Raw genomic sequence first — 284711 nt, forward strand, 5'->3', positions numbered from 1 at the left:
TGAAATAAACAAGGCTACACAGTCTTAAGCTCTCAACCTTCTTGGGCTGCTGACTTGGGCTGTAGTCCTCCCAAGCCCATCTTTTTCTTGCCTTCTTCTTCTTTTCCAAGTCCCTACCCCCTAAGTCAGGAACCCCCATTCGCTGCCAGCTGACTCCGGCAAATAGTCAATATATTTTAAAAGCAAATTAACAAAAAGTTCAAAAGTCTAAGGACTCAAAAAAAAGAAAGTCTAAGGATATGAAAACAGAAACAAAAACATAATATATGAGAAATGCGTATTAAAACAATGATAACACTTTTCATTTATGAAAAGTATAGAGATGACAAGCACTGATGGCTAACACCTGTAATGCTAACTACTTAGGAGGCTGAGAGCTGAGATCTTAAGATCATGGTTCAAAGCCAGCCAAGGCAGAAAATCCCATGGGACTCTTCAAAACCTAGAAGTGATAGACCCATAGCTTTGAGCAAAAAAGAACGCAGGGACAGTACCCAGGCCCTGAGTTCAACACACACACACACACAGAGCTAACATTTTCATACACTGCCTAGGAGGAGGAGCAAATAGGCAATATCTACCAATATTCTGTGTTATATCTTCTGGTTCATTAATTCCACATCAAATGTCAGTCCTCTAAGAAAATAATCATGAATGTGGCAAAAGACAGACAAGAATCTTTATCAGATTAGATATACATACTTGACCTGGGACAATGAATGAAACTAGCTGTATGATTTCCATAGGCTTTAGAAAATATTTAAGAATTAAAGTAGGTCTGGACTCAACTGAGAGCCATTCAGTAGGCAGTTCTCTTTCTCCTGGAAATAAAGATTGACACACTAATACAAAATTAAAGCTGGTCTCCAAACCAATCAGCCACCCTGTAAGCCATTTCTGGAAAAGTTGCACATTGACTCAAATCTTCCTGGAGGGTTTGCAGTAAATACAACTTCACAAAGTCGGCTGTCTTCTCTTCCCTAGTGGCCAGCCTGGTGCATGGCATGTTTAGCTACAAACATCTCTGCTGACTGTCCCTGCAACATTTTCAAGGCTCGCCAGTAGATTTGTCCACAGTTCTCAGCTCTACCAAGGGGATGGTTCAATTCTTCTTTGATGTAATCCATCCAAAGATCTTTAAAAGAGAACCAAAAAAATGAAACATTGCTGGATGTTTGACAAGGCTTTGTTAGAAACTTATTTAATAAGATTTCTAAGAAACTTGACTTCAGGATTATTTCCCAAGTATTCTATGGAAAACATTATCTCCTAGTTTCTTTACACTAAGTTAGAGGAAAAGGGTTTTGGGTTGGTTTTTTTTTTTTCTGTTACAAGGAAACCTTTACGTTAATCATTACAATCTATGTTATTTAATAAACTGAAAAAGTAAATTTTGGCTAGGTACCATTAGCTCACATTTGGTTTTGGTTTTGTGTTGTTGTTGTTTTGTTTTGGCCAGTCCTGGGCTTGAACTCGGAGCCTGAGCAATGTCCTTGGGTGTTCTCAAGGCTAGAGTTCTATCACTTAAGCCACAGCACCACTTCTGGCTACATATATGGTACCGGAGAATTGAACAAGGGTCTTTGTGCTTGCTAGGCAAGCACTCTACCACTACATCAAACTCCTGGCCACACTGGCTCACATTTGTAATCCTAGTTCCTCAGGAGGCTAAGATGGGGAGTATCTCAGTTCGAAGCCATCCTGGGCAGAAGTCTTTTTTTTTTTTTTTGGCCCCCTACTCTCTCTCTTTCTGGCCCCGCTCGCTCCGGCCCCTTCTCGCTCTGGCCCCGCTCGCTCTGGCCTCGCTCCCGCACGCTCCGGCCCTGCTCGCTCCGGCCCCGCTCGCTCCGGCCACCACTCGGTTGGGCTCCGCTTGCTCGCCTCCGCTCTCTGTCGCTTGTTGCAGTCTCGTCTCAGTCACTTCCGGCTTGGTTGTGTCTCGTCTCTGCCACTTCCGGCTTGGTTGTGCATGTGGGATACCGAGGAATCGAACCCGGGTCCTTGTGCTTGCTAGGCAAGCACTTTAACCGCTAGGCCAAACTCCCGGGCCCATGGGCAGAAGTCTTTGAGGTTCCATTTCCAATTAACCAAGCAACATGTTGAACAAAAGGCATGGGTCGGCAGGGAGTGTGGCCTAATGGTAAAGTGTTCATCTACCCTGCATGAAGCCCTGGGTTCAATTCCTTGGTACCAGAGGAAAAGCCAGAAATGGTGCTATGGTTCCTAGTGGTAGAGTGCTAGCCTTGAGGAAAGCCCAAGGATGGGGTCAGGCCCTTAGCTTAAGCCCTAAGACTGGGGGGAGGGGAAGGAGAGAAGCATGGAGCTGGGCATAGTGGCTCACGCCTGTAATCCTAGCTAGTCAGGAAGTTGAGATCTGAGGATTACAGTTCAAAGCCAGCCTGGCACTGAAATCCATGAGACTCCTATCTCCAATTAACCACTAGAAAAGGGGAAGTAGAGCTCCTCAAGGGGTAGAGCGGTAATCTTGAGCTGAAGAGCTCAGGGACAATGCCCAGGCCGAGTTCAAGCCATATGACCAAAAAAAAAAAAAAAAAAGGCATAGGTCAAATGGTAGAAGAAAAAAAGCTCAAAATGCAAGTTCAAGTCCTAGTAATGACATGTGCATACTTACATAGTGGCACATATGCACACAACCGTTTTAAAGGAGGATTCTGTTGGGCACCAGTAGCTCACACCTATAACCCTAGCTACACAGGCGGCTAAGATGTGAGGATCTTGGTTAGAAGCCACTCCTAGTAGGCAAGGCTGTGCGACTCATCTCCAAATAAGGGCCAAAAAAGCCAGAAGTAGAATGCTAACTTTGAGCAAAAGAGCCTTGAACTCAAGGTCCTGAGTTCAAGCCATAGGATCAAACCAAACAGCTCTTTCCCTAAGCCTGGATTCTTAAGAGAAAACCCCACAGACCCCCAAGTTTGTAAATTAAAAATTGTAAGCAAAAGTACGGATCACAACTGGGAGCATTACTAAACTGGTAGAGTACTTCAATTCCCAGTCTCCCCACTACAGGCATGTATTATGTATCTACATAATTATGCATAATTATGCAGGGGAAGGATTCAAGTTTTATCTAAGAAAGCCATGATGCAACCAAAAACAAAATTCTAGCCATACTAATACGTCACAGACTGCACAGATCAATGTTCACATTCTATAATTGATGCTTACTTACCAGAATCTGTAGATCCAAACTCTCTCAAAGCCCTCTCATAATAATCTCTTAAATATGTCATCTTGCAGGATTCCTACAAAAAGAATCAGATAATCTTGCTTCAAATCCCAGTTTTAGAATGTTAGGTATTTAAAGGAGGAGAAGGGTCAGGATTTAATATAAACCAGCCTACTTCTCTGCCAGACCAAAAAAAAAAAAGAAAAGAAAAACACAAAAAAAACAGGGCTGGGAATGTTACTCAGTGGTAGAGTACTTGCCTAGCATCCATGAAGCCCTGGGTTCCAATCATCAGTACCAGATAAATAGAAATAGCTGGAAGTGGCGCTGTGGCTGAAGTGGTAGAGTCTTGAAGAAAAGCAGCTCAGGGACCGTGCTGCCCCAGGCCCTGAGTTCAAGCCCCAGGACTGGTAGCAAAAAGAAGAAAAACAAAAAAAAAAACAAAAACCCTCACCAGAATAAAGATTATCAGCCAAGAAAGTACTGTTCTCTGGTTAAATAAAGAAAAGCCCATAGATTTTCAGTGGGGAACTAAGTTACCTCACAGAAAACAGTATTTGAAATCCTTGAAGGATAAGTAAAATATAAATCAAGAAATATATAAAAAAGGGTCTACCAAGTATTTCTTCCTTTTCAAAATCTGGGCTCTGACATACACTAGAGTTTTATCTACCTTAAAACTTTCATATAAGGATGAACACTAGATAAACACTAGTATACTGGTATATACATTGAAAAAAACAAAAAACATTAGTATATCACCCTCAAGTTTGTTTTGTTGTTTTTATTGGTTATGGGGCTTCAACTCTGAGCCTGAGTGCTGTCCTTGAGCTCTTCACTTCAAGGCTACCGGCCTATCCCTGAGCCCCAGTCCCACTTCCCCTTTTCTAGTGATTAATTGGAGATAAGAGTCTTTGGTACCTGGGCCTGGCTTTGAACCGTAATCCTCAGATCTCAGCCACCAGAGTAGCAAGGATTACAGGCATGAGTCACCTCACCTGGCATACTTTCAATTTTTTTTTAACTCTCTGACCTTAAATATTCCCTTACATAAGCAAGGGTAATGATACCTATTAGGAAAACTCTAAGTAAAAGTGCTGATCAATTATGCACTTAGCAGGATAGCTTTCTCTATTTTCACAGGAAGTAACTACTAAGTTTTAAATGCATTCCCTTTTGTTCCATTTGCAAAATACAATAATATCTTCAGTTTAAAAATTCTTTCAGCAGAGCACTGGTGGCTCATACCTGTAATCCTAGCTACTCAGGGGCTGAGACTCAGGGACTCAGCCTGGTAAGAAAAAGAAAAGAAAAGAAAGAAATCCAAAGTTTATACTATGAGGGTTTTTCTTGTTGTTGTTTTGGTAGATCTCGGGGCTTGAACTCTACCTGGGCACTGTCCCTGAGCTCTTCACCTCAAAGCTACCACCCTACCCTGGGCCTGGGCACTGTCCCTGAGCTCTTCAGCTCAAGGCTACCGCCTTACCCCCGAAGCCAAGCCCCACTTCCCCTTTTCTAGAGGTTAACTGGAGATAAGAGTCTCAAGTCCTTTTGTGCTTGGGTTGGCTTTGAACCTTGATCCTCAGATCTCAGCCTCCTGAGTAGCTAGGATTATAGGTGTGAGCCACTGTGCCCAGCTGCTATGAGTTTTTAAAATACCACCATAGATTAGTAACTACAAATACATTTTCCTAAATAAGAAAGGCTTAGAATACTCACTTGCTCCTTTTCAAACTGCATCATTTTTCTAAAAAAGTCAACTGAAAACGGACGGCTCTCCTGTAAACTAAAAAGGAGTAGGGGAAATGTTATTACAAAGCAGGTTTAATGACTACCTGGATGGCCTTAGGACTGAACCAGACTCACATGACTGAGGGAACATTCTAAGCCTCTAGTGATTTGACCTTTGCCATCCCTGTCTCACCACGTCCTCTCTGATCTTCTTACTCATGGTTGAGTCTTAAGTTCTCCCCAAGTCTATTTCCACATCCTTTGGAGGCCAAGAATTTTATTTCTAAGAATATATACCAAGGAATATATTACAGAGAAATGCTCCTCAGAGCTTTTACTTATTGGGGGGAGGGGAGGGGAAAGTAGTAGAGCTTGCGCTCAGGGCTTTGTGTTAATAAGACCACACTCCAGGCCCTTTTTGCTTTTTTGGTGACATGGTCTCACTTTTTGCAAACAGCTGGACTCAGGCTGTAATTCGTCCAATTTTTATCCAACAGCAGAGATTACAATAATATTTTAATAAATTATAAATGCTTATCTAACAAAGGCCAGTTTGGAGCCAGGAGTTTGGCCTAGTGGTAAGAGTGTCTGCCTAGCATGCATGAAGACTGGGGTTTGATTCCTCAGTACCACATACATAGAAAACGCCAGAATTGATGTTGTGGCTCAAGTGGTGGAACTCTAGCCTTGAGAAAGCCCAAGAACAGTGCTCAGGCCCCAAGTTCAAGCCAGGACAGGCAAAAAAAAAATAAGAGGGAGGAAGGAAGGGGGGAGGGGAGTGAAGGGGGGAAGGGAATGAGGGAGGGAAGGAAAATGGACGAGGAGCTATGGCTCAAAGTGATAGAGCACCTGTTTTTTTAAATAAAAAAAAAAGCCAGGCAAGGTGGCTCACACCTGTAATCCTAGCTACTCAAAGGGCTGCAATCTGAGGATCAAGGTTCAAAGCCAGGGTGAGCACAAAAGGACCTCCATAAAAGGACTTGAGATTCTTTTTTTTTTTTTTTTTTTTTTTTTTTTGCCAGTCCTGGGCTTGAGCTCAGGGCCTGAGCACTGTCCTTGGACTTTCTCAAGGCTAGCACTCTACCACTTGAGCCTCAGCACCACTTCTGGCTTTTTTCTATGTATGTGGTACCGAGGAATCGAACCGGGTCTTCATGCATGCTAGGCAAGCCCTTTAACCACTAGGCCAAACTCCCGGCCCAGGACTTGAGATTCTTATCTCCAATTAACCTCTAGAAAATGGGAAGTGGAGCTTGGCTCAGGGCAGGGCAGTGGCCTTCAGCTGAAGAGCTCAGGGACAGTGCCTAGGCCCTGAGTTTAAGTCCCATAACTAAACTTCCTCCCCCTCCCCCAAGCGCAAAGCACTAGACTTGAGGAAAAAAAGTTCAGGAATAGTATCCAGGCCCTGAATTCCCAGCCACATAATTGACAAAAAAAAACCCACAACCTGAAAGTGGAGATATGACTCAAGAAAGCTCAAAGACAGCGCCCAGGACTTGAGTTCAAGACTCCAAATGCACACACACATACACACATACTTTTTGAAGAAGTTCCTTTGATTCTTTCCTCAGGCACCATGATGTCCTAACTAATCCAGGTATGAGGGGCTGAGCAGAGGCAAAAAAACTAGACACAACTATAAATGCTTCTACATACCTTTTAAACACAGCTCGAGCCTTTTTATAGCCACCACTTCGGTATGCCCAATCCAAGTATTTCTCCTTCAATGTTGCTGAGCTGGCACCTGTGACTGCTAAAAGAGCTTTCTACAGTTTAAAAGAAAAAAACAAGGGAAACAAGGCATATGAGTATTTACAGGCATCAGAACCATCTTGTAATTCAATAGTACTTTAGGAATGCCCACTGATGAAATAAATACCCCTTCCCCATTCTGCAAGGAATAATCTTACCTTAAAGATTGCTTCTGTGTCTTCTTCACTTTTGGCACCTTCACTCCATTCTGCCCATAAAATCCACAAGGGGAGACAAACCTGCTCACATTAAGAGTGTTAGAAAATGAATAGCCAGGCTCAGTGGCTCACATCTGTAATGCTAGCTACTCAAGAGGCTGACATCTGAGGATTGCGGTTCAAAGCCAGCTCAGGCATTAAAGACTGATGAATTCTTTTTTTTTTTTTTTTGCCAGTCCTGGGCTTGAGCTCAGGGCCTGAGCACTGTCCTTGGACTTTCTCAAGGCTAGAGCTCTACCACTTGAGCCTCAGCACCACTTCCGGCTTTTTTTTCTATATGTGGTACTGAGGAATCGAACCCGGGTCTTCATGCATGCAGGCAAGCACTTTAATCACTAGGCCAAACTCCCGGCCCCCGACTGTGATGAATTCTTATCTCCAATTAACCACTAGAAAAAAACTGGAAGTAGGTGGTAGCCTTGATTTGAAGAGCTCAGGGACAGTGCCCAGGCCCAGAGTTCAAACCCCAGGACAGACCAAAAACATATATATATGTATTTCCCACAAGACCCAAAGACCCAATACAGACCTGTGGTTTCAGGTGTACAAAGGCTTCTTCAAAAGTCACAGCTATATTGGGGCTCTTTGAGTCAATCAACACCTGCAGCCGCAGCTGCCACATGGTCACAGAATCCTTGAACAACTCAGTCCCAGCTTCTGCCACCTCCAGAGCTTCCCTGCTGTCTTGGGGTAGCAATAAATTAATCTAAGTAAGACAAAGGATCAGTGGGAAATTAATTACATTGAAGCCTAAAGTACTTATGTAAATAGACAATTACCACTTCATTTGGAACAATTATTTCAACAGCTTTTTCACAACCCATTGCTAAACAGCACAAGGGAACCCTTTGGAATTCCTCCTCCTTTCCTAGCTCCTATCTAGATGGACTATTTAAAGTTAGGGAAAAGCTGGGATGGTGGTTCATGCCTGTAATCCTTGATGCTCAGAAGCTTGAGATCTAAGGACAGCAGTTGGAAGCTAGCCCAGAAGTGGTGCTGTGGCTTAAAGAGGTAAAGCCCTGAGTTCAAGGCCCAGGATGCCCCCCCCCCCAAAAAAAGCCTGAAGGGGTGCTGAAGTGGTGCTGTGGCTCAAGTAGCAGAGCTCTAGCCTTGAAAAAGCCCAATGACAGTGCTCAGGCCTGAGTTCAAGCCCCAGGACTGGTAAAAAATAAATAAATAAAAAAACAAAGGCAGGTGTCAGTGGCTATTGCCTATAATCATAGCTACTCAAGAAGCTGAGATCTGAGGATGATGGTACTGAGCCAATCTAAGCAGAGAAATCCAATCAACCAGTTAAAAAGCCAGGAGTGAAGCAGTGGCCTAAGTGATAGAATGCCACCCTTGAGCAAAAAAAGCCAAGTGAGAGCACAGAGCTTTGATTTCGAGCTTCAGCATAGACAATGAACAAAATTAAATAAATACACATTAACACAGAACAACTGGAACATAATTTGTGGAGCCAATAGTAAATATGCTTTCCATGTTCTTACCCACTGCTTATATTGCAATTCTGAGAGGAGCTTGAGTTCGTGAGCCTTTTTGAATGCAATCATGGTTCTTTCTAGCCTCTGAAATGAGAAAGATACCTCAGGTCATTAAAAAGATCCCAGTAGAGGGCTTGTAACCGCTAATGTGAGCAAAAGCAGTTTTGCCTATTTCTGAGAATTCAGAGAAAGATTTGCAATACTCCACCCCAATAAAAAGAGAGCCCTTCCCCACCCCACAGCAGTAAGGGCAAATGACAAGTCACCACCACTAAGGGAAAGTTGGATGATTAGACATGATATTCCAAAAGTTGGCCCAGACCCTGAAAGAGCTGTGCTTGTTTTCTATTTTCAGTAACGAAAGTCCTTACCTGCCCTCTGAGGAACGAACTACTGGTCTTCTTAGAAAATCTTTCTAAACAAAAATTGATGTAACACTTCCACATGGCCTCTGGAAAAGTTAGATTACATTGATCAGATCACCAATTCCGACCACAAAGCAAAACACCATATTCTTTTTTTTTCCTTTTTGCCAGTTCTAGGGCTTGAAGTCAGGGCCTGAGCACTGTCCTTGGACAGTGCCTAAGCCAGGGCTCAAGTCCCAGGACACACAATAAATAATAAAAGGGGGCTAGGTATGTGGTTTAGCGGTAGAGTGCTTGACTAACATGCTTGAAGCCCTGGGTTCAGTACCCCATAAACAGAAAGAAAAAAAAAGAAAACAACTCAGGGACAGTGCCCAAGCCCTCAGTTCAAGCCCTGGAACTGGTAAAATAAATAGATAGATAGATAGATAGATAGATAGATAGATAGATAGATAGTAATGATAATGGTGATGATGATGATGTAAACTAAAAAAAAAAAAAATTTTTTTTTTTGTGGGTCATAGGCCTGGTTGCTGTCCCTGAGCTCTTCAGCCCAAGGCTACCACCCTACCCTTGAGCCAAGCCCCACTTCCTGTTTTCTAGAGGTTAATTGGAGATAAGAGTCTCAGATCCTTTAGTGCCCCAGCTGACTTTGAACTTTGATCCTCAGATCTCAGCCTCCTGAGGAGCTAGAGTCTGATTACAGGCATGAGCCGCTATACCCGGCTATAAAATGAAAATTGAAATAATTTCCAAGTATTATTTTTTTCCAAATAAATGAACAAATTACTGCTATTGAAAAACTTTTACCATCAGAGAAAAAGGATGGCAAGCCAAGCCCAGGAATATTATAAATTATACTATGGAAAAACTTGCAGTAAAGACAATGAGCAGAATAAATAGTACTACCACTTCTATACTACAGGGTAAGTTTCACCTGTAGGCAGAGTCTTCACTGCCTCTTCATATACAGCACAGCACCTTTCCTCTCTCTGGCCCAACTCCAATGCCCTGGCTTGTTTCGTTGTAGGCTGTTCTTCTGAATTAGAAGTCATCTCTAACTCTTGCCGTGCCACATAATCCCAGGTGAGAGGGTCATCTGTGTGCAAAGTCTGAAGGCTGAAAATTACAGCTTATTGACATTTTGTTATATAAAAAGAGACCTACTCCAGCAAATCAGACAGTAGCCTGTGATCTATAAACATATACAAATATACTTTATAACTACAATACCATAAGAACCATTTCCTAATTAACTCTCTATTTCAGAATGTTTCAGAGGGCAATCACATGTATTATTTTCAAGTTAGCTCTCAAAAAGGCAAATTAGTCTCTGTGTAACTACAGAGGCGTTCTTGAGTCCTAGAGGACCTTATTATATGTGGGCTCTTGAATATGCGTAATCACAAAAGCAGAGGAAAGGCACAATCAAATCCTCACAAAACCAGATAACCCTGACAAACTGATCAAGGCTCTCTCTTAACTCCTAGGAAAGCAAAGAGCCCTACCTAAGAATGGAACTAACCACAAATAATCTAACACTGAAGAGTGAAATTAGTTGCAGCTCTAACTATAGAGTTATGAATACAACTCTCATTTTATGGACAAGACACATGCAAGGAAACTGGATATAGATTTCAAAAGGAACCTAATAAGTCAAAGAATTTATCTGAGAATATACTCATGTGTAATAGGATACAATTTTTCCTAGAACTTGGCATTGTCCCTGAGCTCTTTAGCTCAAGGCTATTGCCCTACCCTTAAACCAAGCCCCCTCTACCCTTGAACCAAGCCCCACTTGTCATTTTCTAGTGATTAATTGGGGATAAGAGTCTTTCGGCTTTGCGTTGGCTTTGTATTGTCGGGCTGGTTTTGAACCTTGATCCTCAGATCTCAGTCTCCTGAGTAGCTAGTATTACAAGTGTGAGCTCCTATTTAGAGCTCCTACCTCCCAGCTCCTATTTAGGGTAGCATTTTCTTTTCTCCCTTCATAAAAACTTGTCAAACTCTAATCACAAGACCAGAAGTGAACAGATTCACTCTGCCAGTTTTACTTACTCATCATAGATTTCTTTTTGTAGATCTTTGGCAAAGTCAAATAACTTTGCAATGGAAAGAATTGACACATGAAATTCTGCACCTAAAATTTTTAAAAGCAGAGAGAATACCAGTTAGACTGCAAATTATCCTATTTTCTTCATGTACTGGATTTAATGCTCAGCTTTTTTTTTTTTCTTTTGAGATAACAGTCCTGATTTTCTTTCTTTCTTTCATTTTTTGCCAGTCCTGGGGCTTGAACTCAGGGCTGAGCACTGCCCCTGAGCTTCTTTTGCTCAAGGATAGCATTCTACCACTTGAGCCACAGTGCTAGCTATCTCTTGAACTTTTTGATTGACTTACCCTGAAACCATAAATCTCCCCATCTCCATCACCTGAGTAGAAATGACTTATAAGGTATGAACCTGGATGGTGCTTTAAGACAGGGTCTCACTGTATATCCCAGACTGGCTTCAAACTCATCATGTTCTTGCCTCAGCTTCCCAAGTGCTTTTTGCTTTTGTTTTGCCAGTGCTGAGGGACAACCTGGGATCTCCTGTATGCTAAGTGAATTATCTGTCACTAAGCTACAATCCCAGTTAGAATTGATTTTATGTCTGTCACTTCTTTAAGTGTGCTAGTACCAGAGCTTCAACTAGCATTACAACAGGTAGAAACCATTGGCGCCCACTTTTTTTTCCCTTGAGAAATTGGACAAACTGCAGGGGGAAAATCATCTCACATTCTCACTACACAAGCAAAGCCGTTAATATTTTGGAATATTCATGAATACTTCTCTCATTCAGAATTTAATAAGTTGGCCTAGTGGTAGAGTGCTTACCTAACATGCACGAAGCCCTGGTTTTCTTTGGTTAGCACATACACAGAAAAAAATAGAAGTGATGCTGTGGCTTAAGTAGTAGAGCGTTAGCCTTGAAAAGCTTAAGGATAGTTCCCAAGCCATGAGTTCAATCCCCAAGACTGGCCAAAAAAAAAAAAAAAAAAAAAGCCACCTGCTGGTGGCTCATGCCTATAATCCTAGCTACTCAGCAGGCTGAGAACTGAGGATAGGTGTTCAAAATCACCCCCGGCATATAAGTCGATGAGACTCTTGAGACTCTTTATCTCCAATTAAACACCAGAAAACTAGTAGGGCTATGGCTCCAGTGGTAGGGTAGTAGCCTTAAGCTGAACTGCTCAGAGACAGAGCCCAGGCCCAGAGTTCAAGCCCCACGATGGACCAAAAAAAAAAAATTAATAAGGGTATAATGAAATAGACTAAATTATCTGTCCTTTTTTTCTTAACTCACACTCAATCAAAACTTGATAAAAAAAATTATTGAAATGTCCAGTTAGAAACTTGAAAAATGAGCCTTTTCTGCAAAAGACATTCCTACAGATATTATTCCAATACATTTTGATTAAAAGTTACAAACCTCCCTAATGGTCCTAATTATAAACAAGGTTCTCTTTCCTATCACCAATAAATGTTTAAAAGATACACACCTTTAATCTTGCTTATAGAAGTTTTGTAGATGATCCTCGCCAACTCGCCCCTAAGAATTTCTTCAGGCTGATCAAAATCTCCCTATAAATTGTTATATTAAACATGACTTAAAAGGGAGTACCAGTAAATAAGGGAAACATGAGGATAAAATGAATAGTCCTAGACGGCCTATACCACATAACCTCTAAAAAAAAACCCTGTCTCTCTGATCCAGTTCCATTGCTTGTAAAATGCACAGCATGAAGATGACTGATATTCCAGTGGCTTCCTTCAAGCTCCTCAGAGTGGGGGCAAGATCACAGAATAGGTTGGGTATTCATGTGTTGATTACTCTGCTGTGTAAAATCTTTTATATATAAATATGGGCTGGGAGTTTAGCCTAGTGGTAGAGTGCTTGCCTAGCATGCACGAAGACCCGGGTTCGATTCCTTGGTACCACATACATAGAAAAAAGCCAGAAACGGTGCTAAGGCTCAAGTGGTAGAGTTCTAGCCTTGAGAAAGTCCAAGGACAGTGCTCAGGCCCTGAGCTCAAGCCCAGGACTGGCCAAAAAAAAAAAAAAAATGTTCTGAGCCAGGTGCTGGTGCCTTATACCTGTAATCTTAGGATTGTGGTTCAAAGCCAGCCCAGACACTATAAAGTCCAGACTTTTACCTCCAATTAGCCAGTAGAAAACCAGAAGTGGTGCTGTGGCTCAGGGGTAGGGCAGTAACCTTGACCTAAAAAGCTCAGGGACAATGTCCAGGCCCAGAATTCAAGTCCCACAACCATTCAAAGAAAAGGTCCAAGTAGAAACTACAATAATAGACAATTCAACAAAGCCCCTTCTTCAACTCAAGTTTTTTTAGGGGAAGATACTGGGGTTGAACTCAGGGTTTCACATTTACTACAACCATCCTCTACTAAGTCATGCCTCTAGTCTTTATATATATATTGTGTTTTTTTGCTTAAATAGTTTTGAGATACCTGGCTTTTTGCTGGGACCAGTCTGAAATGAGTAGTGACTTTTTTTTTTTGGGGGGGGGGGTACTGGGGCTTAAACTCAGTCCTTGAGCTCTTACTTAGCTTTTGTTGCTCAAGACTAGCACTCTACTACTTGCACCAGACCTAGAGTCTCAATTTTTTTCCCCTGGGATAGCTTCAAACTGTGGTCCTCAGATTTCAGTCTCCTGATTAGTACTGGTGGCCCATGCCACCAACACCTGGCTCCCAATTTTCTTACTTAAGCCTCTTACCCTAGCAGAGATAGGGACATAGCAACATCTAATGAAATGGGATCTTGCAACTTTTGCCCAGGCTAGCCTAGAACTTTATCTCCCAATTTCGTCTCCCATGTAGTTGGAATGACAGTTATTGGTTGAGATGAAGTCTCGTAAACTTTATCCCTGGGATCCTCTCAAACCATGACACTCCCATTCGCTACCCTCTCCAGTAGTTAGGATTATAGGCTTGAACCACCAGTACTCAGCTTTTGTTTGTGGTATTATTGTTGCTATTCCTTGAGACAGTCTCACTTAAGTAGCCCTAGCTGTCCTGGAACTTGTGATAATCCATCTCTCCTTCCCAAGTACTGGGATTACAGGTAGGCTAGCACTTCAACTGACATTCTAAATCTTTCTTTAAAATTATTCTATCACAGGGGCCGGAAGTTTGACCTAGTGATAGAATGCTTGCCTAGCATGCACAAATACTTGGGTTCGATTCCTTGGTACCACACACATAGAAAAAAAGCTGGAAGTGGTGCTGAGGCTCCAGTGGTAGAGCTCTATCCTTGAGAAAGTCCAAGGACAGTGCTCAGGCCCTGAGCCCAAGCCCAAGACTGGCAAAAAAATAAATAAATAAAAATAAAAAAATTATTCTATCACAAATAGGCCAAATCTTTAAAGCACAAATGTTATTTTTTAATTAAGTCAACTCTAGACTTTTCTTCAGATTTCAAATTATGGGGGATGGGGGAGAAATATGAAACAACGATTTTGGGGCCAGGAGCATGGCCTAGTGGTAGAGTGCTTACATAGCATGCACAAAGACGGGGTATGATTCCTCAGTGCCACATACATGAAAAGAGCTGGAAGTGGTGCTGTGGTTCAAGTGGTAGAGTGCTAGTCTTGAGGAAAGCCCAAGGACAGTACTCAGGCCCTGAGTTCAATCACCAGGACTAGAGGGGAAAAACACACACACACACAAAGATTTTTTTTCTTCTTCCTAAGCAGGTTCAACAACTAGTAACTGATAATATACTAGGATCTTACCATATCCATGGCAGCCTTTTCAAATTCTTGCTTTTCCTTTCTCAGTTTCTCAGCATGCATCAGCTCCATTCTAAAGTACTACAAAAGGGAAATATTGACCTGAAATTCCTTAGATACTTTTTTTTTCAATGAGAAATATTAAAGGTAGCTTTTTGTTTTAACCTATTAATATCACCCATAGAAAGGTCAGGAGGCTTATGTTTACTTTGTTATGAAACTAGTTGATAATGACAAAGTATAGTAAAAATGGTACTATTTTATGTTCTTCTAACACACTCTCTAAGGATACACTTCAAACACTTGAAAAATAGTTTTGCAGCCTTATTTATCAGATTACAAGTAGCTTTAAGCCAAACCTTAAGTTTTTTGGCACAGAGAAGCAACATGCAATAATGTTGCAACAATTAATCCAGCTGAAAAACACTTAAGTTTGTCATCTAACAATGAAAGTTTCTGCACAGTTTTATATATGGTCTCCTCATATATATCACAAGTATCAACAGAGTATTAAAGAATTGGAAGCTGGGCATCAGTGGTTCACACATGTAAGCCTAGCTAATTAGGAAGCTGAGATCTGAGAATCATGCTTCAAAAGCAGACAGGACAGGAAAGTCTGTGAAACACTCCTTTTTTGGGACGGGGGGAAGGGGTCTGTCATGGGGCTTGAATTCTGGGCCTGGACGCTGTTCTTGGGCTCTTCAGCTCAAGGCTAGCAATCTACCACTTGAGCCACAGTGCCATTTACAGCTCTCTGGTAGCTAATTGGAAATAAGGGTCGCATGGCCTTTCCTGGCTGGTCTTGAACCTGGATCCTCAGATCTCAGCTTCCTGAGTAACTAGGATTATAGGCAAGAAGTACCAGCATATCCCTCTGAGACTCCATCTCCAATTAACCACCAGAAAACTGGAAGTGGAACTGTGATTCAAAGTGGCAGTGAAAAGCTCAGGGACAGTTCCCAGGCCCCAAGTTCAAGCCCCATACAAGAAAAAAAGGGGGGAGGGGAATTCAAACTTATTATAGTCCCACTAAGCACTAAAATAAGTGTCTATCAGGCTCAATAAACAAAAATTTATTTCCAGTTTCATAAAATAACTAAGATGTCCAAAATTCAACGGGCAATCATTCATCACACCAAAAACGAGGAAAATCTCAACCTGAATGAAAAGTTATCGAGATGACACAGACGTAAGAATTATCTGACAAGGATTTCAAATTGGCCATTGTAGTATTCTTTACTGAGTAATTAAAATAAACACACTTGAAAAAAGTGAAATAGTATCAGCAAACAAAAGAAAATTAGGAGGCTGAGTCAGGAGAATCTTGCATTTTAGACCAGCCTGAACTACATAGCAAGACTGTGTCTCAAGACTAGGCACCAGTGGCTCATGTTTGTAATCCTAGCTACACAGGAGGCTGAGATCTGAGGATCAAGGTTCAAAGCCAGTCCGGGCACTGAAGACAGTGAGACTCCAATTAACCACTAGAAAACCAGAAGTAGTGCTGAGGCTCAAGGGATAGGGTGGTAATAGCCTTGACCCAGAGTTCAAGCCCCATGACCAACCAAAAAAAAAAAGGATTGAGGATATAAGTCAGTGGCAGAATACTTTCCTAGCATACCAGAGCCTAGGTTTGATATCCAGGAGAAAAATTAAAAAATAAAATACAAGTTAGGGGCATTGTCTAGTGATAAGAGTGCTTGCGTAGCATGCACAAAGCCCTGGTTTCAATTCCTGAGTACTATATACACAGAAAAAGCCAGAAGTGGTACTGTGGCCGAAGTAGTAGAGTACTAGCCTTGAAAAAGCCCAAAGACAGTGCCCAGGCCCAGAGCTCAAGCCCCAGGACTGGCAAGAAAAAATATATATACAATTTAGAACTGAGAAAAAAAAATTTTTTAACCAATAGAGGGTAAGAAATAGGTGGCTCACACCTATGTAATCTTAGCTACTTAGAAGGCTGAGATCTGAGGATTGCAATTCAAAGCCAGCCTGGGCAATAAAGTTTGTGAGATTCTTATCTCCAATTAACCACCAGAAGTGGTACTGTGGCTCAAAATGGTAGAGCATTAGCTGTCCTTGAGCAAAATAGCTCAGGTACAGTGCCCAGGCTCTGAGTTCAAGCCCCATGATAGACAAAAAGAAAAAAAAAACATTAGTAGGCCCAAAAGCAGAACAGAGAAGCCAATTAACTTAGGAGACTGGACCCGCAACAGTAAACTATACATAACAATAAAATATATAATAAAATAGAAAAGTAAACAAATCTATGCATGTGGAAAATTACAACATATATATGAATTATACCAATGTCAATTCCTTACTATTGATACTATATAATTTTATAAAATATAATCTTTGGAGAAACCTAGGTGAAAGATATGCCAACCTCACTGTACTATCTTTGTGACTTCCAGTGAGTCTATAATTACTTCAAAATAATACTAGTGACAAACATGTTACACATCAAATTATAAGTCATGGCACTGTTGTAGAAATATGAAATAAAATTAACGCATGATTGGTACATACTATACAGTGGACTTATCCTAATTTTTTGATTTGTACCATTTTTTAATCACACAAACAAAACTGCATCTGTGTTGCATATTCACACTTGTTTTAAATCTGGCTTGAAAAGGATCCCTAGGGATGGAGTCCCATCTGTTCTTTGACTCTCCAGTCAGTGAGATCATATCTTGGTTGCAGTCAGTTTTCTCTAAGAACAAAGGGAATGCTGCCACCTCAGACAGCCACACACTGTGAGCGCCCTGCATGCATAGTGAAGGCACAGCTCCTCACATTGTCTGGACCATGCTGCTGGGGACAGTCAAAGCAGCAGTGTGTCATCACCTTCACCAGCATGACCAGTCCTCCCAGCTAGCCCTCAGGGCACTAAGCATAACAGCAAAGTGATGCACAGTTCTCAGCCAGCCAACCATCATGGGCTTTTCTCTGGGCGAGCCTAGCCTATAGGCTTAAGGGATCTCTGTGTCCATGGCATAAATCTGAATGAGATCAGATACAATGTTATCAATGATTGGCTTGGTAATGTCTTCACTAAACACCTGCCACCAGGGCTTCTCAGCCTCTTCCTCAGCAGGCACTTCCACTCCATAGACCTGTAAGGCCAGGTAGAGCACAGCCACAGCCAAGTGCTGAGGCTGGAAGCGAAGGCACAGCCCCCCATGGTAGCTGTCCCGCAGCAAGGCCCAGGCCACTATGGCGACAGGGGTCCGGTGCCAGCTGTACCGATTCAGCCAGTGTTTGAGGGCCATAAGGTAATGGAGCAAGTACTTGTGTGGGTGCTGGAAGGAGACCTGGAAGCGCAGGGCCCTTAGCACAAGGAGCTCACATTGCACAACGCTGTCCCGGAGCTCCCAGAACCGAGAGTCCAGCTCCAAGGGCTCGCTGCCTGGGTGGAAGTAACTGTTGGATACGTTGATGATGTCTCGGATGCGAAGGTGCTGCTCCTCTACCTTGCCTGCCAAGTAAATGGATGACATGGCGACCAGGTAAGGATCATAAGCCTCTAGGCTGATCTCGTGGAAGAACTTATGGTAGATGGTGCAGGCGGTGGCGATGGGAATGGACCGCATGGCTAGCTTGACGCCAGCCTCCATGATGAACCGTGTCATTCGGAAGTGCACCCTGGGCTCTGATAAAGCCGCACCTCCAGAAGTGTCTGAGTGAGCGGTCTCCATGAGGTAAACAGGCAGCCCTAGGACTCTTCCCAGACGAGCAGTGACCTGGCACAGCAAGGCCAGTTCCAGGGATCCTTAAAGGCTGTGCTGTCACTGCACTAAGGTAAGCCACACCTCTGCAGACTCTTTCATTGTTTTTTGTTTTTCTTGCAGTGTAGTGCTGGGAACTAAACCCAGGGCTTCAGGTAAATTAGGCAAATGCCTACCACTGAGCCACATCCCTAGCCCAAGGCTTTACATTCTATTATAAGACATTAACATTTTTAAATCTATGTATTTTAAAAGAGGGAGAAAAAAAGCTTATACCTTTTAAATGAATAATCCTGTTTCCAAAAATGCAAGGAATTTATCCTAAAGAGCTAAAATTTTGCTGGGTGCCTGTAGCTCACACCTATAATCCAAGCTACTCAAGAAGCTAAGATCTGAGGATCCCAGTTCAAAGCTAGCCTAAGCATAAAAGTCCATGAGATTCTTATCTCCAATTAACCACCAGAAAACCAAAAGTGGTCCTGTGGTTCAAAGTAGTACAGCGCTAGCCTTGAGCTGAAAATCTTAAAGGTTCAAGCTCCACAACCAACCAAAAAAAAAAAAAAAAAAAGAGCTAAAATTTCATATACAGAGATGTGAGAATACTGGAACCAATCTAAATGCTATTTTACAGGGAAAATGAAATATTATAAAAGCAGCCTGTTAATGTAGCCATAAAATAGCTACAAGGACTTTATAATTGTACATGGGATTCTAAGATTTCTTTCCTCTTTAAGTACCAACAAGCTGTAATGTTTTTCTTACATAAACAAAAATGTTAAGACAAGTGAAAAATGGGCTCGGAAAAAAAAACAAGGAAACACACAACAGTTTTAAAGCAGGGACCCTCAATCCAAGTCTTTCATCCTGTGACACACTCACTCACTTCCTGATAGAGTTTCTGGCACTCAGGATGAAAGCGCAGAGCACGAAGAAAGAGATGTCGTGCACTTTCAGAAGACAAGCGATCTTCCATTTCCCATTTGGCTGCCATAATCCATAAAGCTGTAAGAAGAAACACATAAGACTTCCATCATAAACTAATCAAGTTAGACAAGGAAACATCAACTGCTCCCATTGGTGGGGGGCGAGGGGGGGCATGAACAGGGGGATTTTTTTTGGGGGGGGGTCAGTCATGGAACTTGAACTCTGGGCCTGGGCTTTGTCCCTAAGCTCTTCAGCTCAAGGTTACCACCCTACCCCTTAAGCCACAGTACCACTTCCAGTTTACTGGTGGTTAACTGGAGATAAGAGTCTCACAGTTTTTAGTGCCCAGGCTGGCCTTGAACCGAAATCCTCAGATCTCAGCCTCCTGAGTAGCTAGGATTACAGGTGTGAGCCACTGTGCCCAGTTCAGAGGAATTCAGAGGAAATTTCAAACAGAAAAACTTTATCCTAGAGTTTTCTAATCAAATAAGTAAATGTAAACATATGTTGATTCTAAAGCCAACATATATATTTTTTTTAATTTAACCACAATGCTTATTATTCTAATTTGCTATTTAATTGCTTCTTATAAAACAAGCAACACAGATTCCGTATACTGGAATCTCAAATAAATTTAATCTTCTTTCTCTTGCTCTTTTCATGACTATTTTTTCATACTGTCTACAAATTTCCTCAGTTCTTTAATTGTCTTGTGGGATGGGGAACTTAAATTCAGGGCCTGGGAACTGTTCCTAAGCTCTTTTGCTTAAGGCTAGAGCTAGGAATTCTATTTCTGATTTTTCTGATGGTTAACTGGAGATAAGAGTCTCTCAGGGCCAGGAGTTTAATCTAGTGGTAGAATGCTCGTGTAGCATGCATGAGGACCCAGGTTCAATTCCACCATACCACATATGTAGAAAAAGCCGGAAGTGGTACTGTGGCTCTCTAGTGGTAGAGCTCCAGCCTTCAGAAAACCCAAGGAAAATGTTCAGAGCTCCATGACTGGTTTAAAAAAAAAAAAAAAAAAAAGTCTCACAGACTTTCATGTAGGGGATGGTTTTAAACTATAATCTCAGCTTCCTAAACAGCAAAGATTACAGGCTTAGGCCACCAGCTTCCAGCCTCCTCAAATTTTACTGCCTCCAACAAAAAACAGCCTTTCACAAAACAGTCTATTTTCCATCAAGCCAAACAAAACATTAGTCTTTTTTGTCTATAAATACAATATCGAGGGGCCGGGAGTTTGGCCTAGTGGTTAAAGTGCTTGCCTAGCATGCACGAAGACCCGGGTTCAATTCCTTGGTACCACATACATAGACAAAAGCCGGAAATGGTGCTGAGGCTCAAGCGGTAGAGTGCTAGTCTTGAGAAAGTCCAAGGACAGTGCTCAGGCCCTGAGCTCAAGCCCAGGACTGGCAAAAAAAAAAAAAAAAAATACAATATCGAGTCAAACATCTACTGGCTTGTAGTAAGTAGGGATAAGCTAACTGGCACTTATCTAAGAACAGAAACTACCAAGACAAAGTATCTAAGCTCAAACCCACCACCAAAAATGTGTAAGCTCAAATCCTCTTAGGCTCCTCAAGTAAGGTAATTCCAAAATGATTTGAATCTAGAAAAAAAGAACTCATAAGGATTTTACCATACCAGGTTTGTTCGAATGAATGGCCAACATGGCAGAGAATATCTTGCTAAGCTGAGCTTTGGTACCCTGTAAAAGACAAGAGAAAAATGTCTACTTCCTATATAGTGAAATCACTGCTATTATTCTGTTAAGAAACATGGAATGTATCCTCCCTGTCTATAAATCCATTAGGGCCAGAGCTGGAGTTTGGCTCAGCAAGCACAAGGCCCTACTACACAGTACCCCCTCCACACCCACCACAAAATAATAATAATAATAATAATAATAATAATAATAATAATAATAAATAATCCAATGAGCAAGAGCTGCTACTGTTCAGGATATATCCATAAAGGTGGTAGTGTTCTTCTACCTAAATCACTAAACATACCTTTATCTTTAATTATCTTTAATTTTTATCTTTAATATTATCTTTAATTTTTTTCAATTTTAATGAACAAATATGATTTTCTTTTCAACTGACTTGGACCATTATACATAAATATTATACTCAAGTTTAGACTCAGCCTTCTTGGTTCTTTTCCAATTTCTTAGCCAATAGCTCCAGGAAAACATGGAATTCAGTAATAAAGTAGCTTCAAAGGAAGCTAAGAGAAACAAAAGGGAAAGACGACATAGTTGTACTTACCCATTTCTTACAAAAAACTACATAGGACAGCCAAAGCTGCACATCATCCTGCAAGAAAAGCACTGTGATAAGCTGCTTAGCCTTGATGTTTATATATAAAACACCTTTGCACCTACTGGCAAAGTGCATGCCTAGCATGCCCAAAGACCTGGGTTCAATTCCACATACACAGAAAAAAGCTGGGGGCCGGGAGTTTGGCCTAGTAGTAGAGTGCTTACCTAGCATGCACAAAGACCGGGTTCGATTCCTTGGTATCACATATATAGAAAATGCCAGAAACAGGCTGCAGAAAAGCCCAAGGACAATGCTCAGGCACTGAGTTCAAAGAAAGGAAAGAAAAAAGCCGGAAGTGGTGCTAAGGTTCAAGTGGTAGAAGCCCAAGGACAGTGCATAGGCCCTGAGTTCAAGAACCAGGACTGGCAAATAAAAAAAAAATGCTACTAATAATAGACATTTGCAGCACTCTACTTTGTTGACAGCATAGGCAAGTTTCAGAAGTTCCTGTGTGTCACATGTGCCCATAAGGCTCTTCCTCACTGAGTGTAACCACAATAATTCAATCTAAATCTCCACTGACACTCACCATCCTCCAAGACAAAATCTGTCTACCCAATTTGTTCAGTGCAGGTCTAAAGGATCTCAATTAGGTACATTAAGAAAATCTGAAGCTCCTAGAAATCTATATTTCCCATATAAAATCTATATTTCATATAGGAAATCTGTATTTCCTATAAAAGAGGGTGACAGTGACCAAGAAGCATTGCACTCATAACATGACTTATGGAATTGCAATGCCTTTGTATTTAATAAACAAATTAAACAAAAGAAAATTAGCCAGGCACAGTGGCTCACACCTGTAATCCTAGTTATTCAGGAGGCTGATAACTGAGGGTCTCCTTCAAAGCCAGTCCAGACCCTAAAGTGCCTGAGACTCTTATCTCCAGTAAACCACTAGAAAACCAGAAGTGGCTGTGACTCAAGTGGCTGTGACTCAAGGGGTAGGAGGTAAGGCAGTAGCCTTGAGCTGAAGAGCTCAGGGATGGTGCCCAGGCCCAGAGTTCAAGCCCCATGATAGGTTAAAAAAAAAAAAAAGGAAAAAAAAGAAAAGAAAATTAAATACCTCCCCCACAAAAAAAGTCCACTTCCAAGTAAGACTTAAAAAACCTGGCTATTAAGGTACTGTACTTACCTAGTCATTCCCAGTCTTCAGTGTATTTCCCTACTCAGAAATGCCCAAGGGTCTCTCAGGGAGTCCCTAAACCTTAACAATGTACCAGACACACTGTTCCAAGCACTAATCACACAAACTAATAAGGTGATAAGCTTGATTTTCTTCATACTCTAGGTGGCTTTAAAAAAATGTTCCAGGAGCTGGGAGTTTGGACTAGTGGTAGAGTGCTTGCCTAGCATGCATGAAGACCCGGGTTCGATTCCTCGGTACCACATACATAGAAAAAAAAAAAAAATAAGAAGTGGTGATGTGGCTCAAGTGGTAGAGTTCTAGTCTTGAGAAAGCCCAAGGACAGTGCTCAGGCGTGAGCTCAAAGCCCAGGACTGGCAAAAAAAAAAAAAAAAAAAAAAAAGGTGCAAAGGAGGCGAAGCCCTGGATTCAATTCTTCAGTACTATATAAACAGAAAAAGCCATAAGTAGCTGGGTAGGGTCGCTCATGCCTGTTATCCTAGCTACTCAGGAGGCTGAGATCTTAGGATCAAAGTTCAAAGCCAGCCTGGAAACAAAAGGACCTGAGACTCTTATCTCTAATTAACCTCCAGAAAATGGGAAATGTGGTTTGGCTCAAGAGGAGGGTCACAGCCTTGAGCTGAAGAGCTCAGGGACAGTGCCCAGGCCAACTTCAAGCCCTATGACACACACACAAAAAAAAAAAGCCAGAAGTGACACTGTGGTTCATATAGTAGAGCACTAGCCTTGAGCAAAAAGAAGCTCAGGGACTGTACCCAGGGCCTGAGTTGAAGCACCAGGACTAGCAAATTAAAAAACAAAACAAAACAAAAAAAGTTCTATTGGCAAGTGCCAGTAGCTTATGCCTGTAATACTAATCAGAAAGTTAAAATCTGAGGATTATGATCAGAAGCCAGACCAGATAAGCAAGTCTGAGACTTTTTTTATAGGCTGGAGTTGAGCTGTGGTTCAAGCACTAAAGAGCTACCCAGAGTAAAAGAAGCTCAGAGACAGCACCCAGAACCTAAGTTTCAGGTCCAGCAGGTCCAGCATCAAAAATAAATAAATAAGGGGCTTTGGGGCTGGGAGTTTGGCCTAGTGGTAAGAGTGCTTGTCTAGCATGTACGAAGACCCGGGTTCAATTCCTCGGTACCCCATATATAGCAAAAAGCCGGAAGTGGTGCTGAGGCTCAAGTGGTAGAGTGCTAACCTTGAGAAAGTCCAAGGTCAGTGCTCAAGCCCTGAACCCAAGCCCAGGACTTGCCAAAAAAAAAAAAAAAGAGTGCTTGTCTAGCATGCATGAAGGCCCGGGTTCAATTCCTTGGTACCACATACCTATAAGAAGCCAGCAGTAGTGATGTGGCTCAAGTATCAGAGAACTAGGCCTTGAGAAAGCTCAAGAACAGTGTTCAGGCCTTAAGTTTAAGCACTGGAACCAGCAAAATAAAAAGGGGGGGGGGGGGAACTGGGATTGTGGCTTAGTGGTAGAGAGCTTGCCTAGCATGCCTGAAGCCCTGGGTTCCATTTCTCAGTACTCCATAAACAGAAAAAGCTGAAAGCGATGCTGTGGCTCAAGATTGCTAGCTTTGAGCAAAAGAAGTTCAGGGACAGGGGCTGGGAGTTTGGCCCAGTGGTAGAATGCTTGCCTAGCATACACGAAGACCTGGGTTCGATTCTTCAATACCATATACATAGAAAAACTGGAAGTGGTACTACGGCTCAAGTGTAGAGCTATAGCCTTGAAAAAGCCTAAGGACGTGCTCAAGCTGAGTTCAAGCCCCAGAAATGGTAAAAATAAATAAAAAATAAAAAGGGAGGTGATGGGGGTAGGGAAATGAGGACAAAAACCATGGGAAGGGGTATCAATGTGTGAGAAGTAATGCACCTACTACCTGATGAATGTAACTATAACACCTCTATACATTATTCCAACATTAAAAATAAATAATGAAATAAAAAAAAATCAGGGACAGTGCCCAAGACCTGAGTTCAAGCCCCAGAACTGGAAATTAAAAAAAAAAAAAAAAGTTCCAGCCAGTGCAGTGGCTCATACCTGTAATCCTAGCCACTCAGGAAGCTGAGATATGAAGAGCACGGTTCTAAGCTAGCTGGGGGCATGAAAGTCCATGAGACTTATCTCCAATTAACCACCCCAAAACTGGAAGAGGTGCTCTAGCTCAAGTGGTAGAGCACTAGTCTTGAGCTGAAGAGCTCAGGTATAACACCCAGGCCCAGAGCTCAAGCCCCATAACACCAAAAAAAAAAAATTCCAAAGGTGAGGAGTTTGTCCTAATGGTTGAGTGCTCAGCTTGCATGCAAGAAGACCCATGTTTGATTCCTCGGTACCAGATACACAGAAAAAGCCAGAAGTGGTGCTGTGGTTCAAGTGGTAGAGCATTAGTCTTGGGAAAGCTCAAGGACAATCAATGCTCAGGCCCTGAGTTCAAACTCCAGGACTGGCAAAAAAAAGTTTCAAACAATGACATAATCACTCAAATAGATATTAAGACACCTAAGATGGGAACAGAGGACAATTTACTTGAACATCCAACTCATCATACATACAATACATATTTCACATTCTTAAAGGATGCTGTGATCACTTACTTTCCATTTTGCTGAAGCACGCCCAAAGACCCCGTGTATCCGATGTACAATTGAATGTTCAATCTCATCCTTCTTAAATGAATATCTGATGCGCTAGAAAGGGACAAGAATTCAATTCCCAGTATGAAAAATAAGAATAAAAAAAATTAAGTGGGACAAGAGAATGAAGAATTAACTTAATGATATTTATCCAAAATAGCCTTCACATTTGTTCATTTTAATTTTATTGTCAGTGGCTGAAGGAATAATTCATATGATAGAGAACTGGCTCACAACTCAGCAACATCAAAAAAAATTCTTATTTGAATTTAAAAAAAGTACTAACAGCTAGGCACAGTGGCTCACACCTGTAATCCTAGCTACTTAGGAGGCTGAGATCTCACAATCAAGGTTCAAAGACAGCCCAGGCACAAAAAGACCTGAGACTCTTTTCTCCAATTAACCTCTAGAAGACAGGAAGTGGGGCGTGGCTCAAGGCTAGGGCAGTAGCCTGGAGCAAAGAGCTCAGAGCTCAGGGATAGTGACCCGGCCAATTCAAGCCCCATAACCCACAAAAAAAAAAAAAAAAAGAAAAGAGTACTAACCAAGAAAGCAAATGATTACAATTAACCATTATAAGCACCATGCAGTTTATCAAGTATTTCAAACACAAGTTCTAGCAATGTAGCTACTTATTTTACATATATATATTTACTATGGCTAACGATTAATTTTATTTCATAAATTAGATGACTGCATATTAATATTTTGTTAAAAGCAACATTTTAAGATCTTAGGCATTGTTATTCCTAACTTAACCAAACATATGCATTTTATGTGTCAAATACAACCATTTCCCCTTCCTGTTTCCCTCCTTCTTCCTCCTCCTTCCTCCTCCCTCTCTTCCTCTTTCCTTTCCACTGTCCCTTTTTCTCTCTCAACTTATATATATATATTTTTTTTTTCCCCCTAACTCTAAAAAGTCATCTACTTACTGCTCTTCTTCGCTGGATCAGCTCCAAAAGATTAATTTCATACTGTAGAAGACACACAAAGAAAAGTAAGTAAGAAAAACTATAATCTTTTAAATGTAGAAAACACAATCGTTTAAAAAAAAGGGGAGGAGGGGGCAGGAGTTTAGCTTAGAGATAGAGTGCTTGCCTAGCATGCACAAAGACCCAGGTTCGATTCTTCAGTACCACATACATAGAAAAATGCCAGAAATGGTGCTGTGACTCAAATAGTAGAGCTCTACCCTTGAAAGAAAGTCCAAGGACATTGAGCAGGCCGAGTTCAAGGTCCAGGACTGGCAAAAAAAAAAAAAATTCGTGGGCTAGTGGCAGAACATAGCTGGAAATGGCGCCGTGGCTCAAGTGGTAGAGTTCTAACCTTAAGAAAGCCCAAGGAGGACAGTGCTCAAGCCCTGAGTTCAAGGCCCAGGACTGGCAAAAAATAAAAATAAAAATAAATTTTAAAAAATGTGTATGTGGGCCGGGAGTTTGGCCTAGTGGTTAAAGTGCTTGCCTAGCATGCATGAAGACCCGGGTTCGATTCCTCGGTACCACATACATAGAAAAAAGCCAGAAGTGGTACTGAGGCTCAAGTGGTAGAGCTCTAGCCTTGAGAAAGTCCAAGGACAGTGCTCAGGCCCTGAGCTCAAGCCCAGGACTGGCAAAAAAAAAAAAAAAAAAAAAAATGTGTATGTGTGTGTGTCTAATCAATCATTCACAAATCATTCTTATCAGTCTGGTTCTGGTGGCTCATGTCTATAATCCTAGCTACTCAGGAGGCTGAGATCTGAGGATCATTCAAAGCTAGCCCAGGCAGGAAAATGAGACTCTTATCTCCAATTAACCATGCAAAAACTGGAAACAGAGCTGTAGCTCAAGTGGTAGAGGGCTAGCCTTGAGCACAGAGGCTCAGGGACAGTGCCCAGGCCCTATGATAAAGCTCTGTGATCAAAGAATAATTAGGTCTGGGAGTGTGGCTTAGTAGTACAGTGCTTGCCAAGCATGCTGTGAAGCCCTAGGTTCAATTCCTTAGTACCATATAAACAGAAAACGCCAGAAGCGTTACTGTGGCTCAAGTGGTAAAGAGCAAGCCTTGAGCAGAGAGGCTCAGGGACAGAGCCAGACTCTTAAATTCAAGCCCCAGAACACCCCCCCCCCCCCCCCGGCAAATGGGGCGGGGGAGGGGGGGAAATCAGTGCCCAGGCCCTGATTTCAAGCCCCAGGACTGGCCTTCAACCTTCACGTCTAATCTACAATTATGAAATTCTGCAGGAATGTCAACTTCAGTATCCTCTACTCTCAATTTGTTAGGGGATAAAATAGCAACAAAATAATTTACTTACTTGGACATAATTGATAAAGTCTTCCTTGAAAAGGGATCTTCTCTGTATTTTGTATTCTAGATCAGAAGCCTTCTTAATGATAGCCCTGAGAAAATATTTAAATTGTGACACTTAATCATGAGTGGTGGCACACATCTGTAATTCCAGTCTATAGAAAGATAGCAAACTGGAGACCATGCTGGCTACCTAGTAAAACCTATCCCAATGAACCAAAAAATTAAGACGACAGGTACAGCAAATGCTAGCATGCTTGCCCAATAGACATAAAGGTTGAGTTCAAACCTTAGTTCTGCCATGAATGAATGAGTGAATGAATGAAAATAAGCCATAAGGATCAGGGAGCATAGCCTAGTGGTAGAGTGCTCGCCTAGCATGCATGAAGCCCTCTGTTCAATTCCTCGGTTCCACATACTCAGAAAAAGCTAGAAGTGGCATTGTGGCTCAAGTGGCAGGGCACCAGTCTTGAGCAAAAAGTGTCCAAGACCCTGAGTTTAAGCCCCAGGACTGACAAAAAAGAAAAGAAGCTATAAAAGCAGGACACCAGTAGCTCATGAATCCTAACTACTCAAGAGTCTGAGATTTGAGGACCGCAGTTCAAAGCTAGCCCAGGCAAGAAATTCCATTAAACTCTTATCTCCAATTAACCACCAGAAAACCTGAAGTGGTGCTGTGGCTCAAAGTAGTAGAGAGCTAGCCTTGAGATGAAGAGCTCAGGAACAGAGCCCAGACTCAGAGTTTAAGCCCCACAACTGACACAAAGGGGGGGGGAAGAGTTAGAAACAAGAAAACAAGCTTTTTTTTTGGGGGGGGGGGATGCTGGTCCTAAACACAGCAGGGTCTGGGCATGGTCCCTTAGTTTCTGTGCTCAAAAGTAGTACTCTACTACTTTGAGCCATAGCAGCATAGCCAGCTTTTTAGTAGTTCATTTGGAGATGAGTCTCATGGACTTCATTGCCTGGTTGGCTTTGAACCTCAATCCTCAGATCTCAGTCTCTGAGTAGCTAGAATTGAGCCACTGGCACCCAGCCCAAGCTACAACCTGTGAAAATGCAAAAGTTAAATACACTTACACTACTAAAGCATAAGATTTTTGTTTCAATATTTTCTTCCCTCGTGTTTGAACTTGTGCTTGAACTTGCTTCCCCTGAGCAAGCCTTGTGCTTGCTGGGCAGGAACTCTACAACTTGATCCATTCCCTCAGCCTTTTCTGCTTAATTTTATAAATAGGGTTTCACATTTTTGCGTAGGCCAGTCTGAACCACAATCTTCCTATTTATTTAGGCTTTCTGGGTAGCTAGGATGATAGGTGTGTGCCACTGCACTCAGATTTATTGGCTGAAAAGCAATAAAACTTTTGCCAAGGACTGAGTATGTGACTTAGTAGTAGAGTGTTTGGCTAGCATGCACGAAGTCCTGGGTTCAATTCCTCAGTATAACACGAACAGAATAAGCCAGAAGTGATATTGTGGCTCAAGGAGTAGAGTTAACCTTGCGCAAAAGAAGCTCAAGGGCAGTGCCCAGGCCCTGGGTTCCAGCCTGAAGACTAGCATAAACAAACAAATAAATACAATTATGGTTAGGGGCGTGGATCAAGTGGTAGCGCGCCTTGCTCTACCACAATGCCTTCAATGGCACTGGTCAGGCGCGCTGTGAGGGCTGTGGCATAGGAAAGGGAATTACGCAGTACTCTGGGGCAAGTTGAGGAAGACTGCGCCGCCCCCGCTGGGCGTCGGCGGCATCTCTAGGGCACTGCCCGGTTAACCTCTAACCGGTGCAGGAAACCAAAACGTGGGGCCATCCGCACGCCCCACGCCGCGCAACGCCCTCGCTCCCCAGGGGCCAGGGCCCCACGCGCCCGCTCCGTGAGGGACTGTCCATGTGTCCCGGGGGCCAAGGCCGGGGACGGACGGACCTCCCAGGAAAGGATGCGGAGTTCTTTCCCGGCGATCCATCTCCTCACACAGCTCAAGCGCCCCCGCCGGACTCCCGACCTCCCCTCAGCCCTCCCGGCTCTCCCGCTCCCCCGGCCCTTCTCACTTAATCTCCTTAGCGCTGAACAGTCCAATGCGCTCCAGCTGTTCCAATTCGGGGATACGGTCTTCGATGCGCTCCTGGATAATCTCCGCCATGAGGTCGGAGCTCTACAACCCACAGAAGAACCTCGGACACGAGCCACACGCGCCCGGCGCGGCCCACCTTCCAGGCGGGGCACCCAGCCTTCACGCACACACGGACTGACGTCACGTGCTCACGAAGTCCCGCCTCTTCCGCTTCCGCCGTCGGGAACCACCGCTTGCGAGCGCTACCTGTGGCCGACTGTGGGATTGCAGCAATGACACTCCACCCTCCGGGAGGGGCGGCACTGGAATGAGAGCAGAGCTAAATGAGGGCGTAGCGCCAGACTCACCGACCTCGGGGGCGGAGGGGGGAGGGGAGGGGAGGGAAGAGAGCCTCGGGATTTCAATCTGAAAAAGACATAGAGTGCATTTTGTGTGCTCGGACCACGCCTTTATTTTCCTACACTGAGAACCTAAAAATATTTTAAAGCCGATAGTGATATTTTCTTTATTACAGACATCTTGACATTCGAGGCTCTCTCACTGACATTCTACTCAAGAATCACCTAAACTTAGCTTTCTGTTACATTTCGTAAACCAGTGGAATAACAGGTGCCAATTAGAATCTCTGAATGGATGGTTAACTTTAAGATGGTGAAAAAAATTATATTTAAATAATAATTATTATTTATTGTAATAAATAATTATTCTGACTATGTGGACAAGAGTGTTTAAACACATAGCCCTAGGCCGATATATCAGACCCTATGGTCTCTTTCACGAGGTGAAATTTGGATAATGAATATATTGGAGAGTTTGTAAAATAATTAAAAAGTACAGATAAAACTTCTTTTCTAAGAAAGCTAGAATTAAAGAGTATTGTTGATATATTTTCCAGTCCTAAAAAATAACTATGGCCGGGGCCGGGAGTTTGGCCTAGTGGTAGAGTGCTTGCCTAGCATGTACGAAGACCCAGGTTCGATTCCTCGGTACCCCACATACATAGAAAAAAAGCCGGAAGTGGTGCTGAGGCTGAAGTGGTAGAGCTCTAGCCTTGAGAAAGTCCAAGGACAGGGCTCAGGCCCTGAGCTCAAGCCCAGGACTGGCAAAAAAAAAAAAAAAAAAACTATGGCCAGGTGCAGTGGTTCACGCCTATAATCCTAGCTAATCAGAAGGCTGAGATCCAAGGATCAAGATTGAAAGCCAGTCCCTGTACTAAAGACTGCAAGACTCTTATCTCCAATTAATCTCTAAAAAATGGCAAGTGTGGCTGTGGCTCAAGGGGTAGGGCTGTAGCCTTGAGCTGAAGAGCTCAGGGACAACGCCCAGGCCCAGAGTTCAAGCCCCTGGACTGACCAAAAAAAAAAAGAATTTATAAAGGAAATGATAAAGATTCTTTATCTTTGCTGATTTCATAATATTTAACATTCATCATAGGACCTTCCTATGTGCCGAATTTCTATCTATACACACCACTCAGTCATTTATGAGCCAGGCACTGTAATCATAATTACTCAGTAGAATAAGATTTGAGACTCATGATTCAAAGCCACATTGGATAGAAAAGACCATGAGAGCCTGGCTCTGTGGCTCACCCCTATAATTCTAGCTACTCAGGAGGCTGAGATCTGAGAATCAGTTCAAAACCAACCTGGGCACTAAAATAACTCTTATCTCCAATTAACCACCAGAAAAACCAGAAGTAGCACTGTGGCTCAAGAGATAGGGTGATAGCCTTGAGCTCTAAAGTTCAGGAATAATACCCAGGCCCAGAGTTCAAGTGCAACAACCCAAACAAACAAAAACAGAAAAGACCATGAGATTCTTATTAAGTATTTATTACCCAGCAAAAAGCTTGATGTGGAGCTATGATTCAAGTAGTAAGATCACTATCATTAATCAAAGCCAAGCAATAATACAAACTTCTGAGTCTAATCCCCAGTACTATGTATTAAACCACCATCACACAAATATCTTTAAACATCAATGCAGGAAGGAGACTTTTTTTTTCTGGCCCTGGGGCTTGAACTTAGCTTGGGCACTGTCCCTGAGAATCTTAGGTTCAATGTTAGAGCTTTACCATTTAAGCCACAGCTCTACTTCTGGCTTTTGACTTAGTTGAAGATCCTCAGATCTCAGCTTTCAGAGTAGCTAGGAATATAGGCATACCACAGCCAGTTGAAGGTACTCTTAAAGAGGTAAAATGCTCCTATTTATAGCTGTGGGTTCTAGCTCAGTGGTAAGGAGTTAGCATAGCAAGAAAAAAGAAAAAGAAATTAAATGAAAAAGCTTGTTAAGCAGAATGCTGATGGCTCATGCCTGTAAGCCTAGCTACTCAGGAAGCTGAGATATGAGGATTAGGGTTCAAAATCAAGCCTGGGCAGAAAACTCTGTGAGACTCTTATCTCCAATTAACCACCAGAAAACCAGAAATGGCACTGTGGTTCAAAGTAGTAGAGCACTAGCATTGAGTGAAAGAGCTCAGGGACAATGCCCACAGTCCCTGAGTTCAAGCCCCAGGACAGGCAAAAGAAAAACAAAACAACCCTTACCATAGATATCAGATTAACAACGCAGTACTAACCAGGAAAGGTAGAAGATAGCTTTATGGGTGCTAAAACTAAAAATGATGTACAGTTTGTCTGACTGGCATTAACAGTGCTATATAAATACGTAAAAGTCTACCCCCTGAGGGACACACTAAAGATTTGTATATTCAGTAAAAGTTATTCTTTACATAAGAAGGAAAAAAAATCTCTCTCTCCCTCTCTCCTTCTCTTTCTCTCTCTCTCTCTCTTCCTCTTCCTCTCCCTCTCCCTTTCTCTTTTTCTCTCCTGTGGTCTTGGGGCTTGAATTCTGGGCCTGAGCACTATACATGAGCTTTTATGCTCAAAGCTAGTGGTCTACCACTTGAGCCACAAACCCAACCCCAGCTTTTTTCTTTTTTTTTTTGTCCATTTCTGGGGTTTGAACTCAGGGCCTGGGCACTGTCCCACAACTTCTTTTACTCAAGGCTAATGTCCTACCTCTTGAGCCACAGCACTACTTACAGCTTTTTTTTGTATATGTGGTAACATGGAATCAAACCTAGGACTTTGCACATATTAAACAAGCTCTCTACCACTAGATCACACTCTCGGCCACTTCCAGGTTTTTTCTGTGGCTAATTAGAGAATAGAGTCTCACCCAGGCTGGTTTTAAAACAAGATCCTCAGATCTTCTAGATTCTTTTTTTTTTTTTTTTTTTGGATACTCCTGGGCTTGGGCTCAGGGCCTGAGCACTGTCCTTGGGTTTTCTCAAGGCTAGAGCTCTACCACTTGAGACACAGCACCAGTTCTGACTTTTTTCTATGAACCCAGGTCTTTGTGCATGCTAGGCAAGCACTCACCCACTAGGCTAAATTCCTGGTCCCCCAGCTAAATTCTCTTTATATCATTCCTTTTTTCCCCCAGTTCTGGGACTTGAACTCAGAGCCTGTTCAGTGCCCCTGAGCTTTGCTTGTTCAAGGCTAGAAATCTACCACTTGAGACAGAGCACTTTTTCTGTTTATGTCGTACTGAGGAATGGAATCCAGGATTTCATCCATGCTAGGCAAGCACTATATCACTAAGCCAACTTCCCAGCCTCTATCATTTTTTAAATTTTTTATTTTATGTCGATTGTTTGGCTTGAACTCAGGGTCTGGGCACTATCTCTGAGCTTTTCTGCTCAAGGGTAGTTCTCTGTCACTTTGAACTACAGTTCTACTTCCAGTTTATTGGATAATTGCAGGTAAGAGCCTCAGAATTTTCTGTGGTTTCAATTTCCTGTGGTTTCCTGAGCTGGCTTCAAACTGGGATCCACAGATCTCAGCCTCCTGAGTAGCTAGGATTGTGAGCCATGAACCACTGGCTTTCTTGATTTCATTTTGATCAACAGCTCCAGTATCATTTTGATGGGGTGACAAGGTCAGAAATATTGGGCCAAAGTGAGCCATTTCTTTCTCGAAATGAACTTTGATGAATTTTGCAATCTAGCCTACAATATATCCATAATTGTTGGAGCATCATTTTTCCACTCAGATTGTCAAGTAAGATTGATCCCAGAAAGATGTATCATGACCCTGGAAAAATATTCTTGTCTCCACAAGAATAAAGCCAGCTCTCAGAGAAAGAGTATGGACAGCCTCTGAGGCTCTCTGCCAGATGAACACTAATCAGATGTTTGTTAAATCTTATATTCCAGCCTTAACCATAAACTTCAAAGTCAAACTTGAACTTTTCCTGGCAATTTATACATTTAAAGATTGAGTTCATAGGGAACTCAGTGACTTAAAAACAGCAAAGAAATGATGGATTTGTTTGTGTTATTATTATTTGATCAATGGAAGCACCTAATTTTGGAGCTAATAAGAGCCTCAGCACCTGGATTCCCCTCCCCCACCCTACTCCTTGTTCAAAGTCCTCTGCCTCCTGCTCCCACACATAGAGCCCTGGAAGACTTCAAAGTCGGCCACTGATGATAGACACAGAGAAGCCTTTGATCCCTAAGACCATTAGGATTCCCTTCTCTTGGAATGCAAAGTATCTGTACCTTTCAAACCTTTCATGTCATCTCACACGGTTGACCACAAAAGCTGAAAAGTTTGAGGTGACACACATTATGCACATTGAAATATTTGGAACCAGTAACTTTACATTGCTTTTGCTATTATTTCTAACTTTTTTTTCTTTTACTTTTACAAACTGCAGTGGATAGTAAATCACTTCTGGCACATAGCCTTGACAGCTTGCCAAATTTCAACGGGAGTGAATTTTTACAGCCAAGCTAATAAGGCCTGAAAATGAGGAAAAGTATAATGGAAATAAGGATATGGTCTTCAAGATCAGGGACACAGGGTGGCAGAGCTAATAGGAGCTGCTCTTGAAAGCGTTTACCTAGAATGGAATCATCCTGTTTTAAAGTTCTTTGAGTTTAAAACACATAAGTGGAAAAGATTTCTTTTAAGGGATGAGAGACAATGTTGTGTGTTTTCCTATAGATTATGTTACCATTTTTGCAAACAAAAAATAAAGAAAGAAAGAAAGAAAATAAACAGAGAGAAAAAAAGGAAAGAAAGAGAAAAGAAGGAAAAGGAAAGAAAGAAGAAAGGAAGAATAGGAAGAAGGGATAAAGGGAGGAAGGAGATAAAGGAGAGTAAAGGAGAGAAGAAAGAGAGGGAGGGAGGGGGAGGAAAGGAAGGAAGGAGAAAAGAAGAAAGGAAAAATGAAAGGAAGAAAGAAAGAAAGGAAAAAGGAAGGAAGGAAGGAAAGGAGGGAAGAAAGAAGGAGAGAAAGAAAGATTAGGAAACCTAATAAGATAGCAATATACTTGTTTAGATTTTTAAAAATCTACTGTTAAAATAATCTGGCATCTTAAGAAAAACATGCTCTGAAACAATTAGCTTGTAGGATGTGGCCTGGCCAGTCTGTGTGAATACATTCCATCAAACCCATAGCTGATTAGCTACAACTGATTTTTTTCCAATTTGCCCAAATTCAGATAGAAATTCAATTCCAGCTTAAGTAACTTTCATGTCTTTTTTTGAGCAAAATAATTCCAGTAGTGAAAAATGGGTATCTCACTTGATTGTTACTGTTGAAAGGAATTTGGGAAGTAGTATCCATTTCACTAAACTTAATTCGTACATCTGTTAGCATTCACAATTTATAAGTGACAAGGAACATTCTTTGGTCTGTCTCCTTCTGCCTTCCAATTAGACTTGAACTGATTAGTCTTTGAACCACAAGCTCAATCCTGAACTATTGAAGCAGACATATGGTGAATGTGAGCGAGCGTGTGTGTGTATGTGTGTGTGTGTGTGTGTGTGTGCAACTATATTATTCCAAAATGTCATGACTATTCTAAAAATGTCAGCTTTTTTTTTCCCACCTATTGGGCTTGAACTCAGGGCCTGAGCACTGTCCTTTTCTCAAAGCTAGAGCTCTTCCACTTGAGCCACAGCACCACTTCCAGTTTTTTCCATGTATGTGGTATAGAGGAATCAAACCCTGGTTTTCATGCATGCTAAGCAAGCACTCTACCACTAAACCTGGCCCCTTAACTTTCTTTCTTTCTTTCTTTCTTTCTTTCTTTCTTTCTTTCTTTCTTTTTTTTGTCGGTAATGGGGATTGAAGTTGGGCCCTGAGTTCTTCAGCTCCAGGCTAGCACGCCACCACTTGAGCTACAGTGCTACTTCTAGTTTTCTGATGGTTAATTGGAGATGAGAGTCTCACAGAGTTTGATGCCCAGGGTGGCTTTGAACCATGACCCTCAGATCTCAGCCACCTGAGTAGCTAGAATTATAGGCGTGAGTCTCTGGCACCCAGGTCCCTCGGCTTTCTTATAGTCTCCTAGATATTCCATGCTCTCTCAGCATATACCACTCCATGTCTGCAATATCTCTCTTTTTTTCTTTTTTGCCAGTCCTGGGCTTGAGCTCAGGGCCTGAGCACTGTCCTTGGACTTTCTCAAGGCTAGAGCTCTATCACTTGAGCCTCAGCACCACTTCTGGCTTTTTTCTATGTATGTGGTACCGAGGAATCGAACCCGGGTTTTCATGCATGCTAGGCAAGCACTTTAACCACTAGGCCAAACTCCCGGCCCCTGCAATATCTCTTATTCCACTATTCACTGTTCATACTTAGTTCATCAAACATATAATAATGATGGGGCCGGGAATTTGGCCTAGTGGTAAAAATGCTTGCCTAGCTTACATGAAGACTTGGGTTCAATTCCTTGGCACCACATACATAGAAAAAGCCAAATGCCGGTGTTGTGGCTCAAGTGGTAGAGCTCTATTCTTGAGAAAGCCCCACGACAGTGCTCATGCCCTAAGTTCATGGCCCAGGACAGGCAATGATGATGATGATGATGATGATGATGATGATGATGATGTTGATGATGGGGCTGGGAGTTTGGCCTAGTGGTAGAGTGCTTACCTAGCATGCATGAAAATCCAGGTTCGATTCCTCAGTACCACATACATAAAAAAAGCCAGAAGAGTTCTGTGGCACAAGCGGTAGAGCTCTAACCTTGACAAAGCTCAAGGAGAGTGCTCAGGTCCTGATTTCAAGCCCCTAGGACTGGCCAAAAAAGTAAAAAAAAAATAATAGTAATAGCAATAATGAGGGTCAGGAAAATGGCCTAGTGGTGGTGTGCTTGCCTAGCATACAAGAAGCCCTGTGTTTGATTCCTTGGTACCAAATACACAGAAAAAGCCACAGCCTTGAGAAAGCTCAAGGACAGTGCCCAGACCCTGAGTTCAGTCACCAGGACTGGCAAAACAACAACAAAAACACAATAGTAATAAAAATCAAAACCAGGAAAGAAGTTTACCTTCCACATTCCACCTCACCACTACCATCATCAGCTTGCATATGCTCAGGAATTTTCATGTAAGTGAATCCTATTTGTATGTGTGTGTGTTGTTTTCTTTTTGCCTGTCCTGGGCTTGAGTCCAGGTCCTGAGCACGGTCCTTGGGCTTTCTCAAAACTAGAGCTCTACCACTTGAGCCACAGCACCACTGCTGCCTTTTTTCTATGTATGTGATACCAAGGAATCGAACAGATCTTCATGCATGCTAGGCAAGCACTCTACCACTAGGCCAAACTCCTGGCCAAGGAATTCTATTCTCTGAGTAGCCTTATCCAGACCCATGATTTCAAATGACTATTGTTAGTGCTGCCCAAGTATACTTTATGTGATAATGAAAATATTCTACATCCCCACTGTCCAATACCCACTAGCCAAATGTGTCTATTGAGTACTTGAAATGTACCACTGAGAAATTGACATATATATATTTTTTTTTTTGAGACAAGATCTCACTGTATTGTGCATACCTCCTCTTCAGGCTGTCTGCTGGTTATTGCAAGTAGAGTCTCATGGATTAGTCCACTTGGGTGGATTTTGAACATCAGTCCTTAGATCTTAACTTCTTAAATAGCTAGGATTGCAGGCATGAGCCACCAGTACCTAACTTTAATACATGAGCTATATTGTTATTCATCTCCTTAATGAATATGTCCATTATTCATGATACTGTACTCACATTATCATGAAACTAATACCTTATTAAACTTTGAAGTATCCTAAGCTTATTATGAGAAAACACTAGGGGACCAGGAGTTTGGCCAAGTGGTAGATTGCTTGCCTAACATGCACGAAGACCCAGGTTCGATGCCTGAGTACCACATACATAGAAATGCCAGAAGTGGTGCTGTGGCTCAAGTGGTAGAGCGCTAGCCTTGAGGAAATCCCAAGGACAGTGTTCAGGCCCTGAGTTCAAGCCCCAGGACTGGCAAAAGAAAGAAAGAACAGAAAGAAGGAAGGAAAGAAAGATGGAAAGGAAGGAAGGAGGAAAGAAAGAAAGAAAGAAAGAAAGAAAGAAAGAAAGAAAGAAAGAAAGAAAGAAAGAGAAAGAAAGAAAGAAAGTGTTCTTTACTTAGTGTTCTAGATAACTGGGCACCAGTGTAATCCTAGCTACTCAGGAGGCTGAGATCTGAGGATCACAGTAAAAAGCAGCACAGGCACTAAAAAGTCCCTGAGATTCTTATCTTCAATTAACCACCAGAAACTGGAAGTGGTGCTATGGCTCAAGGAGTAAGGCAGTAGCCTTGAGCTGAAGAGCTCAGGAACAGCACCCAGACCCCAGAGTTCAAGTCCCACAACCAAAAAGAAAAAGAAAAGAAAAGAAAAGAATACTAGGTAGCTAGTCAATAAATATTGCCTGAAAAAAAAGCTGCCTCATAGGCTGGGCACCGGTGGCTCACAGTTATAATCCTAGCTACTTAGGAGGCTGAGGTCTGAGGATCAGGTTCAAAGCCAGCCCAGGCAGGAAAGACTATACTTAACCACCCATAAAAGCTGGAAGTAGTGCTGTGGCTTGTTAGGTTCTGAGAGAACCTTAGTCTCTCCTTGTGTGCTCTAAGAGTTCCCACCCAGCACCTATAACCCAGGCAGGTGACATGCCTGGGGGCAGAGGGAAGTTCCCTAGGCTCTGAGGTCATCTCCTCCTCAGTTGTGACCACATCTTTTCCTCATCCTCCAGCGTAGAATCTCTCTCCTCCTGCCATAAGCTCTCTCTTCATTCCTCCATCTGTTCTGAGACAGGCAGTTTGCTTTCCCCCTAATAAACTCTTCTCTGCCTGAACCACATGGCAATCTCCTTTCAGCAAACTTTACATGGCTCACGTAGTAAAGTGCTAACCTTGAGTGAAAAAGCTTAGGAACAGCATCTAGGCCCTGGGTTCAAGCCCCAAGTCCAGGATGCGCGTGCACATGCACACACACACACACACACACACACACACACAAATAAATACATACATACATACATACATACATACATACATACCTAAATAAATAAAAGAAACTATATCCTGTATAGGTCCTTTTGAAGAATCACTCTCAATGCATAAAAAGGAAGCTATGGTTTTTCTTTACACTTGGCCCTGGGCAATTTATCACTTTGGTCAGACTAAAAGTCTTCACTCAAGGGCAAAATCCTATAATGTAACCTGACATGAAAAGTTAAAATTAATCTAACCCTCCTATTTAGACTCTATATCAAAAATCAGAGAAACGAACTCGAGTATAATTCAGGGGTAGTCTTCTTGGCTAGAATACATGAAATCCTGAATTTATGAGTTAATTCCCCATACTGAAAGAAAACAAAGGACCGGGAATGTGGCTTAGTGGTAGAGTGCTTGCCTAGTATGCACAAAACCCTGGGTTCAATTCCTCAGTACCACATAAACAGAAAAAGCGAAAAGTGGCACTGTGGCACAAGTGGTAGAATGCTGGCCTTGAGCAAAAGAAGTTCAGGGGACAGGGCCCAGGCCCTGAGTTCAAGCCCCAGGAATGGAAAGAAGGAAAGGAAGGAAGGGAGAAAGAAAAGAAGGAAGGAAAGAAGAAAGGAAGGCAGGAAGGAGAGAAAAGAAAAGAAACAAAAAGGTAGAAAAATTACATGATGATTTGGAGCCAAAAAGAATCCATGAAAAGGTGGGTTTGGTTTTGTTTGAACGCAGGGCCTGGGCACTGTTGAACTTAGAGGCCCTGAGGCTCTCTGAGCTCAAAGCTCAAGCTCTACTACTTAAGCCATAGAGCCACTTCTGGCCCTATTTCTGTGGTACTGAGGAATGGAACCCAGGGCTTCATGCATGTTTAGGCAAGCATTGTACCACTAAAGCCACTTTCCCAGCCCAAATGCTAGCCTTACTTTATTTTATTTTTTTATGTCAGTAGTGGGGCTTGAAATCAAGGCCTCTTGTTCTTATTTAGCTTCTGCGCATACAAGTGTGTGTGCACAGATCTTGGGGCTTGAATTTGGGTCTGGATGCTGTCTCTGAGCATTTTTGCTCAAATCTAGGACTCTGCCACTTGAGCCACAATGTCACTTGTACAGCTTTTTACTGGTTAATGTGAGATTAGACTCACATAGACATAGCCTGGCATGGTGGGGCCCACCTGGTAACCCTAGTTACCCAGGAGGCTGAGATCTGAGGGTAGCGATTCAAAGCCAGTCTGGGCACTAAAGTCCATGAGACTTATCTCCAAATAACCACCAGAAAATCAGAAGTGGTACTGTTGCTCCAGGGTAGGGCAGTAGCCTGGAGCTGAAGAGCTCAGAGACATCACGCAAGCCCAGAGTTCAAGCCCCAAGACTGACCAAAAAAACAAAACAAACAAATAAACAAGAAACACATAGAGCTATCTTCCTAGGTAGGCTTTGAATCTTGATCCTCAGATTATAGCCTCCTGAACAACTAGGATTTATAATGAGCCACCATACTCATTGAACTAGGTCAAATTGTGAGGTAGCAAAAACCACAAGTAGGAGCTATAAAGTACAAAGACATAGGGTCAAACAGGAATAGAACACAGTACTAAGAAGATGAATCAATGAATTACATTAACCAAGACATACTGGAATGAGACCTCTTCAAACTCTATGCTCCTCTGTGTCAATTTACAGCTAATTCCAAATTGTCTGAGGTATCTCCAGGGAACATCTTTCAAACATAAATTAAAATCACATACTTAGTGTATATGTAATTCCTGCCATATATAAAAGTGAAGGCAGTTCATTTTCATATTTTCTGCCAAGCAGTACATTTGGAATGATCCTCAAAGTCCAAGGCAAATGACTCGTGGAGCTTGGAGCATGCATTAGAAAACACAAGGGAGGAATGTGGTTTTTGGAACCATTCAGTTGCTCTTTAAAGTCCTGCTCCTAAAGAATCCACTTGTGTGAAATACATCATGCTTTAAACAAATTTGAAAGTCTTAATTTAGAGCAATAGATTACTAATCAACTGCTTTGAACAATCATTTATTTACATTAGTACAAGCATAGTATACTGTTAGAAACATCAAGATAGCATTATTTTATTTTAAATAGTGAGGATTTGTGAATCATAAGAAAGTCACAAACTCAAATTTCCCCTGCTAAGTTTAATTGAATTGGCTTGAGGAATCACAAAACCTGAGAAAAAAAGATTATACAAACTTGTTCATAATCTCCCTCTTCTTTCTGAGTCGCCTTCACACAGCACCTGCGACATTAGAGAAACCAAATATTTTATAAGTTTTATTATTTTTGCCAGCCTGGGTCTTGAACTCAGGGCCTGAGAACTGTCCTTGGACTTTCTCAAGGCAAGAGCTCTACCACTTGAGCCACAGAACCACTTCTGGCTTTTTCCTACGTATGTGGTACCAAGGAATTGAATCTGGTCTTTGTACATGCTAGGCAAGCAGTCTATCACTAGGCCAAACTCTCAGCCAGAACCAGGTCTTTTCAAATGAACTCACAATTTTGCTTGAAGAGATAGTGGAGCAAGTGGTTAAGAACACTAGCATCATTTTGAGTACAGTTTTGGCAACAATATCTATCTTCACCTTAAATGTGTATCCTTTAAGGGCCAACAGCTCCAACATCTACAAGTCTACCCTACAGAAATAGTACCAGAAACACATAAACATGTACCTTTAAGATTTGCTGAAGCAATGATTATAACACCCAAAGTAAAGGGAAATTACAGTCTATGAAAAAAATGGCTAAATAAGTAAGAATGAATCCATATACTAATATGCTATGCAACTATTAGTGGGAGATAACCCTAAGAAATGGAAGAGATTGTTATATGTTTGTTTGTTTTGCTGTCCTGGGACTTGAACTCAGGACCTGGGCCCTGTTCCTGGGCTTCTTTTGCTCAAGGCTAGCAGGCTACCACTTGAGCCACAGCATCCCTTCTGGCTTTTTCTGTTTATGTGATACTGAGGAATGGAACCCAGGGCTTCTTGTATGCTACACTCCTGGCCAATGTTCTCACTTTCTTTCTTGATTGCTTACTTTCTTGCTTTCTTTTTATTGTGGGTCATGGGGCTTGAACTCTGGGCCATGGTGCTGTCCCTGAGCTCTTCAGCTCAAGGCTACTGCCCTACCCCTTGAGCCACAGCCCCGCTTCCGGTTTTCTAGTGATTAATTGGAGAGAAGAGTCTCAAGTTCTTTAGTGACCAGGCTGGCTTTGAACCATGATCCTCAGATCTCAGCCTCCTGAGTAGCTAGGATTACAGGTGTGAGCCACCACGCCCAGGTGTTTTCACTCATTTCTGATTAGTAGGAGAGACTGTCTAGATCTGCAGGAGCTTTCTGAATTGAGTTTATAATTGTTTAATTCAGTATCTTAGGATTTATGGTGTGTATATGTGTGTGTGTGTGTGTGTGTGTGTGTGTGTGTGTGTGTGTGTGCATGTGTGCACCCACTAATCCTGGGACTTGAACTCAGGACTTGGGAAGTCCCCATGAATTTTTTGATCTCCATTGGATTCACAACTCTACATCTGGCTTTTTGGTAGTTAATTGGAGATAAGAGTGTCATGGAGGGAGCTGGGAGCTTGGCCTAGTTGTAGTGGTACCACATACATAGAAAAGCCAGAAATGGTGCTGTGGCTGAAGTGCTAGAGCACTAAGCCTTGAGGAAAGTCCAAGGACAGTGCTTAGTCCCTAAGTTCAAGCCCCAGAACTGGCAAAAAAAAAAGAGGGGCCGGGAGTTTGGCCTAGTGGTGCAGTGCTTGCCTAGCATGCACGAAGACCCGGATTCAATTCCTCAGTACCACATACATAGAAAAAAGTTGGAAGTGGTGCTGAGGCTCAAGTGGTAGAGCTCTAGCCTTGAGAAAGTCCAAGGACAATGCTCAGGCCCTGAGCTCAAGCCCAGGACTGGCAAAAAAAAAAAAGGGTGTCATGAGTGTCATGGAGGGGCTGGGAGTTTTGCCTAGTGGTAGAGTGCTTGCCTAGCATGCACAAAGACCCAGGTTCGATTCCTTAGTACAACATATATAGAAAAAGCCAAAAGTGGCCCTGTGGCTCAAGTGATAGAGTTCTAGCTTTTAGAAAGCCCAATGACAGTGCTCAGGCTCTGAGTTCAAGCCCCTAGGACTAGCAAAAAAAAAAAAGTGTCTTGAAGACCGGGGTTCAATTCCTCAGTACCACATACATAGAAAAAAGCCAGAAGTGGTGGTGAGGTTCAAGTGGTAGACCTCTAGCCTTGAGAAAGTCCAAGGATAGGGCTCAGGCTCTGAGCTCAAGCCCAGGGCTGGCAAAAAAAAAAAAAAAAAAGATTATATAATTCATTTAAAGTGTGTGGACACGCGCACACACACACACACACACACACACACACACACACACACACACACATTGCCGGTCATGGGACTTGAACTCAGTGCCAGGGCACTGTCCTTGGATTTTCTCAAAGCTAAAGTTCGGCCACTTGAGTCACGGCACCCTTCCATTTTTTTTTCCTATGTATGTGGTACCAAGGAATTGAACCTGGGTCTTTGCACATGCTGAACAAACACTCTATCACTACGCCAAACTCCTAACCCTAAAATATACAGTTGATCAACATGGCTTATGCCTGTAATCCTAGCTATTCAGTAGGCTGAAATCTGAGGATCACCATTTGAACCCAGCCCAGGAAGGAAAGTCCATGAGGGTCAGGGCCTGAGCACTGTCCTTAGGCTTTCTCAAGCCTAGAGGTCTACCACTTGAGACAAGGCCCTGAGTTCAAGCCCCATGACCTACCAAAAAAAAAAAAATGAGAAAGAATGTCAAGGACTTTCCCTGCTGGCTTTGAATCATGATGCTCATAGCTCAGCCTCCTGAGCAGCGGGGATTACAGGAGTGAGCCATCAGCATCTGCCTATCAGGCTTCATAATTTTTACTTAAGAGGTCATAATAAAGACAAAAGACAGGAAAAAAAAAAGTGGGAATGGGGCTAAAGAACCATTCTCCAGTTCAAATCCCAGCTCCATCTTTTCACAGTGTCAAAATGTTCAGGAACAACTTGGTTTTTACCTGAATTTCTGACACCTCACACTAAGTTACCTCAGTTTCCCTGTTAAACACTGTTATGTTTAAGCACCAGAGAAGTTCCTGCCTAAAGAGACTTTTCCTATTCTTTTTTCATGGGAGGACTGTTTTTTTTTTTTTTTTTTTTTTTTTGTGAGACGAAATAAGATACTCATAATAAATGCAGCATTTTCCGTCTCTGTGGAAAATTCCATCCCTTTTTGTCCTCCACCTCACCCGAATCCTCCACAACCTGGGAGCTGTCCAGGTACAAATTAACATTTAAAAAGACCGCTGGTGATTCACGCCAGCGACTCTATTATGGCTTTCTCCTTTACTGCAGAGAACGGCTCAAAAACCCACATTCAAATCAGATCGCACCCGCTCCATCCCTTCTGCACGCAGGTATTGTGGAAAAGAGGCCGCTTTTGGCTACTCACGCCTTTATTCATTTGAAATAACTTCATTTATAGGGTTCATTGTGCTCAGGCTCCATCAGAGCACCCCGCAACGCTTAAGCAGCTGCGATGGCACCTAAAGTAAAGGCAAACTTAAAAAAATGACTTGGCCAAGATCACACAATTAGGAAGTGGGGAGTTAGTTCTCTGGGAAATCTAAGGGTTTTCTTGTTTTTTGGGGGGGGGTCACCAACGGCCCTTTGGAACGTCTCTGTTGTGGATACGTTCCTTTTATAAGCTCATAAAGAACAGGTTTCCCGGGGGACCCCCACCCCTCCCCTCTCTGCAATGGTAACCGTGCAGGGCCACGCGGCAGCTACTTCGGTGCGTTTCCGCCCTGATGCCACGGCTCGTCCTCACACCCTCGCTGCCAGAACTTGACCTTGATGGAACCCCCGTGCCACTCTCCTCCCTTCAGCTCAGCTCAGTCCCTTCCCATTTCACCCCCGGGGGTCCTCCCGGCGCAGCTGGAAAGCTCGGTGGGGCCCCCGCCTTTAGAGGTAGAATGGGCCTTCTCTAGTCTGCACCGGGCCGGCCACCCGAGACCCCGCACCGGGCTCCGCGGCCGCCTCCTGCCTGCAGGTCGAGGCTCGGCGGCCTGGCCCGGACCCCTTCGAGGATTCTGGGCTGCAATCGGGCCTGAGAGCTGAGCTGGTAGTGAGGGATCGGGAGAGAGTTCCAGGATGGGGGCTGGGGGCGGGGGTGGCTGGGTAGGAGCGGAGGGCTGGCAGAGGTGGAGGACCCGCATCTGAGTCCCGATCGTGACTCGGTCCCTGGAGGTGGAAGCGGGCGCTGCGCCCCTGGAGACCGGGGCGCCTTTCCTGCGTGCCCGCGGGCCGCAATTTAGAGCCACAGCCCCGGCCTAGCTGGTCAGCCTCCAGCCCCAAGCCAAACCGGTTCCCTGGGCGCAGATTCCCTAAGGCCTAGGTGACAGGCAACAGGGCTTCAGGCTTCCCAAACCCGCAAGACAGTGCCGGGTGAGGGTCGCTTCGCTGCGCCTTCCTCCAAAGGAGGGGAGAGTCACAGTGGAACATCTGATCCGCGACGCTTCCATCCCTACCTCCCCACTTCCTTCCACACCCAACCATCAAGAGAAGCTATGGGGTAAATCCCTCTGTAATGTCCATTCTGATGTGCTTGCACACATTTTTCCGCAGGGGATCTGTGTAATGTATAGTGATTGTATTCCCTCTCTTATCAGACTCCCCCCGCCTTCATTTCCATGGAGTCAATAACTGACTCAAGTTTTGGTTTTTTGAGCTTTCATTATTATTATTATTACTATTATTTTATTTAGTATTATTATTGTCCGTCCTGGGCTTGAACTCAGGGCCTAGCACTGTCCTTGGGTTTTCTCAAGGCTGGAACTCTACCACTTGACCCTCAGCACCACTTCTTGGCTTCCTTCCATGTATGGGGTACTGAGGAATTGAACTTGGGTCTTCTTGCATGCTAAGCAAGAGCTCTACCACTAGGCCAATCTCCTGGCCCCTTTGCTGAGCTTTCTATGAACTTGTTATTAATGCATGATCCACCACCGCCACTGCCACCACCAAACGTTTTGCTGGAAGGATACATTTCCATTCGTCTAAAGTTACCCCATAAACGCATCTGTTTTGTCTTTTCTTGGAAACACCCTTCTCGTTCCAATTTTAACCTACTCCCTATGCCAACTGCACAGCTGTTCTGGGATTTCCCTGTATCATCATCCAGGGAATTTTTCTTCCCTGTCAGGGGTCCCCTGGGGGTCTGGATTCCATGTTTGTTTTTCTCCCTCATTTTGGTAGAGCACATGATCCAGTAAGTTTCGGGGGGGGGGGGGGAGAAAGGTAATTTTTTTTGAGATTTTTATTGTCTAAAATTACTTTGATTTGATTTCCTCATTAGATGACTGTGATAATTGGACAGAGTACATCATTTTAAGCTGTAATTCACTTTTCCTTAGAACTCTGAATGATCTTGCTTCTTGTGTTATTGATGTAAGAAGTATAAGGAAATATACATATATATACAAATATACAGACACACACACACATATATATATATATATTTATTTAAATTTATTTATTTATTTTGCCAGTTCTGTAGCTTGAAGTCAGGGCCTGGAAACTGTCCCTGAGCTTTTTGTTCAAGGCTAGCACTCTATGACTTGAGCAACAGCACCATTTCCAGTTTTTTTTTTTTCTTTTCTGTTTATGTAGTACTGGGGACTCATATCCAGGGCTTTACACATGCTAGGCAAACACTCTACCACTAAGCCATATTTCCAGTCCCAGGAAATGCCTTTAAAAATACAATTTTAGCCAGGCATGGCAGCTCACACCTGTAATCCCAGCTACTCTGGAGGCTGAGATCTGAGGATCAAAGTTCAAAGCCAGCAGGGAAACAAAAGGACCTGAGACTCTTATCCCCAATTAACCTCTAGAAAATGGAAAGTGGGGCTTGGCTGAAGAGTAGGGTGGTAGCCTGGAGCTGAACAGCTCAGGGACAACACTCAGGCTCAGGGGTAGGCAGTAGCCTTGGGATGAAGAGTTCAAGGACAGCGCTCAGTCCCAGAGTTCAAGTCCCGTGACCCATCAAAAAAAAAAATACAATTTTAGGGGCCAGAAGTTGGACCTAGTGATAGAGTGCTGGCCTAGCATGCACAAAGACCTGAGTTTGATTCCTTGGTATCACATACGTAGAAAAATGCCAGAAGTGGTGCTATGGCTCAAGTGGTAGAGCTCTAACCTTGAGAAAGTCCAAGGACAGTGCTCAGACCCTGAGTTCAAAGTCCAGGAGGACTGGCAAAAAAATTACAACTTTACTGTTATTATTATTAAGATGTGGTACAGAGAGGTTACCATTCCATACATCAGGCAAGTAGTACAGTTCTTCTTGGACAATGACACCAATCCTTCACTCTCCTCCAGTTTTCCCATCCTCTCCCTGCTTACAAGTTGCATGGTTCATTTGTTACATAGTGTATATTGAATACCATGACTGCATTTTGAATTCTTTTTTTTTTTTTTTTTTTTTTTTGCCAGTCCTGGGCTTGAGCACAGGGCCTGAGCACTGTCCTTGGACTTTCTCAAGGCTAGAGCTCTACCACTTGAGCCTCAGCACCACTTCCGGCTTTTTTCTATGTATGTGGTACCGAGGAATCGAACCCGGGTCTTCATGCATGCTAGGCAAGCACTTTAACCACTAGGCCAAACTCCCGGCCTGCATTTTGAATTCTATGACTGCATTCGTTCATCCTTCCTCACTCCATTTTTGTCCCCTTTTGACTCCCCTGAAAAGACCAAAAAAAAAAAAATCCAAAACACCTAAAATGAAACATAACAAAATCATATACCTGGTGCTGATTTATTATCATTTCTGGAAGCTTTGAGGTGTTCTATCTTAGATGTGTTAAAAATGCAAGTGGCCTTGATGTGTACCTTGTCACTCATTGTGCTAGAGAGCCTTTCAATTTAGAAACGTTTGGCTTCAGTTCTGGAAAGTTTCTTGCATTCCTTTTTTATTCCCCTTGCATTACTCACTATATATCACCTCTCCTACACACCCTCCACCCATCTCCATCCTAGCCTCTCTTTTTAATTCCTGTTATTTATATATTGGAATCTCAAATAAGTTTAATCCTCTTTTCTCTTGCTCTTCTCGTGTCTATAAATTTTCTCAGGGTTTTTTGTTTTTTCATCAGTTCTGGGTCTTAAACTCAGGGCCTGGGTGCTATTCCTAAGCATCTTTGCTCAAGGCTAACACTCTACCACTTTGAACCACAGCTCTATTTTCTTTTTGGTTTTTTTTTTTGCCAGTCCTGGGCTTGAGCTCAGGGCCTGAGCACTGTCCTTGGACTTTCTCAAGGCTTCTATTTTCTGTTTTTGAGTAGTTAATTGGAAAGAACAGTCTCGTGGGTTTTCCTGACCAGTTGGCTTCTAACCACGATCCTTAGCTCTCAGCCTCCTGAGTGCCTAGGATTACAGATATAAGCTGCCAGCACTTGTCTCAACCATATCCATCATATGGGCATATTGTCAAATGCACAAATAATAGTAAAATGCAGGGAAATAATTTGTAAGTGATGAATTTTGAGTAATATCTTTGTTTTAAATATTATTTACTTATATATTTTTTATTTTACTTATATTATTTACTTCATAAAATCTAATTTATAATAATGATAGTGTTTCAATAACTGGCTTCCATAGTTCCTGAAAACTTAACTTTTTTTCTTTTTTGGTAGGTCATGGGGCTTGAACTTGGCCTGGGCGCTGTCTCTGAGCTGTTCAGCTCAAGGCTACCACCCTACCCTTGAGCCAAGCCCCACTTCCTGTTTTCTAGAGGTTAATTGGAGATAAGAGTCTCAGGTCCTTTTTTGCCTGGGCTGGCTTTGAACCTTGATCCTCAAATCTCAGTTTCCTGAGTAGCTAGGATTACAGGCAGGAGCCACTGAGCCTGGCTTTTTTTTTTTTTTTTTTTTTTGCCAGTCCTGGGGCTTGAACTCAGGGTCTGAGGACTGTCCTTGAGCTTTATCAAGGCTAGAGTTCCACCACCTGAGTCACGGCACCACTTCTGGCTTTTTTTTTCTATGTATGTAGTACAAAGGAATTGAACCCAGTTCTTCGTGCATGCTAGGCAAGCACTGTACTACTAGGTCAACTCCAGGCTCCCTGAAAAACTTAACTATTTCCTCTTGCAATCTGGTATGAGCTGACTTCTAGAAAACTGTTGCTTCAAAGTAATCATGGTCCCTAACATAATAAATCAGAATAATCTCCCCGAAACAGTTCTGATTTTACTGCTCTCCTCAGTGAAGCTCTTTATTGTCTGTCTACCCACCAAAGCAAATATTAAATATCACCTCCAGGAAAAGTCAAAACCAAGTGTTTGAGGACAAGAGGATGAATAGCTGAATAATACACATTTTATTTCTTTAAGGAACTCAGTGTAGCAGGAGGAAACAAAAGTTAAATATATAAAACACTACTAAGGGTCTGGAAGTTGGCCTGCTGGTAGAGTGCTTGCCTACCATGCATGAAGACCTGGGTTTGATTCCTTGGTACCACATATATAGGAAAAAGCTGGAAGTGGTGCTGTGGCAAGTGGTAGAACTCTAGCCTTGAGAAAGCCCAAGGACAGTGCTTAGGCCCTGAGTTCAAGGCCCAGGACTGGCAAAAAAAATTAAAACACTACTAAATGTGAACATACAGAAAAGAAATTTAAAAAAATACTGGTAGAATTACTAGCAAATTACTAATTCACATGGGGGAGTCGGGAGGAAAACTTTAACCTATCATGTGTTACTCAGATTGGCCTTGAACTCCTGGAGTGGAGTGATCTCCCTATTACAGTTGTGAACTACCACATTCAGCTTTATTAGGGCTTTCTATTTTATTACCTATTACACTTTTGTCCTTATAGGTCACTAAAGGTAAAGTGTGCGTATTTTGAAGATGGCAAATTAATTTTCTTTCAGTGCTGGGAATTGAACCCAGGGACTCAAACATGTTATGCCACCAATGCTCTATTAGTAAACCACCGTTTCAGTCTTTTTTTTTTTTTTTCCCAGTCTTGGGGCTTGAACTCTGGGCACTGTCCTTGAGCTCTTTATCTCAAGTCTACCACCCTACCCATTGAGCCACAGTACCACTTCAAGTTTTCTAGTTGCTAATTGGAGATAAGAGTCTTACCTCCTTTAGTGTCTGGCTGGCTTTGAATCGTGATCCTTAGATCTCAGCCTCCTCAGTAGCTAGGATTACAGGCATGAGCCACTACTCTTGGCATAGTTTTATGGACGTTTGTGTGCCCAGGCTAGCTTTGAACCACAATCCTCAGATCTCAACCTCCTGAGTAGCCACAGGTGTGAGCCACCGGAGCCCAGCCATTTTATTTTTTTTTTCTTAGATATATTTTTATTGTAATTAATAGAAGGGTTACATGATATTTGCTAGATAGATGGTGTATTAATTCCTATACATTGATACCCTTTCACATGTCTTGGTCCCCATTTCCCTCCCCCCCTACCCCCACCCCTCATCTTGTTTTCCCCTGTTCCCTATCCATTTTCAGATAACCAAATACAAATATATCCGATATATCAGGTAACAAAGTGAGATAGTGTAACAATATGAGATAACCAAGGGACAGCAAAAGTGATGAGAGATAACATAGTACCTTAAGGACAACAATCATTCATTATACGGCTTATGTTTGCATCATATTTTAAATGACAAGTTTAACAAACAAGTGTTCAATGAGGGAATCTCTAATCTCTGGGACTTAGTATTTAGAACTTAATCAAAATTAGGCTAAGAGTTTGTATGTCATAGAAACATATCAATTTATGAAATAAAACATTATGTCTATAGAGTCATAGGTTTTTATCCAGCCATTTTATTTTATTTTTTATTTTTGCCAGTCCTGGGCTTGAGCTCAGGGCCTGAGCACTGTCCTTGGACTTTCTCAAGGCTAGAGCTCTACTACTTGAGCCTCATAGCATCACTTCTGGATTTTTTCTAGGTATGTGGTACTGAGGAATCGAACCTGGGTCTTTGTGCATGCTAGGCAAGTGCTCTATCACTAGGCCAAACTCCCCACCCACCCAGCCAATTTTTTTTATTTTTTTAATTTACAAGAAATGTAAATTAAATTTTACAGGAAATGACCTTGGACTCAACTGTTGGCTTATTAAGTCACTTAAGCCAACACTTAAGAATGAACTCATCAAGGATTTCTTCGAAGTATGAATGTATCAGAAGTGTGGGATTCTTAATGTGTATGTTGCTGTTTCTGTAGTATATTTTCAAGTATGGCTACATGAAATACTATGGGATCCTGGCGCCTTTAACTCAGTGTTAAAGAGGATGTGTGTGCTTAGCTTATGTGTGGCCATGGGTTCAATTTACCACCATACAAAAAGAAAGAAATGAAAACAAGAAACAGAAATGGAACAGAGGGGCCTTACCTATCATGCTCAAACCCCGGGGTTCGATTCCTTGGTACCACATACACATAAAAATCCAGAAATGGTGCTATGGCTCAAATGGTATAGCGCTTGCTTGAGACAGTTCAATGGTGTCCAGGGCCTGAGTCCAAGCCCTGGGACTGGCAAGCAGAAAAAGAAAAAGACAGAAAGACAGAAAGACAGGAAGGAAGGAAGGGAGGGAGGGAGGGAGGGAGAGAGGGGAAGAGAACACTGAGCTTGGTGGTGCATACTTGTGGTTTCAGCAATTGTAAGGCTGAGGTAGGCAATCTGAGGGCTAAAAGCCAGCCTGAGGCTACAGAGAAAGACTATCTCAAAAACAAAAACTGAAACACAGCAATGGATAAAACATACTGAAATTCCTAATGGAGCCTTAAGCTTTCTATTGTACACACATATACATATGTATATATTATTCAATGGGATCAGTAAGTATTTTATCAATGGATCAGGAAGATATTTCTGATCCAAAATACTTATGGGTTGCTGGGCTCATGCCTGTAATCTTAGCTATCTAGAAAGTTGAGCAAGATCTGAGGATTGCAGTTTGAGGCCAGCCCAGGTAAGAAAGGCCTGGAGAAGCTTATCTCCAATTAACTATGGGGGGGGGGGGGAAGGAGAGAGAGAGAGAGAGAGACAGAGACAGAGAGACAGAGAGACAGAGACAGAGAGAGAAATAGAAGGAAGGAAGGAAAGGAGAAAAAACCAACTTCACAGAGCTGGAGCTCAAGTAGTTCAAGTGATAGACTCCCAATCGTAAGTGAAAAAGCTAAGAAACAGTGCATAGGGCTTGAATTCAAACTCCACTACAGACACAAAAATAAAAGAAAATAGTAAAATTCTTTGCCTCTGTGTGCTAAGCTGTTCTATAACCTCTAAAAGTACAATTCAAAACAAAAGTCTTCCTCCAATCATTACTTCTTTTTGTGCAGTGGCTCTGCAATAAAAAATGGTCACAGAATTCTGAATTCTAGTATTGAATACTTTTAATATCTCAAGGAATTCTTCCAGGCACACTCTGTACAAATTATCCAAATGGCAACATATAAACCTTGTGCCATTCTTTCAGAAACAACCATTAAATTATTTTGTGGTCTCTTCAGAGCATTTCCTCAAGAAGGTAGTAGCTTTCTTGAACAGGTCACACAAATTAGTTACTGTCAGGTACTTTCCATAAAAATTAGAGGATCCGGGCACAGTGGCCCATGCCTATAATCCTACCTACTCAGGAGGCTGAGATCTGAGGATCATGGTTCAAAGCCAGCCCTGGCACAATAGTCCATTTAACCACTAGAAAACGGGAAGTAGCACTGTGGCTCAGGGGGTTGGGTGATGGCCTTGAGCCGAAGAGCTCAGAGACAGTGCCAGAGTTAAAGCCCCATGACAAAAAAAAATAATAGTTTGGAAGACTGGAAATGTAGCTTAATGGTAGAGTGCTTGCCTAGTATGCATAAAGCCCTGGGTTCAATTCCGCAGTACCACATAAACAGAAGTGATGTTGTGGTTCAAGTAGTAGGGTGCTAGCGTTGAGCAAAAGAAGCTCAGGAACAGTAGCCAGGCCCTGAGTTCAAGTCCCAGGATTGGCCAAAAAAAAAAAAGAGTGATCATTGTAGAGAACATGGAATGAGAATGGCAATCTTTGCATGGATTCACAGCTATTTTCACATCACCGTAGGATGAGGGAAACTTCCCACAGATGAACAAATAGGAAGTAACAACTATGAATCCTCTCTCTCTCTCTCTCTCTCTCTCTCTCTCTCTCTCTCTCTCCCTCCTCTCTCTCTCTCCCCCTTCCTCCCTCCCTTCCTGGACTTCTTGCTCTTGACAGACTTTCAAGAGTCCCTATGCTCCTCAGACAGGTCTCAAACCCCTAAATTCTAGTAATCCTATCTTTAGAATCCTACTAGCTAGGACTGAAGCATCTGCCACCAAGCCCAGCTGCCATGAATGCAAAAATAAGCTGTTCAACCAGGAGTAAGGAAACTGTTTCTCTACGATGTACTTTTACTAATATGGTGAAATAATATCTTAAATACAATAAGGTGAACTTTTGGTTTGTGGGGGGGGGGTTGGTATTTTTTTCTTTTTCTTTTTGGTTTGAAGCACATGAAACATCTCAAGAACATTGAATTAGGCATCTCTATACAAACAGTCTCAAAAATTATTTCTCAATATATACTTTATCTCCTTTGATCTTGAAGGATTACTTAAAACTCTGAGACCCATTTTCCCTGGGTATAGAAAAAGAAGTTTAAGGGCCGGGAGTTTGGCCTAGTGGTTAAAGTGCTTGCCTAGCATGCATGAAGACCTGGGTTCGATTCCTCGGTACCATATACATAGAAAAAAGCCTGAAGTGATGCTGAGGCTCAAGTGGTAGAGCTCTAACCTTGAGAAAGTCCAAGGACAGTGCTCAGGCCCTGAGCTCAAGCCCATGACTGGCAAAAAAAAAAAAAAAAAAGAAAAAAAGTTTAAGGCCTGGAGGTGTGGCTCAGGGGGTAAAGAGCTCAGCCTTGATATCAAATGCTAGAATCATTACCAAATGCAAAACAAAACAAAACAAAAACAATAAAAAAAACATGAGAGACTAAATTTAAGGCATGCATAAGATCCTTGACTTCCAGTGAGGTTACATTCTGATAAATCTATGGTCATTTGAAATTATTTTGCAAAAATATACTCAATACCAGTAACCTACCTGAGGAAGGCAGTGTACCAAAAAGTGCCTATGAGCTGGTTGGATGCCAATGATTTCCATTTGTAATCCTGGCTATTCAGGAGGCTAAGATCTGAGAATCAGAGTTCAAAGCTAGCTCAAGCAGAAAAGTCTGTATGACTCCTATCTCCAGTTAACCAACAAAAAGCCAAAAGTACAGTGTGTTTTGTGTGGTAGAACAGACGCTTAAAGCACACACAAAAAAGTAAGAGTGTAGTAATAGGGGCCGGGAGTTTGGCCTAGTGGTTAAAGTGCTTGCCTAGCATGCATGAAGACCCGGGTTCGATTCCTCGGTACCACATACATAGAAAAAAAAAAGCCAGAAGTGGTGCTGAGGCTCAAGTGGTAGAGCTCTAGCCTTGAGAAAGTCCAAGGACAGTGCTCAGGCCCTGAGCTCAAGCCCAGGACTGGCAAAAAAAAAAAAAAGAGTGTAGTAATATATCTACTATCTGGCGAATCTAACTGTAACCCCTCCATATATTACCCTAACAATAAAAAATAAAATAAAAATTTTAAAAAGTAAGAGTGCAAGCCCAGGGCTCAAGCCTCAGTATTGGCAACAAAAAGTTAAAAGAAAAAAAAAGAAAAAGAAAAAGTGCCTGTTGTTCCTCCCTTATAGTCACGTGGCAAACTAGCTGCGAGGCTCTCTGGCACTGCCCAAGACCACTAGCATCTTGTACTCTGCAGCTCCTGCAAACATCAAAATGTACATTTTCAAGTATCATTTTCACTGAATGCAGATACTTTTTTCTTTTCTTTTTTGTCGGTTGTGAGGCTTGAACTCTGGACCTGGGCACTGTACTTGAGCTTTTTAGATCAAGGCTCGTGCTCTACCACTTGAGCCACTGCACCACTCCCACGCAGACACCTTTGGCACATCATAAAGTTGAAAAATCATGAAGTAACTGTAACTCCTTCATACATTACCCCAATAATAAAAAACACATAAAAATCATGAAGTATAAATTAGGGACCAGGACTAAGAGAGTAGTAGGTCAGAGATGGATTCTTCCTTAGGGAAGCTAGAAGCCCTGAGATTCATCTCCAGTGTCTCAAGTTGAAACAAAAGGAAAATATAAATCATGATAAACAAAGCATGGGCCATCTGTGTATGCAGAATGGCCTTTTTCATCTTTATTTCATTGCTGTGAAACAAAGTGGTCTTAATTATCCTTAGCACAGTTTTGTTTTTTTCCCCCCCTCTCTAATGAACTCACATTCTGAAATGAGGGTATCATAGAACATACTCTGTTACATTTTTTTTCACTCAGCGTTTCTCATCAGATTTTGGAAGACAATACAGTGTAATGTGGTTTTTATTTATTTATTTTTACTACATAGAAGCATTATTTCAAATGAATTTCAAAGGAGATAAAAGCAGAAGAACCTTTCTTGAAAATAAGCGGTGATTCACAGCTTTGCCTTTTCCCTGAAGGAACTTCTTGAAACTCTAGGGCTTCTAAGATAGCCTGGATACTTCCTTCTGAGGTTTCTGAGCCCCCTGTAACTGCCTTTAAGTCCCAGCTCTTCCCCTTACAAGCTGTGGAATGGTGGTGGGGGGGGGGGGGAAGGTGATTTAATCTCTCTGAGGTTCAGTTACACATATATTAAGTGGGGGGATAAAGGGTAGTAAAACTACTGTTTATGTTTTTTCTATGGCTACAACATATGCTCATTCAACAAATGATCAGCTCATTTTCGTTTAGGATTGAACACAAACCAGTCTGTGCCAATTTCAAGAGAATGGGCATAATATCTGTCTCCATATATAGATATCTCCAAATTCAAGTTTCAATATTTTCATTTTGGCTCAGGTGTTTTGTTCTCCCTATGGTTATTAGTGTCAAGTTTCTTCTTGTCCCAGGGGCTCTAACTATGGCTTACGTGCACCCTTATTATATCTAGTTAACTCAGGTAAACACACACACACACACACACACACACACACACACACACACAAATCAGTGATTTATTAAGAAAATCTCACAATATACCAGAATATTCTATAGTTCTTAAGTTTTTCTTTCCTAGAGAAAGGAAATAAAAATGAGTAAAAGTTTGGTTTTATGTTTCAAATAAACCTGTTGAAACCTGACTCTTCATACTGTTTTGTAGGGCAGGTCATTATTATTTTTGCCTGGGGGATATTCATGCTTTAAAAATCTCATAATTATATTTCTTTCAGAACGTAGAGGCAAATATAGTCATCTAGTTTATTCAAGGCATGATAAACATTTTTCTTTGCTATAACATTTATAGAGCTACTTTAATAGTCTATGGAGTTGATTGATCTTAAAGTGGTGAGGGTAGATGGAGGAAAGAAAGATATTGTAGAAGTAAATAGGAGATTGGAAGCTGGTGTTAGTGGCTCAAGTCTGTCATCCTAGCTACTCAGGAGGTTGAGATCTGAGGATTATGGCTTTGCCTAGCCACTCTGGGGAGAAGAGTCTATGAGGCTGTTATCTCCAATTGACCAGAAACAAACAAACAAAAAACCCCACAGAAGTGGAGGTCAGGCTTGAGTGGTAGAGCACCAGCTTTGAGCAAAAAGGCTAAAGGACAGTGCCTGGCAGTTGTGTCCCATGTCTATAATCGTAGCTACTCATAGTTAGAAGCTAGACCAGGCAGAAAAGTCCCCTGGAGACTCTTTATCTCCAACCAACCACTCAAAAAACAGAAATGGAACTGTGATTCAAAGTGGTGAACTCAGAGACAGCACCCAGGCCCAGAATTCAAGTCTGTCTGCTGGCAAAAAGAGAGAGAGAGAGAGGAAAAAAAAAAGAGATTTAATATGTTGAGTGGGGCTTCAGGAAATGGACTGTCTGGATTAGAATCCCAGATCTACCACAGACCTGGTACAAATTTCTTAGCACATCTCATTATTTTTTCTTTCTATGATCAAAAACAACCCCCCCCCAAAAAAAACCAAAACAATAAAAACAACCAAAAAACCCCCAAAGCAGTAGCCAAGAGTTTGGCCTAGTGGTAGAGCGCTTGCTGTGCATGCACAAAGATGGGTTTGATTCTTTGGTACCATATATGTAGAAAAAGTTAGAAGTGGTGCTGTAGCTCAAGTGGTAGAGCTCCAGCCTTGCAAAAGCCCAGGGACAGTGTTCAGGCCCAGAGTTCAAGCTCCAGAACCGGCAAAAAAATAAAATAAAAACAAAAAAAGACTTTGCTATAGCAGATTTTTTTTTCTTTTCTGATGTGGGTCTTGAACTCAGGGCCTGGTCACTGTCCCTGAGCATTTTTGCTCAAGGCTAGCACTTTACCACTCTGAATCACAGCACCACTTTCAGTTTTCCAGGCGTTAATGGAGATGAGTCTTATGAACTTTTCTGCCCAGGCTGGCTTTGGACTACGAACCTCAGATCTCAGTCTCCTGATGTGTGAGCTGCCAGTGTCTGGCTAATTGTTACTGATGATGGGGATTTAAGCTGGGACCTCCGGCATGCCAAACATGCACTCTACTATGGACTCACCAAATAAAGCCCTTAGAAAAATTATGTAACTAAGATAATCTCTCAATTTGAATTTGTCAGCAGAAAAAATATTTTTTTGGTGTATTTCCTAAGTGCCAAAGAATTAAAGAGTGAGGCTGCGAGTTTGGCCTAGTGGTAGAGTGCTTGCCTAGCATGCCCAAAGACCCGGATTCGATTCCTTGGTACCACATACATAGAAAAAAGCTGGAAGTGGTGCTGAGGCTCAATGGTAGAGCTCTAGCCTTGAGAAAGTCCAAGGACAGTGATCAGGCCCTGAGCTTAAACCAAGGACTGGCAAAAAAAAAAAAAAAAAGAAAAAAGAAAGAGTGAGTAGGGGAGGATGAGAAAGAAGAGGGAGCTTGATGGGGATACATTATATGTGTGTATGGAAATATGACAGTAAAATCTCTTGCTACAACTAATATATATTCAAATAAAATCTGTGTAGAAGAGAGCTTGAGATTTTTTAGAAATTTCATTTCAACTAATTGGTTGAAGACTTAAATAAAAATCATGATTCATTAGGAAATTTTTTTTTACAAATGAGAATTGGTTACTTCTGCTTCTTTCACAGCAGTATTGGCTTTTTGTTGATCAGTGCTGGTTGCCAAGGGTGAATGTACATGTCTCTTTCCATTTAAGAACAAGCCAAATCTTTTTCTCCTTCTCTTCTTTTTAACTTTTGAATCTATTTGTTCCTCTCAATCCATCCTTCCTCACCCAAAAGGGAAACCCTGATAAATGATAAAGCATGGGCATTTTGCCAGTTATCTTGAGGGTTAATAAATTTACATTCTGGCTTATAACTTGATATTATATGGTTTGTTTAGAGTGTAACTCCAAAGACCTTGACTCAGTTGGCTAGATCATATTTTCTACCCCCTATAAAGCTGAAGATGAGAAAGCAACCCCCCCAAAAAAAATCCACATGCCTCTGTGGATGATTATTAATCAGAGGGGGCTTACTTCAGAAATCTAAAAAAGAAACAAAAATTTTAAATTACCTACATTATACTGAATTCATTATCTTTTCATGTTAACAATGGCTTCTGATCCATCTTACTCCTTTTAATCACTCTCTACTCCTCTTCTGCCTGTCCAAAACAATTTCAACAGGTTTCACTGGCCTATTTTTATAGGGATAACTTATCATGACAGTTTGAAAACATCTATTTTGTAGAGGAAAAAAAAAAAGGAAAACAGTGGTAATACCAACTAGAAAGGATTCTAAACTTTTTCTTAGTGTAAAATATACGTACCTTTAAAAAAATATTAGCAGCAAATATACTTAACTTCAGATAAGGAAAGTATATCTAATTGTAGATGTCCTTGAAATGCCAAATTTTATTTGAACTGCAAACATTTGCAGATCTTGCTTTGTGTGGAGAGTGAAAGCGAGGTTCAATCAGCACTTTAGATATTTAAATAACCATTCTAAAGATAACTACTTAGGTAAACACACTGAATAACCATTCCAAAGACCCTTTTTTTGGTAAACAGATTTTGACAAGCCCCTGGAAGAACCCAAACAGTCAGAAAGGGTTGTTTCTCGCAGATGCGGCTTTCGGCGAGGAGGTTTCTTCGTGACTCCCAACCGGACCCCGGGGATTTGAACCGGCAGGACTTCTCCGGGAGAGATCATTCTGTCTAACCTGAAATTCCACTTCGAGCTCGCTTCTCCGAACTCCATCCACCTCACGCGAAACCTCCACCAAAGCCCCATGCGGGCCTGGGCAGCGAGCCTGACGTTCACCCTCCCAAGTTTCTGAGCGGAAAATGAGTCCGCAGGAGCCCGAGCTTCCACCGGCAGCTCGGTCTCGCGTGGGGTGGGGGGGCCGTAGCTGCACGTCGAGCCCCTCACGTTGACGAGCCACGCTTCTCGGTGAGGATGTCGAAGCCGCCCCATCGACGTAGCTTTGCCCCGGGCAGAGCCCAGGGTCGTCCACCACGGCCGCTGCCCCGGGCTGCGCAGGGGGGGAGGAGGGGGCTCGGCCGCGCGGGTGGTGGCCCGGCGCACGTGGCGGCCCAGGGCACCGGAGACCCCCAGGCCACCCCCCCACCCGGGCCCCCTCCCCAGCAAACCCCCTTCCGGAGATCTCAGAGACTCGACGATCCGGGAAGGATCTCCCTCCGTCCCCAGACACCCCCGGACGCCCGCACTCCCTTCACGGGTCCAGCAACCCACCCATCCCTCCCCAGGGGCGGCGACCGACGACGCTCGGAAGGCGAGAAACGGCTTCGGAACGCCGCTCCTAAGGTCCCTCTCTCCCCACAATGCACCGGGGCCCGCAGCAAGGCCGCTCCGACCCCTAATTTTCCCGCGAATTCAGTTCAAAGAGGCGGCCGGGCCCGCGATCGGCAGCGCGCACGGGCCAACCAAGCCGCGCCTGGGTAAGAAGCGCCTCCGCGTGACTGACGGGGGAATCCGTGGGCCAACGGGCTGAGCTGCCGGGCGGCGCGCGCTCCCGCCAACCAATCAGAGCGCCGGGCGGGGAAGTGGGCGGAGCGAGGCCAGGGTAGGGTGAGCGGCCTCCGAAGCAGAGCGGGGCTCCGAGGAGACACTTTTTTTTTTCCTCCCTCCTTCCCTCCTCTCCTCCTCCCTTCCCTTCCCCTCTCCTCCCCTCTCTCCTCCTTCCCCCCTCGGTCCGCCGGAGGCTGCTGGGGCGAGCGGGCGGTGTTGCAGGCGCTTACTCTCCGGGGCCGCCCGGCGGGTAGCTGGCGGGGGGGAGGAGGCAGGAACCGCGATGGCGCCTCAGAAGCACGGCGGTGGGGGAGGGGGCGGCTCGGGGCCCAGCGCGGGGTCCGGGGGAGGCGGCTTCGGGGGTTCGGCGGCAGTGGCGGCCGCGGCGGCGTCGGGCGGCAAATCCGGCGGCGGGGGCGGTGTAGGCGGCGGCAGTTACTCGGCCTCCTCCTCCTCCTCCTCCTCCTCCTCCTCCTCCGCGGCGGCGGCGGCGGCAGCGGCGGCGGCGGCGGCGGCCGCGGCGGGGGCGGCGGTGTTGCCGGTGAAGAAGCCGAAAATGGAGCACGTCCAGGCTGACCACGAGCTCTTCCTCCAGGCCTTTGAGAGTGAGTGTGCGCGAGGCTGGGAGGGCCGCCGGGGACGGGACGGTCGGCCGGCTTCCCCTCACCCCCCCCCACTCCCCGGCTCTCGGGAGTTCACTTGCTTCTGGGGGCGGAGGGAGGACGCGACTCCCGGGACCCGCCGACTGGGGCCTCGGGGATCGGTCCGTGCCTGCGGGGGGGGGCACCCCCTCGGGGTCGCACCCCTCGAGAGTCGGTTCCGGGCCCCAGGCTCGCATCTAGCGTTTAGGAGCGAGGAGGTGACGTGGGGAACGAAGTGCAGGCGGATCCTCGAGGAGTTCTTGTTTTTCCTCCCTGCCTTCGGGGTTGGAGGAGTCCGGGGGCTTCTGGTGGCGGAATGTTGAGGGGTCTAAAGGCAAGAACGCGGAGGGAATGGGCATCAGATCGCGTAGCCCGGGTGCTGGCTAACTTAACTCGTGCTGCACATCAACATGGCCCCCCTGGCTGCCTTTAAACCTTTCCAGTCTGTCCGCCCATTTTAGGGCAACGTAGACTGAGGCCGAGGGCGGGCCCGCGACTCGACTCGTACGCGCGACCTGGCGAGTTCCGTCTTAATTTCCTGGACGGCCTCTTAACTGAGATTTTTGCTCCTGGAAGAATGACTTGTTTGTAAAAGGGAGCAAGGTGCCTGGAAACAAACAATAGAATTCATAAACAACTTCTTGACTGTAAATAATCGTAACTGTTCTTTACTGAAAGTTCCACCCTGTCTTTATTTATTTTTGCTTTTGTGTGTATACTATAGTTCAGGCTAGCTTATAGCTAAGTGTCACAGGGAAACTTGAAAAAAAACAAAACAAAACAAAACTCCCATCTACTGTCGAATGGGTTTATTTACAATAATACCGTGGCATATGTTAAGGGCATGGTATCATCTGTGTGTGCAGAAGACAGACTAAATTGTTTAAAGCCCCTCCTTTTTTTCTCACTAGTGCTTCGTGAAATTCGGATTAGAATTTAATGAAGGAATTTCAGTTTTTATTGAAATCAATATTGAACCTTGTTTCAGAGTGATTCACATTTTTCTTTTGCCCAGCACAGTTTGAAAAATCCGGGAAAGCTTTAATTGGAAGTGTAGAAAACTGGAATCATAAAAATAAGCACACTCTTTTGTACCTCTGCTAAAATAGCTCATCCTTTAGTTGAATTTGAAATTAAAACTATAAACTAGCTGAGGATTAAGTGGAAATTTAAAACTTTGCAAATGTTATGAGAAATCCACCTGGAAGGTTTTAACTAATTGCTTTCTGATGAGTCCATCTGGGAAGTCAGTTGTCACCAAGAGGTGGATCTTGTCAGGAAGCAACGTGATTATTCTTTGATATTGATTTTAGTTGCTGGCAAGTTGAACTGCTTTAATATAATTATTAAATATATAGTTAATGTACTTTTAGTTTATTTTGACATGGCTCTATGTAAAACATGATGGTGTGTGGATATATTGTCAACTTTAATTAAGTCCCTTACAAGTCCTTTAATTTTTAGCTGATTGTAGGCATTAAAAGGACTTGTTGGAATCTGTGGATTTACAAAGAATATATTGAAGGCAGTATTTACATGAAACTATACTAGAATTTAAAAGTACTGAATGGATTTTATAGTGTATTCACTTTAATCATGTCTATGTAACTATGTCTGGGAATAGTTTTATTCTCGTGTCCTTGTCTATGAGTGCCAACATGCCTGTTGTCCAGCTCCAGGGCCTGAAATCAAGGCCTTGAATGCTGTCCCCAAGTTGTTTTTGACAAAGCTTGTACCCCTAGAACCACAGGTCTATTTCTGGATTTTTTTTTTTTTTTTTTTTGCCAGTCCTGGGACTTGAATTCAGGGCCTGGGCATTATCCTTGGACAGTTTTTGCTCAAGGCTAGTGGTCTGCCACCAGAGCCACAGTGTCCTTCTGGCCTTGTCTGTGAATGTGGTACCCAGGAATCGAACCCAGGGCTTTGTGCATGCTAGGCCAGCACTCTACCATTATGCTATGCTCCCAGCCCGTCTGCTTTTTTAACTGCTATTCCCAGATTTCAGCCTCCTGAGTAATTAGGATTACAGGTGTGAGTCATCGGTGCCTGACAGATTTTTATTCCATTTTGCTTGGTGGCTCTCCAAGATTTTTTTTCTTACTTTATTTTATTTTATTTTTTGTCAGTCGTGAGGCTTGAACTCGGCCTGGGTGCTATCCCTGAAACTCTTCTGCTCGGGGTTACCTCGATACCCCTTGAGCCTAGAATTCTAGTGGTTAATTGGAGATAAGAGTCTCATGGACTTTAGGGCCCAGGCTGGCTTTGAACCTCCATCCTCAGATCTCAACCTCCTGAGTAGCTAGGATTATGGGCGTGAGACACCAGGCCAGGTTGCCTCTATATGCGAATTTTAAATGTTCAGTTAAAAAAAGAAATTTTATTTTCTTTGGCCTCAATAAAAGTTATTTTGTTGACAATAACTTCATTTCAGTTATTTTTCTATAACTGTTGCTCATTAGTCTTGCACAGTAACAATGGCTATCTTAGAAAAATCTGGCCAGACCATCGAGAGCTTTAATGCAGATGAACTTTAAACGTATGTCATAAATTGAATTTTTTTTTTCCCATTGTGGGGCTTGAACTCTGAGCCTAGAAGTTGTCAGCTCAAGGTTAGTGCTCTACCACTTGAGCCACAGCACTACTTCCATTATTCTGGTGGTAAATTGGAGATGAGTCTCATGAACTTTTGTGCCCAGGCTTTGAACTGTGAACCTCAGATCTCAGCCTCCTGAGTAGGTAGGATTATAGGTGTGTCTTGATCTTACTAAGCGAAATGATTTTCTTGATAAAAGTATTTAGTACTCTATTTCTATCATACGCAGTTTACAATGGTTATAGTTTGGGCTGGCATGGATGAGATTGATAGTTTCCTGACATTTGGATGATACATAAATTTTGTTTTCTCTTATCTAGAACCAACACAGATCTATAGATTTCTCCGAACTCGAAATCTCATAGCAGTAAGTACTCGGTGGAATTCATCAATATTATTTCATTCTTATAACTTAACATGTATTTACTTATATTCTTTTTCTGACTTTTTTTTTTTACAGCCAATCTTTTTGCACAGAACTCTTACTTACATGTCTCATCGAAACTCCAGAACAAACATCAAAAGGTAGGTATATTTTTATGAATCTTTAATTTTATTTTTTTGCAGGCAGGAGCCACCGTGCCCCGGTTTTTTAAATCAATCAATCTATCTATATCTGTCTATTTATTTTTTGCCAGTCTTGGAGCTTGAACTTGGGGCCTGATCATTGTCCTTGGGCTTTCTCAAGGCTAGTGCTCTATCACTTGAGCCACAGTACCACTTCCGGTTTTTTCTGTGTAGTACTGAGAAATGGAATCCAGGGCTTTGTGTATGCTAGGCAAGCATTCTACCACTAGGCTACTCTCCTGGCCCCTTAAAGAACTATTTTTAATTAAAGTAAATACAAACACAAGTGTAAGAGCGACTAGTTGAATGCAAGATAAAGCTCATATACATGCACATACACGTACACACATGCGCACACACATTTTGCATGGAGCTTGAATTTGGGGCCTGAGTACTGTCCTTGAGCTTAAACTCAAGGGTACTTCTCTGAGGCTTTGAGCCACAGCTTCCACTTCTTAGGTGGTTAATTTGAGATAGAGTATCAATCCTAAGGTCTCAGTTTCCTGAGTAGCTAGGATTACAGGTATGAGCCACCAGTGCCTGGCAAATTTGCTATAATTTTTAATATTTTGTGAATTCCAATTTTATTTTCTCTCTCCATATTGGAATAATTTAGTAATGAAGTGAAAAGTGATTTGATTCATGTTTTACTTTTTATTGCTATTTTCAGGCTTGGTAGAAGTCTGGGATTTAAATAAATAAATAATTATTAAAGAGCTCAGGATAACTGATACATAAGATCTAATCGTCACTTTAGAACTTATGCCTGTGGGCGAGAACTTTGGCCTAGTGGTAGAGTGCTTGCCTAGTATGCATGAGTATCACAAACATAGAAAAACATAGAAAAAAAAGCCCAAGGACACAAACAAAAACAACCCAACCCAAAACAAAACAAGAAAAACCATGTGTGAGTGGTGTAGTGACTCAAGGTATAGGGATGGTAACCTTGAGCTAAAGAGCTCAGGGACAGTGCCCAGGCCCAGAGTTCAAGTCCTACAAATGACAAGAGAAGATATCAAATACAACTTTCTGCATCTATACTAAAGAAGATATGTAGCAGACATAAAGCTTTTTTTGTTTTTTTCTGTCAGTTGTGGGACTTGAACTCTGGGCCTGGGTGTTGTCCCTGAGCTGTTCAACTTAAGGCTACCACCCTACCCTTGAGCCACAATACCACTTCTGGTTTTCTGGTGGTTAATTAGAGATAAGAGTCTCACAGACTTCAGTGTCTGTGCTGGCTTTGAACCGTAATCCTCAGATCTCAGCCTCCTGAGTAGCTAGGATTACAGGTGTGACCCGCCAAACCTTGCCACTGATTTAATTTTGAGGTAAGATCCACATTGCTGCTCATACTGGCCACTGTGTCCAGCTTCTATTGGATTTTTCTTTTTTCTTTTTTTTTTTTTTTGCCAGTCCTGGGCTTGAGCTCAGGGCCTGAGCACTGTCCTTGGACTTTCTCAAGGCTAGAGCTCTACCACTTGAGCCTCAGCACCACTTCTGGCTTTTTTTTTTCTATGTATGTGGTACTGAGGACTCGAACCCTGGTCTTCCTGCATGTGAGGCAAGCACTCTACCACTAGGCCAAACTCCCAGCCCTTTTCTTTTTTTTTTTTTTGGCCAGTCTGGGGCTTGAACTCAGGGCCTGAGCACCGTCCTTGGGCTTTCTCAAGGCTAGAGCTCTACCACTTGAGACGTAGCACCACTTCCAGCTTTTTCTATATATGTGGTACTGAGGAATTGAGCCCAGGCCTTCGTGGGTGCTAGGCAAGCACTCTACCTCTAGGCCATCCATGCTCCTGGCTCTCTTTTGGATTTTTCTGCTTAGCCTTGATCCTTCCAATTTCAGCCTCTAATATACCAAGATGCCCGGGACTTAGCACTATACCTAGCTATCACAAACTTCTGCCCAGAAGAACCTTGTGTTAACACAAAGTTACTACAAGTGTAAGCTATTGGTATCTCAGCTTCATTCTCCTTTTTGCTGACCATTTGAATAATCTGCCTTACTGTCTGAGATATTGTACTGTTATGGTGTTTTTTGTTTTTGTTGTAGGTATTTTTTGGTTGATGTTGTTACTATTATTTTTGATGTAGGTACTGGACCTTGAACTCTGTGGCCTTGCCATCTTGGTTAGCTTTTCTCAGGATAAAGCTCCTGTATTCTTATTTACTCAGGAGTCTCATGATTTGAAACCAGCCCAGGCAGGAAAATCCATGAGACTATTATTTTCAATAAACTAAAAAGAACTATTGCTGATGTGGTAAAGCACTTAACTTGAGCAAAAGAAGTTCAAGGACAGTGGCCAGGCCCTGATTTCAAGCCCCAGGACCAGCATACATACCCGCAGAAAAGCTGTCTAGTAAATATTTGCACTATGTAGTTCTTTGTAACTAGCCTGAAAAAGTTGTTCAGGGCTAGGAATGTGGCTTAGTAATAGTGTTTGCCTAACTTGCATGAAGCCCTGGGTTCAAGTCCTCAGTACCAGATAAACAGAAAAACGTGAAAGTGGTACTATGGCTCAAGTGGTAGAGTGCTCAGGCTTTGTTCAAGACCCAGGACTACCAAAAGAAAAAAGTTGTTCATTTTTCTTTTTTTCTACCTGTGGAGATTAACAGTGTATTGCTATAGTTCTCTTGTGCTCTCATTCTCACTCGCTCTCTGTCTGTCTCTGTGTGTCTGTCTGTCTCTCTCTGTGTGGGTAATGGGGCTTGAACTCTGGGCCTGGGCGCTGTCTCTGAGCTCTTCAGCTCAAGGCTATTGCTCTACCCCTGGAACCATAGCCTCACTTCTGGTTTTCTGGTGGTTAATTGGAGATAAGAGTCTCAGGTTCTTTAGTGCTCGGGCTGGTTTTGAATCGAGATCCTCAGATCTTAGCCTCCTGAATAGCCTCTGCACCTGGCTGTATAGGTCTCTCTTTGATATGATATTTCATTTAACTTTAGCTCTGCTAATAACTTCTAATGGTGTTTTATGAGCTTCAGATACATTGTAGAGAGCATCTATTTATGTATATTGCAAGTATATATTCATTGGGTTGCTTATACAGAATGTAAATAATTTGTGTTTGTTTGGCTCATTTAAATAAATGTTTAACTACCTGCCAAAGCTAAGGCACTCTGCCAGATATATGCTTAATGAGAGTTTTAACCTGGTGTCCATGGCTCATGTCTATAAAACTAGCCACTCCTGATTCAGAGATCTCAATGTGGAGATGCGAAGCCAACTTGTTTAAGAAAGTCTGTGTCTTTTAGCTCTAATTAGCCACCAAAAAGCTGGAAATGGAGCTGTGGCTCAAGTTGGAGAGTACCACTGGCCTGCAGTGTAAAAAGCTAAGGGATCCAGAACTTAAGTTCAAGCCCTAATACTAGCACAAATAAAAAGACAATTTCCTGGAAGTGGCGCTGTGGCTCAAGAGGTAGGCTTAAGACGAAAAGCTCAGGGACAATGCCCAGGCCCAGAGTTCAAATCCCATGACCACACACACACACACACACACACACTCTCTCTCCTTTACAGTCTGGTAGAAGAAATAAAATATTTACTAGCTTTCTTTTTTCTTTTCCTTTTTTTTTGGTTAGTACTTGAACTCAGGGCTGTCAATTACTTTGAGCAACAGCACCACTTCTGGTTTTCTGGTGATTAATTGGAGATAAGAGTCTCTTGGCCTTTTTTTTTTTTTGGCCAGTCCTGGGCTTGGGCTCAGGGCCTGAACACTGTCCTTGGACTTTCTCAAGGCTAGAGCTCTACCACTTTCGACTCAGCACCACTTCCGGCTTTTTTTTTTTTTTTTGCTATGTATATGGTACTGAGGAATCGAACCCGGGTCTGCGTGCATGCTAGGCAAGCACTCTACCACTAGGCCAAACTCCTGGCCTCTCTTGGACTTTTTTGCCTATGATCTCCAGTTCTCAACCTCTGGATTAGCTAGAATTACAGCCAGCCACCAGTACCTGGTCTTATCTAGTTTTCATATGTGAATCATAAATAGATATACATCTATATTCAGAGGTAGCAAGAAATCACTGATTTTAGATAATTACAAAAGATTTGATGGAAAAGTTAGCACTGAAAATTCAGCTTAAAGGCATAGCTGTGATATTGTAACATATTTTTCAATAATATTCATTGGTATGATAACTATAATTTACTTAACACTTTCCATCTTGCCTGTCAGTTACAATAAAATGTAGTTTGCGTTTTTTCCAAATTGAACTGTGATTATTTTATGTTTCTTCCAGGAAAGCATTTAAGGTTGATGATATGTTATCAAAAGTAGAGAAAATGAAAGGAGAGCAAGAATCTCATAGGTAAGAGAACTTACAATTTACATTAAATGATATGCTTGAGGAAAAAAGAAAAATGAATAGTGATAAGTTCCTTAGCAGTCACCCCAATATTGTCAGGAATTAGAAAAGTCTAGAGGTCATTTGGTTCAAATTCATAGGAGTGAATTTGAAGCTTTTCCTAAAACTTCTATAGATAACATTGTTAAGCTTCAGTTTAAACATGTTCAGTGTGAGGGAATCTCACTGCTTGGGTTTGTTATTATTTATGAGTTTCTAGTTCTTATAAAATTAAAATCTGTAATCTGTAATCTTATTTCTACAATCATTTATGGGGAAAGTAAAATTTAATATGTGATAGGTGCATTACCATTTTACCTCTTCTAAGTGATTATTCTCATTTGTGAATGCAAACAGCTTAGTTTTTTGTTTTTTGTTTTTTTTTGCCAGTCCAGGGACTTGATCTCAGGGCCTGAGCACTGTCCTTGGGCTTTTTTTTCCTCAAGGCTACAGTTCTGCCACTTGAGCCACAGCACCACTTCTGGCATTTTTTTATTTTTATTTTTTTTTTGGATATATGTGATACTGAGGAATCGAACTTGGTCTTTATGCATACTATGCATGCACTCTTACCACTAGGCCAAACTCCTGACTGAACAAGTACCTTTTTTGTTTGTTTTTGCCAATCCTGGGGCTTGAACTCAGCGCCTGAGCACTGTCCTTGGGCTTTCTCAAGGCCAGTGCTCTGCCACTTGAGACACAGTACCACTTCTGGCTTTTTCTGGTATGTGGTACCAAGCAATTAAACTCAGGACTTTGTGTATTCTAGGCAAGCACTCTACCACTAGGCTATGTTCCTGGCCCCCAAATAGCTTTAAAAAAATTTTTTTTTTCCTTCTCTTTGTTTGCCCCTTAAGCAAAATATTCATGGTTTTATAATTGATATTGCTCTCACATGTTTAAGGAATTTGACACACATTCGCCAGAGTATGCTTATTCTAAGTTTTCAAATGTATAACCAAAACTAGTCCCAAAATATTCTGACTAGTTTAATATCTTCCCATTACAAATAATAGCTTGAATGTAAACTAAAATAAATTGAATATTATTGTAAAGAGAAGGGTATAGTGTTTGCTTGTCAGTGTTTAGAGACAACCTAGAACTATAGATTTTCATATCACCCATCCCCCTAGCTTTAGGACCTTGTGAATTTTTGGCAAGTGCTCTATCCCACTGAGCTGCATTGTACTTCTATTTTCCCTTCTTCCCTTGCTAATATTGGGGCTTGAGCTCCCCTCTCCTGTAGTGGTTTTTTTTTTTTTTTTTCTTTTTGCCAGTCCTGGGCCTTGAACTTGGCCTGAGCACTGTGGGGTTTTCTCAAGGCTAGAGCTCTACCACTTGAGCCACAGTACCACTTCCAGCTTTTTTCTATGTATGTGGTACCAAAGAATTGAACCTGGGTCTTTGTGCATGTTATGCAAGCATCCTACCCTTAGGCCAAACTCCTGGCCCTTCTGTAGCATTTTTTTTGGGGGGGGGAGGTTATGGGGCTGGAACTTGGCCTGGGCATTGTCCCTGAGCTCTTCTGCTCAAGGTTACTGCCCTACCCTTCAGCCACAGCCCCACTCCCTGTTTCCTAGTGATTAATTGGTGATGAGTCTCACTGTCTTCAGTGCCTAGTCTGGCTTTGAACTGTCATCCTCAGATCTCAGCCTCCTGAGTAGCTAGGATTACAGGCGTGAGCCATCATGCTCGGCTTCCTGTAGCATTTTTGCACAAGGCTGGTGATGTGTATTTTGAGCCATAGCTCCACCTCTGGCTTTTTTTTTTTTTTTTTTGCCAGTCCTGGGCTTGAGCTCAGGGCCTGAGCACTGTCCTTGGACTTTCTCAAGGCCAGAGCTCTACCACTTGAGCCTCAGCACCACTTCCAGCTTTTTTCTATGTATGTGGTACCGAGGAATCTAACCTGGGTCTTCATGCATGCTAGGCAAGCACTTTAACCACTAGGCCAAACTCCTGGCCCCCACCTCTGGCTTTTTGATGGATAATTGTAGACCAGAGTCTCATGGACTTTGTTGCCCAGGATTTGCTTCACACTGCAAAACCTTGTTCTCAACCTTACAAATAGGATTACAGGTGTGAGCCATCGGCGTCTATCTTAAACTGGACTCTTTGCAAGGGCTCTCAAGGGGATCGTTACCAAAACCAGGCTAGAAACACTGCAATCATTTTTCCTAAGTGACCCTTGCACACATAATTTTTGTTGTTGTTATTGGTGGTGGTTGTGGGACTTGGTCTCTGGGCTGGGGTGTTGTCCTTGAGCTCTTCAGCTCAAGGTTACTGCTCTACCCCCTTGAGTAGTACTTCCGGTTTTCTGGTGGTTAATTGGAGATAAGAGTCTCACTTCTTTAGTGCCCAGGCTGGCTTTGAACTTTGATCCTTAGATCTCAGCCTCCTGAGAATCTAGGATTACAGGAGTGTGCCATTGCACCCAGCTTATACATAACTTAAGTACTTACTGTCTTGTCACTGTGTAGTGTGCTTGTTGTTTGGTGCTTAGGGATGGATGGCAGAGACTCTCATATGCCAGGGATACATTCTACCATTGAAGCTTCACCTTCAGCCCATGGAAACCATTTAATAAAACACCCTGACTATGTTACTCTTCTGTGAAACCCTTGTAAGGCCCAAGATTTCTTTATAGCCCTCTGTGCTATCACACTGTAGAACAATGTAGCTTATTGACGGGTCAAAGCTCTTTATCTTATCCTGATAGTTTCTCAATTACCAGTAACTTTTTTTTGGACAGTCCTAGAGCTTGAACTTAGGGCCTGGGTTCTCTTTTGCTCAAAGATAACACTTTACCACTTGGCCATAGCTCCACTTCTTGCCTTTTGGCAGTTTATTGTAGGTTAAGAGTTTGGTAGAATTTCCTGCCTGGAGTAGTTTTAAACTCTGGTCCTCAGATCTTAGTCTCCTGAGTCGCTATGATTATAAGTATGAGATATTAGCTTCTGGCTAGTACTGGAGGAGGGTTTTTTTTTTTTTTTTTTTTTTTTTGGCAGTCCTGTGCCTTAAACTCAGGGTCTGAGCACTTGTCCTTGGGTTTTCTCCTGGCTAGAGCTCCACCACTTGAGCCACAACACCACCTCTGGCTTTTTTCTATGTATATGGTACTGAGGAATTGAACCCGGGTCTTCCTGCATGCAGTGCAAGCAAGCACTCTACCACCTTGCCACATTCCCAGCCCTAGTACTAGAGTTTTTTGTTTTTTAAATTTAAGTGATTAATTTTGCCAGCCACAGAGCTTGAACTCAGGGCTGAGCACTGTCTTTGACTTTTTCCTCAAGACTAACGCTCTACCACTTGAGCCAGAGCACCACTTCGAGTTTTTTTATGTATGTGGTACCCAGGAATCAAACCCAGGTCTTTGTGCATGCTAGGCAAGCACTCTACCACTAGGTCAAACTCCCCACCCCAGTACTGGAGTTTTGAACTCCTCAGGGTTTGTTTCTGGCCTCATTGCTAAGGATTGTGAGGAATGGGTACTGCTATAGACCTTGAGCCACACCTTCAGGCCTGCTATTTGCTAGATATTTGGGAGGTAGCATCTGAAAGCCTTTTTTGCTTGAGCTGACCTCAAAACTCTATTTTTTAAATTTCAGTCTCCTTTTCTGTGGCTTCTAATGCTGAAAGTAAATATTGTATTTTGAAATAAATCACAAATTGCAGCAGATTTCAAGTGTGTTTCACTCCCAATTGAAATGTAAAGTGAGGGTTTTCTGGATCATATTTTAGGAAGCTCAAATTTTCTCTATTTAAAAATATTCAAGCCTGGCCGGGAGTTTGGCCTAGTGGTTAAAGTGCTTGCCTAGCATGCATGAAGACCCGGGTTCGATTCCGAGGTACCACATACACAGAAAAAAGCCGGAAGTGGTGCTGAGACTCAAGTGGTAAAGCTCTAGCCTTGAGAAAGTCCAAGGACAGTGCTCAGGCCCTGAGCTCAAGCCCAGGACTGGCAAAAAAAAACAACAAAAAAAAAATATTCAAGCCTGGGGCTGTGGCTCATGCCTATAATCCTAGCTACTCAGGAGGCTGAGATCTGAGGATCACAGTTCAAAGCCAACCTGGGCATGAAAGTCCCCGAGACTCTTATCTCCAATTAACGACTAGATAACCAGAAGTGGTGTTGTGGCTCAAGGGGTAGGGTATTAGACTTGATCAGGATAGTGCCCAAGCCCAGAGCTCAAGCCCCACGACCGACAAAAAAAAAAAAAATTCAAACACCTGTCTGTGATTCAGTGGTATCCTTATCAATATTACCTTTGAAGTTGGGAAACATATCTTCCACTTAGACACTAAAGTATAGCAAAATACATGAACTTTTTGGTGGTATGTTTTTCTTAACTCCCTTGAATTTTTTTTTTCCCCCAATCCTGGGGCTTGAAGTCGGGGTCTGAGCACTGTCCCTAGAGCTCTGCCACTTGAGACACTGCGCCACTTACAGCTTTTTCTATGTATGTGGTACTAAGGAATTGAACCCAGTCTTTTTGCATGCTAAACAAGCACTCTGCCACTAGGCCAGACTCTGGCCCCTTCCTTTTTTTTTTTTTTTTAGTTTTTATTTTTGCGAATTACGGGATTTGGAAATTTATTTTGAAGTACTTTAACACACTTTGGATGTTATGCATTAGAGGGAAGCATATGGAGCCATAGGCCCTAGTAGTAGTTAAGAATGAGAAAAATGACCAGGTAGCTCATTGAATCCCAGCTAGTCAAGATTGTAGTTCATAGCCAGTTGGGACAGGAAAGCACAAACTCTTTTTTTTTTTTTATTGTAATTAGTAAAAGGGTTACATGATATTTGCCAGATAGAAGGAAAGCACAAACTCTTATCTAATTAATCACCAAAAAGCTGGAAGTGGAGGTGTGGCTCAAGAGCCAAACCAAAGTTTAAGGATAGTGCCCAGTCCCTAGTTTAAGCCTCAGGACCAGGACACATATACTTGCACACATGCACTAAGAATAATCAAAGATTAGCTTTGTGACATAGGATCTCAAATTCCAGGGTAGACTAGTCTACATAGTAAAAGCGGTCTCCCAAAAATAGAAGAAAAAAAAGAAGACAAAAGCAAATGTTTATTAATTAGCTGGAGTAGTTTTGGTTTCAATGTTATAAGGTCTAGGCTATTATAAAACATTAAATCATAAACTTTTTTTGTTTCATTTAGCTTGTCTGCTCATCTGCAGCTTACATTTACTGGTTTCTTCCACAAAAATGGTATGTACTTAATTAAAAGATTTTGATTTCATTTTGTTCATTTTTATTTGGTGATTTTTACTGCATGTGTGAGTGTGTGTGTATTGGATAATGGAACTCTTGGTATCTTAGACTAAGCAGCTACTTCGCCTTTAAGCTACACCCCTTAGCTTTTTGATGATTTTGAAAAGCAAGGTATAGAAGTTAATTTAAAAAAAAAACCAAAAACTTTAATTCCCTTACAAGTAGGATATATGAGAAATCTCAATATGATCATCCTGCATAAACATTTTGAATTGATGTTACATTTAAATAACATTTAAAATAACACGTGACTGGTGCTCATTGCTCATTCCTGTAATCCTAGGTACTCAAAAGGTTGTATTGGTGTTTGAAGTCAGTCCAGGCAGGAGAGTCTCTTAGAATCTTACCAGTTACTTCCAAAAAGCTGGAAGTGCTGGGCATTAGGGGCTCATGCCTGTAATTCCAGCTAATCAGGAGGCTGAGATCCTCAGATCTTGGTTCAGAGCCAGTCCCAACTGGAAGGTCTGTGTGAGTTATCTCTAATTAACCACCAGAAAATTGCAAGTTCCACTGGGGCTCAAGTGATAGAGTGCTAGTCTTGTGGGAAAATGTTCAGAGACAGTGCCCAGGCTCTTAGTTCAAGTCCCACAACTGACAAAAACACGAAAACGGGCTGGGAAGGAAGGTGGCTTAGTGGTATAGTATTTGCCTCATATGTATGAAGCTCTGGGTTTGATTCCTCAATACTAGATAAACAGTAGAAAAAGTCAGAAGTAGCACTGTGGCTCAAGTGGTAGAGTACTAGCCTTGAGCACCAAGGCTGAGACAGTACCCAGGATCTGAGTGAGAGCCCCAGGAATGACCAAAAAAACAAAACTGGAAGTAGAGTTTGTTTTGCAAGTGATATGAGTGGACTAGTTAAGGGATAACACTAAGCTCTGAATTCAGTTCCCAATACTGTCATACAAAATAAAACAACTGAGATATTCAGTATTATCAATGAGATGTTACCAGTAAGTATATCAGTCTCAAGCCATGGAATTTTACTTTATTAACAGTTCAATGACTGATGGGGAAAGTTACAGTTTGCAGAGTAAATAAAATGTCCATCTTAAATTTGTGTATATGTCTTAATTATCAGGGAACAATTTACTCAGGAGGCTGAGATCTGAGGACCGCAGTTCAAAGCCAAGCCAAGTTGGGGCACTAAGGAATGTGAGATTCTTTTTTTTTTTGCCAGCCCTGGGCTTGAGCTCAGGGCCTGAGCACTGTCCTTGGACTTTCTCAAGGCTAGAGCTCTACCACTTGAGCCTCAGCACCACTTCCGGCTTTTTTCTATGTATGTGGTACCGAGGAATCGAACCCGGGTCTTCATGCATGCTAGGCAAGCACTTTAACCACTAGGCCAAACTCCCGGCCCCTCAGGGAACAATTTAAAACTTTTCCTAGTGACATGTCAAGTTGGTCCACATTCAGGAAGAAACAAAGTTTAGAGTGGGGTCGGGCGGGGAAAATCATGATAGAATAGATAACTTTTTTTTTTTTTTTTTTTTGCCAGTCCTGAGCCTTGTACTCAGGGCTTGAGCACTGTCCTCCAGCTTTCCTCATGGCTGGCGCCCTACCACTTGAGCCACAGCACCACTTCTGGCTTTTTTTTTTTTTTTTTTTTTTTTTGTGGGTCTCAGGTCCTTTTGTGCCCACGCTGGCTTTGAACTTTGATCCTCAGATCTCAGCTTCCTGAGTAGTTAGGATTACAGGCGTGAGCCACTCTTCCAGGCCATCATTTGCCTATTATAATTTCAGTTGCCCTTTGTTTTCAGGGATTTATAAGACATAGTAATTATTATTGAAATTATATCTTTGTGAAGAAGTCTTTTTTTTTTCTGTCTGCATGACAAAATGGAAAGTTTTCCCTTTTATGTTACTAAAGTGAATGGGGAAATAAACTGTTCATAGTTCTGTTTCCTGAAAGAGATTATCCATCACAATTAGTAGAAATTAAGAAATTAGCAGTCCCCCTCCCAACTTCCCTGGAATGTTGTTGTACCCTTAATTCACAGTGCCACTTCCAGTTTTCTATTGGTTAATTGGCCATGGGTCTCACAGGCTTTAGTGTTTCTGCTGGCTTTGAACCGTGATATTCAAATCTCAGGCTCCTAAGTAGCTAGGATTACAGGTGAGAGCCACTGTGCCTGGCTTGGAATGTTTTAAAGGAATCAGGAGAGAAAACTAATAGCAAGATCTCTAAATTCAGATTTTTTAATTCTTTTGAAATGAAACCCTTTTCCTTCCTCCCCCCTCTCCCCCCTATTTTCCCCTTCCCTCCCTCCATCCCTTCCTCCCTTTCTTCCCTCCTTCCTCCCCTTTCCATCCTCCCTTCCCTTCCCCTTCCCCTAATCCATCCATCCATCCTTCCTTCCTTCCTTCCTTCCTTCCTTCCTTCCTTCCCCCTCTCTCTCTCTCTCTCTCTCTCTCTCTCTCTCTCTCTCTCTCTTTTTCTCTCTTTTTCTCTCTTTCTCTCTCTTTCTCTCTCTCTCACCTTTTCTCTTTCTTGTTCTGGGGCTTGAATTCATGGCCTGGGTGGGTGTTGTCCATGAGCTTTTTTTCCTCAAGGCTAGCACTCTCCCATTTGAGCCATGGCTCCACTTCTGAATTTTTGCTGGCAAGGAGGAAGAGATAAGAGTCTCACAGACTTCCTGCCTGGGCTGGCTTCTAATAGCAGTCCTCAGGTTTCAGCTTCTTGAGTAGCAGGATTATATGCATGAGCTGTTGGAGTCTGGATTGATTTTTTTTTTTTTTTTTTTTTTTTTTGGCCAGTCCCGGGGTTTGAACTCAGGGCCTGAGCACTCTCCTTGGGCTTTCTCAAGGCTAGAGCTCTACCTCTTGAGCCACAGCACCACTTCTGGTTTTCTAGGGGTTAATTAGAGATAAGAGTCTCAGGTTCTTTAGTGCCTGGGCTGGCTTTGAACCATGATCCTCAGATCTCAGCCTCCTGAGTAGGTAGGATTACAGGTATGAGCCACCATACCCATCTCTTGATTATCATTTTTGAGTAGGGAAAAAAAATTTTATTAAAACCTCAAACCAAACTTAGTTTTCTTTTCAGTATATATTGATAAAATTGTTTGGTAGCTTTGAACTTTTAATTCCTGTGGGATTTTAAAGACAAGCTATAATACTCTGCAGAATTTGCTAATGTAGCAAATAGAGGCTTATATTGATATTTTCTAGTGTATTTCAAAAGAAGGGAAAAAAACTAAACTTAGTGTGATTGTTCCTATAGAAGTATTTTATTCCTGATTCTTGTCAAGGAACTCATAACTGTATTTGAGAAAGTTGCAAATAGTTTATTATCCTATGAGGTAGATAGTCATGGTCTCCTTATTGCGTGTCTTCTTTTAAAATCATCTTTCACTATATATAAGTACATAAATACACATGTACATATATACACGTGTACATATATACACACGTACACATGTACATATATACATATGTACACGTATACATACATATATATGTATATACATACATTTTTGGGGGGCCAGTCCTGGGCTTGAGTTCAGGGTCTGAGCACTGTCCTTGGACTTTCTCAAGGCTAGAGCTCTACCACCTGAGTCACAGCACCACTTCCGGCTTTTTTCTATGTGTGTGGTACCAATGAATTGAACCTGGGTCTTCGTGCATGCTAGGCAAGCACTCGTACCGCTGGGCCACACTCCCAGCCCCACTTTTTTTTTTTTAAAGACACTTTTGTTTTTTTAAATTTAAAACATATCTTGGGGCCTACTGGTAGAGTTCTTGCCTAGCATGCACAAATACCACATACATGGAAAAAGGCTGGAAAATGATGCTGAGGCTCACGTAGGAGAGCTCTAGCCTTGAGAAAGTCTAAGGGCAGTGCTCAGGCCCTGAGCTCAAGCCTAGGACTGGCAAAAAACAAAGAAACATAAAAACATTTTTTGGACCATGCCACTGGTATTATTGTAGGCCTCTCCTGCACTCAAGTCTCTTTCTCCTGCTCTCCTTTGACTTTGCCCAGGACTTGTCTCGTCTGTTGTTTTTCATATGTGTAAGAGCAAATAACAAAACAAAATGGACCACTACCCCTAGAATAAATCTGTGTGGCAGTTTTTACTTTTTTACTGCTCATTTTAATATCACAAGTGTCTTTTAAACTAGATTTTAAAGTCTTGAATTTCTATTTAGATAAGCCATCACAAAACTCAGAAAACGAACAAAATTCTGTTACCCTAGAAGTCCTGCTTGTGAAAGTTTGCCATAAAAAAAGAAAGGTAATGTATACAATGATACTTTTTCATTAAGTGAAATAGTATATGTATGTGTGTTTGGATAGGGTTTCTCCACCAAGGTCTGGCTAGAACTAGTGATCTTCCTACCTTCTTAGCCTCAAGGGCTGGGATTACAGGGAGGTAATACCTGGAGAAGTAGAATGAGTTTTTAACATTGAACATATTCGTGCAAATATTGTATATTTTAATCTAGGGCTTGAACTCAGGGCCTGGATGTTCTTTCTGAGCTATTTTGCTCAAAGCTGGCCCTTTACCATTTAAGCTACAGCTCTGTTTCCAGCTATGTTGCTGCCTGATTTAGTGATCAGAATCTCAAGAGAATTTCTTGACTGGTCTTGCTTTGAATTATAATCCTCAGAGCTCAGCCTCCTAAATGGCTAGGATTGCAGATGTGAGTCATTAGCTTAGTGCTTGGCTCACATATTTTATTTTAAGTCCTTTTTTTCCTTACTGGTTAGCTCCATTTTTGAACTAGTGCCTAGAGCATGTGTCCTTGCTTCTCCAGTGCTCTCCTACTATATAGCCATACTTTCAGCCCTGCTGTTGGTAACTGTTTTGAAGATAGAATCTTTAAGACTTTTCTGCGTATGCTGGCTTTAAACCAGAACTCTAGATCTTAGCTTCCTAGGTAGTTAGTGTTACAGGAAGGAGCCAGTTTAAGAACAGTTTTGAAACTTTAAAAAGTAAAGAAATATATTGATGGCTGAATTGTAATCCTTTAACTTCTTTTGTCAGTATTCCATTTGCTTATACTTATCCAGTTGGAGTCAGGGATAAACCTGGGTCTTATGTCTTAAATTGGGTTAATTCACTATTATGTCCAAATATTGGCCAATCATTAAAATCTTAGTCAAGACCAGGAGTTTGGCCTAGTGGTAGAGTGCTTGCCTAGCATGCATGAAGACCTGGGTTCGATTCCTTGGTACCACATATTTAGAAAAAGCCAGAAGTGGTACTGAGGCTCAAGTGGTAGAGTTCTAGCCTTGAGAAAAATCCAAGGACAGTGCTCAGGCCCTGAGCTTAAGCCCAGAACTGGCAAAAAAAAAAAAAAAAAAAAAAAAATCTTAGTCAAGGATTTAAGAGTTTTTCCAAAAGGGTTATATCTTATAACTCTTTCAAAGAAATATAGGGTTTTTTAAAGCATTATCTGTCATTAATTAATACACTGCTTTAATTTGTTTATATTTTTAGAAAATGAAATCATTTTATAATGTTTACATTTCCTAGGAAACTTATCACCAAAGTCAATTTTTATGTTTAATAGCCTCAAGTAACTCTGTCTTGTGAGAAGACTAGGTTCTGGCCTGGAAAGGGTATTGTTTGCTGCTCTGCTTCCAAGATTACATTAAGATCCTAAAGGAAATGAAAGCTGCCAGAGTATACATAACTAGACTAAGGTTGTTAAGGGAATTGTACACCTGTAAACTTAGCTTACTTAGAAGGCTTAGATCTGACAATAGCCTAGTGGTAGTACTTGCCTAACATGCATGAAGCCCTGGATACGATTCCTCAGTACCACATAATCAGAACAGAGCCCAGACCCTGAGTTCAAGCTCCAGAACCCCCCCCGCCCCCCAATTCCAGCCTACAGGCTGAAATCTAAGGATCACAGTTCCAAGCCAGCTTGGGCAAAAAAAGTCCATGCTAAGCTCTTATCTCCAATTAATCCCCAGAAAACCAGAAGTGGATCTGTGGCAGTGTGGTAGAGTATCAGCCTTGAGGGACAACACTCAGTCCCTGAATTCAAGCCCCATCACTTCCAAAAAAATAAAATAAATTGCAAAAGATAGGTGGAGCATTTTATGCCTATACTCAGGAGGTAGAGGGAAGAGAATTAGGAGTGTAAGCTAGATTCTTGGTTTTTTTGTGATAGTGAAACCTTATCTCAACTGGAAAAATTCAATGAAGTTATATAAAATGTCTGTTTAAAAGTTATTAAACTTTTAGCCATGTGTGGTGGCGCATGCCTGTAATCCTAGCTACTCAGGAGGCTAAGATCTGAGGAACAAGGTTCAAAGCCAGTCCGGGCACAAAAGGGCCTGAGACTCTCCAGTTAACCTCTAGAAAATGGGAAGTGGGGCTTGACTCAAGGGCAGGGTGGTAGCCTTGAGCTGAAGAGCTCAGGGACAGCACCTAGGCTGAGTTCAAGCCCCGTGACCCACAAATAAATAAATAAAATAAAGTTTTAATTGTTATTTATTATTAAAATTATTGTTGAATTGTCTCAGCCTAACTGGTTTTGTGATGCAAACCAGTTTTTATCATAAATATTCCTAGCTGATTGCTGGTGACTTACCCTTATAATCATAGCTACTCAGGAGGCTGAGATCTGAGGATTACAGTTCAAAGCCCACCTAGGCAGGAAAGTGTGCTTGAGTCTCCTATTTCTAGTTAATCACAGAAAAAGTTGGAAATGGTCTTGTGGCTCAAGTGGTAGAGTGCTAGCTTTGAGCAAAAGTTGTTCAGGAATAGTACTCATGCCCAGAGTTCAAACCCCAGGACAGGCAAAAGAAATTAAAAAAAGAAAAGAGAAAAAAAATATCTATATTTGCTGGACAACAGTGGCTTACATATGTCTGTAATCCTAGCTATTCAGGAAGCTAATATCTGATGATTGAAGCTCAAAGCCAGCTCACACTGGAAAGTCCATGAGAGTTATCTCCAATTAACCACCTAAAAACCACAAGCGGAACTGTGGCTTAAGGTGGTAGAGTGCTAGCCTTGAGCACAAAATCTCAGGGATAGCACCCAGGCTCTGAGTTCAAGCCTGATAACCATTACATATACATACACCTGATAGTTGGAGATGGAACTTGGCTCAAGTGGTAGATTATTAAGCAGGGGCTTATGATACCCAATTTTTTTTTTCTAATTAATGGTCTCATTAGTAGGTTTAAATAGAACATTTGAAGTAATATTTATATGATCTGAGTTTAAACATTTTATGCATAAATATCTAAAAACATGTTTTGTCTATTGTTTAAGATTGGTGATGCTAGATAATGAACCTCAGGCCGCCTCCTGCAGGCTATGCCAGTGCTCCACTAGTGACCTATGTCACCAGCCCCTATTTTTTTTTTCTAACTCAAAACATCCAGATGAGTATTAGATAAATTTTGGATTTTATCATTTATTTTATATTATAAAAATCTTCAATTGCAGCCATGCACTGTGGCTCAAGCCTGTAATCCTAGCTATTTAGGAGGCTGAGATCTGAGGATCAAAGTTCAAAGCCAGCCCGGGCACTAAAGAACAAAGAGACTCATCTCCAGTTAATCACTGAAAAAGGGGAAGTGGTGCTGTGGGGTAGGGTGGTAACCTTGAGCTGAAGAGCTCAGACCCAGAGGTTAAGCCCCAAGACTAACCAAAAAAACCTTCAATTGCATTAATGTTTGGTATGTGATTCCATTTTCATTTTTGTTTCAAGTTTTCAGATTTACTACTTTACATACCATTTGGGCATCGTCTTTCTTTCTTCCTTTCTTTTCCTTCCTTCCTTCCTTCCTTCCTTCCTCCCTCCCTCCCTCCCTCCCTCCCTCCCTCTCTCTCTCTCTCTCTTTCTTTCTTTCCTTTTTTTTGGCAGTCTTGGGGCTTGAACTCAGGGCCTGAGCACTGTCTTTGGGCTTTCTCAAGGCTTAGTGCTCTACCACTTGAGCAACAATAGTACCATTTCTGGCTTTTTCTATGTATGTGCATACTAGGCAAGTACTCTACCACTAGGCCAAACTCCCTGACCCATGTTTCTTACAGTTGTGATTACAAGTTTTATTGCAACTCTTGACATTGCTTATGTATAAATGTAATTTAATAATCTTTACCTTTGCAGGATGTAAGTTGTCCAATAAGGCAAGTTCCCACAGGTAAAAAGCAGGTGCCTTTGAATCCCGACCTCAATCAAACAAAACCTGGAAATTTTCCGTCCCTTGCAGTTTCCAGTAATGAATTTGAACCTAGTAACAGCCATATGGTGAAGTCTTACTCATTACTATTTAGAGTGACTCGTCCAGGAAGAAGAGAATTTAATGGAATGATTAATGGAGAAACCAATGAAAATATTGGTAATTTTTATTTCACTAATTTAGTAGACTTTAATATGTGAGATTAAAATGGTCAGTGGAAATGATTGAAAAATATTTCTCTTTGAGTTATTTTGGAACCATATCTTTTCCAAAGTTGAAACAATACATATTATTTTTGTGATCTTAATCTTCCAGCTATTCTTGATTAATACTAATGCTGGCTGGTAGTTTAATTTTTGAGGACTTGCAGGCATGGCTTAAGTGATAGAGCACCAGAAAGTTGTGATGCACTGTGTTCAACCCACCCTAATAAAAAATTATTTTTTTTCAAATTCCAACTTTTTTTTAATATATTTTTTATTGTAATTAATAGAAGGGTTACATGGTATTTGCCAGATAAATGGTGCCTTATTTCCCACACATTGATACCCTTTCACATGTCGTGGTCCCCATTTCCTTTCCCCCCTCCCCCACCCCTCATCTTGTTTTCCCCCGTTTCCTATCCAATTTCAGATAACCAAATACAATTATATCCGATATATCGGGTAACAAAGTGAGATAGTGTAACAATATGAGATAACCAAGGGACAGTAAAAAAGAAAAAAAAATTTCTGTGTAAAAATGCATTAATTTCTGCATTTTTTTTCCTTTTGTGACAATCAGAGTCTCACATTCCTGCTTGGCTTTTTGTCTCAAGGGTGGTGCTCTACCACTTACCCTATATCACTTCCAGTTTTTGCTGGTTGACTGGAGTTGAGTCTCTCAAATTTGTTTGCTCAGACTGGCTTTGAGCCTCTCCCCTCAGATCACAGCCTTCTGATTTATCTTGTTAACAGGCATAAGCCACTGGTGCCCAGCTACAATTTGTCTTGGATAGTAGGTTGGGATCATATTATATTACTTGGACCTGCTTTGAACTCCAGGCTCGAGTGATCTCCTGAATGCTGGAAATACAGATTTTTAATGTGCCCAGTTTCCAACATTTTGTCATGAGAAATTTACAATCTCAAGATCAAGAATAGTGTAATATACACTTGCATACTCATCTCTTAGATCAGAATTGTGTTTTTTTTTTGTTGTTGGTCATGGGACTTGAACTCTGGGCCTGGGCGCTCAAGGCTACTGCCCTACACCTTGAGACACAGCACCACTTTCAGGTTTTCTAGTGGTTAATTGGACATAAGAGTCTCATTAGATTTTACTGATCAGTCCTTGGGTGGCTTTGAATAGCGATCTCAGATCTTACCGTCCTGAGTACTAGGATTACAGGTGTGAGCCACTATGCCCGCTTTGTTTTTTTGTTTTGAGATGCCTGGGCTGGTCTCAATCCTGTCACAGCATCTGTAGTGCTGAAGCTGTTTGGGCATACCACCATGTCCAGTTTGATCATGATTAATTTGTTATAGTTATCCATATGTTGCTACTTGTATATTGTTTGTTTTTGAAAATTTTTAAATTTCAACTTTGAGATAATCATTCACCTAACAATTGCTGAGAATACAAAGAGAATGGAAACAGCCAATACTATTTTCCAAAGGCTCACAAACAGAAGGGGGCTGGCGTTGAGGAGGCTTGAGTTTTAGCTCAGTGGAAGAGCACTTGCTTACAAAGTACAAGGCCTTGATGACTTCAGTCCTTAGTACCACCAAAAAAACAAACAAAAAATCTGGAGTAGGGAGAATGACAAGCACAATATTGTTGCATATGGAAAATTTACTCCAGAAGCACCTCTGAAGAAATTATATTTGAGTCTTTTAGTATCTTTTGAAAGTTCTTGAGATGTTGATTTAACAAATGTCATTCCATACAAATTAGAATTTGCAAAGGTATGGAGTTAGTATGGATATCAGAATGTAAGGGCCAGCTGAGCTTGTTTGTTGGTATATTCTTATAATCCAAGTACCCAGAGTTAGAGCAAGATTAGAATTCAAGTGTAACTTGCATGTTGCATAAACATAGGGTAAAAGTAAAACATACATTTGTGATAAAAAGCCAAAAATAGCCTCCTGTAATCCAGCCACTCAGGAGGCTGAGATCTGAAGATACTGGTGTTTGACCAGACAGGGGAAGGAATGTCTATGAGACACTTCTAATAAAATACCAAAAAGCTGGAAACAGAGCTGTACCTTACGTAGAACACAAGTTTTCAGCTAAAAAGCTTCAGAGACAGTGCTTGGGCTGTGATTTTATGCTCCAGTACTTAAAACAAAATGAAACAAAATTTGAATAAGTTTGATATATATATATATATATATGTACATACACACACACACATTGCAGCTTTAATGTAATTTGTACTTGACTTTGTATAAAGTAGCATACAAAATGTTAAGACATTATAAAAATTTTATAATATATTTTTATTTGAATATTTGATTTATGAGAACTCTGTTTATTGAATTCAGATGTCAATGAAGAACTTCCAGCCAGAAGAAAACGAAATCGAGAAGATGGGGAAAAGACGTTTGTTGCACAAATGACAGTATTTGATAAAAACAGGTAATAATGGGCCACTAAGGGGTTCCATAATGTTTTAGAAATGTTACTGTTTTAAAACACAACATAATGTTGCCTTTGCTTCTCTGACATTCTTAGGAATAGAAAAACAAATTTGCATTTGATGAATCTTTAACGTAACAGAAATTAGTGAGCAGCAGCACAGTCTTGGAATGACTGAGCTAAAAAAATTATTTGATAGCCTATAATCCTAGCTACTCAGGAGGCTGAGATGTGAGGATCTCAGTTCAAAGACAGCCTGGACATGGGATTATGTGAGACTCCTATCTCCAGGTAAGCCACCAGAAAACCCAAAATGGTTGTACCCTTGAGCTAAAGAGCTCAAGGACAACATCCAGGTCCAGAGTTCAAGCCCCACAACTAACCCCCACCCCCAAAAAAAAATGATTTGGCAGGTCCTTCTTACAACCAGGGAATGGCTCTTGCTGTGAAGTAAAATAGGGAATAGATGGATATCATTTGTTTGAAGGGGCTAGTGTTTGCAGACTTAAATGAAATAGGTCCTAGGTAAATGTTAGAGACGTGTGTTTATTAAAGTTAAGGAAGAACATGGGTGACTGTGTCCTTTTGACATGGAGTGGAGGGTGGAGGAAGTAACCAGGGACCTTTAGTGATCTACACAGTGTATTTTGGAATGAAACCTCTAGGAAACAAGTGATAATTTTTTGTAATTAAAGAATTTGTTAACATTGATTTTTACATCATATTTCGAATGACAGGTTTAACAAACGAGTGTCCAAGAAGGGAATCTCTATATACACTTAGTTTTTAGAACAAAATAAAAATTAGGCTAAGGGTTTGTATATCATAGATACATATTAATTTGTGAAATAAAGCATTATGTCTATAGACATTATTTTATTTTATTTTTTTACATTCCCAGGGCTTGAACTCAGGGTCTCAGCATTGTCCCTGATATTTCTTTTCTTTTTTTTTGCCAGTCCTGGGCTTGGGTTCAAGGCCTGAGCACTGTCCTTGGACTTTCTCAAGGCTAGCACTCTACCACTTGAGCCTCAGCACCACTTCCGGCTTTTTTCTATGTATGTGGTACCGAGGAATCGAACCCAGGTCTTCGTGCATGCTAGGCAAGCACTCTACCACTAGGCCAAACTCCCGGCCCTGTCCCTGATATTTCTCAAGGCTAGTGCTCAACCACTTGAGTCATAGCACCATTTCTGGCTTTTTCTGTATATGTGATACTGGGGATTCAAACCCAGGGCATACTAGGCAAGCATTCTACCACTATGCCAAACTTCTTTTTTTTTTCCCTGTGTGTCATGGGGTTTGAACTCAGCCTGGACGATGTCCCTGAGCTCTTCAGCTCAAGGCTGGGGCCTACCCTTGAGTCAAGCCCCAATTTCCATTTTCTAGAGGTTAATTGAAGATAAGACTTTTGTGCCTAGCCCGGCTTTGAACCTTGGTCCTCAGATCTCAGCCTCCTGAGTAGTTAGGATTACAGGTGTGAGCCACCACGCCCGGACAAACTTCATGCATTTTTTTTTTCTTTTTTGCTGTTTTTTTTTTTTTTTAACTTTTTTTTTTTTTTTCTTTTCTTTTTTGGCACTGGAGATTGAACCCAGGATGTTGCACTTGCTAGGCAAGCTCTTTGCCACCGAGCTACATCCTACTTCTCTTTTTCTTTTTTTAAAACAGCATTTAAGAGTGAAACCTGTAGCATACCATGATTTTTTTTTTTTTTTTTTTTTTTTTTGCCTGTCCTGGGCTTGGAAGTCAGGGCCTGGGCACTGTCCCTGAGCTTCTTGTTGCTCAAGAATAGCACTTGAGTCACAGCACCACTTCTGGCGTTTTCTGTGTGTGTAATACAAAGGAATTGATCCTAGGGCTTCCTGCACTGGAGACAAGCACTTAAGTCACATTCCTAGCCCACATGCCATAATTTCTTACATTGCTAAGATTGCTGATAGTTAACATAGTTCAGTGTCAGTTAATCACATGCAAGAAAGAGTGAAGAATAGTTGGGCTGTTTCTTCTATTTTAACTTTTTTTTTTTTTTCCAGTCCTGGGGCTTGAACTCAGGGTCTGAGCACTGTCCCTGGACTTTCTCAAGGCTAGAGCTCTACCACTTAAGCCATAACACCACTTCCAGCTTTTTCTATGTATATGGTACTGAGGAAAAGAACCCGGGACTTCATGCATGCTAGGCAAGCATTCTTACCACTAGGCCAAACTCCCGGCCTGTTTCTTCTATTTTAGACATCTAAGTTCAATGTTCAGGACCACACACCCAAAACAGTTATTACATGTTAAGGCAAAGAAAGGTATAGACTATTAATAAGAAAACAAAGGTAATTAATAACATTCCATTGCTTGTATTTTCTTAGAATATACCATGTATTGTCACTTGATGTTAGTAATAGTAGAAACCAATCTAGTGTATTTTTAACATAATTAAATTTGAATACAGATCAAAGCCTTAGGTAGAAAATAGGAACATAAATTACTAGAAAATAGTGGTTTTGTATGAGATCTGAGGATCGGAATTCAAAGCCAGCCCCAGCGGGGTAGTTCATAAAGACTCTTCTCAACAATAAACTATTTAGGAAACACTAGAAGTGGTGCTGTGCTTCCAGTGGTAGACTCCTAGCCTAGAGCACAGAGAGGCCTAGAGACGGAGCCATAGCCTTGGTTTCAAGCCCGAAGACTGCACTACTTTTGGTTTTCTGGTGGTTACACAGACTTCCCTGCTCAAGCTGGCAGAATAGCCTCCTAAGTAGCTAGAATTACAGATGCAAGCCAGAGCCTGGCTTAGGTTTCATGTTTTAAATGTTAAATTCCAAAAGTATAAAAAGTATAATTTATTAAATAGTCACATACCATTCATCTAGATTCATGTGTTCAAAATTTGCCTAATTGTCTTGCTTTTTGTGTTGGACCATATGAAGTTTGTTTTATTCCTCATTATTTACTTAAGTTTCAATATGTATCTCCAAAAATACATATATTCCCGCCTAATCACATTTAGAAAAATTTATGTACAATGAATACATTATCAAAAGATCACAGTGATTTCCTTTTTCTTTTGATGGTGCTATATGTTAAGCCTAGGGCCTCGCACATGTTGGCAAGCAGTCGGCCACTGAGCTCTGCTCAGTGATATCCTGTATAGTTTATTTTTCTCCACGGCATTCTGTAGATGGTTATTTTCTTTTATTTTTTATTGTTGAAGTAATGTATAGTGGGGTTACAGTTACATTCACTAGATAGTAGGTGCATTACTTCCCATACCCCTTCTCATGTTTTTGTCCCCATTTCCCTCTCCCACCCCTTCCCAATAGAAGATAATTTTAATTTCCATTCTCTTCAGCTTGGAGTAGTTTCCCAGCCTGTTGGGTTTTTTTGTTTGTTTTGTTTTGTTTTGTTTTGTTTTTGGTTGTTGTTTTGGGCCAGTCCTGGGGCTTGATCTTACGGCCTAGGCACTGTCTTTGGATACTTTCTTTTTCCTCAAGGCTAGTGCTATGCCACTTGAGCCACAGTGCCACTCCTGGCCTTTTCTGTGTATGTTCTGTGGAGGAACTGAACACAGGACTTCAGGTATGCTAGGTGAGTGCTCTACCACTTGAGTCAACAGCACCATTTCTGGCCTTTTCTACTAAAGCAGATCTTTTTGCATGCTAGACATACATTCTATCATTAGGCCAAACTCCCAGCACCCCTGTTTATGTTTTTGGCCCTGTTTATGTTTTAGGCTTTTCTTTGTGGGGGGAGGAGTTAATGGAGCTTAAACTCTGGGCCCCAGTTGTCCCTGAGCTCTTCAGCTCAAGGCTACTACTGCCTTACCCCTTAAGCTACAGCAGTACTTCCTGTTTTCTAGAGGTTAATTGGAGAAAAGAGTCTCACTGTCTTTGGTGCCGGGGCTTCCTTTGAACCGAGATCCTCAGATCTCGGCCTTTTGAGTAGGTGAGGTGGGTAAGCCACTTCCCAGGTGCTGTTTATGTTTTTAACATGTAATCCCATGGAGATACATGAACCCTGCATGAAAACCTTTATTTCAAGTACCTTTCTAAATTTAAGCAATCATGGATGATTATTTCCTTGAGTGAATTATGCCTTTGACAGTTACAAAGTAGCAGTTTCCTATTCTTCCATGTTTATTAGCTGGTTTTATTATTTTTTGGGGGGGGTGTTAATACTGGGATTTAACCTGAGGGCCTTATGCTCTTTCTTGCTTCATTTTTTCCCTCAAGAATAGCACTTTGCCACTTGAGCCATTACTCCATCTTAGAGCTTTTTTTTCTAGTCAATTGATGATAAGTCTCTTAGTTTCTGTCTGGGCAGGCTTTGGACTATAATCCTAAGATTTGAGCATATAAGAATGTTAATAATAGGTATGGTGAGACATACCTGTAATCCCAGCTACTGGTTGGGTTGAAGCAAGAAGATTGTTTGGGGTCATGAATTGGGGTAGTATAGCAAGCCTTCCATGAATTTGAAAAAATTATAGGGCTAGGAGTTTGGCCTAGTGGTAGAGTGCTCACCTAGCATGCACGAAGACCTGGGTTCAATTTCTCGGTACCACATACATAGAAAAAGCTGGACGTGGTGCTGTGGCTCATGTGGTAGAGCTCTAGCCTTGAGAAAGCCCAAGGACAGTGTCAGGCCCTGGGTTCAAGCCCCAGGAATAGCAAAAAAAATAAAAATATTATGAGTCACAGGGGTTCATGTAACTTAAAAAAGATCAAAGAGAAAATAGATGAACAGAGGATACCAAAAACATTTTTTTTTAAAAGACAATTCATGTGACTCTTAAACAATTAAAGAGATAAGACATCTGATTTGAAAGTACACTGAGATGTCATTTTTTCACTTATCAGATTGACAGATCAAAAAACTTGCTAAGGCACTGTTCATGAGGCTGTGGGGGAAAAGGCCTCAAACATTACAGGTAGGAAAGTGCATTGGATTGTAGATATCAAATGTACAGCTGAATGGGATAGTATGTAGCCATATACATGGTGTATAATATATATTTGAGGGAAGCTCCTTTTTACAACTAGAAATACAATATTGAGTTACTTATTCAAATAGATAAGTAAAAGTAGCCTTTCATAATAGAAAGTTGGACAACTTTGCTGATACACTGGAAATACTAAACTCACGAAATTACAAAACTACTGAAAGCTGAAAATAATTGTACGTAAAGAGTATGATTTTAGTGGCAGACTGTCTGGACTCACTTGTGTATCTGGTCACATTGTGTGATTTTCCTTTTTTTAATTTTTATTATTGGTGGTGTGCAGAGGGATTACAGTACATACATAAGGTAGTAAGTGCATTTCTTCTCAAACATTACCAAATTGTGTGATCTTAAGGCAAGTTATTTCATGTTTCAGTGCTCAGTTTCTTCTGAAAATGGAGCCAGTTGTGGGGAAGATGAAATGTGCCCTATAGGCTTTAATATAATGCCTGGCACTTGGTAAGCACCCAATAAAAACTAGTTCTTAGCTGGGCGTGGTGGCTCACGCCTATAATTCTAGCCTACTCTGAAGGCTGAGATCTCTGAATCAAAGTTCAAAGCCAGCCTTGGCATTAAAGAACATGAGACTGTTCTCTCCAATTAATCCCTAGAAAATTCGAAGTAGGGCTATGGCTCAAGGGTAGGACCTAGCCTTGAGCTGAAGAGCTCTGGGACAGCACCCAGACCCAGAGTTCAAGCCCCATTGTGGTGGTGGGGGGAGTAGGGGATGACAAACTAGATCTTGTCATCCAATAGCATTAATCTTAAGATAGTATAGCTGTTGAGCAAAGTAGAAGTATGAGTAGAGTAGTACTGGTAACTAGTTTTTAAAGATACAGAAAAACCATACATGTTAGGTGCTTGTGGCTCATTCCTCTAATCCTAGCTACTAGCTATTCAAGGGGCTGAGATCTGAGAATCAGGTTCAAAATCAGCCCAGGTAGAAAAATCCTGTGAGACTCTAATTAACCAGTCCAAAACTGGAAGTGGAGCTGTGGCTCATCTGTTAAAACACTAGCCTTGAGCACAAAGAGGCTCAGGGACAGCACCCATGCCCTGAGTCCAAGGCCACCCCCTCCCTCCACTAAAGAAAATTTAAGCAATGATTCAACACACTTAACTGATGATTTAGTTTCTACACGTATGCATGAATACTTATACAATACATACACATATAGAATATAATGTGAATAAAGTTATTTGATTCATTCAGTATTTCACTTATTTGTCCTTGAAGTATTGAGCGCCTATATGTGCCAGGTGACCTCCAGTTCCTATAGTTAGGTTTGCCATTCTAATTAATTAGTTTACTGGGCACATATAAAAATAAAGAATTCTAGGTCAAACATTTATAGTAAAAAATCACACTTTTTTTAGGGGTTTACTAATGTAGCTATCATAACATTGACACACTTTGCAGGGAGGAGGGCAGTTCCTGGGTGTCAAATCCAAGGCTTTGCATGTGCCAGCCAGGCGCTCTCTCACTGCACTGCATATCCAGACCCTATTATTGTATTAGGAATATAAATCCTTCATATATGCTTTTTTAAATGTTTAAAGTTGTATCTGAGCAGCTACAGTAATGAAAAATTATCTAGTTAGGTAATAATTAGTGCACATCATTAAAATTGTTCTTGTCAGGAGGACTAGAGGTACATTTTCAATTTATAAAAGCTAGTTTATAAATTTTCTGAATGTTTTTTAGTATAAATCTAAAGATGTAGAGTTTGTGTGCTTGCAGTAATACCCAGGTTACTTTAAAGTGTATATGTTTGTCTAACAGGCGCTTACAGCTTTTAGATGGGGAATATGAAGTAGCCATGCAGGAAATGGAAGAATGTCCAATAAGCAAGAAAAGAGCAACATGGGAGACTATTCTTGATGGGAAGGTATGGACCATTTAGAAAGTTAAGCACATCATCGTTATGAACTCCCATTTTTGATGTTTTCTTCCCCTCGATGCAATTTCTGTTCTTTTCGAGTACACAAGTAAAGTGACCTAGAGGATTTCATGGAAGGCATTGATTTTTAGAGACAGTTACAGAGTTTAGATTTCTGCTTCTTGCTGTGTTGTACTGTGTTTCAGTTTTTCATGTGACAATGAGGGATAGAAATAACAGATTAAATGAAATAATGGAGATATGTGTCTGTCATACAATAAGTGTTCAATACAAGTTAACTGCTATATTTTAGGTCTCATTCATAATAAAGCAGGTTAGAAATGAAATATATCTAAAATAACTTCTAAGAGCTAGAAAAGAATAGGCATATATACATTTGTTGGTAGGCAGTCTAAATCATTTCCAAAGTTATCACATCAATATACTATCACAAATCTCTTTTTTTGTTGTTTGTTTGTTTTGAGGTGGAAAAGCAGTTTCAGGACTTGAATTGTGGGCCTCGATCATCTCCACAAGCTTGCTCACAGCTGGTGTTGTGCTGTTGGAGTAAGCGTCTCCAGCCCAGCTTTTTGCTTATTAATTTAAGATCGGAGTTTTATGGGCTTTGCTGCCCAGACTGGTTTAAAATTTAGCCTTCTAAGTCTGAAGTTCCTAACTCCTGAGAAGTTAGGATTCAGGTGTGAGCCACAGGGATAAATAAATCACTGTCACCCAACTTGCACATTTTTTTCTTTTTCTCAGTCTTGAGTTTTGAACTCTGGGCCTGGGTACTGTCCTTGAGCTCTTCAGCTCAAGGCTACCGCCCTATCCTTTGAGCCACAGCACCACTTCCAGTTTTCTAGTGGTTAATTGGAGATAATCTGACGGACTTTAGTGCCCGGACTGGCTTTTGAACTGTAATCATCAGATCTCCGTCTCCTGAGTTAACTAAATTTACAGGCATGAGCCACCACTCTCCCAGCTGATTTTTAAGACTAAAATTTAGGCTTAAGTTAAAATTATAAGATAATAAGAGAAGTTCTACTAATAAAAATACCATAAAGTTAGCTGGGTGCCTGTAATTCAAGCTACTCAGGAACCTGAGATTTGAGGATCAAGGTACAAAGCCAGCCCAGAAACAAAAGCACCTGAGACTCTTATCTCCAATTAACCTCTAGAAAATAAGAAAGGGGGCTGGGCTCAAGGGTAGGGCACTAGCCTTGAGCTGAAGAGCTCAGGGACAGTGCCCAGGCCTGACTAATATATTTTTGAAGGCTTAGAGGCCTAAATGTGAATGTTCGTACTCCATAACTTCAGAAATATTATAAGCGAGATATATAGTTTTGTGGTGAGGAAGATGCTTTTAAGAATTGGGGGGAAAGGGCTGGGAGTTTGGCCTAGTGGTACAGTGCTTGCCTAGCATGCATGAAGACCTGGGTTCGATTCCTCAGTACCACATACATAGAAAAAGGCTGGAAGTGGTGCTGTGGCTCAAGTGGTAGAGCACTAGACTTGAGAAAAGTCCAAGGACAGTGCTCAGGCCCTGAGTTCATGCCCCATGACTGGCAAAAAAAAGGCCAGAGTCAGGACTTTGGCCCTGTGCTTTCCTAGCATGCACGAAGACCAGAGATTCATTCCTCAGCATCCAGGCCGAGTTCAAGCCCCATGACCCACAAAAAATAAAATAAAAAAAAAAGTGGGATGGGAGTTTGGCCTGGTAGTAGAGTGCTTTCCTACCATGCACAAAGACCTGGGTTTGATTCCTCAGTAACATATATAGAAAAAGCCAGAAATGTTTCTGTGGCTGAAGTCGTAAAGTGATAGCCTTGAGAAAGTCCAAGGACAATGCCCAGGCCCTAAGTTCAAGGCCCAGGACTGCGCCCCTCTCCCCCCCCCCAAAAAAAAAAGAGAGAGAGAGAGAGAGAAGAAAAAAAGACCCACTAGATGGTAACATCATGAACCTTAGGTACACATAATATGACTTTTATTAGGAAATAAGGAATAAGCCTTGGGAATGGGACATAGTGTTTATAGCCCTTTGGCTCTGTCTTTAGCACCAAAATATAATTGCGTTTAGTTAATAACAAAACAATGAGGAATAAGAAAAAAATGGGTTAAAAAAATCAGAGTCCTTAAAAAAGCAAATAGAGATGACGCCAAACTGTTTTTGTTTTTGTTTTTTTTTGGGGGGGGGGCATCCTGGGACTTAAACTCAGGGCCTGGTTACTGACCTTGAGTTTTCTCAAGGCTAGCCTAGCACTCTACCATTTGAGCCACAGCACCAATTCCAACCTTTTCTGTTTATGTAGTGTATGCTAGTCAAGCACTCCATCACTGACACCAGGGGATCTTGAGTCTTCCAAGGCCTGCCTTGGCTACCTATTAAGATCCTTTCTGTAGAAAGGCCAAAAGTCTATTTTATTTAGCCTGACTTCTCCAACTCAAAGCATCCAGTGTGCCATACTTCATTTGCTTAGCCACATCTGTTGGCTTTGGATTTTAAAAGAAATTTTACTGATATGCTGCAAATCTACAGTTTAGTAATGAGTTGGAAAAAAATATTTTTTACAATTTTTTTTTCCCTCCCCCACTTCATTATCTAATTGCATTCTTTTCATGTTTTTATTTAGAGGCTGCCTCCATTTGAAACATTTTCTCAGGGACCTACATTGCAATTCACTCTTCGCTGGACAGGAGAAACCAATGATAAATCTACAGCTCCTATTGCTAAGCCTCTTGCTACTAGAAATTCAGAGAGTCTCCATCAAGAAAACAAGCCTGGATCAGTTAAACCTACGCAAACTATTGGTAAAACAAAAAATGAAAGCATTGCTTTAAAATCTTATGTTTTAGGATAATTTGTAACTTTTGGATTTGGAGTGACTTTACTATGTCTGTAATTGTGGCCTGGGGATGTGGCTTAGTGGTAGAGTGTTTGCCTAGCATGCATGAAACCCTGGGTTAGATTTCTCAGTACCACATAAATAGAAAAGGCCAGTCAGTATTGGCGCTGTGGTTCAAATGGTAGAGTGCTAGCCTTGCTCAGGGACACTGTTTAGGCTGAGTTCAAGCCCCAGAACTGGCCCAAAAAAAAAAAAAAAATAAATCTGTTTTTGCTTACTTCCTGGACTAGCACTTCGCAGATGTGTGCTCAGCACTTCTGTGTACTGGGAATACAAAGACCAGTCAAATGCACATTAGCTGGGCGTAAGATACATCTGTAATCATAGCATTTAGGAGGCTGAGGAAGGAAGATTTCAAGTTCGAGGTCTGTTTGAACTACATAGAAACGCTGTCTCAAACAGCAATGAAGCTCTATACTTTCAGGCTTGAAGGTCTAGCCCTGGTGGTGCACATCCCAATGTCATGAAGTTTTGGGTTGGTTCTCAGTACTGCATGGAAAGCAACAACACCATGCCATACTGACCTCAGTGATTAAACCAAAAACATTTTTTGCAGTGTGGGGGATCAGATTCAGGGTTTTGTACATACAAGGCAAGGTCTCTGTAATTGTGTGAAGTCCCCAGCTCTTTGGGCAGTTTTTCAAAGGGGGAGATAGGGTTTTTCAATGTATGCTTTAATATGATTTATTGGGACTGGAGTGTGGCCTACTGGTAGATGCTTGCCTAACATGCACAAAGCCATGGATTCGATTCATAGTTACCACATACATACAAAAAGCTAGAAGTGGCACTGTGACTCAAGTGGTAGAATACTAGCCTTGAGAAATTCAAAGACAGTGCCCAGGCCCTGAGTTCAAACCCCAGCACTATCCCTAACCCCCCCCCCCCCCTAAAAAAAAAAAAAAGATTTCTGATGAGGGGCTTGTGGGCTTGTTCCTGCAGTTTTTTCATTGTAGGGTAAGAACAAAAATCATATTAAATTCTACAGGTATAGTTCTGTGGAAGTATTAATAATTTTGATAAGATATTTCACTTTTTTTTTTTTTTTTTGTGGGTTGTGGGGCATCAACTCTGGTGTCCTGGGTACTTTCTCTAAGCTCTTCAGCTCAAGGCTACTCTTCTACGTCTTGTGCCATTTCCAGTTTTCTAGTGGTTAATTGGCGATAAGAGTCTCCCAGTCTTTGGTACCCAGGCTGGCTTTGAACCAGAATCTTCACTGCACCCAGCAAATATTTCACTTTATTTTCAGCTCTGAAGGAAACATTGACTACAGATTTACAGGCAAGAAAAGAAAAAGATACTTCAAATGAGAACCGACAGAAATTGAGAATATTTTATCAGGTATACATAGTCATGAAGTATATTTATTTGTATTTTAGATCTGCAATCTTTTGGAATATTTGTATTAAAACTATCTCTTAATTGTATTTTCTTTTTAAATTGTTTTTACTACACTTAGAGATGATTTTGAGACAAAATACCTGGGAGCTATGTAAATTGTAGATTTGCAGCTGACTGGTTGTGTTTTTTCAGTTTCTTTATAACAACAACACACGGCAACAAACGGAAGCAAGAGATGACTTGCATTGTCCTTGGTGCACGCTGAACTGTCGCAAACTTTACAGTTTACTCAAGCATCTCAAACTCTGCCACAGCCGGTTTATCTTCAATTACGTTGTGAGTAATTACCTTTTTGCATTTTAAACAAAAACCTATTAGTAACATTAAGGATAAGGCAGTCTCAGAAGGATTATACTTTGTGTTAAAATGCCCAAATTCCTGAACTTGGTAGATTGCTTTGTGACTAGATTACAAAGAATTATTCGGTTTACATATATATGAAATAATAACACTTTCATACATATCCATATTGCCTTAGAACCTCCTTACCAATTCTTTGATTTAAGGAGAAATTATTTATGCTCAGTAATTTATACAAAGCCATGAATGAATGGCAGGGGCACCATATAAGGACATAAAAGGCACATAGTTTTTTGTTTGTTTTGTTTTCCAATCTGTCGGCTTGAATTCAGGTCCTTGGGCACTGTTCCTGAGCTTCTTTTGCTCAAGACTAGCACTCTACCACTTGAGCCACATCTCTAATTATGTGGTACTGAGGAATCAAACCCAGGGCTCCATGCATTCTAGGGAAGTGCTCTACTACTAATCCACATTCCTAGCCCCACATTATCTTTTAACCCATGTCTTCTGACATTTTCACCAAGTTATAGCATCTGGCTTATTTTACTTTTTGAAATCATTAAGAATCCATAACTAGTAATTAGAGAGCTTCATATTTGGGGTAGCATAAGTGTTTTCCTGAACCCCGTGTGTTTTTGTTAACAGTATCATCCAAAAGGTGCTAGGATAGATGTGTCCATCAATGAGTGTTATGATGGCTCCTATGCCGGAAATCCACAGGATATTCATCGCCAACCTGGATTTGCTTTTAGTCGCAATGGACCAGTAAAAAGAACACCTATCACACACATTCTTGTGTGCAGGTAGGTGCAAAGGTCACAATATTCTCCAGATTTTGTTCATGATGTGAAGAGAAACAAAAGGGAGACAGACAAAGCTACTAGTTATATGGGGATCATTGTCTACTTTTACAAGTTTTTTGTTTGTTTTTGTCAGTCTTGGGGCTTGAATTCAGGGCTGAGTATTGTCCTTGGGCTTTCTCAAGGCTAGGGCTCTACCACTAGAGCCACAGCATCACTTCCTGCCTTTTCTGTATATGTGGTTCTGAGGAATGGAGTCTTGAGCTTCATGCATGCTAGGCAAGCGCTCTACCACTAGGCTGTACTTCTGGCCCTTTCTGAATAGTTTATAGGAGATAAGGGTCCCAGACTTTCTGGCTTGGGCTGGCTTTGAACCTTGATCCTTACATCTCAGTCTCGTGAGTAGCAGAGTTTATAGACATGAGTCACTAGCACCCAGCTAGAATTTCAATTCTTATCACCTAATATTCTATTAGATGCTATTCTTTTGGTGATATCAAAGATTGGTTTTCTTGTGGGGAGGGAAATGACAAAAACATGAGAAAGGGGTATTTGTGTGAGAAGTAGTGCACCTACCATCTGGTCAGTATAACTGTAGCCCCTCTATACATTATAATAAAAAAAAATAAGATTGGTTTTCTTTCCATTAGACTTCACTGCCAGTGATGTGTAGAACAGGGAGTTCTCTGTGTCTTATAGTTGAATGTTGAACTCAAGGTTTGCATCAGCCTCTCTAATGTTGAGATTGCTGGTATGCCACCCTGGTAATCCCAGTGTGCTTGCGCATGGTGTGCTTGAAGCTCTCATTTCAATGCCCAGCTCTAGCAGCCCAGTAGCTCACACCTGTAATCCTAGCTACTCAGGAGGCTGAGATCTGAGGATCAAGGTTCAAAGCCAGCCTGGGCACAAGAGGACCTGAGACTCTTTAACTCCAGTTAACCTCTTGAAAATGGGAAGTGGGGCTTGGCTTAAGGGTAGGGCTGTAGCCTTGAGCTGAAGAGCTCAGGGACAGCGCCCAGGCCGAGTTCAAGCCCCATGACCCACCAAAAAAAAAAAAAGAGTAGGTCTGCTTCATATTATGCATAGAAAAATATACTCTGGTCAGCCACTGGTGCTTCATGCCTGTAATCCTAGCTGCGCAGAGATTTAAAGATTATGGTTCAAAGCCAGCCAGGTAGGAACGTCCATGAGACTCTTATCTCCAATTAACCACAAAAATAATGGAAGTGGTGCTGTGATTCAGTTTGATAGAGTGCTAACCTTGAGCTGAAGATGAAGAGCTCAGACAGCCAAGGCCCAAAATTCAAGCCCCATGGCCGACCTTCCCCTCAAAAAAACAAAACAAAACTCCATGTCTTTACCTACCTACCCACCCACCTACCCACTGGGTAGCAGTGTTCCCCACATTGTGGTGTGCTTAGTTTTATAAAATAGTAATTGTATAAACTATTGAAGGTGTATTTCAAACTCAGTGTGGTTAGATGGTAGAGATGTGTTGCTCCTCTCCTCTCCGGGGCAGCAACACGGGAACGGGGAGGGACACACAGGGCCAGCCTGTAGTCCCCCGGGAGCCGAGCGAGATGGTAAGTGTCGAAGACCCAGCCCTCCCCCAATCACCGGGGAAGAAAAAACCACGCTGAGTCAGAAGCAGTGTTAACCATGAAAGCGCATCAGATCTCTCTGCTGATCTCTTGTTCTCTGATGCTCTCCGATGCTCTCCTCCTTTATTGCGTCAGACAATTAGTTATATACTGTTAGGGTAGGAGAAGGTGGGCACTGGGAAGCTAGCCAATAGGAAGAGGGCCTCTGTGCTACCACTAAGGGTCTGGGTGGGGCTTTCAGGTAGTGGGCAGGACAGGTGCAGGAAAGCGCGCGAGACTTGAGCTGCTGCGAGACCCGCGAAACTGCGTGGGGTTCAATCGAGTCACGTACACAGAGATGCCTTAAGAGAGGTATGCAAAAGACCAAATGCCTAGACAAAGCCCTTAAATTGCAGCTGAGCCAGAATCAGGCCTCAGAGATGGAGGCTAGGCCCCAACAGAGATGTAAATGCCATATTATTCTAATACTTAGAATACTAAGTATTCTAATACTAATACTTCTTTTCATTAGGCCAAAACGAACAAAAGCAAGCATGTCTGAATTTCTTGAATCTGAAGATGGAGAAGTAGAACAACAAAGAACATACAGTAGTGGCCACAACCGTCTGTATTTCCACAGTGACACCTGCTTACCGCTCCGTCCACAAGAGATGGAAGTCGATAGTGAGGATGAGAAAGACCCAGAGTGGTTGAGAGAGAAAACCATTACAGTAATTACTTTCATCATTATCATAATTGGCAGTCATCTGAGAATTCTTTGATGAAATTAATTTTGCCTGAACATATCATTTAATACTAACTAGACTTTAATTTGTAATTTTTTAGAAATGGTCTCACTCTGTAGCCTAGGCTACTTCAAGCTTGCTTTCTTTCTTTAACTTCCTAAGGGTTAGAATTATAGGTGTCCTCTACCACGGAAAGCTCAACTGACTTGACTTACTGTAACTTATTGTAAAGGAACTTTTTTTATTGCCAGTCCCAAGGCTTGACCTCAGAGCCTGAGCATTGCCCTTGAGCTTCTTCTGTTCAAGGGTAGCATGCTACCACTTGAGCCACAGTGCCATTTTTGGCCTTTTCTGAGTATTTTACTAGAGATGAGCATCTCATGGACTTACCTGCCCAGGCCTGTTTTGAAGCATGATCTTCAGATCTTATCCTCTCGAGTAGCTAGGATTACAGATGTTAGTCAGCAGTGCCTCGCCTAATTAAGGAACTTCTAAATTAAGGAATCCAGGAATGCACAGTTTTTATAATTGTGTCATTTATAAAGCTAAGAAATAAATTGAAATTCTTCATGTTAATTTGTATTTGGTGCTTTTATCTAATTATATGTGTAACTATTTGTGAATTCCATTTTAAAATTATTCCATAACTGGGAAGATGTTTTTGTTTTGTTTTGCCGGTCCTGGGCTTGAGCTCAGGGCCTGAGCATTGTCCTTGGACTTTTTCAAGACTAGAGCTCTACCACTTGAGCCTCAGCACTACTTATGGCTTTTTTCTATGTATATGGTACAGGAATCGAACCCAGGTCTTCTTGCATGCTAGGCATGTACTTTACTGCTAGGCCAAACTCCCGGCCTGAAGATGTTTTTTTTAAATCTTACTGCTATTTATACTTCCAATTGCTTTTTTAACTTGCAAAGTAAAATTTAATAGAGAAAAAGTGTATCGTGGTTCAAACTGAGGTTTGAACCAAGTCGCTCAAGAGTAAATTTTAATTTTATTATTTATTTTTGTCAGACCTGGTGCTTTAACTCAGAGTCTGAGCACACTTTCTATGTGGTATGCACGAATCAAACCTAGGTCTTCGTACATGCTAGGCAAGCACTCTGTCACTAGGCCCAACTTCCAGTCCCTTTTATTTGTTTTTCATTTATTAATTTTTTCTTTTTTGGTTGTGGACTTGAACTCTGAGCCTAGGAGCAGAGCTCTTTTTGCTGAAAGCTAGGGCTTGCCACAGCAAGGTTTTCTGGTGGTTAATTGTTGCTAGGAGTGTTTCCTGCCTGGAATGGCTCTGAACTACACTCCTCAGATCGAGGCTTTCTGAGTTGCTAGGATTGTAGGCATGAGCCACCAGTGCCCCGCATTTTTATTTTTATGCTAACATTTTTTTCTTCTTAGAGCATTCTGGCTCAAGCCTAGTTATTCTATCTACTTTGGAGGCATAGATTTGAGGATTGAGGTTTGAGACCCGCCAAGGTAAAAAGTATTTTGACAGTCATTGCCTGGGCATAGTGATCATATTCACTGTCCTATCTACAAGGGAGCACAGTGTGGGGTTCGCTGATGTGCATGTGCTGTCTGTAGCATCATTGGGAAACAAACACAGGACAGTAGAAACTTCGGTCACCCAAGCATAAAATGATACCTGACTTCAAAAACAACCAGTGCCAAAAGTGGCTAGTGGCATGGTTTAAGTAGCAGAATACCTGCTTAGCAAGGCCAAGAGCATTCAGGCACCAGTATATGAGAGAGATCCATGCTAATTATGGGGTTTGGAAGTTGTAGCTCATGATAGAGGTCCTGGGTTTAAGGCCCCACTCCTGAGAAGTACCAGTTATATTCTGCTTAAAATTGATCATGTTGCACCCCCCCCACCTTTTTTTTTTTTTTAAAGCAAATTGAAGAATTTTCTGATGTCAATGAAGGAGAGAAAGAAGTAATGAAACTATGGAATCTCCATGTCATGAAGCATGGGTAGAGTATTTCTCCATTTCATCTTTATATTCTTTTGACTGCCTCATATTCTGTAAATCTACTTATGTTAGAATCTTACTTGAGATTCCACTCATTTAGCCATTTCTCAGTTGTTTTTCCCTACTCCAAAAGTACTTGAATTTCATTTGGAATAATGGTGATAATGTGATGCGGATTAAAGAAAAACTGGTTCTCACTGTTAGTATGTTTTTTAATGGGTCTTTACTTTCATCCTTAAATATTATATTCAAAGGAAACTTTACTTTCATAAGAGCGCTGTGAGTATGGTTTCAGGGTAAAGTGCTTGCCAGCTATGCATGGAGCCCTGGGTTTGGTTCTTCAGTAATACATAAACAGAAAAAGCTGGAAGTGGTACTGTGGCTCAAGTGGTAGAATGCTAGCCTTGAGCACAGAGAGGCTAAGAGACAGAGCCCAGGCCCTGAATTCAAGCCAAAAAAAATGAAAAGAAACAAAAGTAATGCCAGTATTCTCGCTAACTGAATTCTTAAGACTTAGTACCAGTACTGCCACACTTGCCTGTCCGTTTATGGGTCTAGTTCTTACTAGGCTGTTATTGTACCACTTGAGTCATGCTTTCAATGAACACTTTTTTTTTTTTTTGGCTGGCTCTGGTGCTGCTTGAACTTCAGTATCACTGAGCTACAGTGATACTTTTGGCCTTTTTTGTGTATGTGGTACTAAGGAATTGAACCCAGGGCTTCATGCATGCTAGGCAAGCACTCTACTACCAGGCCACATTCCCAGCCCCACTACATAATTTTTGAGAGCCTTCATCTGTGATCTGAAATTGTATAGACACACTTCTCAGGATCAGTGGAGGGAATAAAAGGGAGAACAGTTAGTGATTATAGAGAGGTCATGAAGTGGTGATGAGAAAAGGAGATACTTTATTCTTTTAATGCTACTATATGTCATTTCATTAGGAAAACTAGAAAAAACATCTGTGCTAATAGATGTGCTAATAGCTCTGTTTAAGGTCTGGTTAGATTAAATCACCTTTTAAAAATTGCTAAAATGTTTAGGGTTTTCAGGTGAATGAATCTCAACCTGACTTTTGTTTGTTCGTGCCAGTCCTGGGGCATAATCCTTGGGCACTACTACTTGAGCCATAGCTCCACTTCCAGTTGTTTGGTTATAATTGGAGATAAGAGTCCCAGAGACTTTCCTGCCAGGGCTGGCTTTGAACCCAGTGCTTAGACCTCAGCCTCGTGATTAGCCAGGATTGCAGGTGTGAGTCACCGCATCTGGCTAGGTTATATGTCCTATTGTTCCATAATGGATTTCACTATATCATTTGGCTAAAAGTGTTTGTATTATTGTTAATGATTTGTTTTTATTAAATAGGTTTATTGCTGACAATCAAATGAATCATGCCTGTATGCTGTTTGTAGAAAATTATGGACAGAAAATAATTAAGAAGAATTTATGTCGAAACTTCATGCTTCATCTGGTCAGCATGCATGACTTTAATCTTATTAGCATAATGTCAATAGATAAAGCTGTTACCAAGCTCCGTGAAATGCAACAAAAGCTAGAAAAAGGAGAATCTGCTTCCCCTGCAAATGAAGAGGAACCTGAGGAACAGAATGGGACAGCAAATGGATTTAGTGAAATGAACTCAAAAGAGAAAGCTTTGGAAACAGATGGTGTCTCAGGGGTTTCAAAACAGAGCAAAAAACAAAAACTCTGAAAAAAGCAAATCTAACCATATATATGGACAGACACTGATTGCATTTGAGGGAATTCAACCTCTAGGAGGAGTTATTCTATGTTAGGTTCCAAACAGGCACATGCGATGAAGTAAATGATTTCCACAAGGATGTGTGTCAAGGTTCTGCTTTACTTCATCATGCAGCAGTACATGCTTACCCACTGTATTGATGTCATTGAAACTTTTTTGAGCACGATAAGCAGTACTTCAAAGGAAGTATTATAACTGCAATATTGTCTTAAGAAATATATTGAATTAATCTAGAAATTTCCTATATTTAAATTATTATGCTTTGGCATCTGTGACTGGGTATTTTTCTACTTTGTAATCATGAGGTGTTTTGAGGAGGGAAAATTGGGCTGTGATTTGCTTTTTTTTCCTTTTTTGAAAAAAATTTTTCTAGAACCCTTTTACAAAAGGAAGAATTGAGGTTGCATTAATACTTGCAGCCAAACTTTGATCCTTGATTTTGAAATCATGTTAATGATTTAGAATGAAAAATCACAACGCAAGGTATTTGATGTCATAATACATGTTTCAATTGCAAAGTAGCACTTGTTCATCTTGGCCTGTTGGAGAAGGTACTGCCTTCCACACCTTTGACCCGGGTCCCGGGTCTTGTCTGAGCTTAAAAGGATTATTGGCATTGGCTTTCAGGTGGGTAATTTTTTGCTTTGCATACCCAATATATTTTTAAAAAGGAAAAAAAAAACTTGAACATTTTCTCCTTTCATTTTTTTATCAGTTGGGTAATCACATGGAAAATTTTGCTGTACACATTTTTACATTAGGTTTATAAATGAAGGGAGGTCGTTTGAGATTTTTAATATGCCACTTTCAGGAGGGCGTAGGGACATTATAAAAATGAACCAGAAAATGTTATACTTTTTTTTTCTTTGCAAGGATGTCTTTGTAATGTATTTTCTGATCAGAATATCCAATACAGATAAGCTGACTTGAATTGTTTGGAGCAGTTTTGCCCTGTGTTGTGTGGTTTACGCACATGTATATGGTTGGATTTTTTTTTCCAACAGAAAGCAGTTTCACTACTGGCACATTAATGAGTAAGCACCAATAGGTTTTATTCCAACTCCAAGCACTGTGGTTGAGTAACATCACCTCAATTTTTTTATTGTCCTTTAAAGATGTTGCATTTTCATATTCTTTATTTATAAAGGATCAATGCTGCTGTAAATACAGGTTTTTCTTTTTATTTCATTCCACCACCATCAGATGCAGTCCCCTATTTTCTTTCATGAAGGGATATATAAGCTTTCTAATGGTGTCTTCAGAAATTTATAAAATGTGTAAATACTGATTTGGTTGGTCTTTAAGATGTGTTTAACTGTGAGGCTATTTAATAATGTGGATGTGATTTGTCATCCAGTATTAAGTTCTTAGTCATTGATTTCTGTGTTAAAAAATAATAGAAAAGAGGGAAACTGCAGCTTTCATTACAGACTCCTTGACTCCCTGTGGAGTTACAGTAAACTCCCATTTTGCCTCTGGGTAGTGGGTTTTCAGCATTTCTCTCGGGCTTTAATTTGCTAAAGCTGTGCACATATGTAAAAAAAGAAAAAATAGATTATTTTAGGGGAGATGTAGGTGTAGAATTATTGCTTATGTCATTTCTTAAGCAGTTAATGCTCTTAATGCTTAAAAGAAGGCTAGCATTGTTTGCACAAAAAGTTGGTGATTCCCTCCCCCAAATAGTAATGAAATTACTTCTGTTGAGTAAACTTTTTATGTCATCTTATAATAAAAGCTGAAAAAAGCCTTTGTTTCTATTTATAAAAAATGCTTTTCTATATGTACCCTTGATAACAGATTTTGAAGAAATCATGTAAGATGATAAAGCATTTGAATGGTACAGTAGATGTAAAAGAAATTCAGTTTAAAGAACATTTGTTTTTACATTAAATGTTTATTTGAAATCAAATGATTTTGTACATAAAGCTCAATAATATAAAAGCTGTGTTCTTTTTTCCTTTTTGCTGGTTTGTCATTATTAGGCCTTGTTAATGTGCACATTGTTTTGACACAGGCCAGGCATGATTTGGTACTTCACTGTCATTCTAACTAGAACAGGGAAGCCTAAAACAGGCAAACTGTTGCAATTAGGCATATATATGCAGGGAAGTGAGACTCTCATCTCAAAAATAACTGACAAAAAAAGGCTGGAGGCATGGCTTATTAGTAGAGTGCCTGCCTGGAAAGGAGGAAGCCTTGAGTTCAAACCCCCTTCTTCCCTCAAAAGATTTAAGAGTCCAAGGAGAGTGCCCAGGCCCTGATTTCACAACTGGTTAGGATCAAAAGTCCAATAATCTCAAGTAATGAATCAGGTGATAAGAATGTAGAGCTATCAATTTAAAACTTTTTTTCACAGTGCTGGGGATTGCCTTATAGGTACTCCAGTAATGCCTTTTCCCCTGTACATGTGTAGGCATCTGAGTATACTTATATATGCTTCTAAGGCTATTTCTTTTCTGAGCCAAACGTGTATATCTAAAGCTGGGCACTGGTGGCTCATGCCTGTAACCCAAGCTATTCTAGAGGCTGAGATCTGTGGTTCAAAGCCATCCCCAGGCTTTAAAGCCCATGAAAGACTTCCAGAAGTGGAACTATGGTTCAAATAGTAAATACTAGGTGCTCAGGTCTTGAGTTCAAGCCCCAGGACCAGCACGTACATCCAAGCATGCCTGATACTAGTGAAGGCCCTAAAATAGGTTCGCATAGGCTGATGGGTGGATGGGTACCAGTGAAATGTGGGAGAAGGCTAGGGGAGAGAGTAAATGTGAATGAACCAGGCCAAACTCCGGACCCTGTGGTTGCCTTTTAAAGGACTAGTGTTTTAAAATTATTTTTGCCAGTCCCAGGGCTTGAACTCGGGGCCCGGCAAATGTCCTTAAGTACTTTTGCTCAAGGCTAGCGCTCTGCCATTGAGCCACAGAACCACTTTTGGCTTTTTCTCTGTATGTGGTACCAAAGAATTGAACCCAGGGTCTCATGCATGCAGCTAGGCCATACTCCTGGCCTTTTAATATTTTTAACCTGGTATTTTATGATTTCATAAGACAAGGAAAGTAAAAATTGTAACTCCAGAATAAAGTATAGTATCAAAAAAAAATTCCTGTAGAAACAACTAGTTGCTAAAAGGAGTGGGGGAAAAAACCAATCTTCATTGAGGCCAATTAAGTCAGAATTTCTTCTCATTGTAATAGCTTTCTAGGTAATTCTAACATGCTACTAAAGTTGGTTCTGGAGAAGACACAAAGCCTCTGGGAATTCACAATTTCCTTGGTTTACAGCAGATACCACAAATACACAAGGGTCAGCAGTTAAATGGAGTTAAACAACTAGTTTGTACAAACTTACAAAGAGTAGAGAAGATGGGGCTGGGAGTTTGGCCTACTGGTAGAGTGCTTGCTTAGCATGCACAAAGACCTGGGTTCAGTTCCTTTGTACCACATACATAGACTAGAAAAATTTGGAAGTGGTGCTGTGGGTCAAGTGGTAGGTAGAGTTCTAGCCTTGAGAAAGCCCAAGGTCAGTGCTCAAGCCCTTAGTTCCAGCCCTAGGACTGACAAAAAAAAAAATCAGAAGACTAACTACAAGGCACTGTTGGTCCTTTGAAAAGGGAGGGGAAAGGGGCCGGGAGTTTGGCTTAGTGGTAAAGTGCTTGCCTAGCATGCACGAAGACCCAGGTTCGATTCCTTGGTACCCCACATACATAGCAAAAAGCCAGAAGTGGTGCTGAGGCTCAAGTGGTAGAGTGCTAGCCTTGAGAAAGTCCAAGGACAGTGCTCAGGCTCTGAGCTCAAGCCCAGGACTGGCAAAAAAAAAAAAAAAAAAAAAAAAAGGGAGGGGAAAAAAGCTACATTAGATTTATTAAATCTCACCAAACAATTCACACATGTATCTTTTAGTTGTTTATTTTGTTTCAGAAGGCTGGACAAAGCATCTACTTTCTAGAACTTAACAGTCACTACACATGGGAAAAGCTTATGTTAAAAAGAAAAAGCAAGGAGAAAAGCTTTTGATTGTCTAATAGGGAACTCAACTCCCCAAATAAATTATTTTACAAAAATAGCACGCTTGCTTCTCCACTTTTCTGTTACTGATAAGAATGAAACAAAAATTCATAGAAAAACTATCTGTAGGTTGGTAGTAAGACCACTTTTTTTTTTTAACATTAAGTCCTTAAAATAAATATTTTACAAACTAAACTTTTAAAAAATAGGTCAAGTATTTACTCAATATTTCTTTGGTCCATTGGAAGACCATTTATCCAAAAGACATCACACTGAATCCACTAATACTCATTGTGGCTGGATACACAGGTGTGTATATTACATACACGTGAAGCAGACACCACTGCCCTGTGCTACTCGTTATGCGCTGTAATGAGTGTCATCCTTCCCAATGCTTCCAAGCCATTTGAATCCAACTGCAAGAATGAATGAAAGATCATACTTGCCTATCACAGACACGAGCTTTACAGAAAGAGAAAAAACATACAGAAATTATGAAGCTTTTCAGATGGAATTATACCAAGCATGGACAATTGTTAACACTGTAGGCAAATATCTGAACACAGAACTGGTGTGGGGAACACAGAAGTGAATGCATATGACAGACCTTTGCCTCCTACCCCTGGTTTCCACTCAGGGCCTCACAGTTGCTAGGGAGGAGGTGCCTGACTTGCATTAGATTTGCCCTTGAGCCATGCTCCCATCCCTTTTTATTATTCTTCAGATAGGATCTCACATTTTGCTGAGGGCCTACTATCCCTCTATGTAGCTGGGGATAACAAATGCTCACCACAACGCCCCGTTTGTTGGGATCAGATTTCACTGATTTTTTGGCTAGATTGGCCTCAAAGCTCAATCCTCCTGATAGAGGATACAAATAGCTGGGATTATAGTTATGAGCCATTGTGCTGGCCCTATTCCTGTTTTATTCTAGAGCTTTACATGGCCTTAGATACTGATGGAGACTTTATAAAATGTTACAATGAAGTGTGTGTGTGTGTGATGGGGCTTTGACTTTGAACACGGCCTGGATGCTGTCCCTGAGCATTTCAGCTCAAGGACAGTGCTGTACCACTTTGAGCACCACTTCTGGTTTTTGGACAGTTAATTGGTGATAAGAGCCTCATGGACTTTCCTGTTCTGGCTGGCTTTGAACCACAATCCTCAGATCTCAGTTTTCTAAGTAGTTATGAGCCACCACTGCCCAGCACAACAGTTTTTCTGTTCTCATAACCAACTTTAAGAAATACAATGGAAAAACAAAACAAAACAAAACAATTCACCTTGACAAAATTAAAAAAAAAAAAGTACAATGGAAGGGTATGGAATATTTTTTACTTTTCCAGACTTTTAAAGCTAATTTCATTTTTATTGTGTTATGACATTTTAGTTAGTTTGCTAAAAACAAAACTACATTATGGTCTTGTCCATACTGCTCAACATGCCTATTATTAAAATATTAAGAGTATGAATCTGTAAATACTTTTCATTTCCAATGGCCACAGACATGAGTTTAGCTTTTTTAAAATCAGCTACGCTGAGTGCAGTGGCTCATGCCTGTAATCCTAACTAAGATCTGAGGATCAAGGTTCAAAGCTACCACGGGCACAACAGGACCTGAGACTCATCTCCAATTAAACTCTAGAAAACAAGAAGTGGGGCTTTGCTCAAAGGTAGGGCAGCAGCCATTAGCTGAAGAGCTCAGTGCCCAGGCCCAGTTCAAGCCCCATGACCCACCAAAAAAATCAGCTACAACCACACTGAGGATAACTAGAGTAAATCCTTTAAATCAAAGCCATGCACCCAAACTCTCAAAACACCAATACTTTCCATCCTGGATAAAAAAACGAACATCCAAAGTAAAGAGAACCACAAGACGGATCAAGTAACCAATCAAAAACAACCTCTCTGTTACTAGAGCTAATAGTTACTCGGAGCTTAAAGTTTCCACTTTCATTATTATTGGTGGTTCCAAGAGTCACAGCTTCAATGTCAAAGGTGACAGTGGATCCAGAGGTAACTGCAGGCAACTGATTAGTCATTTCTTTTCCATTGACAAAGACGGCACCTGAAATGTTAGAGAGGTATTTATCCATGAATATGAAGGATAAGAGACTAACATGGCTTTTTAATGACTAATAACAGATCATTTCCTAATTCAGAAAAAGAAAACATCTTCCTAGCACAGGTATCCTGTATCCTAACCACACAGAAGTCTAAGATTTAAGGATCTTGGTTCAAGGCTAGCCTGGACAGGAAAGACTGTGATACTCTTATCATGTCTGAAGTGAAGCTGTAGTCAAAGTAGTAGAGTGCTAACCTTGAGCAAAGAAGCTCAAAGACCCAGGCCCTAAGTTCAAGCACCAAGACTGGCACCCCCCACCCCCCCCCCAAAAAAAAAAAGAAGGAAAGAAAGAAAAGGAAAGAAGGAAAAGAAGCTATGGCTCATGTGCCTATGGCTCATGGCTGAAATCCTAGCAACTCAGGGGGCTGAGAGCTGAGGATCATAATTGAAAGTCAGCTCAGGCAGGAGAGTCCATGAGAATTTTTTTTTTTTTGGCCAGTCCTGGGGCTTTCCTCAAGGCTGGAGCTCTACCATTTGAGCCACAGCAGCATTTCCAATTTTTCTATGTATGCGGTACTGAAGAACGAACTTGGGTCTTTGTGAGTGATAGGCAAGCACTCTACCACTAGGCCAAACTCCCGGCCTCCAAGACACTCATCTCCAAATAACTGCCAGAAAACCAGAAGTGGTGCTGTGGCTCAAGTGTTAGAACACTAGCCTTGAGGAAAGCCCATGGACAGTGCTCAGGCCCTGAGTCCAAACAAACAAATACAAAAAACATTACTGTTTCACAGATTTGTTTATATTTTTTTTTGCCATTCCTGGGGCTTGAGCTCAGGGCCTGAGCACTATCCTTGGGGTTTCTCAAGGCTAGCACTCTACTACTTGAGCCACAGCACCACTTCTGGCTTTTTTCTATGTATGTGGAATTGAATCCAGGTCTTCTTGCATGCTAGGCAAGCACTCTACCACTCGGCCAAACTCTCAGCCCTCCCAGCTTCTTTCTATATATATGGTCTGGAGGAATCAAACCTGGGTCTTCGTGCAAGCATTTCACCTCTACACCAAACTCCCTAGCCCATAACAGCAATGTTTTTAAAAACAATTATTTTCTTTTTTGTAATAACACAAGGCCTAGATGCTATTTCCTGAGCTTTTTGCTAAAGGCTAGCTAGCACTCGATCATTTGAAAATACTTTCCACCTGAAAACATAGGTAGAAAGGCGGGGGGGGAGGGGGAGATAAGGAGCTCAGTAGTAGAGTGCTAAGTTCTATCCCTGCAGCCATAAACACAAGAAAGAAGTTAGGAACATTAACTTGCTTTATTTATTAATCTCTCCAAACCCCAAGATGGGGACTCAAACTCAGTAGGACACATTGGCAGGTACTCTACTATCTGAGCCATGCCTCCAAACTCCAAATGATTTGTAAAGGCTTTAAAGCAATATTTAATAAAGGCAGTGGAATGTAGGTCAGTCGTAGAGGATTTGGTTAATATGTATCAAGATCTGGGTTTCATCCCTAGCACTCAAAAAGAAAAGAAAATCTGGGCATGGCAGCTCTGACCTGTAATCCTAGCTTCTCAGGAGGCTGAGATCTGAGGATCAAGGTTCAAAGACAGCCTAGGCTCTGAAGACTGAGAGACTCTTACCTCCAATTAATCACTAAAACAACAGGAGTGGGGCTATGGCTCAAGGGGTAGGGAGGTAGCCTTGAGCTGAAAAGCTCAGAGATAGCGCCCAGGCCCAGAGTTCAAGCTCCATGACCCACAAAGAAAAAAAAAGAAAAAAAGAAAGATCTAAATGTCTCTTGTATAACTGGGAGAGATTCCTATTTTATATGAGCAATTAACATGTTTCACCAACAATCACTCACGCTTACCATTTGTACTGATGCACACAGCTCGATCCCGCTGCAGAGAGTCATATCCATTCTGTTTTTCTGCACACACTCCTATACTGTCTCTTCTGTCCGGCTGTCCCACAGTTTCAACTCTGTCAATGACATAGAAAGGTCACCTCATCGCTTTTAGGTCTGAATATAATGTGATACTTAATAGTTGCTAGCTGAAAAAGACTAATTTCTAAAGACCAGCAATACAACTGAGAAGCTTACACTTTGTATACTGTTTTAAATATTTCATAGTTGTAGTGTACATAATGGCATTTAAGTCAATGACACACCATATATGATGATGATCTGTAAGATTATGGGACCTTGGGTTGAGAAGGTAGCTTAATGGTAGAGTGCTTGCCTGGCATGCACAAAGCCCAGGGTTCAATTCCTCACTACCATATAAACAGAAAAAGCTGGAAGTGGTATTGTGGCCCAAATGATATACTGCTATTCCTTGAGCACAGAGAGTCTCAGGGATGGAGCCCAAGCCTTGAGACCAAGCCCCAGGATGGGGGGGAGGGGAGATCAACTCATTAGCTGGGTGCTGGTGGCTCATGCCTGTATTCTTAGCTACTCAAGAGGCTGAGATTTAAAAATGGTGGTTCAAAGCGAGCCAGCTAGGAAAGTCCAAGAGACTCTTATTGCCAATTAACCACCAGAAAACTGGAAGTGGCACTGTGGCTCATAGTGGTAGAGTATTAGTTTTGAGCAAAGAGAACTCAGGGACAGAGTTTAAGTTCTGAGTTCAAGCCCCACAACTGACAAAAATTAAAAAAAAACACAACCCAACTCAAAGCTGATTAAAGACTTACATGTAAAATTTGAAAACATAAGAGAACTCAGGGACAGAGTTTAAGTTCTGAGTTCAAGCCCCACAACTGACAAAAATAAAAAAAACACAACCCAACTCAAAGCTGATTAAAGACCTACAAGTAAAATTTGAAAACATAAAACTCCTAGAAGAAAACAGAAAAATCTCGTAACATTAGTGTTGGGAATGGTTTCTAAGGTATGACCTCAAAAACAAAAACAACAAAGATAAGTAGGATAGATCACATCAAACTAAACCACCAAGAAAGTACAAAGACAACATATGGAATGAAACTTTCCTTTCTTCCTTCCCACTCCTCCCCTCCATATTCCCTCCCTCTTTCTTTTGGCCAGTTCTGGGCCTGAACTAAGGGCTGGCTCTGTCCCTGAGCTTTTTTGTTTAAGGTTAGAACTCTACCACTTGAGCCACAGTGCCACATCTGGCTTTTACTGTTATGTGGTACCGAGGAATCGAATCCAGGGTTTCATGCATGCTAGGCAAGCACTCTTACCCCTAGGCCACACTCCCAGCACTGCTTCTAATTTTTCCTAGTCTTACTTTTTAGTCAAATTTTACTTCCCCATTCCCTTTGTTTTATGCTGACCCTAGGAATTGAATTCAGGGCAAGTACCCTGGCCCAGAGCACTTTACTACTTAAACTATAGCTCTAATCTGGCTATGTAGTGGTTAATTGGAGATAAAGAGGCTTTCCTGCCTGGCCTGGCTTCAGTCCTCAGATCTCAGCCTCCTGAATAGCTGGCCAGTTAATTATTTTTTTGGAGGGGTGGGTCCTGAGGCTTGAATTCTGGGCATGGGTGCTATGCCTGAGCTCTTCAGCTCAAGGGTGAGCTCTTCAGTTCACCCTACTCCTTGAGCCACAGCTCCACTTCCCATTTTCTAGTGATTAATTGGAGATAAAAGTCTCATGTTCTTTAGTGTCCAGGCTCGTTTGAACTACAATCTGGCCTTTTCTGTGTATATGGTACCAAAGAATTGAACCCAGGGCTTTGTCCATGCTAGGTAAGCATTCTACCACTAGGCCAAACTCCTAGGTCCTAAGATAGACTTTTAAGGAGATGTGTGTGTGTATGTGTGTGCGCGCGTGTGCACAAGCGCACATAGACCAGTCCTGGGGCTTAAATTCAGAGCCTGGGTACTGCTCCTGAGCTATTTGCTCAAGGCTGGCTCTCACTCTACTATTTGAGTCACAGCTCTACTTGGCTTTTTTGGTGTTTAATTGGAAATACGAGGCTCATAGACTTTCTAGCCCAGGCTGGCTTTGAATCTGAATCCTTAGATCTCAGCCTTCTGGGTAGTTAGGATTACTCTGCGTAGTTAGGATTACAGGTGTGAGCAGAGTACCTAGAATGAGATATTCTTTTTTTGTAATGTGTATAAGTCCTGGGGCTTAAACTTGAGACCTAGGCACTATTCCTTACATCTTTTGCTAAAAGCTAGTTTATCACTTGAGCTTCAAGTATTATTTCTGGCTTTTTAGTGGTTAAATAGAGATAAGGATCTCCCAGACTTAGCTGCTTGGGCTAGTTTAGAACCATGATCCTCAGACCTCAGCCTCCAAGTATCTAGGATTATAGTGTCTAGGATTACAGGTGTGAGCCACAGTGGAATGGAGCAAGTGGCGGCTTTTAGAGGTTTTGGCTTGTTTGTTTTTGCTCAAGGCTAGAATTCTGCTATTTGAGGCACAGCTCTGCTTTTCTACTTCTAGCTTAATTTATTTATTTATTTATTTATTTATTTATTTTTGGTGCTTAATTGGAGATAGAGTTTCACAGACTTTCTTTCTTGCTGGGACTGGCTCCAAACCACCATCCTCAGATCTCAGCCTGCTGACTGGCTAGAATTACTGGCTATGAGATAATCTTTTTACCTAAATTTATCAAATGAAAATGAGAGCTAAACCTACTGAACCCAAGTATTGTCTATGCATAATGTCAAGTCATTTTTAAATAACATTATGAAAACTGGAACAGATAAAGATAACTTCCAAAAGAAACACTATCTGTAAAGGATGGAATGAACTTAGGACATTTTGTATTTAAGCTTCTGCATTCTTTATACCTGCAACTACCTCCACTTGCCTGAATGTCAGGGTCTGTCCACAGAAGTAGGTTGGAGCGCTGGAGTACAGAACACCAGAGGATTCACAATCATTCCGGAGGGCTATATTTCTTCGACTGCTCAGACTGTACCCCTCAAATCCTGCTGTCCACTCTTTTCAAAAGCAAATGTATTCAACATCATTAAAATCCCTTCTGGGATAACTTCAACACAGATACAATAAGTAGAACCAGAAAGTGAAAATGACTGTCATACGGGTTCTGGCTATGTTTAACAAAACAGAATAATCAGTAACAAGGTACCACAGTTTATCCCACAATTTACAAAAAAAAAAACACTTGGTATAGTAGTACATAATTCTGACATGAAAAATCAAACAACTGTTATCTCCTAGCTAATAAAATCATGGTTCAAATTTATTTGCTTAACAGTGGAACATATTACACATGCACAAGTCCCTGGGTTCAATCCCCTGTACCACATTAAAAAAAAAGAATAAATATGTAGTCAAGTGTGTGGCACATTATCTGTAGTCCTGGCTATTTGAGAGGCTGTAAGCCTAGGAATTAAAGGTCAACCTGAGATATACAGAAAAAAAGGGTAATAATGAAGAAAAGAGACTAATTTTTCTTTTCTTCTTGTCGGTCATGGGGCCTGAACTCTGCTCCTGGGCACTATCCCTGAGCTTCTTCTTTTTGGTCAGTCCTGGGGCTTGGACTCTGGGTCTGGGCACTGTCCCTGAGCTCTTCAACTCAAGGCTACCCTCTTATCACTTGGGCCACAGCACCACTTCCGGTTTTCTAGTGGTTAATTAACGGCCTGGTCTGGTTTTGAACTACGATCCTCAGATCTCAGCCTCTTGAGTAGCTAGGATTACAGGCATTCCTCTCCGCCCTCCACCTGTACCCCCAGGCCTAGGGCTTCAAATCAGGTCCTGGGCACTGTCACTGAGCTTTTTTTGGGGGAGGGGGTATCATGAGGCCTGAACTCTGGGCCTGGGCACTGTCACTGAGTTCTTCAGTTCAAGGTTATTGCCCTATCCCTGAGCCACAGCCCAACTTCCCTCCTTCCCATTTTCTAGTGATTAACTGGAGATAAGGGTCTTTCAGTCTTTAGTGCCTGGGCTGGCTTTGAACCTCGATCCTTAGATCTCAGCATCCTGAGTAGCTAGTATTACAGGCGTGACCCACTATGTCCCGCTTCTTTTTAAGGCTAGCACTCTACTACTTGAGCCATAGTGCCATTTCTAGCCTTTTTTATTTATGTGGTATGGAAGAATCAAATGCAGGGTTTCATGCATGCTAGGCAAACACTTTACCACTAAATCACTTCCCAGCGTCTGATTTTTTCTTTTTCTTCTCTGTTTTTTTTTTTTTTTTTTGGCAAGTCCTGGACTTGAGCTCAGGGCCTGAGCACTGTCCTTGGACTTTCTCAAGGCTAGAGCTCTACCACTTGAGCCTCAGCACCACTTCCAGATTTTTCCTATGTATGTGGTACCGAGGAATTGAATCCGGGTCTTCGTGCATGCAAGGCAAGCACTCTACCACGAGGCCAAACTCCTGGCCCCTCTCTTTTTTTTGTGTGCCAGTCCTAGGGCTTGAACTCAGGGCCTGGACACTGTCTTTGGACACATTTTGCTCAAAGCTAGTACTCTATCAGTTGAGCCCCAGTGCAAGTTCCGGATTTTTCTGTGTATATGGTACCAGGAAATCCAACCCAGGGCTTTGTGCATGCCCTGGGCAAACGGTCTACCAATAGATCGCACTCTTAGCCCTGCAACCCCCAGCCCTAATTTTAAACAATAAAACTTCAAAGAGTATAAAACTTCAAAGAAAACGCCTCTAGCCACATTATTGAGGACTTGGAAAAAAAAAATCAATGGCCGATGCAGTATTTTCAATGTCACTTTTATGCTATGCTAAGAATCTATCTAGCATTAGTTTTGAACTCTAAAGTTAAGAGCTGATAAAAACTAAGTTCACAAAAAGAACTTTGAGAAAGACATGATTCCTATTCTTCTCAGCAGTTCAGGATTTACCCTGTGGAAAAAACTGATCAGCATGCTGCTACATGTAGCACGGAATATAAATATCCCTAAACATCACTATACTCCAGAAGCAGGAAGGAAACAGCATACCGTGTGGTACCAGCGTGGAATGACCTATCTGGGGGACACTCCAAGGACTCCACTCCTGCCGGCCATCTCCTCGGGCGCAGACTCTGAACTGGTAATCGACATTGGGGTCTATGTGTAATACTATGAATTCAGTTTCAGAACCCACATACACATCTTCAAAATGATTTGAAGTGTTGCATTTACGGAACTGGAGCCTGTAATCTTGGGCTGTAAAGTCATCATCCACCTAAAAAGAAAGGTTTTCTGTTAAGTAAAAAAACTAGAGAACAAATGGAAACATTCTGGAACAAGCACATAGGCCCATGAACTGAATATGGGCTGTGCTGGACGGAGAAGACCAAAAGAAATACACCATTATTATTTTATTTTTATTTTTTGTGGTTGGCATTAGCCTTACTCAACTGGGGAATCTACCACTTGAGCCACACCTTCCTCTTAAGCTACTTCTGCAATTCTGTATTATTCTTTTTTTTTTTTTTTTTTTGCCAGTCCTGGGCTTGAGCTCAGGGCCTGAGCACTGTCCTTGGACTTTCTCAAGGCTAGAGCTCTACCACTTGAGCCTCAGCACCACTTCCAGCTTTTTTCTATGTATGTGGTACCAAGGAATCGAACCTGGGTCTTCATGCATGCTACGCAAGCACTTTAACCATTAGGCCAAACTCCCAGCCCACTTCTGCAATTCTGAATTACATACCTTACACCACCGTACTATGATGCCTCCAGGTTTTTCTATTAGTTCTTCTATCTGTACTGGTGGGCGAGATGCTACTGTTCCATGCTTAAAAATGTGGTCTTTCACTATGTTAAGAACTGAATCATCCAACTGAGCAGATAAACAAGGCACATCAACCAGTAATGGCACTTCTGGTAAGCTGAGGAAAACAAAGCACATTTATTTAAGAGACGTATTTATTTATTTATTTTGCCAGTTCTGGCTTGAACTCAGGGCCTGAGCACTGTCCTTGGGCTTTCTCAAGACTAGAGTTCTACCACTTGGGCCACAGCATCACTTCCAGCTTTTTTCTAAGTGTGTGGTACTGAGAAATCAAACCTGAGTCTTCATGCATGCTAGGCAATAACAAACTCCTGGCTACTATTTATAAGCGACCTTTTAAGAGTTGAAAACTTATGAAATATTTTAGGTAGCTGTGATTCAAGTGGCAAAGCGCTACCTACTCGGGAGGCTGAAATCTGATGATCATGGTTCAAAACCAGCCTGGGGACCAGGAGTTTAGCCTAGTGGTAGAGTGCTTGCTTAGCATGCACAAAGACTGGGGTTTGATTCCTTGGTACCGCAAACATAGAAAAAAGCCAGAAGTGGTGCTGTGGCTCAAGTGGCAGAGTGCTAGCTTTGAGGAAAAAGCCCATGGATAGTAATCAGGCCCTGAGTTCAAGCCCCAGGACTGGCAAAAACAAAACAAGAAAACAGCCTGGTTCCAAAGCCAACAGGTCCCGCTCGGGTACAGAAGTTTCTTGTGAGACTCTTATGTCCAATTAGCCATCAGAAAAAATAGTGCTGTGGCTCAAGTAATAGAGTTCAAGGCCCATAATCCTCCCCCACTCCCCAAAAAATGATCTCAACCTTTATGTTACATAAAGATTATCTTCCTGGGGCTGGGAATGCGGCTTAGTAATAGAGTGCTTATTTAGCATGTATGAAACCATGGGTTCAATTCCTCAGTACCACATAAACAGAAAAAGCTAGAAGTGGCATTATGGCTCACTAGTAGAGTGCTAGCCTTGAGCAAAAGAAGCTCAAGGACAGGGACCAAACCCTCAGTTCAAGCCCCAGGACTGGAAAAAAAAAAAAAAAAAGAAAGAAAAAGATTTTCTTCCCAAGTAAATAAGCAAATAGAAAATTGGAATTTAGAAGTAATAGTCCACACCTATAATCCTAGCACACACCTACAATCCTAGCACTCCTGAAGTTCACACAGGAAGATTACAAGCTCAAGGCCAGCCTAGATCCTTGTACTATATGAAAAGATCCTGTCTCCAAACCAACAAACAAAAAAAGGTCTTTAGTGCAAAGTTGCAAGTTTATACCAATTATATTTCAGTTTACTGAAATGATACATATGAAATTTGTGGGGTTTCTTTCTTATTTTTTTCAGTCCTGAGGCTTACCTAGGATGCCTGAAGACCAGGTTCAATTCCCTGTCCTAGAGCTTCTTTCGTTCAAGGCTAGCACTCTACCACTTGAACCACAGTGCTACTTCTGGCCTTTTCTATTTATGTGGTACTGAGGAAATGAACCCAGGGTTTCATGCATGCTAGGCAAGCGCTCTACCACTAAGCCATCTTTCAGCCCTGTTTTGTTTTTAATTCTGCAAAGGCTATGTCACAATCTTTTCTGTAGCATATGTGTGTTACTACAATGAAGAATAAAAATCTTCTTATACACTGAAACTGAAAAAGATCTATAGTAACACTGCCAACTATTTCAGTGACACTGAAGAGTGAAAATTTGAAAAAAGGTATATTCCTTTCATTTTACTTTTTTAAGAAGGGAAAATAGAAGACAATGTTTAAACACTTAAACCTAAGTCCAAAGGAAAAACTCTTTTACCTGTCCAGCTGGATGTGGGAAGCCTTTTTGGCAAAGTTCCACAGTTTTTCATTCTGTTCTTCTATCCCACCAAGAATGGCAATCTCACCTACAAACAAGTGTAAGAAAATCAGCATAGTAAATAATGGCCGTACTAGAAAGCAACCAATACAATTTGTGTCTATATGGGTCTCTAGTTCTCTCGCAAATAATTCCTGCTAGAAGTCATGCTGCAGGAGGTAAAAACTGGGAGAGAGGAAGGGAAGGGGCAAAAAGAAATGTACTTGGGCCAGGAACTTGGCCAGGTGGTTAAAGTGCTTGCCTAGCAAGCACGAAGACCCGGGTTCGATTCCTTGGTACCACATATATAGAAAAAGCTGGAAGTGGTGCTGAGGCTCAAGTGGTAGAGTTCTAGCCTTGAGAAAGTCCAAGGATAGTGCTCAGGCCCTGAGCTCAAGCCCAGGACTGGCAAAAAAATAAAGAAATGTATTTATAATCTTATTTATGTAACTGTAACCCCTTTGTATTTTACCTTAATTATAACAATTTTAGAAAAAGAAGTCATGCCAGTCAAACTTGCAAAGGCAAAAAGTAGGAGACTATTTTACTTGTACACTAGTGGCTGATAGCTTTAGTCCTAGTTACTCAGAGGCTAAGACGTGGAGGATTGAGTGTGAAGTCAGCCAGAAAAGTCCATAAGATTCATATATATTTAATTACTAAAATGCTGAACTGAAGGCATGGCATAAGTGGCAGAGAACCAGCTGAAAGCAATAAGTATAAACACAGAAAAACTATCAGCAGGACATCAGTGGTTCATGCCTCTAATTCTTATTACTTAGGCCAAGGATCTCAAGCCAGCCTGGGCAGGGAAAGACCATGAAAATATTATTATTATTATTATTATTATTATATTATTATTATTATTTATTGGTACCAATACTGGGGGCTTGAACTTAGGACCTAAGGACTGTGCTTGAGCTGTTGTGCTCAAGGCGGTACTGTACCACTTGAGTCACAGCTCTACCTCTGTTTTTTTTTGGTGGTTAATTGGAGATAAGAATCTCACAGGCTTTCCTGCCTGGGATGGCTTCGAACTGTGATCCTCAGATCTCAGCCTGGAATAAGTAGGCGCTGGTAGCTCATGCCTGAAATCCTAGCTACTCAGGAGGCTAAGATTTAAGGATGAGGATTCAAAGTCAGCCCAAGTAGTACAGTCCATGAAAAAAAAAAGTTGAGGGACAGCACTCATGCCCTGAGTTCAAGCCCTAGGACCAAAAAAAAAGAAAAGAAAAAGCCAAATGATGCTATCAGATGTTAAAGAGAAAACATTGTACATCAGGTCAGAAATTATTCAACAGGGCCAAGAGTTTGGCCTAGTGGTAGAGTGCTTGCCTAGCATGCACAAAGACTCGGGTTTGATTCCTCAGTACCACATACATAGAAAAAGCCTGAAGTGGTGCTGTGGTTCAAGTGGTAAGCTCTAGCCTTGAGAAAGTCCAAGGACAATGCTCAGGCCTTGATTCAAGCTCAGGACCGGCAAAAAGAAAGAAATTACTCAGAAAAATAAAAAAGGAAATGCAGTACAATGGGTATGAAAATGAACTTTTTAAAATTTTTTTGGTTGTGGGACTTGAACTCTGAGCCTTGGTGCTGTCCTTGAGTTCTTTAGCTCAAGGCCACCCCCTACCCCTTGAGCCATAGCACCACTTCCGGTTTTCTGATGGTTAACTGGAGATAAGAGTCTAATGGTCTTTAGTGCCTAGGTTGGCTTTGAATGGCCATCCTCAGATCTCAGCCTCTTGAGTAGCTGGGATTACAGATGTAAGCCACTGCAACTGGTAATAAAAATGAACAACTTCTAAGTCTTCCACAGCACTGAAAAACACTGCCAAAACACTGCCACCTCAATGTACCCTGGAGTTATTGCAGTTACAGCCTATGAGTCTCCTCACTCAAAGAAAAAATGGAGCCTGGCACCAGCAGCCTGCAATCCCATCTACAGACCTAATCTGTAGGCTGAGATCCACAGGATCATACATTGAAGCCAGCTAGGGGCAGATATATCCAATAGACTCCATCTCCAAAATAACAAGCAACAAGCAGAGCTGGAGGTGTGGCTCCAATGGAAGACTACCAGGTAAGCAAGCAAGGGGAGCCAGTGCGAGTCCCTGAGCTTAAACTCTAGTATTCACCGGAAAGAAAAAAAAAAATCTACCCAGAAAAACAAACATATTGAGCTGGGAGTTTGGCCTAGTGATAGAGTGCCTACCTAGTATCCCCAAAGACCTGGGTTGCATTCCTTGATACCACATACATAGAAAAATCTGGAAGTGGTGCTGTGGCTCAAGTGGTAGAGCTCTAGCCTTGAGAAAGCCCAAGAACAGTGTTCAGGCCCTGAGTTCAAGCCCCAGGACTGGCAAAAACAACCACTACCACCACCACCACAACAACAGCAAAAACATATTGAACATTGCCTCAAAACGCTCAAAATTCCATAAATAAATTTTTTCCCTTGGGAGGAAGAGTTAGAAATTAAAAATATTTTGGCAGTACAAAAAAATATTCAGGCACCAAGTGCTATAACAAATACGTATTTTCCCCAAAGGATTTATTTTCTAAAATGAAAACAGTCCTTGGGATGATGAGTGAACACTCCTGACCTTTGCTGACCTGTTTCTGAGTTTGTTTCCAAATCCAAAGCCTCCAGAGAAAGATATCCTGTGGTTTTGCTAAAAAGAATTTTCTCAAAGGCACTATTATGGTCAGTGAAAAACAAAAACTTCTCATTGACAATTATAATTAGCATGTGAAGTTAACACTAGCACCATACTCAAAGGAAATCAAAAGGCATTTAACTTGCAGCTGGAATGACAGACTTATGAGCTATCCATATACTTTATCCTATGCCACCCCCGTGCTCATTCTGTGGGATGGATAAAATTTAGTCTCTGTCTTGAATTTCTTTTACCTTCAAGTACTGGGTAAATATTGGCGTCCCTCAGTGTTCTGCTCTCTGCCACGTTTTTCCAGTATTATATATAGTAGCTGTTGAAGATTTTACTTATTCTATGGATTTGTATTAAATACTCACACCATTGTGACTCTGATACCTTCAGGACCCATAATAACATGCCCAAGTGTTAAAACTGCTGTTCCTCCTTCACCTCCTGTGTCAATAAATGGCACCAGCAGGGCGTGGTGGCTAACACCTATAATCCTAACTATTCAGGAGGCTGAGATCTGAGGATTAAGGTTCAAAGCCAGCCCAGGCACAAATGGACCTCAGACATCTCCAATTAACATCTAGAAAACGGGAAGTGGGGCTTGGCTGAAAGGTAGAGCAGTAGCCTTGAGCTGAAGAGCTCAGGGACAGTGCCCAGGCTGAGTTCAAGCCCCATGACCTACACAACAAACAAACAAACAAACAAACAAATGGTACCAACATTGACCTGATCATCCAAAACCAGGCTGGTTTTTATCATCTCAAAACCTTCCTTTCCCCCTTTGTTTTATTTATATTATTAGTAGTAGTATTAGCAATAGTAGTAGTAGTATTTTGCCAGTCTTGGGGCTTGAACTCAGAGATAGGGCAATGTCCTTGGACACGTTTTTGCTCAAGGCTTGAGCACTCTGCCACTTGAGCCACAGTACCACTTCCAGCTTTTTCTGTGTATATAGCTTTTTCTGTGTATATTCCGGGGAATGAAACCCAGGGCTTCGTGCATGCTAGGTGAGCATGCTACCACTAGAGCACGCTCCTGGTCCTCCCACTTTATTTTATAGCCATATAATCATCCTTAACTAATCAATAATTTTACCTCTAAAAAAAGCATTTTTTTTGCCAATCCTGGGGCTTGTACTCTGGGCCTCAGCTCTGTCCCTTAGCTTCTTTTGCTCAAGGCTACTGCTTTACCATTTAAGCCACAGTGTTACTTCTGGCTTTTTCTGAGTAGCTTACTGCAGATAAAAGTCTAATGAATGATTGTTGTCCTTAATGTACTATGTTGTCTCTTATCTCCTTTGCTGTCTCTTGGTTATCTCATATTGTTACAGTATCTTACTTTGTTATCTGATATATTGAATTTATTTGTATTTGGATATTTGAAATTTGATAGGGAAGGGGGGAAAACCAAGACGGGTGGGGGGTGGGGGGGGAGGGTAATGGGTACCAAGACATGTGAAAGGGTATCAATGTATGTGAATTAATGCACCTTCTATCTGGCAAATATCATGTAACCCTTTTACTAATTACAAAAAAAAAAAAAAAAAGAGTCTCTTAGGGACCATGAGTGTGGCTTAGTGGCAGAGTGTATGCCTGGGAGAAAAAACAAAAAAAGAGGGCCAGGAGTTTGGCCTAGTGGTAAGAATGCTTGCCTAGCATGCATGAAGACCTGGATTTGATTCCTTGGTACCATATACATAGAAAAAGCTGGAAGTGGTGCTGTGGCTCAAATGGTAGAGAAAAGCCTTGAGAAAGCTCAAGAACATCCTCAGGGCCTGAGTTCAAGCCCCAGAAATGGCAAAAAAAATAAAATAAAAAAAAAGTCTCATAGACTTTCCTGCCTGGGTTAGCTTGGAATTGCAACCCTCAGATCTCAGCACCCTGAGTAGCTAGGATTTCAGATGCAAGCCACCAGCATCTGGCTTCTATAGATCTGCCATTCTGCCACTCATTTCTGATGTCACTTCATCTTGGCATCATCGCCAACTCTTTTCCTTGGTATACTTAATAAATTTCCTTTTATTTTCCCCCAACATGCTGAAGATTTTTATTATTTATTTAGTGATTCATTTTTGCCAGTCCTGGGATTTGAACTCAGGGCCTGGGCACTGTCCCTGAGCTTTCTCAAGGCTAATGCTTTACAGCTTGAGCCCCAGGACTATTTCCAACTTTTTCTGTGTATGTGGTACCAAGGAATCAAAACTCAAAACTGGGGCTTTGTACATGCTAAGCAAGCTCTCTACCACTAGGCCACAATCCTAGCCTGAAGATTTTTATTTTAATTCTAACTCCTCTCCCCCACCCCCCCACATTCACAGGGCTTGAACTCGGGGTTTGGGCACTATCCCTGAGCTTCTTTGTTCTTTTTTTTTTGGTCAATTGTGGGGCTTGGACTCTGGGCCTGGGCATGGTCCCTGAGCTCTTAGCTCAAGGCTACTGCCCTACCCCTTGAGCCTCAGTGCCACTTTCGGTTTTCTAATAGTTAATTGAAGATAAAAGTTTCTCAGTCTTTAGTGCCCAGGCTGGCTTTGAACTGCGATCCTCAGATCTCAGCCTCCTGAGTAGTTAGGATTACAGGTGTGAGCCACCTCACCTGGCTTATCCCTGAGCTTCTTTTGCTCAAGGCTAGCACTCTACCACTTAAGCCACGGTGCCATATCCAGCCTTTTCTGTTTATATGGTACTGAGGAACTGAATCTATGGCTTCATACATGCTAGGCAAGCACTCTACCACTAAGTCACATTCCTAGCCTAAATTCTAACTTTTCGCAGTGAACATACATTACTACATAAATAGGTAGAAAAGGAAATAATTTTCCTATCTTTAAAAGTAACAAGTGCCTAATATGAGACATAATAGGCCAAGAGTTTGACCTATTGGTAGAGTGCTTGCCTAGCATGCACGAAGACCCAGGTAGAGCTCTAGCCTCAAGAAATCCCAAGGACAGTGCTCAGGCTTTGGGTTCAAGCCCCAGGACTGGTAAAAAAATAAAAAAATTATATAGAACTGAATAAATTATAAAACTATATAAATTATTATAAATTATAGAAGAGAATAAAGACCTAAATTTCTGTAATCCCACAGCCAGAGTAAGTTACTGCTAATATTTTGGGCTGTTTCCATACATACTTTTCTTATTTGACACAAGGTCTTGCTGTTACTCAGGCTTGCCTAGAACTTCAAATCCAGGCCAGCCTGAAACTTGAAATCTTGCTACATCTACCTCTTGAGTGCTAGATTAACAAATATAAACCACTATGCCTGGGTTTGAACTCAGCATCTTGTGTTTGCTAAGCAGGTACTCTTTTATCACTTGAGTCATAGCCCCAGAAGTTTTCCTTTTATTAATAATTGTTTTCTGAATTTCAGAAAGGTGGTACCAGGGGGTAACAATTTAACTTGTCCTTTTAAGTGTCTAGGTGAATTTCTTTAAGCTCTGTGGGATTCCTATAGAAAATGACTCTGTACTTTTCTAGACAGACTGAGGCATTTCTTTGAACTCTGTGAGGTCTCAGATCGTACTTGGTTTGTCTGTTTTCTCTCACTGGGCTATGCATTCCAAAGTACAGAATGGCTGCCATTTCATTTAGTGTTTTTGTCAGACACAGAGACCTATGCTGAAGGCTAGGAAGGTCCATGTGAAGCAGTGGAGATAATAAGGAAAGACTTGGGCATAATTTAACAAAAAAGTCTAGTTCAAGATAGAAATATAAGAACCTACGTTTGGTGGGGAGTGTGGCCTAATGGTAAGAGTTCTTGCCTAGCATGCACGAAGCCCTGGGTTCAATTCCTTGGCATCACATATACAGAAAAAGCTAGAAGTGTTGGTGTAGCTCAAGTGGTAGAGTGCTAGCCTTGAGAATGCCCAAAGACAGAGGTCAGGCCCTGAGTTCAAGCTCCAGGGCTACCAAAAAAAAAAGAAAAAAAGAACCTACATTTCACCAGGTACAGTGGCTCACACTAATAATCTTAATTATTCAGGAAGCTGATAAAGTCAGAAGTAGAGGCATGTCTGAAGCCTTGAGCAAAATGAAGTTCAGGGACAGTACCCAGACCCTGAGTTCAAGCTCCAGGTCAAGTACCAAAACTAAAACAACAACAAAAATCTAAGTTTCATAAATAAACCAATCATTTTAAATTCCTAAAGAGACAGGGATTTAAGTTCTATATAATATGTACATTGAAAAAATATCTGAACAAATTCAAAATGATCTTAAAACAGAACCATTTGGGACAAATTGTTTACTTCTTATTTTGAAAATGATTCTAAGCAGTACTTCAATTGTACTTACCCTGGGATTTGTCATCTTATATTACAAACTCTCTCAAGAGAAAAACATCCCAGGGCCCCACTGATGTCAAGAAGCCTGCTGGTATCCTCATGCCTCAGCCCACACATTTAACAGGCTCCCTGGACTCCCACCTTCTCGGACCAGGTCCTCTGCAGTGGTAACTCCATGCTCTATGAGCTTCTGGCAGTCATCTAGTGGTTTAATGGTCTCCTGTTCAATGATGTCCACCTGTTGCAAAAGAGTCACCAATCGCTCATCCAGGAGCTTCCCAAGGGTTCCCTTTAAGTCATTAAAGTGCTGTTTGAGCACATCTCTTGTCTGTGATGCACTTTCTTTGATCTAGAAAGAAATAATAAAAAAAAGCTCAAATTTAGAATATCTAGGAAAAGTTAAATCACAGGTATCACCATAATTATCTAAAGGAACAGCACAACTTTTATCTTCCATTCATTAAAAAAGAAAGTGTACAAAAGTGATGTTGTAGCTCAAGGAGCAGAGCGAGAGCTCAAGGCTACCGTCCTACTCCTTGGCCTGCCTACTCCGTGGCCTGCGTGTTGTTCTTGAGCTCTTCAGCTCAAGGCTACTGCTCTGTCCCTTGAACCACAGAAGCACTTCTGGTTTTCTGGTGATTAACTGGAGATAAGAGTCTCACTGACTTTTTATTGCCCAGGCTGACTTTGATCAGAGATCTTCTGACTCAGCCTCCTGAGTAGTTAGGATTACAGGCATGAGCCACCGTATCCAGGAGAAAAAAAAGTATTGGGGCTGGGAATGTGGCTTAGTGGTAGAGTACTTTCATGGAGCCCTGGGTTCAATTCCTCAGTACTCCATACAGAAAAAGCTGGATGTGGCATTATGGCTCAAGTGGTAAAGTGCTAACTTGAGCAAAAGAAGCTCAAGGACAGGACAGGGGCCAGGCCCTGACTTCAAGTCCCAGGACTGTGGGGGAAGGGAGTGTTTTGCTATTGTTGTGCTAGTCCTGGGGCTTGAAGTCAGGGCCTGGGTGCCATCCCTGAGCTTTTACTCAAGGCTGGTACTCTTTACCACTTGAGTCACAGCTCCACTTCTATCTTTTTAGGTTGTTAATTGGCAATAAGGAGTCTCAGGGACTCTTCCTGCCTAGGCTGGCTTTGAAGTATGATTTGAAGTATGATACTCATATCTCAGCCTTCTGAGTATTTAGGATTATAGGTGTGACCATCAGTCCTCTGCCCTATCCTTCCTTTTTACAGTTGAACAATATTCCATTGTTTACACACATATCTTCCATCAGTGACAAACCAAATGTGATGAATTTGTTATCTATAGAACTACACAGAATTGGTCACTATGTCAGAAAGGACTCAAGACCTAGTTCTAGTTCCATGGTTCCACTAACTATGTTAATTTAGTTAACACAGGCTTCAATTTGTTTATGTGTCAACTGAATATAATTAATAGTAATTTCATGGAGTGGCTGTGAAGAGTAATTAAAACCTATGTACTATGTTTGGTAAAGTTAACTTCACATTGTCGTTCCCAATAAATAAATGTTAGAAAGTATTACTTTGCGAGGTGTGGTTGTACAGACCTGGAATGCCAGTACTTAGAAGTCTGATACAGGATAGTAAGTTCAAAGCTAGCCTAGACTACATGGTAAGATCCTGTGTCTAAAAAACTAAAAGGAAAAAGGAAAGAAAAGCATGAATTATTATTGCTTGTACAATGTAGTCCGTAACAGCAGAATGTTTGGGTACAAAAATAATTACTACGAGCAGCGAGTTTGGCCTAGTAGTAGAGTGCTTGCCTAGCATGTATGAAGACCAGGTTTAATTACTCAGTACCACATACATAGAAAAAAAAAAAAAAAAAGACTACACCTTTTGCTGGGTGCGGAGGCTCATGCCTGTAATCACAGCTATTCAGGAGGCTGAGCTCTGAGGATCAAGGTTCAAAGCCAGACCGGCCACAAAAGGGCCTGAGACTCTTACCTCCAATTAACCTCTAGAAAAGGAAAGTGGTGCTGGCTCAAGGGTAGGGTGGTAGCCTTGAGCTAAAGAGCTCAGCAACAATGCCCAGGTCCAAGGGTAGGGCAGTAGTCTTGAGCTTGAGTTCAAGCTCCACGATCCACCAAAAACAAAACAATGCAAAAAATATCCCTGAGAGGAAAGTCTGTGAGACTCTTATCACCAATTACATACACACACACACAGAAGTGGCACTGTGGCTCAAAGTGATATCTTTGAGAAAAAGAGCTCAGAGAGAACATCCAGGCCCTGAGTTCAAACCCCATGACTGACAAAAAAAAAAAAAAATCAATTTCAAAAGTTTACGAATTCCTTCAGATCCCAGCTATGGATTGCCTACAGAAGTAATCATAAAACTTTCTTGGAAAAGAATCATGTAGGCTGCCTGTTGTAACTCAGATCTCAGATTGACTGAAGCAGAAATTTAGAGAAAGGGCAGGAAGAAAACTATACGGATAGACTCATTTTTCATAATTATACCTGTGATCTATAATTGTATAGCCACTTAAAGAGACATACAGCTATCAAGCTACAAATTTCAAATAAAGAACTCTGTTCTGGAGATATGAAAAAAACAAAAACAAAAAACCTTAGCCAGGCGCGGTGGCTCACGCCTGTAATCCTAGCTATGTAGGAGGCTGAGATCTGAGGATCAAGGTTCAAAGCTAGCCCCGGCACAAAAGGACCTAAGACTCTTATCTCCAGTTAACCTCTAGAAAATGGGGAGTGGGGTTAGGCTCAAGGGATAGGGCGGTAGCCTTGAGCTGAAGAGATTAGGGACAGCACCCAGGCCGAGTTCAAGACCCATGACCCACAAAAAACAAAACAAAACAAAAAACCCTTTACATCTCACATATGTCTTAAAAACAAAAAGGATATTGGTATAGACACTAATGTTTTTCCTCCCCAATATTAGAGATTGAGAATAGAGACACTCAGGGCTGGAGCCCAGGCCCTGAGTTCAAATCCATAACTAGAAAAAAAAAATCACAGGATACATCCAGAATTACTATATCAGTCATATTTTCCTGTTATAGGTGATTTTTCAATAGGATAGCAGAATACATAAGATTACATGAAGACATGTCAAAGCATTGTAGCATATTTCAAACTACCACCAGCAAAAGGAAATTCTGCAGTTGAGCACAGCAGTACATCACCAAAGTCTTTCACCGGATACAACATACACAGGAAGCCACTGGTTGGGTAAAGTCAATTTCCTCTTCAGAATTCAAAAGCTCCTTCAGCCATTGAAGAGCCTCACTGTGTTTTATTTTTGTTTCAGAACCTCAGAAAAAAAAGGAAGTATATAAACACAAAATAGGGGAGGGCTGTGTGTAGAAGGGAGAATCCATTTTCAAACCCACCTCCTGTGTTTTCACTATAAATCTGGCTCTTTTTGATGACAGAATATCAACCACGGCCACTTCAAACTTGGTATTTCCTTGGGATCAGTTTCTTCTCCCAGAAATAGCTTTTTTTGTGTGGGTGCCAGGCCTCAAGACTTGAACTCTGGGCCAGAGTGCTATTCCTGAGCATTTTTTACTCAAGGCTGGCACTCTACCCCTTAAGCACAGATCCACTTTCAGGTTTTTTTGTTTGTTTTGTTTTGTTGTCTGTTAGTTTATAAGAGATGAGTCTTACAGACTTTTCTGTCAAGACTGGCTTCAAACCTGGATCCGCAGAGTAGCTAGAATTGCAGTTGTGAGCAACCAACACACTGCTCAGGAAGAGTTTATAATATAAAGTTCAGTTATAGCTGGGTGCTAGTGGCTCAAGCCTATAATCCCAGCTATTTAGAGAACTAAGATCTGAGGATCATGGTTCAAAGCCAGTCCAGGCAGGAAAGTCAGTGAGATTCTAATCTCTAACTACCAAAAAGCCAGAAGTGAGGCTGTGACTTAAGTGTCAAAGCACTAGCCTTGAGGAAAAAAGCTGAAGTGAAGAGAAACAACAGGAGCAAGAGTAAAAGTGAGATAGTGAAGACAGTGTTGGAGACTGGTATGGAGGCCTAACATTCTGAGTCCTGTTAACACTAAGGCTCCAAACATGTTAATGCAAACTGTCTTGGATATTCTAGCCTCAGCTGCCATCTGACTGCAACCACAAAGAATGCTGCCAAGCAAAACCAGAACTGCCTAATTCAGCAATGATCAATCTCCAGAAGTGTAAGCAAATAAAATGATTACTTTTAGCCAGGCACCAGTGGCTCAGGCCTGTAATCCTAGCTACTCAGGAGGCTGAGATCTGAGGGTCACAGTTTGAAGCTAGCATAGTTCACAGTTTGTGAGACTCTTATTTCCAATTAGCCACCAAAAAGCTAAAGTGAAATTATGGCCTAAATAGTAGAGCATTACTAGCCTTGAGTACAAAAGCCCAGGTCCTGAGTTGAAGCCCCAGGACTGGCACATGTGTGGGCACACATGCATGTGTGCATGCAGGCACATGTGCGTGCGCCCCCCCCCCCCAACGATGAATTAGGTATAGTCTTTTTTTTTTTTTTTTGGCCAGTCCTGGGCTTGAGCTCAGGGCCTGAGCACTGTCCTTGGACTTTCACAAGGCTAGAGCTCTACCACTTGAGCTTCAGCACCACTTCTGGCTTTTATCTATGTATGTGGTGCCGAGGAATCGAACCCGGGTCTTCATGCATGCTAGGCAAGCACTTTAACCCTAGGCCAAACTCCCGGCCCCTAGGTATAGTCTTGATCTAAAAAAAAAACAAAAACAAAACACAACAACTATCATTCTGGTATATGTGGTGGCTTATGCCCATAATTCCAGTGGGAGAACAAAAAGCCTAATGCCCATCTAGATTACACAGTGAGATCCTCTCTAGAGGGAAAATACACACAGATACACACACACACACACACACACACACACACACACACACACACACACACACAAATTCTCATTCTATTAAAAAAAACAGACAACTGCATGTAAAAGCAACTATGATAAAATATTAAGTTCTCACAGAAGTGTAACAATCACAAACTACCCCCAGAGTTCAAAAAGAGCATCCTACTGGAAAAAAGTAGGAGACATTAAAAGAACAAGTTGGCAGCTACAAAACTAGGAGATTGGGCCGGGAGTTTGGCCTAGTGGTTAAAGTGCTTGCCTAGCATGCATGAAGACCCGGGTTCGATTCCTCGGTACCACATACATAGAAAAAAAGCCGGAAGTGGTGCTGAGGCTCAAGTGGTAGAGCTCTAGCCTTGAGAAAGTCCAAGGACAGTGCTCAGGCCCTGAGCTCAAGCCCAGGACTGGCAAAAAAAAAAAAAAAAAACTAGGAGATTTCATCACAAATAACAGAATTATTTTGTGGCTTTCTTATCATGGCTCATATTGATCAAGAATGCCACATGTCCCAGGCATTGTGTTAAATTTTGAATAAATGTGTTCCTCATTTTAATTCCAATATTAGCCAAGTGGGCAATATTGTTCTTGTTTTATAGATAAGAAAAGTGATCATGACAAATTTTTCTAGATCCATAGCTAACACAGACAAAAGTGACCATGGCTGTTAATGTTTCACTGACTGACCTCAATAAAAGGCTGTCCCTACATTTGTTTGGCTTCCTAGAAAATCTATTAGCCGTTTTTACAACTTTTATGACAATAATAACCATTTTCTCTATCAAAATTATACATACATTGTAATATATATTAAAAAATCTACATAGGACCCGGAGTTTGGCCAAGTCATAGAGTGTTTCCCTAGCATACAGAAGACCCAGGTTTGCCTTAAGTTCCACATACATAGAAAAAGCTAGAAGCCAGGCATAGTGGCTCATGCCTGTAATTCTAGCTACTCAGGAGGCTGAGATCTGAGGATCTTTGTTCAAAGCCAGCCTAGGCACTAAAAATCTGTGAGACTCTTATCTCCAATTAATCACCAGAAAATTGGAAGTGGTGCTGTGGTGTGTATGGTAGTAGCCTTGAGCTGAAGAGCTCAGGGACAATGCCCACAATGAATTTACTTGTACTTACAGAACTTTGCTAATGGGCTTGAAATGCTTCTTAGTGGAAGAGTGCTTGCCCAATATGCATGAAGCCCTGGATTCAATTCCTTAGTACCATACAAACAGAAAAAGCTGGAACTCATATTGTGGCTCAAGTAGTAGAACGCTAACCTTGAGCACAAAGAGGCTCAGGGACAGAGCACAGGCCCTGAGTTCAAGCTCCAGGTCTGGGGGGAAAAAAAGAACATTGCTTCTGATATATTTGCAGGACCTAGGTTAATATATTTCACCCTATCACCAACAAAAGCTCTATAAGTATATGACAGACTCTATTCACTGCTACACTAAAAATTATACTGTCTCCTATGCCTATAATCATCCTAGCTTATTGGGAGAAAAGGTGAAGTTGGGTTTGAGCTTAGCCTAGGCAGAAAAAGTTCATGAGACACTTTCTTAACTCATAGCTGTGCCCAGTGGCGTGTGCCTGACATCTCAAACTCTATGTGGCTGAGACTGTGAGGATCTTGGTTCCAGGCCAGAACAGGGAGGAAAATCTGAGAGACTCCATCTATATGGAGGGAAACAAGATGCAGCTGGTGTGAACCCAGACTAAAGTAGGCAGGCAGATGGTGGCTCAAACTTGCTTCCCAAGCACGATGCATCAAAAATAATCAAGCTGGGCACTGGGGTCTCATGCATGTAATCCTAGCTACTCAGAAGGCTGAGATCTGGGGATTGCAGTTCAAATACAGTTCAGGTACAAAAAGTCTTGAGACTCTTACTTCCAATTAACCACCAGAAAACCAAAAAGTGGCGCTGTGACTCAAGTGGTAGATCACTAGCCTTGAGCTGAAGAGCTCAGGGACAGTGGCCAGGCCCAAAGTTCCAGCCCCATGACTGACAAAAATCAATCAATCAATCAATCAATCAGTAAAAAACAGGGTTGGAGACAGTGGTAGAATAACTGGCTAGCACGCATAAAGACTTGGGGTTTTCATATATGATAGATATCTTAGAAAACACTTTTTTTTTTTTTTTTAAATATCCAGTCCTGGGACTTGAATTAAGCCTAGGAACTATCCCTGAGCCTATCTGTTCAAGGTTAGTGTTCTATCATGTGAGCCACAAAGCCATTTCTGCCTTTTTCTATTTATGTGGTATTGAGGAATAGAACCCAGGGTTTCATGCCTGCTAGGCAAGCATTCTACCACTGAGCCACCTTCCGGGCCCCCTTTATTTCTTTCCCTCCCTCCCTCCCTTCCTTCTTCCCTCCCCTCCTTTCCCTCCCTGCCTGCTTGCTTTTCCTTCCTTCCTTTCTTCTTTCTTTCCTTTCCATTATGGGGCTTGAACTCAGGGTCTTGGTGCTGTTCCTGAACTCTTCTGCTTAAAGCTCTGCCACTTTGAGCCACAGTGCCACTTCTGGTGGTTAACTGGACAAAAGAGACTAAAGGAACTTTTTTGCCCAGGCTGGCTTTGAAACATGATCCTCAGATTTGAGCCTCCTAAGTAGCTAGGATTATAGGTACAGGGCAAGGGAAAATAGTCTTGATAAGTGCTTATAATGCAAAACAAAAGAAAAATAGATACAAAGTTGCATATACAATATTCTCTCAACTCTGTAGAACAATATGTACCAGAACTGGGAGTGTGGTTAAGTAGTAGAGTACCAACCAGGAAAGAAAGGCCAACTGAGAGACCAAGGCTGTAAGTTCAAGGCCTATTACCAGAACAACGAAAAATGTCAACAGCAGCAGTCTGCAAGAACACAATTATAGGTTACTTAGAAATGATTTCATTTGTTCTGAGTTTTCCCTAGCTGTAAAATTAAAGTTTTCTTAGGATACTATAACAGAGTGCTATTGTTGTAACAGATTATATATATATATATATATATATATATATTTTTTTTTTTTTTTTTTTTTTTTTTTTGCCAGTCCTGAGCTTGAGCTCAGGGCCTGAGCACTGTCCTTGGACTTTCTCAAGGCTAGAGCTCTATCACTTGAGCCTCAGCACCACTTCTGGCTTTTTTCTATGTAGGTGGTACCGAGGAATCGCACCCAGGTCTTCATGCATGCGAGGCAAGCACTTTAACCAGTAGGCCAAACTCCTGGCCCAATAACAGATTATATTTAAACAGGTTTTTCATTGTTTTGAAAATGGGTAACAGAAGGGGAAGTGAGAGATAAAAGGAGCAATAATAACTTTGTCTTCTTGCTGAGTACTAAGACTTACAATCTTGGTTTCTGAAACAATTCTTTCTTTTTTATACTTGAACTCTATGCCCTAACCTTTATTATTCTGTGTTGTCAAATCCCATGGGAACAATGATCTCTAGGAAATCTAGTAGCAAGCTGGGTGAAATGGCTCACCTGTAATCCTAGCTACTGAGGAGGCTGAGATCTGAGCATCACAATTCAAAGACAGCCAGGGCACTAAAGAACCTGAGACTCTTATCTCCAATTAGTCACTAAAAAACTGGAAGTGGGGCTGTGGCTCAAGGGGTAGGGCGGTAGCCTTGACCTGAAGAGCTCAGGGACAGCACCCAGGCCCAGAGTTCAAATCCCACAACCAAAACAAAACAACCAAACAAAACTAGTAGTAGGGGCCAGGAGTTTGGCCTACTGGTAGAGTGCTAGCCTAGCATGCACGAAGACCCAGGTTCCATTTCTTGGTACCACATACATAGAAAAAGCCAGAAGAGATGCTGTGGCTCAAGTGGTAAAGCTCTAGCCTTGAGAAAGCCCAAGGACAGTGGTGCTCAGGCCCTGAGTTCAAGCCAAGACTAGCAAAAAAAAAAAAAAGAAAGAAAGAAAGAAAGAAAGAAAGAAAGAAAAAGGGAAAAGGAAAAAAAGAAAATCTAGTAGTAGGCTAGGAGCATAGCCTAGTGTGCATGAAGCCCTGGGTTTGATTCCTCAGTTCCACATACTCAGAAAAAGCTGGAAGTGGCATTGTGGCTCAAGTGGCAGAGTGCTAGCCTTGAGCAAAAAGTGTCCAAGGACAGTGCCCAGGCCCTGAGTTCAAGCCCCAGATAGTACACATTGAATAATAATAATAATAAATTAATAATACTGGCTACATCTATAAAAGGTTATCTGAAAAGTTTTTTAGATGGCTGGGGCTGGAAATGTGGCCTAGTGGTAGAGGTAGAGTGCTTGCTTAGCATGCGGGAAGCACTGGGTTGGATTCCTCAGTACCACATAAACAGAAAACGCAGGAAGTGGTGATGTAGCTTAAGTGGTAGAGTGCTAGCCTTGAGCAAAAGAAGCTCAGGGACAGTGCCAGGCCTCAGAATAGGCACAAAAAAAAAGAAAAGAAAAGAAAAGAAAAAAAAAAGACATGCTAGATAAGCACTGACTTCAGATCAGTTATTCATCTGCATATATTTGCACTATTATCTAACATCTTAAACAACATGCTTTTAATCTATGGCTGGAGAAATAAAAAAATCACTATACTAAAAGGCAAACAAAGGCTAATACCACTGTATAGTATGAATTATAATTGCAAAGACTAAAATACTAGCATTTATCACTTTTAATACCTCACAGTAATCCCACTTTGATAATGCAGAAAGATAGAGTTTAATTGCAGGCCTAGAGCTCAGTCAGCAATGTCCTCAAGTTAATTCAGATGTATGAGGACTGAGTGAATAGCTGGCATCCCTATTTGTTAATTACACTTAAAAGAAGCAGAAAAGCTTATGCTGAAGAACAGGGCAAGTGATTAAATATACAACTGAAATGTAATCTAAAAATGAATGTACACAAACTTAGGTTTTCTTTACTTGCTTTTTTTTTTTTTTTGTCAGGCCTGGGGCTTAGACTCTGGGCCTGAACACTGTTCTAGGGCTTTCTCAAGGCTAGAGCTCTACCAATTGAGATACATCACTACTTCAGTCTTTTTCTATGTATGTAATACCAAGGAATTGAACCCAGGTCTTTTTGTGCATGCTAGGCAAGCACTCTACCCAAGGCCAAACTCCCAGCCCACTTGCTTCATTTTTAGATTGTTAACCTAATTAACCAAGAGTAAAGAGTAAATTCATGAGGGCAGTGGTCTATTTTCTTTCTTCCTTCCTTCCTTTCTTTCTTTCTTTCTTTCTTTCTTTCTTTCTTTCTTTCTTCCTTTTTTTTGTCAAAGGGCTTGAACTCTGGGCTGGGCGTTGTCCCTGAGCTCTTCACCTCAAGGCTTACTGCCCTACTCCTTCAGCCACATCCCCACTTACGGTTTTCTAGTAGTTAATTGGAGATAAGAGTCTCTTGGTCTTTAGTGGCCTGGCTGGCTTTGAACCATGATCCTTAGATCTCAGCTTCCTGAGTAATTAGGATTACAGGTGTGAGCCACTGCTCCTGGCTTAGTTTCTTAACTTCATTATATAAGACCTAGAAATACCTCGGATGCATAATGAGCATTTGCTCTAAGGAGAGTGGGAGTTAATTTATTTGGTATTTACATGGAAGTACCAAGTAGTCCAGGGAGCTACAGAGAATTCTTTTTTTCTTTTCTTTCTTTCTCATTTGTTGCTTTTTTTCCCCCTCCTTTCTTTTCCTTGCCAGGACGAGAGCTTCAATTCAGGGCCTTTTCTTTCAAGGTTGGCACTTAACTACTTGAGGCATACTTCCAGTACAAAGAACTGTGCTTCATGACTTTAGCATTGGGACAGGGTGGCTATAGACATCCCGAAAACAGCAAAACATGTATCTAGCCTTTAACTTATTCAAACACTAAGATTCAGAGCCAATGCTTCTATTCTGACACAGAACTTCCTTTTCTCTGAAAACACAGGGTAGGGCCTAAACCACAGAGGAGGAGAAACTACTACACAGTGGCAGTTGTTTTTGACAGAATAGATTTGTATCTTTCCTTCTATACTTTAATATTCATAATTTCTTATTGAAATAGAAACTTTATGAGATTCTTGAGGGTAAGGAGCAAAAACAAAGATTAAAAAATAGGCAGAAGTTCCTAAGGGACGAGTTTCTGAAAAAACGTAGAAAAACTTTAAACAAAAATTACTATGTGAGGTCCGGGAATTTGGTCTAGTGGTAGACTGCTTGCCTAGCATGCACCAAGACTGGGTTCAATTCCTCGGTACCACATATATAGAAAGCTAGAAAAGGTGCTGTGGCTCAAGTGGTAGACCTCTAGTCTTGAGAAAGCCCTAGGACAGTGCTCTGGTCCTAAGTTCAAGCCCAAGGACTAGCAAAAAAAAAAAAAAAAGTTACTAGGTGATCCAGTAATTAGTAGATACATTGTTTTTTTTTTTTTTGAAAGCACATGCCCTCAAACAGTTGCATATAGATGTTCAATTATATACAGATGTTTATAGCAGCATTATTCATAAGTCAAATGTCAAAAGAAGCTCAGGGACATTGCCTAGGCCCTGAGTTCAAACCCCAGGACTAGATAGATAGATAGATAGATAGATAGATAGATAGATAGATAGATAGATAGATAGATAGATCAATGCCCATCTGGATGTCGGTGACTCATACCTACAATCCTAGTTACTAAAGAGGGTGAGATCTGAGGATCATTGTTCAATGCCAGCCCGGGCAGGAAAGTCCCTAAAACTCTAACCTACCAAAAAGCCAGAAATGGAAGTATGGTTCAAAATGGTAAAACACACTGGCCTGGAGCACAAAAGCTCAGGGGCAGTCACAGGCCCTGACTCTAAGCCCCAGGACCAGTACAAAAATAAACCAATAAAAGCTGAATTGTATATTTTAAATTGGAGGCTCTTATTTCCAATTAACCACCAAAAAGCCAGAAATAAAACTTAAGTGATAGAGTGCCACAGTAAGAAAGCTAGTGTCAAGCCAGGAAGGGTGGCTCACGTGTTATCCTACCTATTCAGGAGGCTGAGATCTGAAGACCTCAGTTCAAAGCCAGCCTGGGCACAAAAATCCATGAGACTCTCCAATTAACTACCAGAAAACCTGAAGTGGCACTGTGGATCAGGGGGTAGGGTGGTAGCCTTGAGCTGAAGAGCTCAGGGACAATGCCCAGGCCCAGAGTTCAAGTCCCACAACTGACAAAAAAAAAAAAAAAGAAAGCTAGTGTCTAGTGTTCAAGCCCTAGTACAGGCAAATATAAAATTACATACATATGTGCATAAACACATATTATGTATATACACGTTATATACATACATACAGAAGAGCATCTCTTTCTCTCTGCTCTTCTTTCCCATTCAAAATTTTAACTACAAATCCATGTATTTTATGCAGTAAATGAAATGACTAGAATTCTAAAAATACACTAAACACCACTAAACAAAAACAGCTACTTATTTTTATATTTTTGTAATATATATGTTCCTTAAAATGCCAGTTGAACTACTGGAGATACTCCACGACAGAGAGATTTGAAAGACCTTGGGTTCCAGCAAGAAATATTAGAAAAGATAGATATACACATACATATATACACACACGTACATACATAGACAGATATTATGAGATCAAGGTCATACCTAAAATCTGTCTCTAAAAAACTAAAAGGAAAACAGGAAATTGTCAGAGATCTATCTTATTCTACAAATCCAAACATGCACACTCACACATTCCAGGTAACAAAAGAGAGCTATACTATTTCCAGTATAAGCACTGTCAACATAAATCTAACTGATGGATGTACTTTTAATCTTGTCTATCTCAAACATAAGACAATGGCCCTCAAAACCAAAACAAAACAAAACACCCACATTAAAACCACACCGGAAAGAATGCTCTGTATTTAATTTATTGGATACAAAACAGACTATGGATAAACAGTGTATTGACAGCATAGCTGCTACAGATTTTTAAAATATAATAAAAGAATATATATTTGTTTTGCTGTAGTTTTCTGCAGTGCTTGGAATTTAATCCTCTTACATATGCTTAGTAAGCACCCAAGCACTGAGGCACACCCCAACCTTTGGTTTGGAAACTGAACTCTAAAGTACTTATGATGGGAAATCACACTTTTTTTTTTTAATATATCAGTATCCAGTCATGAGACATTCCTCAGCACCACTTCCAGGTGCTAACCTCATTCCTTCAGTGTCAACTACTCTACTGCTTAATTGCTGACACAGAGTTAAACAGACATTTCAACTGGTTGAAACATTAGTCATATATTAAGAGGTACTTATTTTATTTTTTACAATACTGGAATTTGGACTCAGGACTTCATTTGCTAGTTAAGTGTTTTACCACTTAAGCTACACACACCCAGCCCGAAAAAATGTGTGTATGTGTGTGTGTGTGTGTGTGTGTGTGTGTGTGTGTGTGTGAGTCTGCACACATGTTTATTGGTGCTTGAACTCAGGGCCTGTGTGCTGTCCCTTAGCTTTTTCACTCAAGGCTAGCACTCGGCTTGCCACAGCTCTACTTTCAGCTTTTTCAATCTGAGAGGGCTACAATCTTCTTTCCTCAGATCTCAAACTTTTGAGCAGTTAGGATTACAGGTAGGGCCACTAGAACAAAGCCTCCAAGAAGTGTTTTAATCTTTTTTTTGAAAAACAATGTACCCCATGTAGAACCTTTATTTCAAAATATCAAGAGTAACACAGACGTCCCCAAAGGCAAACCAAAGGCACAGGAAAGCCTTGAAAAGTATTCACTAAATCAAGGCAATCATATCTACATTCTACTCCCAGTTTGGCTATTAACATAGGAATGATATTGGCTGTACATCAACTCTATAACAAAGATTTAAAGATATGTACAATCCAAAGCATTTCATATATTCTTACCAATAACAATATCCAAAGACACTACTATCATCTTAGTACAAACACAACAGATTATGTGAATATTAAATGAGACCCAGAGAAATTCACATGGAATCCCACTTATCCCCCCCAAAAACGTTTAAGTGACACTCAGGTTAGTAGTGGCCTAAGATACTAATCTCCTAACACACTCAGCAGTGAGTTCTCAGCAGTGGGTTCTATCTTCTTCTGTTTATGTCTGCGAGTGTCAAGAACGCCACGTGTTTTCCCTCTACCTTTGATAAGTCTTTTTCTCCAAGGAAGAGATAACGGCACCACTTGAAGAAAATATATTTAGCTTTTCCTTCAGCAGTCAGGTCGCAGTGTCTTTTCCTATTTCCCTTGGCCTGTGTACGTACCCTCCCTAAGCATCTCATTTTCCCTTATTCTTCATCTTAAATGCTAAACCGTCAGGAACAAGATTACTTTTACTCAAAGCACTCAGGACCACAGCATTCAAACATTAACCTCATTCATTTAACACGATGGCTATCCTTCCCAACTCCTATCTCCTCTTCTCTCCTTCGTCTCCAAGCCTCGCCACAATAAATATTCCACTTTTAATCCCCCCACCCTCAGGTCGCTGCCCCACATCTTCCTCAGGATCCCTGAAATGAATCGATTACAAGTCTTCCCAGATCATCCGCAACCTCTCCCGTTGCCACAACCTTCGGCGCGTCCCCAACACAAGATGCTGCTCCGTGGGGGCTCAAATGTAGTTTCCAGGACTGTCCCGCACGCTCCCCCAACACTCTTTCCCTCGACCCCCCCCCCCAAATTTCGTCTTCCCCTTCAGATCTCCCCGGCTACTACTTCCCGGTTAGCAGATCCTGCCAGGTCCGTCCACCTTCCGAAGCTCCTTCCTCTAGCTCCCACAGGTTTCCCCCTCGTTCCCGCGCGCCGGAGCCGTCTCAGCCCGCGCCCCCCGCCCCGGGCCCACAGCGCCCCTCCGGGCGCGGCCCTCGGACCTGCCTCTGCGCCTCCCGCAGCCCCTGAAGCCGCTGGCTCAGCTCCCGCCGGTAGCTCTGCGCCGCCTCCACGTTCTCTCGAGCCTCTTGCAGCAACAGCTCGGGCTCCGGCTCCATCACGCCCCTCATCCGGCCGCACGGCAGGCGACCGGGACTCGAGTTCACCCCAGAGCCCGGCGCCAGCGAACAGCCCGGCGGATCAGCCCCGTGCCGCCTTGCGCACGCGCAACAGCCGCCACGTTTGCCACGCCCTCCGCACGCCCCGCCCCGCCCCACCCCACCGCAGCTTGATTGACGGCTCCGCAGCCGCGTCTCGAATGCTGGCGGTCAGCGTCTGGGCCTAGCTGCTGCTCTGGCTTCTTGGCTGGCCGACTCCGCAGCGGCTCCATACTTCCTCAGGAAATTCATGGCGCGATCAGTACGAGCTCATGGCGAAGTGCTTCCCCCATTTTATCACATGTACAGCCCTACTTTAATTTCTACTGTGCTGAAGAGGGAGCGAGGCGTGGAAAGGAATCCACTTTCCTTAGGTCAACATTTGAACCCAGAACTAAAGCTAAAACCCTGGACTTTGCGTCGTCATGTTCTACCTCTCTAAGTCAATGAGTTTTCTCAGTCACAGCAGGAATTTGATGGTTCCTGTGACCCACATGCCATCATCTAGAAGCTCTTGTTCTAAGCAAATAATCCAAGTGCCAGCAATCCTGGCAAGAGCCCAAAGCTTAAGGTCCAAATAGTAAATACTATTAGATCATGATTCAAAGCCAACCCAAGCAGAAAAGTTCCATCAAACTCTTATCTCTAGTTGACTACCAAAAGCTGAAAATGAAACTGTGGTTCGAAGCGGAACCTTGAGTGAAAAAAGTGGGGAACAGTGCTCAGGCTGAGTTCAAGCCCAAGACAGGCACAAGAAAAAATAAAAGTGGCAACTGGGCACTGTACTCCTACCTGCTCAGGAGGCTGAAATTTGAGGATTGAGCTTCAAAGCCAGTCTGGACAGGAAAGTCTCTTATTTCTAATCGGCAAAAAGTGGAGCTTTTGGCTCAAGCTTAGGGACAGTGTTTAGGTCAGAGGTCAAGCCTGAGGAGCAACACAAGAAATTAAAAAAAAAAAAAAAGGAAAGAAAAGTTGCATTGCTCAAGTCAACCAAAGGAAGTTGCATTCTAAACTTCAGAGAGGAACCATTCAGAATTGGGCCAACTCCTTCTGAAGACACCTGAGAAACTGTTTAGAAGGCCCCAGATATGTCCTTAACCATATTTAAAACTTCCTTATCCTACTTCCTGCATTATGTCATTCCATATGTTTAACTTATTTATCTTGTGAATATGTGCATGTGTACATGCTGGTACTGGGGCTTGAACTTAGAGCCGTGGGCACAATCCCTTGCTGCTTATTGGACTCAAGGCTGATGCTTCACTACTTGAGCCACTGCTCTACTTCTGGCCTTTTGGTAGTTAATGGGAAACAAGAGCCTTACAGACTGCCTTGACAGGCTGGCTTTGAACTACGATCCTCACATCTCAGCTTCCTGAATAGCTTTTTTTTTTTTTTTTTTGGCCAGTCCTGGGCTTGAGCACTGCCCTTGGACTTTCTCAAGGCTAGAGCTCTACCACTTGAGCCTCAGTATCACTTCCAGCTTTTTGTATGTATGTGGTACCAAAGAATCGAACCCGGGTCTTCGTGCATGCTAGGCAAGCACTTTAACCACTAGGCCAAACTTCTGGCTCTAAATAGCTTATTTTTATCTTCCAACTTGAAAATAAATTTGAAGAAGAGAGGAAAATTTCTGCTTTTTCACAGATTCTTTGTTGACCACGTACATAACAAGCACACAATATTTTATGAGATGGATGGATTCATGGAAAACAATGAGAGGGATGTAAGCATAGCTCAAGTGATAGGGTGCTTGCTTAGCGAGCAAGGATGTGAGTTCAGTCCCAGCAAAAAGGAAAGCCAGAAAGAAAATAATAAATCGGAAAATAAATCCAACATTCGTACAGAAAAGGCCTTCTGTTGCTACTGGCAATTTCTGCAGTGAAAATTTCAATTCAGCCCAGCGCTGCCAGTGGCTCAAGCCTGTAATCCTAGCTACTCAGGAAGTGGTCATCTGTAGATAACAGTTGAAAGCCAGAAATTCAGAAGACCCCTATGTCCAATTAACCACCAGAAAACAGGAAGTGGATCTGTGACTCAAAGTGGTACAGCGCTAGTCTTGAAAGAAAGAGTTTAGGGACAGTGTCCAGGCTCAAAGAGAGAGAGAGAGAGAGAGAGAGAGAGAGAGAGAGAGAGAGAGAGAGAGAGAGAGAGAGAGAGAGAGAGAGAGAGAGAGAGAGAGAGACAGACAGACAGACAGACAGACAGACAGACAGACAGAGAGACACAGAGAGGTCTCATCGACTTTCCTGCCTGGGCTAGCTTCTAACCGTGATACTAAGATCTCAGACTCCTGAATAGGCGGGTTTACAAATGTGAGCCACCAGCGCCCGGCCATTTCCATTTTTTAAATAAAATAACTGGATTGGCTGAACACTACCTCAGGTTCTAGCTCAAGGCTAGCACTCTCCCACTTGAGCCATAGCTCCGTTTTCGGTTCTTTGCTGCTTCGTGGGAGATGAGTCTCACCGACTTTCCTGCCCGAGCTGATGTGGAACCCTGATCATCAGTTCTGTTTCCTGAGTAGCTGAAGGTTACAGGCGTGAGCCAAGGGTATCCGGTTTAACTGGATTCTCCTATTCAAATTTCCACTTTAAAAAAAATACTAGTTTAGAATTTAAGATTTAATTCTGCCGTGTAATTTTAGCCAATTCACCCCTCAAATGGTGACACTGGGTGTAAACTCGAAAACCCCGCGGATTTTCGACAAGACTTGGTGCACCCGAAAACGGCTTCGCCGTGCCTGTTTTGGCCCCCTGGGCTCCCCGTCCGCGCAGACTCCAGAAGCGCCCGTCAGCTCCGCCCCCTGAGCTCAGGACGGCGCGAAAACCCAATTGACAAGAACTCCCGCCGAAGCCCCGGGGTGGAGCGGCGTTCGTCCGTCCGTGCTCGCCCGGGTCCCAGTCCCGAGCGCCCGGCTGGGATCGCCCATCTCGGAAGCACCCTGCATTTGCAGGCCGCGTCCCCGGGGCCTCGCAGCCCGCTTTTCCTCGCCGCCTTGTTGGTTTTTGTTTTTCCGCCTTTGACCGCGGAGCTGGGCCCAGCCTCCGCTCCGGGTTGGTGGGCTGTGGCGGACCCCAGAGGGATCCGAAGGCCCAGTCATTCCTCGGCTAGGAGCTGGCCGCCTCCATGGCCTCCGGACAGGCCAGGCCGGTCGGCACAAGGTCCTAAGAGCCGGGATTCTGGGGGACAGGGAGCATGGTGGGGGTCCTGGCCATGGCGGCTGCAGCGGCTCCCCCTCCGGTGAAGGACTACGAGATTGAGGTGAGATCTGGTCTCTGTCAAGTTCCTTTCTTCGCCTGTGGAGGTATGGGGGCGGAGGGGTGGGGGTGGGGGTGGGGTAGGTGGAAGGCGATCCTGACTTTGCTTCCTGCAGGGGAGAGGCAGCTGAAGAAAGACAGTTGGCACAAGGTGTCGTTTAGTGGAATGGTGATAAATCCCGACAAACGTGAGACTGGGAGAAGCTTTCGGTGTCTCATTAAGTCCGGGATGAGCCACGTCCAGGTTCTAGGTTTTAGTACGTTGGTGGAAAACAGTGTGTGTTTGTGACAAGTGATAGGGCATCCCATAACTTGTGTCAGATTCTGGGTTCCGCATAGGGAACCATAGAACTTTAGCGCTGAAAAAGATCTGTCTGCCAAGCCCACATGGCATCCTATTCTAGGAATTCCATTCAGAATGTCACTTTAAGCAGTAATTGTGCTTGATAGAGAGATCAGTTTCTCCTAGCTCTAGAACGTAATATACTGCAGTGAGGAATTCCAGCATGGCATACTGATGTTCTGTGTTTAGGTTTCAGTGAAGTACACTAAACAGTTTTTTATAAAGAGGGAGTATACAGCTCTAGGTTTTTATATCTTTTCTTCTCAGACTAACATGCAAACTGATGTATCTCCGTGTTCTTGAAGTAAGCTAAAATGTATGCTCATTTAACTGGGACTCCTAGCTTTTAGAATCCAGTTTTGTTGTTGTTTTCTAGTTCTGGGGCTTGGCCACTGTCCCCGAATTTCTTTTGCTCAAGTCTAGTACTCTACCACTTGAGTCACAGCCCCACATTCGGCTTTTTCTGTTTATGTGGTACTGAGGAAAGGAACCTAGGGCTTCATGCATGCTAAGCAAGCATTCTACCACGAAGCCGCACTCTCAGCCCCAAATCCAGTAAGTTTTGTTTATCGGAAATTCCTTGTTCTACCAGTATAGTTTACTAACCAAATGAATTGTTTAGCTTGTCTCAGGTGTGAAGGACTCTCTGGCACTTGGATTATAGGGTTTTTGTTTGATTTTTTTTATATGCTATTTTTTTTTTATCCCTTACTGAGGAAATGAGGTTAAATTCCTACAGTCACTGTCCTTGGCTTGCTTGTTTGGCTGATATTCTACCACTTGAGCTATACCTTTAAGCCAGGTTTTTTTTCTTTTTTCTTTTTTTTTTCCTGCCAGTCCTGGGGCTTGAACTCAGGGCCTGAACACTATCCTTGGGCTTTTTCCTCAAGGCTAGCACTCTACCACTTGAGCCACAGCACCACTTTTTGGCTTTTCTTTTTTTTCTTTTCTTTCTTTCTTTTTTTTTTTTTTGTGGGTCATGGGGCTTGAACTCAGCCTCGGCGCTCTCCCTGAGCTCTTCAGCTCAAAGCTACCGCCCTACTCTTGAGCCAAGCCTCACTTCTCATTTTCTAGTAGTTAATTGGAGATAAGTCTCAGGTCTTTTTGAACCTTGATCCTCAGATCTCAGCCTCCTGAGTAGCTAGGGTTGCAGGCGTAAGCCACTGCACCGGGTTTTTTTGTTTTTTGTTTATTGTTTTTTTTTTTTTTTTTTTTTTTGCCAGTCCTGGGCCTTGGGCCTGAGCACTGTCCTTGGGCTTTCTCAAGGCTAGAACTTTGCCACTTGAGCCACAGCACCATTTCTGGCTTTTTTCTATGTATGAAGTACTGAGGAATCCAACCTAGGTCTTCCTGCATGCTAGGCTAGCACTCTAACTCTAGGCCAAGCTCCCAGCCCCAGTAATTTTTTTTTTCTTATTGGTAACTGAAGATGGAGTTTTGCTAATATCCCTTCCCAGGCTGGCTTCCAACCACTATCTTCAATTTTCAGCCTCGTGAGAAGCTAGGATTACATGTAGGTGCCATGGGTCCTTAGATTGAATTGCACAGTTCTTGATTTTAGTATAATCAGGCTGGTTTTTTTGTTTTGTTTTGTTTTTTTGAGACAGATCTTGTTAGGTACCCCAGTTGTCACTAAACTTATGGCCCGGCTTCAATCATGTAAGTACTGGGATTACAGGCATAAGCCACAATACCAGCTGTATTCTTTTTTTCTGGTGACTATCCTAGGACTTGAACTCAAGGACTAGAGGTTGTCACAACTTTTATCCTTAAGGCTAGAGCTATAACACTTGACCTGCATTTCCACTTTGGGCTTTTTGGTGATTAATTGAAGGTTAAGGGTCTCATGGACTTTGCTGCCCATGCTGTTTATGCACCACAATCCTCAGAGTCCTGAGTGGCTAGAATTCCAGGTATGAGACACTGGTGCCTGGTACCAGCTCTGTTCTTGTCAGTGTATTAGTCTTTTGTTTACAGTTTCTGCTTTTGGTACACTTTTTTCCCCTTAATATTGTATCAAATGCTCATATAAGCCATGGGATGAAAAGTTGGGTTTTTTGATTGTTTTGCTTTATTTTTGATGTTCCTAGGGTTTGGGCATTGTCCCTGAGCCTCTTTGTGTTCAAGACTAGTGTTCTGTCCCTTGTTTCCCAGAGCCACTTCCAGCTTTTTTTTTTTTTTTTTTTTTTTTTTTTGCCACTCCTGAGTCTTAAACTTAGGGCCTAAGCACTATCCTTGGGCTTTTTCCTCAAGGCTAGCACTCTGCTACTTGAGCCACAGCACCATTTCTGGCTTTTTCTACGCATGTGGTACCAAGGAATCGAACCTGGGTCTTTGTGCATGCTAGGCGAGCACTCTGCCACTAGGCTAAACTCTTGGCCCCCACTTCCAGCTTTTTTAACGTTGTTTTTTTTTTTTTTTTTTTTTTGGAGAAAAGAGTCTTCCAGGGACTTTTTTGCCCATGCTGGCTTTTAACTGTGATCTTCAGATCTCAGCTTCCTGAGTAGCTAGGATTACAAAGGTGAGCCACTGGGGCCCAGCTAAGATGGGAAATATGTTGTTAAGACTTCAAATATTAGGCTATTGTTCTATATCATAGTCATGCTTCATGAATACTTAAAAAAAATCATCTAGCAAAACAAAAAAAAGCTGGTATGTAGCTCAGTGGCAAAGCACTTACTTAGCAAGTGCAATGTCCTGGGCTCAATCCCTAGTACCTCTCCCCAAAAAATACAGTTGTTTTTTTTTAAAGATGGGTTTTTTTTAAAGATGGCCGGGAGTTTGGCCTAATGGTTAAAGTGCTTGCCTAGCATGCATGAAGACCCGGGTTCGATTCCTCGGTACCACATACATAGAAAAAAGCTGGAAGTGGTGCTGAGGCTCAAGTGGTAGAGCTCTATCCTTGAGAAACTCCAAGGACAGTGCTCAGGCCCTGAGCTCAAGCCCAAGACTGGCAAAAAAAAAAAAAAAAGATGGGTGCCCAGAAGTGGAGCTGAGCCTCAAATGTTAGCCTTGATTGAGCAAAAGAGCTCAAGGAGGACTGGGAATGTGGCGTAGTGGTACAGTGCTTGCCTAGCATGCATGCATGAAACCCTAGATTCAGTTCTTCAGTACCATATAAACAGAAAGGCCAGAAGTGGCACTGTGTCTCAAGTGGTAGAGTGTTAGGCTTGAGCAAAAGAAGCTCAGAAACAATGCCCAACCCCTGAGTTTAAGTCCCAGGACTGACAACAAAATTATTTAGTTAAATTGACAGAACAAAAATGCTAAGAATACATAGATTAGTGTTATGATAGCATGAAAAGAATTGAAAATAATTTGGCATGTTTTTTGGGTCATATAATACCAAATATATGTAGGTATCAATTAGCCCCAATTGTCTTAGGTCTGAAATTGAGCAATGTATTAGAGTTTTGAAGGTTAGGATTATATCACATGTTCTGCATAGTGGGTTGGTGCACTTTTTTTTTTTTTTTGCCAGTCCTGGGCTTGAACTCAGGGCCTAGGCACTGTCCTTGAGCTTTCTCAAGGCTAGCAGTCTACCACTTGAGCCACATTGCCACTTCTGGCTTGTTCTATGTATGTGGTACCAAGGAACCGAACCCAGGCCTTCATGCATGCTAGACATGGGGCTTGAACTCTGGGCCTGGGGGGCTGGCCCTGAGCTCTTGAGAGCAAGGCTACCCACCCTACCTCTTGAGCCACAACACCACTTCCTGTTTTCTAGTGATTAATTGAAGATAAGAGTTACATGTTCTTGAGTACCTGGGCTGTCTTTGAACCTCCATCCTCAGGTCTCAGCCTCCTGAGTAGCTAGGATTACAGGAGTAAGCCACTGTGCTTAGCTTAATTGGTACACTTTTGAGAGAGCCTATTTCATAATGATAGTTTCTATGTGGGATGGTAAAGCTAAATGCCTTTTACAGATTATTTTGTTTTATATCAACTTTGTGATAAGACAATTTCTGTATTGTACAGATGAAAGTTAAAAGGCAATTAAAAATAGATTAAGTCAGTCATTTTTATTTTGTCGAATATATGTGTAACTTGGGAGTTGCTTGCTTGCTTACTTTCTTTCTTTCTTTCTGTCCTGGGGCTTGAACTTGGGGCCTGGGGACTGTCGACATTTTTTGCTCAAGGCCGGCACTCTGCCACTTGAGCCACAGTGCCACTTCTGGCTTTTTCTGAGTATGTAGTTTTGGGGACTCGAACCCAGAGCTTTGTGAATGCTAGGGGAGCATGCTAGCACTAGACCATGCTCCTGGCCTGAAAGTTCACTTTCTGATATATCATGCTTTTTATCTATAGTATTCTTGCTTTTAAAAAAAATTCTATTTATTCCAAATGTTAGATTCATATTATATATATGTTTGTGTATAATTTAATTTATTAAAATAAATGTTTTTTTTAATTGTTAGCCTTGCAAAAAGCGAAGGAAAGATGACAATGACAGATCTTCCTGCAAAACGATTACCAAATATTTATCACCAGTAGGAAAGACTGGAGACAAGGTTTTCTCTCCTTCGAAATCCAGTAATATTATGCATTACTTTAGGAAGACTTCACCTACGAATGAGAAGTTACAATCAGCAAATGACTGCAAGATAAACTCATCATCACCATTGCCTACTGACAATAACAATGACTATAAGCCATCTTTGGAAATGTTCTCAAATGCAGAGCTGAAAAAGAAAAGAAAGATGATTAATCTATCTCATCAACTAAGTAATATTAAAACAGAAACAGAATCTCCAGTTGAAATTAGTAGTGATGACAGTAGGGATGAGTATAGTTTAAATAATGATTTTGTGGAGAAAAATGCCTCTGTTTCACTTCACAAGAAGCAGATAGAGATTGTTGCAGAAAGTATTCAAGATAGCAGAAACCAATCAAATACTATAACCACCAATAAGAGTTTTAAGAAAGCAAATCCTAAACAAAGTACCTCAAAAAACGATTGTAAAAGGTTGAGAAAAAGGAAGCACAGAGATGTAATTGTTCTATCTGAAAGCTTACCCTTGGCAGAGGAACTAAAAGAATGTAAAGATGGTAAACAGATAATGCCTTCTCTAACTCATGAAATTGAGAGCGTTACAAATTATGCTAACGCTAGAGATCATGAAATGGTCCATTTAAATGATAGTACAATAACTGTCTCATATGAGGAATTTTTAAAAAGTCATAAGGAAAGTCAAGGGCAACAGATTCCAGACTCTACAATGTCGATTTGTGTTTCTTCTGACACAGTTGAAATGGCCAAAAATAATTATATAAGCGAACTAGCAAACTGTGAAATAACTCAGCAGGTACATTTTAAGACAGTTACTGTCCTTGCACAGGTTCACCCCACTCCCCCAAAAAAGACAGGGAAGATACCTGCAATCTTCTTGAAACAAAAGCAGTCTGAGATGGAGACTAGTTTTTCTGATCCTGAGAATGAACAGACAGTTCAGAAAAGGAAATCTAATGTCGTGATACAGGAGGAAGAACTTGAGTTAGCAGTGTTGGAGGCTGGAGGTTTGGAAGCTGTGAAACCAAAGTGCAGCCTGGAAGAGAGACAGCAATTTATGAAAGCATTTAGGCAGCCAGTCTCAGATACACTTAAAAATGGAATAAAAAAATCTTCTGATAAGCTGAAAGACCTTAATGAAAAATCAAATGAGGAAGAAAGAGAGAACAGTAAAACAAACATGGAAAATTCTAGTAGCCAAATGGCTTCAAATAATGATAGTTCACAGTCACACATTAAGAAAGGAAATTTTTCTAAGGGGAAAAGTAAAAAGTTAAAGGAAAAGGGTAAGAAAACATTAGATACCAGTGTTACAGAAAACCGAGAGCATAATACTCAAGTGAGAGAAACAACCTTTTCCTTAAAAAGTAAACAAAGTCAAAATAAGTATAAAATGAGTTTAAGACAAAAGAAATCAGAAGTTTTCAAAAGCAGTACATTTTTTAATAGTGAAAGTCTTGTTTGTGATGACCCTTTAAAGATTCCTCTGAGTAAACAAACACCAAGAAAAACCAGCACACCAATTAAAGACAAGGTTATGCATTCTAAAGCTGAATCTGAAGATGGACTGACAAATCTTTCTCTACACAAACCAACCAGGAGATCTTTAAGAAGCAGAAACGTACATACTTCAGTAACCCTTAGGGCTGATTCCGAAGATATACAAGACAATAGTCCAGTAAAAAAATCCAGCCCATCAGAAAAGCATAGCCTATACACTGCGGAGTTGTTAACAGTATCCTCAGATTCAGAGAGTCCTATCAGGTAAGGTTTTGTTTTTGTTCTAATGTTCTGATATTCTACAGCATTACTAATTGGAAAAGAAAGTACTTCAAGCATTGAAGGATATGATTTCAAGAATACAACTGATTAATAAGAAAAGGAATGGTATTTTAATAAGGAAAAGAACAAGATTTCAAGAACTTTCTTTCCCTTCCTTCCTTCTTTCCTTCCTTCCTTCCCTCCTTCCTTCCCTCCCTCTTTTCTTTCTTTCTTTCTTTCTTTCTTTCTTTCTTTCTTTCTTTCTTTCTTTCTTTCTTTCTTTCTTTCTTTCTTTCTTTCTTTCTTTCGCTTTTGCCAGTCCTGGGGCTTGAACTCAGGGCCTGATCACTGTCCTTGGGTTTTCTCAAGGCTAGTGCTCTACCACTTGAGCCACAGCACCACTTCTGGCTTTTTCTATTTTTTTTTTTTTTTGCTGGTCCTGGGCTTGAGCTCAGGGCCTGAGCACTGTCCTTGGACTTTCTCAAGGATAGAGCTCTACCACTTGAGCTGTAGCACCACTTCCGGCTTTTTTCTGTGTATATGGTACCAAGGAATCGAACCCGGGCCTCTGTGCATGCTAGGCGAGCACTCTACCACTAGGCCAAACTCCCGGCCCCTGGCTTTTTCTATTTATGTGGTACTGACAAATTGAACCCAGGTCTTCATGCATGCTAGACAAGCACTTTACCACTAGGCCAAACTCCTGGCCCAACAATTTCTTCTTTTGTGTGTGGGTCTGTGGGGCCTAAATTCAGGACCTGAGCACTATCCTTGACCACTTTTGTTCAAGGCTAATGTTCTAACACAGCTCCACTTCTGGTTTTTAATTGGTTAATTGGAGATAAGAGTCTCATAGGGACTTACCTGCCCAGGCTGGCTTTGAACCACTATCCTCAGATCTCAGACTCCTGACTAGCTAGGGTTATAGGTGTTATCCACAGGCCTAAAACTGCTTCTTGTTTTGTAAATTTAGTCAGTCATAACTTCAAAAGAGTTCTAGATAAATTTTAGATGAGTTGTAAACTCTGATTTATCGCAGTTATCCCTGAAGAAATACCCAATATTAATTCTGCATATTTAACAAATAGTCAATAAATCAGAGTGTTATTTCTTGGGTAAATTGAATACAAGATGAAATGTATACTTACATAGTGATTCTGGCTAATATAAGAATAATCCATGGGGCCAAGAGTTTGGCCTAGTGGTTAAAGTGCTTGCCTAGCATGCATGAAGACCCGGATTCGATTCCTCAGTACCACATACATAGAAAAAAGCCGGAAGTGGTGCTGAGGCTCAAGTGGTAGAGCTCTAGCCTTGAGAAAGTCCAAGGACGGTGCTCAGGCCCTGAGCTCAAGCCCAGGACTGGCAAAAAAAAAAAAAAAAAAAAAAAAAAAAGAATAATCCTAAGGCCCAATATGGTTGTACCTGTAATTTTAGCACTCGGGAGACTGGGACAGGAGGATCTTGAATTTGAGGGCTGATAATGATTTTCAGGCCAGAGTTCGCCTATAGTTTCAATACCAAACTAAACAAAAAATATTTTAGGAAACTAATTGAAAGATTTATTTCGTTAGGTGTTGTTGGCTCATACGTATAATCCTAGCTATTCAGTGGCCTGAGTTCTGAAGATCACGGTTCAAAGCCATCTGGGCTAGGACAGTAGCTAGAATTACAAGTGTGAGCTACCAGTACCCAACTAAGTTTTATTATTTCTAAGGAAAGTTGCCAGGCACTGGTGGCTCATGCCTGTAGTCTTGTAATCCTAGCTACTCAGGAGATTGAAATCTGAGGATCACAGTTCAAAGGCAGACCAGGCAAGAAAGTCTATGAGACTCTTTTTTTTTTTTGCCAGTCCTGGGCTTGAGCTCAGGGCCTGAGCACTGTCCTTGGACTTTCTCAAGGCTAGAGCTCTACCACTTGAGCCTCAGCACCACTTCTGGCTTTTTTCTATATATGTGGTACCGAGGAATCGAACCCGGGTCTTCATGCATGCTAGGCAAGCACTTTAACCACTAGGCCAAACTCCCGGCCCATCTATGAGACTCTTATCTCAGAAAAAACTGCAAGTGGCACTATGGGTGCTGTGGTAGAGCACCAGCCCTGAGGAAAAAGCTCAGGGACAGAGTCCAGGCCCTGAGTTCAAGCCCTAGGACTGGCAAAAATAAAATAAATTTTTTTTTTGTCTGTCACAGCCTTTTTTTTCTTTTTGCTCAATGCTAGCAGTCTACCACTTGAGCCACAGCACCACTTCCATCTTTTTCTGCTTATGGGGTACTGGGGAATTGAACCAAGGCTTCATGCATACTAGGCAAGCACTCTACCACTAAGTCATATTCCCAGCCCTTTTAGTTGGTTCATTTTTCGGTCTGAGATTCTAAAACATTACAATTAAGAAAATGTTTCTAAGTAACCTCATCTCTTTTTTTAGAATGAAATTCATCAGAATTAGTACTCCCAGGAAATCTAAGAAAAAATCTAGGAAATTTGAAACAACTGATGAAGATTTTATTTCTCAGACTAGAAAGGTAATTAAAATGCTGGAATCCTCTGAATGATACTTTGTTTCCCTAAACAACCCAACTCCTGTTATAAAATAAGTCAAAGATATATATACATTTTATAAATTGGTTAACTACTTCTCTGTACTATTTTTTACTGTCATCCCATTTTTCTAGCTAGTTTATAAAGGTATGAAGATACTTTGTTGTGAGATGTAAACTATTAGGATATTTACTTGGAGAAGGTTTTTTTTTTTTATGACTACATTAACAGTCTTTTTTCTTAAGGTTGCCTATCTGAGTTTGTGGTGCTACACCAAATCACTACAGCCCAGGTAGCTCAAATCACAAGTTTATTTCTCACAGATCTCACAGATCATTGGATGTGAAAGTCCATTCATGATCAAGGTGACGACAGCAGGCTTGGTATCTGGCAAAATTGATTTTCCTGGAAGTAGCGCTGTGGCTCAAAGGGTCGGGTGGTAGCCTTGAGCTGAAGAGCTCAGGGACAATACCCAGGCCCAGAGTTCAAGTCCCACAACCGACAAAAAAAAATTGATTTTCCTGATTTGCAGTGGCCTGGTATCTTTCTATTTCCTCACCTAATACAAAACAAGTAGAGAATAATAATATTATAATTATAATAATTATTTCTTGTTGTGTCTGCAAATATATTGTTTGCCAGTCCTGGGACTTGAACTCAGGGCATTAGCACTATCCCTGAGCTTCTTTTGCTCAAGGCTTCTTTTGTTCTGCCACTTGAGCCACAGTTCCACTTCTGGCTTTTTATGTGTATGTGGTACTAAGGAATTGAACTCAGTGCTTCGTGCGTGGTAGGCAAGCACTCTCTACTACTAGGCCGAATTCCTGGCCCCTTTTCTATTTTTTTTTTTTGCCAGTCCTGGGCTTGAGCTCAGGGCCTGAGCACTGTCCTTGGACTTTCTCAAGGCTAGAGCTCTACCACTTGAGCTTCAGCACCACTTCCAGTTTTTTCTGTGTATGTGGTACTGAGGAATCGAACCCGGGGTTTTTGTGCATGCGAGACAAGCACTCTACCCCTAAGCCAAACTCCTGGCCCTGCCCTTTTCCATTTTTATATTTTTGTATTAAATATGAAATATTACCTGGGTTCTGATGATTCATGCCTGTAATTCTAGCTACACAGGAAGCTGAGGTCCAAGGATCTTGGTGCAAAACCAGCCCAGGCAGAAGTCTATGAATCTTATTTCCAGTTAATCACAGGAAAAGCCAGTGGTAGTGGTACTATGGCTCACATAGTAGAGTGCTAGCCTTGAGCAAAATGAACTCAGGGATAGGTCCCTGGCCAGAGTTCATGCCCCAGAACCAGTAATAATAATAATAATAATAAATAATAATAATAATAATTAAATATTTGCTGTAGACTAGATTAACAGTTCAAATTTTTGTCTAGGCAAGCAGTACTTCGAATTTATCAAAAGCAAAACAATTGATTGAAAAGGCAAAAGCTTTACATATCAGTAGGTCAAAGACTAATGAAGAAATTGTGACACCCTTAAGGCGTTCCTCTCGACATCTGCAAAAGGAGAAATCACCAGAATCAGATGTGAGTATTAATAATTCCTGGTTTGTTTTGGGGGATGGGAAAAAGAAACCATTACAAAATTACAAGGCCATAGTGTATGGTAGCCTTCAGGTGGTGGAAGAAAATGTTACTTCCAGTTTTGTTTTAAAAGCTTTTGGCTCCCTTTTGCTCTCAGAATAGTCTGAGCCTTTCTCAATCCCTTCAGGAGTATTCATAAGCTGAACTAGCTATTCTATTTTTCTCTGAGCAATGCTGACTATTTGAATGTATAAAGTTAATACTTTCATAAAGTAAATACTTCAATGAAAAAGCAAAAATTCCTGACTTAGGAAGGAATGAAGAAAAGTTATATGTTGAAGTTGCTAAGAATTATGGTAAGAAGGAAAAAGATATTCATCCTAATTTTGCTGTCACACCTCAAGCTGCAGAGTTACAGATATAAGGGGTGGTAAGGTAAGTATATATATGAAAAGGCCTAGTACATACAGTATTTGAAATTATCTGGGAGACATTTGTTGGGGTTACTGGAATATATCCTCTCTGGATAACGGGATCTCTGTATTAATTTTTTTTCTTTTTTTGGTCTTAGGACTCTCTAATACTAATAGATTCAAGTCCTACTTGTTTAAAAAAGCCAGAGAAAAATCTGAAGAAACTACAATGTTTGAATGATGTGCTAGGAAAAAAGCCTTCCAAAAACATACCTGGTAATCAAACTTAATACTGTTTATACAAGAATGTTTTGGGGAAATTATTCTGAGTGCACTCAAAATGGATATTTAATTTCTTGTCTTATGACATTTTGGTTGTATTATTTCCATTATTATTTTTTTCCATTATTATTATTTTTGTTATCGTTGTTGGTTGTGGGGCATGAATTCTGGAGCCTAGGCTCTGTCCCTGAATTCTTCAGCTCAAGGCTACCACCCCTCTTGAGCCACAGCACCACTTAACGGTTTTCTAGTGGTTAATTGGAGGGAGATAAGAGTCTGATGGACTTAGTGCCCAGGGTGGCTTTGAACTTCCATCCTCAGATCTCAGCCTCCTGTGTAGCTAGGATTATAGGCATGAGCCACCACATCTGGCTTATTATTTCCACTTTAATGACTAAAGTTTTGATGAACTGAGTATTTTTTATAATTTATTTTATTTATTTTTTTGCCATTCCTGGGTCTTTGAACTCAGGACCTGAACACTGTCCTTAGGCTTTCTCAAGGATAGGACTCCACTGCTTGAGCCACAGCACCACTTCCAGCTTGCTTGAACTCCGGGCCTGGGCACACTCAAGGTTACTGCTCTACCTCTTGAGCCACAGCACCACTTCCAGTTTTCTAGTGATTAATTGGAGATGAGTCTCACAGACTTTAGTGCCTGGTCTGGCTTTGAACCACAATCCTAAGATCTCAGCCTCCTGATTTGTTTAAAAAATGAATTTCTAAGGGCCGAGAGTTTGTCCTAAAAGAAGCTGGGTGCTGGTGGTCCATGTTCGAAGCCACCCTGGGCAGGAAAGTTTGTGAAAATCTATATCTCCAATTAGTCATCAAAAGAGCCAGAAGTAGAATTGTGGCTCAAGTAGTAAACACTAACCTTTCCAAAAAAGCTCAGGGACAGTTCCTAGGCTCTGAATTGAAATCTTAGGATTGGCATATACAAAAAAAGTTTAGAAGACATAATTTTGAGAGTAGATGAAATATAAGATAATTAATACTAACCTGATTGCTTTTTTTTCCCTAAGGAAAAATGAAAATTGCTCCTTTATTTCTTGCCAGAAAGCCTCAAAAACCAGCCAATCCTGTACTTGATTTTGTTGAGAACAGGTAGGTCCAATACAATTTTTTTTTTTTTTTGCTACTCCTGGGGCTTGAACTCAGGGCCTGAGCACTGTCCTTGGACTTTCTCAAGGCTAGAGCTCTACCACTTGAGCCATAACACCATTTCCAGCCTTTTCTGTATATGTGGTACCAAGGAATCAAACCCAGGTCTTAGTGTATGCTAGGCAAGCACTCTACCACTAGGCCAAACTCCAATCCCCCAATATAAAATTTTAAGTGTCAAAATATCTCATGGAATATGGGCCAGGAGTGTGACCTAGTGATAGAGTGCTTGCCTAGCATGCATGAAGCCCTGGGTTCGATTTCTTGGTACTATATATAGAGAGAAATCTGGAAATGGTGCTATGGATCAAGTGGTACAGCGCTAGACTTAAGGAAAGCCCAAGGACAGTGTTCAGATCCCGAATCCAAGCCCCGGGACTAGCCAAAAAAAGAAAAAGTGTATATATACACATATATATGCATATTTATATAAATATACATTTTTATCTATATATAAACACGTATGTATGTGTGTATATACGTGTATATATATATATAATATGGGGGGCATCTTTATCTGTTTGGTCTGATAAGAACGCATATGAAATGCATTTGAAGGTTTAACAAGTTGATTTTCAGAAATAGAATTTGATAGTGCTACTGAAGGTCTTGACTTTTTTTGTAACTACATTGGGGTCATCTCTACCTAAAATAACAGAATAATGAAAAACCAAATGAAAAATATAAAACTTCATTTACCAAGAGCCAAGAGTTTGACCTAGTGGTAGAGTACTTGCCTAGCACGCACGAAGACCCGGGTTTGATTCCTTGGTACCACATACATAGAAAAAAGCCAGAAGTGGTGCTGTGGCTCAAGTGGTAGAACACTAGCTTTGAGAAAACCCAAGAACAGTGCTCAGGTCCTGAGCCCAAGCCCAGGACAGGAAACAAAACAAAACAAAACAAGCAACAACATTAAAAAACTTCATTTACCAATCTCATCCATTAAGTATTTATATACCCACTGTATACAAGGTATTTGTTTTGTTACCAAAGATATAATATTATCTCACATTCCCTGTCATTACAATGCTTATCATCTCAAGGGCAGAAAGTCTATAATTAAACAGTAATTAGGGCAACAAATGAAAAATTGGTTTTGTGCTAAGGACAGGTACACAGTTCTTTTTTTTTTTAAATTTATTTTTTTTTTATTGTAATTAGTAGAAGGGTTACATGATATTTGCCAGATCAGGTACACAGTTCTATTAGAGTTTACATAAAATGCCCAAATCCTGAGTTCCAACCACAGGACTGGCAAAAAAAAAAAAAAAGACAAAAATTAAAAAGCAAAAATAAGTGAAAAGATCACTATGAACATTCTTCTTTTTTTTTTTTTTTTTTTTTTTTTTGCTGGTCCTTGGCTTGAACTCAGGGCTTACGCACTGTCTGGACCTTCTTTATACTCAAGGCTAGTACTCTACCACTTGAGCCATATCCACTTCTCACTATTTCTGAGTAGTTTATTGGAGATAAGAGTCTCATAGACTTTTCTGCCTAGGCTGGCTTTGACCTGCAACCCTCAGATCTCAGCATTGTAAGTAACTTAAGATTATAGGCAGGAACCATTGTTGCCTCTTGCCTGGCTTATCAACACCTTTTTGTTTTTTGTTGGTCATGGGACTTGAACTCTGGGCCTGGATGCTGTCCCTGAGCTCTTCAACTCAAGGCTACCGCCGTACCCCTTGGATCACAGTGCCACTTCCTGTTTTCTGGTGGTTAGTCTTAAGAGTCTCACGGACTTTTTTAGTGCCCCGGCTAGCTTTGAACCATGATTCTCAGATCTCAGCCTCCTCAGTAGCTAGAATTACAGATGTGAACCACCTTGCCAGACTTTTTTTTTGGGGGGGGCGGGGGTTGGTCATAGGGGCTTGAACTCTGGGCCTGGGTGCTGTCCCTGAGCTCTTCAGCTCAAGGTTACTGCCCTGCCCCTTGAGCCACAGCACCACTTCTGGTTTTCTGATGGTTAATTGGAGATAAGAGTCTCATGGACTTTAGTGCCTCACATCTCAGCCTCCTGAGTAGTTAGGATTACAGGTGTCAGCCACTGTGCCCAGCTCAGGCTCTTTGAATATATATATGTTGTCCAGTTTTGGGGCTTGAACTCAGGGCCTGAGCACTGTCCTTGGGCTTTCCTCAAGGCTAAAGCTCTACCACTTGAGCCACAGCACCATTTCCAACTTTTTCTATGTATGTGGTACCAAGAAATCAAACCTGGGTCTTTGTGCATGCTAGGCGAACACTCTACCACTAGGCTAACCTCCCAGTCTTCAGGCTCTTTTTTAATTCCAGTACTGGGGCTTGAATTTAGGGCCTGGGCCCTGTCCCGAGTCTCGCTGTGCTCAAGACTAGCACTTTACCATTTGCACCACATCACCACTTCCAGCCTTTTCTGTGTATGTGGTATTGAGGAATCCAACCCAGGGCTTTGTATATGCTAGATGAGCATTGTACCACTAGGCTATGCTCCCAGCCCATTAGGAACATTCTTGTACACAGATGAACAAAGTTTTTTTGTGTGTGTATGTGATATTGGCTTGAACTCAGGGCCTTAACATGTCAGTCCTGGACAATCTGTCACTCCCTATATAAGTCTGATCTCTCTTGGGGTAAATACTTGGAAGTGGGACTGCTCTGTCATTGAGAGGTGCAGATTTGCATTTTAAGTTGTCACACTGTCTTGTGAAGTGATTGTTTCATTTTGCATTTCTACTAGCAATATATGGGAATACATTGCATGTACCAGCACTTAACATTGTCACAATCTTAAATTTTGTACATTGTCATGGTTTTATAGTGGTATTACATTGTGAGTTATTGGCTTAACTTTTGTGGCATTAGAGATTAAGCTTATAGATTAATCTAGACAAGTTCTATCTTTTTTTTTGTTGTTGTTGTTTTTGCTCATCCTAGGGCTTGAAGCTGGCTTTGAACCACAATCCTTAGATCTCAGCCTCCTGAGAAACTAGGATTATAGGCCTAAGCTACCATGCCTGGTTTAGATGGTTTTGTTTTGTTTTGTTTCTATTTTGTTTTTGCTAGTCGTAGGCCTGAACTCAGGGCCTGAGCACTCTCTTTGGGCTTTTTTTCAAGGCTAGTGCTCTACCACTTGAGCCATAGTACCACTTCCAGCTTTCTCTTTGTATGTGGCACCGAGGAATCAAACCCAGGACCTCATCCATGCTGGGGAAACACTCTACTACTAGGCCAGGCTCCCGGCCCATACCTTTGCTTTTGTGATAAGTAAAAAAGAATTTCATCAGCTAACAGCTTAGGTTAATTTTTAAATTCAATATAAAAGTTTATTTTCTAGATACTTTATTTTTTTAAGTGTTGAATTAATCTTAGTTTTTCTTTTAAAAATTATTTTCTTAAAAGTCAAGATCCATCTGAAAAATCACAGAACTGTGATACACAGTTTAAAGCAAAGCGTGAATTTCTCATGAGTGGTTTGCCAGACTCTTTGAAACGACAAATTGCAAAGAAAGCTGCTGCCCTGGATGTGTACAATGCAGCAAGTGCCAGTTTCCAGAAAGTTGTTCATGTTCAGCAAAAAGATGATGGTAAGTTGATTAAGATCAAATACTTCAGTTGTTAAAAACCATAAATGTGACTGTTAAAAAAAAAGAGATGATGGAGGTTTGTGGGGGGAATGAGACCCAGGGCCACTGAGAGTGATGCACACCTCTAACCCCAGCACTTGGGAAGGTGGAAGGAGGCTCTGTTGTTCAAGGTTAAGCAGGGTGAATAGTGAGACCCATTCCAGAAGAGAAAATGCAGCTTGAATTGCATAGAATTCTTTTTTTCTTTTCTTTTTTCCTTTCCCCTTCCTTCCTTCCTTCCTTCCTTCCTTCCTTCCTTCCTTCCTTCCTTCCTTCCTTCCTTCCTTCCTTCCTTTCTCTCTTGCCAGTCCTGGGGCTTGAACTCAGGGCCTGGGATCTGTTCTTGAGCTTTCTAAAGGGTAGAGCTCTATCTCAACCTACCTTGAGCCTCAGCCCCACTTCTGGCTTTTTATGTGTATGATACTCTCCTAAGAGTATCCTCTTTTGGTCTCACTGTGTGTATTTAGAATCCTGTATAATGTATCATATCTCAGTGCATTTTAGATCTAATATCTGCATATAAGGGAAAACATGTGCTGTTTGTCTTTCTGAGCTTATCTTACTTCACTTAACATGATTTGTTCTAGTTCTATCCATTTTCCTGTAGACGACATTATTTTTATTATTTTTAATGGCTGTGTAAAATTCCATTGAATATAGCTTACCGTTTTTTTTTTGGGGGGGGGGGATCGATTAATCTATTGTGGGGCATTAGGGCTGTTTCCATATCTTAGCTATTATGAACAATACGACAATGAACCTGAATGTGTCCTTATTATATCTTGACTTGTGATGATTTGGGTAGATTGTGCTTGACATTTTAGTTACCTTGAAGACCAATTGGTAAGATTATGGTTTCAGGACAAAAAAATTTGAGGGGCCGGGAGTGTGGCCAGGAGTGGTAAAGTGCTTGCCTAGCATACACGAAGACCTGGGTCTGATTCCTCGGTACCACATACATAGAAAAAGCTGGAAGTTAAGCCTGGCGTGGTGGCTCACCCCTGTAATCCTAGCTACTCAGGAGGCTGAGATCTGAGGATCACGGTTCAAAGCCAGCCTGGGCATGAAAAAACATGAGCCTCTTGGGGCTGGGAGTTTGGCCTAGTGGTAGAGTGCTTGTCTAGCATGCGTGAAGACCTGGGAACAATTCCTCAGAACTACATACATAGAAAAAGCTGGATGTGGTGCTGAGGCTCAAGTGGTAGAGCTCTAGCCTTGAGAAAGTCCAAGGACAGTGCTCAAACCCTGAGATCAAGCCCCAGAACTGGCAAAAAGAAAAAACAAATAAAACCTCATCTCCAATTAACCACTAGCCTTGAGCTGAAGAGCTCAGGGATAGCACCCACGCCTAGAGTGTCAAACACCAGCCACATCTGGCTTTTTGTTGGTAGCTGAAGGTATAATTCCTGTTTCTGGTACTATTAAGTTGATGAGACATTTTGTTATTTTACCTGTACAGTTTCAGATAGCATTTTCTTCTTTCCTTCCTGCCTTTGTTCTTCCTTTCCGTTCTCTCTCTTATTTTGCCTTTCTTCCATTCTCATTTACATTGAGTACTTGCTATTTTCAGAAAATCTGCTGAACTACATATATATATATATATATATATATATATATATATATATGTATGTATATATGGTAGCCCTGGGGGACAGCGCCACAACCCACAAAAAAGAAAAGTCTCGAGTTCTTTAGTGCTAGGCTGGCTTTGAACCGTGATCCTCAGATCTCAACCTCCTGAGTAGCTAGGATTACAAGTGTGTGCCACTGTGCCCAGCTGGATCTGATCCCTCTGAAAGTAGCTAGGATTACAGGCATGAGCCACCAGTGCCCAGCTCCTTCAACCCCTTTTATTGTATTATAGATCAAACCCAGGGCCACAGGCTCACATACATGCTCCCGTTTGTCAAATGTTTTTGTTTTTGTTTTGCCGGTCTTGGGGCTTGAACTCAGGCCTGGGCACTGTCCCTGAGCTTCTTTTGCTCAAGGTTAGCACTCTACCACTTGAGCCACTGCACCACTTTTGGCTTTTTCTGTTTATGTGATACTTAGGAATGGAACCCAGGGCTTCATGTATACTAGGCAAATACTCTACCAATAAACCACAATTTGTTTCTGGATTCTGTTGGCTAGTATTTTATTGAGGAGTTTTGCATCTGTGTTCATTAGAGAGATAGGTCTGTAGTTTTCTTTTTTTGTTGGGTCTTTCCCTGGTTTGGGGATGAGAGTAATATTAGCTTCATAAAATGAGTTTGGTATTGCTCCTTCTGCTTCTTATTTCTCGGAAGAGTTTCAAGAGTATAGGTGTTACCTCATCTTTAAACGTCTTGTAGAATTCCGCAGTGAAACCGTCTGGACCTGAGCTCTTTTTGGTTGGCATTTCCCTGATTGCTTCCACAATTTCATTGTATGAAATTGAATTGTTCAAATTGTTTACCAAATTCCCAGCCACTTGTCAAATGTTTTTATGTTTGCCTGCTTGTTGTTGAGTTAATGTATTTATGTACTCATAAATATTCATAATTATGATACTTTTCTTTTTTCTTTAGGTTATTGGTTATGGCATTTGAAAACACCTTCTTGTCCTCTATTAACCCAATTTAGAGAACTGAGTACTAAAGTAATAGATCTTTCAAAATGTGTCATTGCTCTGGGTGAATTTTCAACATTGAATTCAAATCTGAACAGTAATTCTGCTGTCTTGGTAAGTATTAGAAAGCTCTGATTGAAGGGTGTTTCTTTTACATCTTTTGGAGGAGCAAATGTTGGATGTCTGCTTTTGTCTCTTATAATCCTGGAGTCTAATATTTAGAAATCCAAATACAGTACACATCTTTTTTTTTTTTGCTTTTGATAATTATTTTTATACATTTTTAAAAATCACAGTTTTCAGAATATACAAGAAAAATATTTGTCTTATACTGAAGTAAACATCTCTTTGGTATAGAAGTTATATCATATATGGCTTTTAGCCAAAAACAAAACAAACAAACAAAAAGCAAGAATTAGGACCTAACATGCTAAATAAAACCATTCTTACTATTCTTTGCCCATCCATTTGGCCCCTATTGCAGCTCCACTGTGTGGATTTTGAATATAGATCTTATTCATCAATAGATCTACAAAGACTTAAAATACCACATCAAAGATGCTCAAAAGTCATAAATACATGGTGTCACTGTTGACATGATACATAGCTAAAATGAAACATGGTCAGTAAGGTCAAATCATACAAAACATTCCATCACTTAATTTGACACATTAGAAACAAAGTCTCTTCTGAAGTTATTAAAAAGCAGTAACACAGATAATGTAATTCAAACCGGAAAACATCAAATGTGAGAAATATTAACTGTGAAGACAATCAACCTTAAAAATAAGTTGAGAGCTGGGCATTGGTTGTTCATCCTTGTATTCTTAGTAATCCAGGAGGCTGAGATCTCAGGATCTCTATTGAAGGCCAGCCCAGGTGGGAAAGTCCAAGAGAATCTTATCTTATCAAAAAGGTGGACCTATGGCTCAAAAAGTAGAGCTCTAGTCTTGAGCAAAAAAGCTCAGGAATTATAAGTATGCCCAAGTTTAAGTCCCATGACTATTAGGAAAATAAAATGGGGGTAAAGGGCATATTTTCTCTAGACATACTTTTATTCTCTAAAGTAAACACTTTTTCAAAAAGCATCACACAATGGGAAAATTTACTTATCTGTTTCAAAAAGTTATCATTAGCCAGCGCAGTGGCTCATGCCTGTAATCTTAGCTACTCAGGAGGCTGAGATCTGAGGATCACAGTTCAAAGCCAGCCTGGACATGAAAGTCTAAGAGACTTATCTCCAATTAACCACCAGAAAAGCAGAAGTAGTGCTGTGGCTCCAGGGGTAGGGCGGAAGCCTGGAACTGAAGAGCTCTGCGACAGCCCCCAAGCCCAGAGTTCAAGCTCCACGAACAACAACAATAAAAAAAAAGTTATTAAAATTCAGTTCACCCTGCTGAGGATGGTGGTGTACACCTGTAGTCCCAGCACTCATGAAGGCTAAGGCTGGAGAACCTCCAGTACGAGGCTAGCCTTGTTTACATAGTGAGATCCTGTCTCAAAACTCACATACCTCAAGTCCCATTGAGATAATTTTTTCCCTTTAGTTCAGATTCACACATCTTTTTTTAGGAAAATAATCTTAGTCTTCATGCCCCCCAAAAAGGAGAGGGGAAGCTTTTAATCATGTTTTTATATATTTTTTATTAAAGAATTTATTAACATTGATTTTTGCATCATATTTCAAATGACATATTTAACAAACAAGTATTCAAGAAGGGAATCTATATATACAATCACAGGCACTTAGTTTTTAGAACATAATCAAAATTAGGCTAAGGGTTGTATAGCATAGATACATAATGATCTATGTAATAAAACATGTCTACAGAGTCATAAGTTTTTATGTCTATGTAGTTGTGTTTATATTTCCCGTACCACGTCTATATCATTGGGTATGCAAATATTGAGTCCTCGCTCTTGCACTGTTTGGATCTGATAGCCACATATTAAGGATACCATGCGCCTTTTGTTCCTTTGGTCTTGACTTGTCTCACTCAACATGATTCAATGTGGGCAACCTATATTTATTTAAGAAATCATCCATTTCTATTAGATTTTCCTGTTTCTTTGAATATAGGCCCTGGTAGTACTTATTCATAATGAACTGAATTTCTTGGATATCAGTTGTGATTGTTCCCATAGGGTCTCTAATCTTGTTTATTTGAGTCTCCCCTCTCTTTTTTTGATTAATCTTGCCAAGGGTCTATTTTGTTGACTGTTTCAAAGAACCAACTTTTTAATTTATTAATTTTGTGTATAGTGGATCTTATTTTAATCTATGATATTTCTGATTTTATTTTTGTTATTTCTGTCCTTCTAGTTGTTTTAGAATTAACTTTTTCTTGCTCCTCTAGGTGTTTCAATTTCTTTTTTAGGTTATTTACATGCTCTTCTGTCTTGTTAATATGCACTCCTAGTGCGATCAATTTGCCCCTTAAAACTGCCTTTGCTGTGTCCCATAAGTTCCTTTGTGATGTCTCTTGATTGTCATTACATTCGAGAAAGTTTTGAATTTCTTCTTTGATCTGATCTGTCACCTATGAGTTATTCAGAATCGTGTTGTTCAGCTTCCAAGTGTTTGAATGTTTTTTAACTTTTACTGCATTGTTCAGAACTAGTTTGACTCTACTGTGATCAGATAGAATGCATGGGATTATATCAGTCCTCTTGTATCTGCTTAAGTTTTCTGTATGAACTATTATATGATCTATTTTGGAGTGTGTTCCATGTGCTGCTCAGAAAAATGTAAAAAGTTTTGCCATTGGATGGAAGACTCTGTGTATATCTGTTAAGCCCAGCTGGGCTACGGTGTCATTTAAGTCAATGGTGTCTTTGCTTAATTTTTTTTTTTTTTTTTTGCCAGTCCTGGGCTTGAGCTCAGGGCCTGAGCACTGTCCTTGGACTAGAGCTCTACCACTTGAGCCTCAGCACCACTTCTGGCTTTTTTCTATGTATGTGATACCAAGGAATTGAACCTGGGTCTTCACGCATGCTAGGCAAGCACTTTAACCACTAGGCCAGACTCCCGGCCCCATGTCTTTGCTTAACTTTTGTTGAGTTGACCTGTCCTTTGGTGAGAGTAGCACAAATACAGTACACATCTTTTAAATAGTCAACAGAGTTTAAAAAATTAATAATAGAGCCAAGCCTTGGTGGTTTATGCCTGTGATCCTACGCACTCAGGAGGCTGAGATCTGAGGATCATGATTCAAAGCCAGCCCTGGCAGGCTTTTACCTCCAATTAACTGCCAGAAAAGCTAGAAGTGGAGGTGTGGCTCAAGTAGTAGAGTGCTAACCTTTAGCAAAAAAAGCTCAGGGACAGTGTCCAGGCTCTGAGTTCAAGCCCCAGGACTAGCACAGAAAGTAAAAAATAGAAAAATGAATTATAGAGCTAGATGTTATTGTGCGTGCTTCCCAGCATTTGACTGGCCAACACAGGAAAAGCCAGCCTCTGAACTACATAGCAACATAACAACAACAAAAAACAAAAAACCTTATTACCAGTCTTGAGAAAAATATTAGATATTATATAGCACACTGGATACTTTGTAAATCAGCATTATAGTTTAATAAAGGTATAAAGTGTAATTCAAGAGAGAAAGTAAAATATAAATAAGTTCTTCAAGTGCTGTGTCAGTGCAGTGTTGTGTTTAGTGACTACAACTAATCTTGCAATGATAATGAATCTTGTAGACAGAGTGATTGGCAGGTTTGTGACTATTAAATAGATGGATAGATCTGTTATTGTTCATCTTATTCTTCATTACAGGTTACAAGGACAAGGAAGGATTTTACTAAAGATGTAAGAGATCTTTTGCTGGAGGAAATTAGGTGGTCCAATCCTAACTTTGCTTTGGGAAAATATTTTCCCATGCTTCTACAAAAACAAATTGAGCACCAGGTGCTCTCTGAAGGCCCTGGCAATCAAGGTTAGTGATCATCTTTACCATCTATGTTAATACTTCAGGGTTTGGTTTTTTTTTTGGTCATGGGGCTTAACTCTGGGGCCTGGACCCTGTCCCGCTGAGCTCTTCAGCTCAAGGCTAATATTCTACCACGATGATCCCAAGCACCACTTCCAGTTTTCTGGAGGTTAATTAGAGATAAAGAGTCTTATGGAGCCGCACGGTGGCTTACGCCTGTAATCCTAGCTACTCAGGAGGCTGAGATCTGAGGATCCCAATGCAAAGCCAGCCCAGGCACTAAAGTCCATGAGACTCTTATCTCGAATTAACCACCAGAAAACTGGAAGTGGGGCTGTGGCTCAAGGGTTGGGCCATAGCCTTGAGCCAAAATGCTCAGGGACAGTGCCAGGCCCAGAGTTCAAGCCCCATGACCCATGGAAAAAAATAAAAAAAGAGTCTCATAGACTTTCGTGCGTGTGTGGAGCTGGCTTTGAACTGTGATCTTCTGATCTCAGCCTCCTAAGTACAGGTGTGAGCCACTGGTGCCTGGAAATGCTTTAGCTCTGAAAACAAACAGGAAGCCTTTGTCTTATCCTTTCACTCAGAAGTAGTCCACAGATAGCCAGACATAGGTGACTTATACCTGTAATCCTAGCTATTGAGGAGACTGAGATCTGAGGACTAAGGTCTGAAACATTGCCCAGGCAAGCCAATCAAGAGAATTACCTCAAATTAACCAAAAAAGTCCAAAAGTGGAGATAGAGCTCAAGAGGTAGAGTGACAGTTTTAAGTGAAAAAGCTAAGCAGAAGCGCAAGGCTCTGAGTTCAACCCCAATACTGGCATACATATAAAAGTGATCTACATAGATAAAATTTTACTTACATTTGATATTATTTAACTGAAGGAAAGTGTCTCTTATAATGAAATGTCAGGGCCAGGAGTTTGGCCTAGTGGTAGAGTACTTGCCTAGCATGCACAAAGACCCAGATTCAATTCCTCAGAGCCACATACATAGAAAAAAGCTGGAAGTGATGCTGAGGCTCAAGTGGTAGATCTCTAGCCTTGAGAAAGTCCAAGGATAGTGCTCAGGCCCTGAGCTCAAGCCCAAGACTGGGGGAAAAAAAATAATGGAATGTCAGCACTGTCACCTTCAAGAAGGGTCAATCCAAAGATAGCCTCAGTTACTGTGAAATATGTATCACTTAAGGAAAGCCTTAGACGAGGCAATTTTTACTTACATAGCTTATATAAAAGGTATTCTAAGTAATAAGACCTCCAGCTTACTTTCAGTATGTTGTATTTTATTCTTTTTATCTTAATGTCTTGAGACTGGAATTTTTGGAAGTAATGTAAAGATTACTGAATATGAAAGATTGCTTTGATAAATTAGTAAGCGTATGTATTTCTATAACTTCCAAATAGAAAGTCCACAATTTAAGCCTGATGTCAGTCAAAAAGAAACCAAAAGGAAACGAGTGGAAACAGGAAATCAGAAGTCAAAAAGGAAAAAACCAAATGAGTATTCAGTAGGTCCAGAAAAGATAAATGTGAAGTCAGAAGAACTGGACAAAAGAAACATCGTTTCTGAGATAAAGCCAAATTCTTCTAAAGGTATATTTTCTAAAACATTGCAAAAGAAAACAAACTGCCTTGAGCATATGTAAAGTGAAGGCAAAAGAAGTAGGAGATAATGATGCTCTAATAATTGGTGATAGCAGGCCTACAGCAGAAACATCCTCCATTCTGGTAAACTCGGGTTTCAAAACTCTTGTACTTGAACTCTTGTTTTCTCCGTTTCTCCACTTCCAGACTGCCTTTTTGCTGGTTTATATGAGATGCAGTCTCAGAGACTTTTTGTTCATACTGTGATTTTGCTACTCCTGAGTAGTTAGGATTAGAAGCATGAGCTCCCAATATATAAAAAGGAAAACAGGGCCGGGAGTTTGGCCTAGTGGTTAAAGTGCTTGCCTAGCATGCATGAAGACCCGGGTTCGATTCCTTGGTACCACATACATAGAAAAAAAAAAAGCCGGAAGTGGTGCTGAGCCTCAAGTGGTAGAGCTCTAGCCTTGAGAACGTCCAAGGACAGTGCTCAGGCCCTGAGCTGAAGCCCAGGACTGGCAAAAAAAAAAAAAAAAAAGCAAAACAGCCTTTTATAAACAAATAATTCTACAAATACTTACTGTTTCAATGGTTAGTATAATTTACAAACATACTTCAAGAAAGAAAAGTATCTTAATTTTTTACTTTTTTTTTTTTTCTTTAGATTCTGGAACTGAAGATATGCTCTGGACAGAAAAATATCAACCTCAGAATGCCAATGAACTCATAGGCAATGACTTAGCTATAAAAAAATTACATAGGTTAGTAAAATTTAGGAAATAAATTTAGAATTTGTTAATTATAAAATGATATTCTTCATGGGAAAATCTGTAAATGTAATTTTAACGTATTTCTTTTGTTGTTGAATGACATTATATTTCCATTCTTTTCCGCTATCCATTTTTTTTTTTTTTTTGCCAGTCCTGGGTTTTGAACTCTGGGCCTGAGCACTGTCATTGGGCTTCTCAAGGCTAGCACTCTGCCACTTGAGCCACAGCACCACTTCCAGCATTTTCTGTATACGTGGTATGGAGGAATCGAAACCAGGGTTTCCTTCATGCTAGGCGAACCCTCTACTGCTAGACCACTTTCTTGGCTTTTCCCCTCCCCACTTTTGAATTGGTATTAATGAGAGTTTAATTCGGACATGTCCATATATACATGCAGTGTATCTTGATTAGACTCAGCCCTCTATTAGTCTCTCTCTTTTCCTACATTTCTACTCTCTAGAGGTTCAGTTGAGATTTATATACCTTTCCAAGAAAAATTGTCTGTATATGCTTTTTCTTTTTCTTTTTTTTTTGCCAGTTCTGGGGTTGAACTCTGGGCCTGGACCCTATCTCTGAGCTCTTTAGCTCAAGGCTAGTGCTCTACTACTTGAGCCACTTCTGGTTTTCTGGTGGTTAGTTGGATATGAATTCCACAGACTTTCCTGCCCTTGGTGGCTTTGAACCTCAATCCTCAGATCTCAGCTTCCTGCAAAGCTAGGATTACAGATGTGAGGCACTGGCGCCTGGCTTTTTTTTCCTCCTCCTCCTCCTGCTCCTCCTCATCCTCGTCCTCGTCCTCCTCCTCCTCCTCCTCTTCTTCTGTCTGTTTGTTTTGATCTGTTTTTGCCAGTTCTGGGGACTGAGCTCAGGGTCTGGGTTCTGTACTTGAAGGCTAGCAGTCTACCACTAGGTCACATTCCTGGGCCCTCTTTTCTTTTTGCTGTCAGTACTGTGGCTTGAATTCAGAGCCTAGGTACTGTTCCTTAGTTTTTTTTCTCTCAGCTGGTGCTCTACCACAGCTCCATTTGGCTGGTGGTAAAGATAAGTCTTTCACTGACTTTTTTTTTTGTGTGTGGGTCATGGGGCTTGAAATCTGGGCCTGGGCGTTGTCCCTGAGCTCTTCAGCTTAAGGCTACCATTCTAGTGATTAATTGGGGATAAGAATCTCACGGTCTTTAGTGCTTGGGCTGGCTTTGAACCACCATCCTCAGATCTCACCTAGGGTTACAGATGTGCGCCATACCTGGCTTTTCACTGACTTTCCTACCTAGGCTGGCTTTGGAATCTTGGTCCTCAGATCTCAGCTTCCTGAGTAGATGGGAGTGAACACTGGCTCCCAGCTTTTTTTTTTTTTAATTGTAATGTATAGTTATATTCACCAGATAGTAGGTGCATTACTTCTCACACATTGATACCCCTTCTCATGTTTTTGTCTCCATTTCCCTCTTCCCACCCCTTCCCAACTTTTTCTTATAGAGCATAATATATCCAATGATATACTGAATAGTTTATAGTCTTGTCTATTTAAAAGTAGTTCATTTTAAAACATTCATGTCCATGTAAAAATATTTTACTGTTTAGTTGATTTATAAGCATTATGGAGTAATAGGACATAACTTCCTCAGCAATCCTTTTAACATAAAATAAATGATGTCTGTATGGCAGTTGGTTGAAGGACTGGAAAAGGAGAGCCGAATTGGAAGAAAGACAGAATTTGAAGGGAAACCGAGAAGAGAAGCTGGAAGGTATCATGAGTCATCTTTATACATTTCACTGAACTTTTATAGAGTCACATTAGGTCAGATTTTTCTAAAATTTCTAGGTTGGCATTTTATCCTTGATTTTCTACTTTTTGTAAATTAGTTTCTTATCATTCTTTGGAAAAATAAAAATAAATTGTGAGATTTGATACCTGAGTTTTATGAGGTAGAATGACTTCCCTAAGCAACTAATCATTTTCTATGCATTTGATCAATTTTTCAGATTTTTCGGATAGGATAGATTTTGACAGCAGTTCAGATGACGAAGAGAGCCATCTTTGCAATACTGTTCTTATAACAGGACCAACAGGTGTGGGGAAAACTGCTGCAGTGTATGCTTGTGCTCAGGAACTTGGATTTAAGGTTAGTAAAGCCACAATGGAAAAATGCTAATGTAATATTACTCTTCTGTTAAAGTTTTATGTAGTTGCACCATAGTTGCACCAAGGGGTTTCAATTAAACAAGTCAGATGATGAGTATAATGCATCTTGATCAATGTCATCCCTACTGGCGTTCTCGTTGATGATTACTCTTGAACGTAAGCTCAGTATTTGTAGTAGAACATGGTTAAAATCTCAGCACTCAAGAATTTGAGGTAGGAGATCTCATGTTTGAGGTGAGCCTGTGCTACACGGCAAAACTCTTGTCTGAGAAAAAAAAAGGGAACCATAAGCCATCCTGACTATTTTGCCTCTATTCTTCTTTAGATATTTGAAGTGAATGCCTCCTCGCAGCGCAGTGGTAGACAAATTCTGTCTCAGTTGAAAGAAGCTACTCAGTCCCATCAAGTAGACAAGCAAGGTGTAAATTCACAGAAGCCCTGTTTTTTTAATAGCTACCATACTGGCAAGTCACCAAGTAAGTACTGGACATTGAATTCTGAGCCACACACTCAGGGCACTACCATACCGCTTGGACCATTCTCTTGTCCACTAGCCCAAGCCATTGCTTATAAAGTCTCCCCAGTCACTGTTTTGTTTTTGTTTTGGTTGTGGGGCTTGAACTCTGGGCCTGGGCCCTGTCCCTGAGCTCTTCAGGTCAAGGTTACCATACTACCCCTTGAGCCACAGCACTTCTGGTTATTTAGTGGTTAATTGGAGATGAGTCTCATGGACTTTACTGCCCAGGCTGGCTTTGAACTGTGATTCTCTGCCTCCTGAGTAGCTAGGATTACAGGTGTGAGCCAGTGCATCCTGCTAGGTCACTGTATTATGAATGATACTTCACAACCAACAGTGATCTTTGTCTAATGGACTCATTAGGGATTTTTTTTTTTGGTTGGGCGGGATGGCGTCAGCTATGGGCTTGAACTCAGGGCCTGGGTATTGTCCTTTAGCTCTTTTGCTCAAGGCAAGCACTCTACCACTTTGAGTGACTGTGCCATGCCTGGTTTTTGTTGTTGTTGTTTTTCACTTCTGGTTTTGAGAGGTTAATTGGAAATAAGAATCTTGTGGACTTTACTTCCTGGCTTTGAATGTGATTTTCGGATCTGAGCCTCCTGATTACAGGTGAGCCACCAGCGCCCAAAGGTGTCCTAGCAGCCTCTCATGTTGACCAATGAGTTTTTTGGTTTGTAGGTTTGTAGCTAGGTTTGTATTCTTAGTGTTATAAGCTCATGGATTTATATTTATTTCATGTATTTTAATAGTTTATGTTTATTCTTTGTTACGCTTTTGCTCAGGGTTTCCAGCCCAGCCTTTTGCTGGCCAATTGGAGATGGAACTTTGCACTCTTTTTTCCTTGCACTAAACTGCAGTTCTCCAGGTCTCAACCTCCTGAGTAGCTAGGATTGTAGGCAAGAACCACTGGCATCAGCTTGCTTTAATTTTTCCCTCCAGTCCTGGGGCTTGAACTCAGGGCCTGAGCACTGTCCTTGGGCTTTCTCAAGGCTAGAGCTCTACCACTTGAGCCACAGCATCACTTCCAGCTTTTTCTGTGTATGTGGTACTGAGGAATCACCCCGGCCTTTGTACATGCTAGGCAAGCACTCTACCCCCTCTACCCCTAGGCCAGACTCCCAGCCCTTAATTTTTTTTTTTTATCACTGATTTTAAACAATTTGATTATGAAATGTCTTCATGTAGGTATTTTCTAATTTGCATTTGTTGTAATTCTTCAGTGCATGGGTTATCATTTTCTTCTTCTTTTTTTTTTTTTTGCCAGTCATGGGCTTTAGCTCAGGGCCTGAGCACTGTCCTTGGACTTTCTCAAGGCTAGAGCTCTACCACTTGAGCCTCAGCACCATTTCTGGCTTTTTTCTATGTATGTGGTACCAAGGAATTGAACCCGGATCTTCGTGCACACTAGGCAAGCACTCTACCACTAGGCCAAACTCCCGGCCCCAAATGGGTTATCATTTTCATTGCACTGAGAAATTTCAGCCTTTCTTTTTCTTGTTTTTCTGTGCCAGTGCTTGTGTTTATACTCAAGGATTTACACTTTTCTTAGTTTTATTTCACCAAAGGCTTTCATTTTATCACTTGATCCACATCTCCACTTCCAGTTTTTTTCTGGTTTAATTGGAGATAAGAATCTCATGGACCTTACACTAGCTGGCTTCAAATCATGATTCCATCTCAGCCTCCTGTGTAGCAAAGATTGCAGGAATGATCCACTAGCTGTCAGCCAACTTTTCTTTTTTCTTTTCTTTTCTTTTCTTTCTTTTTTTTTTTTTTTGCCAGTCCTGGGCTTGAGCTCAAGGCCTTAGCACTGTCCTTGAGTTTTTTTCAAGGTTAGAACCTACCACTTGAGCCATAGCACCACTTCCAGCTTTTTTCTATATATGTAGTATCAAGGAATTGAACCTGGATCTTTGTGCATGCTTGGCAAGCACTCTACCACTAGGCCAAACTCCTAGTCCCCAACTTTTATTTTCCTTCCCTTTTCATATTCTTGGCAATCCCAAATTTCTGATATTTTAACTTGAAGTTCCCTAAGTTTCCTGGTGCTTTGCCTAGTTTTTCAGCCTTCCTCTTCCTCTTTGTATTTGTTTGAGTAATTAGTACTATTTATTTAAGCCAGAGAATTTTTCTTCTACAGATTCTCATTTGCTTTCAATTTGTTTTTAACAGAAAAATTAAACTCCCCTAAGAGAGTTGTATCATCACCAAGAAAGCATCCACCATCATCACCCAAAAATAGTGGGCAAAAACGATCACTTCCTCCTAGAACTTTGGCCAATTATTTTAAGATCTCTTCCAAACCCAAATGCACTGAAGAAGCAGGAACATCTGTGGAAAGTAAGAAAGGTAAAGCATAAAGTTCACAAAATAAAAATTATTAATGACATTGACACATAAAAATATGAACCTATTTCATAGGTTCTTATTGCTGTTTATTAAAGCTCAGTTACACTGAAGGTGCTATATATAGGAGTTTTATTGTTCTGTTTCGTTTTCCTTAGGTGGGGATTCACTTTGACCTTATTCAATGGAAATATCCAGTGTTCTATAAAAATGATTTTTCCTGGGCCGGGAGTTTGGCCTGGTGGTAGCGTGCTTGCCTAGCATGCACGAAGACCCGGGTACGATTCCTCGGTACCACATACATAGAAAAAAGCCAAAAATGGTGCTGAGGCTCAAGTGGTAGAGCTCTAGCCTTGAGAAAGTCCAAGGACAGTGCTCAGGCCCTGAGTTCAAACCCAGGACTGGCAAAAAAAAAAAAAAAAAAAAAAAAAAAAGATTTTTCTTAAAACATTAGCATTTTATCTGTGCAGGAATGAAAAATTCTTCTTTGGAACAAAAGCAAATTAATCAGACCAAATCTACCAATGAAGCTAATTCAGATATCAAAGAATTTGGAGCTGAAGAACTCAACAGAAAAAATGCAACATCTCTCATTCTTTTTGAGGAGGTAGGCTTACAGAGGTATATGTTCATCTTATATCTTAGTAAAAATTTATTTTAATGTTGACTATATATTTTCTTATGGTGAATTCTAAGCCTTATTTAAAGGCACACAGTTGTAATCTCAGCTACACACTATACCTACAAATGTAATTTCAACTGTAAGTTGGGAGAAATCCCAGGCAGTTAGTGATAATCTACCTCAACATAAAACAGAAGGGGTTCAAGTGGTAGACCACCTGCCAAGCAAGTGAGAGGCTCTGATTTAAATCCTTAGTTCCAGAAAAGTGTGTTTGGATTTGTGGGTATGTAATATATATTCCAAAAAAGTCAGAAATATTCTTCTTCTTTTTTTTTTTTTTTTGGTCTTTTCTTTTTTGGTACTGGTGATCCAACCCAGGACTTCGTACTTGCTAGGCAAGTGCATTGCCACTGAGTTACATCCCAGCTCAAAAGACAGAAATATTTTGTTTGTAATTAAAGCACATAATTTCATCAACTCTCAAATAATTCTCAGAAAGATGTTTAATCCAATTGATTAATGCAATTACTGGACCTTATCCCTGAGCTTTTTGCTCAAGGCTAGCACTCCATTACTTGAACTCCAGCTCTGTCTCCTGAATAGCTAGGAATCCAGGCATGAACCATTAGCATCTAGCTACTCTGGATTTTTTAATGTCATTGTGGAATATTTTGATTATTTTCAAAAATGATTTTATGATATATAAATTATCAGTATGGTATTATTAATTTAACTTTCTTTTTTTTTTTTCCAGTCCTGGGCTTGAACTCAGGGCATGAGCCCTGTCCTTGGACTTTCTCAAGGCTAGAGCTCTACCATTTGAGCCTCAGCACCACTTCCGGCTTTTTTCTATGTATGTAGTACTAAGGAATTGAACCCAGCTCTTTGTGCATGCTAGGCAAGCATCCTGCCACTAGGCCAAACTCCTGGCCCCAAATTTAACTTTCTAATGGTCTTTCTATGGTCCTATTTTAGTGGTAGAATGCTTGCCTAGCAGCCGGGTGTGGTGGCTCATGCGTAATCCTAGCTACTCAGGAGGCTGAGATCTGAAGATCAAGGTTCAAAGCCAGCCTGGGCACAAAAGGACCTGAGACTCTTATCTCCAATTAACCTCTAGAAAATGGGAAGTGGGGATTCGATTAAGGGTAGGGTGGTAGTCTTGAGCTGTAGAGCTTAGGAACTATGCAAAGGCCCAGGGGTAGCATGGTAGTCTTGAGCTAAACAGCTCAGAGACAGCACCCAGACAAGTTCAAGCCCCATGACCCACAAAAAAAGAAAAGAATGCTTGCCTGGCATGCACAAAGCTATGGGTTTGATTCCTTAGTACCACATACACAGGAAAAAAAGCCACAAGTGGTGCTGTAACTAAAGTGGTAGAACATTAGCCTTGAGAAAGCCCAAGGCACAGTGCACAAGCCCTAAGTTCAAGCCCTAGAACTGGCAAAAAAAAAAAATCTACACACACACACACACACACACATATTAAAGTTTTGCATTGCAGATATATATTATATTTACTGTGTATACATAACTGATTCCAATGAGTGGTATTTCTCAATTCATTAATATTCTAATAATATTTTGTAGGTTGACATCATTTTTGATGAAGATGCTGGATTTTTGAATGCAATCAAAACATTCATGGCAACCACTAAACGTCCTGTAATCCTTACTACAAGTGGTAGGCAACAATGGTTTCAGTACAATTGACATTTTTCTTCAAGTGTTTTGGAAAACCTAATTTTAGTTAGAAATGTTTCTTGAAAAGTTCATTGAATTGGGCTCTGGTGGCTCATGTCTATAATCCTAGCTACTCAGGAGGCTGAGATTTGAGGATCACAGTTTGAAAAGTCTGTGAGACTCTTTTATGCAGTTAGTTACTCTGAAAAGGCTGGAGGTGGCACTGTGGTTCAAGTGGTCTAGTCTTGACCACAAAGAAGCTCAGGGACAGCATCCAGGCCTTGAGTTGAAGCCCCAGAACTGGCAAAAGTAAAATGAAAAGTCAGTTGAAAGAAGCATGGCTCAGATTCAGGGGCAGAGAACCTTCTTAGCCAACATGAGCACTAATACTAGACAGGTTCTAGAGTGCTCGAGTAGGTATTCCAATAAGCGCAAGGCCCTGAGTTCAAATTGCATTACTGCCCCCCAAATGTAAGCTTATCTGGGTGTAGTAACATATTCCTAATAATCCTGTACTCTTATCCAAACTTAAAAAAAAAAAAAAAAGTGGAGCTATGGCTTAAATGGCAGAGTGTGTTAGCCTTGAGCAAAAGAAGCTTGGAGACAGTGCCCAAACAGTGCCCTGCTGGTTCTAAGGACCAAAAAAAGAAAAATATAAAGCACTTGCTTTGAGGCTACTTTTAAGTAAAATAAAGGTTACTTGAACATTGTAATTAATATCATGAAAGTCAAACTGATATCCATGGAGGCTAAGTGACCAGTGGATAGAAAACTTAGGCAGCATGGATACACTAGAAAAATGAATAATTTGGGTCCAGTGCATGGCAGGGCAGCATACCTCCAAATTTCATTATGATACTAAGACTGGTATGCAATTAAAATTTAAGTATTGATTTGTTGTTACTGTTTTAGCAGTACTGGGATTGAATTCAAAGCCTATGTGTTAAGTATCATTTAGTTCTGCAATTTTCCACTTAAAATCGATGAACCAGCCTGGTGCTGGTAGCCCACTGCCTAAAATCTTAGGCACTAAGGAGGATGAAATCTGACGATCATGGCTGAAAGCCAACCCAGGCTTTAGGAAAGTTCATGAGACTCTTAACTCCACTTAATCCCCAAAAAGCCACAAATGGAGATGTGGCTCAAGTAGTGGAGCCTTCTCCTTGAGCACAAATGCTCTCTCTGTGATAGCATCTAGGCTCTGAGTTCAAGCCTCAGGATCAGCACACACATACACACACACACACAATTGTTGAACCATGATTGATTACAGGAATCTTTAGCCAGGTGCTAGTGCTCACACCAGTAATCCTCACTACTCAGGAGACTGAAATCAAAGGGTCAAAGTTCAAAGCCACCAGGGCAAGAAAGTCCAGGAGACTCTTACCTCCAACTAACCACCACCCAAAATCCAAAGTGGAGCTGTAGATTGAGTGGTAGAGCACTAGCTTTGAGCTAAAGAACTCAGGATCAGCCTTGAGTTCAAAAAAAAAGCAAGCAAGCAAGCAAGCAGGGCCAGGAGTTTGGCCTAGTGGTAGAGTGGTTGCCTAGCATGCACGAAAACCTGGGTTCTATTCCTCGGTACCACATACACAGAAAAAAGCCAGAAATGGTGCTGAGGCTCAAGTGATAGAGCTCTAGTCTTGAGAAAGTCTAAGGACAGGGCTCAGGCCCTGAGCTCAAGCCCAGGACTGGCCAAAAAAAAACCCCCAAAACAAACAAACAAACACAAAAACAGAAAGCTAAACCTCAGATCAGGGGAGACTGGGTTTTTTTTTTTTAATTTTCACCCATATCTTGGACTTCACCTCTCTCTGTGTGTCTCTGTCTCTCTCTGTCTCTGTCTGTCTGTCTGTCTCTCTCTCTCTCTCTCTCTCTCTCTTTAGACACACACACACACACATTATTTTATGTAAATATAAAGAGGCACATAGACATTGCACCTGTTTGTTTCTATCCCAAGTGGGTTATTTTTCCTTTGGTGATACTGGGAATTGAACTCTCGACTTTGCTGGACAGGTCATCTGCTCCTAAGACTAATTACTATACTTTCAGTATTGCACAAATTTATTTACTGCTCTTACTGTTTGATGTTTTTATCTTTAGATCCAACATTTAGTTTAGTGTTTGATGGTTGTTTTGAAGAAATCAATTTCAGTACTCCTTCCCTGGTAAGTTTTGCATTTTTATAATCAATTACACATTATAATCATAAAAATTTTAGTTACTAAGTCTAGTTATAATTTAAAGTGTGTTTGCTAAGGAATGAATTATAATTGAGTTTTAGAAGACTTCTATTTATGTATTTATTTTAATTCTTATGTGTATGATAGTTCTGGAGCTTGAACTCAAGGCTTGGGCACTGTCTTAGAGCTTTCTTTCTCAAGGCTGTTTTTCTGTAACTTGAGCCATAGATCCATTTACAGATTTTTTGGTACTTAATTGAATATAAGAATCTCAGTGTTTCTTGCCTGAACTAGCTCCCAATTGAGGTCCTCTTCACTCTATGTTTTTTAATTTAATTTTTTTTTCAAATAGTTAATTTTCTTTATAATTCCAAAGTTTATTACAGGGTTTTTTTTTTTTTCCCTAGTAGTATTACTTTCTTTTGTTGTTGTTGTTGATCAGGGGGCTTAAATTCTGGGCCTGGGTGTTGTCCCTGTGCAATTCTGGTTTTCTGGAGTTAACTGGAGTCTCCTGGACTGGCTTTGAATTGTCATCTTCAGATCTCAGCCTTCTGAGATCTGAAGGATCTAGGATTACAGGCATCAGCCACTGGCACTCTACTAGTAAGCCATGCTTGCAGCCTTGAAATTTTTTAAATGATACTAGGGATTGATTCAGAGCCTCTTACATAGTTAGAAAGCAGTCTACCACTTGATCCACCCTCCCAGCACTTTGTTTTCTATTTTTATAACTTTACCTAGGCTAGATTCAAACTTCAAATTTCTGTCTCAGCCAGAATGAGTCTCCATGCCTGGCTTAGATAAAATTTACTATTGGGCCAGGAGTTTGGCCTAGTGGTAGAGGGCTTACTTAGTATGCACGAAGACCTGCGTTCGATTCCTCAGTACCATATAGAAAAAAGCCAGAAGTGGTGCCGTGGCTCAAGTGGTAGAGCTCTAGCCTTGAGAAAGCCCAAGGACAGTGCTCAGGACCTGATTTCAAGGCTCAGGACTGGCAAAATAATAATAATGATAATAATAATAATGATCATATAGTTAAAATTTGCACTTATGTCTATTACCCATTGAATGTAAACATGTAAAAGCCCACTGTAATCATCACTCATGTGAAGATGCAGAACATTTTCATCACCTCCAAAAGTTCTGAGGGCCAATCTCAGGGGCTTTGAGCCACACTCAGGAGACTAAGACTAATCTACAACTCCAGATTCTGTCTCAACAAAAACAAACAATATGTCCATCAAAATTGGAACAATTTAACTGGGCAGTAGTAGCTCAAGCCTGTAATTGTAGATACCCTCAAGGGCTGAGATCTAACGACTGAGGTTTGATGCTAGCACAGGGAGAAATGTCTGAGATTCTTTTATTTCCAATTAACCAGCAAAAGGCCAGAAGTGGAGGTGTGTCTTAAGTGGTAGAGTGCTAGCCTTGAGCATAAAGAGGCTCAGGGACAGTGCCCAGGCCCTGAGTTTAAGCCTAGGATTGGCAAAAGAACAACAAAAACAAAAACAAAACACCATGATTTATTTTTGGAAAAAAGACTTTGAGGTAAAATAAAATCAATGACTATAGTGACAATAAATGTGTACTTGTATATGTATTCATTGATACAATTTTCTTATTCTAGTTTAAAAGTTACATAAGTATTTTTCAGTATTGTTGTAGTATTCATACATTTGCCAGTCCTGGGCTTGAGCTCAGGGCTTGAGCACTGTCCTTGGACTTTCTCAAGGCTAGAGCTCTACCACTTGAGCCTCAGCACCACTTCCGGCTTTTTGCTATGTATGTGGAGTACCAAGGAATCGAACTCGGGTCTTCGGGCATGCTAGGCAGACACTCTACCACTAGGCCTAACTCCCAGCCCCTGGCTATGAAATATTGTACTGAAGTATATCACATTTAATCGTAAGGGGGTGGCCGGAGTTTGGCCTAGTGGTAGACTGCTTGCCTAGCGTACATGAAGACCCTGGTTTGATTCCTTCATACCCCGTATATAGAAAAAGCTGGAAGTGGTGCTGTGGTTCAAGTGGTAGGGCTCTAGCCTTGAAAAAACCCAAGGACAGTGCTCAGGCCCTGAGTTCAAGCCCTAAGAATGGGAGGAAAAAAATACTAAGAGTTTTTCAAGATTGATAAATCTGCCTACATTATTCAGGGCTGGAAAACCTCCTTTGCTACTGTAGACTAAACACAATAAAGAAAAGAAATATATGAGGGGGCTGGGAGTTTGGCCGAGTACTAGAGTACTTACCTAGCATGCACAAAGCCCTGGGTTGGATTCCTTGGTAACACATACACAGAAAATGGCAGAAGTGGTGCTCTGGCTCGAGTGGTGGAGCACTTGCCTTGAGAAAGCTTAAGAATAGTGCCCAGGCCCATGACTAACTGAAAAAGAAAAAAATATACATATATAAAATCACTTTAATTTGGTACCATATGCTCATACTTTTTTTTTCTTTTCTTTTTTCTTTTTTTTTTGCTAATCCTGGGGCACTTGGGCTTTCTCAAGGCTAGTGCTCTACAACTTAAGCCACGCATCAGTTCTGCTTTTTCTGTGTATGTGGTACCAAGGAATCTAACCCAGGGTTTCATGCATGCTAGACAGGCACTCTACTGCTAGGCCATACTACCAGCCTTATAGATTTTTTAAAAAGAAATTTAATTCTCAAGATACTATAAACTTAACCAAAACTTGCCTCGCTTTTATATATTCTCTGAAACTGAAACTAGCACTGTTTCTTGTTCTTTCTCTCTGTCTTTAAGCTAAATGCTGCCAGCTACCTACAGATGATCTGCTTAACTGAGAATTTCAGAACTGATGCAAAAGATTTTATAACACTGTTGACTGCTAATGCTTGTGATATCAGGAAAAGTATCCTTTACTTACAATTTTGGATTAGAAGTGGAGGTGGATTTTTAAAAGAAAGACCATTACCTGGTTGTCGTAAGTTGATCTGTTATTATCAGAAATTCCTATTATGAAACTCAGAGAGAGAGAGAAAGGGGGGGGGGGGAGAGAGAGAGAGAGAGAGAGAGAGAGAGAGAGAGAGAGAGAGAAAGCGAAAGCACATGTACTGATACTAGAGCTTGAACTTAGGGCCTCTACATTGTCCTAGCTTTTTCACTTGAGGCACAGCTCCACTTTTGACTTTTTTGGGTAGTTTTGGTAGTTGGGCTCACACCTATAATACCTGCTACTCAGAAGACAGATCTGAGGGTGGCAGGAAAGTCTGTGAGACTCTTTTCTTCAATCAATTACTCAGAAAAAGGAAGAAGTGACCCTGTGGCTCAAATGGTAGAATACTAGCCTTGAACAAAAGAAGCTAAGGGCGGGGGAGAGGGAAACAGTGTGTAACTGTAACCCGTCTATACATTACCTCGATAATAAAAAATAAAATGAAAAAAAGCTAAGGGATAGTGCTCAGGACCAGTAAAAAAAAAAAGAGGAAAAAAAAGTCTCTTGGAGTTTGTGTATCTTTTTTTTTTTTTTTTTTTTTTTGCCAGTCCTGGGCTTGAGCTCAGGGCCTGAGCACTGTCCTTGGACTTTCTCAAGGCTAGAGCTCTACCACTTGAGCCTCAGCACCACTTCCGGCTTTTTTCTACGTATGTGGTGCCGAGGAATTGAACCCGGGTCTTTGTGCATGCTAGGCAAGCACTCTACCACTAGGCCAAACTCCTGGCCCAAGGGGTCTTATTCTCTCACTGGGCTTTTTTTTTTCCCCCCCAGGCCTGGGGCTTGAACTCAGGGCTTGGGCACTGTCCTTGGATACTTATTACTCAAGGTTAGTGTTCTGCCACTTGAGCCACAGCGCCACTTCCAGCATTTTCTGTGTATGTGGTACGGAGGAATGGAACCCTAGGCTTTGTGCATGCTAGGCAAACAGGCTACTACTCAGCTATGCTCCTGGCCATCTCTCTGGGCTTGGGGCTTGAACTCTGGGCCTGGGCACTGTCTCTGAGCTCTTCAGCACAAGGCTACTACCCTACCTCTGGAACCACAGCTCCACTTCTGATTTTCTAGTGTTAATTGGTGATAAGAGTGTCATCAACTTTAGTGCCTGGGCTGACTTTGAACCTTGATCCTCAGATCTCAACCTCCTGACTAGCTAGGATTTCAGGCATGAGCCACCATGCCCATCTTTCACTGGCTTACTTCATGACCGACACTCTACTTTTTTTTTTTTTTTTTTCCAGTCCTGGGCCGTGAGCTCAGAGCCTGAGCACTGTCCTTGGGCTTTCTCAAGGCTAGAACTCTACCACTTGAGCCACAGCACCACTTGTCACTTTTTTCTATGTATGTAGTACCAAGGAATCAAACCCCAGTCTTCATGCATGCTAGGCAAGCACTCTACTACCAGGCCAAATTCCTGGCCTGACAGTCTACTTTTTGAGGCATTCCTCCGGTTCCAAGTCCCATGCTTTTGCCTTTGAATGGCATCAGACAATTCTCCTACCTACAATCTCTTAAGTTGCTGGGATCATAGACTTGTGCCACTACTGCATGTCTTTTTGAATGGGATGGAGTCCTGATGACTTTTCCTGGACTGGCCTCAAATAACAATCCTTCTCATCTTTTTCACTGCCTGAGTAGCTCTAGGATTACAGTTTTGGGCCACCATGCCATACCCCTTGCAAATTTCTGTCTATTCGATAGTTTTGATAACCTTTCCTTCCCCCCCCCCCTTAGTTTTTTTCATTTGGTTTACAATAATGCTTATCTTCTCTCTCTATTTTTTCGTGGTGCTGTTGATGGGGTTTGAACTTAGAGCCTCCTGCTCTTGTATGACCTTTGTGCACAAGGCCAATACTCGAAAACTCCACCTGTGTCTTTTTTTTTTTTTTTTGGGTGATAAATTGAAGAGTCATCCACTTGGGCAGGGAATTTGGCCTAGTGGTAGAGAGTTTGCCTAGCATGCACAAAGACCTGGGTTCAATTTCTCAGTTACCACATATATAGAAAAAGCTGGAAGTGGTGCTGGGGCTCAAGTGGTAGAGCACTAGCCCTGAAAAAAGTCCAAGGACAGCACTCGGGCCCTGAGTTCAAGCCAGGACTGGCAAAAAAAAAAAAAAAAGTCGCCAATTTTCCTGGCAAGTCTGGCATTGAACAGAGATTCTTAGATCTCAGTTTGTCTAGCTTATCTTGTACTTTTTTTTTTTTCTTCTCCACAAGGCTATCACTCTACCACTTACTTGTCTTTTGTTGTTGGTTGGTTAATTGGAGATAAAAATCTCAGATTTTCCTCCCTCAGCTAGCTTTGAACTGGATTCTCAGATCTCAGCCTCTTGAGTAGCTAGGATTATAGGCATGAGCCACTGGCATCTGGCTTATCTTGCACTTTTTTTTTGTTTGTTTGTTTGCCAGTCATGGGGCTTGAATTCAGGGCCTGGGCACTGCCCTTGGGCTTTCTCAAGGCTAGCAGTCTACTCCTTGAACCAAAGTACCACTTCTGCCTTTCTTTTTTTTTTTCCTTCTGTGGATGTGGTACCAAGGAATTGAACCCAGGGCTTTGTGCATGCTAGGCAAACTGTACCATTAGGCCATGCTCCTGGCCCCTGTCCTATACTCTTTTTGTTTTGTTTTGTTTTGTTGTCGGTCATGGGACTTAGACTCTGGGCCTGGGCACTGTCCCTGAGCTCTTCACCTTAAGGCTACCCCTACTCAGCACCACTTCAGGTTTTCTAGTGATTAATTGGAGAGAAGAGTCTCATGTTCTTCAGTGCCAGGGCTGGCTTTGAACCGCCATCCTCAGATTTCAGCCTCCTGAGTATCTAGGATTATAGGCGTGAGCCACCATGTCTGGCTCTGTCCTATATTTTTTTTTTCTTTTATTGTAATTAGTAGAAGGGTTACATGATATTTGCCAGATAGAAGGTGCATTAATTCACATACATTGATACCCTTTCACATGTCTTGGTACCCATTTCCCTCCCCCCCCCACACCCCACACTCTGTCCTATATTCTTAATGAATTAAATACATATGTAGAGAAGAACAAAACAGGGTTAAAAATCCAGAAAAAAATGCTTCATGTTCTGTAGTTATTTTTCTAATTCATTTAAAATATGTGTACTTAAGTTTTCCTTTTATTAATTTTGTAGAAGGAGGTAATAGAAATGCACTAATTTGTTCTGAAGAGGAACCTGATTCCAAGAATAAAAATAAAAGTACTAAAAAGAGTCATACAGAACTTCCCAAATGTGATACTGGCTGTGCTGAAACCTCTTTTGGACTCAAGAACATCTTTTCCCCATCTGAAGACTTATTTTCATTTTTAAAGGTATTTTCAAAGTTTATTTGGGATGCTGAAGTTAGAGTTTTTTTGAATCTTACATTTAACTTCATTGCTTTTCCCTTATTGGGATTGGATAATTACATGCATAATCATTTTTATATTCCACTGGTCATTTATATTCTACTGATAAGGATCATCATTCTGATTTACAAAGTTTATGAATAATATAAAATACAAAGAACTCAAGTGTTCTTTTTTGTTGTTGTTCTATTTTTTGTCAGTAGTGGGGCTTGAACTTTGGGCCTGGGTGCTGGGCCCTGAGCTATTCAGCCCAAGGCTAGTGCTCTACCCCTTGAGCCACAGCACCATTTATGGTTTTCTGGTAGTTAATTGGAGAAGATAAGGGTCTCTCGGACTTTTGTGCCCAAAGTGGCATGGAACTGTGATCCTTAGATTTCAGGCTCCCGAGCAACTAGGATTGCAGGTGTGAGCCACCAGCACCTGCCCAAGAACTCAAGTTTTACATAGGAAAAAAGTTTAACTCTGGGCCAGAGTTTGGCCTAGTGATAATAGTGCCTAGCATGCACGAAGACCCGGGTTCAATTCCTCAGTGTCACATACATGGATGAGGCAGAAGTGGTGCTATGGCTCAAGTGGTAGAGCATAGAGCACTGGCTTTGAGAAAGCCCAAGGACAGTGCTCAGGCCCTGAGTTCAAGACCTGGGATTGGCAAAAAAAAAAAAAAAAGTTTAACTCTTTGAACATAATTGATAGAATTATTTCTTCCTGATCTGGTGACATGTACCTTTCCTTCCTGTTGCTTAGCATCAGCTGTCCTTAGTGCTTTTATAGGTGTTCAGTTCTGAATTTAACACATTCTGCTGTTTGACTAATGAAACACAGATACTTCACTAAATGCACATTACAAGATTCAGTATACAATTAAGAATTTTTCAGGTAACAAAGATAATTTCAGAGTAGGTTTTTTTTTATGTGTTTGTTTGTTTGTCAGTTTGTCAGTTGTCGGGCTTGAACTCTGGGCCTGGACGCTGTCCCTGATCTCTTCAGCTCAAGGCTACCATCCTACTCCCTTACCCCTTGAGCCACAGCACCATTCTACCATTCCAGGTTTTGTGGTGGCTAATTATTAGAGTATTTAGTTCAAGTGAGTGACCTGAATGTTATACTGAGTCTCTACTTAGGTTTAGAGTGCTGGAGATTGCTGCCAGGGCCTTGCACATGCTGGGAAGCACTCTATGAGCTCATCTCAGTCTGTCACATAGTAGACTAATAAAACATAAGGGGTGAGCCACATGCCAGTGGCTCACACCTGTAATTGTGGTTACTCAGGAGGCTAAGATCTGAAGATCATGGTTTGAAGCCAGCCCAGGTAGAAAAGTCCCTGTGAGATTCTAATATCCAGTAAACTACTCAGAAAAGTGGCACTATAGCTTAAGTGCCAACCTTGAATACAAAAGAGGCTCAGTGACAGCGCCCAGACCCCGAGTTCAAGCATAGGCCTGGCAAAAGAAAAAACGTTAAGAGGTAATAACTTGGAATGTTTCAGGTAAAATTGAGATGACACTATATTCTTGTGGGCAGAAAAATGTTCAAAGTATGTACTAACTGTAAGGTCTGCTGAAAGGAAGCTCCACGCAGTTCAGGAGAAGAGGGTTTATTGTGTGAGGAAAGAGCAGACTCCTGCTGACCAAGATGGAGTCAGGCGAGCAAGAGAGCTTAGGGCTGGAAGTGAGCGATTATATAGGGGGAGGGTTATAGATACAGCGGAAGTGGATGTGATCTCAGAGGATGGGGAAATACCTCAGTGGGGACCTCCCACTGCCCCCAGGCATGCCACTTGCCAGGGTTACAGGTGCTGGGCGGGGATTTCCAGGGTGCAGGGGGAGAGAGCCAAGGGAAGAAGTCATTTCATCCAGGCGGACCTAACACTAACGTTTTATTCAATTTCATTTTTTCAGCGCACAATCACTACAAAGGAAGAATGGCACAAACTCATCCAGGTTCTTTCAGAATTCCACATGCAAAACGTAGATTTTTTATACAGTAATCTTGAGTTCATTCTGCCATTACCAGTTGACATCATTCCAGATAGAAAAGCTGTCTGTGGCTCTTCAGTTACAGTGGATACCAGTGCAGCAACTTCTGTAGTGAGGTGTCCTGCTAGGAAACAATCCGAAAGACAGCAGCCATTGAAGAAGTCACAGAAAAAGAAACAGAAAAAGATGGTGATACTAGATGATAGTGACTTATTTGACACTGGTTTGGACTTTTCTGATGAATTTACTAGCCTATCCCCTGAGTCTTCTTTAAATTTAGAAAGAAGCAATCCAGAGACAAAGAAACGGAACAAATGCTCAGAGTTGGACACTGAGACTATTCCTTATTCTCCTGAAACACCCACAGAGAAAAACTGTTCGGCCCTTGTTTCTCATTGTTTAAATTCTCTCACTGAATTCATGGATAACCTATCCTTCTTAGATGCTTTTTTAACTGATGGAAATAAACTGAAGGAATCTGGTAAAAATGACTATCGTTGGACAAGTGGAAAGGTTAAAAGTGGACTTTGTGATGAGTTCAGTATGGAGAATAGTGATGGATGGGCTTCCCAAAGCTCAATAGCGTTGAAGGCCACTGCAGAAGCTCTCAGCATCACTAAATGTTCTTCTAGTACTGCAAAAGCCTTGGAATCCTTGAGTTCATGCAAGAAACAAGATCCAACCAATGATCTTACCTTTCATGTTTCAGAAAAGCGCAACAGTGTTTGCTTTAACCAGTCAGCAGCTAATTCAGAGTAAGTCTTCTTTGTGTTTTTCAGTGATAAAAGGCAAAAAGGGAACTCATTTTTAAATGGTAGGCTGCTGATCATAGCAGGTCCTTAATGTTAATGGCACCTCTAATGATCATTAAGGAAATCAGTTTGATTGCTGGGAAGATGAATCTGGACTACATTTGTGAAACCCTTATATGATAGGGAAGAGGACTGGACTTGCTGTGACTACAGCATTATTACCCATTATGTTTCAACATGGAGCCAGGTGTGGTGACTCATGTCTATAATCCCATGACTGGAGTTTGAAATAGGTTCAAGATCAGCCTGAGCTACAAAGGGAGACATTGTCCAGGAAGTAAATGTAGATAGAGGTATCATGTAATCTAGAGGCAAGGAGACTGGTTTGGGACTGTTACTTTTTTTTTTTTTTTTTTTTTTGTGGGTCATGGGGCTTGAACTTGGCCTCTGCGATGTCCCTGAGCTCTTCAGTTCAAGGCTATGGCCCTACCCCTTGAGCCAAAGCCTCCCTTCCTCTTTTTTTTAATGATTAATTAGAGATAAGAATCTCATGAGTCTCATGTTCTTTAGTGCCGAGGCTAGCTTTGAACCTCAATCCTCATATCTCAGACTTCTGAGTAACTAGGATTATTGGCATGAGCCATCACGCCTAGCTAGGATTGTTAAATTTTTACTGGGTATTGATAAAAATAATGTATTACTTTTAATTTACAGCAATGCCTTGAAGAGGATAGCAATCATTAAAAGTGTGTTTTCTAGTCGTTCTCTTCTGAACCTGGGTAATAAACAAGCTAGTATCATTGAATACTTGCCAACTCTTCGAAACATTTGTAGGACTGAGAAGTTAAAAGAACAAGGAAAAAACAAAAGACGGTAAACTCCATAAAAAATAACATTTTTAGATAGCTAGTTGAAAAAAAGTTTTGCTTCCGGTGAAAATACTAATTTTTTTCCTTTGTCATTTTGATAGGTTCCTGCACTATTTTGAAGGAATCCATCTTGACATTCCTAAAGAGATTGTGAATACTTTGGCAGCTGACTTCCCTTAATACCCATTCACATCATTTCTGGGCCTGGGCCTTTCCAGCAGGATTAAGTGTCCTTTCTGTTTTTTGTCAGTTTGGTATCTGACACGTCCTCTGAGGACAGTATATTATATAGGTTTTTGAATCGGGGAGATGGAATAGCTTTCTCCATCCTCTTCGTTCATAGTGCAGAAACTCCTGAAATGATGCAAAAAAAAACACAAAACAAAGCAAAATATCTCATTGACAATGTCTTGTACAGTGTGTGTAGTACTTATGATGTGTTTTTGTACTATTTTCATGAAGAGTTTCTCTTAATGTACATTTGAAACAGACATTGTATTTTTATTACTGTAAAAATATTTAAATGAAATTCTTGAGTTAAAAATTTTATGTATAATTTTGTAGGTTTCTTTCCCTCTAAAATTTTTGTTTTATCTAATTTTGATTTGTTGGTAATATGTCTTGTATATGAGTGAGCTGTTCGTAGAAAAGACTCACTAGGGTATGTTTTTTGTTGTTTTTGTCTGTCTTGGGGCTTGAACTCTAGGGCCTGGGTGTTGTCCCTGAGCTCTTCAGTTCGAGACTACCACCCTACCCCTGGAGCCACATCACCACTTTTGGTTTTCTAGTGGTTAATTGGAGATAAGAGTCTCATGGTCTTTAGTGCCTGGGCTGGCTTTGAACTGTGTTCCTAGATCTCAGCCTCCTGAGTAGCTAGGATTGCAGGCCTGAGCCTTCACTAAGGTGTTTCTAAGAGTGTTTCATTGGCTACGCTGGTCTGTAATTTTCCTTTTCCTGCTACGCACAATATACTCATCTCCATGTATTAGTGCTTCTTCATGTGTACTTATGAAGCCCGTACATGGTAATTATTCTAAAGTTCACACCATACAAACCCAAAACTTCAAAACAAGAACTTCCTAATAAGTTTTAGTTTTATGTCTAGTATAATCTTAAAACATATTTTAATCAGTGAATCATTGAATGTGGATAAAGTAAAACCAACATTCTTAATTAGGAGTTTTCCTAAATCCTTTTCTTAAGCCTTTTTGTAGAAGATATCTTGTGAAGTAGTATGCCTTGTAAATTTTTCTTGTACTTTAATGTCACTGGTATTTTACTTCATAAAAACCTTGCTGAGGGGCCAGGAGTTTGGTCTGGTGGTAGAGTGCCTGCCTAGCATGTACAAAGACATAGGTTCGATTCCTCGGTACCACATACATGGAAAAAGCCAGAAGTGGTGCTGTGACTCAAGTGGCAGACCACTAGCCTTGAGAAAGCCCAAGGACAGTGCTCAAGTCCTGAGTTCAAACCCCAGGACTGGCCAAAAAAAAAAAAAAGAATTAAAAACCTTGCTGACATCATGCTGAGCATGTAGCTCTGTAGTAGGGAACTTGCGTAGCTCTGGTTTCAATCCCCAACATAGCAAAGGCAAAGCTACTTGGGAGCTATAGTTCCTTAAAATGAAGGAAAAATTTTACCACAGGGTTTTTACATAATAGCTATTTTCATTCATATATTTTCATTCATATATATATATATACAGTGTGTGTGTGTGTGTGTGTGTGTGTGTGTGTGGTGTGTTGGTGATCAAACCCAGAGCCTAAATAGCATATTTTAGAGCTGTACCTTAGCACTATGCTAGAAACACAGGCATTTTGTTTTTGAGACTATTGATCAGCCTGGCCATCCCAGACTCCTAAATTAAAGTGATCAGATTTAAGTGATCCTCCTGCTACAACCTACCAAGTAGCTGGAATTACAGGTGTGAACTACCATACCCCATAAGGTTTTTTGAAACAGGTCTATTTTTTTACTTTTTTAAAAAATATATTCGTTTTTTTGCAGTCAAATTATCAGGTATGTTTAAAATCACTAAGTATTTTAAAGTTTACATCTTATAACAGCTTATTATTCAGATACATTATCTGATGGATTATATTTTTAAACTCTAAAGGATCCTAATTCTGTAATTTTTAAAGTCATAGATGTGTATGTTGATAAACAAACATGGAGATGTGTTTTACAACTTTTTTTCTTTATTTGTATATTGATCCAATTAAAAGTTGAAGATAAAGGAAGGCTTCTATGTGATGTTTAAATAGGAATTCAAGATGTCATCCTATAAAAATGTAAATTTTATATAAGATAGATAGGCTGTATCTTACAGATCTCATCCTGTATAAAAGGGCATAGCCACGGGCCAGGAGTTTGGCCTAGTGGTATAGTGCCTGCCTAGCATGCACAAAGACCCAGGTTCAATTCCTTGGTACCACATATACATAGAAAAAGCTGGAAGTGGTGCTGTGGCTCAAGTGATAGAGCTCTAGCCTTGAGAAAATCTTAAGGACAGTGCTCAGGCCCTGAGTTCAAGCCCAGGACCGGCAAAAAAAAGGGGGGGGCATAGCCAGGCACCAGCAGCTCATGTTTATAATCCTAGCTACTTGGACAGCTGAGCTCTGAGAACTATAGTTGAAAGGCAATCTGGGTACGAAAGTCCATAAGACTTTTTGGGGGGTGGGAGGGGAGGGTAAGTCATGGGGCTTAAATTCAAGGTCTCAATGCTAGTTTTTTTTGTTGTTGTTTTGTTTTGTTTTCAGATACAGTAACCTCATGAAATTAAAAGTGGAAAAAAAAATAATTTCACATAGTACATTAAGAACAACAATCACAAAGATAAACCTCTTGTTTCATTAACCTAGAGTTCATTATGTTTACACTCATCCTGTACAACCTTGTGTACACAGCTTTTGAGCTATTGTGAATGTCTGTTAGGAGAATCCTAAATGTATTATTACAAATGAGGGAAACCATGGAGCCTATGCTTCTTTGGGTCTGACTTACTTCACTTAATATGATTTTTTCCAAGTCTTCCCATTTCCTTACAAATGGGGTGATGTCATTCTTTCTGATGGCAGCATAGAATTCCATTGTGTATAAATACCACATCTTGTTGATCCAATCATCTACTGAGGGGCATCTGGGTTGATTCCATATCTTAGCTATGGTAAGTAATGCTTCAGTGAACATTATTGTGCATGGCTTTAGTATGCCCTTGTTTCTGGACTAGGATTGCTGAGTCATAGGGGAGCTCTCTGTTTAGTCTTTTGAGGAACTGTCATACTGCTTTTCTGGGTGGTTGAATGAGTTTACACTCCCACCAACAGTGTAGTAGCTCAACACTGTTTTTGAGCTCTTTTGCTCAGGACTACTGCTCTACCACTTTCAGACACAGCACCACTTTTGGTTTTCTGGTGGTAATTGGAGATGTCTCATGGACTTTCTTGCTTGGGCTGGCTTTCTTGCTGAGGGCTGCCACCCTCAGATCTCAGCCTCCCGAGTACCTAGGATTACAGGAGGGAGCCACCAGCACTTGGGTCTGTAAGACTCTTATCTCCAAGCACCAAAAAAGTGAGAAGTAGAGATGTGGCTCATGTGGTAGAATGCTAGCATAAAAGCTCAGGAAGCCAGGTGCTAGTAGCTCACGCCTGTAATCCCAGCTACTCAGAAGGCTGAGCTCTGAGGATCACCGTTCAAAGCCAGCCCAGCATGGAAGTTTGTGGGACTCTTATCTCCAATTAACCACTAGAAAACCAGAAGTGGTGATGTGGCTCAAGTGGTAGGGTGGTAACCTTGAGCTGAATCGCTCAGGGACAGAGCCCAGTTCAGAGTTCAAGCCCCATGACCCACAAAAAGCTCAGGAATAGCACCCAGGTTTCAAATTCAAAGCTCCATGATGGGGGTGGGGGGAGGAGTTTCCTGAAACATTTTAAAGTGCACTAGCCTGGTTTTGGTTCTTTTGCAACTGAGTTCTTCCTATAGATCACAGTTTCATTATTAGAAACTGGTAGTTCTCAACAATTAAGGAACCAAACTTAAAACAACAATTATATTCAAATTGCAAAAAAAAAGTCCAAGAAATAGTGAACTATTTCTTCCCTTAATAGTGATACATTTGGTACATACATATTTTAGAGATAAAGAGCAAAGAAAGAAAAAGAGAAAAAAAGAAAAAACTTATGTTTGTGTTAGCAAATCTCTGCCGATGAAAATATGCTTCTTGCAGACAGTATGTCACACCACATTCTCACTAGAAAATAAGAGTCTACAAGTTTGTTTTCACTTTATTCTCATACATAGCACCCAGAAAATTCACTGTTTTACTAATGTGGTACTACAAATCCTTAGTAAGGTTTGTTGGGGGGGGTGTTCTTAAATTTGTCTGTATGTGTGTGTTCATGCACATGCATGTACACTAGTCCTGGAGCTTGAACTAAGGGCCTGGACACTGTCTCTGAGCTTCTTTTGCACAAGATTAGTACGCTGTACTTGAACCACAGTGCCACTTCCAGCTCTTTTGATTGAACCCTGGGCCTCATGCATGCTAGGCAAACACTCTACCAGTAAGCCACATTCTCAACCCATTGTCTAACTCTTATTTAAATCCAGAAGACAGCATCTCATAAAATATTATTTTGGTTTTGGCTTCTTGTGTGTATATACCATTTCATGGCCAGGATTCTGACTTTAAAAACATCAAAAATAGGGGGCCGGGAGTTTTGCCTATTAGTAGAGTGCTTGCCTAGCATGCACGAAGACCTAGGTTTGATTCCTTGGTATCACATAGAAAAAACCAGAAGTGCTGTGGTTCAAGTGCTCCAGGATTGGCAAAACAAACAAATATCAAAAGTAGCTGGCGCAGTGGCTCAAAGTCCATGAAACTCGTACCTCCAATTAATCCCTCGAAAGCTGGCAATGGTGGCTCAAGTAGGGTGCCAGTGGCTCATACCTGTAATCCTAGCTACTCAGAAAGCTGAGATCTGAAGTTCAAAACCAGCCAGGCACTAACGTCTAGAAAATGGGAAGTGGTGCTATGGCTCTCAGGGGTGGAACATTAGCCTTGAGCTGAAGAATTCAGGGACAATGCTTAGGGCCAGAGTTCATAACCGACAAAAAAAAAAAAGCTAAAGGAGCTGGGGCCGGGAGTTTGGCCTAGTAGTAGAGTGCTTGCTTAACATGCATGACGACCCAGATTTGATTCCTCGGTACCACATACATAGAAAAAAAGCCGGAAGTGGTGCTGAGGCTCAAGTGGTAGAGCTCTAGCCTTGAGAAAGTCCAAGGACAGTGCTCAGGCCCTGAGCTCAAGCCCAGAACTGGCAAAAAAAAAAAAAAAAAAAAAAAAAAAAAGGAGCTGAGTTCTTGGTGGTTCAAGCCAGTAATCCTAGCTACTCAGGAGGCTGATAACTGAGGATTATAGTTTGAAGCCATTCTGGGGAAGGAAAGTCCATGAGGCTCTTATCTCTAACCACCAAAAAACGAAGTGGCATAGTGGCTCTGTGGATGCTAGCTTACAGCAAAGAGCTCAGGGACAGAGCCTAGTTGCTTAGTTGCTGAGTTCAAACTCCAGTCCCATCGTATGCACTTACACAAACATACGAACATTTAAACCAGGAGGCACTGCTCAAGTATATAACACTTGCCTGGCAAGAGGTCTTGAGTTCAAGCCCACCAACCACACACACATACAAAATGTGTTTTCTTCTCTATTAATATAGTTCTTGCAGTACAGATGGATTTATGTCTTTAGGACAAATTAACCTAATAGCATCTGCATCTACCTCAGAAGTCTAAGGCTCGGTGTCAAAAACTGCCAGCTCGAAGAAGGCAATAGCTTGTAGTAAGGAATCATACAACTCCTCCTGCCTATGTGTGCTGGAGGCTGAGATCATTTGTCTGTAGCACATTATCTTGTCCAGGGGGAAGGACACGCGTGGCTCCTTATTCAATATGGAGTCAGATAGGAGCTGCTTCACCAGCTCCTTCCCGCTGGTCCTCGAGGGGCCAACCATCAGTTGGAAGTGCTTGCCCACTTCCCCGCGGTGCATGTTGAGCACGTGGTGCTGCCCATCCTGAGCGAAAGTTCTATTTAACAGAGCGTACAGCATGGCTTCCATGATGTGAAGATGCAACAGTACAGGAAACAGAGAAGAATTCTGCATGGAAAGGCCTATTTTTTCTAGAACATAAAAATCTACTTCAGGCATCTTTGAAATGACTGACGATATCTTCACAAACAAAAAAGAAAAAAGAAAAGAAGTGAGCAGAAGTAATGCATTAAGTCTTATACTTAGATCCATCCACATTCAGTCCATTTCTATTCTAAAATGCTATAATGAGGTATCTTGTATATCTTACTACTGACAATTTTTAAATAACTGAAGGAGTTCTTTAGGGGCGGACCTAGTTCTTGGTTCTATTTCAAAAGCAAGCTGAGCTGTTCAGTGCTCCTAACTACAGCTTTCTTCATCTGTAAAACAGGTATCATAATTTCTTTTTTTTTTTGCCAGTCCTAGGCTTGAGCTCAGGGCCTGAGCACTGTCCTTGGACTTTTTCAAGGCTAGATCTCTACCACTTGAGCCTCAGCACCACTTCTGGCTTTTTTCTATGTATGTGGTACCGGGGAGTTGAACCCAGGTCTTCATGAATGCTAGGCAAGCACTCTACCACTAGGCCAACTCCCGGCCCCCAGGCACCATAATCTCTCTCTCTTTTTTTTTTTTTTTAAATATTTTTTATTGTAATTAATAAAAGGGTTACATGATATTTGCCATATAGAAGGTGCATTAATTCATATACATTGATACCCTTTCAAATGTCTTGGTACCCTTTACCCTCCCCACCACCACCCCCCCAATTCCTAAAAATTATTTTGGATTTAAGATCAGACAATTTAAAATTTTCTTTGGCAAAATTAAAACAACTATGGCCAGCCACTGGTGTTTCATGTTTGTAATCCTAGCTACTCTTGAGCACAAAAGCTTAGGGACAGCACCCAATCCCTGAGTTCAAGCCCCAGGACTGGCACAAAAAAAAAAAAAAGAAAGAAAAAAGAGAAAGAACAATTAGGCAAGAATTGGTCATGTCTGCAAACAAGCTGTTTATCTGAACCAGATTTCACAAGTATCAGGATAATAATTCCTTCCTATTTCATAACATTTTGAAGACTTCAATGAGAGAATGAATACTCTGAAAATAACTTTTCTAAGATAGTTATGATGTTCTATATAGCATTTAGAAAAGCATACTTTAACATTAGTCTCTCTCTCTCTCTCTCTCTAAGTGCCTGTACTAGGGCTTGAATTCGGGTGGGCCTCATGTTCTCTCTCTTGGCTTTTTCACTCAAGGCTGGCATTCTACCACTTAAGCCACTCAAGGCTTTTTGGTGGTTAACTGAAAATGAGAGTCTCATGGACTTTCCTACCTGAACTGACTCCAAATTTTCAGCTCTCCTGAGCCTCCTGAGTAGGCAGGATTACAGGCATAACTGGTTTTTCTTAACATCTTGTTTATGATATAAAGGCACTTTTTCAACTACCCCTCCACACACACAAACACAAAGTTGACAGAAACAATAATACTAAGGGATATGTGCTCCATAAGACCCAGCCTTCCTATTTCTATTCCTTTCAGAACTAGATTATACAGGTACATAGAGCATATAAGAGGGTACACAAGTAACAGGTAAGAATGTGCCTTACCTGCTCTAAATAGAATGACGATGGGTACATTTTGCTTGTTAAGTTCCAACAGTCGCTTTGCTGCCAGTTTAGCACTGTCAAGTTACGATCCAGGTGAGCCCATGCGATTCTTCGAGTACCACATACAATAGATACAATACTATCAACTGCCTAAAAGAAAAAGTCTGGCTTGATTATAAGTACAAACAATTTAACAGGTACAAAGACTAATCTACAAACTCAGAATGCTTTTATGCAAATTCATTTATACTTTATGAACAGAGAATTGCTATTGCCAGGGTCTACAGGACAATAAACTAACTCTACTTTGTAAACAATGCCTCCAGGCCAGGGGTGTTTTACCTGTGATCCTAATTAGTTGAGAGATGGAGGAAGGGGCATAGGAAGTTCCAGCCCAAGAGTTGAGAATGTGCCAGGTGGTAGAGTGCTTGCCTAGCATGCACGAAGCCCTGGGTTCCATTCCTCAGTACCACATAAATAGAAAAAGGCAGAAGTGGTGCTGTAGCTCAAGTGATAGATTGCTAGCCTTGAGCAAAAGAAGCTCAGGGGGAGCTGGGAGTTTGGCCTAGTGGTTAAAGTGCTTGCCTAGCATGCATGAAGACCCAGGTTCGATTCCTCGGTACCACATACATAGAAAAAAGCCAGAAGTGGTGCTGAGGCTCAAGTGGTAGAGCTCTAGCCTTGAGAAAGTCCAAGGACAGTGCTCAGGCCCTGAGCTCAAGCCCAGGACTGGCCAAAAAAAAAAAAAAAAAGTAGCTCAGGGACAGTGAGTTCAAGCCCCAGGACTGGCAAACAGAGGAAGTTCTTACAAATCAGGCAGTATAACAGTCGCAAAGAGTACCATATAATACCTTAAGTCTCTCTCTTTCCACTCTTGGTTTGATGAGTCTTCCAAGCTGCGGTTTTTCCTTTGAAGTTTTCTTTTCCTTTCTTGTCCCTGGACAAAGAATGGAGTTACAAACAGTTAAAGCAGTTTTATGCTGGAACAAGGGCACATTTTTCAAACTCTCCAAATTCTGAAATGGTCCAAACTTTTCTCTGTGTGCTATAATATTGATGGATTTTTTTCCACGAAGCAATTTGAAAACTTCAAGTTCTTTAGTAGATGCTGTATTCAGTACATGCAAGACAGAAGCCTGTTGTTCTGCAGAGAAGAGCTTGTCTAGGGTATCTGTCGTCTCCTTTGCATTTGCATCACAAGCAGCAACACTGGGAATAACTTGTTCAGGTAGAGTGGATTTTTCCCGACAGCAGAAACTACTACGTAGGGCCTGGGATAAGGCTGACTCCAGTAAGACTGGAAAGCATCTCCACCTCCCTAGAAGGAAAATTTAGCAAAATTTAAGTTAGAACATTGTACTTTTTTTTCAGTGTTAGTTGCAAATTTGACCAATTTTTTGCAAAGGCATATAGATAGCCTTAAAAGGAACTTAAGAGATAATGAACTGTATTAGATTACAAGAAACCCTCTCTTAAATAGGGTTAGTTTTAGAATGGTATAGATAGACGGATGGATGGCTATAGATAGAATGATAGATGGAGTGTATTATATGTTTTTGTTGTTTGTTTTGAGCTGGCCCTGAGGCTTGAATTCCCTAAGCTTTTCCAACAAGGCCAGTGCTCTATCTCTTAAGCCACAGCTTTCTTCTAGATTTGGGGTAGTTAATTGGTGGTAAGAGTCTCAGGGATTTTTCCTGCCTGGGTCGTCTTAGAACCAGCATCCTCAGCCTCCTGAATTACAGGGATAAGCCTTTTGGCTCAAAGCTGTTGGATGTTTTTGGTATTTGTAATGTTTGGTTTTTTGGTAACTTACACAGCTTACGATTTACATCCACTTGGGCCGGGAGTTTGGCCTAGTGGTTAAAGTGCTTGCCTAGCATGCACTAAGACCTGGGTTCAATTCCTCGGTACCGCACACATAGGAAAAGCCAGAAGTGGTGCTGTGGCTCAAGTGGTAGAGCTCTAGCCTTGAGAACGCCCAAGGACAGCGTCTAGGCCCTGAGTTCAAGCCCCAGGACTGGAAAAAAAAATTACATCCTCTTGCAGTCCAGTGATCCAGTGAAAATAAAGACCATCTACCCGTAATCCTAGCTATTCAGGAGGCTGAGATCCGAGAATCTCAGGAGCCAGGCAGAGCAGATAAATCTGAGGATCTGAGGATTCTTGTCCTCATTTAGAAAGTGTAGAGCTCAAGCGGAAGGATGAGAGAGAGCCTTAAGTGACAACGCCACGCCAGAGCTTGAGTCCCTGAGTTCAAGCCCCAGTACCAGCACATACAAGTATCAAGTCTTTTATAGCTAAGTAACAGAGCTCAAGAATTTTGTTTTCTTCCCTGCACTTTCCAAGATCTCCAACCAATCACTAAAAAGCCTGAAGTGGAGCTGTGGCTCAAGTGGTAGAGCGCTACCCTCGAGCAAACGAGCTTAGGGACAGCGCCCAAGCCCTGAGTACAACGCCTGGCACCGGCGCGCGCGCACGCGCGCACACACACAAGCACGCACGCACGCACACAAGCACGCACGCACACGCACGCGCACGCACACGCACGCACGCTCATGCACACACTTTTTTTTCTTTTAAGCAGACACTGGGAATCAGAGGAAACTAACCTTTTATTCTCGACGCCCTACCTCCCACGTGGAGGAGATACTGCAGATTCATCTCCCAAATTACTCCGGTCCGACCGGTCAATCTTCCGCCACTTCCTGTTCCTGAGTGCGTCACCCAAAAGTCTCCGGGCCCGAGCGCCCCGAGCGCCCCGAGCGCCCCTTAGACAGTTCCGGCCGAGGCGGAGTTCCGGGGTGGTTCTCCCTGCGCGGCGAGGCGCCTGCTGCTTCTGGTAGGTGGCTGAAGCTGGAGCTGGGCGGAGCCTCCGGGAAGGGACCCCGCCTCCCTTGTTCTAGGCGAATAGACGGGGAACAAGTCCGCAAATACTGTATCAAGTACGCCAGGAATCAGGACGGGGAAAGTGAGATAACGGGAAAGAGGCACGGTGTTTGAGCAGCTCAGCCAGGACAAAAGGAGACAAACGAACAGATATAAACCTGTACTTGTTCACGCCGGTAATCCTGCCTGCTCCGGAGGCTGAAATCTGAGGAGACAGGTTCAAGACCAACCCCGGCAGGAAAGCCTGTCAAACTTTCGATTCCGGGGCCGAGAGTGTTCGCCTTAGCACGCATGAAGCCCTGGGCTCGATACTGCATGCACAGAAAAAAGCCGGAAGTGGTGCTGCGGCGCAGGTGGTAGAGTGCTATCCTCGAGAAAGCCCAAGGGCAGTGCCCAGGCCCTGAGTTCAAGCCCAAGACTGGCCAGAAAAAATAAATAGTGGTGGTTCATACCTGGAATTCTAGCTACTCAGTTGCTGAGATCTGAGAATCGAGGTTCAAAGCCATCCCGGGCACTAAAAAGTTCGTGAGAATCTTGTCTCCAATTAACCACCAGAAAACTGGAAGTGGTACTGTGGCTCAAAAGATTAGGCGGTAGCCTTGAGCTGAAGAACTCAGGGACAGCGCCCAGTTCAAGTCCCACAACCGACAAAAAAACAGCAAAAACAAACAACAAAAAAAAACCTTTTAACGCCATAATTCCAATTAACCAATGAAAAATCAGGAAGTCCACTTCCTGTGGCTCAAGTGGTAGGATGCTAGCCTTGAGGGAAAGAAGAAGAAAAAGCCCAATGACAGTGCCAGGCACTGAATTCAATCCCCAGAACCAGCACAGACACAGACACAGACATAGACAGATAGACACAGATGCACACACACACACACACAACACCACCACCACCACCACCACCACACCACACCACACCAGACATAACAGAAGGGTAGAGCAGGCTTTAGAAGGATATCATATTCCATACTGGAATGATAGAGGACAATGTCTGGTGCCAAATTTGTTTGGTCCTTGAATGCAGAATGGAACAGTTCAAATGTTTTCTTTTTGAGCTGCAAAGTTAGATTGGAAGTATGTTTCTAGAAAACAGTTTTTTTTGTAAGCCCATTAGTAGTCAACCTGAGTCTGGATTGGAGGTGAAGAGCCTGGGAGCAAGAAGAGTAAAGAAGGTTTTCTAGTTTTCCAAGGGGGAGGCGAACAGTGGTGAACTGAACGGGAGAGCTGCAGGAGAATGGAAAGAAAAGAATTCTTTGTGGAAAACATGGAGACTTGAACTGGTTTTGTGAAAAACAAGAAATCAGGAGAGAAGGAAGGTGATGAGTTTGTAATGCAGCCATGGATTGTCCCCAAGAGTTGTGTGTGAGAAATCATAACTATTCATACAAATCCTTTGAAGGACAGCCAGGCATGATGATACACAGCACTGGGAGGTTGAGGCCAGATTGCAAGTCTGAAGCTAGCCTGGGCTGCCTCCTAAAACTGTGTTTCAAAATGAATAAGATACAATTGTAACACTTTATGTGAATTCTAGGACTCTGCACCTTGTGCATGATTTTAAAAAGCTTCAGTAAATAAGGACAGCTTATTTTTTTTTTGCCAATCCTGGGGCTTGAACTCAAGATCTGGGCACTGTCCTTGATCTTTCTCAAGGCTAGCCCTGTACCACTTGAGCTACAGCACCGCTTGCTTCTGTTTTTTCTGTGTATGTGGTACCAAGAAATTGAACCCTGGTCTTTGTGCATGCTAGGTAAGCACTCTACCACTAGGCCAAATTCCAGGCCCATCATTTGCCTCATTTTAGATTGACAGCCCTCCTCTTGGGGCATGGCCACAGTTGCCCATTCCCAACCTTCATGTACCCCAAGCCCATTCCCACCCCAAAATGCACCCCAGCCCCTACTGAGTCAGCGACATGCCTGGGGCCCATTCCCAGTCACCTGCTTTCTCTAGTGTCCAGATGCAAGATGCACAGACCTGACTGTGTACCCCAATAGAATATTTTCTAGCCATGTGCTGGCTATAGGATGTTTGGCCCTGGCTATAGAATGTGTCATTTCAGCTATGTGCCAGATACAGGATGTCTTCCTGGCATAAGTCAGCTCTAGGATGTTTGGCCCTGGCTGGCTGATGTGTCTAGGGTCCTGCTGCAACTTCAAAGAGTTCCTGCTCCCAGCCCCTTCTCTAGTCTTTAGCCCCCTGCACCCTATAATTACCTTCCCTGCCTGAAAGCGATTTGCTCTCCTCTATCTCATGGGAGATCAGCCTGTCCGCTTTGGTGGACATTAAATCTTGCTTCCTTCTATATGACTGTGTCTGTGTGGTTTTCTGGTATGGTATTTATACTCATCTAACTTGACCATTTGGAGAATTAGTGAGAAACTGGATGCAGAGAACTCACATAGAATAAAGGATCAATAAATATTAGCTTCTCCATGAAAGCATCACCATTTTTTTTCAGAATTAATTATGAATGGCCTTGAGACCTTCATCCCGCAGAGAATTCATTAAAAAGTGTTCTCTGACTAGAACCTGGAGGTAGTAGGTAGAGAAAGAGACAATTGTTCATGATTCACTGTAAACCAGAATCAGTTCATTCAAAGTGAAAGTCGACATCTGCCTCCAGACATTAGCTCCTTTCGCTTCTGTTTTTATTGCATAGATACAAATGTCTCTGGCTCACATTAAGTAAGTTGGGTTAATTTGCGCATTACGGAGCATCACAGATAAATGTGTCAAAACTTCGGGTCCTAGAGGTAGGTAAGTATTTTTGTGTGTGGGGGGGAGGGTGGTCATGGGGCTTGAACTCTGGCCTGGGTGTTGTCCTTGAGCTCTTCAGCTCAAGGCTATCACCCTACCCCTGGGCCTGGGTGTTGTCCCTGAGCTCTTCAGCTCGAGGCTACTGCCCTACTCTGGAGCCACAGCCCCACTTCCCATTTCTGGAGATTAGATGGAGATAAGAGTCTCAGGTTGGAGCTGGGAGTTTGGCCTAGTGGTTAAAGTGTTTGCCTAGCATGCATGAAGACCCGGATTCGATTCCTCGGTACCACATACATAGAAAAAAGCCGGAAGTGGTGCTGAGGCTCAAGTGGTAGAGCTCTAGCCTTGAGAAAGTCCAAGGACAGTGCTCAGGCCCTGAGCTCAAGCCCAGGACTGGCAAAAAAAAAAAAAAAAAAAAAAAGAGTCTCAGGTCATTTTGTGCCAAGGCTGGTTTTGAACCTTGATCCTCAGATCTCAACCTGCTGAGTAGCTAGGATTACAGGCTTGAGCCACTGCACCCGCACCCGGCTGAGGTAAGTATTTCTTACACAGGCCAGAAGACCATGGAACTTAAAGATAAATAACTGGATATTCATAAACAGATACAATTGAGAGGGTGAAAAGACAACCTATAGTGAATGTTGATGTTACAAATGCTGTAACAGGGACCTTGTATCCAGAATATGTTATCTTTCTTCCTTTCTTTCTTTTCTTTTCTTTTCTTTTTCTTTCTTTCTTTTTTCCTGGTAGGGTATGTTTTGGTTTTGAGTCTTGAACTAAAGGCCTGAGTGCTATAGTCAAAGGGTTTAAACTCAGGCCCTATGTCTGAGCCTGATACATAATAATTCCTTCCTGAATACTAAAGAATAGGTGCGCAAATTCTTTGACAATGTTGCCCTAGAGTGTCCCTTGGGCTCTCAGCAGCTCCCTGTTGTCAAAGATAAGGTGACATTCAACATAGAAATATGTAGGTAAATTCAATGTGATTGTTCTGCATGGGTGCTTGCTTGACTATTGCCAAATGTCTTGCATTCCTGCCTCTGATTTCTTACACACACACACACACACACACACACACACACACACACACACACACAGAGCAGTAATAGCATTACTGGGGGTTGAACTTGAGGCCATCCATTTGCTAGGCAGGCACTTAATATAGATCCATATCCTCAGCCCTGCAGAAATATTAATTATGATTATATCAGAACTAATGAAAACATAGGTTGAATTGCATGGCATTGACATCATGTCAGGTGTATTCATATGGTTCTACCTAAGGTGTTGGTGAGAAGGGCCCAAGGCAAACAGATCAACTAGCTTCAGGAACAACCATCATTCAGCATACTTCATGTCAGTTACATGACATTGGATCCACAGTCATTTCATCTGTAAAATGAACATAAAATTAGTCAATGTTGTAATGAAAACCAAGTGGAATCATTTGAACGTTGGATAAATGAGGGCCCTCGTTGGATGTGGTGTTTCCTTCTCTTTTTTTTTTTTTCCAGCACTGTATTTTCCAACTTCTCTAGAAATATTTTTGAATTGAAAACTAATAAACATAATTATTTAAGTTGACAAAAGGGTCATGTTCTCTTCCCTGGGGATCCTGAGCCTGTCCCTGGGAATGTGCTCAAAGGCTTTCTTCCAGCCTCGCTGTGGATCAACTCACTTGGCTGAGCAGTGGTTGAGGTGGATGTTTGTGTACTGAGGGCCACTGGGAGCTTTGTTTACAGAAGACATTCTGTCCCAGGGCCCTGGCTTCTCCCTTACCCCGACAGCTGTTGTCTGGATTGAGCACTCTTGAGGAGCTGCCTCAACTCACCCTGCCCCTCAAGTCTGGACCACCATGCTCCGCCTCTGCCTGGGGCGTGACAGCCTCTTCTCTTGGGAGCAGCGTCTTTTTTTATTATTATCATTACTGATTTTTTTTTATCATTATTACAAAATTGTACAGAGGGTTAACTGTTTCATAAGTCAGGTAATGAGAACATTTCTTTTGGTACCATGTCTCTCCTTCCCTCATTCTTTCCCAGCTCTTTCTATCCCCACCCACAAGTTGTACAATTCATTTTCAACATAGTATCCAGTGAGTATCACTGCTGCATATGTTCACCCTTCCTCCCTCCACTTCTGTGGCCCAAAGACAGATAAACAAACAAGACAAAAAGAAAAATAATCTTCTTTTTTTTTTTGGTAGGTCATGGGGCTTGTACTGGCCTGGGTGCTGTCCCTAAGCTCTTCAGCTCAAGACTACCACCCTACCCTTGAGCTAAGACCCACTTCCCCTTTCTAGAAGTTAATTGGAGATAAGAGTCTCAGGTTTTTTGTGCCTGGGCTGGCATTGGACCTTGATCCTCAGATCTCGGCCTCCTGAGTAGCTAGCATGACAGGCCTGAGCCACCGCGCCTAGCTGAAAGATAACCTTGTTTCCATTCCCTGGAGTTCACTTGGATAAATATTATTTTATATAATCAGAGGCACAGAGGCATTTTGCCTTGCCTAAGAGTATGGTCCTTTGGTCTCATTGTGTGTGAATACCTAGTGCAGCTTCTCGTTTACTCATTCATGCATTCATTTCAGTACTGAGGACTGAACTCATGACTCTATTGAGCCATGTCTCTAGCTGGCAGCTAGCTTCTGGCTTCTGAACACAGAAACTGAGTTCAGTTCAGTTTCATACTCCCATACCCAGGAGTAGGCTACAAAGTTTCTGTTTGGGGGTGATGAAAATGTTTTAGAAGAAGTAATGGAAATAAAAGACATAAATTTTTAGTTACAAGATGAACAAGGCTGGGGACTGGTGGCAATAGATGTGTTACTTGATTATGATATATGTATCACAATATATTGTATGTGTGACATCGCTTCTTCACTTTATACACACCTGGTACATATGCACACGTGTGCATGTGTACATGTGTATGTAAACAAAAAAATCTAGCATGAGAGGACCAGCAGAGAGACAGAGAGAGTCTGCTGAAGTACCTTGGGACCCAGACAGGAGACATACTTTAGTCCCCTGTTCTTTTTGACTACATGACTTCTGAGGTTCAGCCTTCTCTTCTGAAAACTGTCCTTCTGCTTGCTGTCCTCCAGGGTTTCATGAACTTTAAACCCATCAATGTATGGACTTACCTGTAAAACTCTGTGTTAATCATCACTCCCCTTTCTTGCCCAGAATAAGGAAAGAAGGAAAGAAATAACTATATATTTTCCCCCTCTGTGGATGCCTGAAATTCTATCTTAAGGCTTAGATTCCTGCTAAATTGAAACCTCCAAAAAACAGGAAAGGAAGAGGGGGGACTGTATTTTTTTTTTTTTTGCCAGTCCTGGGCTTGAGCTCAGGGCCTGAGAGCTGTCCATTAGACTTTCTCAAGGCTAGAACTCTACTACTTGAGCCTCAGCACCACTTCCGGCTTTTTTTCTATGTATGTGATACTGAGAAATCAAACCTGGGTCTTTGTGCATGCTAGGCAAGCATTCTACCATTAGGCCAAACTCCTGGCTCCAGTGCTGTATTTTCTGGGTGGCTCTGTGAGGCATCTAAGGCCAAGTCAAAGCACCAGAAGAGAGCAACTCAGAGGAGCCAAGGAGAATAGGTTGGAGAAGGCTGGAGTCATGCTCACAACTTTGCCTGGATAATAGACAAAGGGTCCCCAGTTTGGCCCCAATTTTTTCCCCTTCCCCTCTCTTTGCCTTCATACCTTAGACTGCCTTTCCCATCTTCCTCCTGGGAGACTTATTTCTGTCCCCCTTTTCATCAAAAGCAGCGGAAATGAATCATCTCTGGGCTCCTTTAGTAAACAGCTTCTTGCCCTTGACCCCAGCTGTCTCACTTGCTGCTTCCTCTGTGGCTGCTCCTGGGTTAAGCTACATTCCCCCCACCCCCACCTTCGAGACATACATGGTCAAGACCCCTGTGGATGCTTATTCTTAGGAATGTTCCCCTCCCTCCTCTGGACTTGGTGGCTTGACCTCCTCCACTCTGGCTTGGTGAGAAATGACACAAAGCATTCCAGATGAAATCCCATGTGCTGAGCTGAGGGGCAGGGGAAGCACAGGGACCACTACATTTTGAGGCTTTGTGTGCCATTTCAATGACCCTATTAGGTAGAACTCTGAACCAAGGCTCCGAAAAGTGAAAGAATTTGGCCAAGGACACACAGCTAGGAAATGATGGAGCCAGTATCCAAAGCCTGAATGCATGGACTCTTGGATTCATTCCCGTTTATCCTAGTGGGATGTAGAATGAGTGAGTGTGTGTGTGAACATGGGCAGGTAGTTAGAACATCAGCTCAGTCCATCAGGATGGAAGTCTAATGCCATGACCATTAAGTCATGTATGTATAACAGGGAAGGCAAACTGGGTGCCCATGGGCTACACCTATATACTAGCTACTCAGGAGGCTGAAATCTGAGGATTGAGATTTGAAGTCAGCCTGGGCAGGAAAGCCTGAGATTCTTATCTCCAATGAACTATAGATGCATTTTAAAAAGCCAGAAATATAACTGTGCCTCAGAATGGTAGAGTGCCACCCTTAAACAAAAAAGCTAAGGAAAGCTGGGCGTGGTGGGTCACGCCTGTAATCCTAGCTACTCAGGAGGCTGAGATCTGAGGACTATGGTTCAAAGCCAGCCACGGCACTAAAGATTGTGAGACTCTTATCTCCAATTAACCACTAGAAAATGGGAAGTGGGGCTGTGGCTCAAGGGGTAGGGTGGTAGCCTTCAGCTGAAAAGCTCAGGGACAGCGCCCAGGTCCAAAGTTCAAGCCCCATGGCCTATGGGAGGGCGTGGGGAAAGCTAAGAAACCATTGCCAGGCACCTGTGGCTCATGCCTGTTATCCAAACTGCTCAGGAGGGTGGGATCTGAGGACCAAGATGTAAAGCCTGCTCATGCAGAAAAGTCCATGAGTCTCTTACCTCCAAGTAAACATGAAAAGCTAGAAATGGAGTTGCAGCTCAAGTGGTAGAGCAGTGTTGAACATAAAAGCACAGTGACAGAGCCCAGAGCCAGAGTTTAAACCCCAGGACTGGGGTTCAGAAAGGTTAAAAAAAAATTAAAAAGCCAAAGGACAGTGCACAGGCCCCGAGTTCAAACCCCGTATTAAGGAAGTGATGCTGCGGCTCAAAGTGGTCGAGTGCTACCCTTAAGCTGAAGAGCTGAGGGACATAGTCCAGGCCCAGAGTTCAAGTCTCACAGCTGACAAAAAAAAAACAGTATTGACATATGGACATATGCACATATTAATAATAAAAAGGGAAGGCAGCTAAAGGCAAATTCAAGACCACCTGATCTTTGCCGGCCTGGTGGTGATGGGACATCACCGTAAATACCCAGCTGTGGCCACTTTGGCTCACTTCCTAGTGAACATGGTCATGCAACCATTTTTAGGCTTGTAAAAATATCCAGGTGCTCTTTCTAGAAGCTGTGAGGGATACAGGATAAAACCGCTGGCTTGAAACTCTAGAGTGAAAGCTGTGCGTGTGTGCTGGGAGGCAGAGGGTGAATTAAGGCAAATGTATGATACTCTGATGTCCTCAGGGCCAGAAAGGATCCTTGGATTCTGCCAAGGGGGTAGACTAGAGTCTGGAAGGATTGCTGGAGACGGAGTAGCAAGGAAGGCTTTTGTGGGAAGTGGCATTTGCTTTCACAGAAGTTAGAGCCTGTCTAGTTTTCCTAAAGACTCCTCTGACACAGATGAAAACGGCTCTGAATAGGTTGTTCATGTTCTTGCTGGTTTGACTAGGTTGTCCACACTCTTGCAACCAGCAAAGCTTTTTTTATGTCCCACTCTACCTCTTGAGCCATACCTCCGAGACTTCCGGCTCTGTGTGTATGCAGATAAGAGTTACAGGGGCCAGGAGTTTGGCCTACTGGTAGAATGCTTGCCTAGCATGCACGAAGACCCGGATTCGATTCCTCGGTACCACATACATAGAAAAAAGCCAGAAGTGGTGCTGAGGCTCAAGTGGTAGAGCTCTAGCCTTGAGAAAGTCCAAGGACAGTGCTCAGGCCCTGGGCCCAAGCCCAGGACTGGCAAAAAAAAAAAAAAAAGTCTTACAAGCCTTTCCTGCTCAAGCCGGCTTTGAACTTTGGTCCTCAGATCTCTGTCTCCGGAGAAGCTGGGATTACAGGTGTGAGCCAGTGGCGCCAGGCTCCGGAGCAGGATTTGCTTTTCGTACGTTTCCAGCCAGACCTTGCTGAGGATGGCGAAAGTTAGAGGACCTTTGGGGACGTGGCGCGAAGTCCTGGGGGCGGAGCTAAGGGTAAATAGGGGCGTGGCCAGTCGCTGGGCGGAGAGAGACCGGCAGCGCGGTGAAGAGGGCAGGGGGTGTGGCTAGAGGCCGGGGGCGGAGCTAGAGGGCGTGGGGGCGGGGCTAGGGGCGGGGCGGAGAGAGACCGGGGCGGGGCGCGTGGGGGCGGGGCCTGCCGCCGCTCGCCCGGGGCAGGCGGCGCCTCGGGCTGAGTCCTTCTGCCTGGTCGGGAAAGCGCCCGGCTATGGGTGGCCGTCGGCCGGGAGGCTAAGCCCCGCCGAGCCCACCGGGCCGGCCATGGGCGACCGAGAGCGGAATAAGAAGCGACTGCTGGAGCTGCTGCAGGCGGCAGGCACTGGCAATGCGCACTGCGCCGACTGCGGAGCGGCCGGTAAGGACGCAGGGAGCGGGACAGGTGCAACCCAGGACGCCAACCAACCCCGGCCCGTCGTACTCCTACCCGGGAGCGTCCTGGCAAGACCCACTCGCCAGGACTCTGCCCATTTACATCCTGAACCGCACCCCTACTCACTGACCCCGAAACCCCAAGACCGGGTCTGGGAGCCGGGTGTCCTGCTCACTTCCCCTCGCCAGACTCTCAGACGCCCTGGGGCTACCGCACTTCCCCCACCCTCCGACCCAGACCCCATACTCCGAGGGGTCTCGGACTCGTGACCCTCCCAAGGACCCCGCCCCGCCCCTCCCCGGCTCCCACTCCACCGCGCTGGCCCCGAGGACACTGGGAGGGTCTTGATTCAGACCTCCCCACTTGTGGCTCCCTGCCGACACGCCCTCCCTCCCCCGCGGGTCCCTCCCTCGCTCTTCTCTCGGTTCCCCCTGCGTCCCGTGGCTTCCATGTCCCATGCCGACCAGAAATTTCATGCCGGCAACTTAGTTGCTCAAGGTGGGGAGACCGAGGAGGGGGTGGGTTCCACACTGCCCCGGGATCCGAACCGTCGGGCTCTGCTTATTCCAGTGTCCTCAGTCCCTCTCCCTCTCTGTTCAACTGGACTCCTGCGCTCCCGCCCTGCAGATCCCGACTGGGCCTCGTACAAACTGGGCATCTTCATCTGTCTCCACTGCTCTGGCGTGCACCGCAACTTCCCCGACGTCAGCAAGGTCAAGTCCGTGAGACTTGACTTCTGGGATGACAATATTGTGGAGGTAGGAAGGAGCGCCTGTGTCCAGTTGGAACTCAAGAGCTGGGGTGCGGGCTCAGGGAAGGTACTCCTATCCTACAGGGGAGGACACCCCAGAGAGGGGCCATGGCAAATGAGAGAAAACACAGGCTAGTAGATGGTAGTTCAGACAGCGGCTCTGAGTTCCAATCCAGAGTCATCATTATTGGCTCACTCACAAGCTTTCCGGGGCACAGGTGTGGCACAAGTAGTAGAGCATCTGCTTGGCAAGTGTGAGGCTTTAGGATACTTAATTCTAACTGTACACCTTGCTTCCACATCTGGATTGGGGCTGTTCATCACTCTTTCATTGTGTTGCCCTTAGGGCTCAGCCTAGACACAATGTAAGTAGTCAATTAATAGTTGCTCTCATCACTAGTGGAGGAACTGGACTGATGGAAGAGAAACATGTGGCTCAGTGGTAGAGTGGTTGCCTAGCATGCACAAAGCCCTGGGTTTTAGGTTTTATTCCTCAGTACCATATACACAGAAAAAAGCCAGGAGTGGTGCTGGGGCTCACGTGGTAGAGTGCTAGTCTTGAGCACAAAGAAGCTCAGGGACAATGGTTTGGTCCTGAGTTTAAGCCCTAAGGTGTGTGTGTGTGTGTGTGTGTGTGTGTGTGTGTGTGTGTGTGTGTGTGTGTGAGTGTGTGTGTGGAGATTTCTGTTTTATACTGTACAACCTTTGCTCCTCCCCTCTAGCCAGGAAGCAGGCAGGTCCACTTTGCCTGTGGACATGGAAGAAGCTTCAGCTCCTCCTTGATCCTATCATGATCTTATCATTTGGTGCCAGAAACTTCAGAGAGCAGGCAGCTGTACACTATGCTGTTCTACTGAAGGGCTCAAGTGGGTCAGAGAAGCTAGTGATAGCAAGCACTCATTCTATGCTAGACACCTCTGGATGATTTGCTTGTTCAGTCTACACACAAGGTCCTATATGTTGGATGCTCAGAGAGAGTAGGGATAAGATACAATGGCTTTGGGCCAAGAGTGTGGCTTAGTGGTAGAGTGCTTGTCTAGCACCTGCAAAGCCCTGGGTTCCATTCCTTGGTACCACATACACAGAAAAAGCCAGAAGTTGTGGTATGGCTCAAGTGGTAGAGCTCTAGCTTTGAGAAAATTCAAGGACATGCCTGGGCCCTGAGTTCAAGCCCCAGGAATGACAATTTTTTTAAAAATACAATGACTATCCCTCTGGGGCTTAACAGTCCACTGGGTGGGGAAACTGCCAACTACCCAACCAACCCATCGACCTCCCAACCTACCTGAAGGGTTTTTATTTGTGCTATGTGACACTTCCTTCTCCTCCCTTGAATTGTTTGTACACTTGAGCTCCCAAGTGTCACTCATCACATTAATAGCAGGGTTAGAACATGGACTCTACATTGTTGGGGTCTAAATTTGGGGCATATCATACGTCACATCCTAGCACCCTGCTTCCCTTTAGGAAGAGGAGAATAGGATTCATTGTACCTAAGGGATGAAAATTGCAACTCTGAAGTTTTTTTTCCCCAATCCTGCCCTCCCCTCCAATATGCCACAGCCAGGTATTATGTCACGTATCACAAGGGTCATATCAGCCTCTGGGCCTGTCTAAGTGACTCTTCCTGTGACACTTCCTGGTATTCCTTATCTTCTTTATAGGGCCAGAAGCAGCTTCTTTCTCCTCCAGTTACCTAGGTCTCCTGTGCACTTTCAGGGTTGTCTGTTAAGGGAGTAGAAGAAAGAGCATGAGCTTTGAAGTCATATGGCTCTGGGTTCAAATCCCAACTTGCTGCTTACTTGCTGTGTTGCCTTGTGCAATCCTCTTTTTCTTTGTGAGTCTCTGTTTCCTCATCTCTCAAATGCAGATGGTAATATCAAATGGTGAGAGGCTCCAGTGAGCTGATGTATAAGAGTGATAATGTGCTGTTTCTATAGGAAGCATAGGTAATGTTCCTGCCTGGGACTTCCCAAGCAGTTTGAGGAGTGTCATCCTGGAGGCCGTTTCTCCTGACCCAACTTCCAAGCTAATGAACCCATTGCATTCTGGGTAGACCATGGTTTCATTTCCCTTTTTTTTAAAAAAATTAAAAAAAAAATTTTATTCAGTAGTGAGCCTGGGTACTGTCCCTGAGCTCTTCAACTCAAGGCTAGCGCTCTACCACTTGAGCCACAGCACTACTTCCTTCACTTTTTTCCCCTTCAAGTTTAATATTGCCCCAAATTGCTGTTGTCTTACAGTTTATGACCCGCAATGGGAACCTCCGTGTGAAAGCCAAATTCGAAGCCAGAGTTCCAGCATTCTACTACATCCCTCAGGCCAACGACTGCTTGTAAGTAGCTGATCCTTCCCAAATTGGGTGAGGGGTCTTCCTGGTTTCCTATTCACCTCAAGAATTTTTCAGCCATAGCTGATGTTGAACAGAAATCCTCAGATCTCAGCTTCCTGACTAGCTAAGATTATAGATATGATCTACCAGCCTCAGGTCAGGAAAGACTCTTGCTAACAAGTACAGAACCCTGTGGCTCTAATGGTAGAGAATTAAATCTGGGCACTGTGATTCACACCTGTGATTATAACTACTCTGATGGTGAGACTGCAAAATTTAACAAGGCTATCTCAATGAAAAGATGGGTACAACAATGAATGTATCATTTGAATCATCCAGCTACAGGGGAGATATAAATAGGAGAAGTATGGGTGAGGCTGTCCTGGGCAAAAAAAAAAAAATCAGACCCTGTGCAAGAAATCACTAAGGCAAAAGGGCTGAGGGTGTGACCCAAGTGGTTGAACACCTGTCTCGCAAGCACAAGGTCCCAATTCAAATCCTACTACTGTTGAGAATGAATAGATAGATAGATAGATAGATAGATAGATAGATAGACAGATAGATAGATAGAGTCCATTTAAGCTGACTTAGGTAAAAGGAGAAATTATGGGTTCTAGGAGTCAGACTATCAAAAGACAGGGGAGAGAATATCCTCAGCAAGAACCAAACAAGAGCTCAACGTCATCAGGCCTCACTCTCTGGCCATCATTCCTGCATCTTTGTTCCTTCCTTCCTTCCTTCCTTCCTTCCTTCCTTCCTTCCTTCCTTCCTTCCTTTCATTTCCTTCCTTCCTTTTTCTTTCTCTCTTCTCTCTCTCTCTTTCTTTTCTTTTTCTTTTTTTGGGTCATGGGGCTTGAACTCTGGGCCTGGGGCACTGTCCCTGGGATACTGCCCTACCCTTGAGCCCCAAATTCTAGACATTAATTAGAGATATGAGTCTCACAGCTTTGTATTGCCCCGGCTGGCTTTGAATCCAGATCCTCAGATCTCAGCCGCCTGAGTAGCTAGGATTACAGGTGTGAGCCATAGTGCCTGGTGGCTTCTTTCTTTCTTTTTTGCCAATCATGGGACTTGAATCTGGCCCTGGGCATTGTCCCTGAACTCTTCAGCTCAAGGCTAGTGTGGTTTATGAATATACAGTAGGATTCCAGGGTTGCTGGTTCCTTCCACAGTGACCTAGAAGGCTAAGACTGGTGTTGGAATAATCTAAGATTCTCAGAGAACCCACTGGGAGAAAACTTTCCTGTAGGAGGCATTTGATCACATGGAAAGATACTCTGGATGCTAGGTGCTATTGTGAACTAGTAAAGAGACCAGAAATACTGTTCAACATTCTACAAATCACAGGACAGCTCCCCACAAGAAAGATTTACCCCACATCCAATGTAAACAGTCCTGAGGCTGAGAAGCGCTGGGTTTCCTTCTCTCCATCTGGCAACAGTCAGGCAGCTGTCGGTGGAGAGATGTTCCTGCCCTCAGCTGTGGGAAGAGACTTCAGCAGACACAAAACTGACCTAAGCTCCTCTCTTCTTAGAGTCTTAAAGGAACAGTGGATTCGAGCTAAGTATGAGAGACAGGAATTTATGGCTGATGGGAAAACTGTCTTCACCCCAGGTAAAGTTATTTTCTTTCTTTTTCTTTTTGGCCAGTCCTGGGGCTTGAACTCAGGGCCTGAACACTGTTCTTGGGCTTTCTCAAGGTTAGCACTCCACCACTTGGGCCACAGCACTACTTCCAGCTTTTTCTATGTATGTGCTACCAAGGAATCGAACCCGGTCTTTGTACATGCTAGACAAGCACTCTTACCACTAGGCCAAACTCCTGGCCCCTAAAGTTATTTTCTTATCTTTTGAGATTTGTGTTCTAATGAGCCCTAGAGAGCAAATTCATGGAGTAAGGAGAAAGTTTCATCCAAGTACCTGCTGCTCTGACTGCACCCTCAGAAGCCAGGGTGTGGGTTCCTCTGCCTGGAAACCCTGGGTTGCTGCACATGTGGGGTTTTGTGGTCTGACTTTGGAAAAGCATGTGGGTACCAAGTCCTAATGGGGCCTCAGTATATCCTAGTGTGAACTGGGAGTGCCCCCCCCCCCCCCGCACTGGCAGACAAATTAGAATAGCATCTGTGCCTCCTTGCTAATGAAGGTCTAGGGGCAGCTCCGGGCTTGGTGAGGAACAAAGGCTGGATTTCCACCTTCCTAGATGCCCTGTTTGGGGCACAGCTTCATGAAGAGATCAATAGTGTGTTTCACCTCAGTGACACTGATCCAGAGAACAAGAGGCACAGAGCTACTCCTAGAGCACCAGAGGGAGCCAACATTCAATTCTCTGGGCTACTAGGGGCTCAAGTGGTTCTTTAAACCAACAGGTGCCTCAAGGCCATTTATTCCTCTGTGTGTGTATGTGTGTGTGTGTGTGTGTGTGTGTGTGTGTGTGTGTGTGTGTCCATCCTGGAACTTGAATTCAGGGTGTTGTCATTGAGCTTTCTTTCCTTTTTTTGCCAGTCCTGGGAATTGAACTCAGGGCCTGGGAACTGTCTTTGAGCTTTCTCAAGGCTAGCATTCTACCCCTTGAACCACAGCACTTTTGGCTTTTTCTGTGTATTCCGAGGACTAGAACCCAGGGCTTCGTGCATGCTAGGCAAGCACACTACCACTAGGCCACACTCCTAGCCCCTGTCATTGAGCTTTCTTACTCAGGCCTAGGGCTCTACCACTTGAGCCACAGCTGCAGTTCTGGCTTTTTGGTAGTTAATTGGAGGTAGTCTCACGGACTTTCCTGCCTCCCTTGCTTCAAACTGTGATCCTTAGGTCTCAGCCTCCTGAGAGTCTAGGATTACAGATGTGAGCCATTGGTGCCCAGCTTGCTCGCTCTTTCCTTTCTTCCTTTCTTCCTTTCTTCCTTCCTTCCTTCCTTCTTTCCTTCCTTCTTTCCTTCCTCCTTTGCCTCCCTCCCTCCTTCACTTTTCTCCCTCCCTCCCCCCACCTTGTTTTGTCAGTACTGGGCCAGTTTTGTCAGTCAGAGCCTTGTATTCTCACTCAATTTTCTTGATTATGCCAGCCATTTTGCTGGCTAATTGCAGATGAAGTTTTTTAGACTTTTCTTCCCAGGTTGTCTTTGAACTGTGGTCCTCCAGGTCTCAGCCTTCTGAGAAACTAGAGTTACAAGCATGAGGCCCAGGATGTAGCCTTTTTTCTTTCATTATGTCTGTGCTGAAGCTTGAACTAAAGACCTAGGTGTTGTTCCTGAACTTCTGTGGCAGGTTAACAAGCTCTGCAATTTGAGACACAGCTCCACTTCTAGCTTTTTGGTGGTTAATTGAAGATAGTCTCACAGACTTTCCTGCCTCAGCTGGCTTTGAACTAAGATCCTCAGAGTTCAGCTTTCTGTGTAGCTAAGATTACAGGCATGAGCCACCAGTGGCCAGAAGAATTTAGCCTTTTTAAGAGCTTTTTAGGTCTTGTAGGGAGACCAAAGAAGAAAGATTTTGCTTGGGGGAGAAATGAGGCTGAAATAAGGCATCACAGAGTCGGCTTTAGACAGAACTCTTGTATCCTGCAGCTGAAATATCCAATTTTAGGTAACAGGAAGAGGGCTCTTTCCTCCCCACAATCCCGAGGGGTTCACTGGTGAGTATTCATCTGAGGTCCTGTCTTTTCATTCCTTGTCGTCCTGGTGGTTTAAGGTAACCGTGACGGAATCCTGTGGAAGCGAGGAAGGGACAATGCTCAGTTCCTGAGGAGGAGGTTTGTCCTTCTGGCAAGAGAAGGCCTCCTGAAGTACTACACCAAGGAAGAGGTACGAGGCTGGATGGAGAGTGCTTTCTTCTCGAATCCTGGGCTTAGTCAGGTGGTTGCCCATGCTGAGGCTTTCTTAATAAGTAGAGACAACTGACTTTGTCTTATAGACAATTTCAGCCAATGGCAGGACAGCCTTCTTTTCCTTTGATCTTCAGTCAGCCTAATCCACTAAAAACCCACACTGTGATCATATGGAATAAGCTTAGACTGGCTCATGCTTGGAAAGTGTTTTTCCCCTTTGTTTTAGTAGATGGGAGAGGTCTTCATTATGTCGCTTGAATGGTCTTGAACTCAAGGGCTCAAGCAAACCTGCCTCAGCTTCCTGAGTGACTGGGGATGCAGGGTGCATAACATGCAGCGTGAGCTATGGGACTATGTGGAAGTTTGATAAGTCCATGATTTTACTTATCTGTGTACGTACTTGGGAAATATTTATTGAGTATTTACATTATTCTATGCACTGGAGAACACTGCAGCGAACCAAAATAAAACTCTCATTCCCACGGAACTGTCATTCTGGTAGAATGACATTGCACCAACACATAGCAGGTGGCAGTAAATGAGGGAAAGTAAAATAAAGGGGCTAGGGGCTAAGGGCCAGAGGGCTCCACCGATGGTCAGAAAAGGACAGCGTGGTGACAGTTGGGCAGAGGACTGAGTAAATGTGAAGAGGGAAGTATGTGGGACTGTGAAGAAGAATAGAGGACACAAAGAACGATGGGTATCAGAGCTCTGAGCAAAGTGATCAGTTAGAGAAAGATGGCCCATATGAGAGGATGTAGTCTCAATAAGCGAAGGCCTGGATTATAGCTCTCATCTGGCTTTTCTTTTTTTCCTTCCTTCCTTCCTTCCTTCCTTCCTTCCTTCCTTCCTTCCTTCCTTCCTTCCTGCCTTCTTTCTTTTTTTTTCTTTTTTTTTTTTTTTTTGGTTGGTTGTGGGACTTGAACTCTGGGTCTCAACGCTGTTCCTGAGCTCTTCAGCTCAAGGCTACTGCTGTACCCCTTGTGCCACAGCACCACTTCTAGTTTTCTGGTGGTTAATTAGAGATAAGAGTCTCATAGGACCTCTGTGCCTTTGAACTGTGATCCTCAGATCTCAGCCTCCTGAGTAGCTGGATTACAGGCATGATCCACCTGCACCTGGCTTGCGCTTTCTTTCTTTTGTTCTTTCTTTCTTTTTCCTTCCTTCCTTCCTTTTTTTTTTTTTTTGTTGGCTGTGGGGCTTGAGCTGTGGGGCTGAGCTCTGTCCTTGAGTTTTTCAGCTCAAGGCTAGTGCTCTACAATTTTGAGGCACAGTGCCACTTACAGTTTTCTGGTGGTTTCTTCTGAGATAAGAGTCTCACAGGCTTTCCTGCCTGGGCTGAATTTGAACCACTATCCTCAGCTCTCAGCCTCCTGAGTAGTTATGATTGGTGGCATGAGCCATCAATGCCCAGCTTCACCCGCTTTTCATACTATGCACAAATCACTCAGCCATGAGCCCTACTTTGGCTCTGTGCTGGGAATGTGTTTAATAGTCTATCAGGCATCAAGGAGCCAAGTGACTGGTACAGAATAAGCAAGAGGAAGGCTGGACAGGTCTCATTGTATAGCTTGGGCTGGTCTCAAACTCAGTCTTACTGCTTCAGCCTCCCAAGGGCTGAATTATAAAATTATAATTATAGGCGTTTGCTGCAAATTATTATTATTATTATTATTATTATTATTATTATTATTGTGTGTACACAAGTCCTAGGACTTGAACTCAGGGCCTGAGTGCTATCCCTAAGCTTTTTTTTGTTCAAGACTCTACCACTGTAACCACAACCCAATTCTGGCTTTTTGGAGTTTCATGGTCTTTCCTCCCTAGCTGGCTTTGAACAGTAATCCTCAGTTCTTGGCCTCTTACCTGGTATTACAGGCGTGAGCTACTGGCACAGCTCTAAATTACTTTAAGTTCCATAGTAATTCATTAAAGGGTTTTGGTTGGGGCTGGAGGTATGGCTCAAGTGGTAGAATACCTGCTGGGAAGTTCAAGGCCTTAGACCTCAAACCCCAGTTTAAAGAAAAAGGTGGAGGGTCTTGGTAAGGAGATAAGGCACTCCACTGATTGTATCTGACAACCCTCGTTCTTTCAGAGTAAAGGCCCCAAAGCTGTCATCAGCATCAAGGATTTGAATGCCACCTTCCAGACAGAGAAGATAGGGCACCCACACGGGCTGCAGATCACCTACAGGCGAGAGGGCCGCACCCGGAACCTGTTTGTGTATCATGAAAATGGGAAGGTAAGTCCCCAATTTGGTACCTGGGACTTGGCAGGCTTAGCTTGCCACCAGTTGGACATTTCTTGATGTCCTACAGCCAGTGGCTCCCCAGTATCCATAGTACAACCCTATGTGTCCCTGCTGGAGGGACAGCCGTGGCAGCGAGAGTCAGGGCCCAGATGCGGGGACTGGGCCTTCCCAGTGGTTGCTCACACTGGAGTAGGGATGCAGATCACCCTGCCAGCTGGCTCCAGGCTTCCTTCCTCCTGGGTTTGGGCAGAGTGCCTGGTGGTGTGATCTGAAGAGCAGAGGTCTGGAGCCATAGCTGCTGCAGTCAGCTGTGTTACTGGCTAGTCTCTTCCCTGCTGAGTCTGTATGCTTGTCTGGGGACTCTGGCACCCAAAGACCAGGAGCCATGCATGGAAAAGAATTTCATGATCATGAGGTGAGTTAGAAACAGTTAGTGAAGCCAGGCATGGTGGCTCACATCTGTAATCCTAGCTACTAAAGAGGCTGAGATCTGAGGATTGCGGTTCAAAGCCAGCCCAGGCACTAAAGTCCATGCCCAATTCATCACCAGGAAACTGAAGGTGGTGCTGTGGCTCAAGGGGTAGGGTGGTAACCTTGAGCTGAAGCGCTTAGGGACAATACCCAGGCCCAGAGTTCAAGTCTCATGACTGACAGAAAAAAAAAAGAGAGTTACTGCTGCATTACAGGTGTGTGATTATAGACGAGATATAATGGGCATCTTGTGGCCAGTTGTATTTGTTGCTTGACAAATTCAGTCTTTTAACAAATCTTTCCCGAGGCCCTGCAATGTAGAAGGGTTCCAAGGATGGTGGTAGTGAATGGGACAGAACTGTGGGCTTGGGGGAAGGCAGAGGAATGGCCCTGATGATGACAGTGATGACAGAGTTTGACACTATGGAAACACAGAGATAGGTAAGCGTCCTAGAGGGGTGTGTGTATATGTCAAACGTGCTTTCCAAGCCAGGTGCTGGTGGCTCACACCTGTAATCCTAGCTACTCAGGAGGCTGAGATCTGAGGACCATGGTTCAAAGCCAGCCTGGGCAGGAAAGTCTGTGAGACCTGTCTAAATTAAATCATGGAAAAAGTTGGATGTGGCACTGTGGCTTAAGTGGTAGAGTGCTAGCCTTGAGCAAAAGGAGCTCAGGGACAGCACCCAGGCTCAGAGTTCAAGCCTCAGGACTTATAAAATAATAAAAAGAAAAGACTTCCCAAACAAATAATAGAGAAATCCAGAGTATCTATCTATATATGGGGCAAAGGAAGGTTTCTAGAATAAGCTTTCCAGAACAGAAAGTTCCTGCTTAACCGGTGGTAACTGCTACAATCTGGCTTGAAGGGCCTAGACAATATTTATTTCAAGGGCTAGAAGTAGTGTGGCCTACCAGAAAGAGGGAGGGAAGGAGGGAGGTGGGGGGAAGAGGAATCAGGACAGGCTGGCGAGAGTACGGATGTGTGTGTCCAAGGAAGAAACAGGTAGAGGAGAGAAAAGGGAATGAAGAGAAAATGAGAGGAGAGAGGAAGCAAAGTAGAAAGGGAGAGAGCACACTCTTTCTACTCTTTCTACCGGGCAAATTATGTTATAATCCCTAGGGTCAAGTGATGTCACGTTGTTTCTTTACATTGAACAGCCTCATTTCCAAGATGAGTAAGAAATCTGAAATCAGTTACCTTTCTCAGTTTCCTTGACTGGCTTTGCCAAAATCTTCGAAGTTGGGTAGTCAGGGAGATGTATAGGGATCCCTGATTGTCTGCAGAATTTGGGGTGTCTGCCAATTGGCTAGACACTTTGAGCAATCCCTCCATGTCAGCCATTCATGACTTTGCTGAGTCTTCAAAACTCCTGTGACCTGCTCCCTCCAGTTGCCCAGTTGTGGAAGCTTTCCCTTCTCCCTTTCTCTTGGTGCCCCCAGCCACTCCTGCCTTTCTGTTAGATGAACATCAATGAAGACCTGAAAATATGCCTGTAGGAGGAGTCGAATAGGTCGTGTGTGTGTGTGTGTGTGTGTGTGTCCATTACTGGAGTTTGAATCTAGGACTTTGTACTCACTAGGAAAGTACTCTACTACTTAAACCACACTTTATACTTCCATCCCTATTTGCTGTGATCTTGCATTTAGTCAGACTGTGATCCTCCTATTTATGGTTCATCCTTGTGCCCAGCTTTTTACTGATTGAGATGAGGTCTTGAACACATTTTTTGCTCTGGCTGGCCTCAAACTACTAACCTCCCAGTTCATAAGTGGGCTCAAGATATAAGGTAATTCTAAAGTAAAGTGGACTAGCTTGAGAGCTGGATTGGTTTGCTGTGTAAAATGGGAAAGCCTGCATAGAGGATTGGAATAAGAAATGTTTTAAGGAGCCAAATAAATATGCATGTGAATTGAATTTGTCCCCAGCAGCCTGTGATTTGAGAGATCTTGTAAAATGAAAGCTTGGACACATCTTTTCAGGGTTGGCATCATTCACTTAGTGCCTGAGATCCAGGAAGTCTTTCGGTTTTGTTTTTATCGAGTCTGTTTTTTGAGCTGAGATCTTACCATCTAGCTTAGCCTAACCTCAACGACTGGGTGGGAGCATGCACAATTAAAGCAGTTGCCTGACTTGGTGTCCTCTCTGCTATCCTAAGTTTTTTCACCTCTTAGTTCCTTCTATTTGCCACTACAACAGTCTATCCAACTCATGCTATTCTTTCTTCCTCGACACTCCCTCTCTCCCAAATTTCCCACACCTCCACCTTTTACTTACAGCCCTCTACTCATCCTGTGGATTTCACTATGTTTTGTGCCAGTCCTAGGGCTTGAACTCAGGGTCTGAAAGCTGTCTTTGAGGGTTTTTTTGTTTTTGTTTTGCTCAAGACTAGTGTTGTACCATTTGAGCCACATCTCTACCTCCAGCTTTTTGGTGGTTAACTGGAGATAAGAGTCTCATGGACTTTCCGCCTGGGCTGGCTTCAAACTGTGATCATCAGATCTCAGCCTCCTGAGCAGCTGGATTACAGGTGTGAGCCATTGGCATTGGTACCTGCAGGTTAATTTTGAGGAATTGTGGGCACTTGCTGAGCCTGCTTATCTGGGACCCATCTATGTGCTAATATGACCCCCGCCCCCCCCCGTCCCTCCAGGACCACAGTGGCTGGACCAGGATAAGATGATTCAAAGGCTCGACTGGGCTTCTCAGAGGTGGAATTGGGAGGTTGAAAGACTTGTTCAGATAGCTGCTGTGCTGGACATGGATGTAACTCAGTGATTGAGAAACTCATTTGAATACGGTTTCAAAAGAATGAAACCATTTCCCTTTCTCTTCCTTTAGGTCAAGCACATCTAACGTTCTGCAGTTTTGAGTTGTTTTCGTTTTTATTTTTATTTTTTTCATTTGTCCTGGGGTTTGCCCCATAACTGATAACTCTCACCTGCCACCAGACTTAGTGCTTTCCCTGCCTCTCACTGTATCTTTTGCATTTCTCCTGGCAGGAGATAGTAGACTGGTTCAATGCCCTCCGTGCAGCCCGTTTTCAATACCTCAAAGTGGCCTTTCCTGAGCTCCCAGAGGCTGAGGTGAGTGAATGCGGGCCCCAGCTTCTGAGTCTCATGCTGCCACTTCTTTCTCTTTGCCACCTGACCCCATCTCACTCAGAGGCTCTGCTGGATTTGTGGTGATGCAAAGCCTTGGAACTTGGGGGCTGGGCAGCTTTGTTTTGGGAAGACTGGAGGGTTCCGGGTAAAGCCACATGTTCAAAGCAGTTTCCCCGAGAACAGTGGCCGCTCATTCGTGCCAAGGGACTGGGCTTGGAGCATCTCTTTCTGATCTTTGTGCCTAAAATGTTCAGATGACCCTGGTGACGCTTACACAGTGTTTGGTTGTTTGGGATTTGGGTTTTTGTTGAGGAAACAGGTTGTCACTTTATCTTAGGCTGTCCTTGAAACTCAAAGTCTCTATATTAACCCCAGGTTGGCCTCAAATGTACAACCCTCCTCTCTCTACCTCCCAGCTTCCCAAGTGCTGGGATTACAAGTAGCCAGCCAGCATCGTGTCTGGTCACAAGTTGTGTTTGAGCCTATTTTATCTTGTAATTCTGAAAACAAAAAACAACAAAACAATAAATAAAACAATGAAACAACACTAAAAAAAAAAAATCTAGGGCTGGGATGTAGTTCAGTGGCAAAACACTTACCTAGCAAGTGCAATGCCTTCGGTTTGATCCCCAGTTCCAAAAAGGAAAAGACAACAACAACAAAAAATCTAGCCAGGTGCTGGTGGCTCTGTGATCCTAGCTCTTCAGGAAGATCAGTTTGAAGCTAGGCCAGAAAGGAAAGTCTGAGAGCCTCCTATTGCCACTACAAACCAAACCAAACCAAAAAAAAACAGAAATGGAGCTCTGGCTCAAGTAGTAGAGTGCTAGCTTTGAGCAAAAGAAGCTCAGAGACAATGCCAAGGCCTCAGGATATCAGGATTAACTACCTCTCTCTCTCTCTCTCTCTCTCTCTCTCTCCCCCTCTCTCTCTCTCTCTCTCTCTCTCTCATAATCCCTTAGATTATTTAGCTGGCATGACTAGTTCCATTTTGCTGATGAAAACCCGAGTTTTCACATGAGTAACTGAAACATCAGGGAAGCCACGGGAGGCTCCCCATTACAGTTGTAACGGAGCCCGTCTGCCTGCCACAGCCAAGGCAGTGGTGAGCCTGAGAACATCATTTTGATCATCCCCAGGCAACTGGGATTCCAGTTCCTTCAGACCTAGCTTGGGAGTCAGAGTGCTAGGTTGAGGCAGGAGTCCTCATGGATACCTGTCAATGGCTTGCTGTGTGCTCTTTGCTGGTTATGGAACCTCTCGAAACAATGCTCTCTGTACTGATTATGAGTGGTCGGACCATGTCATCTTCAGAGTCCCTTCCAGTTTTGAAGTGCTATTGTCTGGCTCCTGATTGAAGCTGCTCTGTAACTGAGAATTGTTTGTTGCTAGTGCTGGCCTCCATTCTTCAATCTTTATTTCCTAAGTAGCTTGTGTATGTGTATGTGTACCAGTCTTAGAGCATGAACTCAAGGCCTAGGCATGTTCCCTGAGCTTTTGGTTTTCTTCTTCTCTGTCTTCCATGGCTCTGCTATTTGAGCCACAGCTCCACTTCCAGCTTTTTCGGAGTAATTTTGTTCTGAGATAAGAGTCTCCTGGAATTTCCTTCCCCAGGGTAGTTCAAACCACGATCCTCAGATCTTAGCCTTTGGAATAGCTAGGATTACAGGCATGAGTCACCAGCGCTGGGCTAATGAAAGGATTTTGTAAGTGGTAGGAATGGAGGGATGCTGGAATTTTCTTTCCTTCTGCTTGGCCTTCCTCAAAAGCCTAAATGCTCCTCAATTCCATAGTTTGCAGGAAGCTGGTGTCTGAGACAGAATTCATTCTCGGCCTAGAGACACACTGAGACACCAGCTCCCTAGACATGGTTTTAACAAGGCCAAGGTCAGTGCCTTCAAGGTTGAGACCTTGGTGCTGAGTCGGCACCTAGAACTGCTTGCTGCTGGCGTGTTGGGGAGTACAGAGCCACAGGAGGGAAGGAGGGTTACAGACACTCAGCTTTATTTAATCCGGCCCAGCTTCCTCTAAGCCTCTTCTGAGCCCCTACCCTGGGACTGAAGGAGCCCTTACACCATTACTCGTCTGAGCCAGGAAGCTCTGCAAACATCTGGAATGTTGTTGACTGACTTGGTTGAAATATTCATAGTATATCCAAGGCAGGTTCCAAATATAACCCAGAAACCATGCATGCACATCCTTCTGCCTTCCACACTTCCCCTTTCTCTGGGAGCTACATTCAACAGAGAGCCATGAGCCCTGGGGCTCAGTGTCTGTCTCTCTTCCCCCAGCTCGTGCCCTTCATCACCCGGAACTACCTCAAACAAGGCTTCATGGAAAAGACGGGCCCAAAGGTAACTCTTTCTCTCTCCCCCACCCTCTCTCTCTCTCTCTCTGACTTCCTGGGTTGAAGGAGTCAGTGGAGACGGGCTGTGAGCTGAAGTGAGATCCAGCACTGTTCCAGAGGCTTCTTGCTGTCCCTACCCCATCAGCATCACCATTATGCTTCTGAACTCTATCTAACCCACTCTATTCCTGGGAAAGCAGAACTGAGAAGGTTCCAGAACCTTCCTATGAACCTGTGTGTGTGAGCCCACCAGGACCACCCAAGGTAGTGGAGCTAGAGAGGCATGAGGAAATACATATACACCTGTGCGTGGGTGTGTCTGCTCCTCCTGAACACACACTGGCCTTCCTTCACTAAGCAGGCCCCTTACCTAGGGCCAGCTCTTGCTCCCTCATCTAAGAAGGAAGAGGAGGCCAGCTGTGTGGTGGGAAGAGGATGGAGCCCTGCGGCTCGGTGGGAGGAGTCTGGCTGCCTGGGATTCAGGTGATTGAAGGAAGACAGGGGAAGAGAAAGGAGAGAGAGAGACAGAGAGAGAGAGAGAGAGAGAGAGAGAGAGAGAGAGAGAGAGAGAGAGAGAGAGAGAGAGAGAGAGAGAGAGAGAGAGAGAGAGAGAGAAGCTAGGGCATTCCTTTGGAAGAGGTTTCATTCCAAAGCTTTTGGAAAAGATTTTACAGGATCGAGGGCTAGGTGTTAGGGAAGCATGGAGCCTTAGACCACTTGGAAAAGCTTCTAAAGGGTAGGTTCCTTCCTCCACCTTTCAGTGTTTGCCTGGACCCTTCTCTCCCTTGATCCAGGTTAGAATTTGGCCGAGCCAGCACTCTCTGCCTTGCTGAACAGTGGCCACTTCTGATTCTCCAGCTTCCTTCTCTGCCCACAGCCTGGGAAAGCAGAAAGCACTACTTCCCAACCCCAGGCAGCTCCTGCTGCAGGGGGTGAAGTTGGGGTGGGAGGAGAGGCCCGAGCTTGCAGAGGCTGAGCTCCAGGAGAGGCACTAGGGCATTTGACAGCAGAAGCCAGGCTGGAGAACTAGTGAGACAGGCTCTGACCTTTGTCCCTAGGCTTTGCCCTATTACCCCTTGTAATAGGCTCCTTCTTTTACAGCAGAGAGAACCTTTCAAGAAAAGGTGGTTTGCCCTGGATCCCCAGGAGCGGAGGCTGCTGTATTACAAGAACCCTCTGGTAAGAGCCATTCCTGGTTTATCCCCAACATGTCCCCAGACAATATGCAGCCTAGTCCTTGTCAGAGACTACCCAGGTGTGCCAGGGCTGGGGACCCTGACAGGAAATTCTGTATCCCCTGCTTCTCTCTTGGTCAGTTTCTATAAGGGAAATCCATGTGGATTTCATGTGGGCTGTCAATTGTGGATAGATCAGGTATTTCCTCCTTGAGTCTCTGGAGCTCACGTGTAACCAAGAGATGTGGAAGAAGAGTTGGTGAGCGGTGTGGGCTCTGCAGTGGCTCAGGGCTGTCTTTGGAGTGGAGTGCCCTGGGCACAGTGACTGCGCTGCTCCATCTGGTTCCTGGTTTTACTGTGGAAGTGGCCAGGATGAGTGCCTGAGTTGCTGCGTAGAAAGCACCTATGGTAGCTGGGTGCTGGTGGCTCACGCCTACAATCCTAGCTACTGAGAAGGCTGAAATCTAAGGATCATGGTTCAAAGCCAGCTCTGACAGGAAAGTCCCTGAAATTCTTCTTTATTTTATTTTATTTTGCCAGTCCTGGGGCTTGAACTCAGAGCCTAGGAACTTTCCCCGAGCTTTTTGCTAAAGGCTAATGCTCTACCACTTGAGCCACAGCATGACATCTGGCTTTTTCTGTGTATGTGGTACTGGAGACTAGAACCTGGGCCTTCATGCTAGGCAAGCACTCAACCACTAAGCCACATTCCCAGCCTTCACAAAATTCTTTGCTCCAGTTAGCCACCAGAAAACCAAAAGTGATGCTGGGGCTCCGAGTGTAGAATGCTAGTCTTGGGCACAAAAAGCTCAGGGATAACACCCAGGCTCTGGGTTTAAGCCCCATGACTGGAAAAAAAAAATCATACCTGGCAGTGCCTTCATAGTGTGTGTATGTGTGTGTGTGTGTGTGTGTGTGTGTGTGTGTGTGTGTGTGTGTGCACATGTTCATGTATGTATGAGCTGGTATGGGGGCTTGCATTTCAGGCTGTAGGGCCTGAACTCAGGGCCTGAGATATGTCTTTGAGCTCTTTTGCTCAAGGCTAGTGCTCTACCACTTTGAACCACAGCATCCCCTCCCATTTTCTGGTGCTTAATTGGAGACTCTTGGATTGCCCTGCCTGGGCTGGCTTTAAACTGAGATCCTCAGCTCTCAGCCTCCTGAGTAGCTAGGATTACAGGCGTGAGCCATTAGCATGCAGCAGGACTTCAGGCTTTTGCTGATTCCTCAATTCTACCACATGAGCTACAGCTCCATTTCCAGCTTTTTACTGATTAATTGTAGATCGATCAGTAACCTTGGTTTTTGTGCTTGCACTGGCTTTGAATGGTGAGTCTCAGATCTTAGCTTCCTCAGTAGCTAGCTAGGATTATAGACGTGAACCACAGCCTGTCAGGGCTGTAGGGTCCCTTCTACCCCAGGGCCATCTCTGATGACTCGGCGCCTTTGGTTTTCATTTTCAGGATGCCTTTGAGCAAGGCCAGGTTTTTCTGGGGAGCAGCGAGCAGGGTTACGAGGTATGTGAAGATCTGCCCAAGGGTGTTCGAGGGAATCGCTGGAAAGCAGGCCTCACCGTGGTCACCCCGGAACGCAGGTTCATCCTCACCTGCCCCAGTGAGAAGGAGCAGCGAGAGTGGCTGGAGAGCCTGCGGGATGTCCTGTCCCGCCCCATGTCATCCCTCCACCTCCTCAGTGAGAAGCAGAGACTGGCTGGGGGCAGAGATGGGGGGGGAGTGTTCTTTTATTCTTCTTTTGGGCTCAGCTGTGGAAGCCCTGACTCTGCTTTCCATTCACTGCTTTCTCTTCCTGCCAAGGAAAAACACAGACATTGCACCCTTTTGCAGAAATCCCCCGCGGTCCTCAAGTTCCTCTACCAGGGCCTTTCTCCATGTGTCTTGGAAGAAGTTGGGTGCTGGCAGAAGCCCTGAGTCTGGGTTCCACTGAGCTAGGCAGCTTCCCTCCACCCCCATTCCCACCCCCATCACTTTTCTCATGAGAAAACTCTGGCCTGAGATTGTCAGGAGAGGTCACCCTGCTGGGCAGCGGTTGAGATTCTGGATTCTTCCTCACTTTACGGGAAGGCTATTTTTAGGGTCCTTCCTTTCCCTGGGTCCTCCCTTCTGCCTGTCTCTCCTGCTTCTCCTGCCCTTCTGTGCCACCCCACATGCGTCCCTAGGAGGGGCCCCTCTGTCCCCTGGCAGCCCTGCAGGCAAGGAGGTGTGCTTGCTGGGTAAGAAGGGTAAGGCGTTTCTGGCCCAGGGCCACCTTCTGGGGCACAGTGGAGAAGTTCTGTGTTTGGAAAAGTACAGACTGAGCAGGTGACGCCTGTGCAACCCCTTGGGGAAAGTCCTTGTGCCCTCTGAGTCTAAGAGAAACACAAACTCACTGCTCGTCCCAAAAAGCCTCAGAAAAGGATACAGGGGTCGTAGGGAAGCCTGTGAGCCATCACTTTCTGTTCTCCATGGCCAGTGTGTGTGTGTGTGTGTGTGTGTGTGTGTGTGTGTGCGCGCGCACATGTCTCTCAGTTTCTCCCTGTCTGTGTGTCAATCTGCTTTGCCCTCCTTTTTGAACCTGTGGGTTTTCTGTCTCTTACTGTTTCTGTTTTTAAATTTCAGCTTTGTTTTTCCTTTCTCTTGCATCAACTTCTTTTTTTAAATTGGGGCTTTCTCTGTCATTGAAGACTGTCCAGCCAGATGGCACTACCCACAACCCCCTCCCTCAGTCCTCTCTTTCCCTTGCAGCTACATCAGCAGAGAGTGGCTGTGGCAGCAGGTGACATTTTTGTCACAGTGTCCTTGCTAAGGAGGAAGCTGGCCACTGAGCACCGGAGGTCCTGGGGCACAGGAGAGTTCACCTCTACCCTGGTCACCCAGCTGTCCCTGGCAGAGAACTTGGAAAAGACTGAAGCTGGAAAGACTTCTACTACTGCCTGGGCTCCTTCTGGCTCCCCCTGCCCAGCGTCGGGAAGCTGTGGATCTGGTGCAGAGATGAACCTACAGCCCCACTCTACTGCACCCAAGCTGGAAGTGTCATGAAGGCCTAGAACTTTCTTCCATCCAAAGTGGGGGTATTGAGATGAAAAAGCGCCACAGCCTCATGCAGATGACATTTTGCCAAACAAAATAAAAAGTAAATGTTTAATCTGAATCTAACAATGAGGAAATGATCAGAAGGGTCAAATTCACATTTAGGTCCCTGCTGCTAATTAACCTAGACACTTCAAAATGTCAATGTAATGAAAGGTACAATAGTCGGGGAACTTCTATATTAAAGGAGACTAAGACATACCAACTAGATAGAGTTCAGGATTCTATTTTTTTTTCCAGTCCTGGGGCTTGAACTCAGGGCCTGATTGCTGTCTCTGAGCTTCTTTTGCTCAAGATTAGCACTCTACCACTTGAGCCACAGAGCCACTTCTGACTTTTTTTGAGTGATTTATTGGAGTTGAGAGTCACAGATTTTCCTGTCCAGGCTGGCTGAGATTCTCATATTTCAGCCTCCTGAGTAGCTAGGATTATAGATGTGAGCCACCAGTGCTCAGCTGAGGTTAGGATTCTTGATTGGATCCAGAATTGAAAAAAAGTTACAAAGGTCATAATTGACATATTAGAGAAATTTGAATATGGATGTATATTAGCTACTGACACTGTAATTTTTTTTTGCCAGTCCTGGGCTTCAGCTCAGGGCCTGAGCACTGTCCTTGGACTTTCTCAAGGCTAAAGCTTTACCACTTGAGCCTCAGCACCACTTCTGGCTTTTTTTCTATGTATGTGGTACTGAGGAATCGAACCCGGGTCTTTGTGCATGGTAGGCAAGCACTCTGCCACTAGGCCAAACTCCCGGCCCCAACACTGTAAATTTTTGATAATCATGTTGTATTTGTTTTTCACTTTTTTGAAAAATTCTTTATTGTTATTATAAAGATGATGTACAAAGGTGTTACAGTTATATGTCAGGGAAAGAATACATTTCTTTTTGGTAAATGTCACTCCTTCCCTTGGTTTCTCATGCAGTAATTGCACAGGAAATATGTTCCTGCTTTTGGGAGATACATACTAAAGAAAATTATAATGATGTCAATAGCTAGTTCTTAAAAAGTTCAGCATAAAGTATATGTATACAAGTGTATGAACAGATTATATGTATATTCATATCTGTAATATCTTTATATAGACATGTATGTATACATGTGTATGTGTGTATACATATGTATGTACACTGAGAGAATCACTGTGAAAAATGTTAGTGATTGGTGAATCTAAATAAAATATAGATAGGCATTTATTTTCCTATTTGTGCAAATTTTATATAAACTCAAATTTTTATATTAAACAGTTTATGAAAGAATTTTAGACACTCACTTTTTACCCTTTAAAAGCAGTGGTTTTTCATCATGAATCAGAAATGTTCTGGAGGGTTAGGGATAGGCTCTGGCAAGTACAAAGCTCTGAGTTCAAACCTGAGTATCATCCTGCTGGCAACAGGGGCTCACACCGTAATCTTAGCTATTCAGGAGGCTGAGATCTTAGGATTGCAGTTTGAAGCCAGCCCCAACAGAAAAGTCTATGGGACTCTTATAGTCCCAATTCACTACCAAAAAGCCAGAAATAGAGCTGTGGCTTATGTGATAGAGCAATATCTTTGAGCAAAAAACTTAAGAGACAGTGTCCAGGCCCTGAGTTGGAGCCTTAGGACCAGCACACACACATATACAAAGTTCTAGGAGCCAAGCACAGTGGTGATGTGCAGCTGTAGGTCCAGTTACTCAGGCGGCTGAGGAAGGATCTCTTAAGCTCAAGGGTTTGAAACTAGACTAGACATAGTAGAGACTCATCTTTTTTTTTTTTTTTTTTTAAAAAAAGCTTAACATGTTGAGTCTACTTGAGGCCTTAAGTTGAATCCCTAACACTTAAACTAATAATTTAAAATGTTCCTTGGGAGCTGGAGGCTGGAAATGTGGCTTAGTGGCAGAGTATTTTCCTAGTATGCTGTACTATATAAATATAAACAAACAAACAAAATGTAAAAAAGAAATCAATTACATTTTTTTGGATGGAGATATCCTCCTCCGTGCACATTTGAGTATAGAAGCCCAGACAAAGGGTCCTGGAGTTTGGCCTAGTGGTAGAGTGCTTGCCTAGCACGCACAAAGACCTGGGTTCCATTCCTTGGTATGAGATACATAGAAAAAGCCGGAAGTGGTGCTATAGTTCAAGTGGTAGAGCGCTAGCCTTGAGAAAGCCCAAGGACAGTGCTCAGGCCCTGAGTTACAGCCCCATGACTGGCAAAAAAAAAAGAAGAAGAAGAAGAAGAAGAAGCCCAGATAAGATAGCAGTAACAGGGATAGGAATGTGGCTTAGTGGTAGAGTGCTTGCCTAGCATGCATGACACACTGGGTTCGATTCCTCAGTACCATATAAACAGAAAAAGATGGAAGTGATGCTATGGCTCTAGTGGCAGAGTGCTAGCCTTGAGCAAAAAGAGGCTCAGGGACAGTGCACAAGTCCTGAGTTCAAGCCCCAGGACTGGCAAAAAAAAAAAAAAAAAGTAGAACTAATAGCCAGCTGCTCGTAGCTCACACCATTAATCCTAACCACTCGTGGTTGAGATTTGAGGATCACAGTTGAAAGTCAACCTGAGCAGGAAAGTCTGTGAGACTCCTGCCTCCAATAAACTGCTTAGAAAAAGCTAGAAGAGGCACTGTGGCTCAAGTGATAGAGCGCTAGCCATGAACACAAAAGGTTTGGAAACAGTGCCCAGGCCCTGAGTTCAAGCCTAAGGACTATCAAGACAACAAATAAATTATATCTGCATTGATGATCACAGTATTCTGAAAAGAAAGAAACAAGCTGAGCACACACATTTCCACTGGGCCACACAGCAGAGAGCCGTCCACTTGGGACCACAGGAAAAGTCATTTCTTCAATTCTTTGCTTTTTCATCTGTAAAATGTGGAAGCAGGTTTATGTGACTTTCATCTGTAATCCTAAATACACAGGAGGTTGAGATCTGAGGATCATGTTTTGAAGCTTGTCTGGTCAGAAAAGTCTGAGTTTCTAGACCCCAGTTAACCTTTAGGAAGCAGGACATGTAAGTGTGGCTCAAGTAGTAGAGCACCAGCCTGAAGCAGGAAAAGCTAAAGGGGAGTTTTATGGCTTTGAGTTCAAGCCACAGTACTGGCACAGACACACAAAGACAGGAAGTTGCACTAATGATTACAATTTCAAAGTGAGTGTTTCTGATTGTAATGGTGGGGTTCCTGCAGTTAAAGACTGCAGCCTGCAGGGGGCAGAATCCTTTCACCAGAGCAGCACGAAGAAGCAGGTGTTCAGAAAGGGGAAGAGCAGAGGGCTATGGAAGTGTAGCAATAGCACTTACAATAATGGAGGGGGAGAGAAGCCTTTTTCCCCAGAAAGTAAAACCTCCAAGTTGTGTAAAGGTTAGCCAAAGGGAAGAGGGTGAGGAAGAACAAAAAGCTAAGCAAAAAATGTTCAAAGGACTCAAGATGGGAAAGAGGAACTGAAATGTCAAATGGATGAAATGTTAGAGAAACCCAAGAGGCCAATATCCATGTTCTGTATTTTTTTTTTTGCCAATCCTGGGGCTTGAACTCAGGGCCTGAGTACTGTCCTTGGGCTTTCTTAAGGCTAGCACTCTATCACTTGAGCCACAGCACCACTTCCAGCTTTTTTGTGTTCTGAGATTCTTTTTTCCTTGTTTTTGCTTTGTTTTTCTAGCACAGAGGTTTAAATTTAAGGATGGAATTCTACTATTTGAGCCACACCCTACTTTTTGTTGGTTATTTGGAGATGGAGTCTCACTGTTTCCTGCCTAAGCTGGTTTTGAACCTTGATCCTCAGATCAAGCTAGAATTATAGACATGAAACTACCAGTACCAGTTCTTTGTTGCTTTCACTGTCTTTTTTTTTTTTTTTTTTGCCAGTCCTGGGCTTGAGCTCAGGGCCTGAGCACTGTCCTTGGACTTTCTCAAGGCTAGAGCTCTACCACTTGAGCCTCAGCACCACTTCCGGCTTTTTTCTATATATGTGGTACCGAGGAATCGAACCTGGGTCTTCATGCATGCTAGGCAAGCACTTTAACCACTAGGCCAAACTCCCGGCCCCTGCTTTTACTGTCTTTCAAGAGATACGCAGAATGGCTGGGAGTTTGGCCTAGTGGTCGAGTGCTTGCCTAGCATGCACGAAGACCTGGATTCCATTCCTTGGTACCACATATATAGAAAAAGCCGGAAGTGGTGCTGTGGTTCAAGTGGTAAAGCTCTAACTGTGAGAAAGCCCAAGGACAATATTCAGGCCCTGAGTTCAAGCCCCAGGCCTGAAAAAAAAAAAAGATGTGCAGAAATATATTGTTCTTTCTTCATTTCAGTGAAGACCCAGAGGTTTGAGAAGGTCTTTAAGAGATCCTCTGGCTGGTGGCTCATTCCTGTGATCCTAGCTACTCAGACTAGTACCTGAGGATCATAGTTCAAAGCCAGCCTGGGCAGAAAAGTCCATAAGATTCTTATCTCCAATTAACCACCCCAAAACTGGGAGTGGCGCCACGGCCCAAGGTGATAGAGCACTAGTCTTGAGCAAAAAGCTCAGGGACAGTGCTCAGGCTGTGAGTTCAATCCCCACAACTGACACAGAGAAAGGGTCTGGGAGGGAGAGGGAGAGGGAGAGATCCTCTGCTTGTTATGTTATGAGACTTTCCTTGGATCCCTCCTCCTCAGTAGCTAGGATTACAGATGAGGGCCACTGGCATCCAGCTGGGATAAACACTTGTTCAGGGTGCAGCTTCATGCTAGGTGGTTGCCCTCATTCGTTCTATCTTCACCTGGGATAGTTCTGGCTCTCGTCATACAGGTGCCATCCTATATGTCCTGTTCTTCTTGGATTTCAAAGTGGCTGCAGAAAAAAAAAGGCTCAATGCAAGATGGATGCAGCGATGCCAAGTGTTTCTTCTGCTTCTAGTTAACTTTGGACATCTACAGCCCAAGGGAAGAGTCAGTGCTCCTAGCAGTTTCCTTCTCTTTCTTTTCTTTTTGCCAGTTAACTAACTACTCCTCAGATAAATCTCACGGCTGTGACTGTGCCACTATGCAAACTTAGCAAAGCAGCTTCTAAGAGCCCACAATACCATTATGTGTCTCTTTCTTGAGGGAAGTTGCTCAAGTAGAGATGTGGGTCTTCTAACTCCCAAAGCATCTTGAGCATGTCTGTTTCAAAACTTGCTGGTGGGTGGGGAGTTTTGCCTAGTAGTAGAGAGTTTGCCTACCATGCACAAAGACCCAGGTTCAATTCCTCAGTATCACAACATAGAAAAAAAGCCGGAAGGGGTGCTGAGGTTCAAGTGGTAGAGCTCTAGCCTTGAGAAAGTCCAAGGACAGTGCTCAGGCCCTGAGCTCAAGCCCAGGACTGGCAAAAAAACCAAAAAAAAAAAACCAAAAAACAAAAAACCAATCTTATGTTTAAAAAAAAAAAGAGGGGAAGCCTCAATGAAACTGGCATATACATAAGGCTGCAATGGTATCACTGACTCATGGCTGTATTCTTAGCTACTCAGGAGGATGAGATCCAGAGGATCGTGACTAGAGGCCAGTCTTGGTAGAAATGACTATGATATGCGACCTCTAAAATAACTGGCAAAAAAGTAGCTCAAGAGGTGTGGTTCAGGGAATGGTAGAGTTTCCGCTCTGTGAGTGGAATGAGCTGGAGCTGTGGGCCTATGGCTCAGGCCTGTAATCCATCTTGTTTGTATACAGGTACTGGGTCTTGAACTTAGGGCCTCACAATTTCTCTTCGCTTTATTTTGCTCAAGGCTAGCACTGTACCACTTGAGCCACTCTCCACTCCTAGCTTTTTGATGGCTAATAAGTGCTAGGAATCTCACAGACTTTCCTGCCCAGGCTGGCTTTTAAACTGTGATCTTCAGATATCAGTCTTCCGAGTAGCTAAGATTACAGTGAGAGTCATCAGCATCCAGCCTTGACTATTTTATTTTTGTCAGTTGTGGGACTTAAACTCTGGCTCTGGGCATTGTCCTTGAGCCCTTCAGCTCAAGGCTACAGCCTTACCCCATAAGCCACAGTGCCACATCCAGTTTTCTGGTGGTTAATTGGACATAAGAGTCTCGCGGACTTTGGTGCCTGGGCTGGCTTTGAATGGGGATCCTCAGATCTCAGCCTCCTGAGTAGCTAGAATTACAGGCATGAGCCACTGCACCCAGCTTGACTTTATTTTTTAAGAGGGAAGATATGGACATGGGTAAGATAAGTGTTTAGTATTATGTCTATTTTACAAATAAGAGGGTTTTGAAACTGGAGGTATGGCTCAAGTGATAAAGTACTAGCCCTGCCAAGTGAGTTAAAACCCCAATACCAGCATATAAAGGAGAAAGAAGTGTGTGTCTTGTGGCTGGTCATGTGGCCCAAGTGGTAGCGTGCCCAACTAGGCCACACATTCAACCCCTGACTACCACCCAAAAAAAATGTAGGTGCTACATGGTGGGCTAGGTTATACTGAAACAACAAGTAAGCTTAACACATCACAAATGCATCTCTCTTCTTGACTACATGTCGTAGTATACCCCAACACTGAATCTGCACGTCATAGCCACTCAGAGCCCTGAGTTTCCAGATGAGGATTTCTTTCCCAAAGTTTAGCAACTGGGGGAATATTATGAAAAACCCATATCACTGCTACCACTATGGCCAAAAAATCTACCCCCACCAAAAAAATCGAGTAGATTTTATCAGTGTCTACCATAGGAAACAGCTGGAAATTCAAGCAGTGTAAAACAGGTGTGTGTGTGTGTGTGTGTGTGTGTGTGTGTGTGTGTGTGCACTAGGGCTTGAACTCAGGGCCTCACTCTCTCATTTGGCTTTTTCACTCAAGGCTGGTGCTCTGCCACTTGAGCCATACCTTCCTTTCCTAAAAGCAACGACTCTTCATTTCGGGTCTGAAAATATGGTCTCTATTTAATGCCTGCATTTGCCCTGGGCCATTCTCTGCTCTGGTCATCTGGTGGTCACCTAGCATTCCCAACCAGCAGAACTTAAGGATAAATATTTATGACAAAACTCGAATACTTGTTAGGTAACAATGACTTTTTAAAAATCATAATAAACCCTTTTGCTCAGTCCAGCAATAATGAGCAACTGCACCACACTTGTAACGGGCAGTGTTGAACACCTGTGCAGACCTTAACTCCCTTGCCCCAACCTTTCCTCTATTCTGAACCCTAAAGATGAGCTGAAATGCTTGCTTTGCCTCTTCCCATAGTGTCCCTGGTCTGCCTAAGTAATCTCCTTTCTTTGCCACTCACCACTATTTGTCCCTTTATTTGAATTATTGAGCAAGTGGCTGGATTTGCCCTGACAGAACCTCTGGAGTTCAACCTTTGTCCTACAAACTCAGATTATGTAATAGCTACTAGCCTTTCCCAGCATTGGAAATAGCTGCAAAGTTGTATAGCCTGCTACCTTCTTTGAGCTCCTGGAAGATGGAGTAAGTCAGGCAATGAGCACAAGGTTTCTTGGGCAATGTCTCCCCTTCCATCCCTGTCCACAAGTCACATGGTTTGTTTTTTACATAGTGTATGTATGTTGAATACAAAGGGTATTTGCTCACCCTTCCCTTTTCCATTCCTGTGCCCTTCTCTTGCCTCACCTCTCCTAAGCATAAGACATTTTCAACTCATTTGAAGAGATGAGAGTTAGGAGCTCCTGCCTCTGCTGGTCTGTCATTCCTACAAAAACCTGGAATGCTCCCTTAACTCTTTGGGTCAGTGTGGGGGAGACTGGATGCTCTTTCAGCTAGGTATTCTGACTACAATGTGCTTAGGGCTGTAATAAAAGACAAGGGAAGAGAAAACAAGCCTAGCAAGTGCCAGGTGTGCTATGTTTTCTGGTTAGTAATGTTCTTTCAGCCCACAGAGGGCAGTCAGGAGAGTGGCACAATTACACAGTAAGATAGGTATTTTTTTTTTTGCCAGTCCTGGGCTTGAGCTCAGGGCCTGAACACTGTTTCCTTGGACTTTCTCAAGGCTAGAACTCTACCTCTTGAGCCTCAGCACCACTTCCGGCTTTTTTCTATGTATGTGGTACCGAGGAATCGAACCCGGGTCTTCGTGCATGCTAGTCAAGCACTCTAACACTAGGCCAAACTCCCGGCCCGAAAGATAGGTATTTTATTAAAGAGTTGGTTATTTCTTTTCTTTCTTTTTTTAGGTCCGGGACCAGGGCTCAAACTCGGTACCTAATGCTCTTGCTCGCTGGCTAGCGTTCTCCCAACTGAGCCTCTCCTCTAACCTCTATGGTAGCTAGTTTATTTTTTTATTTTGCCAGTCCTGGGGCTTGAACTCAGGGGTCTGGGTACTGTCCTTGGACATTGTTTGATCAAGGCTGGCGCTCTGCCACTTGAGCCACTGCGCCACTTCTGGCCTTTTCTATTTATGTGGTACCTAGGAATCGAACCCAGGGCTTCACTCGTGCACTGTACCACTAGGCCAAACTTCTGGCCCTATGGTAGGTATTTTAAAGCCTAGAGGTCAGATGCTCCCCTTTTGAGTAAGCATTTCTGTACCCACTCTTCTTGAACCCCTTTACTGTTAATTAGAGGGGCCTGACACTTAGTGGACAGGAGTGCCTGGAGGAAACCTCTCTTCCTCCTCCTCCCACTGAGGGCCGTCAAGCTAAAGGGAGTCTGGAATACACCCAGGTCCTAGAGGCTGGGGGAGGCCCGTAATCCAAGCCAGCTCCAGCCAGAGGGCGGCGCGGGTCCCCAGGAGGGCTGGACCGCGGCCCGGAGCGGAAAAGGCGAAGGGGCGGAGAAAGGAAGAGGGAGGGCGGAGCCCGGAGTCACACCGGCCTCCACTTCCGTGCCAGGGTGGTGGCCGCCGGGTCCCCATGGCTGGTCCAGGCGCCAGTCCGGCTATCCCGGTGTGGCTGGCCGAGGACGACCTGAGCTGCATCATCTGCCACGGGTTGCTAGCCTGGCCCACCACGCTGGCCTGCGGCCACAGCTTCTGCCGGAAGTGCCTGATGAAAATGTGGGGTGTCCGGGGTGCGGGCGTGGCCGGGCACCCTTGGGCCTGCCCAACGTGTCGCGAGGGCGCGGCGCAGCGGCCGCAGCTGAACAAAAACACGCTGCTGCAGGACCTGGCGGACAAGTACAGCCGCGCCGCGCGAGAGCTGGAGGCGGGGTGGGAGCCGGCGGGCGGCCACGCCCACCGCCCTGCCGACGGCCACGCCCACCGCCACGCCCACGCCCAGGAGCTGGCTTCCCCGACCCGGGTAGGTAGGCCAGGCCGGGAAGCATCTCCGTCTTCCAAATCTTCAACCTGCTCTGCTGACTGACGTTTCTCCGTCTTCACCTGAAGTTAACTTTTCCTTTGCTCTCAGGAGAATCTGGAAATTTTAGATTAAGTGTACAGAAGGATTAAAATAAACGTAACTCCCACAGTCCATCAACCTAGGGGCTTGCACTTTTGCAATATTTCCACGTTGTTTCCGGTTTTCCTGCGATCTCTGTGAAAAAAAAATGGTGTTTTGCTTTTCTTTGCATTTAATGGGTGATTGAATCTAGATCCTTGCGCATGCGAGGACCACTTGAACCCCCAGCCCAGACTTTTTTTTTGTAGTCGTGGGGCTTGAACTCTGGGCCTGGGCATTGTCTCTCTAAGCTCATCAGCTCAAGGCTAGCACTCTACTACTTGAGCCACAGCACCACTTCCATGCTTTTGTTTTTGTTTTCCAGTCCTGGGGCTTGAACTCAGGGCCTGAGCACTGTCCCTTGGGCTTTCTCAAGGCTAGTGCTCTACCACAGCAGTACTTCTGGCCTTTTTTATCTATGTGGTCCGAGGAATCAAACCCCAGTCTTCGTGCATCATGCTAGGCAAGCACTCTACCACTAGGCCAAACTCCCGGCCCTTTTTTTTTTTTTTTTTTAATTTTGCTTTACAAATAAAGTCTGGGCTATGCAGTCTGGGCTCAAACTCCAAAAATCTAATCATAAGTTACTCACACACCTGTATGATTATAAAAGTTGACATGTTACAACTTTAATGATAAACGCTGACATTTTAATTGGACGCTGTTGGCTCAAGCCTGTGATCCTAGCTACTCAGGAGGTTAAGAGCTGAGGATCACCATTGAAAATCAGACTGCTGCATGAAAGCCCTGGAGTCTTCTCCTTCCTCCTCCTCCTCTTCCTCCTCCTCCAGGATTCATGCATGCTAGGGGAGCACTCTACCACTAGGCTATGCTCCTCCATTTTGATTCTTTTGTCATGTGGATATAGTTTACCTATGAGCATTTATTGAAAAGACTCCTTTCCCCCTTTCAATTGTTTCAGCATCTTAGTTTAAAAATTGTTTGATTTATTTCATTATTATTATTTTTTTCCCAGTCCTGAGGCTTGAACACAGGGCCTGGGCACTGTTCTTACACACTTTTTGCTCAAGACTAGTGCCCTGCCACTTGAGCAATAGCACCATTTCTGGATTTTTTTGAGTATGTGATACCAAGGAATCGAACCAGGGCTTTGTGTCTGCTAGGCCAGCACTTTACCACTAGCCTACACCCCTGGTTCTCATTATTATTATTATTATTATTATTATTATTATTATCATCATCATCATCATCATTTTTTTTTTGGCCAGTCTTGAGCTTGAGCTCAGGGCCTTAGCACTGTCCCTGGGTTTTCTCAAGGTTAGAGAGCTCTACCACTTGAGCCACAGCATCACTTTTGGCTTTTTTCTATGTATGTGGTATCCAGGAATCGAATCTGGGTTCTTGTGCATGTTAGGTAAGCACTCTACCACTAGGTCAAACTTCTGGCCTATTATTATTATTACCGTTATTGTTTGTAATATTAGAGCTTGAACCCAGAACTTTATGCTTGCTAGGTAGACATTTTAACTTTTTTTTTTTTGGTCAGTTGTGGGGCTTGAACTCTGGGCCTGGGTGCTGTCCCTGAGTTCTTTAGCTCAAGGCTACCACTCTACCCCTTGAATCACCATGCCATTTCCAGTTTTCTAGTCTCATGGACTTTAGTGCCTGGTCTAGCTTTGAACTGAGATCCTCAGATCTCAGCCTCCCGAGTAGCTAGGATTACAGGCATGAGTCACTGTGCCGGCTTAGACACTCTAACTCTTGAGCCATATCCCAATCCTACAAAAATCATTTGACTGTATATGTGAGGGTTTGCTTCTTGGCTCTTCCTTCTAGTCCATTGCTTATGTGTCTCTTTCCTTTGTGATCATAACGGTGTTTATGGCTCTCTCGATTTAATGGGGACTCTTGGGTCCAGTTTTATGATGCTCAGCTCTGCTCTTTTAAAGGTGATGGGACAAAAGAGCACCACAGAGGTGGCCAAGGAGCTGACAGAGTTGGCTGGAGAGCTTGTAGCCATTGTCAAGAGCCTTCAGAGGCAGATACTTCTCTCTACATCTGGAGCAGACAAGGTAGGCTGTCCTGAGAGAAGAAGGCGATGAGGGAGGCGGGTAGTACTAGAAAAGGCTTTCAACTAGAGCAATGTGGACTGTCCATAAAGCCAAAGATATAGGGAGTCAGGGATTTCAATCTTCAACAATTCTCTTTATTACTATACATGGTGGATGGCTGGAGGTGTTCTGAAAGGTTAAGGGGGGGGGGGAGGCAAGAGTTTGGCCTAGTGGTAGAGTGGGTGCTTAGCATGCACAAAGACCTGGGTTCGATTCCTTGGTACCACATACATAGAAAAAAGCCAGAAGTGGTGCTATGGCTCAAATAGTAGAGCTCTAGCCTTGACAGTGTTTAGGCCCTGAGTACAAGCCCCAGGACTGGTAAAAACAAACAAACAAACAAAAACAAAACTGGGCACCAGTATCTTATGCCTGTAATCCTATTTACTCAGGAGGCTGCATATGCGGATCAAGGTTTAAGGCCAATTTAAGGCAGGAAAATCTGTGAAACGGTCCAGTTAACCAAAAAAATCTCCAATTAACCAGAAAAATGCTGGAAACGGAGGCTGTCTCAAGTGGTAGGCTGCCAGCCTTGAGCAGAAAAAGCTAAACAAGAGCTGAGCTTCAAATCCCACACTATTGGCACATGGGGTAGGAGGAGCACTATGAGGAGAGGAGGAGAAAACAGGAGAGGAAAAAGATGAGAGGAGAGGGGAGGGGAGGACAGGACAAACTCAAGTCCTCTATAACCCTACAGCTCAGAAGTAACCACTCTATAACATTTTTTTCACTGTTTCAGACTTTTTTTTTTTCAACTTTCAGATGATTACCTTAATTTTGTTTTTTTATTCTTGTTTGGGAGCTGGGGGATAGTGGCTCATGCCTAGCTACTCAGGAGGCTGAGATCTCAGGATCAAGGTTCCAATGCCAGCCTAGGCAGAAGAGCCCAAGAGCCTCTTAACTGCAATTAACCATCAGAAAACTGGAAGTAGAACATGGTTCAACCGTGATTAGTGGTACATCACTAGCCTTGAGTAAAAAGGCTCAGGGATAGCACCTAGGCCCTGAGTTCAAGCCTAACAACCCACAAAAAAAAGCTTGCTTGGGATCTGGAGGTATGGCTCAACAGCAGAGCACCTGCCTTAGCAAGCATGAGGCTTGCTGAAACTCCAGGACTTCAAACAAAACAAGCTTGCTGAGTTCAATGGAAGCTTGTAACTGGTGGCAGAACTTGAACATAATATTTGATGTTTTTTTATGGGGACTTCCATTTGTTATTTTATGATTCATCCATAGATGTCACCACAAGCCCTTTCCCTGGCTTCTCCAGAGCCAGTGACTCCCAATGCATCTGAAGGAGAAATGAGAGATGTTCTCCAAGCTCTAAAAGAAATTCAGGAAAAATTACAAAGAAACTGCACATGGAACAAAGTTTCTGAAGAACAAACACAAGGTGAGTTGGTTTTGAGTAATGGAGTAGGATATTTGGATATCTTTTTCTTTTCTGGCCAATCCTGGGCTTGAAGAGAGGGCCTCAGCACTATCCCTGGACTTTCTCAACGCTAGAGCTCTACCACTTGAGCCACAGCACCACTTCTGATTTTTTTCTATGTATATGATACCGAGGAATTGAACCCAGGTCTTCATGCATGCTAGCAAGCCAAACTTGAGGCCCCTAGTTTGCATTTTTCTGATGGGACTTTTTTCTTGTGTTAATTCCTTAGTAGATGTGCTGGCAGTGCCATCTTCTTCATGCCCACTGTCTGCCCAGAGCTTCCCAGCACCCAGGAGGGCCTCTCAATTTGGTCAGTGTAAGTATACTACCTGGTGATGGAACCAGTGAGAAGGTGAAAAGAGAGTGAAGGGAGGTAAATATGATCTACATATGTCACATGAAAATAGAATAATTAAACCTGTTAAGTTGTTTAAAAGGACAGGGGAGGAAATAGAGGGGGTGGGTTTGATCCAAGCACATCATATGCATATATAGAAACATCAAACAAAGCCCTTTTGTACAATTAATATATGCCAATACAAATGAATGAATAGTTGCGTGCAGGGGGTGACATCTGTAATCATAGCTACTGTGAAGGCAGAGATTTGGAGGATCCCAATTCAAAGACAGTTCAGGCGAAAGCATTGAGAGACCCCCATCTCAACCAAAACAAGCTGGGTGTAGTTGTGTGCACCTGTTATCCTAGCTACTCAGGAACTGTGAATAGGATCATGGTCAGGTTGGTCTGGATATAAATGTAAGGCCTTATTCAAAAAACACTGATAGCAAAAAAGACTGGAGAATTGGCTCAATGAGCAAGTGCAAGGCCTTAGTCCTGCCAAAAATTAAATACACAACGTATGCTGGTGGCCCACACAAATGATTCAAACTACTAAAGAGGCTGAGATTCAAAGGTTGGCGGTTGGAAGTGAACCCAGATAGAAAAACCCTTGAGACTTCATCTCCAAAGTAACCAGCAAAAGGCCAGGCTGGAGGCATAGCGTAAGCACCAGCCAAGCAAGCAAGCTGAGTGAACACAACATCTTGGATTTGAACTCTGGTACCAGCACATAAACAAACAAACAAACAGAAAGAAATAGCTGAGAGACACAAACAGCCACATTCGTTCCTCATAAAGCACAGAGGTGTTGAGAACAGCAAGAACTGACTTTGTACTGTGTGAGATCCGGGGCTAGTTTCCTGAAAGCTAGGTAAGGGGTATAGGCAAAACTCAGGGTAAGAATGAGTTATCTTTGATAGAAGGCATGTACAGAAAGTTGTAAGTCTATATAACAATAGTCATGGCCTAGAACAAGTTAATTATACAGCATCATCAAAAGCAGTGAAAAATGTTAATGCTACTTTTTACTATTGGGTCACTTTTCAGCATGTATGATCTAAAGCTGACCAGCGACATCCTTATGATATTGGTTTTTCTCCCTAGGGGCCATCTATCCAAGCTTTGACTTGAGGAGTGTCTCGTGTAGCCTGGAAGTATCTATAGATTGCCGGACAGTGACTGTGTCTCGCCAGCAACAGTCCTATCCCTGGAAAGTCGAGAGGTTTTCTATTAGCCAGGTCTTATGTTCCCAGGCCCTCTCTTCTGGGAAGCAGTACTGGGAAGTAGACACTAGTTCGTGTAGCCACTGGGCAGTTGGAGTGGCTTCCTGGAGCATGAACCGGAACCAGATGCTGGGAAGGACTGTGGACTCTTGGTGTATTGAGTGGAAAGGCACTGGCCAGCTCTCTGCATGGAGCATGGTCAAGAAAACGGACCTCAGCTCAGACCAGCCTAGGGTGGTGGGCATCTGGCTTGACCTTGAGGAGAACAAACTTGCCTTCTATTCAGTGGCCAATCAGGAGAGGCTTCTGTATGAGTGTGAGATTTCTGCCTCTTCTCCTCTGCACCCTGCCTTCTGGTTGTATGGTTTAAGTCCTGGAAACTCCCTGACTATAAAGCAAGTTGAGATATAAAAGTTCCTTGGGGGTTAAAGCACATCAATTTCTCCATTTCTTTCCTGTTTGCAAGCAGGGTGGCAACTTGACTTAAGAAATCTTGCACCAGGTGCAGTGGCTCACACCTGTAATCCTAGCTCAGGAGGCTGAGCTCTGAGGATCGAGGTTGAAAGCCAGCCTGGGCACTAAAGACTGTGACTCTTATCTCCATTTAACCACTAAAAAGTGGGAAATGGGGCTGTGGTTCCAGGGGTAGGGAAGTAGCCTTGAGCTGAAGAGCTCAGGGACAGTGCCCAGGCCCAGAGTTCAAGCCCCATGACCCACACACACAAAAAAATCTTGCTTTGGGGGTTAGGAGTGTGACTTTAGTGATAGAATGCTTTCCTGGCATGCATGAAGCCCTGGGTTCAATTCCTCAGTACTACATACAAGAAAAAGCTGGAAATGGCACTGTGGCTTAAGTGGTAGAGTGCTAGCCTTGAACAAAAGAAGCTCAGGGACAATGTCCAGGCTCTGAGTTCAAGCCGCAGGCATGGCAAAAAAAAATCTCACATTTGGCTAGTGATGTGGCTAAAGTGGGTAGAGCAACTCCCTGGCAAACACAAAACATCTGAGTTCAAGCTCCAGCATCTCCAAATCAAATAAAAATACAGCCAGAAGCTGGTAGCTCACACATGTAATCTTACTCAGGAAGCTGAGATCTGAGGATCAAAGTTTGAAACCAGCCTAGGCAGACAAAACTGACTCATATCCAGTTAATCAGCAAAAAGCCAGAAGTAGAAGTATAGCTCAAGTGGTAGAGTTCCAGACTTGAGTGAGAAAGCCAAAGAGGGGATCAAAAAAATCTAGGTTCAAGCTCTAGTATCAGCAAAAATTAATTGAAAATAAGAGATGACTGGCCCTTGGGGTAGGCTGTCCTTAGTGGCAGAACTCCATGAATGTTCCTGCACATCCCACTGGGAGAATGATGTGCTTTGTTCTCATGACTGCTAGGAGAGGATGATTGAGAGATCTCCTAGACCCTACTCTGTGTAACTTCGTCTTACCGCTGCTTTTATTCTGGAGCTTTGTATTATAATAAGCTGTAACCCTGAGTATCACAGCTTTGCCAAGCTCAGTTGTGTTCTTGTAATAAATTGACTTAAGAACCTCCAAAGAGAAGAAGCATGGGTACTTATCAATTGCTGTGTAATATTATAAATTGTGTGTGTGTGTGTGTGTGTGTGTGTGTGTGTGTGTGTGTGTGTCGTGCACACATGCACACACCAGTCCTGGGGCTTGGACATTGTCCTTGAGTTTTTTTGTGTTCAAGGCCACTGCTTGGCCACTTAAGCCACTGTTCCACTTCTTGCTTTTTTGTGGTTAATTGGAGATAAGAGTTATGGACGTTCTTGCCTGGGCTGGCTTTAAACTGTGATCCTTAGAAGTCAGCTTCCTGAGTAAGTTGGACTGGCACTATTTCTTTTAGTTTAAAACAACTATATATAAGTGTGAGGTACAAATGGTTCATGCCTATAATCCCAGCAACTCAAGAGGCTGAGATCTAGGATAGTGGTTTGAAGCCAAAATAGTCAGGAAAGTCCATGATATTCTTTATCTCCAAAAGAAAGGAAGACAGAAAAAAAGAAGAAGAAAGGGGCTGGAAGAGTAGCCTAGAGGTAGAGTACACACCTAGCATGCATGAAGCCCTGAATTCCATTCCTTGGTATCACATACACAGGAAAAAGCTGGAAGTGGTGCTGTGGCTCAAGTAGCAGAACAGTAGCCTTGAGAAAAAAGTGTCCAAGGAAGTGCCCAGGCCTTGAGTTAAACTCCAGAACTGGCAAAATAAAAAATAATCTTGAAATGATAGGTCCATAGAATTACTCTACCAGATGGCTTGATTTGCTGTGAGCCTCTTCTCATCCTGCTTGATAGGCTTTATTCTATTCTTGGTGGTCAAAGGAAGCAGAGACCCACACAGGGTTAGTGGTTTCTTTAGGCTCAGATTGGTTGTGGTAGGGCTAGGAGCATGGCCTAGTAGTAGAGTGCTTACCTAGCATGCATGAAGCCCTGGATTCTATTCCTCAGTACCATGTACACAGAAAAAGCCGGAAGTGTGCCAGGAGTTGGCCTAGTGGTAGAGTGCTTGCCTAGCATGCACGAAGACCTGGGTTTGATTCCTTGACATCACACACATAGAAAAAAAAAAAAGCTGGAAGTGGTGCTATAGCTCATGTGGTAGAGCTCTAGCCTCGAGAAAGCCCAAGGACAGTGTTCAAGCCCTGAGTTCAAGCCCCAGGACTGGCCAAAGGAAAAAAATTGGTCATGGCAAAAGTGGGACTGGGTCCACTTTCCCCTCTTTTTGAGTGTCTGTCTAATCTCCCTGTTACCTTCTGATAAAGTTTCACACTGAGACTAGAACCTGCTCTTCTCCATTGATGGAACACAGCTAGCCCTGAAGTTATAAGGACCTTATTTTTCCGGATGTATTAGTGGCTGTACCTGGTTAATTCAGGTTTGGTTTGTCTAAGTGGGAAGAAGGCTTCTCTCTTGGTGTTATGTGACTATTAAATAAAAGACTCTCTCAGTCTGAATGCATGGCTTACATGGTAGAGTGCGTGCCTAGCATGGGTGAGGTCCTGGGTCCAATCCCCAGTACCTCCCCCCAGGGGAAAAAAATGGTTCTTTGCTGTCATTTTCTGTATCATGGAACTTTTAGGAGTCAGTGTGACCTTGAAGTTTGCCTTTTGTATAAAGATTCAGAACTGATATTTTAGTTAAATGCCATGTTCTCATGGGGCTTGGATAATGAGGTCTCTATGATAGCAAAGCCCAGATGGCTAGACAAGGCTGCTGGCCTGCCACCCCCTCCCCAGGTCGGTGACTAGGCATGCCCTGGATGAAGCCCCGACGGCCAGCCAAGCCGTTGGCTTGCTGCCCCATCCCCAAGCTCCCGCCTAGGCTAACCACCAGGTGAAGCCCCGTGGCTACCCTAGCTGCTGGCCTGCTGCCCCTTCCTCAGGAGGGGAGTCTCACATTCCTGCTGGTTTTGAACCACAATCCTCAGATCTCAGCCTCCTGAGTAGTTAGGTCTGCAAGTGTTAGCTACCAACACCCTGCTTAAAGTAAATATAATTTACTGAGAATTCTGCATAAAAGTTGTCTATTCTTCCCTGCTTATTCATTTATTCAGTCATTTGTGTATATTAGTAAGAACGTGTTGATATTTGCCATCCTCTGGGTTATGACTCTATTTGGGGGGATTTTATTATTGCAATGTATTGGGGAAATTTAAAGATCCATTCACAGCCAAGGCTGTGGCCAGGTGTGAGCTGTTGCCCCTCTGGGGTTGGAGCTGTATATTCTGACTTGAAAGTTCTGGAAGGAAAATTAACAAGAACTGAGCAATGTGTGTTGTTCTAGCCTGTTTTCATTTAGAAAGGAATGTATCTGTCTGTCCATCCAGCTGTCTAATTTGTTTCCTGTCATTTATGCTTCCCTAGCCTTCAACCCAGCACACACCCCACTGTCCTGGACAGCACACAATAGTGGTCCCCTCCCTGCCCTCAGTGGCTTCCCTCAGTCCTCAAAAATAGCATGCAAACTTCAAGGGTGGCCACACCGTGCCCTCTCCTGAGGCTCCAGTCAAATGTCCCTTCTGGTGAGACAATGTGACAGTGTGGTCCCACTAGGGTCCATACTCCCACTCATTTGCTCGTGGCTCCCCCAAGGGATTCAACCCTGTTCAAAATCTCCCCTCCCCCACTAGACTCAGCCTCACCAGCTCTGTGACACCCAGGGCTGTTGATTTATTTGCTGTCCACAGAGAGGAACTCAGTGCCACCACCAGCTTTCAGAAGAGTCCTGGCCCAGGTTGGGCTGGAGGCAAGAGAGGAGGCTAAGAACTTCATGTTTTGATTACCTCTGGTTTGTTTAAGCTGTGTCAGAGAACATGGAGCACTGTGCTTTGTAATTAAAAAGAAAATCCAATAAAGTTAATACAAAAAAATTAAAGTTTTCATTTCTTGGGGACAGAACAAGAAAGAAACAGATTTCAGGAGGAGGGATATGTTTTGGGGAGTGCAGATGTCCCCCCGAGACTGGGGGGGTGGAGAGGGTGAGATGGAGAGGGAGGAGAAGGTGGGTTAAGGAATGGTTAGATTGTGGGTGTGCAGTCAGTCTGGTGGAAGGCAGAGGTGGGGATGGAGCCCTGGAAGGTGTTTGCATGGTGGCCCCGTGCATGGTGGGGTGGTTGGCGAGGTTGCCCGGGCCAGGCATGCAGTGAATGAACCCCACACTGAAACTTGGCACCCTAGTGTTCAGTCCCTGGCCAGTCATTCCCCCCATCTTGGCATCAGCTTTGTCAACAATAAACTAAGGGCTGTCACCGAAGTCCAAGATTCTTCCAGCTCGGATGAGCACCTCAGAAGTCGCTCAGCTCTGGGTCTATTAGAAGATCAGATTGGGCCAGGGTCGTGCAGAAGCCGGGAGGGGAGAGATGGAGGGGGGGGGGTGGAGACCCCCCCCTCCATCGCTTGACCCCGGCTCCCAGCACGCGGCTCTGCCTCCGGCCAGCAGAGGGCGCTACGGCACTGTGCGCGGCCCCGGCCCCGGATCCGCCCGGGCCTGCAGGCCTCGGTCCACCCGCGTGGAACCCCCGGGGCCGGGACGCAGCTCTGCCAATATCGCGCCGTCCCAGGGGCTCCGGGACCGACCGAGCCGGACCTGGTCCCAGCACGGGTACAGTACAGCGGTGTCCCTCGCCTCTGACTGGAGAAGGGCGGCGTGGAGCAGTGCTAAGGGCAGAAGCTCCTTGTCCCCGGGTCCCTTCCCGCCCTGGGTTAAGGCCCGAAGCTCCACAAGACCCAGGCTTCCAGGAGACCCCAAGGGAGGCTTCAGCTGCCACTGAGACCAGTTCCCAGCTGTGGGCCAGGGGTGGGAGACAGGGGACGCGGGCGCCCAGACCCCACCGCGGAGAATGGATGTCACAGTGACAGCTGCCCCGCTCTGCCTTTCTTGGCGGGTCAGGCCCAGTTGTTGGGGCGCCAAGAGGCCTGGGGACGGGGTTGCGGGTCCCTTGAGTTTTCCCTCGGAGCTGGAGATCGCGTCCCCTTGACGCCCTCCAAGCCCGCTGGGGGACTTGGATGGCCCGGCCTGGAGCATCTGGGTCAATCCCCATGCACGGCTGCCTGAGCCTGGTTGAGCATCGGGCAGCCCGGGACAAAGCCCCACTGCCGGCTGCACAAAGGAAGGTGGACCTCCGTCCCCTGCTGTTTGCCGTTGCCTCGGTTCCGCCTGCTGTCCAGCCAGAGGGAGCCCTAGAAACAACAGCTCGGAGCTGGTCCACAGGCTCCTGCCCTTTCCTCCCAGGAAGTCCTTGTGGGTATCATCCTCAAATCTCTCACACGACAGCATTTCCTCTTATTGAGCTCATAGGTGAACCTCTGGTCTTTCAATTTCCCAAGACCCTCTTTACATTAAAGGAAAAAAATGAAAGCCAGAAGAGACTGCGATGACTGTCCCAGGCCCATCACCCCGAGAATCAACTGAGGCGGCTGCCATGGCATTGGTGTCAGAAGCTGAGGCCTCTGCCTCCTTGTTTGTTCCTAGACTTGCTCCAGCCAGTCCCTCTGCCCCTTCCCTTAGGTCACCTCCAGAAGGTGAGGGCTGACCTCTGACATTTGTCCTTCAGTGTTTTGCTGGCCCCACTCAGCAATGCTCACCCCAGGTTCACAGGCCTGGTGAGCTTGGGGCTGGGACATGGGGCAGGTATAGCTGAGGTTGTGGGCAGGGCACAGGGGGCTGCTGGGTGCTGGTGGGGAGCCTCCATTGGGGTTAGCACCCCTTTTTCCAACCCCACCCCAAGAAAGACTTGCGTGAAGAAGCCAGCTTGGCTGCAGCAGGCAGTTCTCGTTTGAAGAGGATGGAACTGCTCCTGTCCCCGCCCCCAGGAGGCTGAGCAGCCCATAAACTACAGTCCCTTCATGGGCAGGAAACAGACCCTGGGGAGGGAGTGTCCAGCCTCAGAGAGCACAGGCCGGTGACTCCACGGAGTGCTAGGGTAAGAAGGGGGACAGACGTGAACCCTGCCCCCCAGCCCTCAAGGTTGCTAGAGGACAGCCCCACCTCCTTCCTTAATAATTCAGAAACTGTCACTTCTATTGTGATTAGTTTGATGTTTGTCTCCTCTAGGCTAAGAGCTGAGGGATTACTCATCTGCCTGGCTCCTGGCTGGGTCTTGCATCTGAGAGAGAGAGAGAGAGAGGGAGAGACAGACAGACAGACCTAAAGAGACAGAGATGGAGAGATAGGAACAGAGATAGACAGAGATGGAGAGACAGAGAGGGAAAGAATCAGAGTCAGAAATAGAGATCAGACAATAGAACTTCCAGACTGAGTCACTTTGAGGGTAAAGCCTGATCTTACTGATTTCCTGAAAATGAATGAATGAATAAATGAATGAATGATCCAGCATCAAGGAAGAACTCTGCTTGTCCAATTATCTATTAGGGATGGCTAAAGAAAGGGGTGGAGGCAGGGGAATGACTGCAGCGTCAACAGGCCCATGGCGAATGAGAAAGGGTTAAACCACCCCTACCAGCCTGCTTGCTGGGGCCTCCAGCCTTGTGTGCTTTGGCTTGGGTTGTTGAATCTGTTTGTCAGAGATGTCTACTCCCTCCCCTCCATCCCAAGTTATTGGCAGGCCTCCATTCTCACCGGCCAGCTGTGAGTCTGTCTGAGGCTGTGTCTGGCATGTTGGGTTGTGAGCATATCTGGGGCTGGGTGTACAGAGGAGCAGGGGTCCTTGGGCCTGCAAAGGTGGGCATTGTGGGATGAGCCACATCCCAGCCCGGATGGTTGTGCCCCTCTGGCTGCGGAGGGCCTGGGCAGGTGGGTGGGTGATTAGGTACTTCTCCTCCAGTGCATGGTGTGAGGGAGGTGCTGGCTGGGCAGCCAGGAGTGTGTGCCCGTGGTCCTTGTGTGGAGAGAATTAGGGACAAAACGGCCACTTGCAGACTGAACAATGTGTGGGATAGCCCAAGAGGTACTGCCCAGTTCTGTTTCTTTCCCTAGACCCCTCTTTACTGGGCACGACCAGGGATATAGGCTGATGGCTTCTGTGCCTACCTCCTCCCCCCCCACCCCCGCCGCCTCCAGATTTTAAGAACCTAGGTGAGTACCTTTGCTCACACAAAATCCCATCCGTTTTCTTTCCCAGTTCATATTCCAAAAGGAACTAATCATTTGGCCAATGTCTGTGTCCCAGATTTGTCCTGGAGATCCCCAAGGTGCCACCCTGCCTTCCCAGAGCCAGTCCCTGTGTCTGGCTCACAGCGGGAGGAATACAGAGATGAGAATAGGTCTGGGCCGGGTGTCTGTGACAAGGTATCATCATGTCCTTCCCTGGTGCCTCTCCCCCTCCCCCCTCCAGACCGCCCCATCTAGAGCCCTGCCATCGGTAGCCGCAGGGCTCCCCGGATGCCCAAGCTGTGCCTTCACCAGACTGCCCTTCCCCTCCCCACCCCTTCCCTAAGGGCCATCGAAACCCCACCACGCCCAGCTCAACCTGTCCCTGTGCTTAGGTGGCTTCCTGAACTCCCCTAAAGATGGGAAGTGGCTTCTTTACGTGGGGTGGCTTCTCCCATGGGAATGGAGGTTGGGGGCCGGGGTTGGGGGGAGTGTCCAGAGTTCAGGATCAAGGCTTCACCAACCAGCACCAGAGCTGTCATGACTGATGTATTTTCAGCAGTCTCTTTGTTGAGTTAAAGTTGAAGGAAGAGAGGACCCCTAGCAGCCCCTCACAGGGCTCATGGCGGGCAGGCGGGAGGGCAGACGGGCTTGCTGCCTCACAGGTGGAGATGGAGTCCTGGAGACAAAGCTCCAACATGGGGTGGTGTGGGAGAGGCATGGAAGGTGACCCCCCTCCAGTGAGCCACACCTTCACCCAGTCCCCTCCCCCGCAGTGGGACCTGGCACTCGCTTCCAGGTAATGGAATATGTATGTCAAAGGAGAAGAAAAGACTTTGTGGATCCAATGAAGGTCTAAGTAGTTGGTTTTGCGTGAGTTGCTAGAGGAAGGGCCTGATTCAATCAGGCGAAACTTTTTTTTTTTTTTTGGCTAATCCTGGGGCTTGAGCTCAGGGCCTGAGCACTGTCCTTGGACTTTCTCAAGGCCAGAGCTCTACCACTTGAGCCTCAGCACCATTTCCAGCTTTTTTTCTATGCATGTGGTACTGAGGAATAGAACCTGAGTCTTTGTGCATGCTAGCTAGGCAAGCACTCTACCACTAGGCCAAACTCCTGGCCCCCAGGTGAAATCTTTTTTTAAAGGTGTGTGTGTGTGTGTGTGTATTAGTAGGGATTTTAATTTGGGGCTTTATGCTTGCTACACAAGTACTCTTATCATTTGAACTGTGCCCTAGGCTTTTATGCTTTAGCTTATTTTAAACATTTTATTGTTATTATAAAGGCGATATACATAAGGGTTACCGTTATATAAGTCAGGTGACAGGTACATTTCTTTTTGAACAATGTCACTCTTGTGATCTCCCAGAATTTCCCTCTACTTTATTTTAAGATAGGTTCTAAAGCTTTCATCCAGACCAGCTGTGAGCAGGATCTTCCTACTACAGATTTCTGAGTAGCTGGAATTACAAGAAGTAACCATCAGGGCTGCCCTCAAACTCTTTTTTGTTATTGTTTTTTTTTGTGTTTTTTTTTTTTGCCAGTCCTGGGCTTGAGCTCAGGGCCTGAGCATTGTCCTTGGACTTTCTCAAGGTTAGAGCTCTACTACTTGAGCCTCAGCACTACTTCCGGCTTTTTTCTATGTATGTGGTACTGAGGAATTGAACCCGGGTCTTCATGCATGCTACGGAAGCACTTTAACCACTAGGCCAAACTCCTGGCCCCCTTGTTATTGTTTTATTAACTTGAATTAGTTATACAAAGAGAGCTTTCGCTGTTACAGTTCCACACGTGTTGACAATACGTTCCAGTCAAACACATCATTTCCACCAGGCTCCCTTCCTTTCTTTCTCCTTCCTCCTCCCCAAACAATTTCAACAAGTTTTCTTATTCACTTTTCATAGTTATGAACCATTTACTTTTTATGGTATTTATTCTTCCAAAATGTATTTCAATGATTCATTTTCCCTTCCTCCTCATCTTCTAAGTAGTCCCTTGGTTTAGTTATTGTTCTGGGTTTATCTGTCTTATCTATATGAATCCAAATCCATAAATATGTATGTCTTTTAGGTCTAGATTTCACAAGAGTGAAAACATATAAACATGTTTTGTTTTTAAGCTTGGCTTGTTTGGCACAGTATAATGTCCTACAGTTGCATCAATTTTCCTGCATGTGACATGGCTTTATGTCATTTCCTGCATATGATATGTGTGTAAATACATGTGTGTATATATAGTAATATATACACATATACACATGTGTGTGTGTGTGTGTGTGTGTGTGTGTAGTCAAGGTCATGTACCCTGAACTATAGAAAGGAAAGCAGTTGACTGACACCTCATTAGTGAGACCCTGAGCAGAGGCCCAGACTCCTCATCCAAAGGAACCTTGAGACAGCAGTGCCCACGTGTCTCTTTAAGCTACCTAGGTTTGTGGGAACCCGCCTCTCAGCTAAGGACTGGGGAAGCTTGAGGCCAGCCACCTCAGAGAGTGGAGGAGGGACAGACAGAAGCCCTGAAGAGCAGGGGCTGAATCCCAGTCTGCACACAGCCCCTGGCCCTGCAGGTTTACTCTATTCCAACTTCTAAGCCAGGCTGGGGTGCTTGGCTCAAAAATCTCATGTGGAATCCCAGGAAGTGGGGAGGGGGGGCTTCTGGGGGGGCCTCTGGGCTCTGAGTTTCTTTGAATCCAGACCAAGACTGAGACAATATTAAACACCCCCCTAACCCTAACACCAACTGTAAGCCCCAAATTACCACAGAGGCAGGTGACGGGTACCCCTCACTCTTGACACCCTCTACTGAGCCCCAGTGGCGCCCCCGTGGCCAGACAGCCCCCACAGACAGCTGCTGCTCCCCAGGCTCTTCTCTAGTCCCTGCCACCAGGCTGCAGGGGGAAGAGTTCACAGCCACCATGGCGGTCCACAGCTGGGGCCCCAGATGTAGGGGAGCCCAGAGCCTGGGTAGTGTTACACCCAAATGGCTGGCTGTCTTTCCCAGAAGGGACAGGATGTCAGAGGTGTCTAGGAAGGGAGAATGGTGGGGGATGCTGGTTCTTACATTGTCTCCCCACCCCCAGCTCTACTTCTGGCCCCTCCTACATGTGTGTAACTTAGAGTCAGCTAATAGAGGGGCTCAGTGAGAGGTCCTCCATCAATAGAGGTACATATCATCACCCCTTTTGGGTCTTCCCCACTCCTGAAGAGAGCCAGACGCACATGTCTCCAGACTTTGCCGGAAGCCCCCAGCCAGAGCAGCTGGTGAGAGGAGCTGAGCCCTCCCCAGTCCCTTCCTTTTGTCCAAAGTGAATACACCAGGATTTGGTTTCTCTCTGACCCTCCTCCCCTCCCAGCCCCTGGCCCAGGGATCCCATCCATCCTGTCTCCACCAAGGCCTCTCCAGGGTACAGACAAAGAAACCATCTCAGGTTCCCTGTGGGGCACCTGCCCTTTGATCTGCCCCCTCCTGCTGCCCCTGGGCAGGAAGCTGGGGTGCTGCAGGGAAGCCCCATCCAGGGACAGGCACGGCAGATAGGATCAGGGATGGGAGGGACTTTAAAGAGATGCCGCGTGAGGCATATAGCCTCCCCACTCTCCAAGCTCACCTCTGTCTGCCTGCCCAGGCCCTCCCCTCCCCAGATGGGGGACTCTCCAGCCCTCCCCCCTGTCAGCAATCCCTTTAGGAAAAAGATGCTCACTGGGTAGAGCAAGGCCTCAGGAGGTCACACAGTCACCTGATGGGGCAGGGTGTGGACAGCTGTGCAGTCAGTAATCTCCCAGCCAGACACCCTAGGGCCTCCTTGCCGCCATCTCTGGATCATCCTGGGCCTATCCTGAGCTGCCTCCCCCAGGCTTTTGTCCCCCTTCCGCATGGAGACTGAGCCCGAGGACTGAGACCTTTACCAGGTGAGGGTCCCATCTGGGCACCCTCAGGTATCCTGGAAGCCCAGTTTTATCTGCCTTTTCTGTTCCTCCTAGGGGGTGGATGCCTCGGGAAGAGTCCCCTGAACCACTCTCCCTCCTTTGCCTTTCTTGTCAGGTTCACAGAGCAGGTAGGGAGAAAGAAGTTCGGAGTTTGAGCCCCAGGCTTTGGCCCAGCTCTCCCACACACTAGGTTGTGCCCTGGGGTGACTTCCTGTGGGGCCTTTGGTCCACACCTGAGATCCTCTGAGTCTTACCCACCTGCCAGCCCTGCTTCTCTCCAGCTATGGGACTTTGTCTCTCTAAATTCATTTTCTTCTCTTTTCCCCACTCACATATCCTAACTCTGTGCATGGGGGTCCTCATCTCCTTCCTCTGCATGGGCCAGACAGAAGCCTTCTTCCCTGTGACACCCTAAGGTTAAGGGAGAAGGGAGAATGGGGGGCCAGGGAGCATGGCCTCCAGTCTGAATGAACCATAAGATTCAAAACTTTTACTGGAGCCCTGGTAGCTCAACCTGTAATCCTTGCTACTCAGGAGGCTGAGTATCTGAGGATTGCATTTCAAAGCCAAGCCCAGGCAGGAAAGTCCATGAAACTCATCTCCAATAAACCACGTGAAAACCACAAGTGGAACTGTGACTCAAAGTGGTAGAGAGCTAGCCTTGAACACTGAATTCAATTCAGGCGCTGAATTCAAATCCCCCCTGCTCTCCCAGTTCAACCAATAACAACAAAATTCTTTAGTCACAGGGTAGAGTAGCAGAGATATTTTCCCTCACTCCTATTGGAAACACAGATAGGATGAGAGAGAGAGAGAGAGAGAGAGAGAGAGAGAGAGAGAGAGAGAGAGAGAGAGAGAGAGAGAGAGAGAGAGAGAGAGAGACTGGAGGCAGCTTTTAGAGAGACTGGACATGAGAGCACAAAGAATGGTTATCCCTGACAAGGGAGACATGAATGGGATTGTTGACCCCAGTCCACTATCTAGAAAGTTTTTCCACATTAGCTTCAGAGGAAAACTAAGGCAGATGTGAGGGATGACTCCTGGAGAGGAGGAGTGGAGTGGGGGAGTGGAAAAAATCTACTAGTGTTGGCAGGACAGAGCACTGGGGAGGAGAAAGTGCTGAGGCTACACATAGGACCTTAGGAAGTGGGCAAGCACTGATGAGTGCATGTGGGCAAACCAGTCTCACTGGGACTAGCTGATCAGAGAGCGTTACAGATGGTCTGGTGCCACCCAAGGCAGGGATATGTCAGCTCCCACCAGCCAGGCTGGAAAGACTCACTCATCGTTCAGGTGCTGTAAGGCCGAACATTTCAGCAGACCTTACCTTACTCATGGGGCCTAATGAGGCCCTGCTCTCTACACATGCTGATTTCGAGGCCTATTATAAAAGAACAGTCATGGAGACACAGGTGCTGGTGTTAAAATAGACAAATAGATTAGGAATGCAGAAACAAGAGTCTAGAAACAGATCCCGGCGACCCCTCCCCCCCACACCTACACTGGCCAGAGGTTCAACAAATGGTCATGTCAGTGTGCAAAAAACTAAATTTGGAGCCAGGAATTAGTGGCTCACACCTGTAATCCTAACTTTGGGAGTTAGAGATGGGGGAATCTTGATTGGAGGCCAGCCAAAGCATAAGAGTTCTTGAGACTGCACCTCAACCCAATAGCTGGGTGTGGTGAAATCTGCCCATAAAAATATCCTAGCTTGGGGGCCAGGAGTTTGGCCTAGTGGTAGAGTGCTTGCCTAGCATGCACAAAAACCCAGGTTTGATTCCTTGGTACCACATACATAGAAAAAAAAAAATCTGGAAGTGGTGCTGTGGCTCAAGTGGCAGAGTGCTAGCTTTGAGGAAAATGCCAAGGACAGTGCTCAAGCCCTGAGTTGAAGCCCTAGGACTGACACACACACAAAAATAAAAATAAAAAAATATCCTAGCTTGCAGAGTACTGGTGGCTCATGCCTGTAATCCTAGCTCTCAAGAGATTGAGATCTGAGGATAGCAGTTCAAAGCCAGCCAGGGCTGGAAAGTCTGTGAGAATCTTGTCTCCAATTAACAACCAGAAAACCAGAAGTGGCACTGTGGCTCAAGTGGTAAAGCTCTAGCCTTGAGCTGAAGAGCTCAGGGACAGTGCCCAGGCCAGAGTTCAAGCCCCACAACTGACCAAAAAAAAAAAAAAAATCCCAGCTCCGGGGGAAACAAATGTCTGGGCACAGTGAGATGCACCTGTCGTGAGGAAGGAATCACAAACAGAGGAGAAAGATGGAAGCTGAGTAGGTCTGGTCAAAAAGTGAAACCCTACCTGGAAAATGGCCAGTACAAATAAAAGGGGCAGGAGGCAAGTGGTGGAGCATCTGTCTTGCAAGTGTGAGGCTCTGAGTTCACCCTCAGTATCACCAAAAATTAATGAATCCATTCAGGTGAATTAATTAATTAATTAATTGAGGTTGATACACTGGCTCAAGCCTGAAATCCTAGCAACTTGGGAAGCAGAAAGTAAAAAGATCGTGGTTGGACATAGGGGTATGCATCTTACCATCCCAACTACAGGGTAAGTGTAAAAAGGAGGATCGCTTCATGAGAAAGGATATCAGTGTTTGTGAAGTTATGCACCTTCTATCTGGTGAATATAATGTAACCCTTCTATTAATCACAATTAAAAATTATTTTAACAAAAAGGAGGATCGCTGTTCAGACCAGCCTGGGCAAAAAGCAGGCTCTTATCTCAAAAATAATCAGGGCAGTAAATGTTGGAGGTGCAGCCTAGCTGTGCAGTATCAACTGCCGAGCAAGTATGAAGGTCTGAGTTTAAATCCTATACCCCTGAAAAGGAAAAAAAAAAGAAAAAGAAAAAAAAAAAAAGAAAGCTTTGACCTTTGACCCCACATTCCTTGACCATATTACAAACATTAACTCAAAAATGTTCATAAACCTAAATGTAAAGCTTAAAAGTATAAAATCTCCAGGACTCCTAAAACATTTGTGCGCTTGTGCTGAACAAGTGTTTGCAGACATGACACCAGACCAGGATTAAGCTGATAAATTTATCCATATTACAAATATTTTCAAAAGACACTGTTAAGAAAATGAAAAGACAAGCCACAGATAGGAAAAAAATATTTGCGAAACTTATTTCTGAAAAAAAAAAGACTGTAGTCAAAATATCCGAAGAATCTCAAAACTAAATAATAAGCAAACAAACCAGTAAGACACACAGACAGCAAGTAGATACAAGAAGATACTCAACAATTTGTGCCACCAAGATGCAAAAACAACAGACAACAAAGCTCCGCTATGTGCCCATGACAGTGGCTAAGACTTAAAAAAAAACAAACCAGTAATATTAAGTGCTAGAAAGGACTCAGAATGAAGTAACTCTCCTTCTCTGCTAGTGGTAATATATAATGATGGAACCACTTTGAAAGACAGCATGGTAGTTCTATGTGACGCTAAATATATGGGATCCAGTAATCCAACTCAACACTTACCCAATTGCCTTGAAAACATGTCCTCACTCAGTGTCCACATGCACAAGTTTTGTGGGTTCTTTTTTTTCTAGCAACTTATAATAGAAACTGTAATCCCCCCCAAAATTTTTTTTGCAGTCCTGGAGCTTGAACTCTGGCCTTGAGCACTGTCCTTGGGCTTTCTCAAGGCTAGAACTCTACCACTTGAGCCACAGCACTACTTCTGATTTTTCTACATGTGCGATACCAAGAATCAAACCAGGGTCTTTGTGCATGCTAGGCAAACACTCTGTTCTAACAGGTGAATGGACACGCTGTGTGTATCATGTAACAATGTTATTAAGTGATAAACAAAAAGACATGGATAAATTAGAAATGTGTATTTCCTTCCCTCCTTTCCTTCTCCCCTTCCTTCCCTTTCCTTTCCCTCAAATTTACTCCTCCAGCCTCAGCTTCCCAAGTGCTGGGATTGCAGGCACCTGCTACCACACCCAGCTCTGCAAGCATATTTCTAAGTGAAAGATGCAATGGAAAAGTGAATCTGAGTCCTGGTGGCTCAACATGCAGGCCCCAGAGATACAGGAGGCTGGGAAGGAGGGCTCGGGACCACAGCTAGACCCACGAGGAAGGACGTGGGCTTGGGAAGGACAGGAGTAGGGGCCTGTGAGGGAGAAGGGCGGTTGGTTGCAGGTGGGAGGGATGAGAGGGTGAACCTCTTTTTCCCAGAATCTGGTTTGGCAGGGAAGGAGAGATGACAGGAGTTTGGGGGGCAGGAAGGTGTTTATAGGATGAGGGAAGTGACAGAGTGTTTATAGACTAAGGGGAGGGAGTCCTCAGAGGGAAGCCACAGTGCAGGTGCAAGGGGGAAGGCTCTTTGGTGGGTTGCTTTGACTTAGTGTAGAAAATGTATTATATTACTAAAAGAAAAGAAAGGAAGACGGAAGGAATGGCAAGAGGAAGGAAGGAGAGTGAAAAAAAGAAGGTAGGAGAGAGAGGAAAAAAGGTAAGAAGGAAGAAAGGAAGGAAGGCAAGGAGGAAGGGAGAGAGGGGGCAGGAGTGTGGCTTAGTGGTGGAGCGCTTGCCTAGCATGCATGAAGCCCTGGGATGGAGCCCTCAGTACCACATACACAGGAAAAGCTGAAAGTGATGCTATGACTCGAGTGGTAGAGCTCTAGTGTTGAGAAAGCTCAAGGACAGTGCCCAGGCCTGCGTTCAAGCCCCAAGACTGGCGGGGCAGGGGGGGGGGAGAGGGAGAGAGAGAGAAAAGGAGAGAGAAAATGAAAACATCCATAAATGCCCCCTTGCTCATTGCTCAACAGTTCTGTTTTCCTCTGATGTCAAGTTTTTCCTGGCAGAGACGAAGGGAACAGGAGGAGGTCAGGTCCCAAGATACCCTGCCTGGGACAAGAAGAAGCTGTAGGCTTTGGGCAGGCTCTGAGGGATAAGGACAAATCCACCTGAAACAAATAAAAGCTCAGATGGCAGACCCTAGCAAGCAGGACCCCCAATATAAACCCTAGTACTGTTGAAAGGAAGGAGGGAGGGAGGAAGGAAGGAAGGAAGGAAGGAAGGAAGGAAGGAAGGAAGTCCATTATTTTGCCCCTTGTAGTCTGTACCCCCCTCTCTCTATCTTCTTCAGGCCACTCTTCTTCGGGACCCACCCTGATCTCCACACGTGGACTCAGGGGAGGGTCTTGCTGTAGCACGAGCAGGGGAGGTTGGGCAGTAATTGAATCCAGGGACCTTGATACACAGCAGAGACCGATGGCTTTTCCTGGCCTAATTAGAGGGATTCTTTTTTTTTTTTTTTTTTTTTTTAACCCAGGAAACAATTCCATATGGTCTGCAATTCTTTTCTCAGGCTCTTTACCCTCCTAAAGTCGTAAATGTCGTGGGCTTTTTAGCACAGGAGGGTTGGGTAGGGGGAGGGCCCACAGGCTAAGGTTTCTCTACTGGAGCCAGATCCAGGATCTGGGGCGTCCAGCACCAGGGTCCTCAACCCCCACCCTAGCCCCTACCTCCCTCTGCTAGGCCTGGCAGGCAGCCTCCATCCCCCACCCACGCAAGCCTTCTTTCCCAGACCTCTCCTCTGGCCCCAAACTCCCCAAGTCCATCTCCCTCACCCCACCCAGCGGGTCATGCTCCTCTCCTTGCCTGGCTCTACCCACAACCTGGCTGCACCAACACATGCCAACTCTGTCTTTCTCCTGATCCAGCCACAGGGTGAGAGCTGACCAAAGACAAAAAGTCCATCTTTTCATACTGCTGTGCTCCTGCTCCTGCTCCTCCTCCTCCTCCGCCTCCTCCCCTTTCTTCTCCTCCCTCTTTCCCTCTTGTCCCTAACCCCCCCTACCCCACCAGGACTTGAACTTGATACTTTTGCTCATTGGTTAGTGCTCTACTACTGAAGCCATCCTCCAACTCTCTTATTTTTTATTTTATTTTTTCTTTGAATATAATTTGTATATATTCAAAACTCCTGTCTTTTGGCACATTACCACAATACCTGAAGATGCCTACAGCTTACTTGGATTGGTATTTCCTTTCCTTTTTGGTTATAGCCTTTTTTTAAAACTCTCTTAGTTTTTATTAGCAAGGATGTTTTGGTAATATTTACATGCATACATACTTTGATCAAATTCACTTTAAGCTCCTTGTATTTTTTAAATATTGTTTTGGCTAGGGCTTGAATTCAGGGCATTGTACTCTCCCTTGTGCCTTTTCCACACAAGGCTGGTGCTTGACTGTTTGAGCCACAGCTCCACCTGTGGCTTTTTGTTGGCTCACTGGAGATAAGTGTCTCTTGGCTTTGTCTGCTGGCTTTGAATCTTGGTCTTCAGATCTCAGCCTCCTGAGTAGCTAGGATTACCAGGCATGAGCCGCCAGCACCTGCCTGCCTGCCCACCCCCAAAAGAAAGACCCATATTTGGTTGAATCTGTGGATGCAGAATTGAGCAAGCCAAAGAACTGATTGCCTTTGGAGGTCCCATGTTCTGAGGGGGTCCCTGCTTCACCTCTGTAGCACATCCATGGTATGGTGTTAGGATTCACAGAGCTTCCCTGAACCTCACTCTCCTCCTCTGTGCAATGGAGTGACTGGGCTAACATTTCATCAGGCACAGACTGGGGGTGAGTTAGTAAAAATCCCTGGAAAGGGCTAGAGCAGTACGGGGGAGACTTACCCCAAGGCAGACAGGTGTCTGATTCATTCATCCCCAACCCAGCATCAGCTCAGGGAAGCCCAACAATTCTTCCCCCACAGCACTTCCTGTCCCTTCCTGGAGGCCCTATGTGACTGTGTCACAATTGGGTGCCTGTGGGTGGCTTCTTTTTGTCCACATTAGCCAGGAACGGGTGAAAGGAGTAAGCTGCTAGCCTGGCTGGAGCCTGGAGGACAACTATGAGTGGTTCTTGTCAGCAGTGTCAGGCTGGACCAAGTCACTGGGCTGGTGTCCATTACAGTGCCTCTGGGTCTGTCCACCCACAGTTGCCTTTCTCTTTTGAAAGGCAAACCAAGCAGGCAGAGGGTGCTGAGCTTGCTTTTGTGCAAGCCCCCTCCCTCCTTAATCAACATTCCCAGGCTTTTGGCATCCGGGGAACAGAGGGAGGGGAGTGGGAATGGAGGGATAGCCTATAATTTAATAAAAGATAGGCATAAAGCAAGAATGCAAAGTTAAGTAGAATTCCTTTTATGCAGAGTGCTAGGGAGTCCCCACCCCAGCCCTAGGCAGCGAGAGAAGGAAAGAGCTGGTGACTTCCAGCTGGCAAAGGAAGCTGCTCCAGGCAGCGCGGGGCAGGACAACCCACAGACAATGGGCACCTCAATCAAGTTCCCATGCCCTGAAGTATGGACAGGGCTCAGGCAGCACGAGGCGCCCTGTCTGGCTGTGTATAGAGCAGGGAAGGAAGGAGACAGGCTGGAAGGGCAGGGCGGGATTCCTCTGGGGGCCTCTCATGCAAGGATAGGAGTGACAATGACTCAAGTATAATGTGATCTAATGATATTTATAAATATAATTGAACATGGGTGTACTTTATTTAGTCACATGTGTATATTTATTTATTTATTTGCACCACCCATTGCCAAGACAGCTCTCCTTCCTTCTTAGGCATTTAAGCCAGGCTTCTCAACTCTTTTTGTTCAGGTGCCAAATTTCTTTATTTGAAGGAATGGTTCAAATTAAAAGTACTTAGGATGTTCTGGTACAACTTATGGAAAAGGTAATGGTAACTCCAACATGCATGCACTGCCTCTGTGGTCACAAGTCACTGTGGCTTTGGGGGATCAACTGAAGGCTTAGCTCTCATCACTGCCTCCCAGAGCGTGCTTGTCAAAGAGATACCCTGCCATGCCAGAGTCAGAGGCTCTCATCTTGTGCAAGTTGGTAACATGGTCATCCAATTCTTTGATGGAGTTCACCTGCTCTTTCAGAGTCTCAATGAAGTCACACAGTGGGGGGTCTTTTTTTTTTTTTTTTTTTTTTTTGGTCATGGGGCTTGAACTCTGGGCTCTGTCCCTGAGCTCTTCAGCTCAAGGCTACCACATCCACAGTGCCACATCCAGTTTTATAGTGGTTAACTGGAGATAAGAGTTTCATGGTGGGCCAGGAGTTTGGCCTAGTGGTAGAGTGCTTGCCTCACATGTACGAACACCCAGGTTCGATTCCTTGGTGTCACATATATAGGAAAAAAAGCCGGAAGTGGTGCTGTGGCTCATGTGGTAGAAATCTAGCATTGAGAAAAAGTCCAAGGACAGTGCTCAGGCCCTGAGTTCAAATCCCACAACTGGCAAAAAAAAAAAAAAAAAGAAAAAGAAAAAAAGAGTCTCATGGACTTTAGTGCCTGGGATGGCTTTGAACCTTGATCCTCAGATCTCAGCCTCCTGAGTAGCTAGGATTACAGGCATGAGCCGCTGCACCCAGCAGGGGGGTCATTTTTTTCATGGCCAGTTTGTGTAGTTCCAGGGGTGACAGATTCACAGTTTTTTCCAAGTGCACACTCCATTGCATTTAGCCGCTATCCCAGTCATCACTGGCTGGCTTCTTGATATCCTGCAGGAAGATGCAGCCACCACACTGCACCCACAGCCTCACCTGTTTCTCCCCATGTGCTCTCTCCTCATGAAACTGGTGAAGAAAATATTTGGCAAAGTTCTTCAAAGTCACATCATCTCAGTCAAAGTAGTAAGACACAGGGGCTGGGAGTTTGGCTTAGTGGTAGAGTGCTTGCCTTGCATGCACGAAGACCTGGGTTCAATTCCTCAGTACCACATACATAGAAAAAAAAGCTGGAAGTGGTGCTGAGGCTCAAGTGGTAGAGCTCTAGCCTTGAGAAAGTCCAAGGACAGTGCTCAGGCCCTGAGCTCAAGCCCAGGACTGGCAAAAAAAAAAAAAAAAAGTAGTAAGACACAGACAGGTAGAGGTAGAAGGCATAGAGCTTCAGATTGAGCCCTGGTGGTAGTTGTGGTGTACTTGTGAGGGGGATGTGCTCATGGCGGCAGCTAAGAGGATGGGATAGCTGTAAGGTGCTGGAGTGGTGGTGGAGGACGAGGTGGGGGTGGTGCGGGGCGGCAGTGGGTGAGGAGGGGGTGAGAGGTTAATGGCTCTGAGCGGGCAGCACTGTTGAAGCAGGAAACCCCAGCCACTCAGCAAAGAACATCTGGCCTCCTCAACTCTTCTCACTTTTAGTTTATTTTTCAGATAGAGTCTCAAGCTTTTGCCTGGCCAACCTCAGGTTGTGATCCTCCTGCCCCTGTGACTTGTTTGCCCAAGACTACAGCATAAGCGGCTGGGCCCGGCTCCTGTCTAGGGCCGTGTGGCTCTGAAACTCAAATTCTCTCCCCTTGTGACCCTAGGGGATAGGAACAAAATAACCAGTAGTACAGATGGAAAGAGTATTCTGGAAGGTAGACCTCAAACCTTCTTTTCAGGATTCTGGGGAAGGGGAGCAAGAAAGGCAAGGGTCTCTGGAGAGCTTGGTGAAACCTAATAAAGATCCAGGGAGGGAGCAAGGAGCATTTTGAAAAGGCAGGTTTTACAGGATGCCGATGGGAGGTCTCAGGCCCTAGGGAGCCTCTTACAGATGGGCAGGGCAGGCTGTTGAGGATGGGCAGAGGGGTTCAGGTTAGGTATGGAGCTGCAGCATGCCCATTCTGCCAGCTTGCCCTGCCACCAGGCCTGGACTGTGTGAGCCTGTCCAAGGCTCCCAGCGGTGCAGTCTGGGTAGAGAGCTGGGAGCACAGGTTGGGGTGCCAGTGCTGGCATCTAGATTAAAATGCCAGGCTCTTAACTGAGATCCCTTCTTTTCATCTTTTCTTCTTCCTTTCTTTTGTTCTTTCTTTCTTTCTTTCCTTCTTTTTGCCAGTCCTGGGGCTTGAACTCAGGGTCTGAGCACTGTCCTTGGACTTTCTCAAGGCTAGAACTTTACCACTTGAGCTACAGCACCACTCCCGGCTTTTTTCTATGTATGTGGTACGGAGGAATCAAACCCAGGTCTTTGTGCATGCTAGGCAAGCACTCTACCACTAGGCCAAACTCCCGCCTATCCCCTTTCTTTTCTTGATGGGCTTCAGCTGTCCTTGCCACTCTTCACTGGAGGGGACTGGGGGTGCAAGAAGGGGTTAAATTGAAGTCAGTTTATCTTCAGCCTCTATCCATCTTTCTCTCTCTGATTTTCAGTGCCTGCTCCAGGAACCTGATTTCTTGAGACCATATCTGCCTCTAGGCTACATTGGCACCCCCACCCACCAATACCCAACACTCCCAGCTCTACCTTGGGGTAGCAGCCTGGTTTCAGTTTTCTGGATTTTCTTTTCTTTTATGCTAGTATCTGGGCTTGAACGCTGGGCCTTGTGCTCTTGCTTAGCTTTTTTTTTGTACCTGTACTGGGGCTTGAACTCTTTTTTTCCATATATATTTTATTGTAATTAATAGAAGGGTTACATTATATTCACCAGATAGAAGGTGCATTACTTCACAACCATTGATACCCTTTCTCATGTCTTGGTCCCCATTTCCCTCCTCCCACTCCTGCCCCTTATCTTGTTTTATGGGGCTTGAATTCTTGAACACTCACTCTCCCTTAGCTTTTTCACTAAGGCTAATGCTCTACTACTTGAGCCAAAACTTTCAGTGTTTTTGCTGTTTCATTGGAGGTAATAGTCTCTTAGATTTGTTTGCCCTCCCTAACTGTAAACCAGGATCTTCAGATCTCAGCCTCCTGAGCAGCAGGGATTAAAGGCATGTGCTACCAGTACCTGGCTTGCTTGGGTCTTTGCTCAGATCTGGTGTTCCACTGCTGAACCATTCCTCCAGTATAGTTGTTTTTAGTTTTTGTTTCCTTGGTTAACTGGAGTCTTACAGACTTTTCTGCCTGGTCTGGCTTCGAATTGGGATCCCCTGGGCCTCAGACTCCTGAGTTGCTAGCATTATAGCCAAGCATGAGCTACTGGCATACAGCTCTGGTTTTCACTTCTTTATTTTCACCTGTAAAGTGGGTTTAATGATGCCTGTCTGGCTGACTGAGATGATTCCATGAAATGACAGCCGTGACAGTGCTTTACAAACTTTTAAAGTACTGGATAAATGTGACCAGTGTAAACAGTGTCCCCAGGGGCTTTGGTTAATGGGCAGCTGTGTTAGCTTCTGGTCCTCTAGGCTTCTCTGGGGTCTACAGGCCTCTGCTCTACTTTAAAGCCAAGCATCAGGTCCACAGTGTAGACAAGCCAGCTACAAACTCTGTTGACACCATCTACCCACTCTTTGCTGCAAGCCTGAAGGGCAAGGCACCCAGGCCTGGGCTGGCTGCACTTTGTTCTTAGTGGAGAGAGAGAGAGAGAATCTTTGTGGATTCAGGGCTATCTGGCATTTCGGTACTGGCTCTCTTTGGAGCTTGCCTGGGACAGTCACAATGCCAGTATGCCAGGCACACTTTTCTTCCAGATAAGGAGACACCCCTGCCTTGGTGTTATGGGCCCACTGTACTCTCTTTCTGACTTTGGCTTACCAGGTCCCTGCTTGGGTGCGGGCCACAATCTAGCCTGCATCTCAGCCACCCTCTCAGCCACCACCCTCACCTGAGTCACTGTTCTGGGTTTGCCCAGCTCCAGGGCTTCCGGCAGCCACCCTGCAAAGGCCTACAACAGGTTCCAGCCTGCCAGGCATGTGTCGCTTTCTGGGCACGTGCCCAACCCATGTGTTACTCCAGGCAGGGGGAGTCTGGTGCCCAGAGCTGCTAAGGTGGCTTCTGCATGAACCTAATGTGACGCTGGCAGCTTTCTCAGTCCTGTGCTGGCTTCCAGCCAATCATCAGCCTAGAAAGCATGGCTTGACAATCTTGTTAGCGTGCAAGGCCTGATGGCTGCTCATTCAGTGCTCAGTGAAGTGGCATTTTGACAGGAGAGTGGGGCTGAGGTTCTCCAGGCAGAATGGCAGAGCGAGCGCGCGCGCGTGTGTGTGTGTGTGTGTGTGTGTGTGTGTATGTGTGTGTCCTGGAGCTTGAATTCAGGGCCTGGGTGCTGTCCTTAAGCATTTTTTCCCCTCAAGGTTTGTGCTCTAGCACCTGGGCCACAGCTCCACTTCTGGCTTTTGGGTGGTTAATTGGGTATAAGAGACTTAGACTTTTCCGCTTGGGCTGGCTTCAAATCATGGTCCTCAGATCTCCACCTCCTGAGTAGCTAGGATTACAGACGTGAACTACCAGCACTGGGCCTTTTGTAAGTGTTGTATGTCCAAGCCGGGCGTGGTGGCTCATACCTGTAATCCTAGCTACTCAGGAGGCTGAGATTGGAGGATCAAGGTTCAAAGCCAGCCTGGACACAAATGACCTAAGGCTCTTATCTTTTATTGCCAATTAACCTCTAGAAAATGGGAAGTGGAGCTTGGCTCAAGGGTATGGCAGTAGCCTTGAGCTGAAAAGCTCTGGAACAGCACCCAGACGCTGAGTTCAATCCCTAGTATTGATACACACACACACACACACACACACACACACACACACCCCTCCAACTGGTGTACAGAGTGAATAAAGTGAGGAGAGAGGATTTCCCAGGTGACCTCTTCTGGGCTCTGCACATCATCTGTCAGGAGGTCAGGTCACAGCATGGCTTCCCTGGGCTCTAGTGTTGATGAGTGGAAGCTGGGCTGCTCTGTGCACATCATGTGTAAAATGCAGCATCCAAGATCTGGAGGTGTAGAATGAGAACCATCTGTCCAGGCAAAGGAAGCCTTAGGCCGTGAAGTATGATTGGGGCCCCAGGTTTGTGGATACTGAACCCCAGGCCAAGGCTTCTCAAGGGACTTCAGGCTCCTGCTGGATGATGCCAGAGTACTCTCATTTTGTGTCATTGGACTACAAGACGGGGAATAGAATTCCCAACTTTTCCAAAGGAAGCACTCCCAACTAGTGAGGAGGCCTAAACCCATGGCTCCAGGGAGCCCTTTGGGAATGTGCTAGGACAGTGATGACTGGGAAGGGAGCAGTGGGATTGGGAAGTACCCGGATGCTGTGAGAAGGAGACAACACTGAGTGCCCAGAGAGAGATGAAGAGTGAGAACTGGAATGTTCCTGGGTGTTCTGTGATGTATCGTCTGGGAAATGATCCCGGCCTCACCTCCAGGATGCTGATGTGGACGGAAGAGTTAGATCCACAGCTGAGGCATTTTGGGAAAGGAGAATGACTATGGGCCTTGGAGGACTCACCCTTGTGTGTGAGGCTAATGAGGGCCACCCAAGGTCTGAATAGAAGCCTTGCTCTTAGAGACCCTGAGGGTGAGTGCTGACAATACCCGGCCTACTTTGAGGGAGCTGGAGAGCAAGCTGGATCCAGGACTCTGTCTTGGCTCAGGGGCATCTGGTGTGTGGCTGGGAAAGGTCAGCAGGAGGGCAGGGATGTTGGGAGGAGTTGGAGGGGGTGGGGCATAGGGGACAGGAAGCTGAAGAAAGAACCCTCCTTGCCTTGGCTCTTTAAGGGGCCTAGCCTTGTCCCCTGGCCTTCTGCCCACCAGCTGCCACAAAACCAGGGAGGATCTGCTTTGCATTATCAGAGAAACAGCGTCCTCCAGGCATATGGTCAGCAGACCCCTGCCCCAGCCCAGAGCATCATGGGAAATGTCTTCTCTTGACTGGAGCACCAGTCTGGCCCCTTCTTATTCTGAGCTTACAGGCTCAAAGGCCCTCCCCTCAGGACACAGAAACTTTGTATGTTGTTCCAAGGCTGGCTCAGCTTCTTCATTACATTGGCTAATAGAGGGGAGGTTGGCACCAGGGGAAGAGATGAGAGCCAATGAGCTACTAAAGATAAAGGGCCACAACTGGGAGAACTTTCTCTGGCCTGAGCCCAGAGAGGGGTTTCAGGGAAGAGGGAGGAGGGAGTTGGAGGGGAAGACTATAGGTCTTAGGCCCAAGGATGACTCAGAGGCAGGAAGCACTGGGCTCCCTGAGATTCTAAAAGAATCTCTACTGTTTGGGAAACACAGATCTCTGGACTTAGCTACTGCTAAGAACTACACCCAGTTATTGGCACTTGAAAGATGCCAGAATCCAACTGAGATGGATTCTGGGTACTGATGGCTGACTTATAATCCAAGATCCTCAACAGGCTGAGATCTGAGAACCACAGTACAAAGCCAGCCCCGGCAGACAAGTACGTGAGACTCGTATCTCCAATGAACCAGCCAAAACTTTAAGTGGAGGTGTAGCTCAAGTGGTAGAGTATCAGCCTTGAATGAAAGAATCAAGCAAGAGTGTAAGGTCCTGAGTTCAAGCTACAGTGCTGGCAGGAAAAACAAACAAACAAAAATAAATTAAAAATCGAACAGGAAGAATAGGAATTTGGTAACTTAGGACAAAAAATATCCCACTGCAAATATTGATTCTATGTTGACATAATACATTAGATCTATTAGGCTAAATATGGTGATAAGATCACCTATTTATTTTTACTTGTGTGATGTGGCAACTAAATAAATATAAAGTCCATACACAGCACATGTGTTCTATTTCTATTGCACTGAGTTGTGTATTCAGTGTGGTTGTATTGGGTGCTAGCTACATGTCAGGCAAGGTGCTAAGGATTAGAAGGTGGGAAAAAACAGAGCCTCTCTCTGCTTTACTGGAGGCTACAGTAATCAAATGGTCACTCGGATGCTTGATTTCAAAGACAAATGAGCTGGTCTAAAGAAAAGGAATGGAGAGTGGGGGCTTGGCTCAAGTAGTAGAGCATTGGCCTATCAAGAAAAAGGCCCTCAGTCCAAATGCCAGAAACACAAGAGAGAGAGAAAAAAAAGTTAAAAAGGAAAATAAAATTAGCTGGGTGCTGGTGGCTCACACCTGTAATCCTAGCTACTCAGGAGGCTTAGATCTGAGGATTGTGGTTCAAAGCTAGCCGGGGCACAAAAGTCCATGAGACTTTTATCTCCAGTTAAACACCAGAAAACCAGAAGTAGCACTGTGGCTCAAAGAAGACATCTTTAGAGAGAGGACTGAACTTCCATCAGAAAGGGGATTCCTTTAGGACAGGAGGAGGGCCTTTCTCCTCAGACCCAGACCCTCAGACTGGGCCTGTCTCCTCCATCAAACAGGATGTGCTGTCAAGACAGACTGTCTCCCCATTACTCTGGGTTTTTCCACATTATGTTCATTGCACTCAGCAATGAGCCACCACTCTACACACAGATCTCTCTCCCTAGTTGATTGGGGGGTTGGGGTGTCAAAGGATACCCCCTCTTCCCATGACTGACTCTTGCCTGGAATCCTGTGGCTCTTCTATGTCTGGCAGTCCAGAAGGCTTGTTTGTTGTTCTTTCTTGGCAGAATAACCTTCTTCCTGCCGAGTGACCACAAGACAGTCCCACCAGAGGACCTGGTCAACGACCAGCAGAGGCTGAATAGCCACCTCTGTGGCCAACCTCATATGTGGGCAGAAGCCTGGGACCAGGAGGCCTGCAACTCCAGGAACTCTTAGACCTAAGCTAGGTACAACCCACAGCCAGCCAGGCAGAGCCAGGGTAAGGACCTGCAGCTCACCAGAGCCTCAAGGGAGGGCCCTGCTTGCCTGACTGTAGGCCAGCCAGTCTGCGAGTGTGCTTGTGGTATGTATCTTGCAGTCCATGTGGGTGGCTAGGGACTGTGGGGTCATGACCTGGCTTTCCTAGCTAGCTTCTGGCTCCCCTGTGGTCAGTTTCACTTTTGACATCTGGTCAAGTTCACAGCTGGCCAGCTTCCTGCATGGCTGTTTTTACTTTCCCTTTCCAAGATCTGGGGGCAAAGGGCCCCTACCTCTTCTCCCTCCCACTTATATACTATTTGTGTGAGCTTGCTGGAGTTCTGTTAAAATTCAGGGAAAGAGTAAGGCACCAGTGGCTCTTGCCTGCTAATCTTAGATACTTTGGAGATTGAGATCTGAGGATTAAGGTTCAAAGCCAGCCCAAGCAGGAAAGTCTGTGATACTCCTTACCTCCAATGAACCAGAAGAGAGCTGAAAGTGGAAGTGGGGCTTAAGTGGCAGAGTGCCAACCTTGGGTAGAAAAAGCCAAGCAAGAGTGAGAATCTCAGTTCAAATCCCGGCTCAGGCAAATCCCATCTTAGGAGAAAATATCCAGATGCTAAAGGCTCATGCCTGTGAAACTACTGGAAAGGTTGAGGACTGAGACTGGGAGGATTGAGGTTCCTCAATCTTTGCCCAGGCCTAGGGAAAGTTCAAAAGACTCATCTCAACTAGGAAAAGCTGGCAGGAAGCATAAATAGGATTGGAGTCTGGGTATAGACTCAGGCAAAAAGCAAGGACCTATCATCAGAAATAACCAAAGTCAAAAGGGCTAGAGGCCAGGTACGGTGGCTCATGCCTGTAATCCTAGCTACTTAGGAGGCTGAGATCTGAGGATCAAGGTTCAAAGCCAGCCAGGGCACAAAAGGACCTGAGAGTCTTATCTCCAATTAACCTCTAGAAAACAGGAAATGGGGCTTGGCTCAAGAGTAGGGCAGTAGCCTTAAGCTGAGGAGCTCAGAGACAATACCCAGGCCCAGGGATAGGGTGGTAACCTTGAGCTGAAGAGCTCAGGGACAGCACCCAGGCCCAATTCAAGCCACATGACGCGCCCCCCCCCCAAAAAAAAAAGGGCTAGAGGTGTGGCTCAGGCAGTTAGCACACTCTCTCTCTCCCTCTTTCTCTCTTTCTCCAGTCCAGTCCGACATGCCTAAGTATGTGGACTGAGGAATTGAGCCCGGGTCTATGTCCTGGACCATGCCTATCTCTAAAGTGTGAATCCCTGAATTCAAATCCCAGTACTGTCACCAAAGCAAGACAAAACCAGCTTAGGGAAAAATAGGACAAGAATTTGCCAAGTTGGGAATTACACGTGGGACTGATATGTATGTACACACCATCCCAATCAAATCAAACCAGGCAATCTCTCTGCACCAATTTTTCTTTCTTTGCTATTTAATGTTTACCACTTATGTTTTATGTGTAGGTTTCAAGAGGTCCAAAGAAATGATTACACAGGATGCAAGGGGTAGGTGACAGGGGGTGTTTTGGGGGTCTGGGGCTTGCAGCTCCCAGGTAGAAGGACAAAGGGTTCCATCTTGGCCCAAAGGGTGGCAAGGAGGGGCCCCAGAACCAAACACATGCTAAACTATACTTGCAGCTTCCCACGCCCCCCCCCCCTTCCCCAGCTGCTAGGGAGAAAAATAAATACAGACTGACCACTCCCCAAGTTCCCAGGGAGAGGGGCCCGCACATGGGGCTCCTCTGGCCATCACAGACTGAGGGCTGTGAAATGCCAGCTACATCTCCATGCAATGCTTCTAGGCCCTTACGCAGACTCTGGGTGGGGAGGAAGGGCGTCCATCCGTGCACACTGCCTAGGGCTCCTTCATGCAAAATAGAGGGGGAGCCCCACTCATTCCAACAGCAAGCAAAACAGAACAGGCCGGGAAGGGGATGAAAAACCACAGAGACCTCATGCCCCTTCTGGCCATGCTAAGGAAAACAGTCCTTTGCAGGGGCCTCTAAATGTGGGGGAGCCACCCCCCCACAGGCCACAGGCCAACTTCATTCTTTCCTGCTGCGTTCCCACACTGGCCCACTTTTCTCCATTACAACCTCCTGGATGCAGCCAGCCCATACTTTGGGAAAGGGGAGGAAGGGAGCATTCCTCCACGCTATGGCCTCTGGAAGACAGACGCCTGCTCAAGCCTCGGCAGTCCTTGGCCTGCCAAAGTCGGGGGCGAAAGAAGACTGCCCAGCCTCACTCAGCTCCCTGGATGCTTCCCTGGCAGCAGCCCAGGCAGAATCCAGTCTTGGCTCCACAGAAGGAAATTCATGAAGAAAAAACAAGATATCTCATCCTGTGTGTGTCTGTGCAATGGCAGGGGTGGCCATCCACTAATTCTGACCCCTAGGGCTGGTTCTAGGCCTGGCTCCAGGTCTTTGCCAGAAAGGAGGGTACCAAGAAATGGATCACCCCATAAATGCTACCAGGACAAGCCCAAGGGGGAGGGGCAGACAGGAGGAAGCACCCCCTTCTGCAAACCCCATACCTAACCTTACTGGGATGCCATAGACCAGGCCTTGAGCCAGAAACCTCTCTCTATCAGGGAATGAGTTGAGGCTGGAGGGGGTGGGGAGAGGAGTGGACTTGGCTTCAGGACATTTCTTTGAAGGTCACCTGGTACCCTCCTCCCACTGCCACCCCCAGCCTTCCAGCAATCCCAACGCCAATCATTCAGAAAGGAAGGTGCCAGCCTATAATGGCTCCTTTTCATTGCTGGGTAGTTTTGGGCAAGTCACTGCCTCTCTCTGGGCTTCACTGCCCTGATGTAAACGAGGCAGGTAGATTAGGTTTCAAAGCTGCTTCCCACGGAGACAGACATCTGATCCTCTTCATCTTTGGCCAGGGGGGAGCAGGGAAGGACAGGGGGAGTATTTAGCTCCCTGCTTCCCAAGTTCACAGTGTAGAGTCCATGGCTCTGGTTCCTCAGTACTTCCTTCTGAGTCTCTGGGGCCTAGTCACTGCCCCCCCAGTCCGGTCCTTGGTGTCAGTGCCCCATCTGACACCACTGAGTTGGGAGGGGCTGGCCCACCCAGCAGTGGGACAAGGGAAGGAAGGCCTGAGATGGCAATTATGCGGGGCAGAAACTGGGAGGGTCCCCTCTCTTCCTAGAGATGTATGATCAGAAGTAAAGGAGGTCACTCAGGGGCAGTGACAGGGCTGTGATTTGGGGTCCTGGCCTTGGATACCTTGCACAGAGGAGCTCAGCTCTGACTGCTGGCCCACCCCAGGGGTACAGGCTCCACGGGGGACTGGCTGGAGCATCAGTCATCGGAATGCAGGGACGGGGCAGGGGCTCCCCGGTGGGCGGGCTCACACTGGGGACGTGGCTGTGGACTGGCTGCACAAGCTGTCCACAATGTCAGGTCGCTTGATGCGCTGCAGGGCGGCCACAAGAGCGTCAAGTGTGGCGCTGTCCTGGGCAGCCCAGCTGGCAAGCAGGGCTCGGACAGGACACGCCTCGTGGGTGAAGGAGTCTATGTGCTCGGGCTGGTAGCCCAGCTCACCAGCCAGGTGCCGCCAGGTTTCCCCCGCAGAGCCATTGAGTAGCTTCTCCACCTCCTCTCGCTTGGCTGGGGGCAGGCTGCTGTACAGGCCTCCTTCACCTTTGAGGGCTGCAGGGAACCAGAGGGGGTCAGCTTCTATCTGGAACCCCCCATCCCCCATGCCTGGGGTAGGACCCTAGGAGACATTCTTCTAATCTGGGATTCTTAGTCCTGCATAAGGCCAGTCTGGGGAAGGCTGTCTCACTCATTGATCCTTGCTCAAGGGTGGGGCCAGCATTATCCATTCCACCTAGCCCCTCACCCCCAGCAATTAATCAAGACAGAGAAGACAGGACTCCTCAGCTCCAGACAAGTGTCCTGGAGCCCAGCTATGGGCCACTAATTAGGGTCCCCACTTAACCAACTTGTTCCCCAGAAGTCCAAGGCAGGAGGCTAATTACAACTACTTTGGACAGTTAATGAGCCCCTAGGGGGGGAACAATTAACATGATGAGCCTGGATGCTCCTTTGCTAATGCCTCAATTTCCCAAGTCATTGAAAAGCACATCTTTCCCATTTCCTCCCCCCTCCCCCTGACCCCAACCAGGCTCTCCCATCCTTCAACCAAGACAGTTAGCCTGTCCCTCTGGCAGTCACTCCCATAGACATTATAATTTTCATTACACCAGCTTTCTGCAGCTCACCTTGGCCTGAGGCTGTCTGTGTGTGAGGCTGCTGGTCATGCAGGCTCTGGCTGTCCACAGAGATGCCACTGTCGCTGTGTAGTTTTTCTCCCTCAGGAGGGGGCGTCTGGTTCACAGGCCGGCTATTGGCTCCTTGTTTGTTCTGCTTACAACTGTTCCACCTGGAGTTAGGGGACAGGCCAGCCAGGGGGGCATGTGAGGGATTGCAATGCCAGTCTGGCTGAGCTGTCTGCTCTGATGCAAAGGGCAAGGGGTATGCATGTGCCCATAGTACCTAAGATGCTCATTTCCTCCCCCACCCTACCCTTGAGAAAAGGAGCAGCAGTACACAATCACCACTAGAGGTTCACGGAATAAACAGTTCAGACATAGAGAACTTCTCAGGAATTCTACTTTTCCCAGTCTATCCTGTATAAATGCTCCCATATGTGGGCAGCAATATACACAAGGATTTCCTCTGCAATTATAAGCAATAACAAAAATGGAAAATAAATGTTCATCAAGGAAGGCCTGGCTAAATAAATTATGATCTATCCATATTATTGAATGAGTGGTTGCAAATGATCAGATGATCTTTGTTCTGAGGAAAGTTCTCCTAAAGCAGATTAAGTAGAAAAGCATATTGTAAAATATGTACAGAACGATTCCACTGAGACCCAAAAATGCATAATCACAAGCAATGATATAAAAGACGTACATATATAATGTGTTTATACTAACAAATGCCCAGAAAATAACTGGGAAGGTTCCATTCCAAACATTCCAACTAGGAGATGAGTAGGATTTGGAGAATGAAAAGGGAAGCATTTACTTTGAGCTGTAGAAGATACTGGTCTTTGCTTAGCATGCACAAGGTCCTGGGTTTGAGCTCCAGTGTGAGATTCGGGGCGGGGGGGGGGGTGATGGGGGGAGGGTTTGGGCGCTGATCTTGTTCTCATTTTCCTAAACAAGCATGTAATTCTTTGATGATTAAACACACAAAGAGTAGAACCTGCACTTGAAACTTTAAAATACTTGTCCATACATCCTAGATTCCTGGATGTGTGTGTCACAAAAGCCCGAGGACGACATGGGAGGAAGAAGAGAAACATGTACACCCAGGTAATTGAGATGAATGGCACGGCAGGAGGGGGTAAGGCCTGAGGTGGTTGAGGGGTGAGGAAGTGAAAGGGGGTAGTAGGGTGGGAGAGAGAGAGAGATTGAAAGAGAGAGAGAGAGAGCGCTCAGCCTGTGAGTCAGAAGAGGTTGAGGCCAGTCCATGTTTCGTTCTCATCTCCACTGACCAACCATGGAATGAGTCAGTGGATGATGGATGAAGATGAGCTTTATTTGGGGTTGAGTTAAAAGAATGGGTGTGTGTTCGGGACATTTCAGAGCAAACATCCACAATGGGCCCCCATCATGCCTCTTCTCTCACCTCTTGAAGGCTATGTAGGCCACAAGGCCCACAACCACAGCAGCCAGGATGGAGCAATAGACAGGGATGAGGTTGTCCGTGGTTCCTCGGGTCACTACGGGCTGGGAGCTGCCCATCACTGTGGTAGCCACATCTGCCACTGTGCTGGCGACAATATCTTTCTCTGGAGGTACCGCAGGCTCCTGGGTGCTGGGAGCTGTACTGTCTGAGACCTCGGGGGGTGTAGACCGGGTACTCCAACGGCTAGGAATCTCTGAGGCACAGGATCACAAGAGTGAGTGCTCACCCACCAACTGCAGGTCTTTCCCTTTCTGTTCTCACCTCTTCCTGAATCCCACCCCTGGTCCTGGGTGTCCAGAGGTGGGAGCTGGGATCATGGGCATGTCAGGCTGGAAATCAGGAGGTCTAAGGCAACTCTAGCACTATGGGTGATGGGACCTCAACATCCCCACCTGGAGAACAGAACTATGGAGAGGAGTTGTTGGGTGTGGTGGCTCACTTCTGTAACCGTAGCTATTCAGGAGACTGAGATCTGAGGATCATGGTTCAAAGCCAGCCTGTGCACTAAATCCATGAGACCCTTATCTCCAATTCACCACCAGAGAACTGGAAGTGGCGCTGTGGCTCAAGGGGTAGGGCAGTGGTCTTGAGCTGACGAGCTCAGGGACAATGCCCAGGCCCAGAGTTCAAGCCCTACAACCAACAAAACAAACACACAAAAAGAACTATGGAGAGGCATGGTCTCTATGCTCCCTTCCATCTTGATCTGTGAACCTAGAGTTCTATTCTGATCTCTCTGAGTACCAGAAGCCTGGAATTGGGAGCCTGAATAGCAGGGGTGCCTTAAGTAACTTCCCTAGGTCCAGATGACAGCAGCTCTAAGAAAGATCGAAAACACCACCCATGACTGATCCCAAAGTGCTTCTTAAAGGGGCAGCGGGGTACTCAGCCCCTCTTCCTATCTCTACTGTCAGCTTCGGGGTGGAGGGTGCAGCTGGCTTGCTGCCCTTCAGCCCAGTTCCTGGACAGTGGTCAAAGCCTCTTTCCTGCCCTGCCCCTTCCCACTGACCCGGCACCTCTGCAGGTAGCCTGGGCCCCTCTTTGGCGGTATTAATAAAAGGCCTAATAAAGAGAAGGACTTTGAGGCAGGTACTGCCCACTGCCTTAAGGGTAGGAGATGGTGCCTGGCCACCCACCTAGGCCTTCTCATGTTAGCTGGGCACTGCCAGACTCTCTGGCAAGGGTCCCAGCACTTCCTGGCACAAGTGGATGGAATTTTTTCCATTCTGCCATCCAGCCAGAGGCAATGCTAGGGGTTGTGGATCTGGACAGCCTGGGGGTAACTTGTCTGGACAAAGCTGCCTATCCATCCTCACTTCCCACACCCAGGGCAGGGAGGGAAAGCAGGCAGGACATGCCAGTAGGGTAAAAGAAGAGCACCTTACTCTCCAGCTCTGCCCCATCCAGACCCATGTGCCCACCCAAGCTGGAGCTCAAGTTGCCCATTGGTCTTCTGAGGCTCAAGACAAAGATGCTTCAAAGCCCTCCATTTTCAGCACCTTCTGAGGGGTAAGGCCCCCAGATGTGAGTCTGGAATCCATCTGGCTGGCAGCAGGGAGAGGGTTGCCATCTGCTGCCCATCTCACCCTTCCCCCATCTTAGTCCTGGGAGGGGCTAGAGGGAGTAGGGCAGGAAGTGGAAGAGACACAGACAGTCCTGTCTTCTGGCAGCCCTGAACAGGGGAGGGTCTTCCGGTGGCCAGCCCAATCCAGAGGCTGCCACTACAGCTCAGCTTGGACCAATACCCCCAAACCTGAGGTGTGTCCAAAGGTGGGCATGAACCAGACTAAAGCAGAGATGAAAGGGGCCACTAAGGGACAGGCCACATTGAAGACAGTGCTGGCTGGCTATGGTTCTAGGGTTCACTTTCCCTCACCTCTCCAACCTCTCTGACAGGGTGGGGATGAGATCCAGATGTGGCCATGTCCGCTAACATTTTAACCCACTAAGCCTCTGGCAAGTCCCCACAGCCATTTCCGGAATGGGAGCTATCAGACTCTGTGGTGGAGAGACCAGGTTACCTGTCCTAAACTTTTACTGGGGATAAGGGGTGGGGGGTGGGGTGGGGGATGGGGTTGGGGGGTGGGAGGCCTCTGCCCCAAGGGTGGGTGAGTCACCCTGTTGATACCTGAAATGTATATGCAGGAAAGCATGTTACACAGGACTGGAGGGAGGGCAACGAAACTGAGAATCAAATTCCATTTCCTGAAATGGACCCTCAGTCCTGGAGCTGACATGTAGCCCTTCTCTAGAAGCCAAACAGGACACACATTCCGCAGGGGTACCCTTCTTCTTGAAGGTGGCTGGGCAAGTGGGGTGAAATTCACAGATTCTGGAAGGAATCTGCGAAGGCTGGGTGGAGTACCTGCCTCTCTTTCAGCCACTTCTAGTCTTTACCCTAACCACACCCCCTGACTTGTTAGCTCCCCACCCCTCACCCCTTACCAGTCCTGACTTGCTCACGCAGCCAAGCTACCCACTTGCCTGCCACCTGGCTCCGCTAATTTTCTCCCTGCTCTGCCTGGCGCCTGATGCCACTTGTCTGTCTCCTGGCCCAGGGCAATGTCTATCACAGCTACATTGGGGTCAACGCCCCATTCCTCTCCCACCCTCTCCCTAGTTCAGGAAGCTTCAAACACACACCAGCATAGTCTAGCTTTAGTCCTTCTCTACCCTTGGTTCCCTAACTGAGCTCACAGTACTGGGAGGGCAGGATCAGGATATGGGAGGGCTAAGTGGATCTGATTGGATCATTTAGAGGCCCCCCAAGGGCAGGGGACCTCCCTCATCAAAAGGAGGCAAACTGAAAGTAGAAGTTGTGCTGCCTCTGCCTCTACCAGTCGGTCGTGGGGGGTGGGGAAGAATTTCCAAAGCCAGAATTGTCTGCTTTCTCGGCTGGAAGCTAGACCAAGAGACCCCTCCTCAATCTTCAGACTGGAGCCAAGATTGTCTCTGTCTGCCCAGGCTGAGATCTACTCTTCTCTTTAGGGTCACAAGGTTAAGGTGGGTATTTCCAACTCTCCTGAACTATATGTACCCACTATCCTCCACAGATCTAGGCATGCCACACACCTGTGTGTGTGTGTGTGTGTGTGTGTGTGTGTGTTACTGGGATTTGAACTCAGGGCCTCTTACTGGCACAGACTAGATCTCCAGTCTTCTATTTGACTTCGTCTCACAACATAATCTATATCTAACTGCTCTAAAGACTTGACTCCATCTCCAGATAGCACAAGGGAAGCCATCCAGCTACATTCGTGCTCTGATAACTACATGCCCAGTGAGAGAGGCCCAGTGAGAGACCCCCGAGTCCAGAGATGAGAGCAACCACCCTGGTGGCACTCAGATACTGACAGGGTGAACTCCAGACTATGTTCTAGAGCCATCAGACAACATGAACCTAGACCAAGCCTCAGAGCCAAAGGATTGCCACTCCTCCAGATCCTGCTGTCCCTTTTCACCTCAGAATGCTTGTCTCAGATGACACAGACCTGTTCCAGCAGCTGTGGCTCTCTTCCAGTCACTAGCTGCTACCAGACCAATAACTAGCTGGCATGGTCCTGAATGAGATCCCGAAACTGAGTTACAAGGAAGTAACTTAATTGTGCCCAAAGGGATAAGAGTGCTGGCTTCCTCGGGGCCAGGAGTTTGGCCTAGTGGTAGAGTGCTTGCCTAGCATGCACGAAGACCCGGGTTCGATTCTTCTGGAAGTGGTGCTAAGGCTCAAGTGGTAGAGCTCTAGCCTTGAGAAAAATACAAGGACAGTGCTTAGGCCCTGAGCTTAAGCCCAGGACTGGCAAAAAAAAAAAAAAAAGTGCTGGCTTTCTCAATGCTTAGTCCACTGGGCCATCATTATGAAGGTCCTGTGATGAGGGCAGGATTCAGGCGCAGAGAGGGCATTGATGCTCATACCTGGAGTCCTAGCGACTAAGGAAGTTGAGATATGCGAGTTATGGTTCAAAGCCAGCCCAGGCAGGAGAGTCTGTGAGAGTCTTATCTCCATTCGCCAACAAAAAGGCTGGAAAGTGGAGGTGTGACTCAAGTGGTAGAGCACCAGCCTCGAGTGAAAAAGTTAAGGGACAGGACCTATACTTTAAATTCAAGTTCCAGTACCATCACAGAGAGTCAGAGAGAGTTGAGGGGGAGGAAGGGGAGGAAGAAGAGGAGGAGAGGAAAAGGAGGAGGAGAAGGAGGAGAAGGAGAAGGGGAAGGGGAAGGAGAGGAAGAGGAAAAAGGAGAAGGAAGAGGAAGAAGAAGAAGGAGAAGAAGAAGGAGAGGAGAAAGAGGAAAAGGGAAGGGAAAGGAAAGGAAGAAAAAAGGAAAGGAAAGGAAAAGAGGAAAGAAAAAGAAGAAAAATGTATTTACTAATTTATTAGTAAATTTATTCCCTAAAGTCACAGAACTGTCTGGGAAGGCCTGGCAGGGGCCTTCCTGACCCCCTCCCCATGTGGGGATAGGGTCCTTACAACTCCAGTGCCCCAGTGTCCCCATCCTCCACCCCACTGCACTCACCCTCGCACTCAGCATCTGTCCAGCGTGTGCACTCACGCAGCAGGCGTTCGGTGTCCTCGCACACCGTGCAGGGCAGGCACGGGTCCACGTGGTTGGCCTCATCAGAGTATGTGCCATCGGGGCACTCCTCACACACGGTGTTCTGCTTGTCCTGGCATGAGAACACGAGGCCCGAGCCAGCCTCACACACGCTGCAGGCCTCGCAGCGGCCTGTCACCTCGTCTTGGTAGTAGCCATAGGCACAGCGGCACACGGCATCGTCTGCCTCTACACACGGCGCAGACATGCTCTGCAGTCCCACACACTCTGTGCAGGGTTTGCATGGCTCAGTGGCACTCACCACATCAGAGAATGTCACACCTGAGAAGAGGGGGAGGCAGGGAGGCAGCAGACAGTTAACTTAGGCAGGTGGGGTGTAGGGACTACAGGCCCTGCCTCTCCATCACCTGACAGGGCCCTTGCTTCACTCTCGATTTCTCACTGACTCCCATTTTCTTCCCATGAATCCTTGATCCCCACAAGCTGGTGGCAGCTGACTGGGAGGAGAGCCAGGAGCCCCATCCTCTAGGTCCCAGCAGAGCTGGCCCTGGAGGAGGCCCGCAGGAGGGGTAACCCAGCTGGTGCTGGTAAATTCCTTGGCAAAACATCTTAGAGAGTTCCCAGCATGATTAAGGAATAATCTGAGCATGGCCCACACCCAGCCCTTCCCTCCTGCTAGAGCTGGGCTGTATACACTCAGTCCAGGCACTAGGGGCCCTCCCCAGGGAGCCTCTGCCTCGGCTGACGTGCAGTACCAGTCACCAGGTAAAATGTCAGGTGGGGCCCCAAGTGAGAGTGACTAGATCTAGACGGGAGAATTTCCCCACCCATTATGATAGTCCACAGGCCAGGCCAGAGGGCTTGGCTCTGGAGAAGTGGGAACAAGACTCTAGGCAAGATCATTCAGGTACAGCAGGAAGGATCAAAGCTAGAAAGCAAAGAAGGGTTGGCATATACTGTTCAGTGACCTCTCCTGGCATGAAGATCACTCTTGAGTCACACTCTGTTAACTAATGGAAACGAGCTCCGGCATAAGGGAGCGCCTATGCAGAGATCGAAACAGGAACAGAGGCAGGGTCTCTTTCTTACTGGGTGGAAAACTCCACCAGTTGAGGAGGGGCTCCAAAGAGTTAGGATCCTGAAAAGTAAGGAATGCTGGGAATGTGGAAACCAAAGAAGAAAGTCTACGGGAGGAAAATGGGGATCTGATGCCATCTCAACACCATCATCAGGTGATAAGCCCCAGGTCTTCTCCCAGAGGGTAGAAGAAGGGAAGTTGGGGAAAGCAGAAAAATCCAGAGAGATGTGAAAGGGGCAGACACAAGGGCAGAGAACAGAGAAAGGGAATGGCCTAGGGGCACAGTGAATTCTAGTAAATCCCCCCAGAAGAACCCTCAGTTTCTTTTTGGAGAACAGGCAGATCTAGATTCAAAACACTATTCCATATTATCTGTATGACTGGTAAATGTTTCATGTAATCTCTCTGAGCCTTCTTTCTTTGTCAAATAGAGAGTAATAACCAGGCATGGGGTCATGGGCACCTGGGAGGCTCAGCCAAGAGGACTGAGTGCTCAAGTTTAGCTAAAGAAGGTGAAAGACAGAGACAGTTTCTCAATATTTAAAAGAAAGTATGAGGGAGGGAGGGGAATAACGGCCACAAGTAAGAGAAGCTCAGTGATTCCATATTTGACACATAGTAGGGAGCTTATGAAGGCTGGGCCCTGGGTGAGGGATATGGTAAGTACAGTGAACTTTGGTGATAGCGATACAGACACTAAAAAGCTCAACAGCTGAGGCAAGTTATTCAATCTCTACAAACAAGAGAATCCTGTCCGGTGGGCATGTGAAAGGGGTGGGTCTAGTTATACTAGAGGGGAAGAGGAAAGCCCTGCTCCTGGGAAAATACAGAAATTAGCAGAAAGCTCCTGGGAGAGAGGTTTAGGTGGTGTGAAAAATGTGGTCGTTTTTGGCAGAGCATGAAGGCAGGAGCTTAATAGGTTTCCTTGTGGAAACATTTTGAGGATAGAGGGAAAGTCCACTGGGGTCTCCATCCCATAAAATGGGCTTGTAAAGACAGCCTGTTAACACAGCTGGGGGGAGGGAGGGGACAGTGGGGGAGGGGAAGGGGAATGGTCCTCCAGCAGCCCTGGAGCTGACTTCTGCCTCCTTCCTCCTTCCCAGAGAGTCCTGATTGAGCCCCTCTTGAGTTTGACACCCCACTTTCTGCTGAAAAACCCCTGGACAGGAAGCAAAGGGGGTCAGTCTTAGGAGACTCAGCCCCAGAACACACAGTTAGACTGGAATCCAGGTACCCAAAACCCAGGGAAAGTGACAGACCTTCCCAAGAATTAAAAGTCACAAGCACCAAAGCACAAAGGTGGAACACTGTGTTTGAGGAACAGTAATATATAGGGGTTCCCTGATGGCTGGACTGGTAGAGTGGAGACATCTGGAGGTAAGCCCACCTGATGTGCTCAAAGTTACCAGCCAGTCCTGTACTCTGCTCTCAGCAGTGTTAAAGAATTAGTGGAGGCTGGTTCTCTGGCCCTCCAGGAGGGCACTGAACACCAGGTAGACGGAATACAGGATGTGGCCAGCAGCTGTCAGAGAAAGGTCCCTTACCTAGTTCCTACACAGTAATTAAAGCCAGTGCCAGTGGTTCACACCTGTAATTCTAGCTACTCAGGAGGCAAGGATCTGAGGATCACTGCGTAAAGCCAGCCCAAGCAGGAAAGCCTCCAATTAACCATCAAAAAGCCACAAGTGGAACTGTGGCTCAAGTGGTAGAGTGCTAGCCTCAGCACTCAGGTCCTGAGTTCAAGTCCCAGGACTGCCATAAAACAAAACAAAACAAAAAGCAGCAATTGAGCACTACAAGGTCCATGGGGCAGAATTCCAAAGAGCACAAAGGATATTAAACCAGACTAGGATAAAAGGGGCTCAGCCCTGCTGTCCCTCTGCCTCTGCCACGCAACAGCTCTATAAGATAGCAGGGGATTCCTGCAGCTTCTTCCCACCCTGACCCCATGGCACCCCAAGAAAGGAGGTCCTCGTAGCTCTCCAGCCCCTATTACTGCTGCTTGGAAAGCCTGCTGGGCTTCCTCAGTCCCCAAGCTGGAGCACAGTCGGCCTGGGGGAGGGGCAGCCACACCCTCCCAGAATCCCCAAGGTCAGTCTCCAGGGCAGCCAGGATTTGATCTTCCTGCCCTTCCCCCCAAACCCACGGAAGGTAAGTTGCAACCATTGATTTCGCAGTGCAGAAGATATTTTTAGCTGATCTTAGCATCAGCTTCTTCTCCCTGCCTGGCCACACATTTCCACAGGTCTCTCTGCTTGGGGGCTGGGAAGGGGTACCTCTGGGGATCCCTCACCAGATTCCCCCTCCTCCTCCTGCATTCCTTCCACTCTCAGCTGCTGTTCTCTGCCTCCTATATTGGGTCACAGCCATTTCTGGTGACCATCCTAGAAGCACATACAAGGATTCCATGGAGCATCCTCACTCCCCTCTCCCACCCTTCCCCATCACCAGTACTCACTGTCCAGGCAGGGCTCGCACACAGTCTGGTTGGCTCCACAGGGCTGGGCCACACCCTCACCCAGGTTGCAGGCTTTACAACACTCCCCGCTGTGTGTGTACAGGCCAGTGGGGCATGCCTCCTGGGCACTTCCGAGAGACACCTAGGTTGGGGGAGATCAGAGGGTCAGACTGGCAGGAGAGGAGGTTGTCTTCCGTTGGATCAAAAGCCCCTTCCTAATGCTTTCTATTGGAACCACCTGGGCTGGGATGAGCTCACCAGGGAGGCATTAGACACATCAAAGCTGGTGGAAAGGGAGGCAGTGGGAGGGACTACTGTGGGACCCCGCAGGCTGCTGGGGCGAGAGGGCAGAGCCTCCAGTGCTAACCTTCTGCACAGTTCACCTTGGGGTTACAGCCCCTACTGGAATCCCATGTGGGAGAAGGCAGCCTGGGACCCAGCAGCGGCCTTCCGGCAGCACATCTTCCTGAAGGGTTGGACAGGTTGCAACTTGAGCAGGGATCTCAGCCAAGGGGGCCAGCAGAGCTCAAATCTGGCTCAAACTCCACTTGCTAAGCTTCACACCTGCACAGCTGTATTTACCCAGAAAGGGGGCCTTTTGTCCTAACAAAGGCTAGCAGGGCCTTTGGACAGGTCCTTAATTCCACATATTAAATATCAAACGGGAGGTATGTGTGCCCAAGAGGAAAAGGCAGAGGGCTGGGGTCTTGGATTCAAATTCCGACTCAGCACTGGAGTTGTGGACTACCCCATTCTCCCTCTTGGAGTTTTCATTTCTCCACAGATAGAGATGGCGACAGCTTGGTGCCAGGGCAAAGAACCAGCCAATGGGTGAGAGTCTGGCGCCAAGGCAGGGGAAAGGGGCGTCTGTTATCAATGAAAGCTGCTGCTCTCACCACCCAGCTTCCCTGTCTCACCAGGGTTTCATTTCCAGCCATGAGCCCTCCCCCATCCCTAGGCCTCCTATGTGGCCACTAGGATCAGAGCTGCAAGCAGGGGAAAGGGGAGTCAGATTCCTGCCACTGAAGCGTCTTTGCTCATGGATGGAACAATTTAGCACCAGATTCCCCAGAGAGGGGATGGTGGAGGCTTGCTTTATATTTCTGCTCCTTACAAAACAATCTTAATGTCTAATAAAACTCCAAAGGCTGCTAGGCTGGCTCCAGACAATATGGACCCCATTGATGCTGAGAAGCAAAGACGACAGAGAGAGAGAGCGGGGAGGTGGGGAGGGAGAGATCCATAAGGTCATTTTGAGGCATTCCTTCTCTTCTATGCTAGCTATATTGCAGCCAAGAAACTTCCTTCCCTATAGGTTAAAAAAACAAAAACAAAAACAAAACTCTGCAGTCTCCTCAACCCACAGCCTGGTAGAGAAGGAGGGGAGACAGGAGATACACAGGTAGCAGTGCGGTTTCCATGAACCCAGAGGTACAGGCAGCAGAGGGAGTTGCCACCACCTCCCTCAAGGTGGCAGCGTCAGCATCTGCAGACCAGTGTCTCAGGATCCCAGATGTTAGGCTTTCCCCGAGAGGAGATTCCAGAGGGTCTGTCCTGATTTCCTTTCATCACTTAGGGCCTCGATTAAATATCACTTCCTCAAGGAAGTGGTCTATTCTTTCTCAGCCTGACACTTCAGATTCCTTCACCCATCAGCTCCCTGAGGGCAGGGTCTGGCACAGTCCCTAGCAGGCTTGTAGCTAGGACCTCCAGTACATAATAATGGAATTTAAGAACATGAGAACACAATATGCGCTCTGTTGTCTGCAGTGTCTAAAGGGTCACGGGAATGCCATTGTCACCATCAAATGGATTTTCTCTTCACTGTGGGGGCCTTGCCTTTGTCTCTGGAGCATACCTTCATGGTTTCCACATGACTCAGGGACTCACTGTTTATACCAGGGATTATTCTGGGCTGCAATGCAGCCCATACTCTGGCTCTGGTGTTCCTTATAACTAATTACCATGATTTTTGTCCTTTTTACTTGTCCTGTCAGCTTTTTCATAGGCTGTCTGTCCTTCCCCCTTCCTGTCAAGGTGGCAGTTGTCATTTCTTGTGGCTACCAACATGTGACTGAAGCAGCCCCTCCCCCCCAGCATCCTAAGTCTAAAGGAAGGAATCTTTAGAAAGAAAGATAATAGCCATTGGCTTGGACAGAAAGATCCGGAAGTGGGAGCTGGCCTGGGAGGAGCTTCCTCCTCCCTCCCCCTCTCTCTCCTGCTTCCATGGCCCTGACTGCTGGCCCATCACTTAGGCGCTGAGTGGTCTGGGATAGGTTTTGAGCTTCTCTGTGCCTCTGTTTCTTCACTATATTAGGGAATCGTGATAGTACCTGCCTCATGCTGAAATGTTAAATGAGTGAGCAAGGAGTAGGTCAGGAAACCTACTCTCACCTTACCTCTGATCCTTCTCTTAAGACCTATATTTGGAGTTCAGGTTATATGTTTGAGCT

At 43.6% G+C, this 284711-nt stretch overlaps 9 protein-coding genes and 1 non-coding gene across 11 annotated transcripts in view; 5 read left to right on the forward strand and 5 right to left on the reverse strand.

Annotated features, from left to right (window-relative positions):
• Nucleotides 1-548: 548 nt before the first annotated feature.
• Utp6 (UTP6 small subunit processome component) lies at nucleotides 549-29798 on the reverse strand. The gene is made up of 19 exons (XM_090350642.1): nucleotides 29618-29798; nucleotides 27581-27665; nucleotides 26223-26264; nucleotides 25249-25341; nucleotides 21462-21509; nucleotides 20836-20899; nucleotides 19148-19266; nucleotides 14534-14611; nucleotides 12281-12362; nucleotides 10796-10877; nucleotides 9675-9856; nucleotides 8744-8823; nucleotides 8379-8456; nucleotides 7418-7594; nucleotides 6829-6909; nucleotides 6575-6684; nucleotides 4907-4973; nucleotides 3191-3263; nucleotides 549-1135 (listed from the first exon to the last, which is right to left on the reverse strand). Exons 1-19 carry the CDS (start codon nucleotides 29707-29709, stop codon nucleotides 981-983), a joined length of 1788 nt encoding a protein of 595 aa, XP_090206768.1. The 5' UTR covers nucleotides 29710-29798; the 3' UTR covers nucleotides 549-980.
• On the reverse strand, nucleotides 15585-19138 carry LOC150051598 (cyclin-Q-like). The gene has a single exon (XM_090350643.1). It carries the CDS (start codon nucleotides 18232-18234, stop codon nucleotides 17509-17511), a length of 726 nt encoding a protein of 241 aa, XP_090206769.1. The 5' UTR covers nucleotides 18235-19138; the 3' UTR covers nucleotides 15585-17508.
• Nucleotides 29799-60157: 30359 nt separating the features above from the next.
• Suz12 (SUZ12 polycomb repressive complex 2 subunit) lies at nucleotides 60158-102662 on the forward strand. The gene is made up of 16 exons (XM_090350644.1): nucleotides 60158-60703; nucleotides 63653-63699; nucleotides 63793-63857; nucleotides 68139-68207; nucleotides 73415-73464; nucleotides 77677-77762; nucleotides 81607-81838; nucleotides 84205-84298; nucleotides 91075-91180; nucleotides 93802-93979; nucleotides 95324-95415; nucleotides 95608-95751; nucleotides 96421-96578; nucleotides 98688-98886; nucleotides 100794-100873; nucleotides 102239-102662. Exons 1-16 carry the CDS (start codon nucleotides 60382-60384, stop codon nucleotides 102582-102584), a joined length of 2268 nt encoding a protein of 755 aa, XP_090206770.1. The 5' UTR covers nucleotides 60158-60381; the 3' UTR covers nucleotides 102585-102662.
• A 3863-nt stretch (nucleotides 102663-106525) lies between these two features.
• On the reverse strand, nucleotides 106526-140090 carry Crlf3 (cytokine receptor like factor 3). 2 transcript variants are annotated; one of them, XM_090350646.1, is made up of 8 exons: nucleotides 139889-140090; nucleotides 125322-125418; nucleotides 118194-118281; nucleotides 116319-116496; nucleotides 115625-115850; nucleotides 113508-113640; nucleotides 110583-110695; nucleotides 106526-108704 (listed from the first exon to the last, which is right to left on the reverse strand). In XM_090350646.1, the coding sequence occupies exons 1-8, from the start codon at nucleotides 140015-140017 to the stop codon at nucleotides 108448-108450; spliced, it is 1221 nt and encodes a 406-aa protein (XP_090206772.1). In that variant the 5' UTR covers nucleotides 140018-140090; the 3' UTR covers nucleotides 106526-108447. The 2 variants fall into 2 exon arrangements, with proteins under 2 accessions (XP_090206772.1, XP_090206771.1); XM_090350645.1 differs by having other exon boundaries at nucleotides 125322-125529.
• Nucleotides 140091-143199: 3109 nt separating this feature from the next.
• On the forward strand, nucleotides 143200-188815 carry Atad5 (ATPase family AAA domain containing 5). The gene is made up of 23 exons (XM_090350647.1): nucleotides 143200-143308; nucleotides 148066-149921; nucleotides 152347-152443; nucleotides 153849-154001; nucleotides 154570-154687; nucleotides 155716-155797; nucleotides 159233-159417; nucleotides 162006-162160; nucleotides 165819-165978; nucleotides 167378-167566; nucleotides 168222-168318; nucleotides 169993-170081; nucleotides 170311-170450; nucleotides 170796-170946; nucleotides 173160-173336; nucleotides 173804-173940; nucleotides 175543-175636; nucleotides 177742-177806; nucleotides 180582-180762; nucleotides 183918-184096; nucleotides 186031-186863; nucleotides 187575-187733; nucleotides 187831-188815. The coding sequence occupies exons 1-23, from the start codon at nucleotides 143243-143245 to the stop codon at nucleotides 187907-187909; spliced, it is 5442 nt and encodes a 1813-aa protein (XP_090206773.1). The 5' UTR covers nucleotides 143200-143242; the 3' UTR covers nucleotides 187910-188815.
• LOC150051602 (U2 spliceosomal RNA) lies at nucleotides 187921-188102 on the forward strand. Its single transcript, XR_016538541.1, has one exon. It is a non-coding gene; the product is annotated as a U2 spliceosomal RNA (small nuclear RNA).
• Nucleotides 188816-192097: 3282 nt separating the features above from the next.
• Nucleotides 192098-198608, reverse strand: Tefm (transcription elongation factor, mitochondrial). Its single transcript, XM_090351513.1, has 5 exons — nucleotides 198480-198608; nucleotides 198067-198328; nucleotides 196281-196747; nucleotides 195430-195579; nucleotides 192098-193956 (listed from the first exon to the last, which is right to left on the reverse strand). Exons 1-5 carry the CDS (start codon nucleotides 198606-198608, stop codon nucleotides 193519-193521), a joined length of 1446 nt encoding a protein of 481 aa, XP_090207639.1. The 3' UTR covers nucleotides 192098-193518.
• An 8973-nt stretch (nucleotides 198609-207581) lies between these two features.
• Adap2 (ArfGAP with dual PH domains 2) lies at nucleotides 207582-226850 on the forward strand. Its single transcript, XM_090350648.1, has 11 exons — nucleotides 207582-207739; nucleotides 208382-208512; nucleotides 210749-210840; nucleotides 212372-212451; nucleotides 214520-214632; nucleotides 216751-216897; nucleotides 220378-220461; nucleotides 222768-222830; nucleotides 223925-224002; nucleotides 225462-225690; nucleotides 226740-226850. The coding sequence occupies exons 1-11, from the start codon at nucleotides 207646-207648 to the stop codon at nucleotides 226772-226774; spliced, it is 1146 nt and encodes a 381-aa protein (XP_090206774.1). The 5' UTR covers nucleotides 207582-207645; the 3' UTR covers nucleotides 226775-226850.
• A 9042-nt stretch (nucleotides 226851-235892) lies between these two features.
• On the forward strand, nucleotides 235893-242027 carry Rnf135 (ring finger protein 135). Its single transcript, XM_090351514.1, has 5 exons — nucleotides 235893-236293; nucleotides 238342-238464; nucleotides 239740-239896; nucleotides 240171-240254; nucleotides 241383-242027. Exons 1-5 carry the CDS (start codon nucleotides 235907-235909, stop codon nucleotides 241910-241912), a joined length of 1281 nt encoding a protein of 426 aa, XP_090207640.1. The 5' UTR covers nucleotides 235893-235906; the 3' UTR covers nucleotides 241913-242027.
• Nucleotides 242028-269890: 27863 nt separating this feature from the next.
• Nucleotides 269891-284711, reverse strand: part of Ngfr (nerve growth factor receptor) — a 19573-nt gene continuing 4752 nt past the window's right edge. Inside the window, exons 2-6 of the mRNA XM_090350649.1 lie at nucleotides 282259-282400; nucleotides 278684-279043; nucleotides 274112-274364; nucleotides 272695-272855; nucleotides 269891-272119 (exon numbers count right to left, since the gene is read on the reverse strand). Coding sequence (XP_090206775.1) covers nucleotides 271818-272119; nucleotides 272695-272855; nucleotides 274112-274364; nucleotides 278684-279043; nucleotides 282259-282400 — 1218 coding nt within the window. The 3' untranslated portion in view covers nucleotides 269891-271817. The remainder of the gene's footprint in view (nucleotides 272120-272694; nucleotides 272856-274111; nucleotides 274365-278683; nucleotides 279044-282258; nucleotides 282401-284711) is intronic.

This window comes from Megascapheus bottae, chromosome 17 (genome assembly GCF_031878675.1).
Source record: "Megascapheus bottae isolate mThoBot1 chromosome 17, mThoBot2.hap1, whole genome shotgun sequence".
Lineage (NCBI taxonomy): Eukaryota > Metazoa > Chordata > Mammalia > Rodentia > Geomyidae > Megascapheus > Megascapheus bottae.

Bases quoted from the DNA above. Each gene is read 5' to 3' on its own strand.
- LOC150051598 (XM_090350643.1), bottom strand. From the start codon at position 18,234: ATGGAGACCGCTCACTCAGACACTTCTGGAGGTGCGGCTTTATCAGAG.
- Utp6 (XM_090350642.1), bottom strand. From the start codon at position 29,709: ATGGCGGAGATTATCCAGGAGCGCATCGAAGACCGTATCCCCGAATTG. The intron at 20,900-21,461 runs GTAAGTACAACT...TGTCTTTTACAG, and splicing joins TAGTTTTTTGTAAGAAATGG to GGTACCAAAGCTCAGCTTAG. The intron at 19,267-20,835 runs GTATGGTAAAAT...TTCTTCTTACAG, and splicing joins CATTCATTCGAACAAACCTG to CTTTATGGATTATGGCAGCC.
- Suz12 (XM_090350644.1), top strand. From the start codon at position 60,382: ATGGCGCCTCAGAAGCACGGCGGTGGGGGAGGGGGCGGCTCGGGGCCC. The intron at 73,465-77,676 runs GTATGTACTTAA...ATTTCTATTTAG, and splicing joins TGGTTTCTTCCACAAAAATG to ATAAGCCATCACAAAACTCA. The intron at 91,181-93,801 runs GTATGGACCATT...GTTTTTATTTAG, and splicing joins AGACTATTCTTGATGGGAAG to AGGCTGCCTCCATTTGAAAC.
- Crlf3 (XM_090350645.1), bottom strand. From the start codon at position 140,017: ATGAGGGGCGTGATGGAGCCGGAGCCCGAGCTGTTGCTGCAAGAGGCT. The intron at 118,282-125,321 runs GTGGGAGTCCAG...ACTTGTTTGTAG, and splicing joins AGAGGACCTGGTCCGAGAAG to GTGAGATTGCCATTCTTGGT. The intron at 110,696-113,507 runs GCAAGTGGAGGT...TGTCATTGACAG, and splicing joins GGACAGACCCTGACATTCAG to AGTTGAAACTGTGGGACAGC.
- Atad5 (XM_090350647.1), top strand. From the start codon at position 143,243: ATGGTGGGGGTCCTGGCCATGGCGGCTGCAGCGGCTCCCCCTCCGGTG. The intron at 154,688-155,715 runs GTAATCAAACTT...TTTTTCCCTAAG, and splicing joins GCCTTCCAAAAACATACCTG to GAAAAATGAAAATTGCTCCT. The intron at 159,418-162,005 runs GTAAGTTGATTA...TTTTTTCTTTAG, and splicing joins TGTTCAGCAAAAAGATGATG to GTTATTGGTTATGGCATTTG.
- Tefm (XM_090351513.1), bottom strand. From the start codon at position 198,608: ATGCGTGCTAAGGCGAACACTCTCGGCCCCGGAATCGAAAGTTTGACA. The intron at 198,329-198,479 runs GTACAGGTTTAT...CTATTCGCCTAG, and splicing joins AGGATTACCGGCGTGAACAA to AACAAGGGAGGCGGGGTCCC. The intron at 196,748-198,066 runs GTGGGAGGTAGG...TTTTCCTTCTAG, and splicing joins ATCTGCAGTATCTCCTCCAC to GGAGGTGGAGATGCTTTCCA.
- Adap2 (XM_090350648.1), top strand. From the start codon at position 207,646: ATGGGCGACCGAGAGCGGAATAAGAAGCGACTGCTGGAGCTGCTGCAG. The intron at 212,452-214,519 runs GTAAAGTTATTT...TGGTGGTTTAAG, and splicing joins GAAAACTGTCTTCACCCCAG to GTAACCGTGACGGAATCCTG. The intron at 225,691-226,739 runs GTGAGAAGCAGA...TTTCCCTTGCAG, and splicing joins GTCATCCCTCCACCTCCTCA to CTACATCAGCAGAGAGTGGC.
- Rnf135 (XM_090351514.1), top strand. From the start codon at position 235,907: ATGGCTGGTCCAGGCGCCAGTCCGGCTATCCCGGTGTGGCTGGCCGAG. The intron at 239,897-240,170 runs GTGAGTTGGTTT...ATTCCTTAGTAG, and splicing joins TTCTGAAGAACAAACACAAG to ATGTGCTGGCAGTGCCATCT. The intron at 240,255-241,382 runs GTAAGTATACTA...TTTTCTCCCTAG, and splicing joins GGCCTCTCAATTTGGTCAGT to GGGCCATCTATCCAAGCTTT.